General features: G+C 44.0%; 5 protein-coding genes and 2 long non-coding RNA genes across 42 annotated transcripts; 4 read left to right on the top strand and 3 right to left on the bottom strand.

Annotated features, from left to right (window-relative positions):
• Positions 1 to 1,176: 1,176 nt before the first annotated feature.
• tmem60 (transmembrane protein 60) lies at positions 1,177 to 2,406 on the bottom strand. Its single transcript, XM_061762510.1, has 3 exons — positions 2,252 to 2,406; positions 1,911 to 2,024; positions 1,177 to 1,828 (listed from the first exon to the last, which is right to left on the bottom strand). The coding sequence occupies exons 2-3, from the start codon at positions 1,992 to 1,994 to the stop codon at positions 1,511 to 1,513; spliced, it is 402 nt and encodes a 133-aa protein (XP_061618494.1). The 5' UTR covers positions 1,995 to 2,024; positions 2,252 to 2,406; the 3' UTR covers positions 1,177 to 1,510.
• Positions 2,407 to 2,459: 53 nt separating this feature from the next.
• LOC133472107 (protein PHTF2-like) lies at positions 2,460 to 16,773 on the top strand. Of its 16 annotated transcripts, XM_061762489.1 has the most exons (22): positions 2,460 to 2,947; positions 4,144 to 4,210; positions 6,351 to 6,431; positions 8,682 to 8,738; positions 8,947 to 8,958; positions 10,326 to 10,395; positions 10,465 to 10,623; positions 10,702 to 10,867; positions 11,298 to 11,459; positions 11,580 to 11,787; positions 11,855 to 11,998; positions 12,587 to 12,743; positions 12,836 to 12,906; positions 12,996 to 13,124; positions 13,215 to 13,300; positions 13,372 to 13,564; positions 14,015 to 14,146; positions 14,215 to 14,301; positions 14,578 to 14,733; positions 14,846 to 14,941; positions 15,012 to 15,137; positions 15,207 to 16,773. In XM_061762489.1, exons 3-22 carry the CDS (start codon positions 6,387 to 6,389, stop codon positions 15,225 to 15,227), a joined length of 2,277 nt encoding a protein of 758 aa, XP_061618473.1. In that variant the 5' UTR covers positions 2,460 to 2,947; positions 4,144 to 4,210; positions 6,351 to 6,386; the 3' UTR covers positions 15,228 to 16,773. The 16 variants fall into 16 exon arrangements, with proteins under 16 accessions (XP_061618473.1, XP_061618474.1, XP_061618471.1 ...); XM_061762490.1 differs by lacking the exon at positions 8,947 to 8,958; XM_061762487.1 differs by having other exon boundaries at positions 14,846 to 15,137.
• Positions 16,774 to 17,666: 893 nt separating this feature from the next.
• LOC133472117 (uncharacterized) lies at positions 17,667 to 21,183 on the top strand. Of its 5 annotated transcripts, none has more exons than XR_009786600.1 (7): positions 17,667 to 18,997; positions 19,155 to 19,251; positions 19,357 to 19,645; positions 19,750 to 19,984; positions 20,057 to 20,136; positions 20,210 to 20,700; positions 20,788 to 21,183. It is a non-coding gene; the product is annotated as an uncharacterized LOC133472117 (long non-coding RNA). The 5 variants fall into 5 exon arrangements; XR_009786602.1 differs by having other exon boundaries at positions 19,330 to 19,645; XR_009786599.1 differs by having other exon boundaries at positions 19,155 to 19,645.
• Positions 21,184 to 21,349: 166 nt separating this feature from the next.
• Positions 21,350 to 30,211, bottom strand: si:dkey-75a21.2 (uncharacterized protein LOC794385 homolog). 5 transcript variants are annotated; one of them, XM_061762505.1, is made up of 10 exons: positions 30,066 to 30,211; positions 29,573 to 29,642; positions 29,215 to 29,415; positions 28,893 to 29,029; positions 27,694 to 27,894; positions 27,544 to 27,608; positions 26,437 to 27,453; positions 26,260 to 26,352; positions 22,322 to 23,534; positions 21,350 to 21,927 (listed from the first exon to the last, which is right to left on the bottom strand). In XM_061762505.1, exons 1-7 carry the CDS (start codon positions 30,146 to 30,148, stop codon positions 27,137 to 27,139), a joined length of 1,074 nt encoding a protein of 357 aa, XP_061618489.1. In that variant the 5' UTR covers positions 30,149 to 30,211; the 3' UTR covers positions 21,350 to 21,927; positions 22,322 to 23,534; positions 26,260 to 26,352; positions 26,437 to 27,136. The 5 variants fall into 5 exon arrangements, with proteins under 5 accessions (XP_061618489.1, XP_061618491.1, XP_061618488.1 ...); XM_061762507.1 differs by having other exon boundaries at positions 26,272 to 26,352; XM_061762504.1 differs by having other exon boundaries at positions 26,260 to 27,453.
• On the top strand, positions 25,958 to 26,349 carry LOC133472118 (uncharacterized). Its single transcript, XR_009786603.1, has 2 exons — positions 25,958 to 26,142; positions 26,191 to 26,349. It is a non-coding gene; the product is annotated as an uncharacterized LOC133472118 (long non-coding RNA).
• A 1,363-nt stretch (positions 30,212 to 31,574) lies between the features above and the next one.
• cald1a (caldesmon 1a) lies at positions 31,575 to 188,047 on the bottom strand. 13 transcript variants are annotated; one of them, XR_009786586.1, is made up of 18 exons: positions 188,012 to 188,047; positions 77,430 to 77,562; positions 76,577 to 76,668; positions 53,579 to 53,664; positions 46,415 to 46,552; positions 44,334 to 44,706; positions 44,227 to 44,259; positions 44,009 to 44,155; positions 41,970 to 42,070; positions 40,192 to 40,468; positions 39,339 to 39,476; positions 38,099 to 38,142; positions 37,914 to 37,989; positions 36,754 to 37,072; positions 35,156 to 35,224; positions 34,669 to 34,721; positions 33,685 to 33,721; positions 31,575 to 32,820 (listed from the first exon to the last, which is right to left on the bottom strand). XR_009786586.1 is itself a non-coding variant. In XM_061762500.1 (18 exons), exons 1-18 carry the CDS (start codon positions 188,030 to 188,032, stop codon positions 32,807 to 32,809), a joined length of 2,013 nt encoding a protein of 670 aa, XP_061618484.1. In that variant the 5' UTR covers positions 188,033 to 188,047; the 3' UTR covers positions 31,575 to 32,806. The 13 variants fall into 13 exon arrangements, 1 of the variants encoding a protein (XP_061618484.1); XM_061762500.1 differs by lacking the exon at positions 34,669 to 34,721 and having other exon boundaries at positions 36,754 to 36,846; positions 36,932 to 37,072; XR_009786587.1 differs by lacking the exons at positions 34,669 to 34,721; positions 35,156 to 35,224.
• On the top strand, positions 159,174 to 172,330 carry LOC133472110 (leucine-rich repeat neuronal protein 3). The gene is made up of 2 exons (XM_061762499.1): positions 159,174 to 159,472; positions 168,547 to 172,330. The coding sequence occupies exon 2, from the start codon at positions 168,928 to 168,930 to the stop codon at positions 171,055 to 171,057; it is 2,130 nt and encodes a 709-aa protein (XP_061618483.1). The 5' UTR covers positions 159,174 to 159,472; positions 168,547 to 168,927; the 3' UTR covers positions 171,058 to 172,330.
• Positions 188,048 to 221,503: the final 33,456 nt, after the last annotated feature.

Genomic DNA, 221,503 nt, shown 5'->3' with positions numbered 1-221,503 from the left:
CAAACGGTTTTTTCTTTTGAAGGTGAATTATCTTTAGGGTTATGAAGTAATTTTGTCACAATTTGAGTAGATTTATTTGCATATCTAGAAAAGGTCTATATAAAACCTATTTATGAATCTTAGTAGCGGTTGCACAACCCCAATTCCAATGAAGTTGGGACGTTGTGTTAAACAGAATTCAATGATTTGCAAATCATATTGGACCTATATTTAATGGAATACACTACAAAGACAAGATATTGAATGTTCAAACTAGCAAATAATCATTCAATTGCTGCAACACGTTCCAAAAAAGCTGGGACGGGCTCATGTTATATCAACTTTTCTTTTCACAACATTCAATAAACGTTTGGGAACCGAGGACACTAATTGTTGAAGCTTCAAAACGCGCCACGCATTTTCAATGGGAGACAGGTCTGGACTGGAGGCAGGCCAGTCTAGTACCCGCACTCTTTTACTACGACGCCACGCCGTTGTAACGCGTGCAGAATGCGGTTTGACATCGTCTCGGTGAAATAAGCAGGGGCGTCCGTGAAAAAGACGTCGCTTGGATGGCAGCATATGTTTCTCCAAAACCTGTATGTACCTTTCAGCATTCATCACAGATGATGATATGAACCGGAGATGATGAAATCCCTAAATTCCTTGCAATCGTACGTTGCGGAACATTGTCCTTAAACTATTCGACTATTTTCTCACTCACTCGTTCACAAAGTGGTGAAGCTCGCCCCATCTTTGCTTGTGAATGACTGAGCAAATCAGGGAAGCTCCTTTTATACCCGATCTTTTTTGCAACGTATTGCAGTCCTAAAATTCTAAGTCAATGATTATTTGCTAAAAGCAAAGTTTATCAGTTTGAAGATTAAATATATTGTCTTTGTAGCGTATTCAATTAAATATAGGTTTGAACATGATTTGCAAACCATTGTATTCTGTTTTGATCGATGTTTAACACAACGTCCCAACTTCATTGGAATTGGGGTCGTAGTTGCCAGGGGCATTGCACCCCCAGGTGACACAAGTGTGACAAACCTCCCCCATTGTTTTTGACTTTGGCACTCTTCACACTGCGACCGCCTTTCCAAAAAAAGAAAAACCAAAAATAAATTCTAATGATCATTTGTAAACATGTTACAGTGTCGTGCAGATTAGTTTGACGGCAGTAGTACGACTTGGGACTTTCTCCAGAATCATCATTTATTTCCACGAAACTCCCGATAACGATCGGAAACCATCGGCTCGGTGTGCGAAATAACGGCAATTAATTTATGACTCGTATGTAGCGTCACCTCACCTATTAAATACAGTACTTGACCTCGGGCAAAACGATAACTGAGCAAGTAGCACAATCGCAAACGACCGAGTAGCGACACCCAACATACCGGCGACCAAAAACGTGTGGTATAAATAAATAAGTCGGCGTATCGTTCACAGTAGTGTTGCGGGAATACAATCGGTGGGATTTGAGGATCGATGTCTCTCGAGGTGAGTTTTTGTTCCGTCATCCCTGTCAGGCTTCTCTCCTCTCAGGAAAGATATTGAGGCCCAGCTCGACCAGCGCTCCCACCAGCACGGTCCACAGCGGGACGCACACCAACGTCACCTTCACGTCCGCCAGCTTCTCCAGCTTGGCGCACAGCGTCAGGCAGAAAGCCAGTTTGAGCAGCACGGCCGCCAGGTACCAGACGCGCAGGCGCAGGTCCGGCGAGCCGTTCCGCGGGTCGAAACCCGGCTTGCAGCGACCGGCCATCTTGACGACGAGCATGAGCAGGAGGATGCCGTCGAAGACCCACACCGGCAGGAAGATGAGGAACCAGTTCAACTGCACCTAAAGAACACAATGAAGATGCGTGGTTATTATTACAAAACCAAAAAGCGGCCGTTTCAGCGTTCGAGTAAATATGTCCGACCTTCCCATCCAATTTGAGTACAAGCATGATGAGGAAGACCAGGGTGAAGACCCAGGTCAACAAGACCCTCTGAGCCAGAGACATCTTGACTGAGCAAGGCGGGAGATGAACGGCCTAGGGTGGGATAACAATATTTTGACATTGTCACGCGCACTCACATCAAAGTACTAACACCTTGCATCGATGGACCGAGCCGAATCATTTGGAAGCAAACTTCATTAGCTGACGTACGGGATGCAATCGACATTTGAAATGGACTTGACGTGGTTAGCACGTCAGATAGCAAACCTAGCTTTGACGGCACAATAGCATGAAGCTAACCGCGGACGACGTGCACTCACGTCAGCGTGTTCGGAGGCTCTCCGTCTCCCTGCACGGCCTACATCGTTACTGTCGGTATATTTGTCGATTGCGGGACTCGGTTATTTTTTTTTCTTCAGGGGGTTTCTATCGACGACCGCCGGAAGATGGGAAAGAGAAAGCGGATCCGTTATCAGCGCTTGCCGCGCCCACTCTCGATACGGATTGGCTGCCGCGCTCGTACGTCACGTAACACTTCAACCGTACTCCCTGTCCTCGTGACGAAGGGTATTTATTTATGTATTTATTTATTTTTGTTAACCTGCAGTGACTGTTAGTGTCCGCTAGAGGGAGCCAACGCTCTCCGTCCGCTGGCCGTTTTAAGCGTTTTAAAGTGATTTATTAAACGTAACACGCTTTTCCGGATGATGAATGGCACACTATTAAAATATCGTGAGGTGTATTTGTTTTGGTCAGTGGCAAAGTAGGACCGCTGAAAATGTGGCGGCGCTTTTGAGTGGGGCTTTACGGCCGGGGGGGGGGGAGTGGAACCAACTTGAGTTTTTGCGTTGCCAGTCACTCAGCTGCGGAGGAGCTCAATGTTTGGAAGCCGAGCATCCGAACACCATGGACCAGGCTGGCTCGCTACCCCGCGCCCCGTAAAGCTTTTATTTGATTCGATTTGTATTCGAGTCCCGTCGGCGGCTTCACCGGGAGCAGCCCTGACCGTCAGAGAGGTAAGGCGCTGCAGCCGCCGTCGGCTGCATGTCTCGGGGGGCGAGGGGGGGGGGGCTCTTTTGTGGCCGCCGGTAGCCTAGCTGCCTGGCTAGTTAGCTACCGACCTAGCCTTGGATTTGGTCAGTGTGCCACTCAACGTTAACAATACAATTTGACCACGCCGTTGAAAGCATCACCGAGTCGTAATAAGTTGGTCGCTTTGCTCCGTGAAATGAACGAGCCTTCGAAACGACTATTTGCTTTCAAACGGAGGTTGTTTACACGTGTAGCTTTCCACTTGCACTGTTCGGGTGTCCTCGCTAGTTTGCGGTCAAGTTGACTTCTTACGACACGAAGGAACACTCTTAGTGTTCTGTTCTTCCAGGTACATCTCACAAAATTTGAATATGGTAAAAAAAAAAAGGTCAATTTGGTTCAGTACTCGTATAGATTGAATAAACGCTTAATAATTTTCAGAGGGAACATTCCTGCCTAATTTCTTCCTAAAAAATAGTTGAATTGTTTCTTGAATGTTACTTGAATGATACACATCTATTAAATAAATGTATATCTAAATCTTTCACTCCGAGCGCGTGTAGTGCATCTTAATCATAATTCATAATCTATAACTACCGAAAGAAATGAAGCCGTCGACGCTTGAAATTTACAGGGACCTTGGAGAATATTCTCCTTCCAAATGTTGGCGTAAAAGCCTCCACGTTGTGCTTTTGTGACACGCGAAACATGATTTTCACCAACAGCCAAATGATCTCCTTCAGAGAGCGTTCTTTGTAAAGGGAGGTCAAAAGGTGACGGGACGGCGCGGCCTTCGTCAGCGCTCGCGAAGGCTTCTTTTGTCAAACGACGTGTAATAACCTAGGCGCGTCGGCGGCGCAAGTTGTCAGAGGGCACGGCCAAGCGGTTCCGGATCGCGATTGAGGGTTATTTCCGTGAAAGCGTCGAAGGCAACCCGGCGTTACCGGCGAGTCACAGCAGTCGTGGGACGCCGGGCCCGCAGAGCCGGTTACGTCACTCGCTGCATTACAGTTACGTCACAGCTGCAGATGTTGAAAGTGTGAACGCAGGAGGTGGGGAGCGACGAGCGTCCTCTTTTCACCGGCGCGACTGGAAGAAAAGGTCACGTTTCGGTGCAAACGTGCGCGCCGTTCTCCCGAAACATGGACGCATTGACGTGTGACCCTCATGTCTTGTACAGAGTAACCGCTTTGAGCCGTTTGGTGTGCTGCCTGGCGATCACGGTGTCAAGACCTTCACCACCGCTGGTATGTTACATTGTTATCAATAATAATAACCATTGCACATCCCCTGTGGAATATATTAGTCACCTCAAATGCGTTATTGTACAGGTGATTTGCACGACATTTGAAGAAGAAAGGTAAAGACACGTTTTTATGCCCCCTCGGTTTTCTATGGAAAAATGTTTCCCGTGCTGAAACAGCCACGCTCAAAGCGGCGAACGGCGGCGGCCCACCGAAGCACGCTGGCAGGCTCGTGCTTTTTCCACCGCAGCGGAGAGATGTAACCGGCGCCCGTCATGAAATATAGAGCGCCCGCGGAGAGGGGGGTGAGGGTGCAGCTCGGGTTGCGCGTCACGAGGGAGCAGAGGCAGGAAGGGGTTCGCGGGGGTTGGTGTTTCGGTGCCGCACGAACCTCGAAAGCGCGGCGTTTACATAAACGAGAGTCATCGTACCGAGCAGATGCTACTGCGAATTGACCGATAATACACTCGCCGCGCTTCAGAGATCGGCGCATCGCCGGTATTGTATTTTGGAGCGGGAATCGTGGGAGTGGCCCAAAGGTTTGGATGAAAAGATACCGCAGGTTACGTAACACGATTACAACGGCCATAATCCAAAATAATCGGGCCTCGCGCTTTCCACTCCGCATTTTGTATCGTTTACGCGAAACCCAGCGCGTGTTCGCGCGGCACATTAAGTCGACCTCGAGCGTGAGATTTGGTTGACATGCCGGCGGAGCTTGCTCTCTGTGTTTGCTGTCCTGTGACTTGAGTGCATTAAGATCGCTGCTCGCGCTCTCTCCTTTCCCTAAATACACACGGTAAGCCACAGTGTATTTTGGGAAGGTTGAGTGTGTGTGTGTGCGTGTGTTTTTTTGTTCGCGCCATGTTTCCCGTCTTAAATGATGAGCTTCGGTGCGCGGGCTGCAGTCGTAATCTGCAGTTGGAGGCCATATTAGGCAACTGCGTGTGGACTCCGGAGATACAGTGGTGCGATTGGAGCCGACGGCTTCTATTTTTTTTGCGGCCGCCGCGACGGTGGCCGAGTAACGATCGAAGATAGATTGAGAGGTTTAGCCGAATGCTGGCCGGACCGTCTTCCCGTTGCTATAAATGACTTTTTCCTTTCCTTTGGTGTGTGGAAACCCAACTCGTAACTCTGAAATTGTTGGCCTACTGAGCACACGTGGCCTTGCCGCACACGCACAAATATGCGCAGAGTTGACGTTATCTCGCTTATCCGCAGCTCGATGCCAACGCACTCATTTGCGCGCCGCATAAAATGCGTCAGCGGCATCGGGTGCCGACTCATGGCGTGAGACTGTGACAGCCCGAAGGGAAAACATTGAAGAGAAAAGTGGAGATGAAGTCTCGCACGCACAGACAGCAAGAGAACGGGGAAGGAACCACTCGCAGACTCTGAATGACCATATCTTGACGCTGCATCTTGTCACGCTTCCTTCCTTCCTCCTCGCGCGTTACGCCGGTGGGCCGTCACATAGCCTCGTGGCAACTTTTCCTACTCGAGCCTTTAAACGTGTGACGGCAACTCGGTGGGCCTCCGCACTCGCCCGCCTCCGTCGTTTACCCAAAACCCGGCGACCAGGCGGAGCGTTGTCCTCGGCGGCGACACGGCACAGCGCCCGTCGGGTAGCGACGTTGCTTTCGACGACAACGGGATGGCAGAAGCGCGCGTACGCCTTTACGCTCAATAAGCGTCGCGCCCGTGTCGCCGTTCTGACAGCACCTCTGGAAAATGAGTTTGTTTTGTTTTTGCGGTGTTTATATAGAACGTGGACAAGTCAAACCAAAAGCTAAAGAACGCGCCTGTCAAAAGTGACATGCTTAGAATCCCGCGAATGGGCGTGATCCGCGCGGGTTGTCGTGAACGCCCGATCGTCAAGGGCGGAGTCCACCGCAGCATTCGATTGCAACATTCATACTTTGTCGCGCGCGATTGACCGCCCTTTCAACCGCAAGCGTTGCTGTATTTGTACAACAATGTTACGACTGTTGGCGTCCCAGCACGCGCGCGCCGCTCCCCCCACCTTTCATTATTAGTCACATCTGCGCCAGTCGGACTCTCGTTGGGCTGTGTCGCAGCTTTCTCTGTGGCTCTCCCTCCCATGTGATTTAATATTTGTTTTTTCCCCCCCCCCCTTCAGTCTAAGATGCCCTAGACGGCGAGAGGTGACATGTAAATGGCTTCCAAAGTGAAAGATGCCGTGGTGTGGTACCAGAAAAAGGTAAGACGCCGCTTCAGTGGCAACAGCTTACGCTTGAACGGCGGCAGTCGTATTGCAGCGTCACCGCGGCTCCGTGGCAGATTTGTACCGGTTTGATCGTGCGATGGAAAAGTCTTTCGGCAAAGTAGGAAGCGTGCAAAATGTCTTGCTACGATGAGGAATTAAGAGCACGCATCGAATGTCATGGGTTATTAAGGAGTTGTGTCCCGATACCTTCAGTGACATTTGAGCAGGCCGGGCAATAGGTCGCCGATGTCCATTCAGAGCAACTCAACAGGAGCCGAACACGTTCAGAATCCAAAATTGGCGGGGGGGGGGGGGGGGGTTCGTGTCGTTCTGTGGTTTCCGATACCGGATCCTCCGCTGGGTTTCCACCCCCCTCGTCACACTGCGTCTCTCGACCGGCTCGCGCCAGCTCTGTCGCCGCTCTTTCTCTCTCCCTCCGACACGAGTCACGCGGTTTAAAAATGAAAGCGTTTCTTCTAACAGACATTTCAGCGCATAATTGACGTTCCACACTGAAATGGTTGGCGCGTGAGGATAACTCCCGAGTCACGAAGGAGAGACGTACGACGTGACTTGACGTGATCATTTGAAACCAGTTTCCATACATGCAAACGCATCCGTTTTATCTAAATGGGATGTGACAAGCGTCTTCCCTATTATCAGCGGTAGGCGAAAGAAAAAGAAAAAAGCGTGCCAATTGTGACGTGTGAAAGAAACAGACGAACCCACTTGGAAAAGCTAATGTTAAACCTCTCGGAAACCCGGCGAGCTCGAAGCGAGGCCCGGCGAACGCTCGCGCCAGCTCTTTGTTGCCGGAGTGAAAACCCCATTAGAGAAAAGAAAACGTTCAGGCCAAGACTTGAATGAGGGAAAGTCATTAAGCGGTGACAATTGCCGCCTCGTTCTTGACGGGACAGCGCTTAAACCAGTTAGCATGCGCTCCTTTGCTGTGACTCACGCACGCACCCACGCACGCACCTGTTAGAACCGAAAACAGGCCACAAGCGCGCGCGTTGACAGGATCGCATGTGGCAACATCGCAGGGGTTAATGTCGAGGCCGCGACGGGCCGCCTGACCCAAATTCCTTCCGGTTTTGTTGGCTCCCCAAGCTTCCGCTATAATTAGCCCAGTCGGTTTCTAGACAATAAATCCCTGTGTAGTTGATCATCATCTGCGTTAGTGAGTTTGGGAGCGCGTGCACTGACAACGGGTCGGAGGGTTCGTCAGCGGGCGTAACCGGCGTGAGCGCTGGCGTTTTTTGTAGTGTTGCTTATTTAAGGAGAAATCACAGCCACAGAGTCATCAAAGGTGTGATTTGACGTTACGCCAAACACCTTTGAAAGTGTCTCTGCTCCAACGAGTCCGTCGAGTCAATTTTGCGAGCACTGCAGCCGTAATGCAAAAATTGCTAATAACTAGATGATGTTAGCGGCATAATGAACGCGAGCCAAGAGGAAAAGAAGTTTGGGACGTTTTTTCGCACTACGTCTTCATTCATTCATTCGTTGTCTGGCTCGTTAGCAATTGTCTCTCCCATTTTGTGGTCTTTTTGAAACTATAGATGGACACAGTGCTTTGCGAGGACGCGCGCGTTTAATCCTCGGCCGTTGCAGGCAGCCGCTCGGTTGACGTAGCACCCCCGCATAGCGACCCTCGCGTCCGGGCGGAATCTCGGAGGACCAAGAGCACGAAGTCGCTGTCGATTCCTCGCTCGTCAGCCGTCACTCACATACCAACGCGCAAATTGGACGGCCGTGTCGGAAGTGCCGAGAGCGTGGCTCGTCTGTCACGCCACTCGGTCCGCGACTCGCAGCCCGCTTTGACCTCTTCCTTCCTCTCGTCCAAGTTTAACGAGGCCTCGGGGTTTCCGTTGACAAACACTCTCGTTTGATTTGGCGGGTCATAAAAACAATGTCATCCGGTCGCACGTCAAGCTACGGCGCTAATCTGGTTCCCACGGTGACGCCGCGCCGGGCTATTTAGTCCGCGTGACGCCGACAGACGACACTCGGGCGCGTTAGCGCTCACGCACACGCTCCTCATTGTGCGTGCGCATTCAATGCATCGGCGTCACACGTCGCCGTTGCGATGGCCGAGAAAATTTCACATCAGCCGTTTGGAGTGAAGTGAAACACGGAACGGTTGGACAAACTTTAACGGTCAAATGAAGTCGACCTGTAAATTTGACCCCAAAGGCCAACAATATCCCTAGCGGTGTTAATCTTTGGGTGTTTTTCTCGTAGATCGGCGCCTACGACCAGCAGATATGGGAGAAGTCTGTGGAGCAGCGGGAAATAAAGGTGCCGTCACGTCTGCTTTGGCACCGCGTTTCATTCATTTGTCTTTTCTCTTTCAGTTTCTTTAAGTTCTGTCTGCTCCTTCCCGTCTCCGTTGACCGGCTCTTGTCCAGTGTTATTGTTTTTTTAATTTTTTTAACCATTTCCTCTCTGTCCCACTTGTTCTTCTTCATCCTCACCCATCCTCCCCGTCAATCGTCTTCCTCTTCAGTTTATATCGCTGGTGAGTATCCGGCGGCACCCGGCGCAGCGCGCGTCCCCTCGCCCGCGGCGTAGACTATTAGAGAGCGCGTGCGTCGGGTGCGTTAACCCCGCGCTCGCAGGCGCGATCGCAAGGTTTTGGGTCAGAGCTGCGGGAAGCAAACTTTCAGAGGAGCAAATCTAAAAACGGGAAGTGCGCTCATTGAATTTTCTTTTATCTCTCGGCGTGTTAAAAGAAGCCAGTTGGATTGAATTGAGTTTTCTAGTTGTTACATTTGCGCGTGGAACAGCGTTTCAAGTTAATAGACCGGATCGCGGTGGGCAAATATTTGAGCCACATGGGGCGACATTTGATTTTCAGGTCGTTCGTAGATGAAGTAAATCCAAAAAAGATGTAAAAGATGCGGGAGTATTTTATTTGAATCATGAAACGATGCTCACGTTTACACTGAATTTGGAATACATGTGATTATTATTGAACGGGTTTGCCCTTTTGACCTCACGCTGCCGTGTTGTTTGTAGAAGGAGAGCGCAAACAGTCTCCCAAAGGACTCCGCGACGGTTTTGACATTGAGTCGAGCGTCGCTCAGTGACCTTTATAAAGATAAGAAGCCGCGACTAGCCGGGAGATAAGAGCGCCGTTTGTATTGAACCGTTAGTACCAAGATAAAATCCCCTGACAACGAGAGGGGCAATGTGGATCTTTTCGTTCGGGTCGACCGGAACGCGAAGAGCACCGTCCTCCGGCGGACGAGGTCATTGGAGGGGCGACGCGGAGCTAGTCTGGAACTATCAACGCGAGAAAGAAAGCGTTACGCCCGCTTATAACGTTCAACGAAACTCACGCTTTTAACGGCGCGGTTCAGTACGTGCACCGTGACGCGAGTAGTCCAGTAGGAGCGTGGCTATAGTCGGTAGAAAGCACGCCGCGCTTCCTAAATACGAGGGGCACTTGAAGTCTGGAGCCCAATTGAATGTGACCTGAAATCTTCACAGGTTGTGGTTTAAGCTTAGTTGTTTGAAGACGTATTGAAAAGAAAGTTGGGTTGAACCCCGTCCTCTTCCGTCGTCGGGCGGAACGGAATGGAAAAAGCGGGCGTCCGGCATCCGAAGGGCGAAGAATGAGAGACCGAAACCCGGACACGTTTGGCAACCCTTTGAAAAGCGTTTAGTGGCCGTTCCCCTTCCGAAGCGAGAAAGGAAACGGCTGACGAGAAGAGGACGGGCTTAAACGAAAGTTTTTCCATCAACTTTGGATGAAGTATTTAAAGCACAAGCTGTGAAAATTCCTGAAGAAAAACGAATTTGCGCCAACTCCTTTGAAACCGCCCCTCGTATTTGACCTTACGTTCACGTAACCGCCGTTGACTTTTTGCGTCCTCCCCGCAGGGCCTGAGGAACAAGCCAAAGAAGACCGGGCACGTCAAGCCAGACCTTATCGACGTGGACCTGGTTAGAGGTGAGAAGAGGCCGACGCGCACCGTTCCGACTCCGCGATGATTCATCGGGTCTTTGCGCTCCGCCGCAGGCTCCGCGTTCGCCAAGGCGAAACCGGAGAGTCCGTGGACGTCGCTGACTCGGAAGGGCATCGTACGCGTGGTCTTCTTCCCCTTCTTCTACCGATGGTGGATCGGGGTCACCTCCGGGGCCATCTTCCTCTTGCTGCTGACTCTCTACCTGCTGCAAGGTACGTGTCCTACGAAACTGTGAACGAAGGGCTCCGCGGTCCGCGTCTGTGACGCAGTCGCGCGTTCCCCATCCGCAGCGGCGGCGGCCCTCCTCTACGCGACCATCCCGCAGCCTCACGGGATCCCCGCCACCGAGGTGTTCGGCGCCATCTGGCTCATGCTGCTGCTGGGCACCGTGCACTGTCAGATCGTTTCCACCGGGACGCCCAAGCCGGCCCCCGGCGTCGGCGGGAAGAGACGCAGGTGATTGGCTAGTAGGAGGAAAACGGAACAGTCGCGATAAGAAAGCGAGATTATGGTTGGGCTCGTTGTTCCTTTGTACTCGCGTTTGTCACGGAGAGATTCCCGCCCGCCGCCGCACACGCGGGCTGTTTTTGTGATTTGACGGCTCGCTCCTCACATTTGTGCTCCAATTAGTCGTAACGCATTGCCGCGTTTCACCCCTGTTAAAATGGAATATTATTGATGATAATGAACTCAAAGGGGAATTTGTGGAACCGTCAATTTTGTTTCTCTTTCGTCATTCATCTCCGTCCATCGATCGGCGCAATAACGAGTGGTTTGATTCCGAATAAACGACAATAAAGTTGTACAGGATTGTCGGGGATCCATTTCGGGTAGCGGGCCCCCGTCGTAAGCGTGCGTATGCTCTATTGTTGTTTCCCGACAAAAGGAAGTTGAGGAAGGCTTCTCAGATGGAGGCGCACAGGGAAGGCGACGGCTCCAGCAGTACCGATAACACGCAGGAGGGGGCGCCGCACTCCTACTCGGCCAGCGCCACAAACAGCCTGGGCACTCTGTTCCACGATTTCTGGCACGATCTGTGTAAAGCCGGGTGTGTATTTTCCCCTCGTTTCTTTGGGAGTGGCCGAAGTGAGGCAGCTTGTCGCGCTCGTCCTCCTCCCCCTCGCCGGAAGGGGCGGAAAAAGAAACGGCCGTCGCTCGGTCTTCGCAGGTCCGGGAAGTCCAAGCTCTCCATCGACAAGTCGACGGAAACGGACAACGGCTACGTGTCGCTGGACGGCCGCGTGACCAACCGCAGCAGCGAGGAGGGTCTGCGCCCGCGCCACGAACTCTCGAACCGCCTCGACGAAGCGCGCCGTGCCGCGCGCGGACCGCCGCGGCACGCTCACGCCGCCCCGCGCGCCGCCGCCGGCACCAAGGTGAGCCGCCGGCGCGGCGAAACGCTGAAACCCGGGCCGTGGATTCTCACTCGCTCGCGTCCGACAGGGGCCCGCGTCGGACGAGGCGTCCAGCGAGGAGGACCCCGACGCGTCTTACGTCGCCCTCCGCAGGGGAGTGGAGAGATTGAACGCCGACTGCGCGCTCCGAAAGCGCAAGAACGCGCACTACAAGAAACAGTACGCCGCGGAGGTAAAACGACAACAGGGGCAGCTAGTTGGGAAGAGGGATTTCCAAGCGTTACGCCGAGCGGAGGCGGGTCGGAAGGCGTTAGTAGTTAACAGGTCAAAGAGCAGTTAACACCAAAGTTGTCTTTTGCAACGGTGACCTGACCAAGAAAATGTCAAGTCCTCGTCCATCACATTGAAGTTGATTTCAGTTGTTCATTTTCAGCTCCCTTCTCGATAAGAGAAATTGCAGGTCACATTGACGGTGGAAAAAGTTGGCCAATGATTTGTGGAGGTCCAAATTGTTGAAAAGACAAAAACGGGGTGTGTAGACTTATTACATCCACCGCAGCCCTGCCCGGTGGGCCTACACGATTGCGCTGTTTGAACAAGTGGAAAGAGTCTGGTCTCATACCATTTGTTTGGCGCTGAATTTGGCCTCGATTTTGGATTTGATGGGATGAAGAATGAATCGGAATTTTAGACGAAGCGATATTGTTCGGCGGCGTCTGAATTGGCGCATTCGGGCACTCGGTTTCCAGCATATTTGATGTATTTGGAAAGAAAAGGCGCCAACGACTTTGTTTTCCTCAGTGTTTTTCTTTGGGCCCAGGACGTTCCCAAGTCCGGCGCCGGCCGCGGCTCCCGCCGCTCCAGCCCGAGGACCCGGGACTCCGAGAGCACCCGGCACGAGTCTGAGACGGAGGACCTGCTGTGGGAGGACTTCTTGCACTGCGCCGAGTGCAGGTCGTCCTGCACGTCGGAGACGGGTCAGGCAATAACGATATCCCCCGAAGGGAATTCCCAGCGCCGACCGACCGACCGACCGGACGCCTAACGCGGGAATTGTCGTCCTCGGCAGATGGAGAAGGAGGAGGCGTTCCCGCGTGTCCTCCCGCCAAGAAGGAGTACCGGGACGACCCTTTCCATCAGGTGGGTCCGCGAGCAGCGCCGTCGTCGGTGTTTGGGCGCGAGTGAAAAATCCAAACGGTCTCCGGCCCGCCGACGTTTTGCACCTTCAGGGTCACGCCCCTTGGCCGCACAGCTCCAACGCGGGCCTGGAGAGGGTGAGCGCCATCGTGTGGGAGGGAAACGAGTGCAAGAAAGCCGACATGTCCGTCCTGGAGATAAGCGGCATGATCACGAACAGGGCGAGTTGACAAAAACCACGCCGACGCTCACTCGGTACTTTAAGGCAGTTTACTGGAGAAAAGGAACGTTAACGCGTCGGGGTCCTCCAGGTGAATCTTTACACGCCGGGGATCGGTTACCAGGTGTTGGGGAATCTGGTGTCCGTCACGCTGGGACTCACTCCCTTAGCGTACAGGTAAGTTTCAGTCGATCGTTAACAACGCCGTTCATCTGGGACGACGGTTATTTGTGCTCGCGCGCCTTCAGACTGGCTCGGCGGCGCGACTCGGAGCAGCTGACGGCGCTGTCGGCCAACGAGCTGCTGTCCGCGGCGCTGGGGGGCGGGTCCGGCTCGGAAGCCCTGGTGGTCGCCATGGTAACGGTGAGCTTCACGGTGCGGGTGTGCCTCACGTGGCTCTTCTTCTTCTTGCTGAGCGTGGCCGAGAGGACCTACAAGCAGGTGAGGACAAGAAGTCGGCGACGCGGTCCGACCGCATTAGCCGTACGGTCTCGTGGGGGGGGGGGGGATGCGGTAGAAAAGCGCATTTATTGGTGTAGTCATCGACACAGTTTGCGGAGACGGCGCGTGGACGGTTTTGGTCGGCCGTAAGCGCCGATCACCCAAATGGTGATTTTTCAAAGAAATGATGCGTTTATCGCATCGCTCCGTTGGTTTGGATGTAAGGATATATAGTATTTCCTCGCGGTATCGTGCGTGATTGGCCGCGCAGCTTTAAAATACGCTAAACGAGGCGACCTAACCCCCGCGACGAACGAGGGGTCGCCGTACGGCGCCGAAAGCCGGCCGACCTCCTCTTCCCGCTTGTCCGTACGGCAGTAACATGGGTAGTTTTATCTCAAGTGCGTGGCGGCACCGCCGTACGTGGAATAAACTGCGCGTGCCTTCCAGAGGCTGTTGTTCGCCAAACTATTCGGTCACCTGACTTCGGCCCGACGAGCCAGGAAGTCTGAAGTTCCTCATTTTCGACTGAAGAAAGTCCAGAACATCAAGATGTGGTTGTCGCTACGCTCCTACCTCAAAGTAACGGCCGACGCTTCTGTACGTTAGAACGCGCGCGCCTTTTTTCACGGTGGTTTCTTACGTTGCAGCGTCGAGGTCCTCAGCGCTCTGTCGACGTCATCGTGTCTTCCGCCTTCTTGTTAACGCTGTCTGTTGTCTTCATCTGCTGTGCACAGGTAACGTACACGCACGCACGCACGCACACAGGCGGAGCTGGCAAATATCACGGAAATGGCTGAAAGCATGACAATACTGGCGCGGCATAAGTCTTGACGGCGAAATGTTTGAACAAGAAGGATTTAGCGTAATGACGCCGTTGTGCAATCGGAGAGCGTGGGGAATAATTGTTGTCATAATCGCATAATATCACTGTCCCGCAGTAACGGCGTGGAGCAAAATTCGAAAAGCGGCGGTCACGCTGACGAGGGTCGTGGTGGTTTTTTGCGGCGCAGTTGCTGCACGTGCACGAGACGTTCCTGGAGTGCCACTACAACTGGGAGCTGGTGATCTGGTGTTCCAGTCTGTCGCTCTTCCTGCTCAGGTTCGTCACGCTGGGCTCGGAGACCAGCAAGAAGTACAGCAACACGTCCATCTTGCTGACGGAACAGGTACGCGACGAACGCGCGGGCGGTTTCCCCGGATGCGACGGAGTCGGGAAGAGGAAGGGATTTTAGCGGCGCGGGGTGTTTGAATTACCGACGGCGCGTCCGTGTTTGTCAGATCAACTTGTATCTGAAGATGGAGAAGAAGCCCAACAAGAAGGAAGAGCTGACGCTGGTCAACAACGTGTTGAAACTGGCGACCAAACTACTCAAGGTGAGTGACACGATCTCGCCGACAACGAGGGGGCGCGCGGGTGACGTTTCCCCGTCGGTGCGCCTCGCAGGAGCTGGACAGTCCGTTCAGGCTGTACGGTTTGACCATGAACCCCCTGCTGTACAACATCACGCAAGTGGTCATCCTGTCGGCCGTGTCCGGCGTCATTTCGGACCTGTTGGGGTTTAACTTGAAGGTGAGCGCGACAAATGGGACAAACGCATCCGCCGTTGTGTGCGTGTAACGTGCGTGTCACTGTGCGCAGCTGTGGAAAATCAAGTCGTGACGTTAAGATGGCTGAAGACGACGAAGACCAAGAAGAAGATGATGAAGATGACATATCATCGGCGCGCTTTGACCTTCAACAAGCTATTTACCCGCTCAGTGTTGTGACTTTTTATTGAACCTCGCTATTTCTGACATCACACCGCGCTCCCTCGAGTGCAAGTTATTTGATTTTAGTCAGGAACGTTCGTACGATGCGGGTCCTCGGCTCAACTTTTGAAGTCAGTTTTACGTCGGGCCACAAATGTTACACGTACGTTCCGGCCGCTTTTGAGAACGATGCAACGTTTTGGACAGGACCGTTCGGTACAATTGGTAACGCGCAACGTCGGCGCATTCGTATGATAATTGGTAACTGACTGACTCGGTGGAAAGAGGAGGAAAAACACAAAAGTCCAAATAAATATGGATGTGACATGAAAAAAAAAAAAAAAGGGAAAGTGAACGATGCGCCCGGGAGCTCCGTTTCCGTAGTGTTTGCCCGTCTGCGGCATGTATTTTTTTTCACCTCAGGGCGAACAAAAGAATTTAGTTTGAGGATGGGTGTGATTTTCATGTAATTTGACGGTAAAGACAGTTGGAAATATGGATGGTAACGAGCAATCCTTTTGAACGCGGCCTCGGTTGGATTTGGGTAAATGTCCTTATCCTTATGGACGACGGCGCGCCGAAATCCGCTCGTCCCGTAACGGTGATGCGAGTCAGGAAACCCGTTCCGCTTTAGTTTGATTTGGCTGTCGGCTAAGGTGCGAGTGCTAAAGGGCCGCCTCATCCCGGCGCAACAACATCACGAGCCTCTGTCCTAATCTTAAATACATTTTGGCATTGAAAGTTTGGAATGAGACGATTGGGTTAAGAAAATGTCCCCAGCAGTGTGAACGGAGCCTCGATGAAGTTGTTTGGCAACATTTTGAAATTAGCTCAAGTCGCCGACAGTGTTTCTATGTGAACGTTCCCCCCCTCTCCTGTGGGCCCAGTCCCAAAAAGCGGACAATTCCGAGGTTCGGCGGAGTTTGCGTGCGTCAGTATTGGGTCGTTCTGTGGAACCGGTTGTTTTATGGAGGCAAAAGCAACATGCACTTTAAACACGCGAATGAATCTAAAGTGGACGATTTGCATCAGTGTCATGGAGAGAAATGCTGACATGTAAAGTTGTTGCGTTAGCATGTCGCTAACGTTGTTATTATGATTCTTTTTTTCCTCATTTTGTGTGTGTGTGAAGGAGACCAAAGTGCTTGCTTTTATCGATTGGCTTCCTTTAGTTGTCGCGGTAAAAGAATGTACTTGCAGCTTTAAATTGGTTACGTCAGGCTGTACTTTTTTGCGTTTGGATGTGTATCTTTTATCTTGTGGTCTGTTTGTATTTTCAAGTTTGTTGTTGACCATTTTGGTTGGGAAGAAGAGGCGTGTTTGAATGTTTTATTTTTCTAGTAACAAAGAAGTGTTCGTGTGAACACGACGGACAGTGGAGACGGTCCAAATAATTTGGAGAGGAAAACGGTCTGTTGACATTTTGATATAAAAACCAAGCGCTGGATGATAACGCACCATAGTGTTTGTTTGTGTTTGTGTGTGTTATTTTTTGCTCCACATTTGATAAATGTTTGATTCCAAAAAGTGTTTTTGACACTCACAATAAATAAATGTGAGATTATATTGGTAGGCAGTTGGTGAAAATGTAGAAGAAAGAACCTACGATTTGCTTGTTTTTGAAAGCAAGGCCGTCACATACGAACGGATACGGTACGGGTTCCCGGTACTCCCGACCGGTATTCAACGATAGCAATTTTGGGTAGTTTTGCGTGCGTTTCCGCGGTAACAATTGGTAAATAATAAAAGGTCAATTGTTTGGAGTTGAAGAAGTTACTATGTTGTTGATTTTTGAAAGAGGAAAGAAAAGTGAGCGGAACCACAAGAGGTGTCCAATTGTCTGTGGGTTGTTTCCGCAAAAATCAATTGATATCAACGTCCCTTTTAAATGTAGCCATATATGGTAAAAGAGACTTGTTTGACCTTATTTGTCAGATAATAATTTTGGAGAGGGCAGACCTTCCCCCGCCATTGAATTTCATTTAAAAAGCGATGGAGGTGTTTTGAAGGAGCACGATGGCGTCAAATGCAATGTTTTTGGCACGGGGGGGGGGAAATGTTTGCGTTTAGGATTTGTGAATAAGACGTAATTTGCCCTCTGCTGTTAAATAGCTGCCTCAAGGAAAATAAAGCGAATGTTGTTGTACCAAATGTCTTTGTTGTTCTATCCTTGTCGGGTGAGAAAGTGGGACTTGTGGGAATGTGGTTTGGTGCTGCTCCAAAAAAGGACAATCAGAACTGCTGAAAGGATTGTCGGTGCCAGAACTAAGACAAGGGTGTGCCAAATCCTCTCGGACCCTCCGCAGCCCGGTCACCAGCTCTTCCGGCTCCTTCCCTCAGGTAGGCGCTACCGATCAACGCAAACTAGAACGAGTAGACATTCCAACAGCTTGTTCCCTTTTGCGATCAACTTGTTAAACACCTGACGTACAATTGGATTGCAACATGCTGGCAATTTTTTGACTGGGTTTCTGTGGGGCCAATGATGTATTACTCGTGCACTCACTGTAGTTGTCTCGCCATGCTGCACTATTTGCATATACTGGCCACTCGTGCCAGAGTAGCATCTGCTCCATTTGCACAACCAACATTGTCCCAGACTATCGCACTACTCGTCACTTTAAACCGCATACAGTCCTTGAAGTCTCAGCGGCCTGTGCACAATGGTCACTGCACCGGACTATTGCAATATTAGTCATTGGAAGTGCTCTAAGTGCTAGAGGACTCTGCATGTTTTTGCACAATTGTCCCAAAAAAAAAAAAAATAATTACCAGATAACTAGCAACCCTTTACTGCTCAGTGACTGTTTTGTTGATTTTTTCGGTCAATGTCTTTCTGTCTCCAAAGTGTTCTGTAAATTGACTGTCTGTTGTCGTACTCTAGCGGCTCCAACTACCGGAGCCAAATTCCTTGTGCGTTTTTTTGGACATACTTGGCAAATAAAGATGGTTCTGATTGTGATCTGCTCTGAAGAGGGGCTGTGACACGTGGTGAAGAATTGGCACGTGTTTGAAATCCGTTTTTCAACGTGAGCATGAATCACGATGTATTTGGAAATATTTCTAATATATAAGAGTTGAAGAGTTTGTGAATAGTTGGCGCAGATTACGTTGACACGTGTAGGAAGGCTCTCCGTCCGCTAGGCGGCGGTGTTGCCGTCTCCCAATTGAGCATTGCCGAACAAGGCGGGCAAACCAGCAGCCCCCAGCAGTCATGAGTAAGTAAAATGTAAAGGAATGGCCTTCCTCGTCTGTCAGCAACATGCAAAAACCAGCGTATTATTACGGTGTTGAAATAATAACAGAGAGGAGCCAGCAACACTGCCGCCTAGCGGACGGAGGGAGGATCGGTCTTCCCACACGTGTGACGGCTGAATTGTCTTTATTTTTTTTCAACTCGCGACCGCGTGACGTTTGTCTCCGGAATGAACCTTGAACAATTCGCAAGCAATATGGAACATTTCCAAATGAAACGTCACGACCGATGCGCGCGCAACATTTGAAAGATTCCAAAAAGGTTGTAAGTCGCTGATTTGAAACACACGGGCAACTAATTGAGAGCAAATCAAGTGCAGGCTTGCACCTGAGGGGGGCGGGGCGTATATAAGGTGCGCCGGTCCCAAGGAAGCGGAAGCAGTCGGCGAGGTGCTCGCCGTGGGGAGCGGAGCGGAGCTTGAGCAGGTAAGCGGCGACGTTTGTTTTCTGCCAAACTCATCGTTCAAGTGTTTTCCCACTCGTAGGTGCCCGCTGAGCTGAACTTCCTGGAGAGTCCCCGGTTCTTTGACCGAGTCGTTCCGAGGTAAAGCGTCCTAACCCTTTCCAATGTTTTTGTCTGCAGCAGCACGAGCCGACGTTCAAAGGTGAGCTTTGCAATCAGCAGCACGAGGAGGAGTTGAACCAAGCGGCCGGCGTCGAGGAGCTCCACCACCCGGGAGGTCAGTGCCCGTGGCCGTCGTCAGATGATCCGCTTGCAAATATCCGCGTTTTTACTGCGCGGGATTCAATCGGAATAGTTTGGTTGTCCTTTCCCACCCTTGCAGATGATTGACAGACTGGAGCAGAAGGGCGCCCGCTGCTGGTCTGAGGCAGCAACTGCAGCTGTGCCGTTTGTCCCCACTGAACGCTTTGCAAATGATTCGCGACACGTACGGCGGTCAGCAACTTTGTCCGCACAGCCTGCACGTCAGCCTGGGGTTGAGTTGGTTAGCCTGACCGACCTACCTGCCTAAAATTTCCACTCTGCAGACTTTCCTCGTTGACCTAATTGTTTGTTTTCTAGTGGCGACGGTGTCTGAGGGGTGGCGCACAAGATCCAAAGACTTCCAAGAGGTCTGTGCAGCACACGTTCATCAGAAACACCTGCACCGTTAGTGACCAACGTGAACTCCCAATTGCCAAAGCTGACTTGTAGTAACAGTTAAAATTTTTTCCAGCAGATGAACAGCAAAGCGGCACGAGAGACATTTGATGACCAGAGTGGCCGCAGCCTTCCGTTGGGAGACTGTGGCTCGGCGAGAGTCAACCGGAGGAAGAAAATTCAGAAGACCCCGTCACAAACATTTGTTGCGAGGCCTCCACCCGATGAGCAGCTCTTTGGTCGGCGGTGTGGCAAAGGGCCTAGCAGAAGTCTAGTGGGACAATTGGAACAGCCACCTTTTTCTATTTGAGGTGGCTTCATGTCAAGTGTCATCTTGTTTAATTGTTGTTGAAATTAATTATTTTTTTAATTGTCTTTTTCAGGCTGATGGTCAATGCCGTTCCTACCAGTTAGTGTTGCAAGGAGGGCCTCAGAACAGAATTGCAGTCAAGTCCCCTTCAAAGTAAGTAACAGGTTGTTGGAATTGTCAAGTCATACACAGATGTTTCCTCAGATTGTTTGTTTGTTTTTTGCAGGCGCTGGCTCTTCCTCTTCCTGACAACTGCTGCTGTTAAAATGGGCCTGCAAGCTGATTTTTGGAAAGCTTTTTTCCCCCCCCCCAAGAATAAGCAGGTTCAGGGTTTTGTGGCTGAATGCTGCTTGACTGAAAAGCAGCCAATAGGAGGAGTAAGTGTAATGGCAAAGTTGTGACTTTAATTTGAATTTGCAGGCTGGACTTTCCCAGTGACGAGTACTTGGAGAAGAGGCCCTTCAAGCTGATTTGGTCAGTTTTATTGAGCAGGTTGTTAAAGTATGACTTTGAAAGTTTTTTGCAGGCTCTGGGTTTGGTGGCGTGCTGTTGTCGCCTTTTGGGGGTTGAAGATCAGGCCTCCGAGTTGTCTTTGGAAGTACCCTTCCACCTAAAGGTAATCACAGTTAAGAAAAGTTGTCACTTAATGCAATGTGTTTCGAATCCCATTTTGTGCGCAGGCTCTGAATGTTCTGGGGGACGGCTGTCACGTTCCAAGTAAGTGCAAAAGCACAATCGTACAGATTGCATGGAAACCTTTGAATGCATTTAATGTATTTTCTTTTTTAATTTGTTCCCCTCCAGATGATGGCTGCTGTTGCTGGAAAGGCTCTTCCAAGGTTGGCTGTGGGGCTTCCTGTCAACCACTGCTGTGATGAGACCTGAATTTGTTTGTATCTTTGATTATGGCAAAAGACTTCCAGGTTGGAATGCAGTCAATTTTTATTTTTTTTGGCCAAGGAGGTGTGGAAAAGGAATCTGTCTGGACAGTTGATGGTGAGTGAAAGAACATTCCACAATTGATTGGAGTGTGTTCACTGATGGCTGTTTTTTGTTTTGCAGGTCTACATGCTGTCGTTTGCCCAACGGTCCTCCAACTCATCACGCCGAAGACGGGTGAGTAAATGACATGGTTGCAAACTGCATCCTTGTCATTTGCAATGTTTCTTTTTTTTAATAAAGTTTTTTGGAAAAAAGAAATTCTGCCTCCCTCCCTCCCTTTTTGTTGCTTTGGACCCTCGAAGACGTCGCAGTCGCAGTTAAAGTTCAAGTCTAAGTCGACTTAGACGGCAGACGAAAGATGAAAGACAGCACCCTACACACGCTAGACCCTAACATGACTTAGACACATTGAAGACGACATGGGTGGTTGCAGAGAAGGTTTATTACACAAGAAAGACATTGGTCAGTCTTACACTTGGGAATAAAGGTTAGACATCTGAATCACAGACTTGAGCCAGTTGATGCACCAAGTCTTGTCATGATGTGGAGTCTAACACTTGGGCCAGTTGATGCACCAAGTCTTGATGAGTCAAACTTAGACATGGTGATACAAAGTCTTGATGAGTCAAACTTGGGAATCAAGTTTGGACAGGTGATACACCAAGTCATGTAGATTAAAATTTGGGAATGAAGTTTAGAAATGGTGCAATGTTAACATTACAAAAAAACATTTAGGCCAGGTGATAAATTTGGGAATGAAGTTTAGACATGGTGCAATGTTAACATTACAAAAAAACATTTAGGCCAGGTGATAAATTTGGGAATGAAGTTTAGACATGGTGCAATGTTAACATTACCAAAAAAACTTTTCAGCCAGTTGATACACCAAGTCTTGAACTGTTGATTGGAAGCTGGAATCCAAACAATATACATACAAGTGGAAGTCATTGGTACACACTATACTCGGACTCCAGACGATGCAAGTGTGAGACATATGAGGCCCTGCACAAGAAAAGGGGAGCACACTTAACTTCAACATGCAATGGCTGGAGGAAATAAATTCAAACATTTCTAAAGGCCCTGACTTCTGTGGGAAAACCCAAGACCTATACTTGAACAGTGACTTCAAATACAATGGGAACAGGACATTTCCATTTGTAAAGGGGGCCAGTTTTATTCTCTTCAAAGGTACAACCAATATTTGCAAACATTCAGGCTGGGATCCGCCATGTATAATTACGCAACACATTTTAATAGAAGTCACCAAACCCTATGCAATTTGAGGGGGGGGGGGGGGGGGGGGGGCAGCGGCTGAAGACATTTGACACTACATTGGAGGTTCTACAAGAACTTTATTATCATGTATGACATCTTACAATGAAGCACAGCGACTCACATTTCCAGGACTCCCTTCGGCCTCCACAGGACAGAGACAATATTACTGCGTGCACGGGCAAAAGGAATTGCTTGTCCGGACGAGGGTGTGCTCATCATTACTGCATAATATACTTAACACATCTTGGAACTCAATTGACGTGAAACCAAATCCCCAACTTTGGGGGGGTGGGGGCATTCCATTTTCTGCGAGCGTATAACTAAACGTGCCCTGGGATATTTGGCACACCCAAGACTTTTGCGCAGGATTGGATCACGTGTTGAATACAGTTCAGTTCAAACTGTCACAACCGTTTCACACGTACTTCGGGACATAAGATCAGCATCCTACCTTAAGTTTATCATGACCCCTTCAGCTACAGTACTGTGATTTCAACCTTTACCTACAAGGCAAACTATGATGCAACTGGTTACGTCATAAACAGCATTACTTAAGCACATTTCTACTTCATTACAAGCACTACTAAACGCAATCCTGACTGTTATTGGTTCTTAATGGAATAAATCTCTTCTACGACGACGTGCGTATGGCCCAAAACACTACCGTTAAGCTTTGTTTGAATTATGTTGGACGGCACGCAGGGTCATTGTACAAAAATGGTGGTTTTCTTGTCATTGTGTTCCTCGTCAGATAATGACTAAATACACCTTTTTCTGCAAAAGCGTCACATTCTTAAACTGTAAATTCTATTGTAAGGACTCATTTTGGCAAAAGCACACGGCAAGTCGTCTTCTCGTGTGTTGACGTTTCGTGAGATGCGTTACAGGTAAGCCGAAACCGCATTTCAGATGATCTATTAGTTAACAGATTTCCAAGTATGCTTTTGGCCTGTACATTTGTCACCGATGACTAAAAGGCACAACCGCCGTTTTGCACTCTGATTTTTAACGTAGCTGAATTGCTAGGACACTTAAAACATTTCGAAAGCCACCATTTTCATACAATGATCACCTAAAGAAGCAAATTGCATTCATTGTGATTGTACAATTCTACTTTTATGTTAACTGTCACATAAACCGCACAGCTCTGACCACACCGTTACACTCACTCAAAATAAACATTCACAGCCCCGCATTATTTTGGACTGCGACATCTTTTTATTTCACAATGCTAGTCTTACGACAGTTTACCATTTTCGGCGCGGGTCCTTTTCGGTCCGGGGAACCTCCGTGCGGAAGGACGAGTCGGAAAATTCCAAATCCTTCCCGGCTTCCTGAATGGCACACACAACAATCAAATTTCAAGAGTGATCTCATTTGGCATAATGGGAAAAGAAGGACATTTTGTTGAATAACCACAAAAACAAATACATTGTTTTGCCATCTTTGGATATTCATAACACTTCAAAACGGACCTACAAATGACACTCACCCTCAACGATAGTTGACCTTGAAGTTAACACCACTCCTATTTGGTTGTGGCACCTCACTGTGGTTTTTCAATAAACTTCAAACTATTCAATGACACCTGTCGTGACTAACCGTGGATGTGCACATATGACAAAATCACTCATTTATCAATCATTCCGTACTAACCCTCTGCAAACAAACGACATCTGCACACTGTGTGCAGGTACAATTAATGAACGATCAATGGAAAATACAAATATCCCACATGCACAACATATTGCAACTCTACTCACTCATTTCAACTATTTGGTGATAACGCGTCCCACTGTGCCAAATCATTCAACGGACAGAAAGTCGTACTCCGCCTCAGAACAACGTTGTCAACTATGTGGAGGACGATTTCAGATATTGAGTTGCCGAAAAAAAAAGTTACGACGTCATGTTAGGGTCCGTGCACCGGCTTGTATGAGAACGTCGACCTGTCCGACATAGCCGCCTCCGTAAGCACGTCGGTAGCCGGGCGGCTAACTGCTGTTCAAGTTGCGCATAGCGATCGACGCTACATACGCCGGGACCCCGTGGCGGCCATGTTGGGGAGGTCGGCTTCCCATCGAAGGCAAAGCGTGCACGCTGAAATTAAGTCCAAACTGCCTTTCTTTGCATTGACTTCCGTCAGCTTTTCCGTTTTGTCTAAACCGTACGCTAGCAATACAAAAAATACGTGTAGGGGGGGGGGGGATTACTTTTACGTGTGGATTTTTTGCTTTCTTGCAGTCGGCACGGAGCTCAAAATAGCCGTGACGTACTTATCGGTGCGACTGACCGCAAACTCCAAATACACGCTTGATTCATTTACTCTTCGACACCAGCAGATGGCGCAATCACGTCAGGTCAAACGGGTGCTGCGCAAAAACGGACACCTATTAATAATATTTCATTTTGGAATCAAATCCACTACCTTCGCTTTCTTGCAATAATTGCAGCTGTAATGCCATTTGCAACTAACAAATACAACTATCTTACTAGTAAAACCCAGGTTTCCCCCCCACGACGGGTGCCTTATTTTGCCCTAATAGCATACCATTGCGACGTCTACGTTTCTATCCCAGCGAAACGGCGCAAACACGTGGCGGCTTCCAAACTGTGCTGTTCCTCCTTCGCTCGGATACTTAACAAACATCACTTGCCTGCTTTGCTTTCCGTGGCTGGGAACCTGCTCGGAAAATGCTTGGACGCTCGACGGAAAGTTTGGAGCTGCGACGGCGGCACGTTGGAGGGAAGCAGCAGGTGAGCGCACTTCTTCATTAAGCAAAATGACGCCCACAACCACCGGCTTGGCAAATCACGTGCGCTTTAGGCGCATAAACGTGCTCAGAAACCGGCGACGGTGTTCGATTCCAGCTCGCCAGTCAATTAGTGTGCCGCACTAATAATCAACAGTCCCTCAAACGCCTGTGTCAAACTGATGGCCCGGGAGTCACATCCGGCACACCTACTTCTTTTATGTGGCCGGCGGAAGCCATTCACGCTACATCATTGCGTTGTACTGACATAACATTTCCATATTGCAAGCCATATATATATATTGATGTTCAAAATTACTTTTCCTCACACCCCTTACCGGTCCCGGTATCCACTCTTGACTGTGTCGGTGCCTGCTTTTGGCAATCTTCACAAGTACCCGACACCCCAAAAAAAATCAATTAACAAGTGTGGCTTCTCGCCCGTCCCTACCAAAAATTCTCTTCCTAAAGCGCCTTACTGCATCTTGTCATTTCTTTGGAAATTCTCACGACGTGGCCAGTTTTTGTCAACAACAAATGATGGTCCAACATATTTTTACTTTACTAAATAAGTGACGCGTCACCTCTGTAATTTAAGTTGGAGTAAGACATGTTTACAAACCTCCCCCAAAATAATTTCTATAATTCCCCCCCCCCCCCTTTTTTTTTTTTTTTTTTTAAATCAACCAGGGCTGCACGTCACAATTTGTACTCATATTTCTGGTAATCAATACATCATATCAAAACTACCTCTACCAAGTACAGAGTATATTTCCTATTCGTGTCATTTCCTGATATTTTGGGTCAGCGCGCAGTTAGAAGCGATCCAACAGTGTGTCAACATGTCATCCTACCGTCAGGTAAGTTGTCACACTGGACTTTGCTACCGATAAAGACGAATCAATTATTCTTACTTTTATTTCATTTTTTTAACAACATGGAAGGCGACCACTCAAAATTCATCATTAAGCTCCAAGATGTCATTGAACCGTTGAACAAACAACATCGACTATCACGCAACCTGCACCGCACGCCTTTACCAACTGCTGACCCTTAGGCCTGTTTAACCTTTCTTCAACTCAAACATTTAATATTCCACTCAATTAGAAAAACAAAAGCTTTCCTCCGTTATGAAAATACATGTGACAACTCACCCCGTAACGACAGACATTTTGCCCCAAACTACCATGTTTGACAATCAAAAAATAATTACCAAAAAAATAACGTCATAACTAAGATGCCTTCATCTGTCCTCAAACAAGTCCACATCGCTGCTTACGTTTCTATCTGGAAGAAATTCAATTACCTTTTTCTTTACCTTGGGTTGTGCAAAAAGGTTGCTCGGCGCTCATCTCTGCTCACGACGTGCGACTCTCTTCTCGAGACAGGAAAGCACCCCCTGACCGTGGAAAAGAACAAAACGAGTGGGTTTGTTTTTCTTGCGACCTCTGGTGGAGAAAACATTTGCAACGTGATAACTTACCCGTGTGACAACACGCCCTGCTCTCCCCTGTAATATACATTTTTGCTCCACAAAACACTTGTTCTTTCCACAAATAGCAATGCACCCCGAGGCATTTTTAGTACACAAAACGTACATTGAAAGCCTTTTTTTAATACAAAAATAAAATGTACAGTGTGCATTTCTTTTAACAGAAATGAGTGGAATTACTTTTTTTTAGAAGCAACAAAACATTTTGGATGTACAGTAGGCTTAAGGCATGTACTCAGGCTTTTGGTTTGTTTGTTTTTTAAAACAGCAAGGCTTGATAATACAGACAATGCGTAGCAATCTACCAAATAAAACCAATGCATACTAAGGCATACTTTTTCGGTTGAGGTTCTTTACACACACAAAAAACATCTCTTGCAGTACTCGCCGTTGGCAAATCCCACCGATGCGATGCGGAGCGCGGTGTGTACTTGAAGGGGCATCCGCGCTTTTTCTACATCTCTGCGGGGCGAGCGGCAGGTGTGAGATGGGATGTCTTTTTAATAACAATACATTTCACACTATTTCTTTTTTTTATACAATCAAATGTGATATTATGCCATTTCCACACATTTATTCAATTGTATAATGCCATAAAGTATACGCTCCAAAAACTCACAAATAAATACAAATAGACTTGGAAAACTCCTGAGTCGCCTTGATTTTCGAACCGCTTTCGGACGGCGTCGGCTCATTGGCTGTATACGTGGTCGAGTCCCGCGCAGACCTCGGCGGGGCGTTCGGCGGCGAGACGACGTCTTCCGCGCGAAGGCGCCTTGCCTCTGGCGGCCCCGCGGCGGCCTTTGGATTTCGCCGACGGCGAGCCGGCGTTCGGGTCGCGGGCGAAAGTTCGCAGTGCCGCCGCGATGCGAAACGGATTCCTCTCGATTTTTTTAAAGGCGTTCACCGCGGCCGCGGCCGGGGCGGCGAAGGACTCGTCGCTCTTGACGATCTCCGACAGCTTTTGGCACATGGCGTCAAATTCCAACGCCGCCATTTGATGCGAGGCTGGAAATCAATTACCCCAATATTGGAGGACAAGTATTGTCTAGACGTTTAATCCGCTCTCCCGGCTTCGACTGCGTTCTGACTAATTACCTTCCTCTGAAGCGTTCTGTTCCACATCTTCTACCACCACCTCCGCACCTGGATCTTCCAGCCAGCTGTCATTGGCGTGACCATACATTGACTTTCAAAACCGGACATTTTTTTTTCATGACGCGTTCGTTTGGAAACTTTTCACGTTACCCGTAGCTGAACTCCGGGGTCGGGGAAAGGGTTCCGTCTGCCACGGCGAACGCGTAATCGTCCCCTATTTCCACCTCCAGTTCGTACTCCGCGATGTCCGAGACTAAACACGGTAACGACTCGGGCGCGCCGATGTTGTGGTTGTGCTCGTTCATGATGCTCACCATTGTAGGGAAGGTAGGCAGGTGAGAATCTGTGCTTCTGAGGATACAGTATACAAAAACGCTATTGACCATTCTTTAGAGACATTACAAAACATCTCCAAGGCATCAAAAAGTGCTGTGCTGTGAAAAACATTTGCAAGTCGCGTGGCTTCCCTACTTTAATGTTAACGGCATCTCACAAATGTCAATATCAGACAATCGTATTTAGTCAATAACTATTTCCAAATACCTGGCCCCGTGTGAAAAACTAACGGCCTGCTAATCCCGATAACCGGTTATTTGGCCAGAATTACTTTTCTTCGCTGTCAGTTTGCATTTTTCCCCCTGAAACGGCGTTACGTTCGTACCGCGCGTAATGAGACGTACCCCTTCCCAAAACTTCTGCTTTCGTTTCTTCGGTCCAAAGGATATTCTAAGTAATAACACAGTAAGACCGGCCTTTATGATCTTTTGGGTCGGCGGTGGTTTTGGCCCCGAGACTCTTTTTTGTCCTGGTCGCTTCCTTATTGCCGATTCGTGAAAATGACCTCAACTAATGCCAGGGTGACCTACACTTCTTTAAATGTTGGCCAGGGTTCCTTCGCGGGCTCCCGGATGAGTCGTCGTCGTGCTCTCGAGGTTCCGTCCCGCGGATCGTCGGAGTCCTAAAGTTTTAGCCGAGGCCTGGCGACCCTTTCCGGACTGATGCGTGTCCGTTACTTTATTGCTCGTCTGTTCTTTCCTTTCTTCCAATTGTGCCGGTTTGTTGCAGCTTTTTCACATCTTTTGCTGTTCTTCATTTTATCAGGCAGGTTCCGTAGAAGCCGTCGTCAAAGATGAACTCTACTTTTTCGCACGGGGCCGGTAGCTTGGAAGATTTTTATTCTCAGTTTGATTCAAAAAAAAAAGGAACAAAAACTGAAACAAAACCCTGCCAATTCAAAACTTGGGTTATCTTTGTCAATTTCTTCAACTTCAAACTGTGCAAAAACAATTCACATTTTCACAAAGGGTGCAAATACTTTTTCACGGCAATGCATGTCGGCCGGTACTTACATACTCTGCCTGCCTCTGCTCACTTGAGTCCGAAACAGTTTCACGCACATCATAGCGGGACAGTCCGTGTTTTTGCTGTGGCCGGACACTTGAACGGCGCGCCGGGGTCTCGTGTTACGCTGGCACCTGTAGTCCACCTTAAAAGGACGACGATACCCAAATAAAAGGATTTTATCGGTACGACCGGGTACGAGCTCCACAAAACCCCAGACGCCCGGGTGCGTTTCAAATTCATTCTTTTATTCTCGTGCGAGACCCGTGACAAATCGGACCCGGTGTACCGATTGGGAACTGACCTACGTTCTCTCCGCCCGCGTATTACCTTAAAAATTACTTTCTGGCCCTTGGTTACGTATGTTCGGTCCACCCTCCAGGTGACGGCGTGGGATTTCATCCATAGCTTTATGTCTTCTTTTGACGACAAGACCATTCGGAACGTCGTCTTAAAGTCGACGTGATCGCCCGTCTCTCGGATGAGGTCGAAGTCGCAGACGTGATAATCGTAGTTTTTGGGGAGATAGTCCTGCGACACACGGGACGATCCGTTCAAATGACACAAAGTGTGTTGTTTGTGCGTCAAAGCGACTGTGTAATCTTGTCTATACATTCCAAATCCAAATGAATCATTCGCTATTTCAATACAATTCACGAATTGGAATATGCGGTAGACGAGAGACAACCTCCAAGGCAGGAAACTCCGAAATATTCCTGCTGAGACTGGTGCAAGTAAATCTCTTCTTCCCACAGGATCTTGGAAGTCGTGTAGGGAAAACAAACACAAGTCAATCATCATGTGGAGTTTTAGCCCATTACCTCATACGACGATGGTCACCCTGTCGTATGATACGGGCCGAAGCTTTTAAGCTATTAATGGATAATAAAATGACGCTATAGCCTCGCTCAACTGTCCGCTCCGCGAATCACCAACCCGAGTTGGCGAGTGTGTGCAAAGTTAGTTACAAAAGTCAAATCATACCGAAAGCACTTTTAATTACAAAATACTCTTATTATTGATTCAAATGTCCTACTTCGCGCACTGTAACCAAGTTAGCCCCAGTTCAATAGCTTTGCTGGACGCTAGCTAGCTAGCAAAGGAATAAGCAGCATTTTCAACGATTCACCCGAGTGTCGTGTCAATGTGGTTAAACGCGGCGATTAAACAACTTCTCCTACCTCCTAAATGTATTGCCGTTAAATAAATTGGCGATTCTTTGCTGATATGGAGAAAGGGTTGGCTCGTTTTGCGGAACAGCCATCTCGTTGCGGAAGGACAACCCGGAAGTGGCAACCGCAGCTGCCGACAGAAGACTTGATACGCCAGCGCGCTACATCAGCCCTAGCTACCTGACGCGTCTAGGCGACGGCCATCTTAGTGGAGGCCGCCTTCCCGCAAATAGCGGCCACAAAAATCTTCCAATTCATTTCATTATATGTATAGGTAGAAATCAACCATTTCTTTTACGAGCTCACCAAATAAGTCAATACAAAACACTAATAGAGGCAAACACAAATACGGCATTGCAACGTCATTGTGTACTGCCCTCAAGTGGCCAAAGTTGTGAACGGTTCCAGTTCAACGTTACCAAATTTGGACTGCATGTACTTTTTCTCTCGTCTGTGGTTCGATTTAGTTAGGGCTTTCAAACATATACAACAGCTGAGTGTTACTTTTCATTTGAAAACAGTACATTCCGCACTCATTTGTTTGCTTCACTAGTGGGTCCAAGCTGCGTCCAAGCGCTCCTGTCGGTTGATTCGTCGCTATCCAGTAGACGTGAGTGGGAATTAACATTCTTTTCATTTTGTCAACATTTATGAATGCAAAACAAAAAATACATAAATAAATAAAAGGATTCTTTCATTTCTGCATCACAAAATGGCTTCTTGGCAATCTTTCTTGCGGCTCAATGCTTGTTCTTACCTCCGAATCCTCTTGCTTCGTCTCATGATGTCATCTCAAATTGGAAATCATCATCGCGGCTACTCGCCTGCTATATCGACTTCATTCATCCCGCGCAGCTCGGAGGGCGAAACGATGCCAATTTTCAGTCTGTTCTTATGAATTGCCCATTTTCACAATCGGCTTGAGTCTTTTTTTTCTTTTTCAAATAATCGGGGTCTGTGAAAGCGCGCGCCGTCGCCGTGGACACTGCTGCTGACCCAACCCCGACGCAGAGCCAAGCTAAACGTTTGTCAATTTGGCACGCGTGGGGTTAAGAGCGCTGGACCTGGGAAAAGGCCCTAAGGAACCGCAAACGGGCGGCCCGCGGGGTCAGCCGAGGTCTGTGCGAATGATACCTGAAACAAAATACAAACGGTACGCTGTGACGTGTGGACGCACCAACGTTGACTCGGGCGATGTCTATTTACCCCGATAGCGCGACGGCGTTCCCTAATTTAATGACCGCGTGGGTTCATTTAGCTCGTAAAATGATGTTACTGGGCCCCCGACTGTTTTGTTGCGTCGTCCTTCCTTTAACTTTGATTTGTCGCGTTAATATTGCGCGCTAATCGTAGGCGTTTCTGGCCTGTTTTGAGGGTGTGCTGAACCTCAGCGTACGCTACCATTCAAAAAGGTCAATGAAGCAAAGAGGTGGGATCCACGGTTTGGTCGGTCGGATCTAGCCCCGGTCCGCGGATTTTCCGCGACGTCCCAATGACCCAAGAACCAAACCAAACGTGTCCGATCTCAAATGTCTTTATTTCCGTTGCTAGTTGACAGTGGTACAATGCTTTCAAAACATTCGTCCGCTCGGAAGCGTGCGTGACATTGGGAATGTTGTTCGCGGACACCGACGTAAGACGAGGCGCGTGTTGCGGCGTTACGTCGCTTTCGCAAACTTGCTGGTTAAGCGTGAAAATACAAAAGAAACATGGACAAAACATTCAAAAACAAACATTCAAACACATTCGGAAAGGAGAACATATTTTGGTCCTGCTCTTTTCGGAGGCCGTGGAATGTGATTGTCTGACTTCGGAGCGGGAACTGAAATCCATCCGAGCGATTTAAGACTGAGGAATCCTCGTTAAAAATCTTCTCGTCGCCGTCGTGAGGCCCGATAAAGTACGTAGCGGCTCGTCCTCTCGGGAGCGCCCTGATTTCTACTCGAGCGTGCGTAAAAGCCATACTTTCTTTTGATTTTCTTTTAAGTCAAAGGTCAAATGGCCGCTTTGCCTTTTTTCTTACCTTTACATATAAAAAGTTGGAAGGCATCACGTGCACCTGCTTTAAAGAGGAATGTCTGAAGCTACAAAAATCACAACATAAATAAGATCAGAAAAAGTCACAATGGCCTTTTGTATGACGACACTGTGTCGGTGGAATGTTCATGGATTCCCCAAAAATATTTAAAAAAGCAACAATAGAATTTTGTTGCGAGTATAAGTAAGGATGTTACATAAGATACCGTACGATGACCGTATACGCGCTAACGTACTGTACGTGACCCGGACCGTTGCCGCGATATTGTGAGACGTGATAAACGTGACTCCGGCTAAACTCTACAAGTGCTTATATTTCTATCTTCGTGTTGCAATAAAATCGTAAAATGCGTGAAGCTTTTGCTTTAAATATAAATTAAAAAGAGATGGAATGAAACTTTACGAGGGGGTGTCACCCTGGGAAAACTTAGGAATCTCCTCTCAACTTCACTGCAATTACATTTTACGATTTCGTCGTCGGAATATCCAATTTTCACAGCATTCGCTTTCTTTTACAAAGCAAATAACGTGCAAAGGCACCTAAAGTGGCCACCGTGGAAAAACCTAGTCATGTTTGTGTACAATGCTGAGATGTGTGTCCACCCCCCGCACACTTTTTGTTTCTTCCTTTTTCTCAGGGTCCCTCTTTGGGATTGTGGTCGATATTTGGTCGTCGAGCCCGAGGCTGGGATGGTCGCGGCTCCTCCTGGGCTTCAGTGGCCCGTACCTGGGGTGCGGAACGGACACGTCGAGGGTTACGACGAGTGGCCCAAACTTTGCGCGGAGGACAATGCGCCGCGATGTTGTACAAAACTGCAACTTCAAATAACCACCGCTTTCAAAACAAATACTACTTTTGCAAACACATTAGATAAGAATGAAAGTATCTCTCATTGTGCTTTTTACCTGCGTGTGGTTCCAGCTATCGTTGCGGTTACGATACATACGACTACTACCGTCGTTTCTCGTATATAATGCGCACCGGTGTATAATACGCAACCCCCAAAGTTCTGGAAAACCCTTCTACCTATGTAGAACGCATTTTTACATCGCATGATTTTGCTTCTACCCGCATGACCAAAACATCAAGTATTATCTGGATTTTGGACTTTATTTGAACACATAATACTTATACCAAAAAAACACACAATTGTGCTCATATGTTTGATTACCCATGCAGAATTCGGAAGATGTGTACAATTCTTTAAAGAAAACATGAAGGACCAGGCCAAACACATTCAATTTTATTTCAATGGGATTCAAATTCAACTGTCAAGCGTTTCAGAAAAGCATTATCATAAAACAAAAGAAAGAAATTAATAATGGTTGTTGTTCAGTCATCTGTCATATTCAAAATAAATAAATCAACACCAATATTTCACAAATTCCGCCTGGGTATGTTAACCTATGAGCACAACTATACATATATGCGGTCGTATGTACCCCCCTCGTATTGGAATCAAAGTGTACAGCTTTTTTTCATGTTCCCCTATACCCGTGTGTCATTTTTTGGGGGGGGAAATGCGCATTATACGCGACAAATTACGGTACGTTTATCCACGCCGACCGAATGTTCGCCGTGCCGACTCACCGTTGCTGACTGATTTGCTCTCGCCTCTTCCTGCCACCTGCCACACAAACGGGAGAATGAATGAGCCTTTATGGTTAAAGCCGTACCGATAAGCATTTTTTCGGGCAGAATCCAATTAGGATAACAGATGAATCGGTCCATTCCTTTCCAAAATAGGTAATGAATCAAATAAATAAGGATGTACAGGTAGAACGTTTGATTGTTTTACAATATTGCGTCCTTTACTATTTTTTTTACTCTACGACAAAGCTTTTATTTTACAAACAGCTTTTATATATTTTAATGTTTATAAAAAAAAGGCACGTTTTTGATCCTCTAAACATAGCTAACTTATCGCCCCATAAAATCGGCCGATTCGTCGTCGCGGTCGTCCGTCGAGTGAGCCCGTAAACCGGTCGTGCCGAGAAAGCCGACGGAGGAGGGAAATGCGACTCCGACGTGTACGCGAGTGGGACGGACGTCCGTTTTGCGACAGTACGATCGTGTCGGCTGACGTGTTTGCGAGCTGACGATAATAACCCCGACTGCGGCGGTGCCGATTGCCTGTATCGGAAGCGGATGTTGTCGACAATGGCTCCGTTGAGGTCATAAAAAGGTGAAGCGGAGCAGAGATTTCTGTGTGAAAGTGCCGTCGGTGAAGAATATGCGCTGTGCTTTTTTATTTCCACTTTGATGAGACCCGGTTTACGCTAAGGTGGAATCTCGTTGCTTTTGCGGGACGTTCGTGATTTATGGTGTTAAAGGAACTTCGTCTTTTAAAACAACTTTGTCTCTGTTGTATAAAATCAGCGTCTTCGTTTCCAATTCTTTGGAAAGTAACACAATGCTGAGTCATTAAACGTATTTCATTATTAATCCCACACGGGCGACTCATTTCCACAGAAATAACACTTCCTGTGTCCGACTGGTGAAGATAAAAACAGCAAACGATAGGGTGGAAGCAAAGTGCAAGACAGTTTGTGTTGTTGTTATCATTTGCTTTACCTCAGCGGGCTTTTTCCAGATTGTAATGGCGATATCGACTAGCTATGAAAGTTCTTTAAAGAGAAACACAAACAAACATATACACACACAGTAGATGTATTGACAGTATGTATGTATCAATCTGGACAATAACATGTTGCGCAATAACAATTACGGCTGATGTCATAATAATACAATTTGACAACTGTGCGACACATTATACTCTTACGTTAGGCCCGCCGCAAACACCGTTGTGTTTTAACGTTAATACTTAACTATATTTACAATTTCATATGCGCCATGTGGCTAAAAAGCAAAGCGCGGAGTCTCTGTCCATGCGCCTCGCGATTGGCTGACGAACGCTTCGGAATGCGGTGCGGCGGGATAGTCTCCGGCTCGTCGGTGGAATACAAACAAGATGGATGGGCTATTACGCTGGAACACATTAAACTACGCGGGTATACCTAATGTTTGGAGTCTGGACGAGACAGTTTCAAGTGAACCTTACCTTGGCCGGAGAGGAGCCTTTGTTTTCCCATAAACTCCTCTTGTTGGTCACGTCGACGGGCTTCAGGTCCTTGAAAGATAAACACGCGTCATAGGTGCCGAACGCGACGCGCGGCTTCGGGAAGACGAGAGGAAGGAAGTTTTGGCAGATAAGACGGCGCCGCTGTACTGTTTTGTTTAGATTTTTGGAATTCCCAATTGCACATTTTTGCTTCTTTTGAGCTCTGGTGTCCTGCTGATAATATTGCACATTCTCCAGTAGAACAGTCTTCATTTGGTTTTTCGTGCCCGTTTCCTTTCCGCCGTCGGGCGGAATCCTCGTACCTACCGAGACCGCCGCTTTTCAGGAAATTCAAAAAAACCCACCTCGGAGGCCGCTTCGCTCCATTTGGTATCGTACCTTACGTTGCTATCGTATACCTTCGCGCGGTGGCGTCCACGCAAATGCGCCCCAAATTTATGTTCGGTCGCAAATTTTAGATGCTCCAAAAAATTCATCATTTCAAATGGTGCCGACTGGCGTTTGCCGCATCGACCGAAGCGAACACCCGCGTCGCGTCTTCTTCCGAAACTCTTTTTCAAAGATGAGCTGACGACAAAAAACTGACCAAACACGTGTTTATAGGCGGAAATCGATCGCTCGCTCGCTCGCCGGGGCGACGAGTACCGGTTTGAGGAAATGTGGTCTTCCGTCGGCGGGCTCGTGCCCATTTTCCACCTAAGTGTTGGTGGGCCCAAAACTGGTTGGAAATCAAATACGTCGTCGTCTATTGTGGGGGAGTTTTTTTTCCGCGGACGTCGTTTTTAAGTCCATAACTAGAAGGAATACGTGCCAGAGGTCGTTGAACCGGGACAAAACCCGACTTTTAGTCAACGGTCCTGAGGCCCGAAGAGAGAGCCTTTTCATCGCCGCCTGGATTATTGGTATGCCCCCGTTTCTTTTCTCCCCACCACCCCCCAAAAAAAGACTATTTCAGGCTTACGATTATTACACAAATCGGCAGCGCCTGATAAAGACCAGAATGCCCGTTTTCAAATCACTGCTTTGTTTCTGGACACACGATCGCGGTGAGGTATCGTTCCCATTTCACGGCCTCCGCGTCTGTAGAAGAGGCCGTTTAAAGACGAGTGTGTGATTTTAAATGTGCTTAAAGCGCACGGGAGGGGTAAAACGACACATACAAACTATTATATGGTCTGTATCGCAGACATTCACGTATCACAGGCGGATCTGGAACGTATCCGCGATAAACGGTGGTTCGGCGTATGTCCGATAACCGCGTTTGCACAAATCTGCTGCGCGGCCAGCAGATGTCACCGAAAAGTAGCTGTTTTTTATTGACCGAGGCCTTCCTTTTAACTTGGCCTGCTCGTGCGGCATCTCGGCATGAGCTCCAGTATTGGATCTCATTAAGTCATAATGTGTGTGCGTATAATAATCACACGTGTATGCATACATTTCATTTTTTGAACTGTCGTAATAAATATATGACGTCGAGTATGACAGGAGCATCGATGGCGCCTACGGGTCGATATGAAGACGAATGCTAACCGGATGCCGATTTAGTTACGACGGGCGTTGCCGTGGAGACGACCTACCGATGGCCTCCCTGCCGCCGCCTTGCCGCTCTCGGGGGTTTTATTCAGCCAGTCGTTGATGCGGCCGGCCACGCCCGTCTTGATCACAGGCTGCTTCCTGCTTAGACGGAGGCGAAAGGTGGGGATGCGGCGCTGAAAACGGTGCCTCCCTTCCGCCGACGATGCGCCAACCCCTTACCTTGAAGGCGCTGCCGCCGCTTCCCGGCGAGCTGAACGCGTTGCCTTTCTCCCACATGCTCTTGATGTTTCGTATGCTGTCGGTCACCGCCGGGAGATCCGCGGCTCCCGGGCGAGGGGATCGGGACTCCTTGTTCTCTCTCTGCGGCGACAAAGTCGGCCGGGATGAATTCGGGCCGGCGGAGGCGGTGACAAATCCCTGCCTTCAAAGCGCGACGCTTCGCGAATCCAATCCAAAATATACTGACTCCAAAGGAATCCGAATGAGGAGTAGCTGAATCGCAGGATCGGCTGGAGGACGGGTGGGACGTTTCGGGGCGTTGAACGTGGGAACGTCAACTTTAAGGCTGGAATTCAATTCTCCACACTTTTTGGGAGGACCAAACGCAAACCGAACCGGCGCAAATACGCTCGGCGGCTGCGTCGTCGGGAGCGCCTTCCTGATCTGATGCGGTGTTTCCCGAGCCGCAAAATCTCACAAATACTGTAGACGCTACTTTTTATCTTTTTACAGGTTACGTGCTGTAATACCCTTCAAGTGCAGAAGCAGCTGTCAGCCACGGCTCTCGCTCACGCGCCAGCCCGTCGGGCCCCGTGTTTTTCTGGTATTTTTCGTGTTCAAATATGTCTGAACGTGACAAATATGTACTATTCTGTTGTATGAATGGAAATCGAGCCGACACGGACGAGACAGAGTTTACGATTAGCGTCAATGGAAAATCGGAATCAGGAAACGGATCGGAATCTGATCGCCGACGCCGCAGATGGGACGTACCCTTTGGCAACGTGTACGCGCTTGCGTCTGCCCCGACAACGCAAAGAGAAATAAACATCTCGTTTCTAACCTGACACAGACTTTCAAATGGAAACACGCACACATACCTGCAGTTGAAATCCGTTGGAAGTGAACCGGTGACAGTACGATCCAATGACAACGTGGTCCGTTAATCATGTAAAAATGGATACGCGTTTAAAAAGCTCACCTGAGCGGCCGAGGTGTACTGCTCCAGTCTGTTGTCGATCTTGGACACCACGGGAGAAGGGGACGTCTTTACTGTGCTGTTGTGGTGTGGGGCGGGATGAAATTCATTCTTTTAATTGGACGCCACCGCGAGATTTACAAGTGCAAATAAAAACTTGTTCGTCCATCTTAGGTGTTTTGTTTGACCTTTTCTGTGCTGACTTGTTGAGAAATTCAGCCCGCTCTCCAATCTGGGAAAAATAAAGACAAAAACAAAAGCTACCAATAAATATTCCAGTGGCGTTCTACACAATAATTGTGTTCTCACCTTATGTGAGCAATTCCGAATAGGGAACAGTCACGTGTTTTTAACCCTCAATAATCACAACGTAAATAGCGTTATATCTGGCTAATGAACGTTAAACACACATCCTCCTCTATGAGCGCAGTCTGCTGACCTGCGGTGCACAATGCAGCTGATTGTTCCCACTGACTGCACCGATGCTATGACACACACACACACGCCGCACGCACAGAAAAAACACAGCGAGCATTTCCCCACTGCTGCCTGTGGGAATCTCTGAGGATTGTTTATGATATACGGCGCGAGGCTAAGAAAGGACTCGTCCGCACGTAAAAAAAATGACTTCAAGGACACAAATTTGCACCCGAAGGGTCCCTGTCGTTCTCTTTGGCTTGGAATGGGCGACGAACGAATGTGGGAGTTCCCAAAATACTCCCCGACAGGAAATTCCCCATTCTCAGACGCATTTTTAACAGCTGCGGCCGTGCGAATGGCGTTACGCTAATCCTGTTAACCCTAATCGCTTTCCCGCATCCCCGCCAGCCAGGCGCTCCTGGCGTCCCCGCGATGCGCGGCTGCGCGTTATCTGCCGCGCGCCGACCGCGGCTTGTGCCGTTTAAAAGCCGATAATGTGTGCCGACCCTGCCGGGACTCTCTTTATTCCGCTGGGAGGTGACAGCAAGATAGGGATACGTATTCTTTTCGCTTTTAAATAGTGGCCATACGTAAGCAATGTTCCGTATGAAACTTATTCGTTGGACCTTAAAACAACATTTTCTGAACTTGATTGGCTTGTGAAAGGAGTAACTCGTGTTTTTGTTTCACCTACTTCAGTGTTTTCCTAACATTTATTTACCCAAGGCACATATTTAGCATTACAAAAAGGGGTGTACTGGAACGTATGGCCTCAGCTACCGAACGAACAGCTAAAACTAACAGCTGTTCCTTACTGTTAGTTCGATGCTCAGTCGGTCGGCCAATTAACGCATCTACCGCCGGACCGGATGAACTACAAAATGAATAGCATTATGCATGGGCTCACGAAACTATTATTATTCATCTGCGCGTGATTCAGAAGGTGTACTGTCGTGTTTTGGCGGGAATGCGAGCGTACGGACTGAAACGGGCGGGAAACCCACTGACCTTGAGGGAAGAGCCGCGAGGGCTGACGCACTTGAAGGGTTTTCCTTCGCCGTCCGTCGGGTCCTCCACCTTCTGCCTCTTCTCGGCCGCCTCTGCTCTCCTCCTCTCGATCTCCTCTTTCATCTTCCTCTTTTCCTCCTGAGCGACACACGCGTCTTATTCGCGGACCGAATACGAAATGGTTTATGTGCTTTTGTTTTAAGTCTCGACTTTACAGTGACGAATAAACACCTTGAAGCGACATGCTTTGCAGGTGCTAAAGAATACTTTGGAACGCGTTGTAATAACTTCAAATGTGTTTAACTCTCTCTCTATATCCTACATTTTCACCTATTGCGGCTGAGTCTGGAACGTACTGTACAGTGAGAGCGGGCCATGGATAAAGTGCACACCGCAAAGTGCCCTTGCAAAGTATTAGCGTATGAACCGTTTGTACGTGTACTCGTAGAAAGCGTCGGCGCTCGGCGGCACGTCGGCCGTCTCCGAGCGGCCTTGTCTCGTTTAATTAGGCTCCGTCTATCCGCGGGCCCTCTTTTAATTACAAATCAAAAGGCCTGATTAAAATGACACAAGACGACGAGGATAAGGCGTGCTGGTGGTCGGGGGGGGGGGGGGGGGGGGGGCGTACGCGGACGATGCGCAGCTGTGTGAGTAGGACACCGAGCAACGATGATGGCAAACATCTAACTAAATTAGGAATATAATAAACTGCGGTAAACTATAATGACAACAAGTTATCAAAATGATGCGGTTACAAAGATAATCACGCTCTCTAATGAGACTCGATCACCGTATTTCATGTCAAAACAAAACTATAATATCGGAGTGACAGTGCCGATGGGATTTGCTGTACCTCCTCTCTGGCTTTCCTCTCAGCCTCGTCCTGCTTCCTCTGCCTCTCCTCCTCCTCCGTCACCTTCCTCCTCTCCTCTCTCTTCCTCTTCAGCTCCTCCAGCTGGGCCTCGGCCTCCTGCTGCTTCTGCCGCATGCGCTCCGACTCCTCGCTCTCGGCGTCGTCGCGGCGGCGCTTCAGCTCCTCCGGCTTGCGCTCGGCCTCCGAGCGGGCGCCGTCGTCGTCGTCGTCCTGCGCGTCGTCGGCCGACGCCTCGGGGGAGCGCGCGCCGCCTCCGCTGCGGAGATGGAGGCGCCGACAAGTTTGACACCCGATACGATCGGAATATTTCAACGCGCGCTTAAGGGATTTGGCGCTTTCACGGCGGACGTGTGCACACGACACCTCTCCAGATAACGTTACGGCTCGTCTTAAGTTTCCAGCTTTTCTCCACGACTCATCTACTTAAAATCTGATTGAAATATGCCTTTCTATTATTTCGTTCATACCCGTGGCAACGCGAGCATGCTTAAATAACAGCTTGAACGGCAAACACCTGCAATTTCAGATTAAAGTGTGAGTCTTCTTTTTTTTTTTTTCATCCGGTGAACTGACCTTTATGGAGAATATTGCAGCGGCGCTTTCCCACAACTGATACGAGTCGCATTAATCATGCACTGCAGTATCTGCTTTTCACCGTCACCATTTCCCACTGTATTAAATATCACTGTTGTTTTTCTGTGCACTGGGGCCAGTTGCATGTTACGCATATTTAATCGAGAGAAGTTATTTTGATCCGTGCCAAAGATGAGGGTCGCAGAGGTGTGCCACTGATTTCCAACACAACAAAAAGTATTTAAAAAGTACTGTATCTGAATAATACACATTGTCCCCCCCCCCCCCCCCCCCCCGAAAATTATATACTTTTATACCCTTCTCAATTTTTTCCCCCCAGATTTGTTTAACTCTCCTGTTACTTTAATGGTTAACTTTTTTCTTTTTTTCCAGTTTAAAGAATGCCATTCACTAGCAACTAAAAGGCATTTTGTGTGTTAGAATGTGCTCAAAGTCAAACAACAGTGCGCAGGGTGCGTTTTGGAGGAAGGTCAATAGAGATAGACCAACTGGAATGCAGATTTGCACATAGCGCAAAAAAATTAACTAAGAAGGCCAAAAGGAAAATGTGTGTTGCGTAACAGGCGGTGCGCATGTCCAACGTTTGTGAAGCTTCATGAAATTGGTTAAAAACCTTTAATACAATTATTGGAATTTTGATCAATCTTTTTCGTTTGTCTAGGGCAGGGGTGTCAAACTCATTTTCGTCACGGGCCACATCGCAGTTACGACTTCCCTCGGAGGGCCGTACGACTGTGGACCCGTATGAATGAAAGATTACCTCGTACGCTGTAATTACAGTATACACAACACATTGATGAATAACCGCTTTTCAAATCAGAAGCCTATAAAAACATGTTTTTCAACAATTACATTTCTTTTCAAAGGGGGATTGGTAACAAAGAAACGCTTGCAAATATCTCCGTGGTATTACACCGAACACAATTAGCCATTTGGATTTGCTTTCGCGGGCCACATCAAATGATGGGGCCGGCCGGATCTGGCCCCCGGGCCACCGGTTTGACACCTGCGGACTAGGGCGTGCAGTTACTTCAGATCATGTCAAATTTATTTGAGCACACCCTCATGTAAATATGATGTTTACTTTCAACTGGGTCAATGTTGATGAATATTTGGAATGCGGAAACGAAGACTCCAAAGGAGGTGACGTCACATGTGCGTACCTGAGCGTCCTCTCGGGTTTCCTGTGCTGTTTGGGAATAGCGTCCTCCTCTTCCTCATCATCATCATCATCATCATGCAGCCCTCCGTTCTGCTTCCTCTGCTGCACCGACACGCACGCAAACAATCGCATCACAAACATCACATTGCACGCTGTGAGCTCCAGGAACATTCGTGACATTTACTACAAAATATATTGGGGTTTGGGAGTTTTGCGCGTCTACAATAATCTTTGCGACATCGTTTGTCTGTATGCATCTGCAATATAATGCAGTCGTCGCTGTGCTAAATCACGATAGTTACGCCTTTGTGGCGGCCTGAGCGCTAATGAGTGGGACTGCTGTAGTCTTTGTAAAGGCAGACATCATTAGAGGGTGCAAGTCTATTTCATGAAACGCCCAGCGTATGTAGCAAATGAGAGTATTTGAAGCAAAAGTCACTGTAATGTAATAGAGCTCACGTTGGTGGAAGACATGCAAAAAAATAAGTGTATATATATATATATATATATATATAGAAATGACAGCAGTGACTGCTCTGCGAGGCTTAGCATTAACCTCACAGCTACACTTCAAAACACGCGAGGCTCACTTTTCAGCGGTGCGGACCACAGTGACGACACGAGCCATCTGGCTAATTTCAGCATTTTGGTACAGCGCTGAACAACGTATAACACAGTGAACCCCCGTTTATTGCTGGAAAGCGCTCCAGACCCACCCACGATGAGTGAAAAATCCACACGACGACTAATGGAAATAACTGCTATGATTCCATTACACAAAAGCTGTGAAGCAAAAGCTCTGCCTCAAAGCTTCACAGGGATCGTTTTTCCACACCGATTAAAGGTGCCGTATTTTGGCTATTTACACCTCCGTAGAGTGACTCGCTAACATGGACTTAGTATAAAAGTGTCCACTTCCTAAAAAAATAATAAAAAAAACACTGTGGTTTTGTCATTCGTGTTCAAAAAAAGCCCCTCTGACAGCGACTTCTGTTTGACCCGGTTTTGTATCCGTTTTATCCATATTTGGCTAAGACCGCCCCCTTCCTCTGATCGGTTGCCTCCGTGCAGAAGACCCACTCGCGAGAGCGCACGCGTTTGTTTTGACGACAGCGCTGGCTCGTGAGCGGAGAGGTAGGCGCAGAGCTTCGCTACTGAATTCCAATGACCTGATTTCAGGCCTCTCGCCAGAAAAACGTCTGGAATTCAGGAATGCGTGATCGATGTTAATCCGTAGGTTGACTGACACGCACCGTAGTGAAAGGTCGGATTGGTCAAATCTGGCCACCTTTACTACCTCTCTCTCCGTGTACAAATAAATTGGCGGGATGGCAGCGAACCAGGATCATAACGCAAATGTGCACGACGACGACCGAGACGAGGGAACGCAAATAGTCACGGTTATTGTCAGTCCTCGATGTATGCGAAACATCCAGAGGGACGATATTACTTTTCCAAGACGCCGCTGTCACAAAAAAACAATACCCAATATAAAACGTAAATATCGAAGTCGCGTTAGATGTCAGCTAATTCAATATAGCCTACCGTCGCTCATTAAAACTCATCGTAATGCCACCGGTGCGCCTTCAATAGCTTTATGGATCAAACGGTAACAAAAACTCAGAATTACCACATTCATACTACATGAGCTGCCGATGACTCGTTCTAACCCGTTAGCCGGTTAATAGCCTCTTCCGCACATTTTAAACACAGTTCAACTTATTAAAACACACTTTCAAGTATTTCTTCGTGCCTGTTATCACTCTCTTGTTTACACAGTTAGAGGCGACGTGCGCTTGTGTCGAGCTGTTGATGTCACTACCGGCTAGAGTTTACAGCAAAAATGACTCCGAAAATAAAAGACAATTCAACCTGTACGCGTAACGAACGTTGGCTTAAAATTGTGCGACGAAGCGCCAATTAGCGGGGGTTCGCTCTACTATTTCATGTGTTTGAATCTCTGAGTGAGATTGGCTTGTCCCTGAGTGACTTTGCGTGCTTGTGCCGGACACGCGCAGGTACCTGATTCTCCTCACACACCTCATTGTCGCCATCGCTGTCATTTCTCTGTATCTTACGCGCTCTGACGTCTATAAAAGCGCCCTGGGGTGCCCCGTCGGCCGCTACTTCTGCTGCCTCGGCCTGATTTCTACTGACTACTGAATAACTTCCTTCCTCTGCACGCTCCTATGAAAAAGGGCCATTAACACACTTGTGTGACTAGGAAACATACAGGAACTCCCGTTGCGTGTGCGTACCTGCTTTTCTATGTTGGGTTCGTCACTTGATTCCTAGCAAAACATCATCGCACGGCTAGTTATTGAAGTCAAATCCTTACAAAAGACTCAATCAACAGATGACTCGCCTCTTCTCTTAGGTAAGATCTGCTTGGCTTCTCCTCCATCACTTTCTCCTCCTCAGGAGCGACCTCCTCTTCCTCTCTGGCCACCTCGGGCTCCTTCTCCTCTCTCCTCGAGCTGTACGTTTTCTCCCGACACCAAGAGGAAGGCTTCTGCTCCTCCTCCTCCTCCTCCTCCTCCCCCCGCGCCGTTTCGCTCTTCTCCCCGCTGCCGCCGTCGTAGCCTTCTGTCTCGTCCGACTGCTGCTGTCGCTCCAGCGCCTCCTTCAGACGACGCTGCCTGCGCTCCTCGCGCTTGGCCATGCGGTCCAGCAGCGCTTGGTCCTCTTCCTCGCCGCACCCGCCGAAAGAGTGGCTGGCTGAGACGCTTTCTGTCACGCTGTCGGGAGACAAAATACAAGAACTTGAGGCGCGAGGAAGAGGGCGAGACGGTGTCCGTGCCGTACCGCGACATTCCGGCCAGCGCCCAAGTCTACTCGGCGATGAGATGTAGCGCAGAAGGTGCCCGACTAAGCTCCAGTAATAATTGCTCCCACAGAGCAGATAAGAATCAATGCCCTTGAGTATTGCTTTATGCTTTTTGGATGTGTCGCTGTGTCTTTGCCGTTTTAGATTTATTGTCACATCTATGCTAAGTTACGTTAGCCCGTCTTAGCGTTAAGATGGCAGACTTTGGTTACACGAAATTCAACTTGATAAACGGGGGTTTGCCGTATTCACCATAATCATCTTCCTGGTAAAATAAAAATAAGGGGAGGAGAAGATGCCTCCTGTTTGACAGCTAACTGGACAAGCGTCACTTCCCCATTGTTTTTGCAGTCTTTAAAGATGGAGCAAGCGACTTGATCCTTTCTGAATGGAAACACTGATAATCGGGCTTAATTGGAGCATTTTCAGCAAATCGTTACATCCGTGGTCGACGCAGCTTTTTCTATTTGTTCTTCGACTACTGTTTTCTTTTCCGGCGGCCTTGATGCCCTGTGCTGCTCCTCGTGGGTTAATCTTCTTTCTGCACCACAAATCTGGTTTGGAGGAAAAGACTCACGATTGCCGGTGGAGGTCTGTGTGTGTGTGGAGTGCCGTGCTGAGTACGCCGCACGCGATAAGAGCAGTAAGCGCACGCTTGTCTTGTCACGCGTGGGGTCTTGGTTGAGATCTTCAAAATTGCTATGTGCGCACCTCGCTCTAGCACCTCAAATAACAGCTTTTTTTCAAACAAAATAAAGGCCTTTGACAAAGTACTTGTCCACAGGTTGATGCTGAGTGCTGCTAAAGAAATCAAAGTCCGGAGAGCCGGGAGCAGACATTTCTGTGGTGTGGACCTGTCCGTTCCAGCCAAACGCTGACGACGTGGCTCCGTTGACGGGTCCTCACCGCAGAAAACGCTTGAAAATAAAACTACGGGTCGGGTCGAAAATACATTTGAAGTAGAAAAGTTGGATTGAAGAACGGAAAGGATGAATAGCTATTTTCTCTGAGATAGCAGCGGACTCGCCCAACAATCGGCCGTCGCGTCTTTTGAGACGACTTAACGAACTAACTAACCTCCGGTCAATTGTTCGCATTAAGCAGAGACATTGTACTTAACCGTAAATTAGCATCAACTGACAAATTGGTGTTCAGATATACTACGTTTAATTCTATTTCGTTGTATGTGTAGGTTTTACGGTAAGCTCAACTGGGAGTGACAAGGGGCTAGAAGCAAGCACGCTTTGCCGCTTATTTGGAGAACAAGCGCTAAGGAACACCTCCAAAATGACTTTTAATAAGGTCAAGTGTGTTTTAATATATTGAAATTGTGCGTGAGTGGAAGACTGTATATATTTTCCGTATATGGTTTCTCTATTGCAGATTTTCCCCGATAGTCGGGAAGGTACTGACTGAATTCTTTAGTCTGACAAGTCTTCCTCACGCGAGAGGGACTCCCTTAGATTATTTAGAGATGAGGTACAACCTCAGTCGCTGCACAGGATTGTATGACAGTGATAGCTCCTCTGCTTCTGCAGAAAAAAAAACAACACCAGCCCATCTGCTTCTCCTGCTACCTGTTTATGCCGTGTTTTTGTACTACTGTTGTACTTGCTCACCTGTGGCAGTTGGTCGTGACCTGACTGTCGGGCTGCCCGGTGGAGTCGTCGTTCTCCCTGGCCCTCAGCCTCTCCTGGCGGGCCCGGCGCCTCCTCTCGCGGGCGGCCTCCTCCTCGTCGTCGTCGTTCCTTAACAACCTGGCAGAGGAGATGAAGACGAAGCGGTGAAGAGACCGGGAGCTATAACGCTTGGGCCTATAAACTTAACCTGTGGACCGTATTTAAAGCGCAAACAAATCATTACTTAGGTGAACAAATTATAAGACTCGTCTCAAATTAATAAATCTATCCTTATTGGAACTTGACTCCTAGAAGAAAAAAAGGATTTCTTTGATAATCACCTTTTAAAAAGAAGCATCGGGTTTCGATGTTGAAATGAGTCGAGAAGCTGCACTACAACTGAAAAGTTGTGCTTTGCTGCCATCTTGTAGTAAACCTTTTTTGGGGGTGGGCGTCAATCACTCGGCTATTTTAGCCTTTTGCTTCAGGGTTTGGTAACTATCCAAATAGCTCGGGTTTACTGTACGCATATGCTAAGGTGCTAAGGAACCGAGCCGGATCGTGAGCAGCGGAAATCCGTGGCTACCTGATGCCCGTTAAAAGTTGCGTTGGAAAACAAATTCAATAAAAACAAACAAACAGAGGAGTAAATGCAGTCGCAGTGGAGACTTTACTGGCGGACTAATGTCAATCTTCTTTTATTGGGAAACAGAAACACAAAACTGAAACAAGTGAGTCAAGGGTTCAATGTTCACACATTCTCCTCGACGGAAGATATCACACGCGCTCAACATCCCGACACATTCGACAGTAAAGTGCTGTTTTTCCCGCCGCGTGACATCCGCAAAGTTGGCTCCGTGCTTGACCTGCGTCGCTCCGCCTGACCTTTCCGATACCTGACATCACACGAGCGCCTTTGAGGTCGGGCGTCCGAGCGTGCCGTTACATGTTAATCGCGACACGTGTGGTGAACCGCCCCGAAGCCGCTTTGGGTTTACGTGAGGTTTTGCGGCTCCTCGACAACAGCTTCCCGTCCTCGTCCTTCGCTACCCGCCTCCCCCCCGTCTCTTTCCCCTCGCGATGAGGAATGTTGTCAAAACAGAGCGGATGAGTCCGACGCCCGAGCGTGACCCTCGCGTCAGCCGGGCAATGATTAACCTTCTACAAGGAAATAGTATTGGCTCACATTACAGTACAGTGTTCCCTTGTTATATATACAATATATGTTTTTCCAAACAATTCAGTGTACCGGTATGCATTTGTGAATTGTTGGATGAGCTGTTTGTGTGTTATGCTGCTCCGTGTGTGTTAAAGGTAGCGGTTGTCTTAAGCTTTAGAATTACTATGTTATTTCCATGAACAAATCAATGAATCCCTTTGCATTATGTGAGCATTAATTCACATTTTGGTGTTTGAAGAACATTTTTTCTTCCTTTAGGTGTTCAGTTTTACAGTCAATTTCATCCAGGAGTGACAAACAGCTTGAAGCAAGCACGCTCGGCCTCTGACAATTGCGCAATTGAGGAGAAGCGCTAAAGAATACTTTCAAAAGTGTCTTTTAATAACTCCGTGTGTGTTTTAATAAGTTTAAATGTGTTTCAAGTGTGTGAGGGGTAAAAATCACAATAAAACTGCGCTTTTGTGGTCTCCACATCGCGGATTTGGTCTCCCTTGCGAAAAACAACGATTCGCTGTACACCTAAACTAACCGTGCTTTATGCAGTGGGGCAAAAGATGTAATCCCTCAAAGTACAAAGAACAATTAAAATTCCACTTGAATATGTCGTCTCGACACGCGCAAAAATGTGACAACATGACTGCCTGAACTCCCGCAGGACTGCGCTGTCCCAGAAAACGGCAGCAAATGTCATGAGAAAGACATGGCGGCAACAGCTAAAAATGGAATGAAAGAGTACTTGGCGGCAGGCGGCGACATTCCCAGGGTTCAAGATTCCTCGGTAGGAGAAGAGAACAAACTTCTAAAAGCTGAATTAGCATTCCTGTCAATCACGGCGCGCACACCGCACACGCGCGCGCGCGCGACGAAAGCCCTGCTTTAATATCCCTTTTTCCTTACTTAGGCCCCAAACTCCATCAGCATTCTGCCAGAGTCTCTTAGAAGGAGAAGCATAGGAGAAGAGAGCACGCGAGAGAAATGAAAAATGAGAAAGGTTAGAGGTGAACATGATAATAACGGAAAAGAGAATAATCTGCCGATTTCATCGTAGGCGACGCCCTTGCCTGCGCGGCGTCATGCGTTTTAAGCCCACGCCGTTAATGAAACGACATGCAGGGTGCTAAAAAGGAATGTGATCCTCCTATTGCGTTGTTTCTTTCCTCGCGCTTTTGCGTGGTCGAGCCAGCCCAAGTTACACATGGCGTCGAGCGTGAGAGCGCCTGTTAGGCGCAAGTATGTCTAAATATTTTCCTTACAGCATAGCATCGCAGTTATGCGAGCAAAACCCATTTGGGGGGAAAAGCCCAGGAGATAAGACTTTTTCACCCCTACTTGGTAAGAGAGGAAAAAGTGAAAATGCAAGCGGCTGTGGAGCAGAAGGGAGGGATGACGAGGGGGAGGCGGAGGGGGCGGGGATTGGGCTGTCAGAAATGCTGGCCCATTCCCACGCTGGATTCCCTGGACTATTTCCTTTCCCCGTGCCGGCCCAAAGAACCGCAACCACGCTGCCGACTCAATCGCCCACCCTACTCTGATAGAAATCCCCTAAATCCCCTTATTGAATTCATTACCTCCAGCAGGGAGGTTTGATTTCATCACCGCGTGTTTGTTAGTAAGCGGGATTGCACAAAAACAATTGAAACGCAATTACATTTTGGAGTGGATGCTGATACATTTTTGCATACCGATGTCTTTTTCTTTCATTTATCAGTGACAAACATGTGAATTTCTATTACGCTATTTAGGCGTACGCAATAGGTGGACATCTCTGAACCTGCGCTGGGGAGTAACGTATTACATGTAACGACGTTACACAAACGCGAGCGAAGAGTAACGTTAAGCTTGCGTAACGGCAAAAGGCCGCCGCGAAGCGTGGAAGTAGCACCGTCGCTACAATATCAACCGTCCTCCTAACGCCGACGCTTGCGATCGGCTCTCTCTGGTCACGTGCCGTTGTACTCGATCCACTTGTCGATGCTACAGCTACAGTTGTGAATAGTCTCAAGCGCTACGAGGACTTCAAATGTGAAAACGGCTCAATTGAGAAGGTTCGTTCAAAACTAACAAAAGTCGTTCAAATGTAATTAGTTCTCTTCATTTGACAACGTCGTTGAAATCGTTACACACAGGGTAACTTGCGATGGTAACAACAACATTTTCAAAGTCATCTTCCCAACAGTGATTAAGGCGTCTTTTCATCTTGGCGGAGGTCTGCAGTTATTACTACTGACATCTTGCGCTTCCCAATTCATTTTTTTCACTTCCTGTAAGAACTAAATCTGACCATATTTGGAAGAGCTCCAAATGGCCAGGGTCATTCACAGAGGATGGGTGTTATTTCCTCAGCCCTTCCTGGATCGCACAGGTGGAAGGGCAGCAGTGTGGTGAAACAAGAGGAAAAGGATGAGGAGAAGTAGAGGAAGAGGAAAGGAGTGGTGTGACATGGGCGTGTGTGAAAGAAAGGGAAGGGCCGGAGATTAAAATGGAAGCGTGAGATCACAAGCTAAAGGGGGGAGTTGAGATGAGGAACATTGGGAGGGAAAAGGAGATAAAAGAGGAGAGGACAATGAGAGTGGCAGAAGGAGTAATGGAAGTTGCAAAAAGAGCGGCGCGGCGCCGTGGGACGGAGACGAACGAGGGAAAGGAAAAGCTTCTGAAAACTTCCAAAAAAGGAGAGCGAAGAGAAAAGGCCTTTCTTCTAAATCTGGCATGCCGCTTTCAATTTCATACGCCCTTAATACATTCTGCTCAACGTGAAATGTCTCTCTACGTAGAAGCGGTGCGTCAATATTTAGATAAAATTCAAGAGCTGCAGCTGCATTACTTTTTCGTATGACCGCACAGGTTCAGTGGTGCGCCGTCAGCAAGGCCGCCTCTACTGGCATAAACACTATCGGAAGGAGTGACCTACATTTCTAACCTAAATTGTTCCGCAAAATTGGATTAAGTTATCGCCAACACTGTGTCCTCTTCATTTCGTAGCATTATCTTAGCGGCGCTGCTTCCGCTACATGTGGACTTTAGATTGTTTTTTTGGGCCAGGTCAGATTTCAGCCTCCTCGTGTTGCCGTGTCCAGCTCATCCGCCTTCGGAATCGGTCGTGCTGGCCGATGTAACTCGAACTTTTAGCGAGGGTTGGTTTTCAAATTCGTCTTCACGGGGCCACGGCGCTGGCCCTCGACGATGTCAGATTGGTTTGTCAGCGACGCTCGACTTCAACTAGCGCAAATCATTTGTAGCGATCTGCGCACATTGATATGTTTAATAACCAGCGCATCTGGTGAGTGTGATGTACAACCCCGATTCCAACAGAAATATAAACTGAATACAATGACCTATATTTAATTCAATATACCGCAAAGACAATATATTTAATCAAACTGATCAACTTTATTGTTTTTAGCAAATAATCATTAACTTAAGAATTTGATGGCAACAACACGTTCCAAAAAAGCTGGAACAGGGTCATTCATGTTCACCACTGTGTTACATCCCCTTTTCTTTTTAGAACATTCGATAAACGTTTGGGAACTGAGGACACTAATTGTTGAAGCTTTGTAGGTGGAATTCTTTCCCATTCTTGAAGTACAGCTTCAACTGTTCAACAGTCCGGGGTCTCCGTTGTCATATTTTACGCTTCATAATGCGCCACTCATTTTCAATGGGAGACAGGAGGCCAGTCTAGTATCCGCACTCTTTTACTACGAAGCCACGTTGTAACACGTGCAGAATGTGGTTTGGCATTGTCTTGCTGAAATAAGCAGGGGGCGTCCCTGAAAAAGACGTTGCTTGGATGGCAGCGTACGTTTCTCCAAAACCTGTATGTACCTTTCAGCATTAATGGTGCCTTCACGGATGTGTAAATAACAGTCTGGATGGTCCTTTCCCTCTTTGTAAATAATGAAATCCCTAAGTTCCTTGCAATTGTACATTGAGGAACATTGTCCTTAAACTGTTCGACTATTTTCTCACGCACTTGTTCACAAAGAGGTGGACCTCGCCCCATCTTTGCTTGTGAAGGACTGAGAAATTCAGGGAAGCTCCTTTTAGCTCCCGATCATGGCTCCCACCTGTTCCCAATTAGCCTGTTCACCTGTGGGATGTTCCAAACAGGTGTTTGATGAGCATTCCTCAACTTCCTCAGTCTTTTTTTTTTTTTACCAGCTTTTTTGGAACGTGTTGCAGCCATAAAATTCAAAGTTAATGATTATTTGCTAGAAACATAATGATTATTTGCTAAAAACAAAGTTTTCAGTTTGTGCATTAAATATCTTGTCTTTGTAGCGTATTCAATGTAATATATGTTCAACATGATTTGCAAATCATTGTATTCTGTTTTTATTTATGTTTAACACAATGTCCCAACTTCATTGGAATTGGGGTTGTATTTTATTTAAACGCTTTAGCTTTTTGTCATGTTTTTAATTCATTCAGAACAAATTGGACTGTTTCAGCGACTTAAACCACACAGACTAAGTGCTAACTTCTACTCCCCGTGGCTTCGTTCCAGCAGGGCGGGCAGGTGTGTTTCTATTGCAGAACACGGGGACAGACGGCGCCCCCTTTCAGGGTTTGACCTCAATGATTTCACTTCGCGGCATAAAAAAACTTCCTCAAGACGAAGCGCGGGGGGCGAGCTCTCCGTTTCCCGCATCGATGGTCACGAGCTTTTAGCGATGCCCCTCAGAACGAAATAGGTCTGAGGCGCCTATGTGGAACTTGATTCCTCTGGGGGGGTGACTGGTGGGCTGCTGCTTCTTTGCACATAAAGGTCCAATAGCAGACCGATGGATCGTCTGAGGCGCTGTGAACCGTGATGGCTTTTCATTGAGGTTGGAAACGACGCAGATGAATTGACAGACTAAGGCTGGACTTTGTAGCATTACTGACTAGCCGTGGCTTTCTTACAACTTGGCCTTGATAGAACACAGCCGCGCAAAAGCTTGGCTCTGTAAAAGCCAACGGGTTTCATCAAACCTTCATCATTTGATCCGAACGCACTCGATGGTTAATCCAATGGGTGCAGTCAAACTAACGTTGCGTACAAAGCGCTCCAACGCAACAACAGTGGTTTTGAGTAGTCCAACCAAGTGCGGTCGTATAAATATGTTTCGATATCTTGGCAGAAACGGAAGAAGCGATGTGGAGATGCATTTTTTTTTGGAAATATCAACAACAGGAGCACCGTGTCACCTGCCAGCGCAGTTATTACAGGAGCGTGACCCGCCAAGTTGAAATTTGATGTTTACTACTATCCCAATCATTCAAATTTGGTCTCTAAAAAAAAGGTCATCAAAAGACTGTGTGAGCATGTTTTGCATTAGTGACGGACTAAAACACTTCTCAAAGATAGAGCAGACGAGTGACCTTGGCTGTTATCTATGCTCTTATCAAAGTCTTCCTAAGTGGTCTCAGGCTGCGGCACTGATGAGGAAACTTGTTTCAAAAAACAAAAAACAAACAAAAAATGACTATAAAAGGCTTTGGCACATTGTTCTCACAATCTTTTATACCTGCGCTTGGCACGTTTCCACTCACTCACTTGTTGGAATGGGCTTTAGTTTAATCAATTTGGTCCATTGAATCAAAGGCAGTTCAGAGGACCTCCATATCTGGGAGAGAAAATTGGAAGGAGAGCGGGAGGGCGTGATTGAGCGTTCCCACTTAAAGGTCATCACAATGCTTATCTGATTGCTTATCAACCTTTTTTTTTCCCCCTCCTCCTACAACCCAGGCTGGGGAGAATACAATGTTCGCCAAACTATGCTTTTAAAAAGACCTCGGGGAGGCCTTGAGCTTTTAAAACAACACTGGCGCGGTTCTCGTCCAAATTGGCATCAACATCGTAGGGGGTGCGCTGACAAGAAGAGCTTCGCTCGGCAACACGGCCCGAGGAATTCTTCGCTAGGTAGGAAGATCCCGAATGACAGCGCCCTGTGAGCTGGCTCCGATCCAGCGAAGGTCACCGTCGCAACCGTGCGTCTTACCGTTCGGCCTCCAGGCGCATCTCCTCCCGCTTCTGCCTCCTCAGCTCCCGGCGCCGCTCAAAGTCCATTTCCTCCATGCTTGTACCCTAGGACGAGACGGAAAGAAACGTGTTAAAAGTGTCGTGCTATCTGAGCGCAATCGGTGTTGGAAACACGGCGCCGACGGTTAGGAGGAGAAGAATGGAGGACATAATGGACAGAAAAGGCGGAAAGACGTGTCACCGCAGGATGTTAAAAGCATTCTCCCTAAAAATACCCACTGTGGGTACGTGCGCGGCTGGGCGGGGAGACCACCCGGGAGCCGGCGGGCCCGGCGTCGTCCGTCTGTGATCTCTGCTCGACCGCCGTGCGTGTCCGGTGCACGGCCGAGCGGAATATAACAAAACTCCAATTAAGCGCTCGAGGAAAAGACAACGGCGCATTTGGAAGAACAACAAGGAGCAGAGTCACATAAATACAAACCTGTTGATACAACAGTGTCTATTTAGGTACAACATGATGATGCAGAACGAAAAGAATCAGACAGTACCTTCAATAAATGAGCCAACAAGTGTCTTTTCCTTTACACCGCTGACATATCATCAGCTAAGTCTTCTCCCGCAGAGCAGCCTACAAAAATTCCTGCCCCTTCCCCTTCTTGTTTCTCGTCCCTCCTTCTATCCCTCAATGACCTCCTTCCTTCTTCTCCCCCCCTCGTTCGCCCAGGCTCTCCTCCCCTCGCTCGAGCTTCCTGTGTTGTTTGCCCAGAAAAACGCTCTCCGAGGACATGACTCTGCTCTTGAGCCTCGCTTCCGGTGTCGTCTTCTCTGCTTTTTCTCCGGAGCTACATGTCGACTGTGTGTGCATCGGTGTTCGCGCGCCGTTGATCAAACGCATACATTCGCGTTGAGGACAGCCGGGATTTATCAGTCGGTTCGTTGTTACGGTATCGACAATGTTATGTTGCCTTGTAAGCTCGGCGGTAAGGCCGACTGCCTCGATGGGCTGCCGTAACAAAGTCGGCGAGTCAATTCCTTTGCATCCGAGCAATTTCTTCGACGGCCGCAACTTTGTGTTCTTTCTCATGCCAGTTCAGTTTATTTTTGAAAGGGGACAATGCAATTTCATAAAACACATGAAGTACACATGGTTAAAAAAGCCAGAATTAGCCAGAAGGCTAGTTTTCATCTGTAGTCCCCTGGCCATGATGTAAAAAAGCAGTAAAATACATCTACAAGACAATATAATACAGGATACATAATCAAACTATACTATTAAGAGAGAATAAAACCATAATTTTTTTGATCATAACAAAAAGACAACATAACATACTTGTCTTTTAGTGTTGGCAGCTATAGGTGTTAACTAGCCACATTTTCAGTTTTTTTGTGCGATCGCATTCCTCGGTGATAGTTACCAAATCTTTAAGTCATTATTTTACATTTTGTAAATTCGAATACTTTAGAATTTTCAAAACCTACAAAAGCTTTTTTTTAGGTTTTGTTTGAACTGATAGCGCACATTTTTTTCTAATTGATTATGAGCATAGGGATGCACGATTATGACAGCAGACGGAAATGAAATACATAGATAGGCGAGCGCGCTCTTATCTTGCCACTGAAGCTCCTCACTGGCGCCCGACTGATTAACTGGCCAGTTTTTTTTTTTTTTTTTTTTTTTTTTTACACATTACAACATTAGACAAAGATAATGGCATTAAAAAAAGATATTTTTTCTTTTTTTGATTCCAATTTTTGCTGATTTTTTTCTCTCGGTTGAAAAGTTCAACAAACACTAAAGGACAGAGTATGGTAAAACAACTATATATTTCTTAAATTAACCGGCCAACTATCGGAATCTGCCTAGAAAAAAAAATAAAAAAAACGGTGAGGCCCTACTCCTCGCTGCTAAGTAAGAGTAGCGAGCAGAGACTCGTCTCCTCACTATTTCACAGTGGCTGTGACTGAAAATAAGGAGATACATTTCACAACACTGCAGTAATTCACTCTCTCTATATTTGGATGTTAAGATAGCGTCGTCTGTGACTGTGGGCAAGGGCCAATTAGCGCTGGCTACGCATGCGACCGTAATTAAAACGAGACGAGAACACTAAGCGCAAGTGACAAGGGCCTCCAAACAGCACCGGTCTAATCACAGACTTCTACATACAGTGGACGCCCACAGGGAGACGCAGTACATTTAGTTTTACTCCAGAAATTTCCCACTCTCTCCAAATGAAATATGATTATGAATTTAATGACAAAAAGATAAAGTTCATCAACAGAACCAACACAAATGGATCGCATGGCAAGACATTACACGAATATGAAATATGTATTGCAGCTGTGACTGTAACTAATGATACATTTAATAGCTTTATTAAATAAATGCAATATCATAAGAATCTGGGGCTTTTAGATGGAAAATGCTAAGCAAAGGACCCAGGGGGGAAGCCTCTGGCTTGCATAAAAAGGGCCCCAGCAAGATGCGTATGCGTGTAAAATGGTGTGTAGCACTAGAGGGACCACCCGCACTTTTGCAAAAGCTAACAGAGACAGAATGAGAGGGAGAAAATGAAAAGAAGGCATTCCATACAGTTGAGCAACCTGCAGTGCAAAGTTGGTGACATTTTTTTTTTTTCTCCCAGGTTCAGCCTGTCCACTCCCTTGTTTTCCGCTCGAACTTTATCCCAGCGCTGACCTGAAATCTGCATCCACCCGTCGTCCCTTTCTTTTCTCCTCCGGTGACAGATTTACCCAAGTATGACTTCACTGACACGGAACTCATGAATATTCTGAAAGCCGTTATGATCGTGGGCCCTGATAACACATGTATCCTCTCACATTCGGGGTAGAATCAGCAATGCAATTTGACCTCTGACGGCCAAACTCGTGACGAAATTATGAATGAAAACTACCCAAAATATGTATTTTTATGATTAAAACCATGCTCTTTTTGTACAAAAAATCTAGTAAATTCTTCATTAGGTCTATTCAGCTAGGGATGTTATTTAAGCTTTTTTTTTTTTTTTAACTGAAAAGAGCCTTGACATTACCAGCAGACAATGGCCAGTTAGAAAGATTCTCTCGGTTCTCTGTTGTATCTTTTGCCAGTGGTATGTTGAGTAAAGGAAAGGCAAGTCATAACTCAGAAAAACTTCCTTAGCACAGCATTTCCATTTTTTTTTTTCCTGGCCAGGTGTTCGACTGACTCATAAAGTGTGATGACTTATGATGATATGGCGGCTAGACTTCAGTCCTTTTGCGTACATCATCTGGGCAAAGCGTTCCAAAATCGCGGAGAATGCCTTTATATAAGTTATATGCTAACAAAACGATTATGTTGAGAAAAAGACAAACTACAAGCAGAAAAGACAAGTCATTGGTGGAGTCGCAGTCGTGCAGGTGTCCAGGTGAAGAAAGGCATTCCACTTCTGTGAAATGTGAGCAAAAGCGCTGGCACAAAGCCCGCCTTCTTCTTCCGTACGTAAAGCTACTCAAGGGGAGACGGCTTTACACGCGTCCAGATATGGTGGTAATGCGCAGTATTTTATCATTAGGTGATTCTAATCGGACGATTTCACAGCAGAGAAGGCTGGTGCAGTAAGAGGGGGAGGAGGAGGAGGGACGAAAGACAGCGATAGGCCTAATGCGTGGCTGTAGGCGCTGAAGATGAACAGCTGTTTTGGCAGAGTGCTGCTGTGATAGTTTTGAGTTGGGTCAACCTTTTCTGCAGGGGTAGTACTGTGGTCTCGACAGAAGAGCATTGAAAGATAACAACGTCACAAAACTGTCCTTTTATGTGTAACAAATGTACATTTTCTCAATTGCATCGCGGGCCGCTTCGTTTTTATGGCTTCCCTCATAAGGCCGCTTATGACTGCGAAACCACATAAATGTATCATCGTTACGGTATGTGGAAAATCACTGCTTGGTACGTACGCTGGCTTTGAAACCATTGAAACCAACCCCCCTACCCACCCTTGAGGACTTGCACGCTGCCAGAACTAAGACAAGGGCGTGCAAAATCCACTCGGACCCTCCCCACCCCGGTCACCAGCTCTTCCAGCTCCTTCCCTCAAGTAGGCGCTACCGATCAATGCAAACTAGAACTAGTAGACATTCCAACAGCTTCTTCCCTCTTGCGATCAACTTCTTAAACAGCTAACTTATAATTCCATTACAACAAGCTGGCAATTTTTGGACTTGAGTTCGTTGTCACATTTCTGTGGGGCCAATTATGTATTACTCGTGCACTCACTGTAGTCGTCTCGGCGTGCTGCGCTATTTGCATATAGTGGCCACTCATGCCAGAGTAGCATCTGCTCCATTTGCACACTGATTGAGGAGTATCTGTAACATTTGCACAACCATTGTCCCAGATTATCGCACTACTCGTCACTTTAAACCGCATACACTCCTTGAAGTCTCGGTGCCCTTTGCACAACGGTCATTGCACCGGACTATTGCGATATTAGCCATTCGAACTGCTCTAAGTGCTAGAGGACTCTGCATCTTTTTGCACAATTGTTGTTTGTTGTTGTTTTTTGTCAATGTCTTTACGTCTCCAAAGTGTTCTGTAAATTGACTGTCTGTTGTACTAGAGCGGCTCCAACTACCGGAGACAAATTCCTTGTGTGTTTTGGACATACTTGGCAAATAAAGATGATTCTGATTCTGATTCTGATTCTGATTGGATCGCATAAGAGAACAAAATGCAGAGCATAAAACTGCTTCTCTTTTGGACCGGCTTTGGAGGCATTTATATGAAACTGCTAGCACTGAATTATCCAAATAAATGACAAAAGTGCATCATAAGCAGTCTTATTTTTAGGAGGAAAAAAAAAAAAAGATAGAGTAACAAGTTAAGTCTTATTTATGCTATTAAAACATCCATGGCTTTTTAAGTGCGGCACTGGTATTTACATTTCAAATGAGTTCACCGGTTTGACGTATTACAGAGGCTGAGCAACACTGTATTTGTTTATGGAGTCGACCTGTGTCCAGAGCTTATTTGTTCTCGCGCCTCTGTACTCACACCCTTAATAATCGCCCTGTCATATCACGTTACAGTGGTGCCTTGACATATGAGTATAATTTGTTCTGTGACCACCCTAGCAACTCAAAACATTTCAAATTATCTTTTTCCAATTGAAATGAAAGGAAATACCAATACCGATAATCTGTTCCAGCCTTTCCCCCCTCAAAATTGTTGTAATGTGTATTTTGAGGAAAAATAGCACTCCGTAATATTGTACTTTATGAATACAAAACATTCAGTCATGACATAATTCAATAGAATTAAAAGGAAACATCGAATAGTCATCGTGCCACCTGGGGGCAGTATGACAGATAAGATATACTGCTCATTGAGACGTCTAACTCCTCTCTCAGCTTATCGCTATGCTACTCATATTTCACTCTAGTCTGTCATTCTACGCAAAGGATAAAGAATATGACTGTGAGTCATGTTCTATTGTCTGTCTACATGTGTTGCTGCGACATTATCTTCAATCCTTTGATTAAAGGATAAGAGCACCATTTTGTTTAGACACACGAGGTGTAAGTCTGACAGTAAACGTCAACTGGGAGCGGCAGTAAACAGCTTGAAGCTTTTTTTTTTTCAACTGCGTGTTGGGAAATGGGTTGAGTCACTGCCACCGCATAAGTCTGCGCTCCCAAGTCAAAGCAGAAATCGGTAGGGTGGCTCGTATCTCGAAAATCGAGCCGCTCGTACGTGTATCTCAAGGCACCCTGCATTTGATCATCATCAAATTACTACTTTGAACAGAGGTCAAAGCGCAACAGTGGCAAACTCTCATGGGCCACGTACAAGGATGTGAAGGGCCTGATCTGGCCCGGGGCCTTCAGTTTGACACCTGTGCTGTCGACCGTCGAGTTTATTATGGAATAAGAATGTGTGCACGTGTGATTTCCATCAGTGCCCGCAGTGGTCTGCTTGGAACGCGAGCCGAGCGGTTGCGGTCGTCTCTGATGTGCGCCTCTCCTCTCGCGTGCCGCGCTCGGCGGCGTAAGCGCGTTTACGGTGCCGGGGTGTGGTCGCTGAGCTGCCGCAGATGAACGCGCGTTCGTGAGCTCGCTGGAGGTTTTCGGACGACGCGGCCGACATATTTCGCTCTTTGCGTATCTGTCTGTGCCTCTTACTTACGAGAAGGACTTATTTGATGTCGGATTATTATTTATTTTTTTTGTCCAAGAATCGGGGGGTGGTATCGGCAGCCTTCGCGAGTACCCGATACCTCGAAATAAGGCCGTTGTCGACCCCACGCCTGCGCTCATAGGTTTTCTGCTTGACCCTAAAATTTCAAGTTTACCACCACCGTGAAAGCTGACTTTAGGCTATTTAGCGACGTGGCTAATTGCGCAAACCCATTTAAAATGGCCAAAAAATCAGTGACTGCTTTGTTCCAGGCCCGGCCAACTAGACATTCTATCAAGTTTTATTTTCATCAAAAGGTTTTTCATATCACGAGACTATAGCAAAAATAACACATACAAATCCAGACTATACAATCCAAGCACATTTTTTTCCTCAGTGTCTTGGCTCGGACGACGGAAGCTTATCCGCTAACTGCAGAGTATTACGCAGATAAAATATGAAGAGACACTTGATTTTTTTTTCTTCTTCTTTATGACGGCCAGGATAATATTGCGCATTCTTTCTTTCTTCACCCGTCTACATATAAACGCCACGGCGTGAAAATCAACCGCAATGGCTTCTGTTGTCAACGCCGCGTCGGGGCGGCCAAACACAACAGAGCTCGGCTCGATCTCGATACCATCTGCTTCCTGCTCACGCTTGCTTCCGAGCGTCCCCGAAAGTGAGCCGACCCCGGTGACGACGCATCTCGTCGCGCGCGAGCAGACGATCGTGGCCGCTAGTGTCGCTGCATCACGGGAAAAGAAGCACGATTGAACTGAAAGGGAAAGAAATGCATTTAACGCGAGCTCACCGCACACAACGGCATCACCCTAAAACTACCGAATCCGGCAGCACTGAGGAAAACTTGAAGGGGGAGAGATGTAAAGTTTCCATTGGCTAGGGAAAAATGAGGCTCCTGCATTCCCAGACTATGTTTCACATTGTATAAGGCCTGGCTGTGTGAAAGTGAATCACACACACACTGAGACCATGAAATTCTCAATGGAATACCTCGGATGCATTGTACTTTGAGGACGACGGGCTGTGTGATGCGCCTGGGGAATTAAGAGGGCGCCCGCGTCATCGCTGAATCGGTCGGGCGAAAGATTGCGTTTCAAAAATCAAAGCGGCAATTAAATGGCAACCAAACAGCAGCGACGTACATTTAATGCGTCAGTTGCCAATTTGTTGTCTAATGAATAAGTGACATACAAACTACTTTAAAGTGATCTTTTTTTAGACCAATAATCTGCATATTGTACCATAAATGTCTCTTTTTGTGGTCTGCTGCATTAAGACTGTCCTAACACTTGGAATGGAAACTCCACATGATGACTCTTCATTGGCACTTTGGTTGTTTGAATAACCAAACTGTTAACCCAATTCAGTCACACAAATGTGCTTAATAGCCTTTAAAACATCATTTCGCTGCAGCAGATGAACGGCGCACATTGTCCGATACTGAATAAAGTGTGAAAATCTAATGCGCCCATGGAATTAGAGTATCTCTGACTGAAAAAACAAACAAAACTTGCACTCAGTAAACTTACTTAGAAAACAAGAAACTGCGAGCTTCTATTTTTCTAAACTGGATGCACTGAATTTGTCAGTCATTTGTTTAACTGTAAAATGTCGTTTGCAAGGAGGTGATTGAAAAACCCAAACGATCCTTTTATGTACATTATAACACCGCCAGGAAAGTGTCTTAATTAGTACTAATTATCTCACTAATGAAAAATCCTTGTTTTTGGAAAGTAACATGCAGCTTGATCGATACAGTCTTGAATGTGTGTTGCTGAGACATCGTTCTTTGTTTAATTTCCCACTAATCTCGCCGCACGCTGTCATTCGTCACTTTTCTTGTAAAATCGTTCAGCGGGTGAGCGAGGACCTGCTCTTGTGAAACATCTGAAGGCAGCTAAAAACAACACACCTGCGCCGGCTTGGACCGAAGTGTTTATATGTTCGCCGACAGCACGCTTGGAGCAAAGTCACACTTCAATTGCAGGAAAAAATATGCATCATCCCCCATCATGCAGCTCTCAAACACAACATTTAAAATGCAAATATTTGGTCCCTTTGTGAAAAAAATAATTACTAAAAATGTATTCCAGATGCAGCACGTCTTAACAATGAAGCATGGCAGTGAAGCACTCAGGATGAAAAATCCCAAAGGTCAACTGCTAATCCCGTTCCCCGAATTAAAGAGCAGCCCAAAAAGAGCTGGCGCTAACGTAATGGTTTTTAAACTTGTGTCTTAGTTTTAAAGAGAGACATTTGCATCACAAGTTGGTTCCTTATTGCTCGTATCATAAATTGCCGTCTTTCGACTTTTAAAAGGATGCTTCATCCTGCTAAACTACAAAACTAAAAGGCATCTGAATCCCTCACAAACTCGGCCTGATTGTAGTGGATCAAAAAAAAAAAGGACCGCTCACTGCTGCTGCTTGTCCATATGACCAAATATGGAAGGAAAAAATGCTGCCTTTCCCGTAACCAAACTGGGAAAAAGGGGAGGAAAAAAAGGAAAAGTTTTCTTCATGCTGTCTGCATAGTGAGATTGGAGAGCTCTCACACTAACGACACAGTGGCCGGAGTTGGCGCCCACTCAATTCTGCATGACTGATGGCCACGCTGGGCCTGCTGCGACACACATGCACGCACACACTATGACTAACGCGCGCCGATTTCTTTTCACCGCGCCGACATTTGATGTGCAAACGCGCACGTTCGACACTGCGGCCTCAGCCTCGCTCTTTGGAATCGCAAAACTCTGGTAGGCTACGTTCCACTCAGTCAAAATAAAGCCAAAAGTCCGCCGGTTAAATAAGAAACTGGTTTTGTGCAAGGCTCGGAATGAGCCGATTCACATCGCAATTTGCGAGTGAAAATGAGCATTTTGCAGCTCATAACCGATAACTCAACTGTGGACTAATGCGGTAAAAGGTGCTCACGTCGCTACGCGAGCGACAAGATGGCGACGATGCATCGAGAATAGAGAGTAGGACATGAGCCAAGGTAAAATTAACATAGCGCATATCAGTGAGATTCATGTTAATGTACTTTACTAGCATAATTTTAGCCCTGTCAAGGGCTGTCTGTGTTAATTAGTCATAATTATGACTTTTCAGTAGGATACTCGAATACGAAAATATTCGATAGCTGCAGCCCTAAATTCCACTCGGTTATATTGTTGCATTTTTATTGTTTAATAAAACCGTTGCCTCAGGGGTGTGTGGGATTTACCTGCAAAAACTTGCTCCTCAAAATTACAAAGTTGTATATAAAAATAAAAAGATTTTTTTCCAGCCTTGTCTGTGTGCCTTTTGCCCTCACGAGACTGTACGGAGGTTCTCGTGGCGCTGCGAACGTGCCCGTGCATGGTTCGCAAGCAGCTTGTATCGAATTAGCTGGGATGCCAGTGGCGCGAGCGCACGAAAAGGCGATAATGAAGAAAATGTTTCCCATGTTTCAATATTGTATTCGATTGGTTCTTAGCGCGGCTTAGCATTAGCCTCAAGGAAAGCCCGGCTAAAAAGAAAAAGACCCGTCGACACCTCTTGAAATCGATCCATTGTTCTAATAATCTGCACATGAACATGTACGTTGAAAAAAGTTGTTGTTTATTGGCTTAGCCTTTTTTTTCCCAGGTTACTGGGCTTCATGCTAAGCTAGCTAAACTGCGCTTGCTGTATCTTTATACATCAGGAGGTTCAGTCGCGAATCAACTTTCAGCACGAAAAGTCTTTCCATAAATATCCAACTATTCACTTCAAAATGCACGCATTTTTGCTTATAATAATATATAGGCCTACTACTCACAAAAAGTTAAGGATATTCGGCTTTCGGGGGAAACTTCAGAATGAACCTAAAATGTGAATATTCTCTACTAACGCTCGTGTCCAACGTTTCAGTATTTTTTCACACAACATCACGTATAAAGCCTTACGACGGTGAGGTATGTACTGTTAATCAATTGCTCGGTGTCATCGTGGTCTTATGATGTCACAATGTACACAGCTTGATAAAGAGGACTGTTTAAAGACCTATTCTAATTCAACCAGGATATTTATTTGCCAGGAGTTCACCTGTAAAGATTATAGTCCATTTTAGATTTAACCTGAAATTTCACCTGAACGCCCAATATGCCTTTGTTTTTTTTGGAGTACTGTCTTATTTTACTATAACTTCTACTTTTCTTTATCCTGTTTGTTAGGATTGAAGCTACTTTCAAACAGCAGCAGCAGTCTGGATTGACTTGAGTAGAAATGGTGATAATGTAAAATTTATATTTGAAAGCGACATACGGGGAAGAATGATGACACACACACACAAGGACATCAACGAGCTCCTTGGGGCGTCTGTGTGACGTCTTTAAAAGTCTTGTAAACAGCATCGTAAATGAATAACGACGCACAAAAAGAGGCTCGTCTCAATGCGACGACATTAAAACTTCATTCCAAACTGCTGTTACTACAGTGAGAAAAGCAGTAGTAAAAACACCAAAAAGGTAAAAAAAAAAAAAAAAATTATAAATTCAAATTTAAAAATGAAACCTACTGTGGCTTTTGCTTGGCTTCCTTTCGACACCTGCCTTGTGTCAGAGTAAATGAGACCCTGCCAGGAGTCTGCGTCTCCTCAATGGGACGTTAATCTGCTACTAGTGAGCGGGGCCGCTGGTTCTGGCGTAACCAGGCGCCGATATATGCTAGGTTTTAAACCAAGCACCGCTGCTGCCAACGGACATGGGAGTTTATCCAGCTGACGACAATATCAAGCAGAATCCGATGAAAATGATTTGAAAAAAAAAAAAGAATGGAACACAAACGCCTTTCGCTAAGGACGAAAAATAAAACAGAGCTCCGTCTATGCTTTTTCTCTCGTAACCGGGCATACACATACACCCCAAAGACGGCTAAAAGAGCATAAATGATTATGATTGTAATGGTAATTCCAAGACATGCTGAAAAAGTGAAAATTCTCGGACAATATCTGTGACGTACTTCCTGTAAAAGCCACGTTTCAGTTAGTGGATGAGAAAAACAGGAAAAAAAACAAGCAGCCGGATGATTTATGTCGCAGTCAAACCACACATACGGAGAACATCTTCCCATCATGCCTTACATGGAAACATACATAAGACTCAGAAGCATGATGCAATGAGCCACACACACTGGGAGCCAATTGCAAAAATGACAGCCGAGTACAAATACGCAAAAAAAATAAGCCATTTCCACAGAGGACATTTGTTTAAATCTCGTCAAAATGTCATAAATCTTTATCTCTCCTGTCTTGTTTAAACACGTCACTAAATCACATGGTGGAATGCCGTTTCTTTTTCCTTCTTTGTGCTGCGAGGCTACTTTTCAAGGGTATTACATGACAAGGTATTTTTCAAAATAAGGGGCTGCATTCCTTGAGCGAGATAGGAGGGGATTAAGGGGCTGTTTGGTCCAGGGTGGGGTGGTAGTGGCTCTATTACTCACCGTGGATGTCGAGAGTGATCCCATGACGCTGTTTGGACTTGCCTTGGATTGGAGAGCGGGATTGAGATTTCCCAAGAGTGAAACGCATTCACATAATCGCAACACCGCTTATAATCAACAAATCAATCCACTAGTTACCAAAATAGGACTATTTGTAGGTTAGCTTCAGCTACGGCAGTCAGTGGTACATGGCAAAAAAAAAAAAAAAACACACACACAAAAAAAAACCCCTGCCCAAATGCAGTTTGGTATTTGGAATGTAATATTGTCTCTATTATGCCCAAGTAAACATGTGAAATCGGATTTAAAAGCGTCCACTCATTCCTGAGTTCCAGACGTTTTTCTGTCTAGAGGCCTGAAATCAGGTCATTCGAATTTATCTACGTCGCTAGCGAATATCTCCGCCTTCCCTTTCCGCTCCCGAGCCAGTGTGCGCTCACAAGTGGGTCTTCAACGCCGAGGCAAACCAATCAAGAGGAAAGGGGGCGGTCTGAGCCAAATATGGAAAAAGCAGATACAAAACTGGGTCAAACAGAAGTAGTTCTCAGAGGGGGATTTTCTGGACACTGACAAAACCAAGGTCTTTTTCTTAAATGAAGTCCATGTTCGAGAGTCACTCTAAATGGAGGTCTAAATAGCCAAAAGTATGGGACCTTTAACTTTTAAATTTCAAACATTCACATTTAATCTTTAAGAACGGTCTGTTTGTAAACATTTCTTTATGTACAAGGTTGATTTTACCTTTTTGTACAATGATTTTTAACTATACGAGTATAACTTTTTTTACATTTTACTTATGTTTAAGCACAGTGCTCATTTTCAAACTGCACAATGTTACAGCGGCTCACAGTAATACATACAAAAATAACTATGATGAACACTTCAGCCTTCTATGCTTCTATATTGTAATGACGGACGGGCATTATGGCGGTACTTGGAGAGCTTATGTATTTTTGAATGCGTTACTTGGTGTCAAAACTGGGAACCACAGAGCTATGGAGTTGCTCCAGCTATCCATTAACTAGAAAACTATGTAAATACATTGAATGATTTTAAAATCTTAACGTAAAAGAAAAAAAATGAAGTGCAATAAGCCACAATCTTGTACCGTAATGGAATTAAACAAATACCACCCCTTCACCGCCTCATCCTTCGTTTGTGTCCTGACCCGTGATGCGTGCCGTTCCCATCTATTCCCGTCATGGCACAATAGACACTATCTAGTGAAAACAGCGTGCAGCCAAAAATGAATTGAATGGGGCGATAAGTTCTTTGAATGACATTGAACTGTACTGAACTACGTGACTTGTGTGCTGCGCAAGACTGAGCCAGTAAAAATGGCAGCGACACACGAGATGAAGAAGGAATGTAATAGGAAAGCGACGCTTTTAATGGGAATACTGCGCAAGTCAGCAGAAAATTCTGCGGTGTAAATCCATCACTTTCCCAGTACAGCTCACCCACCCTGGTTGACAGCGAGAAGCAAAAATGACACACCTCTGCTGGAAAAGCATATCCGTTTTGTCTTACTGAGAGAAGAGAGCTCACTTCTTCATCCAGAAAACACATTCCGGTCATGTCATAGCGAAGGTTCTGTTCCGAGTGAAGCTTGATGAGCTCCACAACATCTTTTGTGCGTGGCTGTGCTGGTGGTTTGTTATCAGTGTGGCAGCTCGCCAACAAGTTTCCTAACAGTGGTCAATGTTAACTGTCCCTCTGCATCAAGGTTCCTTTAATTGTCAAGTATTCAGATGTCACACAATATTAATATTGCAGGTGTGTGTACTGTTCATTTTTTTCCCGGACAGTTTAGCGGACAAAGTGACCGCTAGGACTGGACACCCTCATATCTGCTCTACCATGGTGTCCCATTCACAATTAGGGTTGAAATTCCATTAGAAATAACAAAGCTCTCTCTCTCTGCCTTTTGTCTCTTTCACTGGACTGTCTGTCTGATAACTCGGAGGCCAGGGAGTTCATTTCATTCATTGGTGTCAAACTCAAGGCCCGGGGACCAGTTGCGGCCCGCCACATCGTTTTATGTGGCCCGCGAAAGCAAATCATGCTCATCGACTCACCGTGATTTTTGCTAAAATCTGTACCTAATGAACAATAATGTTGAGATGAGTTGCATTTTTCTGCTACCAAACCCTTCTTCTCCAGTAACTTAAATGAACAAACTATGATCCTTGTCTTCTCATTTCAAAACTAGTTATCCCTCAATTTTTTGTGTAATGGTCATAGTATGATTTGGTGATTAAACATTTCACTGTTCTAACGGCCCTCTGAGGGAAATCGTAACTACAATGCGGCCCGAGACAAAAATGAGTTTGACGCACATCGTAGCGTTTCACTGGTGCCATTTCTTCACTAATATGTGCGCTAATTTTAGACTACAGCTTATTAAGACCATGGAATGCCCAATTGAATTCCATTAGCATGATGTGGTATTTACCATTAAATTGAGGATAAAATTCAGCTTTAGAGGTTAATATATGTGTGGTATTTAAGGCTACTAATTCCTAAATTTATTGGAATAACACATATCTCAGACAGCCATGAAATTGTAAATAATTGAGCGGCGCTCTTCAGAGGCTGCTCGCTCCGCCGAGGTTGTTGCCGGCGCTTTTTTAGCTGATGGCGTAACTGGAAATGAGATTTGGTTCACAAAGCAGCAGCGCTAAATGGGAATAAATCCAAAAATGCAGTTATCCCGCCTCCTAGCTCTGTCCACGGGGGGTTAGTCCATCTCTTCTCACTCCGAACTGCTGTCTCCGCCTGGGTCAATTGAGCTCTCAAACACATGGATGCGTGCCCGAACTGTCTTAAGGGCATCAAAATGCATACCTATTCCTCTCCGACCACCACTTGTTGACTGACTGCTATTTCATTGCAGGCCAATCTGGAGCCTCGGTGCCCAGTTTGGCTTGGCCGGCGCACGATTACCGGTCATTATTAGGTCTAAACTGGACTAATAAGGCTCCGTTTTCCAAGTCGGTCTACCAGTTGGCTACCACAGGGCTGAGTGGCAATGTGGGGATCACAATCTAAGTCAGGCACACTCAGAAAAAAAGTGGGATGCAAGCCAGACGGCATCTTTGATAACAAGAGCGATTGTTCAGTGGTGAGTGTGAGTGCAAGGGGGGCATATTCTTTTTTCCTAATCAAGTTACTTTTAATGAGGCCACTGATTTCCCACCGTTGCACTCTATTGTATGTGTGCTTAATAACAAGCAACATCTGAGTCCAAAAACAACAATATGCTAATGAGTATTTTTCAATAAAAGCAACAAGAAAAAAACAATAAACGACAGATGAGACATACTGCAGTGTCTGTATTAGCGGTGGTTTGATACGTGGATCTTTTGAGCTGATGCCAATTGTTTTAGGTCATTAAAGAAAGAGCAATTACATGGCGACTTGGAAGGCAGACGCAGACTTCAAACCACTCACGTTTTAAATCTCCCCTGCGTGACATGTGCCATCTTTAATCCGAAGAGAAGGAGCCATTAGTCTAAATGCGGTGGCTAATTAATCCTTGCTGCCGTTTCGTTACGAGGTCATGCTCACTTTGTGTACAAGAGGTGTGTACCGGGTAAATACGCTGTGACCTTGTTCACCTGCGTTTCCTGAAGCCCACTCACATGATGGGAGATACAGATGAGGGGCAAGGTGTGTATTGTATATGTTAATCACATATTGTTCACGACTTTTCTTTTCCACAACAGTGTATGTGAGCAAGCACGTGTGTTTTTTCTCGCTTGTTGAAAATATAAGCGGACAGAAGCGTTCAAGCTGAACCGTAAACCACCGAGAAGGCGAATGTACAGCAGGGCACGTCGTATGAATCAAGCCTTCGTTTAATAAGTACCATTTGGCTGTCACCTCAGTGGCTATAGAGCTGCTCTATTACAGTAAAACCCCTGCGGTCCAGGGCTAAGGTTATTCAATAAAACCTGAATGAGTATTTCTTCCAATCACCACTGGCAGGGCTCTGATGAGGTTAAGAGATCTCCCATGCCAACCCCGGCCTTTGCACAGCACTGTCTGATTAAAATGGTTTTCTAAAGCCATATTTTTGTTCTCCCTGTGCCCTTGCCAGACATAAGAATAGAATGCGGAGAGGCAAAATTACAAATGACCCAACAGAGGATGAAATGATTCCACAAAAAATACAAGATTTAATCTGTACAGGATAGATGACGGGCACTGGACTGCAATTTTTGGGAGAAACTGTTAAAGCGGTAACTTTGAAGCACTATACCACTCACGTTTCCACCCAATGGATCGCATCATATACGGTCAGGTCCATGAATATTGGGGGGACGACGACACAATCCTCCTCTCTTTGTTTCTAAACATCACAATGGATTAGAAATGAAATCAACAAGATGCGCTGTAACTGTGGCTTTTCATCTTTAATTTGAGGGTATTTACATTCAAATCAGGTGAACGGTGTAGGAATAACAGAAGTTTGTTTACGTGCCTCCCACTTTTTAAGGGACCAAAACTAATGGGACAAATTAACAATCATAAATCAAACTTTCACTTTGTAATACTTGGTTTCAAATTCTTTGCAGCCAGTCAATTAGGTAGACGTAGACATCACAATACGCTGGATTTCCTCCCTGGAGATGATCTGCCAGGCCTCGACTGCAACGGTCTTCAGTTCCTGCTTATTTTTGGGGCATTTTCCCTTCTGTCTGTCTTCAGGGGAAAAAATGCCTGCTCAAACGGATTCAGGTCAGGTGATTGACTTGGCCTTTGCAAAACATTCCACTTCTTTGCCTTTAAAAAACTATTTGGTTGCTTTCGCAGTATGGTTTGGGTCACGCTGTGAAGCACAGTCCAATGAGTTCTGAAGCATTTGGCTAAATATGAGCAGATGATATTGCCCTAAACACTTCAGAACTTACCCTGATGCTTTTTTCAGTAGTCACATCCTCAATAAATACAAGGGGACCAGTTCCATTGGCAGCCGATCGGTCCCTTAAAAAGCGGGAGGCACATATTCAATCTGCTCCAAGTCCGACACCGTTCACCTGGTTTGATTGTCAATACCTTCAAATTAAAGCTGAAAGTCTGCAATTGCATTTTTGATGGTGAGATATCGCAGTACTTTACAGGAACCGGTAGACCATGCAGGCCTCGCTCTTTCCATCACGAGCTATGGTCTAGCTTTGTCCTACCACCAATATTTTGATAGGCTTTGCAAATTTTTAAAATACAGGGGAAAAAAAAGCATTCTTGACTAGAGCTGACTGAGCTGTATTGCTAGGTGGAAATGGGGCGCTGGGTTCCATGTCTAAAAGACTAGGGAAGGGATCAATGGGGATTTGCCTGAACACACTCTCCATTTGTTTGGGGTGTTGATGGAAGAATGGCTCTGCTTTTGATCTTCAGTCTTAATCACTTTCACCGACCCCCCCCCCGACCCCTCCTCCTCGTCTCAACAGGGCAGTGACACATGAAGTGGAAAGTAATGGCAACAGTGGAGTGTCCCCGCCGCCAGCCTTGTCGGTAAAGCATTCCTGAGGGATCCTCAAGAGGCTCCTATGCAAATCTCTGCGAGTATGCTTCTGATTAGGAGGCACAAAAGACTACACTCTATAAATGTGCTCTTAAAACAATTACCGCTACTCCTGACTGCAACTGGCCATGGACTCCAGGCTGTGCTGTTGCCTTGCGGAGCTCAGACATAAAATACAGTACATGCATGGACCCCAGGACCAAACATAATCCATGAAACGCACCCGTAACCCATAGAATCACCAAGACGCGAGATTGTCCCTGTTGGCCAGGATGCAAAGGCCAACGTCCTAATCCATTCCTTGAATCCTTCTGGTCTAAGGCCGTATAATGACAGGCCTGACATTTTCGACCTTCAGATATTCGCGTTCCAGATTTGTGCGGGTCTAATAATAGGAATGTCATCAATATCCCCACTGGCTTCCTGCAAACTCTGTGGAATAAGAAGCACCTGCGGTATATTCACACTTGGGCCCGGTACGCGCATAAAGACAAACGGCCTGTTTTTGTGGCGATTCTGACCCAAACGCCAGACAATCTTCAGTTTTATAAGATTATCCTATACGATTGTCCTCAGGTCTGATGTGTGTTAAGAGTGGATTCGTTCCGATTTTTTGGTGCCAAACAAGTCGGGGCCGACAATCTCAAATAATTAACGTGTTGGATATTTACGACCAAAACACTTCCTGTGCGTGGGGAACCCCGACTTCTCCCGAGTCACGACGGCGAGAACGGTGACGTGGAATAGGATCTAGCCAATCAAGGAGCGCCCGAGATTGACGAATACGGAAGAGACCGTAAATGAAAACGTCTTACCCGATGTCGTTTTATTTAGAAACGTAGGTTCCCCGGACGCCAAGAAGTATTTTCCCAAGTTAGTTGCTTTCTGAGAACATCGACATTTTACAAGACTCTTCGGAAACATTAGCGCGTATACGGAAGTGTTTCTTCTTTTTCGGTTTTCTGAGACCACGTGTGATCACGTGAGACTTTGAGATCGGCGGCTGAACAGAATCTTTGTGTGTTATCGGAGCACATCACACACATGATGGCCCAAACTGTTGAATGCCCGATTTGTTATCTATGTTTCGGGTCTGTGGCAAATAACTAAATATTTTTGTGTGTACCACACCTTGGGCAAAGTTGAACTTTACATATGCTACCTGCCAACGTGATAGTACATTTTTGCCGGGCGTGAGGGAGATGCCTCGGGTTTGTACCGGTGTCTTCCGGTGAACAGAGAATAGCGGCTCTTGTGGCTGGGCAATGAACCAACAAAAGCAACACCTAAAGTCACATAAGACCCTCTTACCATCTATTCCCGAGTGTTTAAGAAAATAGGACAACGTTTGGAAATCTATCACGATAGCGTCACATTTGTTTAAGTTGGTTAAACAAAGGCAAATGGCAAAAAAGAAACCAAAATGCTCTCATATTTGAAGTTCTTCCAAAGAACACAAGCAGATTTGGAAGTCTGCTTCATGTGCATACCCATTTAAGGACAAGGCGATTGTTTTTATGTGTATGACGTCACTCCTCGCCGTCTGTGTACAAATCTCACGTTATGGCGGACGTCCAACGTGTCGTTCACTCTCTCCGAGAACGCCTCCATAAGCCACCAGCATAAATCCACCGAGCCTATTAATGACCCACACACTGGCCCTGTCTGTCCCTAACCCCTCCGGCACTCTTTTCCTTGTGCGACTCAGAGCAGTTAACCTTGCTCACTGTGTAAACACATGACCTCACTGATCATGTGTTTACACTCAAAAGGTATTTTTCACACACACACACCTCTGAGATTTTCCCCACCCTATTATTCGACGCGCCTTTAATTACCCACCACCTCAAAATATGGGACTTAAAACATTGATTTGACAGGCTTTTGATTGGCAAAACCCGTTTGGTTTTGGGATGCCGGATGGGGACTGACACTGAAACGTCGATGTACAGAATTAGTTGAATCGAACCTTTGTTCTTAAGGGGAGTATGCAAATTTCAAAAGAAAACAAGGGTGTAATGGTGGTGAGGAGGAGGAGTGGAGTGGAAGCCTTAGTTGCTTCCACAGAGAAGGGCTGTGCACGACTTGCGGTCCCGCGGGGAGGACGCGAAAGGAAAGGACAAGGCCAATCAGCGAACAGAGACATTTCCTGTGCTTGTTTTATCACGAGAAGAAGCCAAAAGGCAAAATGTTCCTGTCGAAAACACTGTACACTTTTCCAAATAAGCTGCTTAGCTGAATGAACATGCAGCACTCCAGGATGACATCAGAAGAGCCGCTTTGGAGAATTGACCTCACTCTCACTCAATCAATCATCCACAAAAACTCTGTGAAAAGTGAGGAAGAAAGTACTGAGATTAAAATCATCACCTGCTAAAAAACAAAACAAAAAAAGGATTACAAATGTCTTGTTTCACCACTTTGAAACTTCTGGCGGAACTTGGCATCTGGCGGCGAGCAGATGGCGGGCCAACGTGCCAATTACCAATGCCGACATGCCGTGCTGCTTATTAGGCAATCTGGCTTGTAGTGATAGCGCTTTAAAGGCAGAAAAACGACACGAATGAAAGGTTGATCTCGCTAGCATTTTAAGACTGTGACTAAAAGCCTAGGGAAATTCAATCGCAGGGCTTCCAGGCCCGCGTGATGGTTTGTTACTCATAAGAACAAAAGTTGCAGTTCATTCCGAAAGAAATGATCAGGGTGAAGGGCGTTCACCGTATTGAATGTGCCTCTGCGGAACGGCTAAGTGAATGTAGTTCGATAAAATGTCACTTAGCTTTGCGCTAACTCTGTTACCGCGGCCCAGACTCGGCTTGACTAAACAGAGGGACTAAAATGAGTCAGCGCTCTCCTTCACCAGAGAGACCGCGTGAGCCCAATTGTAGAAAAATGTCCGATTATCCGATGGCAGAGTGGATGTTCTCCAATAGAATTGCGCCACGTCAGCTTTGCTGCATTATGACGACAAACAAACAGAACGCTAAATTACGCTGAGGGAACTGTCATGGCGAGGGAGGGGCGACGGTGGTAGGGGGTTCTCCCCTTAAAACGTCAAATAACAGGATTTATATAAAGTATTGCAAAGCTCTGACGGTGTATTTTCCAGGACCTAACTAAACACGGTCTAATGTTTCATGCCCTCGTGTGATTTCGCTTGCAATTAGGCAGCGCGACCGCTTTCACTTTCTTTTTCCTATTCCGGAGGGTCCAAACAGTGTGGTTCTGGATTCAGCGCATTCAAATTACATGGTATCCAATTCACAAGAAGAAGGGGGAGCGTGGGTGGGGGGTGGGTAGCCAGACCCCATAAGCTTCTTGTCAAGTCACAACTACACTCGCAAAACTCACTTTAAGTGCATTTATCACAAACGGCATCGCGACTCAAATTCCCAAGAGAAACAAATCTGCATAGAAACCAGGTGAAAGGTTATAGAAACAGCTGCATGCTGTAGTTTCGCTGGTCCATAATGAGAAGAAACCGGGATAATAGTGCTGGCACCTGCTGCGAGGAAACAACGTATGTTTGGCTGACACGTTCGCATGCAGTGACTGGAAACTGGATTTGGGAGGAACATATTGTACATTAAAAATGTATTTTCCATCCTATTCCGCTTCTGTTGGCAGCTGTTGCTCAGCGGTGGTAAACGGTGGATTCCTTCTTTGGAACTTGATACGCTTGTGGATTAAGGGGCTCTAGTATCAAACTTTTTAAGAGTGAACGGCACGCATGCATGCGTCGCGCGTGTGGACGCATGTTGATGATAACGTTAATGAGGCGGATGGGGTCACCTGATCTGCCATTTTTTTAGCTTTAATCAGAGCGGAGGGAGCGAGACAAGAGTAAGAAAGAGGGAGGGAGCGTACAGTAACAAGAGGCCTTCGACCACACAGTGCAACTCCAGACTCCGGAAATGCGTGGCAATGTTCCCTACATCCTGCCTGCCCGGCCCAAACGACGACGCGGCCAAAGCCCTGTTATCGCCGTGTACAATTACCTCCGCATTTCATTTTGTCTGCACAGTGACAATTACACAATACTTCTTGTGAGCGCACTGCCACGCACGCCACGATTTACTGTAAAACATTACAGCCAACGTATTCCGCGCATGAATTCACTTCAATGTCCCATTACGTCAAAATCCAATTTTGTTCTCCTGTTTTATGCATAACACAGGTCAAAATGAGTCTGTGACTTGGTTAAAGTCTGACATTTTTTGCAGTTTCTCGATTGAATGCGAAAGGCAATAAACGGCGTAAGGCTTGCAAAATGACCGGATCAAATTTCTGTGTGTTTGTGACGTAGATCCTGACTAATTATTCAAGTACCTGCCCACTTTGTGGTTGGTACTCAGCTGAATGGCAACACAGCATTTCCGGGTTTTAAGTGAGCGAGTCTCTGTCGCCGCTAAGCCGTACAAATACAGTCTATAAAGCAGAAGTGTCAAACTCATTTTTTTCGTGGCCCACATTCTTGATACACTTTTCCTCTGGGGGGCATTATAACCGTACCACTATATTAATGTTTCATTGCCTTATCATAGTATTCAGTGGCACTCGGTCAATAGAGGGCGCAAGGCCGCCGCCCCACCGCTGCCGAGTCACCTTGAAAAGCACAAAAGTGAAATAATGAAAAAGTTTGTTTCCAACGCGCTTTAACGTTAAACCGGGTTACCGATGTTAATACAAAAAGGAATTTGGGAAGAAAATTAATGCTTGCAGTATCTCAACTTTATGATTGACTTCATAAGACTATTTGAAATGTTGCTACAGCTTTTAGCAAGAGTCATGGAAAGTTGAGGCAAAAGGATTTGCTTTGATGGGCCACATAAAATTATGTGGCGGGCCGGATTAGGACCCCGGGCCTTGAGTTTGATGCCTGTGCTACAAAGTATGCATGTGTTCTACATGAATACTTAACTATATTTAGAATTTATAACGGAACTGTGGATGAAGTAGCAAAGCTCGCGATCATTGTCGAGTGAACCACAAGATGCCGTGATATCGCCAAGGACCGGTCAGAGCAAAGCTGCTTTCCATATTTAAATTAGGAACAACAGAAAATGTATTTACTTCCATACCGATTATTAATGACAGAAAATATATAAATTACGGCATGGGACCTTAAAACTGGATCCCAAATTTAATAGCATTTTACCTTGTGCCCCTGGTTGATGATGCTAACTGTTATGTTGAGATAAAAACCTAGCAAGGTGCAAAGAGTTCAACTCAAGCCCAGGCTAAATGGCCGGAATGGTCTGCGTGAGGTAAAATTACACACTTGACAAAGTGATCCTTGAGTTTGGAATCTGAACACATTCCTTATCTCCAGACACTCCGTTAGGTACACACACCGCAAACCAGTGATATCCAATGCAAGAGCTCGATCAACAATTTCGCCCTTACACAAAGATAATGCGATGTCAGAGAGACATTAATTGGATTTATTTTTGTGGTTTGAGTTTGCAGCGGTGGCAAAAATATTAGAAACAGCTGTCAGTATGATGCAATGCAGTCCTCTGTCACTGCAACCCAATAATAAACACAGTATTATAGTAACTAGATGTTCCTGTCGAAATCATTTAAAAAGAGAGTGGACTGAGTTAGTAAAACTGTAAGAAAGAAACAGAACCCTTTAAGTTATGACTCCATTCCGAACTGCGATGAAGACATTTTCCACAGACGTTTCTCAATGATTCCTGGATATACTGCTTTTATTGGAATCCGCAAAAGTTTGCATTTGTATAATCTGGCAAACATACAGACATAAACAAGCACACACGGACACACACTCTCCCTATTCGCACTTTTCTGACCGTGCCAATTAAAACTGAGCATTACCATTATCGATTGGGCTCTTGATTTGGATTGTGCAACTGTACCTAATGGTGTGGCCGGGGAGTGACGGCTTCCATCATCCTCGAGAAATGTGGCTGAAATCACACAACTGCATCGTCAGCACCTCCCTCTCATCGGATACACTTTCAATTTCAATCACTGTCCTCAAAAAAAATGCAGAAAAAAGACAAAGGCACCAATACAGCCCCTCGCCCCTGACCAAAACCCTCCCTCCGTGCATACATTTCACACACATTAGTGTGTGACAAAGCTGCTATCAAAGACTTGGAGGCCAACTCAAGTTCAGTATGAGTAGGGGGACGCCAATTGCTTCAGGGCGTTGAGCAGATCACAAAGAAAAGTGTTACCTTGAAACCAGATAGTCGGTGGATTCAGAGCACCCTCGCTGGAGGACAATTGTGGTCTGGAGATGCATGTTAGTATTGTATTCTTAGAAAAAAAAAAAAAAGTTTGGAGGATGGATTCATGCAGTTAAAAAAAAAAAAAAAAAAACTGACTATTTTGGTCCTGATAGGGCGAAAGCGCGATTAAAACTCCAAACCACGTCGCTATCGTGAACTTTATTTTGTATAAATGACATTCTCCTCAAGCCTCGGTGACTGCCAACTTTTTTTTTTTTTGCATGAGCTAATGAAAAAAAAATAACGAAAAAAATGAGGAGAGCGCACAAAGGAGGGAGCGGCTAACGGGCCAAACATGTTCCACAAAAATGCGCACAGCGACGACGCGCACTCCTTTGTTAAAACAAAACAAAAACGCACATCTAAGTTTGAATGCGTTCCAGTACGTCAGCGACAACATGACTTGGGTCTTTTTTTTTTTTGCGTGCGCTTACCTGTGGATCGTAACGGGACATGATCTCGTGGGTCGAGTATGAGGAGGAGAAGAAGAAGAATTAGAGGCAGCCAGTCTGATGTCGCTCCTCCGCTCCACGCAGCACTGATAGAAGCCCAACTCAAGCTCCGCCCCTTTTCAGGAACAACAACAACAACAACAAAAAAACTTAAATTGGTCAAGTCCAGCACTGTACTGTACTGCAAACGACACAGATTAATTCGAACTATTGCAAAAGTTTTTGGGTTCTGCAGAACTTTCTTTTACTTTCAGTGATCTTAACCAAATGAAGAACAGAGGAAGTGACTCTGAGCTTTTCCCTGTCAGGGAGTCGCCACAGCGTGTCACTCGCGATAATAACTTTATTTACACAGCGCCTTTCAAAAGACGTGATAACAAAGTGCTTTGACAGACAGGATGGCGTAAATGAAACACAATCGTCATGCTCATATAAAAAAAAATACTTAAACCAGCAACAACAACTAGTCAGGAATGTGCATACATACACACAGATATATATATAAATATAGATATACATACATATATATATATATACAGACATATATCTATACATATATATATATATATATATATATATATATATATATCCCCTATATATATATATATAGACGACCTTGTCTGAATTTTCTCAGATTTAGCCAACATTGTGCAAATGTACCTTATGAAGTGTGCAACAAGTTCGAAAGCTAACTGGTTGAGACCCCCCCCCCCCCCCCCCAAAAAAAAAAGCTGTGAGGTTTGCAGTCACCATCAACCTCAAAATTGTATATTGAGTTTGATCCTGTTGTAAATCACTCTTGTTGTTCTTTTGTTATCTCTAAAATCCATCAATTTAAAGGACGATTCTGTTGAAACAAAAATCTCACAGTCAACATACACTCCAGAGCTTCCTCTATTTGTTACCTGTCAGTTATTTTTCTCTAAGGTGACAAAAACAATGGGTGGACTCTTTTTTTTTTTTTTTATTATTTTTATTTTTTTTATTCCCTCACTGTGAATTAACAGCAGCACGGCTTTGTCTTTCTATTAAAAACAATGATGCACTGAACAAAGCCTTGAACTTAAGAACATTAAGCCACTGATGCAGAAATGAGCACCATATGCGCTGCTGCCGCTCTTTTGCATGTCTCTGTCTATTCCAGATAAAGGAGGAAAAAAAAATATGAACGCGGCATTTTGATTGTGTGCATGTGCAGATGTAATTGCGTGTGCGGGAAAATCCAGTCGATGTGCATGAGAAGGAAGAGAAACAAAGGCAAGAAAGCTGGGCAATCACAGCTCTTCTCATTCCTCAGTAAAATGATGAATTTAAAGATAAACCCGTTATCCATTGTGCATGTGCTTTCATGACTTTCATCCCGGATCATGTTTGCATAACTTGGCTCCAAAAACCTTTGTTAACCTATTGCCAAATCACCTCATGGTATAATGTGACTGCCAAAAATGATTCCCCAACTTAGACAAGTTAATGTAAATGCTAACTTACTATTTACAACATGAGCTCTGCTTTTCAAATGCAACATTTTGAGTATGTGCGACTTGGTGACTGAAAATGGTTTTTGAAAGCACATAGTCCATGGAATCGCTCCCACACATTTCTGGACATACACCAAGTAGAAACATGACGGTTCTTGGCTGTTTTGCTTTGCGTCTGCCAATTGCAGCTGCTGTCAGGCACGGACAAGAAATATAGCGGGTGCTCAGAGCCTCGGGCCAGAAAGACTTTATCTGCCAAAGATACCCATCATACGGTATAGTCATTTTAATCAGCGGTCCACGACCTTTTCTCTCACGGAGCAGTTTCATGTAAAGCAATATTTTGACAGATCGGCATAGAAACAAATTATTTATATATGTATCTCCAATACCCTGGGCGCCACAAGAGATGGAAGCCACTGAGATCAAGACAAGAAAGTGCCTTACAATTCACGGAGGGTTCTACCCCAAGTCCAGCATCCGAAGCCTGTACACAAAGCGGAAAGGGGGGGGGACTAGTGAGTGTCACGGGCACTATCCAGGAGGAAACAACAGGTCTCCAAGAATACATCAAAAAGATGGACCCCGCGGACAAACTACTAAATGAATGTCTCAGGCCACAGAAGGCCAATAAGGAGAAGGAGCCAGATGGGCTGTCATGGAAAGACAAGCCCCTGCATGGCATGTACCACTGACAAATTGAAGAAGTGGCTGACATAGAGAAAAACCTATCAGTGGCTAGAACAGGCTGGACTGAAAGACAGCACAGAGGCACTAATCATAGCAACACAAGAACAGACTCTAAACAAGCTCAATAGAGGCCAGGGGTCTACCACATCACACAGGATCCCAGATGCAGGCTGTGCAAAGAAGCGCCAAAGACAGTGCAGCGCATCACAGTAGGGTGTAAGATACTGGCAGGCAAGGCATACATGGAGCGGCATAACTAGGTAGCAGGAATATTGTACTGAAACATCTGTACCAAATATGGACTGGAGATCCCACAATCAAGATGGCAGACATCATGTTTAGAAACTTTACTATAATTTAAAGGAATTCAAGGCAAGTCTTCATCAGATTCACGCTGCTCAATTGTTGGTACCTGCATTTGCAAATCCATTTCCTCCTAAATTGTAAGAGAGTGCCAGCGGCTCCCAATTAGCACTAGTTAACACCGTTTAGCTCCCCATAGAATGACATGAGACGGCAGGGTGCCCAAACAATTTTTGGAAATGAATTCAAATAACTAAAGGGAAGGGGAAAAAAAAAAATCACTCAATAAAAATCAATGGAGTCAAACAAATTGGATCATTTTGCCGCTTCAGTACTGGACACTGCGATACAGTAACAAGATGGAAGAAGTAAATATCATAGAAATATAATTGATGGATTGGTCCAGACAAGAACAACAAGATAGAAGGTTAATACAACCTATAAAACAAAAATACTTTAAACCATCCATCCATCTATTCTCTACACCGCTTATCCTATTCAAGGTCGCGGGTCGCAGGAGCCTATCCCAGCTTACTTCGGGCGAAAGGCAGACTACACCCTGAACTGGCCGCCAGTCAGTCGCAGGGCACATATAGAGACAGACAACCATTCAGACTCACATTCACACCGTCACTGAGTGGAAACTGAACCCGTGCCGCCTGAACCAAAGTCAGGCGAATGTATCATTCCACCATCAGTGACCACTTTAAACCAAATTGTTGAGAATAACTGCTGGAGATTGAGGCCCAAATGTCTCCTGTTAAAACCATGTTGATCATAATGTAAATGACAATAATAAACATGCTTGATGACAATTACATTTCTACTCTAATGATCTAAATACAGCGCACACATCACATACTGTACATCACATGTATATATAATAATACTGAATCAATCGATATTTTAAATCCGTTAATGCGCATAGGCTATCGAGCACAGAGTTGAATCCCCTTGAGTTGAATCCCACACTATGACCTCTGCCGTGACTAATTTCCATCAAGTAAAATTATTCAAAGAGATGACTTTTACATAAGGATTAAAAGCCTCGCTGTGACCCACTTAGCCGCTGTGTTCGGGGCGGCCCGGCGATGGATCCTTGAGGGACGCCATCGCAGCAGCACAAACTGTTTGTTGAATCCAGTTAGGGAGAATATGAGAGTTCAAAAATGTTTGCTTTTTGATGTAAATGAGTGCTGCTTCAAGTTAAACCTGAAACCCGAGTGGCATGAAACCAAGAAAGCCCATTTTAAGACAAAGACAGCACATTTTAAGATTTGTTTCTTCTTTCTCCCGCCATTACTGCATTAATAATACAATTTTGTATTTTGTATTTCCATCCACCCATTTGCTAACCACAGTGACGGAGCATATGCATTTCCCCATCTGCATGACAGTGTTTTTGAACCATAAGTATTGCCAAGATTTCTCAACTGGCAGTCACATCATGTCCATATATGGATCCCTACCACATCCTTAATAACACACAGTATGCATCTCTTGCCTACCTAACGGGAATGTTCAGATTTGATTTATGAAATCTGTATATTGCAACCACTGATGGTAAAAGGATGATTGGAAGCAGATGCATGTCAAAGTATTTCTTATTTTGCAGCGTACCGGATGCAATATGCTGCGAGGTCAATGCATATGGAGAGAGCTGCCTCTGATAAGCAGTAATCTGGAAAGTGGGGTGAGAGAGAAGACGTGCCCGACGTTATTAGGTGGGCACCTTCCATCACAGATGTTCAACGAAATCGACCCTGTGACACCTGCCCCGGTGAAGCTCCTCTTAATCACAGTGTCGCCACCTCAACAAACGGTGCGAGTCTCTCTGAATGGATTTCCGTTGTCAAACTTTTGATATACGAGAAGCCCATTTAGTGCCTCCTGAAAGCGTTTCGAGCCGAGCCATTTGGACAGTAATATTAGCAGTTTGTGGTCCATTTGTTGCTTGTTTCAGCACAGCGACAGGCACACGAGACAGCCGACTGCAAACCTTTGAAATAATTTATGCTTGGGAAGGGGAACTTGGGAGCCTATGTGAAATATTGTGTGTGCAATGTTTGATATTACCACTGAAGCCCCATCTGTGTCCAATCAGAGTAAGGTCATTTGTTCGACATGAAGAAAAAACGTAATAGGACGCAATAAGATTAGGGAAGATTGGAACATACCGTATTGTTTTGTATTCACGTCCTGACAGAATCTGCCAAAAGGCCTCAACTCGTTCAGTGTTGCTCAAGATAGCTGGAATACAATCATACGCAGTTGGTTCTCTGTATCGTTCTTCAGATGGACAGTAATCGTCCTGATACTTCTTGAATGTCCCACTAACTAAAGGGAGAGTGGATGGGTGAAAGGTGATGCTTGGACATCCCCTGGTGGAGATCAAAGTGAACACTGGAAGTCAGACGCCTTGTTGAGTCCATCGCCTTAAAGTTTAGATAGCGGTATATGGGTTAACGTCACTGTACGCCGTAGAGCTCATTTTTATTTCCAAGTTAACTGTTTGTACTATTTCCAGAACCAAAAGGGTCATCAAAAGTAGCTAACTTACATCAAAGCTAAAATGCATTGAAGCAACATTTGCAGTTGTCCTATCAGGGTATAACTGAACCCTTCATTCTTAAATCTTTAGATAATCATGCTTCTTACTACCACTTGGACGAATGCAGTTACAGCGTTGTCTTAATTGAGCAGTGTGACAAAAGAGCGGATCATATTTTCAGCTGTGGTCATAGTTCTTTTTAGTTATGTTTAGTTATAGTTTTATTTTTTTTAAAAGACCACAATAGTTTGGCTTTGTAGAGAGGGTGAAATATAGATCTTGCGGATGCGCTGGGATACAACATCGGCGATGTAACACGGGGTCATCGGGTGTTTCGGGTCTGCCGACATCAGACACCCGCATCCGGGCGACCCGACCGGTGTTGTTCAGACCCTAGCCTGTGTCCCAGCAGCGTTTGCTCACAGATCTGCCCTCTTGATCCGTAGCCAACTTGTGGATTTCTCTGCGGCTTCAGTTGCGGCCCTGATGGCCCTTCCTCTTTGTCTTCCCGGTGAGGCCCAGCGCCACCCTGAATACGTTGTAGAGGGACCGCTCAGCAAATCCTCGGCAGCCGGTTCACAGTGACTTTTCAAGCCTTGCCTCCTGCTTCTGGTCCTTGGCATGCTTCCCCTCAAAGAAAATAACCTGAAACCTGAAAATATCCAAATAATATTTCTCATGAACATAACCCAGTTATACAGTACTTTCCAGCTTCATCTGTCTTCTCATTTTTCCTACCTAAATTCCCCTCATACATGCACACACACACAGAAAAACACACATGCGCGCGCACACACACACGCATTGTTTCATTTTACTGCTGCAAAAAACATGTTGCTGGCTTGTGGGATGTTAGCTCTTGACATTTACTGACTGAGCTGTGATGACTATCTTAGATTGCGATTGTTGTGTTAACTGCTGGAAATACCTTACGTTCGTGCTGCATGTCTTGGATGTTGACAGTAAATTCCTTTTGGCATTCCACAGTCAACACTGGGATGAATTGTTCTGTGACTGTGAGGATTCATTCACTCATCGATTTTGTCAAGGGACGGCAATGGGGATTCACACAAGATATTTTGGAAGGGCATCCGGCTTAAAACTTTGCCAAACAAATATAAGAGTTCATCCAAAGAATTCCGTGCCGAATCGGTCGTGGCCCTGGTTAACGTCTGCCACTGGCGCCATTAACCTGTAGGGCCCCGGTGGAAATTCAGCTAGAAGACAAAGGAGAGGTGGAAAGGAGGTTCTTAGGCAGAAATAAAAGAGGAAATCACAGAACCTAGAACTGAATGTGGGGAGTTTGAAGGTTGGGACTATGACAGGCAAAGCTTGGGAGTTGGTTGATATGATGATAAGGAGAATGGTTGATAAATTGTGCGTCCAGGAGAGCAGGTGGAAAGGCAGTAAGGCTATACGTTTAGGGGGAGTGTTCAAATTATTTTACCATGGTGTAGATGGGAAGAAAAAGGGAGTCGGGGTTATTTTAAAGGAAGAGTTAGCTAAGAATGTCTTGGAGGTGAAAAGAGTGTCAGATGGAGTGATGAGCTTGAAACTTGAAATTGAGGGCGTTATGTATAATGTGATGAGGGGCTATGCCCCACAGGTAGGATGGGACCTAGAGGTGAAAGAGAAATTCTGGAAGGAGCTAGACAAAGTAGTTCTGAGCATCCCAGACAAAGAGAGAGTTGTGATTCGTGCAGATTGTAATGGACATGTTGGTGAAAGGAACAGGGGTGATGAAGAAGTGATGAGTAAGTTCGGCATCCAGGAAAGAAACTTGGAGGGACATATGGTGGGACACTTTGCAAAAATGATGGAAATGGCTGTAGTGAGCACTTTCTTCCAGAAGAGGCAGGGACATGGGGTGACATACAAGAGCGGAGGTAGAAGCATGCAGGTGGGGTTGCAAAAAATACATACATAGACACATACATCCAATTTTGTTTTTAAATCTACGAAAATGAGATGGCCCATTTTAAAAACCAAATGTAACCCTTGAACACAATATCCATCCATCCATCCATTTTCTGAGCCGCTTCTCCTCACTAGATTTAATTTAGAGTCACCAATTAATGCATATTTTTGGGATGTGGGAGGAAACCGGAGTGGCTGGAGAAAACCCACGCAGGCACGGGGAGAACATGCAAACTCCACACAGGCGGGACCGGGTTTTGAACCTCAGAACTGTGAGGCTGACGCTCTAACCAGTCGTCCACCGTGCCGCCTGAACACTATATATCTATATCTATATCTATATATATATAGATATAGATATATATATATCCAGAATCTATCACCCCAGTTTGTGGATCTCTTTCTTGGCTTTGTGCATTATTCTAAAACACTTCCCCTACCCCAAGGCACTGTATAAACTCACTGCCAGCCACATTTTAAATTCACTTTTATATCACTGTCACACAGCTCGCCACCCATATCAACTAATTATGTACATGAACTGTGGGTGTGTCAAAACAAACTTATAACAATCCAATCGTTTATTAGCGTGTCCGTCGACAGCCACAGACTATAATGATGCTCAGTTACGAATGGCGCTGTCAGGTGTTCGTTCAACAATAGGCACATTTTTGGATTTGCAGTTTGCAGCGGTGTACAACTAAACTGCATTATTCCCATTCTTGAATAAATTCAGCTCCCATTAGAGGTGGAGAGGAGGAATGTTCAAAAGTGTTGTTTTTATATAAATCGCAAGCGGTCCAATCAGGTTATACCTTCAAATTGGGACTTTTATTGTTCTAAAGTACAGGCATATCTGTTTCGATATGAAATGTGTTTTCTAGCTTCACTTTGTTCTTGTGTTTGGCAGGTTATAAACCTACTAAATTCAAATTCAACAATAGGTGAGCAATGTTTTGTCCTCTGATTGCTGCTATTTGCAAATATCCAACCTGCTGCGACCGAATTGTAAAGATGAATACTTTTCAATCTTCATTCTGCTGGATTAGAGCGGCTCACCGCAGCCCTTGGAGTACGTGTGTGAGTACAATGTGACACCGCGCGTGGGTTTTAATAGAAATCGCAGTGATTCCCTTTGAGATCAGACATTGGAGATAATCATTTGACTTTGTGTGTGCTTCGAAACGTAAACAGATCTTATCTCTTGCTGAGGAGGATTAAGATGAGCACATGTGCAGCTTTCTTGCATTAAAAAAAACAAAACAGTTAAAACTTCTGTTAATTTCCATGACAAAGAAAGTGAAGCTTTCTCCTACTCGACACATTCTTGAAGTCAAACTGAGTGAAAAGCAGGATAAAGTAGACTACATTATGTCATGTACTGAAGGGAGACTATTATTTTCAAGTGGAAGCTGTACTATTCCTTTTGTGTAGATTTCTGAGTGTCTTCCCCACAGCTTTCTATGTCGATTAAGCGTGTTAAGTATTTTTGCGCTGTGGAGACACCGAACGCTTATTCATTCAACACACACACACACACACACACACACTTCACTTGGCTTTCAAAGCAAAAACGTCTATTAGACTTTGTGTACCAGTGGGATGCATACTAGAGTACCCCTCAGTGACAGCCAGCAGGGATGCAAACCAGCACGGTTAACTTACTCGGAGAAGACCAAGTAATGCCCTCGAAACAGGCATCTGAGTCCGAGCGGTGATCTTTTTATTTATTTATTCCCCCCCGCCGCCTCATAGCGTGGAACTGTCACAACAAGGCAGCTAATTTCTAGCAAGGATCCCTTTGGAGAAAAACTGCTACAAGGGCCTATTTATCAATGGAACCTCTAAGCAGAAGGCAGTGTGTCAGAGCCTATTGCCAGACCTGCTGGCACTGGAAGTGCATGTGGTGACATACACACATGCACTTGCACGCACACATGCACAACTTGATGATGATTTTTTTTTATTTTTTTATTTTTGTTTATAATCAGCTCTTTAAACTGGAAACGCTCTCATGTGCCAAATAAAGGCTTGAAAAGGGTCAAGTGCTGCTGGTCTTATTAGTCATTTAAAAAATGCTATGCTTCTGAAATATTTTAGACGCGCATTCATCATCAAGGCACTTCGTATTTTTGTGGATACTGAGAAAAGGATCTGTTTCTGACTTGGATTGTTTCTGTGTGGATGGGGTCTTAATCGGTTGAAGAGTTTTTTTAGTGTTTAAATGTGTTTACAGCGTACATGGAAACACACGCTCTGTTAGCATGTTAGCACCAGCATCCAAATGTTGACCTCAGCAGTCACACTTCCTTTTACATTGGTTGCAGCTTCATAACAATCAGTACTTTGACGGTCTCCACACTCTACTAAACGCACTTGCTCCTTTAAAAAAAAACGACTACTCTGCACCCTGGTTTTGCCCTCAGCAACGTCAACTCAAGGCTAAAGGATGCAGACCGGAGTGGCTTTCCCCAAAAAACTGACTTATTGTTCATAAGCAAATGTTCCATGTCCACATTCAGTTTTATAAAGACACTCTCTCCTCGGTCAAATCCTAATATAATGCAGAACTCCTCATTGCTTGTCATTGGAACATTAAGCACTCTTCTCATTGGTTAATAACTCATTGCACCCACCTTCTATTCCATTGTTAACCGTAATTCCCTCATGACATTTTTTAAAACACAAAAACAGTATCCATCTGCAACTGAACAACCACAATTCCAGTCGTTCATCTTCCCCAGTTCTCCATGTCCCTCCTCCTGAACACCTCTCTTGTTTCCAACTTCCCTCTGGTGCAGACACAGCTGAAGTCACTTGGAAATGAAAGCCATCTTCCTGCCAACTTGACCCCCTGCTGTCTTCTTTGTCCATAGCCTGCCTGGCCTTTATATTACCCCTGATTACTGCCGATATTAATTCTTCCCTCACGTCTGGTTCTGTTCTGTCGTCTCTCAAACCTGCCGCAGCAACACCAATACTCAAAAAACCTGGATCAGACCCCAACAACTTCAACAACTTCCGTCCTATCTGCAACCTGCCATTTCTTTCCAAAATTCTGGAAAACGCAGTAGCAGCACAAGTCCATACTTATCTCTCTTGCAGCAATCTATACTGTATGAACAGTTCCAGTCCTGCTTCCGTCCATGCTACGGTATAGAGACAGCCCTCTTAAAACTCACCAATGACATCCTGATGGAAGCTGATTCTGGACTATTATCCATCCTCATCCTCTTAGACCTGATAGCGGCCTTCGACACCTTTTCCCACACCATCCTCCTCACCGGATTAGCCGCAATTGGTTCATCCGACACCTCTAAACTGTTTCAAATCTTATACCTCTGATTTTACTCAAGTCATTCAGCTGAAAACTTTCTCTTCCCATTCATCTCTCCTCTCCTCTGGTGTTCCCCAGGGTTCACTCCTTGCTCCCATTTTGTTTATTATCTACCTCCTCCCACTTGCTCATATATTCCCCAAATACAACATCCACTTCCACTGTTATGCAGATGACACCCAGCTCTACCTTTCATCCAAACCCACTTCCAACCCTCATACCTCCGTGCCTGTATCCAGGAAATCAAATCCTGGTTTTCCCTCAATTTCCTCAAACTCAACAGTAACAAAACTGAGATTGTCCTCATTGGCTCCAAATCCATCCTCGCTAAACATCCCAACTTCACCCTCACCACTGACAACACCTGTTCCCAACCTTGTCTCATGTTAAGAGTCTGGGTATCATCCTGGACAACACGTTGTCATTCCAAACTTAAGTCAACAACATTATCCAGTCTGCATATTTCCATTGCTGCAATATCAATATCCATCCCGAACAGTGTAGCCATCTTGGTACGTCTGGACGATCGCAATTCCCTCCTCTTTAATAGTCCCCATAAAATCATCTATGAACTCCAACTGCCTCCCCCCATCATCACCAGAACACTGTCCACCAATCATATTTCACCTGTTCTCCAGCAATTCCACTGGCTCCCTATCAAACAGCACATTGACTATAAAATTCTTCTCTATACATTGAAGGCCATCCTTCATATCTCTCTGATCTCCTCCACATCAACAATCCCATTCAAACTCTTAGGTCAGCGTCCTCCATCCCCCTCATCGTTCCTCCAGCCCGTCTGTCCACCAACTCCCTCCTTCCTGACATGTTGAACATGGATTCTTTATACATTTTTCAAACTTCTTAAAAAACTATCGTTCTCACTGCTGCGACTTTATGTATCTTTACTATATATTTTCAATTGTATATCACTGTGTGTTGATATTGACTGTCCCTGTACGGTGACCTTGAGTGTCCTGAAATGTGCCTTTAACTAAATGTATTATTATAAATTATTATTATTCTGATTACTTTAAAACAATGAAGCTTCATATTTCATACTTACGCTACAAGCTAAAAGTAGAAAAAAAGTTGCTAATGACAGAACTGAGATACATTTTTCTTGGACGCTGTCAACAAATAAGTGGAGCACAATGTCTTGGAGAAGTGGGCACTAGGGTATATAAAAAAGGAGATATGTCCCAGGACTTTTATCGAGTGTATTGTTACTGAAATATGATACGTCAAATCCAATGTGCTATTCCTGAGCGTGACACTGTGACCTGTTTTTCATTAGCGCCTGTAACACGCAAAGCATCGATTGTACACATGCTCAGAGCGAGCGACCGCTATCAATACACGTTCGACCCGTAAAACCGTTCCAAGGCGTCTCTAATTCAACATGCATTGATTGGAGGAGCCGTCGGCTGAGGCGGTACTGATTATCAGGATGTAATTGTATTGCAGTCCCAAAGGCTCGTCTCCTGTATGCTGACCTAAACCCCGACTGGATTGCCATTGCAGCCGTCTCTCAAGGGAACGGGTTGACAAGATGGTCACGGATGTGGGTAAAAAGAGCTGACCCCGTCTCCCTAATCAACGCACAGAAATGAGGCTACCTGAAAGGAGGACCAAGGTTCATTCCGCAGGTTAATAGGATCCCATATAAGGAAACCGTGGGTAGGATACAAATAAAAATGAAGTTTTTGAAAGATGTCCGTTGACTCGCCGCCTCTATTGATTCCTTTCTCATGTGGCTGGCTGGCCTTCAGATGTTTTGAGGAGGAACACTAACTTGACTTCCTGTTCTAATTGAGGCTTGGGGACCATGATGGCGTTGCATTAGGAATGTCACAGTGGTGACGTTAAAGCAGGGGCTGAACTTGTCGACCTTCATTGTGTCACGTGGTTGTTGGCGTTCTAGTGGCCTTATTAGCTCCTCTGAGCTGAAACAACTACGCGAGCCCCCAGTGTGTGCAGTGCATGGCTTGTGGGAGGATATTTTCTTCGGTCACAACAGTATACATCCATTCGTTGACAGGAACACATTTTCACACACAAAAGAAACACATACACACACACAAGCACACAGTGGAATGAGAGGAACAGGAGGAACAAGACAGCACAGCATTATCCACAGGAAATGATCCAGCAGTCATAACAACAGCACCTTTTTAGTATAATTTCTTGCTTCAAATATGATGAAAATGCAAGCAAGCACACACACACACACACACACACACACGTACTCATGCATGCACAAACAGGAAATGAGTCGAGTAAGAAGACTTAACCTATTTGTGTTAATTATCACTCGCACAACGTTATTGCAGGAGATACGTGCCAGACAATTAACGCTGAGCAACATCAACCAAATTATGTTCAGCGGTTGATTATTTAAAAAAAAAACACTCGAAAATATGAAAACAAGACTCTCCTCGAATAATACGTCGAGATAAAGTACGCTTCATTACTCCTTAAAGTTCCTCTAAAGAGGCAAGCTTTGTGAAAGTATGAGGCTGCAAAGCTGTGATAATATTTCATATGAATATTACATTTGGACAAGCAATTTGAGGGCAGACGATGATTTGCAATTACAGCAAATATTAACTATTGGGCAGAAACGCATATCAAGAAATTTGCGCTTCTTTATGCGTGCATAAACCTTTTTTATTCCGCGTATGCAAAAAGACTGTCTGAATGATAAATTAGGTGATAACAATACCCCAAAACAGAACTACATTCCAGCATAATGGGGCATTTTTGTGCATATGTACAATCTAATTACAAAAGTAATATGTACATGCGTGTCATTGTAATCCACTATATGACTTGGAGAAAATGTGAATTAATTAGTTACATTCGAAAAAAAGCCGCGAAAGCTCAGATTTTTCCCCCTCCTCCTCCTAAAACCGCCACTTGTGATTGGCTCTTTTTGCTCATGTGCCATTCTGCTGTAATCTCAAACATGACATGTTTTTTTTTCCCAAATATGACTTTGAAGCGCCACCTTACACTTACACTTTTAAACACATAAAAGAACAAGGACTTTTGAACGGTTTCATCATTATAATTTTATGGAACATTCACTCATCTGGGTTGTTATAAGAAACACTGCCTAAATTGTAAACTTCCCAACACTGTTAGTTATGCATCACTGCTCTGTATAAAGTATAAGATACACCGCTGATCCAAGCATCCTACAGTGGCTACAAAACAAAGACAGAAGAGGGTATCAACAGGAAAGGATGGTCTACCCACCAACAACACCCACCACCGCCAAAGACAACTGTGGCTGTCACTTACAGTCAGGTGGTGCCATTATGAAGCCTCATAATTGTTTAATGGAGCATTTTATTAGGCCGCATTGTGAGTCAGCGCCACATTGAATTCCAAACGATACCACGCCGGCTTGGGTATTGCAAGGTTAATCATTGTGGATATTGGATCTCTGTTGACCGTGGGCTGCAGCCGGAGGTGATGTACAGCCTCAAAGGGAGAAGATGTACACTCGGGGCCTTTTTTTCACCTGCTTTTTTGGGTCTGTCTGTATCTGAGTCAGGTTGACCCTGCCGCATGAGTATAAACACACATCAGAGGCAACTGGAACATGCTGTTCCCACTGCAAACACAACACACATTGCAAGCATGGCGTGAAGGAGACTCCAGTGGTGAAGATGAGACAAACAATGTGTGGGGTGGCTAGACACACAAAATCTTTGCTGAATGATGTTTTAAAAACAACAACAACAATTATACATTCAAAACCTATAGTTCATCGGAGGTCAGTCTATCACTTGCTTGCTATTCCACCCTGGAATGTGTACGCTCAGCTATGACTACAGGAGACAGCGAGGAGGAGTCGTGAATAGTTCCAGAAAAGTAAACACAAGGCAAGACGGAACAAGAGGAACAACACGCTTGCTCTGTGCGCGGAGATGCTGCCTGTGGAGCCCAAACACCAGGACAGCAAAAAGGACCAAAGACGCGAGCGAGCAAAAAGCGCTACGTGAAACCCGCCGTCTGCTGCTAGAAAACATATCAAATAGAATCGGAATAGAATCTTATCCTTTTTTATACCCTTTGTTGCCACTTGAAGCAGCAAGAATATAAATAATGTGGTGACCCACAAGAGGGAGACATTCACCAGGGAAGTGCATCTTCTAGGGAGGCAAGAAATGAAAGAACGAAAGACAGTTGTTGGCTTCAAAGGGAGGGGTTGGCTGTTTGATGTAAAAAAAAAAAAAAAAAAAAAAAAAAGTTTGTGTGTAGAGAGTAAAGTGACATGACTGGTTCTTTTCTCCACATCTTGTTATTTACCGCATCTCCACAATCATGTTTTTAGAAAAGTCTCTGGATCAAACTTGGGAGCAGGAAAGCCAGTTGATGGAAAAATGGGGAATCAAGTCTGCTCTCCTGGCCAATGAGTAGCTGGCTGGGTATAAGAAAAGATTATTAATAACACTGTTGAAGATATTTTCAGTCTCTTGGAAGCTTTTAAGAACATCAAGAAGCCCTTCAAGAAGCAGAAGGCAGCAAGTGAAGACTTGATGGGCTGGCTGGAAAGTCAAAGACATCCTTTGTTGAAAGAAAAGTTGCCTGTGGCGATCTTAACGGGCTGGACTCACGCCACAAAACCAAATCTTATGTAACTTAACTTTTCAGTAGAGGATGACACTGTTTTTTCACGGTACCTTCAAATTATGCAGCACCTTGAGGGTTTCGATTCTCAGCCTCAGAAATTAGACTTTGGTGACTCTATCATAAAACATTCTTTTCTATGTCAGTAACTACGCCTTCGGAAGAAAAAGATGCTAGAGGAACAGATTGAAAAGTGCATTATGAAAAAGTGCGCTTTCATGGCTTCACTTCAAAGGCTATTTAAATGTGAGCACACGTTACTACTTTAGACGCCTCCGTTGATTGCAAAAGGCTGCCAAAAAAAGAAAAAGAAAAAGAAAAATCTACCTTGAAGGCTGTAATTTTCAGCAGAAATGCTGTACATTCATTCTATTCTCTTTATAAAACTGCCTCTTGCCCAGAGCAACAGAAATGTGTTTCTTCAGAAGAACTTGACTGTTGTTAAAAACTACTAAGTGGTGTATGTCAAGAGACGGCTTCTGTCTTATGGCAGAATTTTGCCTTCAGGGGACTGGAGAAAAGAAAATGGTTTAATGAAAGGGTTTTCCGACCTGGCACTTCTCAGTTTCTTGCTATCTACTGTGTAATACTACTAGTGACATTAGTATCATAACACAACCATGACCAATGGAAAGCTTAGATTTTTACAAATTAAGTTACTGTACTTCAGACCCCCCCAAGTTGATATACTGCATGTGCTCTGTCAATTCAATCACAAGCTAAGAATGATCCAATTGGAGATGCATTTAAAATTACAGTGCACCCTGCAAGATGATATGCAAAGGATATACAATCGGCCAATCTAATGCAGGCTGTGGAGACATGAATGATCTCATTAAAATAGATTAAGTACTTCCCCCTTCCTGTGTTTGACAAATATAAGCATAACTAACATACAGTAAATGTACTGTACATGCCTGCCCCCACCACACACTCACAACTGAATGAAAGAGTCAAGCCTCCTAATCAGTCCCCCTGCATGGCATCAATGAGAAGCATGCTAATTGGTGCTCATAAATAAGGAGCAATTAGGCTAATCTTAGCTAGGGGAGGATCCAGTGCTGGTCAGGTTTTGTGTGTGTTCAAATACGTTTGCAATGTGTTGGAAAAAGTGCATTTTAATGAGTGTCAGCGTGTGGAAAGGGAGAAAATATATAAAATATATATATATATATATATATATATTTTTTTACAGTATCTCTTTATTGCGGGTGGGTCTGGAACGTATTGACCATGAGCAACATGAGTTCCCTGCCTCATATGATTACACATTTACGTATATGGTTTGACAGTCATAACGGCCCTCTGAGGGAAACCATAACAATGTGGTCCATGGGAAATATGAGTTTGACACCACTGGTGCAGACATTCAAACATTATTAGGACAGAGAAAGAAAGGTGGAATAGTACAAAAGACAGATACCTTGCAGTGTAATAATGTGTGTTATATATTAGCCCAATAGCACAGCCTGGTTATTTGTTTGGATTTGTTTGATGTGATGCGGCCTGATATGAGCCAAACTGCGAGATGAGGTATTAGGTTATGCAAATGAGCCCTGTAATAATGTGTATTAATATCCCCCTCTCCCCAACCATACCTTACACTCGACAAATGGAGCTCTCTTTTAATTAGATTGGATTTACATAACGATTTCCTATTAACTGGCTCCCTCGTGACCCCTCGCTGATGGCGCCAACTGGTTCCCCCCTACTTTTACCCACTGCAAACACACTAACTCCGCTCCCTCTGCGTTGGTGCGTCAGTGGGTTGGGGTGGAGGGCGTGGGTGCAGAACAGGTTTACCGTGAGCATGCCAAACATGTTTGCCAGCATCTGGTGTGATGAAGTAATCACGTTGAGTCAACAGGGTTGACCAATAATTAAATAATGGAGTCATTTTGGAAGACATTCTAAGTGGAGCTGTGTATTTTTGAGCTGTAAATAGATATTTGTTATTTTCGCCATGAATGTTCAATCAACTCCTTGTGTTGGATTGGTATCAATTAATCAATGACTTTGGGTTGGCTGATCTTAATTTCCCATAACATGTCAAGTTATTTTTGGATGCTTTCAACTTTGTGGAAACTCGGGGCCCGCACTTGCCCTCTAAATCTCAATTCGTTATTCGTGTTGACAGCATGAAATGACTTCTGAATCAAAATCTAAACATTACTCCTTGTATTATTCCGTAATAAAAGCATGTTATTGTCCAACTAATGAAAAACCCAATATGATTATTTGAAAACTATCAATTGAACCGGTAAGAGAAGAGACTGGCATGTTTTGGCTGCAGTGTTTTAGCTGCCATGACTCCGTACAGAAAAGTTTCGCTTTTTAGTTTAAAATGGCTTACTTTAACCGGGATCCCTTGCCATACCTTTGCCGAAGGTAGATTCCGGGTTGGTTTTGCCACTGTCAGTGTTGTAAATCATCACTGGCTGGGACCAGCTGCCTCCTTTCTAGCCAGCAGCCAGCTTGCTCTCGTCTTCGGCCACGCTGTGTTGCAGCGACTTTCTCCCATTCATTCTGCTGCGCAACCCCCTCGAGTGATGGCTCCTCTGGCTCAGCTATCGTCAAAAAGGCATGGGCCATAAACACAGGCTAAAATTCACTAAATATTTAGCATTTTTTGAAGTACTGTGAATGTGCCGTGGCAGCAGTTGCAGCTCTCGCCAGTATAAAGTGGTATAATATTTCTTAGATTCGTTCTGATTCGAGCCCAAAGGTTCTGATTCGATTATTGCTTTTACAAACCCACTCGAAACCCAATTCGAGTCACCAGCGATTCGTACGCAACCCTTGTGGAAGCAGTGCATAGGGAAGGCCCCTTTCCTGTTCTGTACATGGATGGATGAGTTTGGAAGGAAGAACTCCTGAGCCCTGACACCCCCAAACATATTTGGAATCAACTTGAAGAGGGCTTGAGAGCTTGCCCCAAGTGTATATGTTTAGTTGCCCCAGGGGCCTCAATACTATTTTCTGCCCCCAAAAATATGTCTTTATTTTTCCATCATACTAGTAAACATATGATTTCCAGCCTGTGGGAACACATAGCGCCTCCTTTGTTGTATTTCTTGACACTATGCACAGATTATTGATGTGTTTTTCTCTGAATTGGGGCATATTAAAAAGAATAATTACAATGATCACATTATGTGCTTTGCTGTTTACACATAGAACACACATTACGAGGAGGAGAATATGAGTGGTCCTGAAGCTGACCTAAAAACAACTCCTTGAGGCTCGACACTACACCATCAAATATTTACCAAAAACCTGAACCCCATCATCGTACAAGGGGTGTATCTGGTATATAAAAAAAGGTTCTTTGAAAATGATCCAAAACCATCTGCAGTACATCCTAGTATGCGTTCGCTCTCTCTTGGTGCTCTCTGAATAGCGATGCCAAGGAAAAGAAAAATACTTCCTTTCTTTTGCTCTTGCCCTCAATTCAGCTCAGTGATTATGTGGGCCAGTATAGAGTCTTTCAGTGTGACGGATGCTCGCTGTAATTCTGTTCAATTCTGTTCAATTCTCTGGGATCATGAGCGTATATTTGCATATGTATGATCGGGGCTGCACAGTTACTAATCTTGCCAACACATGCGTGGATTTACTTCACACCGGTGACTTAAGCTCTCAAACCCAATTTCATGTCCTTCCTGCAATTAGGATGCTTTTTTTTTTTATGTTTTGCTATTTTGGAATATGATTACTCAGCATGCATTTGCCAAACTCTGTGACAACCTGATGAAGGGAAGATTCACTGCCACCATTCACATAAATATGAAATGCATTATGACGTCAAAGCACTCAGTGGGGCACATGCCTTTTTTTCCCTCACTTGGTACTGTGCAGTATGGAATACCGTTTGAGCATTTACCTAGCGCTTCACGAGTATTTTCGAATGTGACAGACAAAGTTGTCCTCCTAGTGAGGACATTACTATACGCTACTACTAGTAAAACTATTTGAAGCCAACATATACGGTATCATTTTTTTTATCTGACTTTATATCAAATAAATGCTTAAACATCGAGTACAGTGAGTAGAATCCAACTTGCATTGCACAGTCTGCCCGCTAGGGGGTAGAGGTCCTCTGCCGAGAGCAGAATGTGCTGCAGGGAGAAGAAGCTAACATGACTCCTTATGGAAGCAACGCAGAATACACACACACACACACACAAACAAACACACACACACAGCTCTTATACAGAACACAAAATGTCAGGGTGATCATGACAACAGTTTCATTTAGAGAATGCATTAAGGGGACGAAAAGAGATCTCTTTTAGCAAACATTTTGAGGTTACACCTTCAAGTAGCGGCCTTTGAATGCAGCCGTCCACTATACTTCAAGCCCTTGACAGCGTAATAGCCTCACTTGTTTCTGCTAGGCAATTATTGTGCTCCTAATTGGATTGTTGTGCAAAGCGCCATCTCTGCTACTCTAGTGCGTACACTGGCTCGGGATGGTGTGTGTATATTTTGGACCGGCGCAGCAATGACACATTTAATCAAGCACTGTGCGTGGGTGACAGTGTCAGGGAGGTGCCCACTGACTTGTCACTGGGGGCTCATTTGCCTTTTTCTGCAGGTGACACAGACTCTCGTCACCCACTGAGCGTGTGTCACTGTTGTTGTTGAGGGACGCTTTAAAATCCTCCATCCCCTGCATTTACAGCCACTGTATTGTCAGGAACTCTTGAGAAGATCACGTGGGCTGTCACATGCAGGAAAGCAAACCAGGCTCCAGGCCCCAAGTGAAGGTCACCCTCTGGGCTGGTGTGTCCGTAGCGTGCCTGACCCCCGGAGAACCCCAATTCTCTGCTCTTGGTGAACTGCGCGCACATAGAAAATATACATGCAGGCTGCCCTGAGGCCAGCTGAGACAAGATACCGGATTGGAGGCTGAGGGTTAAGCTATGAAAGATGGGTAAAGTGTAAGAGTAGGGGGAGGGTTTTTTTTTTTTTTGACAGGGCATAAGTACACTGCACTGCAGGGAGAACGCTAGAAGTTGATGGATAGCGATGGAGTAATGATAGAGGCCGGCAGAGAGAAGCGTGGATTGGCTCTGGGAAGATAATTTCATACGACATGATAAGGAGAAGGAGGCTCATATGGACAGAGGACGATGGGGACTTGGTCCTATAGTCCTAGCTAGAGGCGCAATAGCAATATGAAGCAGAAAAGTTCCAGTACGTAACGTTATTTAGCTAGCTAGATAGTGCTAGCGCTAACATTTGTACAGAAACATTTTCTTACATTTTGTTGTTCCACTCATCCCTCTTTCTCAAAGAAATTTTGACAATGGCGACCGTAGGAGGCAAGGTGCCATCGCAAGACGCAATCCTATTGATTGAGTCAAGGTGCGATGTCGGATGGTTTATTGCTAATATGTCACACTTCATGGAAGATACCACCCACGCCCCAAAAAAAAAAAAAAAAAATAAAAAATAAAACACTATTTATTTTGGCATCGTAGGGCCACATCGTTGCTTGTCGCTAATATCACACTACAAGGAGTTTTGTCATTCATGACAAAATACGTCGGGCCCTATCTTTGAAATCGCAAATCGTGCTAATAACGGGAATAAAATCTTGTGGTCTGATCTAGGCATTCGTGTGTCACAGGAAATGACACAATTTCACTAAATTGGTTAAAAAAAGAAGATTATGACAAAAAAAGTTATCTTTGTCTATCTATGTCAGTGACCTATACTGACAGGCTGAACAATGAAATGCTCTTCCACTAGATGGCAGAAGGTACAATTAACCTGTCTATGCATCTGTTCCCATTTGTACAACAGCATAAATTTGTAAATTGAGACATTATTTCAGCATATATACTTTTTGTGACTTTTTTTTTTTTTTTTTTTTTTTTTTACCCGGTGGTGTACCCTAAACATTTTCTAACATAAAACGTGTTCCTTGGCTGAATAAAGGTTGAGAAACACTGTCCTATATGGAAGAAAGCAATTACAGCTTTAAAAAAAAAAAAAATGTGGATGTGGATGTTGTGTCTGTGGGAGCACAAACAGTTGAGTTGTTCCGCTAGCGGTGGTCTATCATGTGGCTGTTCCCACTGCTCTCATTGAAAGCTGTGTTGAAAAAGCCATTCAAGTTATCACGCGTTGCACCATCGCTGACAGGTGCTGCCCGGGATAAGCTTGGTCATGTGCCGTATTTCCAATCTTCATCTGGCACTTGCCTTGATCCCGTCTCTCAAGATGGACACTATTTTTTTGAAAAAGTCTCTGCCCACTCTACTTGGAGTGTTGACTACCAAGTTGAGTTGACATGTCCTGTTTTTTTTATGTATGCCGCTCTAGTGGATTTTTCCCAAAATACTAAACAGAACACATAATTAGGACGAATGTGTCATAATTTCCCCCCTAGTGGAAAGGGAAACATTATGAAATAACTTCAAAGGTCCATATGAGAACAAAGCATACGGCACAAGCTAATTAACTTATAACCCTGAACAAATTGCTTTCTGTCTGCTCCAGATCCATCAGATTAAAATACTGCTTTTGTTTAAATTTAATGGCGATGGAGGTAGAACTTTATCCGACCCCCCCCCCACACACACACACACATATGGCGAGCCTTATCAATCGCAGCACACACGGCCCATTATATTCAAAGACTTAGTAGGTGATTAATTGATTTTTAATTGGCTGAAGCAACATGGTGGCCACAGGAGTGGCACCAGGTTGGCCGATCAACGGCCTCACGTTCTACCCTGCCCCTACTCTCAAACACACAGGCTCACTGTATCGCTGCGCGGGGATGTTAATTGAGCGGTACCAATGCCATGCTCCTCACGCCATGCGGCGTGCCGGGAGGAGGATAATCATCAGGACCACGCTCAGGCTCCTGCGCCCTGCCTCGTTGCCCTCTCAAGGGCTTAGCCAGAGTCAGGAACCCGTTTCATCCCCCAACCGCGCTCTGATAGAACAGCCTATTAAACCTGCCTTTATCATACCGAGGCCTGATGTACACTCAAATAGCCTGGGAAGACTATCACAGATGCTGTTGGTTTTATTTTCCTTTTTTTTCTTTTTTAAAGCACAGCCTTGAGGCTGTAGCTCAGACTGCTACCATTCTAACATTGTTATCCAAATATCACATGCAAATGCACGAGGGAATTGTGCACAAAATGGGCATATGCAGTAGAACAGTACGACCGTATGATTTGGCACAAAATGCAATCACTGCGAGACACCCTCTATGGTAAATAGGGCTGTCATATGTGCCAGTGAGAGAGAGGATCGGTCAAAGGGTGCAAAATGCAATGTGCAGCATGTAGAAAATGGCTGAGGTGCACTTTGCAATGGAGACTTCATTAGCTATTAGTAGCGGAAGTGACAGTGTAAATAGGTATTGCTAGTAATAGAAAAACTGCAAGCCATAGTCATGTTGAAGGACATCATGTTGGTAAATTGGCCTTTTGTTCCCACTTTAGTGTGTTTATTTGCAGTACTGTACAAAAACAACTGACACCTCACTTGTTTCAATAGGCATTTATTCATTTTGACGAGGGTCTGACCGATGTAGATAGTAGTAACTGATTAAGCAGCCGATTCATGGAAAAAATATATTATCGAGAAAATAAAATGTTTAGGTCTTAATGTTTACAACACTGAAGATATGAATTACAGGTAGATCGTTTGACTGTTTCGCAATATTTGGTCCTTTGGTATTTGCGCTAACTTTACAACAGAGAGAAAAATCAGCATAAATCGGACGATTTCTTTTTTTTTTTTCTTTTTAATGTTCGTTGCAATGTCATTCTTTGTCTTATGTTGTAATGAGTCAATCTGTACACACACACACACACAAAAATGGGCCTATTTTTGATGAAAAGGGATAATATCGGCAGATTAAATCGGCCGGTTTATTAATTGGTCGGTCCCTAATTTTGAAACAGTAAAACAGAAACAAGGAGTACTGGCATCAGCTATTCTATTGTTTGGGGTTCCATTTCTTTTAGGTTTTTGACTGGCGATTCCTTTAAGTGATAACGTATACTCATTACAATCCCTCAAGGGAAAACTTTCTATCATTGGGGAACTTAATGTCCATTTTGGTTTATGATTTAATCACATTCATTTACCCCCACAATTGTAAATACTTCTTCTTTTCCTTTCGGCTTTTTCCCGTTAGGGGTCGCCACAGCGCGTCATCCTTTTCCATGAGAGCCTATCTCCTGCATCCTCCTCTCGAACACCAACTGCCATCATGTCTTCCCTCACGACATCCATCAACCTTCTCTTTGGTCTTCCTCTAGCTCTCTTGCCTGGCAGCTCCATCTTCATCATCCTTCTACCAATATACTCACTATTTCTCCTCTGGACGTGTCCAAACCATCGAAGTCTGCTCTCTCTAACTTTGTCTCCAAAACATCGAACCTTGGCTGTCCCTCTGATGAGCTCATTTCTAATTTTATCCAACCTGGTCACTCCGAGAGCGAACCTCAACATCTTCATTTCCGCCACCTCCAGCTCTGCTTCCTGTTTTCTCTTCAGTGCCACTGTCTCTAATCCATACATCATGGCTGGCCTCACCACTGTTTTATAAACTTTGCCCTTCATCCTAGCAGAGACTCTTCTGTCACATAACACACCTGACACCTTCCTCCACCCGTTCCAACCTGCTTGGACCCGTTTCTTCACTTCCTGACCACACTCACCATTGCTCTGGACGGTTGACCCCAAGTATTTAAAGTCCTCTACCCTTGCCATCTCTTCTCCCTGTAGCCTCATTCTTCCCCCACCACCCCTCTCATTCATGCACATATATTCTGTTTTACTTCGGCTAATCTTCATTCCTCTTCTTTCCAGTGCATGCCTCCATCTTTCTAACTGTTCCTCCAGCTGCTCCCTGCTTTCACTGCAGATCACAATGTCATCTGCAAACATCATGGTCCACGGGGATTCCAGTCTAACCTCATCTGTCAGCCTATCCATCACCACTGCAAAAAGGAAGGGGCTCAGGGCTGACCCCTGATGCAGTCCCACGTCCACCTTAAATTCTTCTGTCACACCGACAGCACACCTCACCGCTGTTCTGCTGCCCTCGTACATGTCCTGTATTATTCTAACATACTTCTCTGCGACTCCAGACTTCCGCATGCAGTACCACAGTTCCTCTCTGGGTACTCTGTCATAGGCTTTCTCTAGATCTACAAAGACACAATGTAGCTCCTTCTGACCTTCTCTGTACTTTTCCATCAACATCCTCAAGGCAAATAATGCATCTGTGGTACTCTTTCTAGGCATGAAACCATACTGTTGCTCGCAAATACTCACTTCTGTCCTGAGTCTAGCCTCCACTACTCTTTCCCATAACTTCATTGTGTGGCTCATCAACTTTATTCCTCTATAGTTGCCACAGCTCTGCACATCACCTTTGTTCTTAAAAATGGGCACCAGTACACTTTTCCTCCATTCCTCAGGCATCTTCTCACGCACTAGAATTCTATTGAACAAGCTGGTCAAAAACTCCACAGCCACCTCTCCTAGATGCTTCCATACCTCCACAGGAATGTCATCAGGACCAACTGCCTTTCCATTTTTCATTCTCTTTAATGCCTTTCTAACTTCCCCCTTACTAATCATTGCCACTTCCTGGTCCACCACACTTGCCTCTTCTACTCTCCCTTCTCTATCATTTTCCTCATTCATCAACTCCTCGAAGTATTCTTTCCATCTACCTAGCACACTACTGGCACCAGTCAACATATTTCCATCTCTATCCTTAATCACCCTAACCTGCTGCACATCCTTCCCATCTCTATCCCTCTGTATGGCCAGCCTGTATAGATCATTTTCTCCTTTAGTGTCCAACCTGCCATACATGTCATCATATGCCTCTTGTTTTGCCTTTGCCACCTCTACCTTTGCCCTGTGTCGCATCTCAATGTATTCCTTTCGCCTCTCCTCGGTCCTCTCAGTGTCCCACTTCTTCTTAGCTAACCGTTTTCCTTGTATGATTTCCTGTACTGTGAGGTTCCACCACCAAGTCTCCTTCTCTCCTTTCCTGCCAGAAGATACACCAAGTACTCTCCTGCCTGCTTCTCTGATAACCTTGGCTGCAGTGGTCCAGTCTTCTGGAAGCTCTTCCCGTCCACCGAGAGCCTGTATCACCTCTTCCCGAAAAGCTGCACAACACTCGTCCTGTCTCAGCTTCCACCACATGGTTCTCTTCTCTGCCTTTGTCTTCCTAATTTTCCTCCCCACCACCAGAGTCATTTTACACACCACCATCCTATGCTGTCTAGCCACACTCTCCCCTACCACTACCTTACAGTTGGTAACCTCCTTCAGATTACATCGTCTGCACAAGATGTAATCCACCTGTGTGCTTCTACCTCCGCTCTTGTAGGTCACCCTATGTTCGTGCCTCTTCTGGAAAAAAGTGTTCACTACAGCCATTTGCATCCTTGTTGCAAAGTCTACCACCATCTGTCCCTCCAAGTTCCTTTCCTGGATACCGTACTTACCCATCACTTCTTCATCACCCTTATTACCTTCACCAACATGTCCATTACAATCTGCACCAATTACGACTCTCTCTCTGTCTGGGATGCTCAGAACTACATCATCTAGCTCCTTCCAGAATTTCTCTTTCACCTCTAGGTCACATCCTACCTGTGGGGCATAGCCACTAATCACATTACACATAACACCCTCAATTTCAAATTTCAGCCTCATCACTCGATCTGATACTCTTTTCACCTCCAAGACATTCTTAGCCAACTCTTCTTTTAAAATAACCCCGACTCCATTTCTCTTCCCATCTACACCATGGTAAAATAATTTAAACCCTGCCCCTAAACTTCTAGCCTTACTGCCTTTCCACCTGGTCTCCTGGACACACAATATATCAACCTTTCTCCTAATCATCATGTCAACCAACTCCCGAGATTTTCCTGTCATAGTCCCAACATTCAAAGTCCCCACATTCAGTTCTAGGCTCTGTGTTTTCCTCTTCTCTTTCTGCCGAAGAACCCGCTTTCCACCTCTTCTTCTTCTTCTTCTTTGACTTCGACTTCGACCCACAGTAGCTGAATTTCCAACAGCGCCCTGCAGGTTGACGGCGCCGGTGGCGGACGTTGTTAACCCGGGCCACGACCGATCCGGTATGGAATTCTTTGGATGAACGCTCATATTTGTTTGGCAAGGTTTTAAGCCGGATGCCCTTCCTGACGCAACCCTCTGCATTTATCCGGGCTTGGGACCGGCCTACAGTTTGCACTGACTTGTGCCCCCCATAGGGCTGCATTCACAATTGTAAATACTAAAAAAATTTTTACTGAAAAGTCTCAGGCCATCCCTATATTACCACTTTTATTTATTTATTTATTATTATTTTTTTTTTTTTTCACAATTGTAAATACTAAAAAAAAAAAAAAATAAAAGTGGTAATATAGGGATGGCCTGAGACTTTTCAGTAAATCTTTTCTAAATTGCTCAGTGTGATCTGTTAATGTAGTCTGAACAATAATTACAGTTTTCTGAAGGGCTACAGTTGGGGAGGTGATGTCTCTCGGCATGAGCTAGCTATGAAATTGTGCAAATGAGGAAGGATTTCAGGCACGGCACAAGCTAAAAGTGGTTGAAAGTAAATCACGGCGGTCAATAATCCTGACCTAATACGCTGAGTAAAGCCATCCATGCGCAAAGAGTTCTCTCTCACAAACTACTTTGTGTAGGCTTTAAACATGCCGCTCCACCAGGCATGCTTGCAAGTTTCTTCTCAAGCTTGTAGCAGACACAAAATGGACATAAATTCTCCTTTCTGGGATCATTATACGCCATGTTCTTATTTGTATCAAAACGAGGCCACGAGATCAATTCCGCTTATGATGGCAAATCTGTCTTCGAATTAATGACTTGCACACATTTGCGAGTTTAATTCAGTCTTCTGAAATCAAGGCTGCACACCAGAGTGGCGCAAACAGCACTCTATGAAGAAGCAGTCATTTTGAGCATTCCTAATGGTCTATTGTCTAAATTTATCAAGCGATAAGAGTTGTTTTGTTACAGTCTAGTGCGCTAATTAGCTAAGTGCATTGTCTCCTCAAAGGCTATAATGGAGACTCAGCTATTTTAGCACAATTAGTCTTCCGTCAGAACAGTGTTGACTAATAAAGAAAATGGGAATCACAAATGACAAGTGACAAAACCATACCTGCTGCGACAGCATCAACTCTGTTTAGGGGCAATTTGGAATACTTTTGGTTTTTACGACTTTTTCTTTTCCAATTGCGTCGGCGATAGCAAGTCATACTGTACTGCTTTGTATTGAATTAACTACATACTGTATATATGCATCTAAATGCACAGAGTGAGAATGGCTTTCTATGGTAAGATTGTGTCCTGCAATGACAAAACAGCAGCAAGCGAACCAAGTCCTACAGTTGAAATCACATCTCCACAGATTAAAAGCTTATATTAATGATATTCCTGCCTCTCACATAAACAAGGCGAGCCACATTCCCACACGGAGGAGCGCCACTAAGTAGCTTTGCAAACATGTGGGTGTAAAAACGTGCAAAGTGAAGCTTGTTGTTCGCGAAATGAATGCCCAAAGACGTACATGGATTAGAAACCATTCAAACGATATTGTGGGAAAACAAACGTGGCGATTGTTTGTGTAATCTGATATTGATTTCAACAAATTGCACTGCCGTTGTCAGAAGAAAGGGAATATAACAACTACTTGAAATTCAAATTTGCTTCTATTCTTTTGGCATGAACAATCAATTTGGAAAAGAACTTCAGTTTCTAAACTGTGATTCCAAGATGCAGCGTCACACCGTATGCAGCTACATTTCAACTGAGTGGTTGACTTGGTGCAACCAATGTCTCCCGTTTACTCAGGAGAAGCGTTAGAAGATCTTTCTAGTAGTGTCTGACCACTTGACGGATACTTCTGCATAACTTTGTGCTGCACTTCAGCAACTAGGCACCATCAACTACTTTGCGTAGCTGCATTGTCAGACAAAGTTTCACATGAATATGCAAGAGCTGACACCTTGTTGCCAGCACTGTCGATAGCAGCGAGATGCTGGCCTCCTATATGCGAGTGCAGATATTCGCACTGACAGCTGGATGCCGGTGTCTACTGCCGAGCTTCCTGGAGTCACAAACGTTTAGCGGACGAGCCATCCCGGATGGTTCAATGGGAATAAATAAGCAAATATCACATCAGGGTGCCGGAATTATTTTAATGAGCTGCCGGTCGGGTCTTTGTGTGCCTTTAAAACCAACCCACACACCTTTAAACAATCTGCAGAAGATTTTTTTTTTAGTCCGAGCACACTCAGCTCTCCCTGACAAAGTGCCTGACTTTATAAATGAATAATAACGGTGCTTTGTGCAAATATATTGCTGCACAGAGTTGCAAACTTTCCAACAATCTTTCAAAGGAACTCTTAATGAACCCTCACAACATAACGAATGACTGTAAGAGATTAAAACGGAATAAATCAACTCGCACTGGTATGTAAAAGAAAAGAAAACCACCGTTCGATGTTGCAACATGACTCAACGATGTCTTTGCAAGCCCACAGAGTGTGTACTTGATTAAAGATGATTAGTTCAATTTGCCAAGTCTGCTCGGTAATGGCTACACACGGGGCCGGTGGCACCGGGAGGCGGTGGGACCTGGGGAGGAGGTCAAACTGAGTGCACTTGTCTGCTGGTGGGCTCTGCAATTGCAAAATACTGTATACATACTGGAGCAATAAAATCTAATAAAATGTGCAACCCTGGATGACCGTAGGATATTTACTTGATGCATTATTGGGAAACATTAATTAGATATTACTAAACATTTTGTAATATTAAAAAGCTGCATTAAGATAAGACAAAATGCAATATCTTGATAAAGTATTCACCTCCTTGGCTGTTTTTCCCAACCCATTTTGTTCCATTACAACCTGTAATTTCAGTGATCCCCCCCCCCCCCCCCCCCCCCCTGAATTTTATTTGATGCATCTGCACAATTTGAACACATCTGTTTTGAATTGAAATAACACCCACATATAAAATAATTATTCAAATAAGGAAAAAAAAAGAAAAATGGCATGTGTATATGCATGGTGAATAGATATGAACGTCAATTTTCAGGTTTTGTTGTTATGATGCCACTAATTCCCATCAAAAGTCACATAATTAGTGAAATGAAGTCCACGTGTGCGCATTCTAAGTGTCACATGATCTTTCAGTGTGTACACACGTTTTCTGAAAGGCCCCAAGAGGCACCGCTAACTGAACACGGCCCTGAAGAACAAGAAACTTTCCGAGCTAGTCAGGGACAAAGTTAAGAAGTACAAAGTCAGGGTTGGGTTGGAGAAAAATAATAATAATTCTCAATCTTTGATGATCCCCAGGATCACAATCAAATCCATCTTGATCAAGGGCGGCACATTTTGAGTCTCGTGGGGGAAACTCCCAAAATGTATGCAGCATGGTGCTCTGGTCAGATGAGACTAAAATTGATCTTTTCGGCTAGCAACGAAAGCTCTGTGGCTCGTGCGCACCGTCCCCACGGTGAAACGTGGTAGTGTTTTTCAACAGTGGTCTGAGTCCAGAAAAAGACAGATATTCTTGAGCAAAAACCTGAACTGGAAGTGACCATCAAACTTGGAGCTGGAGTTTTCCCCTTCAGGGATGGGCAACAATCCCAGTGACAACGTGGCAAGCTCATAGAGACTTCTCAAAAGTGACGTGCAGCCCATTTAGGCATCAAGCTAATAGTGTCCTCTGATGAACCAACTATACACCATAACCTTGTTGATATGAGTTCATCACATTCTTTATATTTGCCCCCCAAAAAAAAGCAATACACTGCTAATGGTTCATTGCTATAGGCGTAAACCTCTCATGAAAGTGTTCGTCTTGTCATTACTAGGCACTCGGTTTCATGACGTTTGAAGTAAAACGTGCAGCAATATTTATATTTAGACTAGACACTTGGCAGTTCATTTTATTTGGGACAAAAAAGCATAATGTAGCCAAAGCTATTAAAACAACAGGGGTACATTTTTCCATAAATGTGAACGAGGCAATTACGTTGCTAGTATTGTAAATTTCTCATGGGGGCATTCAACCAAATATGGGAATGTTTAAAAATAAGGTATTTTAAACATGAAGAGCCATGCAAGCATGACGCCAAGTTTTGCTTTTGGCAAGGATGAGCGCCGGCATTAAAAGGGATTGGTGTGCAGGTGTGTGTGCCGCCTATTTTACAGGCAATGCTCAGCCTCTCCTTTGACGTGTAGCTCCTGCATTTGCCTTTTAAGAGGCCCTTATCGCTGTCACACTGTCTTTGTGAGTGCATGCAGATAGACTGTAGTGCGAGTCAGATGTGACAGCTGCTGATAAAAAAAAAAAGAAAAGAGAAAAAAAAAAAAAAAAAACACATACACACACGAACAGCGACATCCTCCATAAATGTGTCAAGAGTGAAATGCTCCTAAAGCTCTGCAACTCAGGGCGCATTTCTGTCATAAAAATAAAACAAAAGAAGTATCACTTTCTCATATCCATACCAGTAAAAGTTGAACATACTATGCTTATGTGAAGAAAAAGGGCCCAATTGATCTTCGGTGGTTGATTGCTGCCACATTTTTAATCAACTGGCCTATGAAGCCGACTGTATTAGAGGTGCACTAAATTGAAAATCCGCGATGCACTGAATCTGCAATAAATGAAGCACGATATGGCAAGGGATTACTGGAATGCATACGTACCTTTACAGCATTGGAGTTCGTAGTGTTTCATGTTCTGCTTGGGATAAATGTTGAAAATAAAACACCAAAATGGGGTTACTTTTGCACATCAACTTTTGAAGAAAGTCTCCGCGATATATGTTAAGAGGATTGAGAACATTGTGAAGGTGTGCTTGATCCTTGATGGACAGGATACGGACGCCGAGAACGGCGGTGTTTCAAAAGAGAGGAAGGCGCCGGTGACAGCTGGTGGCGGCAGAAGAAAGGCAAGGTAAGAGGAAGCGACAGGCTGCTGGTTCCAGCACAGTGCACGCTGTAGCTTTCCATCAACTCTGAGCTGGATAAGACTGCGGAATGTATTAATACCTGTTGAAAATATCCCTACTGCCTGACGGACTCCCACAGGAGATGTGAGGAGCCGTACCTCTCCGTATCAGCTTCTCATCTAATTTGACAAATGGATGGCTATTATACAATTTTCGATGATAGGCGAGCTCGGCGCTGAGGTGCCACTTTAGATTGAGAAGTAAAACCTCCCCTTCTAAAGTCCTCTTCTGATTCAATTCCAGCTAAAAGCATTTTCAATGCATCTATCTTCATCAAGCTGAAAAGCACACTTTTCTCCTTCCAATATGGTGTTTGGTCTTGGCATCATGTAAAAGACGCACAGCATCTCATATGCAGTACAGTATAACAAAAGTGAGTACACATCTAAGTGGAAATAGGCCAAATTTACTCAGTACTCAGTTTTGTTGCCAGCTGTACAATGACTACTTTATATCGCAGCAAAATGTCATTTTTCCCAGTATTGTCCCATGAAAAGACACACTGGCATACAACATCTAAAAATAAAACAAAACCAAAAAAGAGCTATGTACTGGACTGTACTCACCTTTTGTGAGATGCCTAAAAAGAGAGATCAACTTCAGAATTGCAGGAAAAGCACGTCCTACCGAACGACTAAATTCTATTTACTGTACATCCTCAGTTGCATTACAGTCGTCCCATCATCGTCCCTCCAGGTTATTTTGAATATTAGGAGCCCGTAAATGTATCCGCTATCTCCACTTCAAACATTCCCACAGAGCAATGCAGTGTGAGTTATGGAGTGTGAATTTGGAAATATGACAAATGTGACATTATCACACTGTAAAGAGGAAATTAATTCCTACAAGTAAATAGTGAGAGAAATAGTGGTCAGATTTTAGATCGGACGCAGGAACCGCAGAGTATGATGACATGTCATTAGCATAGATATTATGTAGCCCGGTAGTCTCAATAGACAGAGGGATGAACAGAGGGTATGCTAAGACAAATATTTTCTTATAATAATGAGAAAATGTAAAGAAGAGTATGAATAAGATGAGCTGTGACTATGCTGCCAGAAAGGTTTGCAATTAAGACGGACCAATTATAACAAAAGCAATCGTCTCTCAGTTACTGATCATTCACACACATTTGAGCTTTTTGTATTATTCAACGAGAAAGAAATCTTGTTCAGTCCATTGTATGTTCTTTTTCTTGTTCTTTTTTTCTAACAAAGCCTAGTTTCAACACTCTTGACGAACTAACTGTTGGACAGAGATGAAAGTGCCGTAAAAGTGCCGCAAACATAAAAGCCAGGTTCGTCTTCTTGAGGCGATTAATCAGTGATGAGCCTCACTTAAAGATCTGGCTCGCTGCTGTAATTCCGAAGAATCTTGAAGAGTTTGGCCGCAGATTGGAAATATGACACTTTACGTGAGAAGTTAAAAAGTTTCAGATCTTTGACAAAGCTGGATCAGACACATTGATGATGTCTCACTTGTGGACAAACATTCTGAAGCTATCTTACGGGCTCGGCGCTACCTACATCCTGCTGGATGTTTTCACGGCCTCATGCGGAGTGATGCAGCAGTTGTTGGTGTTCCAGTGAGAGAACGCGCCGATGCGCCAGTAAACCGTGATTGTCGAGAAACGCCGCGAGCTGAACTTTAGCTTCGTTCCTCCGTTTTCATTACCAGTTTGACACTTTTATCATCAGGGAACAAGTCAAGTGGAGCTAACCAATGCTGTCAAGAATTCTAAACTTTATCACATGAGATTACAATTGGTCTCTGGGGCTCCACAAATGTGTGTCATGTGCATTTTACACTGGCAGAAGTTGTAAAGCAGGGGTGTCAAACTCAAATACACGGTGGGCCAAAATTAAAAATTGGGATGACGTCGCGGGCGAAACTCAATATTTAATGACAAATCAATGCGATGTGCATGTTTCCCTTTTCTGCAGAAATGTAGAGTACATTTTTATCATTGAGAATAAACTTAAATTTGGCTTAAACACTGAATCTGGAATAAACAAACTCATTATTATAAACAATTTGCACTAAAAGACAGTGGTGTTTGTTGTTTTGCATTTAAATAGATAACATGAATTCTTCTGTCTCTCCATCTTCTATTTATCTATCTCCAACTACCTTTCTTTTTGATGTAAATGTTTTTTTTTTTTTTTTTTTTTTTTCTCAAAAGGCCAACAACAAAACAACCCCAAAAAAATAAGAATGTCCTTCAATAAAAATCCAAACCTCAAACTATTAACAGTCCCTGCCTGGGAGTTAATAAAGGGCATTAAAAAAAAACCACTTCAATTATGTTATATTCTTTGTTACAGCCACGTTACTCCGCACACGACAAACAGGTCTGTCTTTTACCTTAGTGAACAGATAATCTGCCTCCCACCTGTCTTGAAAATTAATAGTTTTCCATCTTTCCTTTGGTCATTTTTGCGAAGAGGAAGTGAAAATCTGCTCGAGGAGTCTGGTAGCATCGTTGCTAACGACTGCAACAGAAAGGGAAGGGGCGCTCGCCGGTCGAGACTAATGGGCCAACACACTCGCAAAGCATTCTGGGATTTGTAATATTAGTGTTGCATGTGCTATATACTGGCGGGCCAGCTCTAATACACATTTGATATGGTCTTGCGGGCCAAATATAATTACATTGTGGGCCAAATTTGGCCCGCGGGCCTGAGTTTGACATATATACGTTATAAAGCGTACCAAAGTAACGGGTTGGTACGGTACCTAATGGGTGGCTCGAGACACACACAGTCCAGTGAATGGTTGATATAATGGAAATTGAAGGATGAAAAAAAAAAAGAAGCTTTTTCCTATTTCTCTCACATTGCTTGTTGTCTTTGTGAAAGACAGCTATATGTGACATAGCTATTACCATCCAATTTTGAAGCACAAACAGCCCTTAAAACTCACCTTAACCTGCTACTCACTGACAGTATGTCAATGTCATGGTTTTAAATATTTATTGGACGATACCGCTTCATAAAAAAATGAGAGAAGGGGGGCGTTTAATATCCTGCAATTTCTTTTAACGAACATCTGCCAGCACTAAATATGAGACCATGCCATTAAATGTTGCAGCAAATTTATGTAACTTCATCATCTTCGCCCAACTTAAGATGTTTGACTTATTGAGTTCAGTCTAAATACGCAGTTAGTGTCTAGCGAAAATCTGTGGAATAATCTTCGCCTGTGGCAGCAAATAACTCACCAAGTGTTTTGTACTGCCAAGTTCATAGCATTAAAAAGTGAAATCTTGGTTTATTTTAATACAAAAAAATTGATGATAACACAGCATTTTCCCAACAATACCTGCAAATGCCAAAGTGTTCACGTCCACATTTCTCCAATAAATCCAGCGCTTATTCCATTGTGGTCCAGTTGTTAAGCCCGCCTGGCGCCAAGCACGGTAAGATTCGCCGCGGCCTAACCTTTCCCCACACATTGCATGAAAAGAAGCAATTATAGATTGGAACAATACATGAGAGCGCGCCATTAGCACATTGCAGTTGGCCCTTGTTTCTCAATAATGGAGGAGATAATCCCATCAAAAGTAAAATGCACTAACATTTGCGGGGTCAACCTTGAGGTTCCCCACATGGCTGGCTGGTGGCTTCACAAACCTCTAATTTTATTTGCCTTATACCAAACGCAAGAAGAAGGCTCAGTGTGACCAACTTGAAATAATTGTGCCTAAAATAATTCTCCAGATTGGAGTTCGAGCAGGAACGCAGATCAAAAACCAACGTGACGACTGTCAGGCAAAGACCACAACCCCCACAAAAAGATTTACCCCATCTGTCGAGCAGTTGGACAGAGCAACCATCTGTGGCGGAATCTGTTTTACCATTTAAAAGAAGACATGTATGCTCCAAAGATTATGTAATCAGCTATCGCAGTCATATTATACAACATGCAGAGATGATGCGCCGTTGGGGGAGAGGTAATTTCATTTAATTTTCAACGCTCTACTTACTCTAATACTTCTCTGACAATATTCTCAGGCAATATTTCATCATTAATAGACTTTTTTTTTTTTTTTAATCCATCAGTCTGTGATCCCAGCCTATTTCCCATACTAGCATTATTTGCAAATCAAGACCTTTTGCAAGCATTACAGAAATTGCAAGAATTAATACTTTAAGATATAATCATCTCCGGAGAATGAAATGTCACGACTCCCTGGGTACATGACTAATGTCTCCTGCTTTGTTATGAACTGCTTCCCATAAATTGCGATGACAATGAAAGACCGATGAGGTCGAGGAGATTTTTTGAATGTTATAGTACACAAGCGTCTGCAGGCACTCTGCGGGGTGCGAAGTCAAATTAGTCACGCTCATAGGCGACAGGAGACAATGGGCTGTCAATAAGATGCAGTGACAAGAAGCAGGCCGTGTCACCTCTGGCTACAAGCACAAAAAAAATGGGTGGGCTCGGCATTAGTCATTGACAACCAATACGAGGGGACCATTGATAGATGAGTGAATTGGGACAGCGTTACCTTGGTAACCAGAGCCTAGCATGTCTGTACTATCCACTGCCAAGCTGGAGGCGACAAGTGAATTCCTTTTTACCCCTTTTCTCATCGGCAAGCTTTGCACATGAAGGGATTCACGCAGTGTTGCAACAACCATGCCACAAAAGCTTTAGCCCTCTCCAGCTACTGTATGACAGACACTCTAATTCATGACGGTCACATAAGTACATTGACTCAAGTGTGATCCCAATAGGCCACGGTGTGTGTGTTATCCCACCTTAGTGCTAAAATGAAGCTGCACTTCAGCTTCATTGATTTGACCCAACAGCCGTTGCACTGTTAACTACTGTGTGCATTTTTTGCCGATGGCATGTACCACGGTGGTCCACAAGAAGGGGAGGTGCATTAGCATACAATGTACCCACGTTCATTCCGGGGATACGTTCCAAACCCACCGACAATAGGTGAAAATCCGAGATGTCGATAAAGCACCTTCCGCGCGAGTGTGCTCATTGTGTTTATGTGTTTCACTGTACTCCTGAAGTTCAATTAACGGCTAAAAAGTGCATCGGTGACTGAAATTTCGGTACAGATTTGAATCAAGAATCATGGAAGTTAATGCACGTGATTTGTTTTCACTGGCCACAAAAATAGATGCGGTGGGCCAGATTTGGCACCCGGGCCGTGAGTTTGACACCGGTGTGAACCATGGCCCTATTCTTACCTGCAGTGTATCGCATCTAAGTTGGCACGTACAACTGGCGGCAGCGAGCGACTTCTTCCTGGATTTTGTGTGAGCCAGACCCCCGCCCGACACTGATGATTCAAATCGTGAGATCCAATTACGAGCGTGACATTTCCTTTTAATTGGGTTACCGATGACTCTTTTGAGCGGCAAAGGTCGTTTCCCGGCACAAGTCAAAGTCGTCTCGCGTCTGTATATTTCAATAGAGGACTGATGACTGACGGATCGTGTTTGGAAGATTCAATTGAAATGTAACGGTTTAGGTCCTGAATACATGAAAGACATGCTAATGGAATATAAACCCAGTAGGGCTCTGAGATCGACAGACTCGGGTCAAATGGTGGAGCACAGAGTCCAAAGCAAACGTGGTGAAGCAGCATTTAGCTGTTATGCTGCACACAAATGGAATCATCATTTTATGATTTACAAGGAGTTGGGTAGCATATGTCACACATCACCCACTTCATGTTGAGCCAACGTGAGCTTCACTGACCTTCTGACCATACTGGAGCTGCCAGTTCAGGCGCCAACGTGCCATGATGACTTCATCGTGTCATTCGTTTAGCTCAGCACAGCAAACTCTGCTTCTAATTGGTCACGTACTGTACGGTATCGGGATAATTGGTCATCATACCAATTTTAAAATGAACTTCAACTCTAGGCAGACCTTTATGGACCTTTACAGAAAAGACGGAACCCTACAAATGTGGGAGGAGCGTCATTTAGTCATGCCATAACCATGTCTAATAGAAATCAACTATTGAATAGTACTTATGATTTCGTTGAAGGCATTGGGAACCAGAGAACGTGGTTAATTGTACTTACTTTTTGCAAGTACCTAATCAAGTACTAAAGAGGCACCATAAATGTATTCATATAACTTTTTTAATTGCACTTGTTGGACAAACGCAACACAGACTTCGCTGGAAACATACATTGAGATTGCCTACGGAAGTGAACTTCTGAAAACTACTGACTAATGTATTTTTGGTACATGTTCCCTGAAGATGAAACATATACATACTTCCCAGTTAACAGTAAAATGTTATCATTTTATTTGACTTTTCTGCATCTAATTGCAGGCATAAAGCGTGCACTTTTATTGCTGCAGTATATCACAACGTAATCACACGTGGCCTATTCGCTCACGAGTCTTTATGAGCTGGATACGCGGGCTCCATGTCGCTATAGGATAAGCCACAGAATGCGCCGTGTCAAGCAAGCCATCGAGCCGCCGTGCAAATTATGTAGCAACAACACGTGCTGTGTTTTGATTGGCCGCCCGCGAGCCCCCTAATGAATGCCGATCACCGTCAGATTAATGGACAAACAGGGTTTTATTGCAAATCACCTCAATGGGGCGGCTGCCTGCGGGCTCTGAGACAGCACGCTTGTGAGGGGAGGGATTCTCTTAGATCACGTCCATATGTGACATTTTTCATAGCAGGAGACATGTTGACAATGATTCACGCGCAGTGAGAGTTTCCAGCGATATCTCCTCGCTACTGTTGCGGCAAGATCGGGACGTTATTATTGGAACTTTGAAGTGAATCCCACACAAGTTCCATTGGTTGCCTATGACTTCATGAGCCAGAATAAACTCATCATTAGTTTAAGAAGTTGAAAAGTGATGCTGACTTGGAACAAAGCTTGCCTCTGATCAATTTTAGTCATCCCAAGAGGAGGCTGGCTCCTTGTCCTTGTGTGATGTCTTGACAACAAACTTCACGGGCGTCTCTGAAGTTTGTGCCGCGCATCTGCGTGCAAACACACACGTTTGTGGGCCTTTAGGGGGCTATGAATGTGCCTAAGTTTGTTTGTGAGTGTTTCTAACGAGGCCTGGGAGCAGCAATGACTTGTGTTTGCGTGTGAAATGACAAATCCGAAGCTGCCTTGGATCTCCCTTTGGCACAGGCTCCCACTACAAACTCTCTGGTGTGTTTGTAGATTACACTGACTGTCGCTGTTTTTAAGGTAAGGGACTGAGCCATTATTACTTTTCTCCACACATGCACACGGCGCCTTTGACTCGGCAGCCTGCCTCAAATAAAAACACTGATGCCTGACCTGTGACTGTATCGCAAACCATATATATTTGACTCTGTAGCATGATTCAAATGTGATCGGTACTGTAAACAAACTTCGCGATGACGCAGTGGAGGCAGAAGCTGTCCTCATGCAGATAGACTATAGAACAGAACACTGCGTTACTTTAAAATAAAACAAAAAGGTCTACATACTAACATCCGCAGTCACACTGAAAAATGGTTTGAAAAATCTAAATATGTTCTAATAATAGGAACATGTTGATCATAAAGGAGGCTTTCCTCTTAATTTCTTGGAATGAATTGAAAAATTGCATTCAGTTCAGAGCCGACATGTCCACAAAAATAAAACAAAGCTGAAGCCTTTTAGAGCTAAATAGAGATTAAAATTATGGTGCATTAGCGTGTGCACATGAGCCTGCCTGTTTTGTGATAAATGACATTAATTATGCATCCACTCACTGTATTGTGGAAGCTTTTGAAGTGCTCCCCAGAAAATGCTTCTGTGAAACAGTTCCATGCCATCTAAGTCCATTACAAAAGCCTTCTTTTTGCATGTGCGCTTAAAAAAGAAAGCGTTTTTAAAAACATATATAATATGTCCAAAAACTGATCACTGATGGCAGAAATCATTACAATTCAATTTTGAGTCAACAAAGCAAGTGTATTATTAGTCTTCCTGGTATGACAAAAAAAAACAAAGCCAAAAAAAAAGCAAAAAAAACTTAAGATTTAGAACAGGCACTGACACTGTGTATTATATGGCGGTCATTCTACACTGTCACGTAATGCTGCGGATTTATTTTTCATACAAAAAAACAAAAACATAAAAAAAGAGAGAGACAGCAGGCAAACAAACAAACAAACAAAATCAATATGTCCTTAGTTAACAATAAGCCTCAGCTTCTGTTATGTTCTTTGCAACTATTGGGGGGAGGGGGGGGGGGGAATGTCTCGATCTCTGTTGCCTGGCAACAAAAACTGTATATTGCAGTAAATTGTCCACATTAAATAAGAACACAATGACTACTACTTTTTTTTTTTTTTTTTTAATTCAATAGAATTAGAGAAATTGCTGTTCGAGCCACCAACAAAAACATGTAGGGTAAAAGTGAATATGATTTTTTTTTTTTTTTGAGGGGTAACTGGTTTAATGTCTGTGATTATCTTGAAAGTCTTTCCTCAATCACAAGATAGAAAACTGCAGTCGAAAAACCAACAACATGCAAAACAAGGTTTAAGCCACGTCACGACAATTACAGCTGAAAAAAGATTCACGTAGGCACATTTCACCGGCGACATATGCTTCCTAATGATGCAGGAGCACTCAAATGTGCACTTAAATCAGGGCTTGTAACATCTGGATTAAAAAGTGTTTTATTTGAATCTATTTGTAACTGCTTTTGAAATGAAGCGTCATGTATTATGTTTGTATAAATATATATTAATGAATATTGAAATGACTGGCTTTTTCTTTTCCATTTGCAATTGTAATGTCTCTACGTTATTATACTTTTGCAAGGCACTCACTACAGGCCTCGTTTATGAATATTGCAATAGGAATAAATGTGCCTCGCAAGCAAGGCTAAATGTGTTGTTTGATACATCGTGATTCAATTCAGCCTGGTGTTGATGTGTAATCACACTCATTATTGAAATAATCCTATTGGACCTCTCGATTACAATCATATTCTTGCGATTAGGCAGATATCAAAGAGAGATTACAGAGGCTGTATCGAGGAGATTAATGTCTGAAACGCTCATTACAATCTAAGAATATCATTTATGTCTCCATTGATTGTTGCTAGAGATGAAAACGGTTTTTCAAGTGAGATAAATAGATTGGAGTCAAGTGTCAGAGCGGCAATGGGATCAGACAGTCAGCCTGCTTTGAGATTTGATTTATGTCACCCATCGCTCTTTATAGCGGGCCGTGCCTATGGCAACATGCCCCGGCACACGTGACGTACTTGAAACGTGACAGTCGATTGGTGGGAACGTTTTTTTTTTTTCCAGTCTGAGGACATCTGCCTGTTGTTCTTCACTGGAGGACAATCAGCAAACGAGATGTTCAGGTGGAGTGTGTGCTCTGAAGGAAGATATGGTCTGTAAATCCGAAATGCAAAATAACAAAATGACTCAATCTGCGTCGTCCTTACTATGTAGCACGCGCTGACATCTCATTTTCTCCACCCTTACAATCATTTTCCCCTGCGCTGTGATCAAATTAGGCTTGTAGCTCATCCCCCATCACGTGTGAAACATGCTTCCTGACCAACAATTAATCATATGGAAATTAAAGTAAAAAGATCAGCTTTGACCTTGTCCTCAGAGAGTGAGCCCCTGTCCACATTACTTTCAATTATGGTGTGAAAGCAGCACAGAGCCCTGAGGTGGGGAGACTTTTTTTTTTTTTTTTTGTCACTGAGGTATATTAACACATTTTTTAAATATATATATATATGGCAGACACACCAGATGGTGCTCCTCCATCCCACTGTGAACTTGCTTTTAAAGCAACAAATGCTCTTACATTTTAGTGTGCAAGGCCTACATGGATATGATAAAACATAACTGCTTTCATCTGTATTTGTGTGCGTTTTCCTCAAGCTTGGGGTGTAGCGGAATAGATAGTTTTCGATCACGTGAAGGCTGAGATCTGGAGAACAAATTCAGATTGAAAGACTAGTAAACCAAATGATGTTTGTTTTTGTTCATTCGGTTTCTCTTTTAAACCATAATCAGTTTACGTCAGCTGTTATCAACTTTACAATACATGCTTAGGTGAGGGCTAAAAAGCTGATGTAAGATAAATACTGTATTTTTAAAAATCTGTTACTGAACTAAAATGTTAGCATTGAAATGGAGATATGTATGACTGCCATACTAAAACTTACCCCGCAACAAGGGTTACTTCCTACACATATCTGTTTAAAATACGTGTCGCAAAAACAGTACTACAGTATTTATTTCACAGGATTGCAATTTTAATGCATTTCATGATCTACATTTCTCACATAAAAGTTACATTACTTTAATACTATGGTACTTGGAATATGTTATTGTAAGTAAGTAAAAATAAACAACTGAACTAATGCACTGCAGTTATTTATTTCTTTTTTTTTTACTTCTTTTAAAAAGATTAACTTTTTTTTTTTAGTTAAGTAAACAGGTGAGTGCCGCCATTTGCCGAGCTAACCTGTTTGCTAGTTTTTCCTCAGTGGCGCATTCAATGTACTAAACATAATTCGCGAAATAATATCACAAATTATACAGTTAAACATGCCGAAAATCGCCCTTCACACTGAAATAAGGGAAACTAAAACTCGCACCTCGCATGTGTGCACAGGAGAAACGCATCCGATGTCTTGTGACTCTTGAGAAACGTAAACTGTGGACATGAAAAAAAATAAATAAATGCGACAAACGTGCACACGCGAAGTGGGCAGTCATGTTTCAGTCTAGGGTGGTCATGGCCACCCCCTAGATCCGCCCCTGATTGGAATACATTTTGAAAGTAACCCTCCCAACCCTGATCTCTCTGTGTCCACGTTTCAATTTTAGATTCGTGATGGTATTCTTCCTAGGTTAGATTCTAATTCCACATTATTTATAATATGGATCACCTAAATCCCTAACCTAATGGGCAAAAAAATGCACATTTATATCAAAACGTGTATGTTTTACAATAAATGCCCTTGTGGAGTTGGAGGCTGTGAAGTTAAACCAGGTTTGATCTTTATCTTATGCCGATTGCACCATTTGAATTTAAGCACCCATTTAAAAATCAGACCTGGATTTCAACTTGTAACCACTGATTTTCACAGGTCACAAATGTGTACCAACCCTCGGCAGACCCGCTACTATTACAAAAACTTGAAGAGCAAAAAGCGCATATCATTAAAAAAATAAACTAAAAAAAAACGTTTAGTCAAGCATGTCATTGAAGTGATAAGTTAAAAGTATCCTGCATGCCGTGTCAAGCATAATGAGTGCACAGACACTGTCTTGTTATGCTCCAAATACTTGCTTTAGTATGACAGTATCCTAATTAATAAACACTCTGGGGGGGTCGCAGGAGTGGACCGGCTGCCTGTGGTGATTGACAGCTAGATTAATATTTGTCAGACCCCGGAGAGATGTGTCACATTGCACTCGGAGCCATTGTTACCCGTTTCAAGGACAATTTCCCCACCTTGGCACCGGCGCCTCCCTCCTTCGTCTGGGGGGCACGTGGGGGTCGCAATCATTCAAGCCAACGTGTCATCACGCAACTGAAGGAAACCGAGCCTACGGGAGATGCAACCCTTTGGGACAAGAACCACTGACACCTTGCTTGGCTGTAAATATTGCTTTGGAAGAAAGTAGTGGAAAGGTTTTGTAAAAATCAATTATAAAATAATCCATTCCAGCAACTACATGCACCCCCAAAAAACCTCGACCAAATAGTTATCGCAAGATCACAAATGATTCAAACCTAATAGAGACAAATGAAATTATGTAAATATGTAATGTGAAGGGTAAAGCGCCCCAAAAATAAGCATAAAAACTTAAGGTTTAAGGAAGTTAGGGTCTATGGTTATTATACCATCCATCAATAGTGTTAATTTTACATCAGATACAATACAGTTATATGTACAAAATCCCAGTCCAGGCTTCCTCGAGGCAGTCCAGTCCTTTTGACCACCAAAAACCAAAGTTGAAACTGTAAAACCCCAAGGAAACAGGATCATCGCAAGGTTCCTCCACTTGAACAGTGGGCGACTCATCATCATGTGTTTTACAGTGATTTGAAATACCCTCTTGAGTGATTATGGTTGTTTGCTTGATTAAGGAAGAAGTGGTTTCTAAATAGGATATTGTGCGTTTCAAGCCCACACAAATCGAGGGTCGTGTTGTCAAAAGTAAGTGCTGCTGCCTATATTTTCCTATTTTGACTCGAAACAAGCCCTTACGGATGGTCTTATAGTGCTTTGTCAGCCGCGATATTCATCTGCTTTTTGGGTGGGAATTGTTCCCCCTTCTAAATACGACATAAGAAAACAAAACAAAAACAAACCCCCCCCCCCAATAAAACAGCTTTCTTAACAAGAGGCCCTTGGCTGATCATTGCGGAGGACAAACAAGTCAGTCACTGATGAATGTGCGTCTTGTCATCCTTTGGGGCATCCACTGTGTTTTCACTTGTTCCCACTCACTTTTCAAGGACATCAAATCAATCAAGTCCAAGAAAAGGCTTTTACGCAGAGTTGTAACTCTCGTGAGGTGGATATTTCACTTCTATGCCTCTACCTTTTAGTTGATTTTTTTGTTCTCAACCTGCTCCTCTGGCCTGTTCTACTCTCTCTCTCTCTCTCTCTCTCTCTCCCTGTGTTTGGAATATATTAATGACCCTGCCATTAAAACAGGACACACTGACACTTTATCTTTCAAAATCTTGCTTGGCATTTGGGATGTCGATTTATTTCCTTCACCGTTTCCTCAACTGAATTGATCACATCCTGTTACTTTACAGTGTTCGAATGTCATTAACACAGTGCCCCGTCAGTCACAGGCAATGACATTTGTGTTGGTTAAAAAAAAATAAAAAGAATAATTACCTCTGCTGAGGGCACCCACCTCATCAGCTGTCAATCAGCATCTTTGTTTACCAATGAAAGCCGCCCCTGTTTTAACACCACATCTTTAATCAGCTCCTAATTGACCTCACGACTAAGACACAGAGGGCGAACAAAATGGCTCCGTTTGCAAATGAGCCGAGTGTCTTTCGAATGAGCAAGACGTCTTCTCCCATTGAGAATGTGGAGAATCCATATTATCAGATGCAATCCATGCAGATACAATCTATTGTGCACTGGACACTTCATTAGGTACACCACACCCGCACGACAACTTCAAGACGGTGAACCCCCGTTTATCACAAGGGGATACATTCCAAACCCACCCGCGATAGGTGAAAATCCACAATATAGACCAGGGATGGGATGGCCCGCGCCCACACTCTTGAGTGGCCCACAATTACTTTTTGAAGATTTTGAGAATCTGAATACAACGGGGGCACGGACAGTGAATCAAACCTGTACATGAGATCACATGCAGTATATCTTCAGCTTGCTTGTTAATGAATTTCCCTCATCCCAAGCGTAGCATGGTGAAGGGTTGAACGCGTCCCTCCTGTGGTGACGCCATGTTGTCGAACGGGGCCCCGGCCAAGGACAGACTCAGTTTTCTGCCTTGAGACGCTTCCTGTTGCCCAGACGACTGCAGTGAAGTTTTTTGTTTTTGTTTTTGCCACCCTAGCTGCTGCCAAAATACTGTAAGTGTGTGGCCAAGTCCTACTGTGGCTGTCCTCTATATCTTTGCTACCTAACCCGAACTGACTTCTACCACAGCTGAGATCTAGACCCATGCTATTGTATATCTAGCGTTGTAGTGGAAGATATGTTGTTGACGGCGAGTGTTTCTTTTTAAAAACACTTGCAGCGGTACGCAACTGCCCAAGGCGGCCTCATCAAACCAAATAACACATTTAACATTACACTGTACTCTCCACAGTACATTAACCAATTTAGCTTTCCTACCCGCTATCCCAAAACTAGATCAGTCACAGCGAGCAACTGGAGCAAAAAGCCACACTTCCGCAAAAGTGAATACAAATCAAATTAAGTAAGCAGTGAGTTCACAGCATTGTTTAGACACTGAGCCGTAACACTGGCTAAATTCTGATAGTTATTTGGCAAACAAAACTTCCTCCCTTCAGGGAAACAATGTTCTCTTCATGGTTCACATGCTCTTGTCTTGCTTAGAGTTGAAAATGTGATTTGCACATACTGGTGTGCTGCCCCTTACTCTTATCTCTCACTTGGGTTCTCCCACTTATTTTTCTAGCCGTTTACTTTTGTCATGTTGCACGCCTTATATGTGCCTGTCCTTCCAGCTGGAAGACACACTCGCCCAACAGCTTTTCTTGTTGAATACAAAACAAGGAACACTCAGGTACACTCTCGAATACAAACTAATACGGCAAAACGCCATGTGAGGAATATTACGAGCATTACTATGGAAACGGACACTGCACAATTTGCGACCGAACACGCCAAGCATCGCTGTGCTAATAGGATCAACGTTGATATAGCTTTCTTGCTGGATGTCTTTAGATTCACCATCCTTATACGCGATTATTACGGGGTTATACCAAGTCTATCCGATACACATGCACATTAAGCAAACATAAGATATCGCCTTAAATCTGCCAAGATTAGCAAATTACACTTCAACATATCCCATATCACAGCATCGCAAAATTAATTATTAATTCCAATAAAAGCACTCTACATGCAAAGCATGCAAGTTGTGGCGGGGGGGGGGGGGGGGGGTAGAGTACGTTTTCTCCAGCTCGTCACCTCTTTGAATCCTCCAGCCACCAGTCAACATTTTAAAGTGCACCAGGATCCAACCTAAGTGCACAAATTGCTCCTCCTTTGTGAATGGCTCTAAACGATACGCTTTTAAGAACAATTATTCTCAGAGGCGCGCCGAGCGAGCCGAGCAAAAATAAATAAAATAAAGAGGGGGAGAGTGGCTGAGTGGCCCGACCTCATCCGTGATTAGCATAATTGAATTTCAAATGATCTCGTGGCGTATTGAGGAAAAGGGACGCCATTGAGAGCGTGTAAATGGTCCGCATCGTCGGCACACCTCTGTAATATCGGCACTGGTAATATAGTGGAAAGGAGTGTTGACGTGATGGGCTAAATACAATGAGTTAGGTGACCACCTGATGTCAAATAGAATGCGCTGCAAATCAAGTGCAGACTACAAGTCGCCAGTCATCTTTAAACCTTCTCCTGGTGAGCAGGGGAGCTTAGTGTGGTGGTGTCACAATGATGGATGCACAGGGAGGTTCGGCAGTGGGAAGGGCCGATTTCTCCCCGTGCCATCGCTCATGCAGGCTCCCCTCAGAGGTGTGCGAACCCATAAACATGCGCATAAAATCACATGTCTCGGCAGGTGGTATCCCGTCCTTGGCAGAAGAACAAAAAGTCAAATTGGCATACATTAGTTGGCTACCGTCCCCGAGGACAAAGGTGTTTTTAGTCAGCTGACAGCAGTCAAAAGTCGGAGGAGGCCAGAGGAGAGGAGAGAAAATATCATTTGGCTCAGCAGCAGAACTTGTAACAACGAAGCTGGAAAGCAAGTCATTTTTCCTTGGAGGAGAAGCTCGTCTCCAAAACAGCATATGCTCACAAGGATGCCGAGATATCCCCCTGGAGGCAAATTGAACTGGCAGATGCTGGCAAAAATTATTATTATTATTATTTTTTTTTACAGCTTTTGGCTCCATCGATGACTTCTTAAATCGGTCTACATGACAGCAGAAATCATTCTGCTGCTACTGGCCACAAACGCGCACACACCCGAGTTGCCTGCATGGAAAACAATTTTGCTGACAGGGGTTGACATGAACTTTTTTTCAGCCACTGTGACTAGTGGTTTCTCAGAGTTACTAGCCACTCAGCATCTTCACTAACCAGAATTTTTTGGGTTGGATAATTGGGGTTAGGTGCTCACCAAAGGTTTTCCCGATAATGCCTCCGTCAACGGTGGGGGGGGCTTCATGAATTAAGCGAACATTGTGTAAAGGCACTGCTCATGGGGGTTGAAGTGTCATAGTTTCATATTGCAGTTGGTTTGTTCTACAGATGCTGTTTGAGAAAACTACAGTTAAATATATCCAGTGGCTAGTGGGAGTGGCGGTGTTACCCCTGCTGAAATTCACCCACGTTTGGTGCGTTGGCGGGCGTTAATATCGAGCCAGCCAAGTACAGTGTCCTCCCGCTATATTGTAGCTCATCATACAGTCCTCTTACTTTAATGCCATCACATATGGGAAAGGAGAGCCTGAGTCGCTGATGCACGATTTTTTTGCCATTTATTAAATATACAGCTATATTAGAGTTCAGTTTTATTTGACTGAACGCTTCAAAGATTTCAATTTCAGTTTGATTTAGGATACCCGCTTGAGATGCAGCATCCCATTTTCAAGGGTGGCCCAACACAGATGCACAGCAATTTTGAAAAGTAATAAAACAAAACGCAAAAAAATATCAACAGCATGTTCGTAATTGAGGAAAAAAAAAATATATAATCAAAAGATAAAGAAGAGGTGAGGTGTATTATCCCAATCAGATGGGGCTTTGAACATGAATGACCTGCAACCTATTTCTTGATGAATTTTAGAGACTATAACTGATGGATTAGTCATACTGTACATTTAAGAGAATATGGGTCAGTAGACTGGACCAGGATGTCCAGTATTTATTAACATGATTATTACTTTTGTAGTTTAGAACTGTGGAACCTCTTCTGTAAGCAAATCAGGTGACTGACAGTACTGAACAGCTCTACTGCCGGATGCCGTTAATTCTGCAGATGCACCTAATGTTGTGAGGTCTGAGTGGAAAATTGAACCTCATTTATTTCTTCTACTTCCTAAAGATGACAAAACAAAGGCCGGTAACACACTTTCCATTGATTTGGACATAACATTGCGGGCATATTTTCACCGAAATAAAAATATGGCAGTCTGTTGACAGTAACCAATGTGACATAATCTCCCCCTGAAGGACAGCCATCAAAGATCAATTTATTTTCCTAAACACTATTCATTCTGCAATGGCGGCCTGGCGCCCAGGGACGCCACATATCAGAGCGGCAATCTAATGTTCGCACAAACAGATTGGACAGGAGACAACGCGGTGACACAGGAGAGGTGACAAGCAAGCGCACGGAAAAAAAAAAAAACATGAACAATGAATTAAAGCGCAGAACGGAATATGACGTGAAAGGGGAAAATGGCAAAAAAAGGTTTTACTTTGCTCTGGAAAGTCATTTCCGAGGCTGCGCTTAGAATAATATTATCATTCAAATACAATGGTATTATACTTATTTTAAAAGTCAAATAAGAATGCTCAGAGAATATATATCCACTGAGGCAAATGTAGAATGTTTAAGCGCTGTGAGCTGAAGGCGTACTGGCGTAATTATAGCAACGTGTCTCGAGATAAAGAAGGAAACTTTCAAGGCCCGTTGGGAAAAGGCAGTTGAGAAGGCAAGCTGGCTAAATTGATATAGGACACAGGTGTCAAACTCAAGGCGCGGGGGCCAGATCCGGCCCGTAACATCATTTCACGTGGCCCGCGGAAGCAAATCATGTGCGTCTACTGCATGTTCATCGCTAACAACATTTCAACTCGTCTTCCCTTTTATTAACGTTAAGAAACCTTTTAAAATAAAGTTCGACGTGACGCCGGTGGGCGGATGCGTCTGGACCGTTTTCAACTGTACGAAAACCATGCGGAAGTACAAAAACGCACAAAATTTCAGCGAGGAAAGTGTGGAAATACCAAATCATACAAAAACTAGGGCATACAAACACTGAGGTTCCACTGTATATGCATTGATATGATGAGGCAATGATATATTAAATGGTTCCACAATCACAAGGGCACTCCGAGGGAGGCCATAACAACGATGTGGCACGCAAAAAATAATCTGAGAGCCCTGCTAGCAGAAGGTTTCAATGAAATGACGCACAATGATGTTAATGACCTTATCGATACAAAAGTTTGTTCAAACAAATATGTAAATGCTGAGTAGGACACATTTTATGCTTCCATTTTTTGTTGACAATTTCATGAAAATGTATGTTTTAATGAGTTTCAATGTGTTTAAAGTGTGTGGGGGAAATACATTTTATAGCTTCAACTATTAAAAGAAAGGTTGTATCATTAGATATTGTGGAATTTCACCAATTGCGGATGGGTCTGGAATTCGAACTCCTGCGATGAACTGGGGATCACTGGAGCACACTTGGATGAGAACTGCTTTTACTCGTCCACAAAATACACAGGTTGTCCTCTGAAATGCTAGAATGTGAATAGCGAATTTAAGTGCAACCTGTAGTTAAAAGCTAATGATAAATGCGTCTTTAAAACCTGGTTTTAAAGACCCTACGTGTGTCTGTATCGCACGGAAAAGCCGCAACTTCTTGTGTTTTATAATTGCTGCTCACACAAGGGACAGGGAGGCTTTATTTATTGTCCCGCAAGCCACAGATCAATTACCCTCCCCTCCATCTTCTCTCCCTTCCACCTTTTGATAATTGCGGCGCAGCGGACAGTGCGGTTGCACTGAAACTTGTGCCAGCTTTCAGACACTCTGGACAGGGCTCAAAGCAAACACATTGAGAGCGGATGGGGGAGGGGGAAAAAATGCTGATGGCATCCTTTTAGAAAGGCCTAATATGATCAGTTGGGGCAAGAAGAAGAAGAAGAAGAAAAAAAGGATCAATACTATCAAAAATGAGGAATGGTCCGACAGAAAACCTTTCAAAGTGTCAGATTCAATAAATGATGGCGTTGGGCTAATTAGCCAGTGTCATGGTGCCAGAGCGCTGCTACGTGACCTTGAGTAGAATTAACATCCACACTGTAAGCAACTGTCACATTTTCAGTCAATCTCATTAAGATGCTCATGGTTGCGTTGTATACAATACACTGATTCCTTTTTATTGATTTACGGTATCGCCAATGTTATAAGAATGCCAATGTAACTTACAAGCAAGAGTCTACATGCTGCTGCTGCATTCAAGGAGAAACCAGTAAACACTTTTATGAAGCAGTCACTTGGAGCTGCCCACACCGCTGTAAAATGATTCCAAATAATCAAACTCATAACTGTCCCACAAACGTTCATGTGAATTACGAGGTACGCGCAGACACTGCTTTCGAAACACGGTGGACAGTGGTGATGAATCCATTCCAAAAACACTGTCGGACTTTGTTGTTCCTTCAACTCTACGATGTTTCGCGTCTTTTTCAAAGCTCTTGGAACTTTGTTTGCCTATATGGTGGCTTATTGAACAGCCATTATTATCCATCCATCCATCCATCCATTTTCTGATCCGCTTCTCCTCACAAGGGTGGCGGGAGTGCCGGAGCCTATCCCAGCTATCATCGGGCAGGAGGCGGGGTACACCCTGAACTGGTTGCCAGCCAATCGCAGGGCACATACAAACAGACAACCATTCGCACTCACATTCACATCTACGGGCAATTTAGACTCATTGGTAAAACACTTGTGCTGAATCTATGGGTAAACTTTAGATGAAGAAGATATTAGGCCAATTATTTTCAGTTAACCTCATTAGAAGACAGTCACAATACCCCCAGAGCCATGGAGCTAAAAAAAAAAGAAAAAAAAAAAAAGTGTGATACCAAAATAACAATTTAGAATGATATGTGTGTTGTTTGTTTTTTTTTTTTTTAGAACTCATCATACCAGTGCATTTTGGAAAAATATGTGCTTCATTAGCTGTGACAGCTGCCTCAGGTTCTTGTATGCAAGTAGCTGTCTAGGGGGAACATTGTCACTTCCCAACACTCCTGACAGTGCAGCCTCGATGGCAGTGTAGTTAATTTTATTTACTTTTTTTTTGGGATCATCCTATCCCCTTGGGTGCATCGTATCTTTTCGGAATCTAAATTCATTCTAGTAATCCATCTATTCGTGACATCGCCCTCGAATCAAATTACAAAGTTAGTTGTAATATCTGGAATATTTTCTCAGGAAAGATGGATGGCTGAAGATGGTCTGCCGCTAATTTGCTTGTCACGGAGGCGACTCAAAGCAGGAGCTTGTTCTTCAGCTTTGATCCTGGACACCCACTTTTTGACTGTGCTGTCGCCTAGTGCAGCTTCCCCATACACATTTGCAACCATTTGAAAATGTTTAGTGGCGGTACCCCTTCCAAAGCCAGAAATTGAGACTAAGGAAAGTAACCTGCGTGTGTAAACTAGATTTCATTTCTGCAGCAAGGAGTTGAAACTAGATGCAGAATTGTTTTCAGTGACATTAAAATGCAGTTTGGATGGTCTTCAGGGGTGGTGCTCATTTTCTACACATCAGAAGCCCTAATGGCTCAAATCGTTGTGGTCATCCCTTGTTTGCAGCAACAACAAACATCTTCTGAGTTTTACCCACCAGAGAAATCTCTTAACTGGCCTGCTTGTGATTTCGGAGAGGGGGTGAGGATTTGGATGCGCCGCTATAGCGGTCGCCGCGGGGGGTTCTCGGCCGCCTGCTGGTGTCAGCTCGGACTCTAGACCAAACACGTCGGCGAAGACCCGTGAAAGTAAACGTGAAAACGTGGGAAGGAGCCCTGCTGCTGCCGCGAGCCGCTGCGGCCGCCTGTGTACGACACAGTGCGCTGAGGCGTTATGTAAGGTAGCTCGGGAGGATAAGAACGAGGTTCTGTCCACCCACCAGGATGGATGGTGCGTGTGTGTGTGTGTGTGTGTGTGTGTAGCAGCAGCAGTATTACTTCACTGTTGCTGCTGTTCAGTGCACCGCTCACGTACAACAAATGACCCCAACCTTTCGTGTAATGCGCAACAAGATTTTACAGTGGCACAATTGAACTTTGAATGAATTGCCTCATATTTCATATCTTTTCATATCTTGATGCAACACTCAGGACAAAGGAGGAAAAAAAAAAGAGAATGCTACAGGAAAACAAAAAAATGTGCTTTGTTTGAAAAGAATCCAACATAACTTAGTACAACAAAAGTACACTTTTCCCTTTATGTTGCTCATTTCTGCTCACCTTTCTCTTTTACATTGGAGAGATTTAGAGGGGAGGAGGAATAATATATATATATATATATATATATATATATTTCAGCCTGAGAAGTGAATGTGATGGAGATGCATGATGACGATGACTCATGCGTATAATGAATGACTCCGGTGTACATTCCTTCAAACTCATGTTGAGATACAGCGTCAGACTGGAACTCGTGCCGTTTAATTTCGCATCCTTCCCCGAGGCGTGTCAGGAAATTGTTTTCATCTGCCCATATACAAAAATTTATATGCCACAGCTTCCTAGCTTCCGTCTCATCATTAAATGGACATGATGCAAAGCGAAGTGGAGTTTCATTTGTATGGGTTTGAGTGCAAACAACGCACTACAAGTTTCTGATTCATCAACTCGGATTTAATTTTTATTTTTTTAACTTTTTGTATAATCGGTATAGGTATGGTAGCGTTGAGTCTACTTCAACTGGATTAACCAAGTAAATCAGAGCCAGGCCACGTGTTGCCAGGTTTTGTGGAGACCAGACATCCTGGTTAACCTGCATTATGCATTTATGGACAGCAGGGGAATCGAAGGGAAGAGGAGCATTTCAAATATGAAAAACATTTTTCACAGAGCTGAGCTCAACAAGGCGTGGAACACGGTGCAAGCAGGGCAGAGAAAATTTATCTGTTTACATTTTGACGTTGGGAATGCTATCTAAGGGAGCCTGCGCACCCCCATGTTCAGACATGTCTGGTTTGATGATGAATGATGTTCGATGCTTCCATGACAACTGAACATTACTTCAACCTTATTTCATATTCATGAGCAACACAATGGAAGCGAGCATGGCGGTCGGCAGATGACGATACTACTTCTGTAAACACTAGTCCCACTGACAAATGCATGAATTTACAAGATATGATACATCACAGTTGCGTAACTGATGCAAGGTTCAAAATGTGGAACTTCAATGAAAAAGTGGCTCCAAGGGACCAAATGGAATAAACTCTTGCAAAAGTAGAAACAAATTACAACCTGATCGGATGACATTTGAGAATAGTCTTAACATTTATATGGGTAAACAGCTCTCATTCTGAAACAGCCACACTTAAGAGTCTGATTTTCAAAAATGTATTGATTCACAGTATTCATAGTAAAGGCAATTCTGATTGACCGAGCAAATGGTGGTGGCCCATTGACAAACGCAGCTTGCGGAAAGGTGAGGACATAAACAGTTCCATAAAAATCTCGAGAGTTACACAATTGACGTGTATTCCTTTCCAACACTGTGGATACAAGTGCATCCTAACTACTCAAAAGCCCGTTACGCTCGTCTAAATGCAACTGTGATACCGGTAAAGACAAGCGTTCAAATTCATACATAGCTCAGAAAAAAAATACATATTTTGCTGTCTGCTATTGGGTGCATGCAAAATGGCTAGCTCATCCTGGCACTTCAGCTCACAGATCCCTCTGGACTATTGCAACAACATAATGAGCCTCTCTCCGGTGGCATTAACAGTAAAAGACAGATCAAGTGACAAAGAAGGACCATTTGTAAAAGAATTATAAAAAGGAACTCTGAAGACGCTAAGATGGATATGTGTTAGTTTTCATGGGAAAGGCACATTAAGCAATAGATGAAAAATCCTATATATCCCAGAATGCAATTAGCATCTTCAGAAAACACGTTGCAAATCATGAAACTCCATTTGGAACACATGACATTTTTGGCATGAAATATGACTTGAAACTATGTTTTTTTCTTAGAAACAATCACTGCCTTTTGAATGATTGAAAACTGACAAGAGGTGAAATACCCATAACATTAAAATTTATTGATTTTCTAAATGAAATTCAGTGGGGTATGTCTTCACAGTTTTTACAATTAATTATAAAATTATATAAAAGTGATGCAGACATATTTCTAATCACTGGGATGCCCTAATATGCACCCATCATGAAAAAACATACAATGATGAATTCAAAATTTGAGATTGGAAGTGGTACAAAACCAACGAACAAATCCACATGGATGTAAATCAAATATATAACGCCCTTTGTGAAAGTAAATATTCGCACTCAACATCGTGTATTTACGACAGCAATGGCGGTTGCGTTTTGCACATGAGCTGGCGTAAATGAAACACGAACGAAAGTGCAGGATAAACAAGCAATTCATCCCGGAAGGGCCGGCTGTTGACTTGCTTCCTTTGTGAGCGTGTATGCCTACACGCACGTACACACAAAGGCACTGCAAGTCATTTACGCTCCAAACTCTTGTCTATATGATAACATCAACTTTGATGAGCAGCTCACATATTTGTTGTATAAATATAGCACAAAAGGATGGACTATTTTAAATTGTGAAGATGTAGTAATTTATATTTGGTCCTAAGAAAAACTAAAGCTTTAAATCCAAGACAAAAAGAAAAAAAAAGTCAACAACGTTCTCATGGAAAATACATTCCTCTGGCAAAGGAAGGGAAATAAGTGGAGAGGGAAATGCAAATGAGCTGCTGATTACGGGGTCCTTTCCAATAAATGCAATAAAAAACTAAAATAAACCAGCAATTACCTTGGTTACTCAGAAGAAACCACAAAACTACTCTATTTGATTTAGCGACAAAACAGAACGTGGTGTCACGGAAAAATGGGACTTCTAGTCGCTGGAATAAATAAAGCTATGTCTTTCAAATGTCATTTCTCAACACTTATTGCTCCAGTGTGGCAGCGGCAGATACGTGCCTGGAAGAACGAGCAGAGAAAAGCGCAGCGGCCTGTATGATGCCATAAATGGTAAATGTGAAAAAATTGTTTTCAATATGATTTGTAGACGACAGCACATTTGCTTTGCGTGCATTACTCCCTTACAAGATAAGGTGTGTTTTACAAGAAGAGAAATGTTTATATTCATTTGCCATGAATTGAACTGACACAAAGCGTGACATTGTGTATAACGTTCACTCATAATACAGTATGTGATTTGTCTCCATGTAATCAAGTACAGCATTTTGGGGATGAATTTTAGCCTCTAAAATGATTCACTGTGATTTTCTGACTCTGATCGGTGTCCAAGGACCCCGTGTTTTCGATGTTCCCAACAGGCTTGGATGGGAATTGGCCAGAAGGTTCTAGAGGAATATTGCCGTCATGTTTTGCAAGCTCTGCTGGGTTGGGGCCAGCAGCCACCAAATGTCCTGAAAAAGGGAGCCCAGGGCTCCTCCACAAGCTCATCTGCAGAAAGAAACGGAAATATCATTTCTCCGACGCTACACATGGCGACTACACCCAGAGGCGTGTGCTCGGATGTGTGTGTGTGTGTGTCACCGGCAACTCTTCCTGTTTGAAGATAACTCAACATGCTTCCAACTACACCTCACTTGTTCCGACTGGGCATCGAAATCAATTTCCCCCCGCAGTCGAGCCCACTCCGAGCTTCAGATCCCTTGGCTGCCAGACGGCCCAGCTGTCCATCTTGTGGCAGCTTTTAGTATTCCGGACAGTAATTGGATCGGCGCTGTGCAGAGACAGTCTCCTTCATTTACATTACTCCGTGAATACTGAAACCGACGATAAGGAGAGATTGCACGGTGTGGTTCCACATTACCATATACCTGTGCTATAGGTAGCTATTGCAAGGTGGATTTCCATATATATTGATCTCCATAAGGACACCTTTATATGCAAAGAGGAGAATATTATGAGGAGAAGTGAAGGACGTCGGGCCAAACATCTTTAAGTTGACAAATGCCAAGACTCGATGCCTTCTACATATACGATTGAACTCTACAAAACACTGTTACAAATGGATGTGTTTAGGTCTGACAGAGTTTTATAAGAAAAACGATGCGCAATCCAAATGAATCAATTTGGGGTTTTGTCCAAGTTGTGCGCAGGTTCAAATGAGTTTCAAACAGTCTGAGTGTTATGCCTAACATGCCTCAAATGAACAATTTATTTCATTTAACTCATACTTCACATCTGTTGTTTATGCTGCAACTGAGAGCCTGCTCTAGTGCCAGGAATCCATTAGTGTGCCCACTAAATTCCAATTTACGGCATACAAAATATTGTCCCGGACATCAAACTACTTGCTGTTGTCTGATGAGTCGTTCAGTCTTTTAACAATAACATGCAGCCATCGAGTCTATTAGCATTATTCATTGCTCAACAAAGCGGCAACTTCATTATTTTGGCATTAGTAATGAAGCTGAACGATATTAAGACAGGCAACCACTCCATCATGAAACATTTACCGCCGCCCAATTATTTTAAGACATTTTCAAAAGGGCCTCAGTGGACAAGCCAGCATCTAAATGAAGACACTCTGGCACTCATTTGGCTCTATGCAAGTTCCAGACAATCTTCCCACACATTTCACATGTTTGAAAATTAGTCACTTTCATACCAGAAATCTGAGTAGAAGAATCACCTTGAAGCAAAATGTTGCCCCTAACGTAAAAGCTTTAAAATGGAGTCAACAAGAACAGAACGCGCTATGTAAGTGGCAAAACATGCTGAGTTCACGCAAGGGTTAGTTTTCCTGTACGCACCAGCACTGTTATATTGACTCAATAAATGTATGGGCTTGAACTGATGAACAAATCTTGCATATATCAAAGCTGCTCATATTTGTAGCTTACGTTTACTGTAGGTGGACTGCTCAGATATCTCTCGGAGTGTTCTCTTTGCAACGGCTTTCTGGAAGTTGGCCCTGTCGTGTATTCTTTTTGTAAGTCAGTGATCAAAAGCAAAAAGACCGAGGGACAGTAAAAGACTCAAGAACACATTTAAGAGGGCATCAGCTGTTCCTCTGGTGATTTAAAAATGCTAAGGAAAAAAAAATAATTTTTCAAACCCCCCTTAAAATGTCGGGAATGTAATGTTTTATCTTATTACAGGATAGAACATTTTCTTCATTTTCCAGTCTCTGTTTCAAAGCGACAAGGGCCAATTTCAACATATTTTCTGTTCTGCGTAACACAGTGTTGCACCTTGGATGTATTTTCAGGCCATCTAACAAAGTGACACAACAATCCGGTGTCATCAACCCACACTCTCCCAAACCCGTCTTCCCAAAAATACCCTTAAAACCACAACATTTTTTTGCATTGCCAATAATCCACAGTCACAGCCTTCAACATTTACAAATGTGGCTGCAGACTGGGGCTTTTATATTCTTGCTGACAAGCTACTTTAATATGGCTCCTAATTCAAGTAGCTTGACAAGAACTAATAGCAGGTGCAGCCCCCTAACAGCGGATATTGCTGATGCTGATGATAAAGCAGCTATAGTTGTACAAAGCCTAGTTTCACCTCCTCCAAAACATCCCTTCTCTTTTGCATCCAACCTGTGACATAATTCAGATGCGTGTTTTGCTGCGTGACACATTATTGTTCAGATCCTCAAGACCTTACCCAACGTGCACATCTTTCATCGTTCACTTAGTCCCAAGGGAGGACTGCTGAACCGAGGCGGCTTGGGAGTTTCATGCGCCGTTAGCTTGGCTCCAGGCTCTCTAGTTGATTCCTGCCAATCCTTGTGCAGAGTCCATGAGTGAACGACCCTGACATCACTCCCTGTAGGAATGTGATGTGCAAACCAAGTGATGTATACCGACCGATGCGAGCTTTCTTCTATGTTTCCATCTGGTCTCAGTGCCACTGATGACATGCAAAGGGTTGGGACAAAGACTGAGCGATGCCAATCTAACGCTTTCACACCTCATGAGGGAACTGAGTTGATGGCACTATGCTGGGGCGTCTATTGCATTCATGCCATGTGTGTGCCACTATGCTGACAGCTTGCATTTTAGCTCCCCAAGCAAGACGAGCTTTGGAAAGGAATTATCTCTGCTTTATCGCCTCTCAGATTGCGAAGGTTCACCCATACAAATCAGCTCCTTTATGCTTTGTGTAGTTCCAACCTGAGCTTGACTGCAAGTCATTTCACTGCTTGTTTTATTATGACTCAGAAATGAACCATGACTTGAACTCATGCAACACAAAGCTCATTCTGAGCGCAATCCCATATGTGGTATTCCTCAATGCAAGACAAAGAGAGATTCATCTATTCCAGCTACCTAAAACTGCAGTCTCCTTGAAGCTTTTACTTTCTTCTTTGAAATCAGATAGAAATGAACATTGAGCTACTTAGCACCCCAACCTTCGCAGTGTTGCGGCGATCCAAGCCACTACTGGCAGGGCACGATCATCTCATTATGCCAGGTTTTGAATTATTAATGGCTCATTACAGTCGGCCATTTTCCTGCATTGGTTCTGTCAGCGCAAACAGGTGGAACAGTCAGGTCACCGTCTGTACCGGCAAAGGATGGCGGCAGATTGCCTGATCTATATCCTGTCTGCCAAATGAAAAAAAATGACAGGGAATAAAAGCTGTAATCAGAGCTAGATCTTGACCCCTAACGTCCTTGTGGATTGGCCCGCAGACATATGCTAGCTTTCAAAAACCACCATTTACTCATTGCAACAGCCCCCAAAGGATTTGCAGACACAACTGATTATGTGGCATTGCAGCCTCACAATTCTCCTACATGCCATTAGATTTGTTTGTATTTCAACGCTAATTCAATCTTATTTAAATGCATTTGGGTAATTAAGTCCCACGGTGATAACAGACAATAATTGCATTGTGCGAACTTGAAAATTGATGGATTCATAGAACTGAAATTCCTGTAACGTGTGCACGGCTAAGACAGGCACCAGCAATTGACAAGTGAGAGAGTGAAGTCTGAAGAAGCTTGCAGATGATCATGGTAAAGAAATGAGGGGGTGGGGTGGTTGGGTTAGAGATAGGCTGCAAAGTGCGATCAATAATCAAACTGCAAAATGAATTTGACGGGAGCGAGAAGTTCTCATCAAAAGGGAAAAGAAATTGGATATGAAAGATGACTTGCCTTGAAATCCGATATCCCACAATGCCATCTCTCTGACAGCGGTCAGGGAACAATGGCAACGACTAATGAAAGTTGAGCCCCGGTTTGGCGGTGCCGGTGCTTTAAATCAACGTCTCGCTGACTCGGTAGGCCTTCCTTCATGCGATAACCCAGCTGGATGTCAAAAGGAAAAAAAGGAAAAACTAGCAGCAACCCTTGACATTCCAGGCTGATTCAAAAGAGAACAAATGAGCAAGCAGGTAATTTGTGGTATAACTGCAATAGCCACCTCTGTGGTTTGATGTACTGGAGAGTCACTTGTTGGCATCGGAACCCTAGGAACTAATCGACTTGAAAGATCCCTCAGGGTGCAGTGACTTCCTTTCATGGAGCTTTCACTTTATGCCCTTTGGTTGATGGACAATGTCAGGACTCCATCAGGGTAAACTGGTGCCAATATTGTTTTTATACCTGTTCCAACAAAGCAAAACTGTTGGGTTTAGGATATCACATAAGCATATTTTTGCATGTGGGGCCGTCAAAAAGTAATGAGCCCAAAACTCCTAATATCAATCCGTCCATCCGTCGCAGGCCTACAGGCGCCCTGAACTGGTTGCCAGCCAATCGCAGAAGCTACTAATAATTGAAATTTCTTTTCTAAAATTTCCCCGGTTTGTACAAAACAGCAGTAAACATTTTCAAAAGGTTGCAAAGTGTGTATGGCGAAGCCGCAATAACAAACAGAACAGTCAAAAAGTGGGAGTCAGGATCAAAGGTAAAGAACAAGCCCCCCCCCGACAACGGGCCCACCACTGCACATTGTATATGATCAATGCGCGATTGCTTGGTGATTTATTATCCACTTCATCCATAAAAGGAGCACTATTTTCAAAAGGTCAATCAGTCAAGTTCTCAGAGTTTCTGCAGGCTCCATTAACAGAGCAAGTTGAGGCACAAATATCAACGCCAACCTTTCATTCTTGACATGATCTGCCAAGAAATATTCAATGTTTTCATTAGAGGAGTGTTTGCCCTAATCTGATGTGTTGTCAGTGTAGAGGATGTGAGGCAACAGCACCGTGGGGCTTTAAACTGTTCCGCCCGTATGTCTTTTCAAAGCAGCGTATGTAAAGTTAATGGCCTCTTAAATAAACTGTCAATCGCAGCAGCGCCAGGCTTGTTTTGTTACCCACCTGACTGGACAAATCTTTATTTTTTTTTTTCCACGCCATAAAGTCTGTTCCCTCCATCATGCACACATACAGGAAAGCCTTCTCTCGCTTCTCATGAGGCCACACGTCACAACTCTCGAACGGCGGATTTAATAATTGATCCCATTTGATCCTGTCAATTTCCATTTCAATCTGCGCTTTCAAGTCAGGCCAACTCAAAAAGAAGCGTCGACGCTGCACAGCGATTGGACCACGGAGATGCAAGGTGACTAATGTCACGAGGCTGGGTCTCATATCCTACCGTCTTCTCACAAGTATGCACTGTTGTTGTGCCGTCAGCGTAAATCGTTGCGTGCCGTTTACTGTGGGCCAAAAGGAGAATTAGCTATATTGCATCTGCAACTTAACATTGAACAGCTTATCACCAGAAACTCTTGAGAGAACAATTCAACTCAGAACAAGAAAAACAAACAAAAAAACTAAAGAGTGGTTAATAACAGAATTTCGAGACTTGCCAGAAGACCTCTATAAAAGCCAAGTGTGAAATAATATTCCTTTTACAAGTTCATCTCCAAATCCACACGACAGCTCTTTTTCTTGAAAGGCAGAACTGCTGTGTCCTTGAGAATAACCTGCTTGTAACGAGTGCACCGTAATCTTGCGGAGGAGCTACTTTTAATTGACAAAAGAACCATCAAAGGCAACTTCACAGATGGGACTAAGCCTAAATTATATTTTAATTAAGAGGGATGTAAGGATTCTTTGCTTCCCCCCCGGCGAGGAAGTGCTTCCCGGTGGGCCGCCTTCAAATTTCACTGAGTTTATTGCACAAGACAGAGTGCTGCCCAAAAAGTAAGCCACACAAAAACTGTCAAAAACTTTGTCATGATTGTACGAAAAGGCAAATTGAATGCTTTTATCCCTCGACAATGGATTCCGCAAACATGGCAAAACAAAAAACAAGTTACACATTGTCAGTGAGGAAAATTATCTCAATTTGCTTAACCATGAAAAATTAGGGCCACATGAGAATGAATAGCAATGAAATGAGAGAGGGAAAAAAATTCAATTCTGCTGTTCTTATCTTTTTACATTTTTTTTAAGGACGAGGGAAAAGCCAGTTTTCCCAGATAAGATAAGCAGAGGCCGTTCGTCAACGTTTATGAGTCGTTAACATGTCATCCATGTATACTGGGGCATGTGTGGTTGAACAATGGACCATCAAAGGGGCAGGTAGAGGAATTAAACTCGCAAATCACGCTGGATCTGCCATTCGTTCTGACAACAGGTTAGCAATAAACACAAACTCATTATTGCAGTCGCACTACTTGGCCTATAAATGTCTGCCGAGACAGTAACAGTGATGAGTGTTGCATCACCGTGCGATCTGTTGGGGACCCGCCCTGCATCTGTGTGTGCATTCCATTTAAATGGCAGCTGCAATGGCCTGCAAGTCATTTGATTAGGGCTCCCTGACGAGCGACCGCGCGACTACACCGCCAGCTTAAAAAAACAAAAACAAAAAAAAAAGACGAGAAGAAGAAGGACCGACCGGGAGAAACTGCCATTCTTAATTTGGGACAACAAGATTAATCCACAGATGACATTCTATGCAGCTGTAAATGCAAAGTTCCGCGACCGTTTGCAAAAAAAAAAAAACCTCATCTCGCCAGGCCTCTAACCTTGAAAGTTGGCAACAAACGCAAAGGCGAGTTTTATGATTCAAGACATGACACTGGAAGCAAACAGTGACTCACTATTCATTACCTTTGGCAAGGAGATTTGTTTATAGCTGTTTGCTTTTCAATTTCATTTATTTGTTTGCATTCATTTTAGCTCGTCTGTGGAGGGTTCAGTATTAATGCAGACCCAACTTGTTCACTTGTTTAGTTGTCAGCAACCAGTTGTAATGAGCATTGCTGCCACCGGCAGGGCTGGAGTGGGACGGTATAGCAGGAAGTATTACAATTGCCAGAATTAACTACAAGGATTATTTAGGATTTCTTTTTTTTCTTTTTGAATGAATAGTTTTTAAAGACCCTGTAAAGTGAATTCAGAGATTTGTTTCCAAATACATTATAAGTGTTTGAAGATAATCGTTGAAGTCTTTGTTGTGCAAAGACTGAGAACTATGAAGTGCGCTCAGTTGTGGAGATAAGGGCTATATTTTTGGAGAGAAGCCGCTTTGATTAGATAGGACAAGTTGTTGAGCACAGACGTCCTACTTTTAAATGCGCTGGGGGTATGCCGGTCAACGAAATTACCAAAATCGGCTCCAGCCCGCCTCTTTGTAGAGTTATGGCAAGCGCAGTGCGCTAGTCATGAAAATAGAACCCATAGCGTTATATTGTTTTTTTTTAACCATTTCAGTTTTTCTGATTTTTTTTTTTTGGGCCGTGGCTTAATTGGTGCATAGTAACAGATTTTGCACAGACAACACCAAGCGAGAAGGTGACGCCACGGATGAGCCCGCCGGACGTCAGTTGGCCGAGAGGAGCCTCGCTTCACTCGTAAACTAGATGGGGGCTAGTATGGAGAGCCCCGCAATGACCCAGTGGAATATATTCCAGCCATTGGAGGCTTTAAGGCAATATATTTTCTGGCTCAAACATGTAGGGATGGAAGGAAATATGTTGAAGTGATACATGTGGACTAACAGAGAAAACCTTTGGTAGGCTTGAGTTGGGGAAGAGCTAAGTTTAGCCCGATTTAACACATTCACTGCCATTGACGGCTTTAGAAGTCAAATATCCACGTTCACTGGGAAGGCTGACAGTGAATGAGTTTTAAGAGCAAAAGTTATGCAAAGTCTTCGCTGTCTTCTGTGATTTATTATTATTTTTTTCCCCAAAATAAAATCTGGAAGGCATTTATTTCTCAGTGTTATTTTGTAAGATGAGTTTGTTATGGAATTATAATTAGTGGTATATTTTCAGTTTAAACTATTAATATGGCAACTATAAACATTTTTAGGGGGGGGCCGTGAGTTCCTCGCACTTTTTCGCTATTCTCAGCCGGGCTCGCACTCTTTCCCGTGCACTGTATTACAATTGCAAATATGTAGTTTCATGGTGCTTTACCAGCCATGTTATCACCACTAGACCACAGTGGATGAAAATTGTTGGCTGACAGTTTAAGAGGTCAACAATTGGAACAGTGCACAGATGAACATGAGTGTTCCATATGAAGACATGACTTCAAAGTGCACACGGCATCCAGCCCACCCAAGCACACAGAGATGAATGGCACGACTAATTAGCCTCCTCTCTCTCTCTCTCCCTCCTGCCTTCCACTCCCTTCACGCTGGATCACAGTGTGGGGTCGCACGATCACCGTGCCGAGGTCAGACGATCCTGCCGGCGAGCCCCTCGTTCTCGCTGAGAATGCCATCGAGAAAACTTGTTTGACGATCGCTTATTGCTATCTAATAGGCGTTCTCCCAAAACACAGAGCCCTCTGCTTTGTTTACTGACGGGATTAATCGCAGCCTGGCAGAATTAGCAATCCCGGCTGACTCTGTTCCTTCTCCATTATTTATTGGCTGCACAGCTCAGCCTCGTCGTGGCCCCTCGCCACTCCGTCTCGACTCTGCTTGGATGCTGAGTGGCCACAAATGTGACAATGTGATGCCAGCAGGCAGGGGTGAGACCCTTAAGGTCCAGATCACGATTACAGACTGATGTTTACATTGTGTGCATGTCTATTTGGTTTATCTACAGCATTTCAATCCATTTGATTTTCTTTGTTTGGAGAATGAATCATGTGGAATAAAGTGTTCGGGGGAGTGTCAGTGTCTCTTTAATCTGTTCTGTTTTTTTCTTGGTGAATAAAATTTCTTAATTTTCTCTATATAGCTAGATTTGGAAAAGATTAATGGCTGAGATCTATCCTGCGCTGCCTCAAAGGTTTTGATATTTTTACAACTGGCAGACGACTGAGCTCGCCGCAACACAAGCATGCTTAAAAAAAAAAAAAATTAAACGACATAATTGGCTATGTGAAACTCTTGCACTATTAGCTGAAGGGGAGCCTGATAGCCTTCATCGCCGCTAAAGCTATTCATTAATCTCCATCCACGAGGTCAAGGAGGTGCTCAGTGCAAGACAAATGAATTTAAGCTCCGCCGTCAAGAAATGAACAATGTGTGACCGAACGACGAGGGTGGCTCTCTGATTTTTGTGAGAGACTGTTATTTTAGAAACTTGCACATTAAATTCTCTCTACATAAAAGTATTTTACAGAGAACATCCGTTTATTGTGGGGGGGTTACGTTGCAGACCCACCAACACTAGGTGAAAAGCCACAATATAGAATACATTTTGTACAAATATTTTCCCGTTTTAAACACACTTGTCAGTGAGTGAGGGCATTGCTAAGTATGTATGAAAACGTGATATCAGAGGGGCACCAACAATGAACCCTGATATAGCGGGGAACCACTGTAGTGAGCAAAGTAAAAATTGCCTTTCTTAATTTTACTTGATTTAGTAAACAAACCTACTGCCTTGAAAATGCAAACAAATGTGCAGTTCACTGGAGTTTTATATGTTGAGTCTCTGGCCCTGAATTCCCCTTTCCATTAACGATTACAGGTTAGTCTTGAACTGACAAAACTGAACACAGACGCACAAAAAAAAATAATAAAAAAATGCAATAAAATACAACTAAAATTGAGGTTTTTGTGCTTCGATAACCTTCAGGATTCTCTGAGGTTCTTCAGTGTCATGAAAGATTATTTTGCCTTCTTCCTTTTCCTTTGCTTTTACTCATTGTTTGTTCAAGGTGCATCTAATTAAAATAGGCTATTGTGAAGAGGAAAAGTTTCTAGTATTTCCAGGTTTGCTGCAAGGCACTCACCCTAACAAAAGTCACAAACTTTTTTATGTCGCTAATCAAAAGTGCCGCAGCCCGGGATGAAATGAGGTCATATTCATGGCATACACCCCTCTAATAAACGTGCCTAAATAGATGTTTTGGAGCCATTATAGCTTGTCCTTAAAGGACAAAGGGAATGGAAATCTTAATGGGGTGGATTATGGCCTCAAATTGTTGGATTTTTTTTTAATGATCAATGAAAAGGTTGAGCTGAGACTCTAATAATTTGTGCAATTGTTGTCTATTTACATGGATCTCTGTTACTACTGATACTGAGCGTGACGAAATGGGTGGTCATTCGATGGTGCATTCGAGTCCGCCGGAAAAAGGAAAAGCAGAATCAAAATTTTCAGATTTGAATCACAACGAATCAAAGAATAACAAAGAATAAGTGACTTCATTCTGACAAGAGCCGTCACGCCGCATTAAAAAAAAAAAAAAAAATAGTACACTTTGTTTACTGCCAACTCCATTTTGACTTACTACGCATAGTTTCTGCACAAGAACCAGTATGGTGAGGAATCCTGGGTGAAGTAATCCATTGTAAACTTCAAAAAGAAAAACTTTTCCTGAGGGAGAAGCGGCAGCCAAAATACGGTAGCCAAAATGCGCTACCGTACTCTCTTTCCGGTTCAGTAGATAGTTTTCAAATAATCAAATTGGAATTTTCATTTGTTCTGCTATTATTTCAGGAATAATAATTTGATTCTGATTCACATTCTGTGCCTGACGTGTGTGTGTGTGTGTGTGCGGCTGTATCTTGCTTTGGGTGTGTACCACCACACTGCATCATACTGAGCGGCTGAATATTTTGCTAATATTTCACTGAGTGTCGGTTAGCTTAGCAGAGACTACTAAATCAGCCTTTTTTTTTTTTTTTTTTAAAACCATGTGGATGAGTCTGCCATGTGCAGAGAAACAGGTCAAAGAAGGAAGAACATCCGTAGCAGGCTGCTGGATGAGATGAGGTGCTGCAGGCATTCAATTCCTCAGCACCTCCTTTCTCCGCAACATGTGCAGCATAAAATCAGATCACAGCTGCTCGCAGTCTGGCCCTGTTCTCACTAAAGTGATTTTGTTGCCGCCAGAATTCTGTCAAGAGTTAGCGATAAAGTACACTGGCTGCTGCCAGCTCGTTTCATAGACCGGCTCGAGAGCTACTATAGTTTCATGTTTAATGCTGCCGGCATGTACAGGTACAGGTATTAGGCGTAGACGAGTTGAGCCGGCTTGAACTGACAGGTTTCCTTGTACTGTGCGGTCGCAGCGGCAGGTTCACAGCGCTGATAAGCTCACAGTTAAAGCGGGGCAGAACCAAAAGGTTGGAGGAACGCTGACCTAATTTGGGTACAACACGTCAGGATGTCACTCTCTGGAGCGTCAAGTGTGATTAAGGTTACCAGGTGTTGGTTGTAAAGACTACATTATTTTGTATTTTATTACATTTGTATTCATTTCTCAGCAAATAATGAAGTCACGGGATCATTTGATGGTGCCATTCGGTTACTGGGCAACATTTCAAAATAGAGCAATTTTCATTTTGTTCCTTCTGTGAGTCAAAAAAAGAAATGTCAGAAAAAAATGTGATGGAATTGTCATCATCAGAATGGTTATCGGTTTTTAGGTTTCATTACTGAGGAACCTTAATAGAAGGGGGAGTTAACCCACTTTAAGTAGGGAGGTGGGGGTTAACTTGACAGTGATGTTATAGGGGAACCTAGCGTGTTCCGAGTTCCCAAGACTCTGGAATTACAATACAACATCCCTTGTATACTCGTTCGACAGTCCTGCTCCAATAATTCCTGAACCGGAAGTCATGTATTGATTCCACTGTGTGTTTGTTTCTTGGTAAGGCAGTTGGCAGGATTAGGCTCTTGAAGATGTCACAGCATCCTCCATAAAGAAGAAGCTAGCCTACAAACAAAACTGTTGTATTCTGCATTTTCCCCTTTCGTAAACAGTTTGGCCTTGGAGGAGGTCTTCACTCCGCTGCTTAGTATTCAAGCTTTGGAAGATATTCCTCAGCTATACAGACAGGCATTCCTTCTTGTGTGCACGACTTTCAAATCTGTCATGCAACAATGAGCACACACTGTACATACTTTATTCATTGGCGCTCACATATACTGTACAGGACTTAGAAACGGAGGTGAGAAAGTGGTCAAGGTCAGCTTGATAATGCCCTTTTTTTTTTTAAACACAAATCAATCAGGGAATTGCATTTTCTGTGCGCTTCACAAGTAAACACTGAAGCCACATAGGACTACTGAAATGGGTTGGATACCACCAAAAGTAAATGTAAGGTTAATTGTTCTTTCCCCCCCCCCCCCCCAAGAACATTCTTTATTGATGTGACGTCCCGCTGGCTCACTCAGAGAACGCCATTATTTGTTGTGGTGCAACTGTCAGTCATGCATGTAATACTGGGCTCCCCATAGCTAAAAATCATTACATGTGCATAGAGAATGTGTGTGTTCCTGCCCAGTGGGAGGGATATGTGCCTATTGTATTACATGCAGGAATCTCACCATGTACATAGAAGTTGGCCAAGGAAGCACCGCTTGTTTGTGTTTCTGTTTTAAGAGCACCAAGTCATTTATTTGGAAAATGTCATTAAAGTAAAGACACATCACATAGCACCTGTTGCACTAAGCAGACTTACGTTAGTGACACAGTATGATGCGCTAAGGTGACACATCAATGTGCAACTTCGCTCACACGCCCGCCTTTTATTGCCCTGCGGTGGATTTAGAACACCACTGGGCCCGGTTATAGTGCCCAGCAGAATGACACTCACTAAAAAGCTGACTCGGCGCTCACCCTGATCTAAACGACAGCGGTTGACACCCGAGCGTGTGCGTTATTCCCTCTCAAACTCACCTCCAGTTAATCGCCTAATGAGGCAAACGGCATCTGCTTGAGGATGAAATCAAATACGCCGTTCTGCATTCACAGTGTGTCTGCAGCAATTGGTGCGGTGGTGGGAATGTGCAGCCCAGCACTGAGCCAGATTACCAAGGAAACCCCAGGCACTTCACAAGACCGCAGCCACTGGATTCAGCCTGGGAGGAAAACCAAGAGGGATCTTAACACCTTCGCCCTACCCTCTTCTGTATACTGAAATATGTATAATTTTGAGCTACACACACACACACAAAAAAACCTGAAACGTGTCCACAAACTGTACTTTTTGTTTATATTGTACTAAAATGTACTTACACAGTTACTGTAGCTATGCATCACAACCATCTTCATCCTTTACATTTTTTCACGAGTCTTTGGGTAGACCCAAAAACTCCCAACCTATCCGGAAGCGCCTTTTTGTCCCTGTAATTTCTGTCCCTGTCTCGCTCTTTCTCGTGATCGGATTTGAGCAAAACTAAGTTGCTCGATTCTGCACCCTCAGATAATGGCCGTGCTCGCTGCAAAAGTCGGGCCCCGCAGTGCCAGAAAATCTAATTCTTCAAGACAATGAGGTCCATTTCTGGCATCGAGCCGGATGAAAGGCCCATATTTAGCCAGAAAATGCTATCTCCCTGTTTCGTATTGTACACGGGCAAAAACAAAAGCTTATCTAAGAGGACGAAAGCGGTAAAAAGCGGGTTTTGGGCCCCGTTAATTAGCCAGCTGGACTTGTGATGTTTCATAGAAAGTGCTCTGTCGATCCCTCAAAATCTTATTCAGTTTATTCTATATACTGTGGGAGCGCTGATATTTACATGTTTCACGGTGTAGTGTGATAACAAATGCTAATTGCAACCAAAGACTGCATAGAACAAGGACGCACTTCACTGGAGCAGATAGCGGTTAGTCGAAGCTTTGATTCCTCATGAAAATCCATGTTAAAATGACATCTCATTAAATTTGCAAACAATGCGGCAAATGGAGCAGACCTCCATCAATTGCTGGCCCGCAAAACGATCTGTTTGACCGTGAGAGCACAAACAGCTATGTGGTGATCACTTTCGCAAGCTCTTTTAGTCCAGTATGCTATTCATCTCTCCAACTTTTTCAAGGTTGTCCTATATATTCCGTGACGCTGCGATTCTTGATTTGAAACAATGATTTTGCATTTTCATCGGGTGACATTGTGCTTTCATCGTTCGTACGGTCTCTGCTCGTTACCCTGCTGCCTCCTGTAAGATGTGTCGGCCGTAATTAAACATTTTAATGGCCCTCAGACATGCTGAGATGCGCAGAAGCCCTCTCCGGCGAGGCTGCATGCCCTCCACTTTGTTTTTTTAAATCCCTTCTCCCATTTAGGTGTCTCGCTAGTTTATTAGTTGTCCAAAATGCACCGAGACGAAGTGGAGGCAGGGGAAGAGGAGCCAACGCCGACCCGATGATTTGTGTGTTTTTGTCGTAGCAAACAGTAGGAAAGAATCGCACTTTAATTGGCAGTGATGAGAGCATTAGGCTGTGCATTGTTGCGGGATTATTTCATTAGCCAGCATAATAACGTTAGGAATGAAACAGAGAGGAGAATAGAGTATGGCATTTGCTCGCAGATACACACACATACACATCCTAACCTCGACGTATTTGCTCGCTCCGTTTGCTCTGGCAACATTCCAGGCAGCTACAAGAACTCCAGCAAGTTTGCGGTCTTTCCTGACAAATGGACTTTTATTGAATTTTTTTTTTTTCCCTCATCCGACGTCAACTTTTCATGCTGATGATTGATGTTGTATTTGTACCCTCGATGACTGCGGCCGAGCACCCGACGGAGTTCCGAGGATTTTTATTTTTCCACCTATTGTTCAGATTGCTCAGAGATGAAATGCCTTTCTTCTTTACAACAATGGAAATAGATCATTTCAAAAGCCAATCTCCGAGGTAAACTCCACAGTGTTTTTTCTTTTTGTTTTGGGTGGAGTTCTCTGAAAATGGGAGCACACTTAAGGAAGTGTTCTTGAACGAAAGTAACGCAAGGACAATCTCTGGAGAGACGCATGCTGAGCCCCCTTTTTTCCCCCATGAACCACCTGCTCCGCGCAAACAATGCAGGAGGAGAAAAAGAACCTGACATTTCTCATCGGCGCCCGACTCAGGCTATTCTAGATGTCCTTTGATCCCAGCCGGTCTACCTTGCCCGACCTCCTAGTTTACCCAAAAGGAGATTTCACACGTGTGGTTCAAGAAGGCCACACGTTCAAAGGCATCTGCAACTTCTGGCTGCACCCATTACAGCCTCGTTGAACTGACACTGGCACTACCTCGAGACAGACAGAATGCATCAGGTGATGGAGGTGTGGAAAAGAGACCAAAGAAATAGAGAACACAATGGACTAAATTCAACTTCCTGCGAAGACGGACTTTGGCATTCAGCGCCTCCTCCTTGGCAGAGATAATTATCCACGCTGCTCTCTGATGGCGCATTTGCATAATCATCACGGGCTTTTCACCGAGGACACACAAAGGAGCATAATGAGACAACAGAGTAACAAGCAGCATTGTGGGGAGCCACTCAAGACGTGCAGCGAGAGGGCAGTCCTTGCCACCTGATTTCAGCACGCACGCAACAGCAGTGTCACACATACTTTGTTAAGATGCCATACTGTATTAAGGTTGCTATGAACCAGAGGTGGGACCAAGTCAAGTCCCAAGTTGAGACAGGCGAGTCAAGTCGCAAGTTCTACACCTTGATTGTATACTTCACATTGTGCCTATAGCAGGAAAGTGAGGCAATTTCAAACATGCATAGGCATTTCTTGTGAGTATCAAAAACATAAGGCAATTAAAAAAAAAAAAAAAGAGGAACACAAGTTCGTCCATTTTTCTGAGCCGCTTCTCCTCACTAGGGTCGCGGGCGTGCTGGAGCCTATCCCAGCTGTCATCGGGCAGGAGGCGGGGTACATCCTGAACTGGTTGCCAGCCAATCGCAGGACACATACAAACAAACAACCATTCGCACTCACATTCACACCTATGGGCAATTTAGAGTCTTCAATTCATGCATGTTTTTGGGATGTGTGGAGGAAACCGGAGAAAACCCACACAGGCACGGGGAGAACATGCAAACGCCACACAGGCGGGGCCGGGGATTGAACCCCGCTCCTCAGAACTGTGAGGCTGACGCTCTAACCAGTCGTCCACCGTGCCGCCCACAAGTTCGTCATTTTTTTTTTTTTTTTTTTTTTTTTTTGGGCCTGTCCGGCTGTTAGGTCAAGCAGAATGGAAAATCTGTATCGATTTTATGCCTGAACAGTTTTGATGTGTCACAGTGGAATTTTTAAGCTTCCGCTGTGGTATTACAATGGAGGTTTATTGAGAATCAGACTTGATCAGTCGAACAGAACAAAGTTTCTATCAAGGCACAAAGTGTGTGAAAGAATGTTAACGTTAACTGTCTAAAGATAAGAACTAACTACAGCAATAATAGTGTGGTATACTTTGACCAAATACAAAAAAATCCATAAGCTCTGCAACATTATGGTGTTTTCATATTTTCCTGTAGTATAAAAATAAGTGACACATATAGTCGTAGAAAGAGAAGCTACGAATTTTGGTTTCTCAGTGCTTTGGTCAAAGTCCCATCAAGTCAGTGGGCTCAAGTCCAAGTTGAGTTGCAATACTTGCAACATATTGTCGAGTCTAAAAATCATCAACTTCATGACTCGTCTCTGACTCGAGTCCACGCTTATCGGACTCGAGTCCATACTTATCGGACTCGAGTCCACACTTCTGCCCTGTGTGTGTGTGTGTGCGCAGGCTATTTGCATTTTTTCCCTTGGCCAACAGTCGGGAGCAAGAGCTCAGGTGTGTTTTTAATTCCTCCCATGGGTCTAAGATCTTGTCCAGCCGTTTTCATGATCACTTGAGGCCTTTATGCTAAGTCAATTAAGGATAACGTAGGTGATGGGCAACATAAGTGCCAGACGTGACGCCGACAAATGCATTGGCTGCTACACTGGCCCCGACTTAAAGAGCACACATTAATTTTGGTCACGCTGAAATATTTGGGGACACACTTCGCAGATTGCCTGTTGGCTAATAAGTCTTGGTTTGCATAGACTACATAGAAATAGCAAAACGTTGCACTTATCCTCACCAGTCGAGTACAAGAAGAGCATCAGCACGCCAGCCTCCAGCCTGCCTGACTGCCATTGTGTCACATTGCGAGTCACCATGATACAAATGAGCACACTCACAGAAATAAGTGCTGCACCCCGGGACAATGTGACACGGTGCACACAAACAGGGCCCTTGGTCTTGTTTTTGTCATTTCAAATGGGACCGGGTTCTCTTTGCCTATTTATTTTTGTATCTGAGCACGGAATGCACTTTATGATGGAACTGTTATGGTTCATAAAAACTGTGCGGGATTGAAAATGTCTTCAAGGTTGACGTCAATAATATGTAACCTGAATCTGTGGAAGCTCTGTTGCAACCTTATTTTAAATTTCATTTACCTCAGTGTCAATCAAAACTACATACTTTGTACGGAACATATTTCAGCTCCTGTATTGGATTTCAATGGCTCATAGCATATAGAATTGAGTGTACAGGTATGTTTTTTTCCTCTACCGTATACTGGGCCATATATGTAATTCAAAGTAAAGTCCATAAATTACTCATCAAGGCTATACAGAATGAGATACATGACCTAAATAGAGAATATTTAAATACATCAACATAACGGCTCCACTGGCTGAATGCGGTCGAAATGGACAAAACATACCAGATCATACTTTCTTTTGTTGTCGTAAATAGAACTGAAACACAGAAGGAAGAGATTCTGTGGCCTATGATGTGGAATCAATAATATAAATGACATTTTTAGGGACAGTTCCCTAGATATGCTCTGGTTTAACACATGATTATTGTTGTGAAATAAAAGCATTATTTGATCATGACAGATTCCTCGTGTTGCTGTTGTGTCGCTTCTCAGAGGATATTACATTCATTTATTGTACTTATCAGGACATGTTAAGTTAGTTAACCTGGCAATCCGTCCCTTGGGTTTCCTATTAGGGTGATGGAATAAATGGAAATGTACATCTAATAAAAATGCAACACACCCAGGACTGAGGAAACAATGATGAGATCATGTTTACTACTAGAAATGAAACAAAGGCAGTATTGTTGAGGGAAAACTTTTAAGGTAAAGCCGACGGGAAGACATATGAAAGGAAGAATTAAAAAGGGATGAGGAGGTGCAAAGGTAAGGAGGGCGGAGGACTAGTTGAAAGGGAGAGATATAAGTGAGATAAGAAAGGAAAGATGAGTGATTAGGAAAAAAAAAAAAAAAAAAAAAAAGAAGTTGAATAAGGTGCTGCAGTGTGCGAGAATCCAAGCAGGGCTGAGGGGATATGAAACATCCTCGGGCGATATGCTTTAGCCTCGCCTCTCACGGTGTAAAAAGACCACAATTTTGCCTTTTTATGCCGCTGCGCTGGAGACATGGCTTGCGAGGAAGAGAAGCACGAAAAGGACGACGAAGAATACAAAAATTTAACTCTCTCCTGACTGGGAAAACCAACAGGGATTATGGCAGCGTGTTCAGCTGTTAGCAGAGAGGTGTGATGCATTTGACATCGGCGCCGGAGCAAATCATTGCGAGCTGCCACACTGCTTGAGTGAAATCAACTTGCTGACATGTATGGGCTCCGTCATACATGACAGTGCAGCCAACCTGTTTTCGGTCTTTGACAGGGTGGAGAGTTCTGTATTGCTACAAACTGACCGCCGTCACTGAAGATTAGCACTGCAAGACATCTGTCAATGTGCAATGGACAAAATAAAAACATTGAAAAAAATAGCCCCATTAAACAGTTGATTTACTGGCGACTGACCTTTCCTCACCATGGAAACCAAAGACAAACTCAACTACTCGAACGCAACTTTTATTACATGACTGCTGTCGCATGATTGCAATGTACCGGATCGACGTCAGCTGGTGGACTTTCTGTTACAGAATTCATACAAACAGCACTTTATCCAACCTTGTTGTGATGTGTTGCGTTACTTTTATCCAAGACATTTTCGCAACGTAAATCATACATTTTTCTTGTGCTGAAAATCAACCAATACCTTGGAAACGGGAAATACATTTTCTTTATCAGGTCAATGCATCAAGGGATACACTGTGTTCAATTCTAGTGACTATCGTTTTTTCACTACTATTCAAGATACATTGTGGAATACATTGACGGCACGATATAGGGAATAACATTTACTCACCTTACATTCAAACAGCCCTACAAAATGGCAAACTCACTATATAGGACACTATATCGTGGATTTGGGATGACTGTTCAGTAGCTAGATGTTATCATAATACCATATGTGTAAGTTGTCAATGTAAATAATTGGCCATTTCCATTGTTTTTAGTAATAATAAGAAGAGAACGATAAAAAAACGGTGAAGTCCGAATGACAGCATACTTATGTCCATTAATTAAAAAAATAAAATAAATACTTTCAACTGGAGCAGATGGCTGAGCCGTGACCTTTTTTGAATCCTCCCGTGACGAATGACTCTCGCGGTTTTCAATGTTGCTCTCACACAAAACCTTGTGTCATCCCTCTGGCCCGAACTCCCCCCAAAAAAACAAACCAGACATTCTGCAGCAACAATGCCAGTGATGCAACCGCAGATTCTCCGGCACGTCACATCCATTTTCCCCAGCCCCGGCCTGGCTTAAATTGTCCAAGGCATACATGTGACCATCCATCTCTTCATGTGCCTGTTATGAGACTTGACCGGCATAGCAACCGTAACCAAGGGGGACGGAGCATCCACTGAGCTGAGAAATGGACCCTGTGATTACGTTTTTTTTCAACAAGCTCATTCCCTTCAATTTTAAACGCTTCAGCATGTTGTTTACAGGGCTGATTTACTATTATGTAGACATTTTGGTTACAGATAGGTCTGTGGCACTTGGTATTATTGTGAAGTAAATTGGCCTGCAACACCAACTGTCAGGTTGTCTTTGAACGTCAACTGGGTCAACGCATACCGCACGACGAGCTAACTGGCATGCTTCTGCGTAAGTTGCATTCGTGAGTACAGGAACAATGCAACATTTTGTTTCTATAATTGCTACAAGTACTAAATAGGCCGATTTATTTTCTTCAAACGCAGCTCATTATGCAACATATTTACATGCGTTGATTTTATCATTCCCAGCGTGATACAAATAATGGACAAGGATCATACAACGCCCGCTGTTTGCCAACTCGGGGTGCTTTATGGGGGAGGATATCGTCATTAAAAACATGTCGCATAGGTACAATTATCACGAAGAATAAAAATAGGATTCCCTCTTATATACCATGACGACGCTGCGTTTAATTGGATCACACACAGCATGATAAGAGATTGAATGGAAATTTGCATTTTATAGCATATCAAGAATAAACATTACGGTGGTAATTTTTAAGGCATTAGGCATTTAATGGCAAAAAATGGACTCGGGTTTCCCTTGCCCGGATGCGGATCACCGGGGCTCCCCTCTGGAGCCAGGCCTGGAGGTGGGGCTCAAAGGCGAGCGCCTGGTGGCTGGGCCTGCACGCATGGGGCCCAGCTGGGCACAGCCCAAAAAGGTAACGTGGGAGGGGGGGTCGAGTCCATCGAGTCCGAGTGGACCATGTTCTGCGCCTCCATTGCTGAGGCGCCGACCGGAGCTGTGGCCGTAAGGTGTTCGGTGCCTGTCGTGGCGGCAATCCCCGAACCCGTTGGTGGACACCAACGGTGAGGGATGCCGTCAAGCTGTTGAAGGAGTCCTATCGGGCCTTTTTGGCCTGTGGGACTCCTGAGGCAGCTGATGGGTACCGGCTGGCCAAGCGGAATGCGGCTTTGGTGGTCGCTGAAGCAAAAACTCGGGCATGGAAGGAATTTGGTGAGGCCATGGAGAAAGGCTTCCGGACGTCTTCGAGGAAATTCTGGTCCACCATCTGGCGTCTTAGGAGGGGGAAGCAGTGCACCATCAGCACTGTGTATAGTGGGGATGGGGCGCGGCTGACCTCGACTCGGGACGTTGTGAGTCGGTGGGGAGAATACTTTAAAGACCTCCCCAATGCCACTGACACGCCTTCCCATGAGGAAGCAGAGTCCTTTTTAAGAAGGGGGACCGGAGGGTGTGTTCCAACTACAGGGGGATCACACTCCACAGCCTCCCTGGTAAGGTCTATTCAGTGGTGCTGGAGAGGCGGGTCCGTCGGGAAGTTGAATCTCAGATTCAGGAGGAGCAGTGTGGTTTTCACCCTGGCCGTGGACCAGTGGACCAGCTCTACACCCTTGGCAGGTTCCTTGAGGGTGCATGGGAGTTTGCCCAACCAGTCGACATGTGTTTTGTGGACTTGGAGAAGGCGTTCGACCGTGTCCCTCGGGGGGTCCTGTGGGGGGTGCTTCGGGAGTATGGCGTACCGAACCCCCTGATACGGGCTGCTCGGACGGAGTCAGATTTTGGTCCGCATATCCGGCAGTAAGTCGGACTCGTTTCCGGTGAGGGTTGGACTCCGCCAAGGCTGCCCTTTATCGCCGATTCTGTTCATAACTTTTATGGACAGAATTTCTAGGCGCAGCCGAGGTGTAGACGGGGTCCGGTTTGGTGGCCTCAGTATTGCCTCTCTGCTTTTTGCAGATGATGTGTTTCTGTTGGCTTCATCAAGCAGTGACCTCCAACTCTCACTGGAGCAGTTCGCAGCAGAGTCTGAAGCGGCTGGGATGAGAATCAGCACCTCCAAATCTGAGACCATGGTCCTCGGTCAGAAAAGGGTGGCGTGCCCTCTCCGGGTCGGGGATGAGATCCTGCCCCAAGTGGAGGAGTTCAAGTATCTTGGGGTCTTCACGAGTGAGGAAAGAATGGAACGGGAGATCGACAGGCGGATCGGTGCAGCGTCTGCAGTGACGGGGACTTTGTATCGATCCGTTGTGGTAAAGAAGGAGCTAAGCCAAAAGGCGAAGCTCTCGATTTACCGGTCAATCTACGTTCCTACCCAGGACACGCTGGAGAGACTACATCCTTCGGCTAGCCTGGGAACGCCTCGGGATGCCCCCGGAAGAGCTGGATGAAGTGGCTGGGGAGAGGTGAGTCTGGGCATCCCTGCTAAAGCTACTGCCCCCGCGACCCGACCTCGGATAAGCGGTAGAAAATGGATGGATGGATTAGGCATTTAAACATAATAGCATTTGTGATTATTTTAGTGTTAAAGCAGAGATGGATGGATGGTGCCAGTCTGTGAGTCTGAACTATTTTTAAAGGCGCACCCACGGGGCTGATATTTGACGTCATGGCTAATGTAGTGGGTGTGATGAGCTACAAATAGATTCGGTATCAAAGCTGAGACACTTTAAAGTAAATGTGAACGGTGTGACCATTAAAAAGCCTCCAACTGTGGAATATACCGGCCATTCAGCCAAGTAGTAGACGTACAGAAATAATGCATCATCATTACTTTCTTCCATTCAAATTTTATGACTATTTTCATTGGTAAAATTCTACTCTGCTCTTTAAACTATACAACATGCATGCTCATTTTGTTTAAAAAAAAATTACAAACAGATTGTTTACTTGCTAAAGTACTATCCAAGTTAGCATACTTAAATGTGGATTCCTTTTCTGCATTTAGGAGAAAGAGATGTAAGCCTCAGGGTGATTTTTGGGAGCACATGTACTGTTAAGAACAGATAGCAGCCTCTTTTGAAAGTGGCTTTTCTCAGAGATGAGTATCAATTTTAATTCTGTGGGCTGGGACTAGGAGTCTGCAAACTGTCTAAGACAATGAAAGTGAACTACATAAGCGGGATATTTCTTTGAGATAGAAAAGTGGGTAGAGTTTATGCAAGAAGTGCTCCAAGTACTAAAAATACTCCACCGTAATCTTCCATTCTCCGCACAATCTTTATCAGAATCCAAGTTATAGTCTATCGAGCGGGGCGTTAGTCACAATAAGTGCCGTGACTGCTGCCTGTGCACGGAACAAGCGCACGGATGTGCACAGCCTCAGCAGAGGACATATCATTTTCTTTATGTCACTTGTAAAAGAGCCATTTATAACTGTGAAATTCAGTCAATAAATTCCGCTGCCCTCCGTGGCCACGGCGGAACACGTCACAAAATGTCACCATGAAACACCTTCGGAATATTCCCCAAACTCTGCAATAAACAAGTGCGGGCGAAGGACATAATTTACACTGTAAACACCTCGTGCCTTCTTCAAACGGGCTCGCGCACACCCTCTTTTCGCCCTTGCCTCAAAATAGTGTTTTATAGCATTAAATTTAACGCATTTTTCACGGCGGGCCAATTTTCTGCTTTTGTCAAGGAACAATCGAGGCTTCCCCCGTGACTCAGAGTGGTTTTATGGTGAGTTGACTGCACCCTTGACTTGCTTCATGAGCTGTGAAGTCTCCATGGTCAACTTATGAGGTCTAAGGTATAGGCAGAGGGGGAAAAAAATGCTGAATTAGCTGTCACTGCCCCATTCCTCCAGTAAGGACCACTACATAGGCAGTTGTTTTCTTAAAAAAAAATTATAATAATACTTTGATTTCTATCACCCTCTGTGCCTTAAAAAAAAAAAAAAAAAAAAAAAAAAAAATCACATCAGTATGCCACTACACAATTTAAAATGTTTTAAAATCTCCTTTTTGTAGCCTATTTCTGTAGTGTATAAAATGTCAAAGTGAGGCGTTTTATGTGTCGTCAGATCAATGTGAAACAATGTCCTCTTGTGTATAACATGACATGACATAGCTGTACATTTATTTTTTTGGACGGAAAAAAAATGAAACTAGTCTTTGAAGGCGAAAACTGCAAGAAGCTATCAGTCGTCACTTAAAAATAGCCATTCAAATAATGACAATACATCATGTTTCATAGGGAACGCGCTTCCCTGGCCCATCAGATTAAAAGAACCACAATGCTTCAAATCTGAGGACAAAGGCAGCTTTAGAAAGCACATGTAGACAAATATAACGTGCAATCTTGCTGTCATTCTCGAGAGATGACATTGAGAGAACCGACGGAAGTCACCGGGGACTCAACAGTCTGGGGAAATTAAAAATAGTCTTTCCAGTGTAGCACATAACACATTTCAATGGGATCTGAACAGCCAACCTGCAAGTCGCTTCTTTCAAATACGACAGCAAACGCTATCTTGCACGTGGTTGCCAGTAACAGCATACAGTACTGTACACGCACAGTCCAAAACGACTGCTGTATCAACAATTCTGCTCATATTGTTACATAAACACCCTTTTGACCATTTCAGTCAGGGTTGTATTAGCTCTTACAAAATGTTTTCCGTTAAATTTAACTGGATTTAAGCTTTTGTTTTAGTGCGAGAATATCAAAGTAGACCTTGTTTCTTGCTAAAAACAGGGCATTTAACACCGTCTTACTCTTATTTACTGAAGGCATACCTTTTGGTAATAATACAGTTTTAGTTTATACATTTTTTATATATATATATACTTAATGTTTAAATTGCAAAACGCCTTTAACCCAAATATCTAAAATGCTATAATCTAGCCTCTGCTTGTCACTGATAGCCTGATGATAATAGTACTGCGTGAACTTCAAGGTCAGCAAATGTATCACTAAAGAGCTGATGTTTTTGATGACTTTTGTTTTTTCTGCATTTTTGCTTGTAAATATTTTTTTATATAATGTCATACTTACATATTGTAAAACTAGAGTTGGCAATCCCAACATTGAGGAAGGTTTTGTTCTTATATGATAAGGCCCCCAGATAGACCTTCAAGTTCCTGGGAATTCCAGTCTCTCAGGACCTGAAGTGTGACCCATGAATCATAATCATCACAAATAATTACAAATCTAACAATAACAGAAACATGTACTATTAGTAGATCTGATGATTGTTATCAACCACGCAGTGTTCCTGCAGACTGAATGTAGTCTATTTATAACCTGTGCACAAATATGTAGCTGAAAAAAATAAATGTGTCATTCTGTCAGGTAGCCTGTCAGCTCGTTAGCAAAGCCTCCTCACCTTGAGCGCAATAACAACAGCGACAACAGTTGTTGTTGAAGTTGCACAGTAAATTTCTTCTTCATTACATTATATGAAATAACACCAAGAGAGTTAACTCAATAAACTGGAGAATTTACCATTGGAGGACTCTTTACTCTGGTTTTACATGTGGTCGTCATATTGCAACAAAAAAAAAAAAAAAAAATGGAATAAAAAGAATGTAAGGCGAAAACAAAAAGTTGATGCACTGTGACATCATATAGTAACAATATATGTACACATTATGACTTGGATAGACTGCATTAGACACAAGCCAGCCTCCAGCAGAACTAGTTTTGGATCAGAACTTTCTGGACTGACAGATGAGGGATGTCTCTGTCTCGCCGAGAGGCTGCGGCTAACCCTGCCCGACCTCCAGGATCATCAGTTTGTAGAACATTGTGTTAGAAAGCCTCCTGGGATCTGAGTGGGGAGCTCTGGAGCTAATAGGTACAGATATCCATTTTCTTCCCTTGCTCTGCCTTCTACTGCACACTGCAAAAAAAAAATGCTCACGAGTATGACATTCTTAAAATTAGTCTTGCATGGTCTGTCATGAATGGGCTGGGTAAAAACAACTAATTGTTACTATATTGTTTTAACTTAACACATTAACTGCCATTGACGGCTTTAGAAGTCAAATATCCATGTTAACTGGGAAGGATGGCAGTGAATTAGTTAAAAACAAATTTGGAAAATACATGGATTACAAAAAATTAGGAGACACAAACCAAACGATACACATACATAATGTGAGATTCATAAGGAAAATTATTTCGCTTTTTTTTTTTTTTACATTTGCATGTTTTGCAAGACTGGTAAAAACCAATACAGGTATACTATGCATTCAAATTTTATTAGTGCGCATGTGTGTGGTGGGTGATCTATCCCTGCCCTCTCTGGAGCTAAAAAACAAATCAGAAAAACAAAGATGAGAGAAAAAAATATACAAAAATAGAATAAGATAAACTACAAACAAAAATAATAAAATGCAGCACTTAATTCTTGATTATTGGAAGCTAAAACCTATATCATCCAGAAAGAGTGTAATATACCGTAAATGAAGCAAAACAAGACGAATACAGATAGGCAGAAACACAGGGGCACATCACCTGCAAATACTGGTTTACACCGCTGCTAAAGGAGCATGGATGTAAACAACAATGTACAGTACACTACATTACAATGTTCATAAGAGCAGTTACATTCCTTGAAAATTGGTTGTCCCGCCAGATATTTTATATTTTTTCCACTGGATATTTGTGTTTCGTTATATTTTTACGTGATTTAATGGCTTTACTTAAAATATTTTAGAAATGGAGAAAACATCAGAGGAAATTACTACGTTAATTTCATGTAATTTTAAGGGGAAAAAATACTATATCAGGATATAAATTCTTAGAGATATTACTTATCGGGATAGACATTTTTGTCCATTTCGTACAGCATTAAGCAGAAACATCTTTTGTATCATATCATATCATATATATCATGATAATGACATCAATTATATATATCATTTGTATTCTTTCCCTCACACAATGAGATTTGATATCAGATTGATCAGTGGCATCAATTATGGAATTATGGAAATTGTAATCGGTTCCCATCCCTACACTGGCAGTTAATAAAGTGGGTCTCAATTATGCTCATTTGCATACAATCTGTCAGAATTAACTCCAATATTTCAATGCCCATGACTATATTAACGAGTTTGATGGGCACTTTTTGCAGCGTTCTTCCCCTCCAACACATGAGAGCGAGCGACCGTATTGGGCATGACCGACAGCCCGCCTCCACCAAACAGAGAAGGGATGCAGCGAGCTCCTCTGACGCTATTGGCTCACTCCCGGGAAGGCGGGGACTAAACCTCATCCTCTAATGACTAGTGAGTGAGGAGGCGGCGGGTCGACACGGAGAGGGATGCTGCCTCCGTCAGCCTCTCTGACGACGCCAAGGGAAGGACACGCGTGAGGCTTCTTTGTGTTTTCTCAACACTTGGACTTTTCCACATTCCCCCCCTCCCCTTGTTCCCCTCCCCTCCTCCATCTGGTTCAACTGTGAGGAGCAGAGGTCTGACCGAAAGGACCACACATTGTTGACTGGCGTCTCATCACCAGAGCGGCGCACTTGACGGGAATACTGTCCACACGCGCTGCTTCGAGGGCTGCAATGTTAAACACGGTAAGTTTACTTGTGTGTAAGATACGATAGTGCATCTTTTTTTTTTGGCGTCGGATCCACTGTTGGATGGTCGCATCTGCGCAAACGCACATCGCAAGTTAACAAAAGGCTGCATTCAATGATTCGTGTTCAGCCATTTCTGAACACACACGCACACAAATAGCGGTGTCTAAAAATGCTGATGATGGTAATGACTAAAGCCAGTTTGACCACATTTTAAATTTTTTTGCATGCACGCATGATCCTCCCATGTCAACATGCAAGAGGATTGCTGGATGGTGCCAAGTGTGGAAGTAAGGGACGCGCACTTGTATGTCCCCAGGTCGTGCATAGTGACCGCACTCCAGACACGTCTCGAAGAAATCCTCACCTCCTCCCTTCCGTTTTTTTGTTGCCAACACACAAGTGTACCGATGCCATGAAAGTGCATTACATACTCGCAGCTTTTGATTTTTACCCCCCTCTTCCTTCCCCTGGCACATGCACACACTCCTCCTATGCACGTTGAATTGACTCGGGTGCATCGGCACAGTGCATCCAATGCGTAATTAAAGCAGCCACTGTGAGGCATCTTTGAGCTCCCTCAGCATCATCACTGCATGTGCGTGTTCACGCACACCCACACACCAGGCATCTAGCTGTGTGTGTGTGTGTGTGTGTGTGTGTGAGAGAGAGAGAGCTGCTCTCTCATCGCCAAACCAATAGGGCGTTTATCTAGCTCTTCACGCACCCTCTTGGTCCAAAATGTAAGTCGTCCAGCAGATGATGTGCTGGTGCACGTTTCAAAGGCAGGTGGAGCACAATGCTTGTGTTCCTCTATGCCGGGATGGTGGTTAGAATACATTTGGGCCTTCACTGGGGGACTGGCTCAGCCCTCCCAAAAAAGCTGCATAGAAAGGAACAGACAGAAAGAAAAAAAAGAAAAACTGGCTTGCTAAGAGTCCTTGATTGAAATGTACCAAAAAAAAAAAAAAAAAAAACAACTGAAGCACAGCACTAATGGCTGGCTTCATTATTTTGGGCACATTTGCTCCAAAACAAATCAATATTACATGTCCACAACAAGTCATATGTTTAACGTGAGTGGCTCAGGGAATTGCCTATTGATCTCTAGGCAATAAGGTGCGTATGTGTGTGTATGTGGTGTTGCTGGAAAAGATATTGTACCCGCAGTGGCCTTGTGGAGACTCGGAGAGTGTCGTTTACACTGTGTTGATGTTCGACATTATGCATTTTTCTGTAGGTAGAGGGCAGCAGGTCCCTGGGAGGTGACAAATGTGTGGGCGAAGGGGGAAGCTCAAAACCAAATCAATCTCAGGATGATCTCCTACGTTTTGCGCGGTGACGGTAACGAGATGCCGCAGGATCTTGTGCGCCGGGCCCGCCGAGCGAAATACATGTAAACATATTCACAATACGGCTGCGGGGGAGGGTGGTGGGGATCAGCTGGCGCAGCCAAGCGTCTGCTCTCTGATAGCATTCTGTTCCCAAACAGGCAGAGATGCACATTAAAATGGAATAAGCACAAACAGAGGGCACCAGGAACATGCAGGGTGAGTTTGTGGGTTTTCTTGTAGATATATTTGACAAGCTGCATCGAAAACCTCCCAAACAAAAGAAAGTATAAAAGGATTTGTCACTGTGGTGGCTTTTGTGAGACCATATCTAAAGGTCAATATGACATTTGATAGCGCGTCTATATCACATGACATTTGCAATTTACTTTTGCATCTTGGGGCAATACTATTTCTTGTATTCATAGATAAAACAAGTAAAAGTGAGCAGTGTTCTGCAAAAAAAAGTAATAAAAGCTGATAAGTGCAACATTGGGTAGCTTTACAGTAAACCGTTTATCGCAGGGGTTGTGCAATAAATGAAATCTGTGAGGTAGTGACTCATTTATTATATTATATAAATTGACAAGTTTCATATATACAATTCAATGCCAACATGTGATACTTTAGAGAGGTGCAGGTATTTTATTTTTCCACTTGAGGCCACCATCCACACACTCTCCAAAAGCACATGCTTATTAGGCGGATGTGCTCTGCTTGAATGACATGAACAACAGCCCATGCCGACATTTGTGAACAGGTGATTTGCTGCCTGAAGCATTGATACCGTTCCTCACACTGACAGACCTGGCAATGTAATCAGCGAAAAGCATTATGGGAATCCAGTTTTTAACTACAGTACTGTACTTGTAGAAAATCAAGCTAAACGTTGCTCTTTAATTTCATTTGTTCCTATCAATATTGTTAAGAGTGTGTGCATTAGCTCTTCATCCAGATTGCTAAGATTGGTATTTGGAAATTTATTTCATAAAAGTGACTGTGTCTTGTGTTTTAAACAGTGACTTTCTGGTCATGTCCTTTGTATCCTCGAGTAATTTGGTGATTTACCAAATTTATGAGTTGAGATCAGTAAGGTTTTTTTTTTCTGCTCGGAATAAGAGTCCAGTTGACCTTATGTGAGTCATTGCTGTCACATTAAAATCATATAGGCAATGAAAAAAAAAAATATATTCTCAAATTTGTGCAGGTGAGTTTCTGCACTACACTGCCCTATTAAAAAAAATAAATCTGCAATGCACTGAATCCCCAGTAACTGTGATGCAGCAAGGGATTACTGTATACCACAGTTGAACATGATAGGAACATATGGCCATATTGCAGTTTCAAACATGGGAAAACAAGAATGACATCCAAGGGCTTCTGCTGCATGGTTCATCTGTTCTGCATTCAGACTGCTACATATAGTATAGCCCCTCGGCCCTGATAAATCAGTGATGACAATTCTTTCATATACCATCTTGTGCATGTGAACAAGATGCTGAAACTGTCTCCCAGAAGCCATTTGAAAATGCCACATTCATGTTTTAGGTGAGGCAAAATTAAAACACACAGAAAGTCAATCTGAGACCACTTGAAGTCATAAAGAGATCCAGTGTTGCCATAAATGCCTTTCGATGGCGTATAATTCTGTCTGCCGGGGGAACTTCCCCCTATAGGCTCATGGCCTCTTGACCGCCCCTATATTACTAATATGAATATAGATAGCTGTGCATCTCTGAGGCGGCACACATGCCACATTTGCACCTGCTGATTCAATTTGGCACTGACTTTGAGGAATATGCCAGTGGCACCATTTTCCTCCTCCTCCCTCCCTTCATTCTGCCCAGTAGCAATACGTGGGACATTATGCAGATTTTTCTCAAGAGTGAGCGTGCTTATGCGCCCATACAAATGATTGTTGGACTGTTCGCGATGCCTTTGACCTTATCCGTGGTACCGCAAAGGTGGATACTTTGTCTTAAGTTAAAAAAAAAATAAAAAATGCAGCCCAATGCGAATTAGAAAGAACCCAAATGGTGCGCTTTCACTAGTGTGGTATGTATACACATTATGTGTGTTTGTTTTACACTGCAAGGACACAGTCAGCTATTTCATGTGCGCGCACTTTAGGTCTGCAAATTCATGCATTTCAAGTGATGCTGTATTCTGTTGTTCCTGTCTGTGCACAGTCATTAATGCAGCAAGGTGTACTAGCGCTCGATAGTTTTGCGTGTGCGCTCGTTGAGCCCTAGGGAAGGTTGTGTCCAGGGAAGTGCTTTTATAAAAAAAAAAAACAGACGGGGTCCTGTGGTTAATTCGGAGCATTGATTTTACATTAACGACCAACTCGCCAATGGCCACGGCCATACAAGGTGCAGATGTAAAGGCGAAAAGTGTCGAACTGGTGCAACATGCACACACACGTACACACATCGCATATGGGTTGCTTCATTATGCATATATGCTGCAAAGGTTTTCTTTAATAGACTTTCTTCTTACCTTGATGAACGTATAATAGCAAATCAATAAGGTGAAGGTCAAAGGGAGTGACAGTGAAGCCTTAGAGCGGTATCCACCCACAGAGGGGCTTAACCAGAGGATCGGAAGTGGCTCGGTCGTGTCAAGCCAGTGTTACGCATCGTCACATGTACACTTCCAGCATCCATTATTGCGTGGGCGCTATCATTTTCCTTCTTCAGACCAACATCAACATCATCATCAGTACAAAGTAAGACACCAAACCATGGAGATATTGGAGGAAATGTCCAGAGATGGAATACAGTATATCCCAAACTGAATTGGATATTCCTTCATCTCTCAAAACAAATCGTCCTAATCCTGCAGTACAAATTTACAACTGGAATGCTACCCATGTCAATATATATTCTCTTACACTTACACAGTGTTGGTTAGAAATAAGAAATGAAAATCGACTGCAACAATAAACTGCACTTCCAATCTACCAATGACAGAAAGCACTTTACAGCAAATTCATATTCATGCATTTACCCACACATTTATACTGCACTGGCGGAGGCTTGCCCACACATTTCTACTGCACTGGCAGAGGCTGTCACGTAAGGTCCTATATATGCTGCTCATGGAGGAGCATTTTAAGGATAATTGTTTTCCTCAAGGACACATCTCCATGGCGTTTCGGAGACATCATAGTACCAATTATTAGATGGCCAGTTCTACCTTTTGATCCATGCCTCCCTGTAGACAGCGTCTTTGCTATTTACAGTCAATGCACTTGAGGCCAGGTCAATCTGAGAAACAGATCCAGAGAGTCGGAAGAGAGCCTGACCTGTGTAGCAACACAACGACAACAACAATTACTATTATAAACGTGTGCTGACATGACAGAAAGGGTTTATTGGTAAGAAAAAAGAAGGATCGAAGTTGGTTTGGGAAGGGAGAGGAACAAAATGGCTAATTCTCTTCTAGTTCAGTAGAGCAGTAATAAAAAAGGATTCTAAAAGAGATAGAGTGGAGTGCAAACTCAAGAAAAAGCACAGAGTAGGACGAGAGCAGGGGAGTGAACTAAGGTCTATTACCAATGGACGTCAAGGTAATTTGACTCTGCCCTACTTTCCGCATACATCTGACCTTTATGTCTTTTACCGCCACTCAGCAGATGCAACACCGCCTTGTTACCACTTAGACCGTGCAGACCTTGTAATCACCCACCTCCCCGTGGGGAATTTTGCTCCCCACGAAAACTGACACGTGGAGGTTTTCCAAAGCTTAAGTGCGACAAATTCTCTCTAGTGTGTGCCACGGCCTAGTGTATTTTGTAGAGTAAGTATTTTAATTTCATTTTTTTTTTTTTATTTTTTTTTTTCCCCCAGGAACTGTAGGTCACCCTGTAACCACACAGGGCACAGCTGAATACCCAACCTGCAGCATAGCAATCATCTTTATGTCCTTGCTCCACTAAATCCCATCCAAGCCCCATGAAGCCAGAGGGAAGATTTATACCCCTTTTCAATAAACAGCATAAAACAAACAGTTCTGCCCGGTCGTTGGGCGACATGGCCGACTTGAGTCAGGCAGCAGGCCTGAATTAGTGCCGTAGAGCCACCCGGGACCAACGTTTTGTGCCCCTGGTGTGAACGCTCATTAATTTAAAGTGGTCATATCTCACTGGTCTCCAATCAAACTGTATTTGTGCCATTACTGGCCAGAGACAGCCTCAGCGCATAATGGAGGTGGCCCGGTGGGAAAGTTAAGTGTGAGGCGCTGCCAAGAGCTGAATGAAAAAGCTTTTCACCTTGAACTGTGATGAGAACTCATCCAAATTCAGGTATATCGTGATTAGCCTGACAGAACTGCAAATGTGAGTGCAAATAATCTACATGTTGTATTCTGGGCACATATGCCAAGAAATCCAATCTGCCAATAAAACATATGTCTGGGTAACATTAAAAAAAAAAAAAAAAAAAAGACAAGACAAAGTGCCCACCGTAGGGACTCCAAAACGTGTCACATGAGTGATTCCCCTCCTGTTCATCTTTTGACACTTGGGAGCCCGCGTTAGCTCCATGAATGAACAACTTAGACTGACCTATAAAGGACCTCCATTGGATCCCGTGCAAATGTCACGGCCTAATGTATTTCAAGTAGTTTCAAGCCTTTTAGGCGATAACTACCAGCTGTTGATTATCTAATTCTCTGCTGGAGATTTTCCTGGAACAATTTACACACATCGATCTTGTACTTGCCCCTCCAATATTAACATGTCTTTCTTGGTCCAACAGCGGCCAAACGTAGCTTTTTTCCCCCTTGAGCTCCAATCAAACAGCAACCGCTTCCCTTGCATTGAACTCTGTTTTTTTCTACTAATTGCACAGCTACATTGACTGCAGTTCATAGCGGTCAACACAACATCACCGACTCCATGTCAAACTGTTCCTTTTTTTTTTTTTTTTTTTTTTGATTCTCTCCAGGTCTCGACTCTCTCTCTCTCTCCACATTCTCTGCCAATTAAAACTGCCAGTGAGCAGAGCTTTGTGGGAAATTAATGCTTTACAGCGGCAGGGGGTCTGTGGGGAACTGTTGAGGGAGGGTGGGCTGTCGTTGGGCCGCTTGACCGGACGTCTTATTAATAGGTGAGCGCAAGTGGTTTGTGGACCCGATTGTCACATCTTTCGCGGGGCGCGGCCTCCATCACATGATGCAGCAGCACAATACCAATTTACTGCTAAAACTACTTTTGGATTGAAATGTTTATTTGGAAGATGACGAGCAAGTTACAGTAAAAAATGCACACAAGATGGGCAGCAGTGTTGGGAAGTAACTAATTACATGATTACATAATTGAATACAAATTGTATGAACTTGTAATCCATTACATTACTGGTGAAAAAAGATGTGGTTCAATTCTAGTTGCTTTTGTAAATTTCCATTACAATTTTAGTTACATTTGAAAACTAGCTGCAAAAGTTCATCTTTTTTTCAAACTCACTTCCTCCTTCTAAAGGCTTTTGATTGGCCAGTTTCATTCTGCCGTAGTCTCAAACATAACATTTTTTCCAAATATGACCTCGAAGCGCCACCTCATGCTACAATCTATTAGTTTTGATGAAAAGGTTTTGAAAAGGTTTAGACTCATACTTACACTTATGAACAGAAAAGAACTGACATTTGATCTTTCTAATTTTGGACTTTATTATGGAACGTTCACTTATCTGGTTTTTCATATGAAGCGATCTTGTCTAACTTGTGCACATTTGTCATTAGGTCAACATGATCTATTTCAAAATAATGATCTATGGTCCACTTCTTTCAAGGAAACATCCAAGGGTCCTGTTGATGCATTCATTCAAAATTAAGAAATCAAAATGTAATCATCAGATGTACTGTAATTACTTACACTTCTTTGAGAAGGTAATTAAAATAGTTACACAACACTACCATTACATTTTCAACACTAACTTTTTACATGATGGAATGAAATGTTATGTTGTTATTCTAAGTAGCTAATTCACTATAAGTGTTCTCAAAAATATATTTTTATTCTGAATAATGGGTTCGTTCAGCCAAATATTCAAGTCGTCAATATGGCGGCAAGTAACTTTGCTGAATTCAGTCTGGAACTAATGCCTGCACTATTCGTCATGTCCAGATCTAAGCACGCTGTCGATTTTCATTAACAGAAACGTATTCTCATTTATTGCCAAGGAATTGTGTTTGCAAGCCACACCATCTTGTAAATTGTTTAACCATTCTAATCCCACCCTACATTTAATCAATGCAGGCCAGATAACACTGAACGTTAAGACAAAAAAGGGTAATGATTCCGTCACAAAATACAAGTGAGGCATTGCTCCCACTGACCGAGGTGTCCTGGGTGAGGAGCAGTAAGTAGTTCATGTCCACAATGAAGCTCAGCCTGTTTTATCAGAATGGTTTTGGTGTTGCAGCTTATCAAAGTTTTGGAGAAGCACTTGCACTCTCTCCGCTCCTTCCACTGGCTCCACATACCCATGTCTCCCACCTCTCAGCCTGTCTCCGGTCAATGCTGGAGCAAAAGTTGAGAAATGAACCTCTGGCACGGCAGAGCCAAGTGCAGCGTTCATGGGTATTTATTTATATATTTTCATTGCACTGTATTTTATTCCCTGCGTCTCCCTTGTGGCCACTGAGGTGGAAACAGCGACTCTGATGAAATGAAACCATTTCTCTTTTCTTGTTCTTGCTCTCCATCCGTCGTTACACTTCATCCTCATTTTCTCTGCTCTCACAGGCCTGAAATATCACAAGCACCATCAAAACCCGTCTCTTCATTAAGAGGCATTTACAAATGTCACGGTACAAATTCAAGCCTGAGCCATTGCCAGGGGAGGAGGTCATAATGTTATGGTCACAGAAATATGATACTGAAATGCATATTTCACAGGGGATTTGTGTTTTGTACAGCTGCTTTAATAATTTAAAAAAAAAAAAAAATCCCTTTACTCTTTTTGTATTGATAAAAGGGTGAGCTTAAGTGACAAGTTTAAAAATCCCCAGTGTTAGACCATTTGGTTATTATTATTAGTAGTAGTAGGATAAGGTCAGCATTTCACTTTGAACTAACATCACAATTTACAAGTGCCTCTCCTTTGTGGTACTGATAATTTGTAAATGTATCCATAATCATAAAGTAAATATTTTTGTTCCCCTGCCTCAGGCCTGCACATGGGCGCAGTTAGTGTTTATAGTGTATCCCATCTCTTTAATGTCAAGAGTGAAATGCACCACTCTATTCCTGTTAGCTGTACAATCCCTTTAGTGGTCCAATGTGATGATTGCAAAGACAATTATGGCGATTCCAGAATGTGCACTGTTGCCGTTGTTTGCTTCAAACAGCCACGTGAAAACAGCACCTGGGTCAAGCTTGCGGTCTCATTGGCTGCCTGTTGACTTGTTGCTATGGTGACTGACATATTCCAGAGTTCTGAAGCAGCTTGCCGTGTGGCTAATACTCAAGCTACAGGGTATCTGCCAGCTAGGAATCATAACAAAGCCACACTTCTAACCAATAATAGGCTGGCATCAGAACAAATGCCATCTTGAAAGCGCTCGTGCCTAGAAGGTCAAACATTTTTAAAACCATGGTTCTGTGTAAAGTGAGTGTGAATAAAAGTCAACATATATCACTGTGCCTTTAATAAATGTCAACGTGTCCAAAGGCTTTGCTGTTACATGTTATTACGTAATGGTCACCGTGATTCATGGCTTGTTTGTCTCTTATAGGTTGGAATGGACTGGGCTGTGGCCGACAATCAGCGAGGACGTCTGTCTTTCTAAAGACGAGGAGACATTTTACGGATGCCTGTGACTGTGCCAAGTCCCTACATCGCTCCCGATTCCACTGGTCTACCTGACTGCAGCCTTGGCCCTGCACCCTGACTTTGAGCGGTTAGTAATTGCCTCCAAGGGCAATTGCACAGCAAGACAGCAACGACAACAAAAACAAAGCACGACTCTTGGGAACTGGGAGCCCTGCTGCAGTGGAATGTTGAGGTGGCGGGGCTGGTGAGTCATTCACCTCAGCAGATGCAACAAATTATTCATCACTCGTGAACAGCAAAGAATACATAATTTACGAGGAGCAATTTCCGACTGGAGACCAATATGAAGGACGTGTCATTCGTGGATCGTCTCTTTGTTGGCTTGGCCGTGGCCTCTTTTGTTGTGGCCACTGACAAAAGGCCAGACTGCCCCAAACTCTGCGTATGTGAGAACAGACCCTGGTTCTCTCCTAGTTCTGTATACATGGAGGCACAGACTGTTGACTGTAATGATTTGGAACTATTTCACCTGCCAGAGAACCTACCCGTGGACACAGAAGTACTGTTGCTGCAAACAAATAATGTTGCAAAAATAGACAAACCCTTGGATTACCTGGCCAACATCACAGAGGTTAATTTATCGCAAAATAACATCTCATCCATGAGCGAGGTCCATTTTGGAATTCTGCCTCAGCTTCTGTCCCTACATATGGAGGAGAACCGAATACAAGAGCTGCCCGACCAGTGTCTGGTGGAGGTGGCAAATCTTCAAGAGCTCTATCTCAATCACAACCTCATCTCCTCCATTTGCAAAATGGCATTCCAGGGTCTCAGCAAGCTTCTACGGCTCCACCTCAATTCAAACAAGCTGAAAATCATTCACAGAGAGTGGTTCGAACCCATGCCAAATCTGGAGATTCTGATGATTGGTGAGAATCCTGTGCTTTCTATCGATGAAATGAATTTCAAACCTCTCAGCAGCCTCCGCAGTCTTGTTCTCACCAGAATGAACCTGTCTCAGCTCCCTGACAATGGTTTGGCCGGCCTTGATGACTTAGAAAGCATCTCCTTCTACGATAATACGTTCACTGAGGTCCCCCATTCTGCCCTGAGAAATGCAAAAAACCTGAAGTTTCTGGATCTGAATAAAAACCCAATTGCAAGAATACAGCGAGGGGATTTTGCGGACATGCTCCATTTAAAAGAGCTAGGGATTAATAGCATGCCAGAGCTTGTTTCCATCGACAGCTTTGCCCTCAATAATCTGCCCGAGCTGACTAAAATAGAAGCCACCAACAACCCGAAACTCTCCTACATTCACCCTAATGCTTTCTACAAACTGCCACGACTGGAAACACTAATGCTAAATGGCAATGCACTGAGTGCCCTCCACAGAATTACGGTCGAGTCACTCCCGAATCTCAGAGAGGTTAGCATGCACAGCAACCCCATTCGCTGTGACTGTGTGGTACGCTGGATGAACATGAACAAGACCAACATTCGCTTCATGGAGCCCGACTCGCTGTACTGTGTCGAGCCTCCGGAGTACGAGGGCCAGCATGTCCGACAGGTGCACTTCAGGGAGATGATGGAGATTTGTCTGCCACTCATATCTCCCGAAAGCATGCCCGGGCATATTAAAGTACGCAGCAGGAGCTCGGTGTCGCTCCATTGCCGGGCCTTTGCTGAACCGGAGCCGGAGATCTACTGGATCACCCCGTCCGGGAATAAAGTCATGCCCAACACGGTGTCCAATAAGTTCTACATGCACCCAGAGGGAACGTTTGACATCTACGACATCACCGAAAAAGAAGCCGGTCCTTACACATGTGTTGCCCACAACCTGGTTGGAGCTGATCTTAAATCAGTTTCAGTTGAGGTGAATGGATATTTCCCCCGACCTGCAAATGGTTCGCTCATTGTCAAGGTCAAGTCAGTGGAGACAACTGCCATCCTGGTTTGGTGGAAGGCAAACCCAGGCACTCTGGCTCCCAGCATCAAGTGGTACACCCCGTCAAATGCTAACCATCCTCCTGCTTCATTTTCCACCAGGGTGCCCTCTGACGTCCAAATCTACAACCTTACCCATCTCAGCCCTGCCACTCAGTATATAGTATGCGTGGACGTCCGCAGCATCCACTACAAGCATTACACCAAATGTGTCAATGTCACCACCAAGGGATTAGAGCTCGCAGCCAAGGACACAGAAAAATGGGACACGGCGCTAATCACATCCTTTGGTGTGCTCCTGGCTGGGATTTCATTGGGCTGTCTGCTTATTTATGTGTCTCTGAGGATCCACCAACTTAATGGGGACTTAAGGAAATGCGACTCCAAAGCTTTGCTGTTACCAGCGGAAGCTGCCGGTGGGCGCCCTCCTTTCTTTACCAAGCTGTGGTTTTCAGGTAGGGTGCTGCCGAGTGGTGTGGAAGTGAAAGCCACAGTCATAAATGTGTCTGACAATTCATTTTAAGGACTTACACTAATTGGACACGACTACAGGCAGGGGTGGACAAATATGTCGTACTGTTTAAAAGGCAAACCCATTGCTGAGCCCCAGCTCAGATACTCTGGCAAGACATTTGGACTGGGATGGAACAGTGTAATTTCCAAATAGCTGCTCTCCCACTTTCAACCTCAGCTGATGGGGTGGCTTTGTAACTGCGACATCAAGCGACGCAAACATCAAGCGGATGAGGCATTTCCTGCCAGAAGATACATTTAAGTACGATTCGTACAGAAACACAGGCGGGGGAAAGAAAGTTAAGATTAGATGATGAAGAGGATGACGAGAAAGAGGGTCCGCTCTCTTGTAACTGACTGTTCAATTTGTCCTGAATTGTGGAAATGTCTGTGTGGTCCCAAGCAATACCGTCTGTGCTTTGTCAAACATCCATAGACGAGTTAGCGATACAGTAATAACACCTGTCTATACCGAGGAAGGAGATTTAGTAGACTAGACAAATAACAGTGAACTATGGTGTAAAGCCTTTTGATGAAACATACCCCTGTCCTCTTTTCTATTTAAAATGAATTCTTGATTTTTCATGGAAATATTGTTATATATTCTATTATGTTAATGTCACCACAAAACGTCTGTATTGCAGCAGTTTAAATAATTGGCTTTATATTAAGGCAAGCGGCAGACTATGTTTGATTACAATGTCACATTAAGCATAATGGAATTCTGCTACAAAATGGGTGTCTTGAGAAGTAATGCTGTGTAGTTCTCTTTTCAACTATGACTGGGGGAAAATGTGGATATCTCGGACTACAACAAGTACAAAGCTGAGGTGGCTGCTGTGCTATGGCCAAAAAAACCAAAAAAACAAAAACAAAAACAAAAACAAAACAACAAAAAAAGTTGTTGGTATGCCCTGGTAAGTGCCTAAAAAAAGAACTACATGAGGTTGGAAGAAGAATCAAAAGGAATATGTCAGTTGCAGCAAAAAAAAAAAAAAAAAAAAAAAAAAAACCAAAAAAACAAACAAAAAAAGACAAAAAAAACCAAATATGACTATGTACTCATTGCAGAATCACAAGCTATTCTCCAGTATGACGTGAAGACTACCCTGTCAGTATTTTTAGCAAACATATTTTAAAGATATTTTGTTGTTGCTTTGGGTGTAAAGTTAAAAGCCATTTTTATATTATAACTGTTCTATATGTGATCTGCGGGCACAACAGACTAATTAAGCAACGTGCTACGAAAAAAATAAATAAATGTCAGTTTCTTTTACAAACAACTTCCAATGATTGCTCTCTTTTTAATTCTCATTGACTTGTCCTAACACAATTTGTAAACAATTGGTACTACATGTACTGTATATGTAATAGTATGAACATGTAGGACAAATATGGATCCATAGAGCTTACACTAAACATGAAAAAGAGCCTGTTGTTCACGTACACACTACACAGTGTGAAAAAGTGTCTTGCAAAAATGATTTTCAAAAAATGCCACGGGGAGCATTGTAGGTAAATGAAACAAATGGCTTAGATTTAGAAGAGTTTTAGAACGCAAGTGTGAGATGCATATGAGAATACATATGCCACTACATACCGCCTTCAGGTTTTACGGTCAGGTTGAGTTGCGTTTACCCTATTTAACTACAACCAACTAGGTTTCTCATCTCGATCATGACTGTTGTAGCACATTTTTTTGACAGTTAAAACATGTCGCCCGGCATCCGCAAAAATCATGTCCTGTCACTTTTGCATTGTCTCACGGCAATCTTGTTTTGTTCACGGTGGCCACTAGGAACAAAGTGAAAGCCTTAGCTTTCTGAGAGGAGCATCTGTATTCAGGTTTCTTTCGGTTCTGCTTTACCTAATGAAGTGTTCTGTCAATGTCTATATTTTCAACCAGACGACTCGAGGAAAGAAGAAAACGGCATGCTTAGTCAGGGACAAAACGTTCTTGAAGTCTGAAAAGAGTTGCACGGGGGCGTGATGGAGGCCATTCAAAAGCTCCAGGAATCGCATTTTATTGGGCCCACTGAATTATCCGGCACACGGAACATTTCGTACGAGAAAGTCAAGCATGATGAATGGCTGTCAGTCGCAGAGTGACATGGTGGATTTATCAAACTGGGCCCGGCGCTCGTACCTCAGGTCCAGCCTTCAGCTCCATGGACAGAAGCTTTTAGAGGCGAGCCATCTGTCAAAGACAAAAGGGAGTTCAAATATGACACGGCCCACTCCTCAGGTAATGCCTGGGTAGGTGCCTTCACTCCCGCTGCAAATATAGAGTAGAGACGCACATAAGCAGTACAAAAAGCATAACGCATGTGCTGTCAAGTACAATCACAGTAAGCCAGACGTGCAACATTAGATGATTGTTTCAAATAAACAAGACAGACCTTAAACGATCTCGTCTGTCTGTACGTAAGTAAACCGGATGTCCTCCGAATCTCATTTATCCTCCTGTCGCTCCCAATCTCACACACATCCTCGCGCTTGTGCATTCCTCGACACTCGCCCCACATTGGCAAGGCATCTGAGTATTGGTGGTTGTTTTTTCTTCTTCAGATTTTTACAGTCATAGCAACCTATATTAAGACGAAGAAAAAAAACCCCTCTGGATTTAACTTAAATCCTACATGAAAAGAACCAGCGACAAGTCACTGTCTAATCCGCTGCCAGGATGGGAAAATTATACTCCTCGCTCCATCTTTAGTTATTTTGAACACCCAAATCACCTTGTTCTTTTTAAAGACAAATCTGTACAGAGGCTGATATTGAAGTGAGAGCTTATGGATGGGTCGTACCGCACAGATTATTGCAAATTCATTTTCATTTAGCAAGGATCGTTGGCAGGAGGCCTGCAATTTGAAGGCACAATCCACTGTGGGGAGTCCAGGGGTGTATTTGTATATTTCAGCCAGCACCTGACACTAGCTGGCAATTTGGCCTGGTTGCGGGAATGTATATTCCTGCAAATTTTAATTGTTTAAATGTGTGGTTGTGTTCCATATGGAAGTGTTTGAGATTATGAAAACTAATTTAATAGTGTCTGCGGGAGGGCTCTATTCAGGACATAACATTGTTAATACTCCAAATAGCTCGTCTATGAAATTGTTTATTTCAAACGGCCCAATTTCTAAAATAAATGTCTTTTCAGGCACCCCTAACTTCAAAATCTGATAGCACCGCGAGAGCTGCAAAAAGGCAAACAGCATTCGAGCTACTCAGGGCACTTTTATACGTTTGAATTATAAGCTTATTAATGTTTCAAACGTCCGTGTAGGTCAGCTGGTGTAGGTACAGGCGCTCACGTTCAGATGAGAAGTAAAATGTCAACACACATTTATAGTCCTGCTGCTTGCATTACTGCTGACTTGTAAATGGCCTTTATGGGCGCAGGAACAAGCAGATGACCTATGAATTGCAATAACAAAGCCCCAATTGCTTTTAATAGCACTGTAAAAAATGCATTGTCCTCATGGAGCCATATACTTTTAAACTTGTACAGTATATTTACACATAAACACAATCTGATATTGATTAAAGTAAGCCTTTGGCAGAAGCAAATAGCATTAATGCCTTGTGTTAACAGCAGTGAGGTGACAAACACAAACACGCACGTACACACACTATTGGCCTGATTTACTAAGACTCCAAAACAGCGGTCACGAAATTGCGTGTTCACTTACGCTAACGAAGTGCGTGCGCTTTTAGCAGGAGGTGTGGAAGTGGTGGAGACCGCCATATTTTGTTTTTCGCTTTCACCATGGAACATTTGGGAAAGCAGCACATCCGCAAAATGAACTCAATAGCATTAAAAAAAAAAAAGATTCATTTTTGAGGCGTAGTAGCTCCTAACAGTTTTACGTGAGTGTTATAAACAAACGATGGGGGGGAAAAAATTGTCCTAGCCCGCTCGCGCTGATATTCTCCTCAAATAAGTATTATGGCTAAAATGCTGTAATAGTGCAACCAGTTTAGCACTACAGAGTAAGAATATTAAATGATATAAAAGTGGGGAAAGTACAAATAAAGGAGAAATTTAAGAGAGCTGCTGTAACTGGATACTGACTCACAGTGCCTCTTTGATCAACTTAATTTAAAAAAAGGAGTTTGAAGTGATGGAACTGGAAGTTTGATTGGAAGCGAAACAAACATTACTGTGTCACAAAAGAGACATCTTAAGCCAGCAACCGCATGAAAGCAATGTTTTGGTTGATTGAATATCCTGAGCTCATGATAATTGGATGTCCGCATCATGAATAACATTGTGTTTAAAACTTGGGATAGCACATGCAAAAAAATGCTCTGTGAGGTCAGCACTAATTGTCACAGTGTGCTGAAATGAACGAGACACAAGTAGAGTTGAAAGGAGTTTTGTCATCAGTGATATGGCATGACCCTGTTTTGTGATTGGCTCAGTCATCCCTTAGAACATTGAAAAGCTCCATAATCGCATTGCTGAATAGACTATATGGCGCAAAAACATTTTTAGGTTTTTCAAAACTATTGACTCAAGTGGAAATTGATTTTCTAATTTTGACTCCACTACCTTGGCACCGCATTGCATCCTGGTTTGCACGTGCCTTTCAGATGCCCCATTTAAAGATGGAAATCAACCACTGAAATTGATCTTGTGTTTGATAGACCCTGTTGCTTGTGCTAAATTGATCTGATTTCATATACTCCTCTCACAAAATATATCGCAAAGTGAACTGCTATTTGGTGCATTTGGCAGGCGTGATCCCAGTTTGCGCCAATTAGCAGATCAGCACGGTTTTGCACGCACAAACCTTTAGTAATTCAGGCCATGCAGCATGTGCAAAAATGTGCCCACTGTACTGTGAGGGCAAACATACAATGCTGTGGATATCCAGAAAAGTAGAGACAGGCTGTCAAAGCAGATTTGTCACAGCCCATCAAAAACCCAGTGGGGACTGTCCACGCATCTCTGTTTGCGAGGGCCTCTTAAGTGTCTACCTTTGCATAAATATTAAATCGCAATGTATTAACATGCAGATGAAGAGGACGACGTCTTTTAGCGACCTCTGCCTGGCTGTCACAGATTCAACATGCACACACATATAGTCCATTAACACACAAACCTGCAGCTGCATTTGTAACCTAAAATATGACGACCAATGACGGACGGTGATTCAAAGCCAATGCAAATAAGATGTTTCTCGAAATAAGCAAGCCAACATATTGATGGCTGCAGCCCTCTCGCTCTTGCCACTGTGATGGGGGGGGGGGGGGGGGGGGGGGAATCAAGATTGAATGTGGCAATGATGTTACTCCACGGAGGGCTTTTCAACTAATTGGAAGCCCCGTTCTCAAACACACGATTGCTGTGCCTGGCTACTAATATATTGCCGCCTGCCTTTGTTTCATATGCGTTTTCCTCCACGACGTAGGCACGCCGAGCCCGACTTGGGGTCAGATCAATGTGGCGACTAATGAGCAATGCACATGGCGTGTGCTCAAATCATGATTAATGAGGATTAGGACTAAAGATGACGAGGGGAGGAAATTATTGCTCCGAACTTGCTGTAAAATATATGGCTATGCTACTCGCTGTAGGTTGCACCGTGGAGGCACCCATTAGGCTAATTAATGCTGCGGAGGCTGATATTCATCATCAGTGCATATTAAAGGCTTGTTGTGAATCAGTGGCAGAGCCATTGACAGCGAGTCCCTCTAAGTACTTTCTGCGGTCGTGTTTGTGTAACACTGCAACTGGATTCATATGTATTAGCAGATTCTAGTCCTTTATTAATAACTGCATAAATATTAAAGCTGTGCACGAAGCAGTGGTGACTCGAATTGGGATTCGAGTGGGCTTGAAAAAGCAATCATCCAATCAGAATGTTCTGACTCGAATCAGAACGAATCTTAGAATATCATACTACATTATTCTGACAAGAGCTGCAACTGCTCCCACACTGCATTTACAATCCAAAATATTTCAAGACTTTTACACTGTGATTATGGCTGATACCATTTTGACTTCCTGCGCATAGCTTCTGTGCATGTGCGCCATTTTAGTTCGTTCTTGGATACAACACAGCCTGGCAGATGGTGAGAGCTTGCCGGCTAGCCAGTCAGACAGTTAGCTAGCTAGCTAGCTAGAAAGGAGGCAGCCGGTCCCAGCCAGCAAGGATTTATGGCACCGACGTGCGCAAAGCCAACCCGGCCGGGTTCTACCTTTGGTCACGGTATTCCGATGGATCCTGGTTAAAGTAAGCCTTTTTAAACTCTCAACACTTTGCCTCGTGGGGATGGGGCGCTGCCGACCATAACTAGGGACATCGTGAGCCGGTGGACCTCCTCAATCCCACCGACAGGTCTACCAATGAGAAAGCAGAGTCTGGGGTGGACTCTCCTATCTCTGGGTTTGAGGTCACAGAGGTGGTTCTCCTCGGTAGCAGGGTCCCGGGGGTGGATGAGATCTGCCCGGAGTTCATAAACGCTCTCGATGTTGTGGGGTTGTCCTGGTTGACACGCCTCTGTCCCCCCTTTTTAAGAGGGGGGTTCGTAGGGTGTATTACAACCACAAGGGGATCAGATTCCTCAGCCTCCCTGCTAAATACTCTATTTCCGGTTCAAGATAGATTTCAAATAATCAAATTGGATTTTTCATTTGTTGGACTATGACATCGCTATTTTGGAATAGTAGAAGGAATGGCGATTCAATTCAGCTTCGAAACTCATTTATTACTGTCAACACGGATAACGACTTGGGATTTAGAAGGAGAGTCTGAGCCCTAGTAAATATGAATAGGACATACTGTATGTACGAGCCAAATCAATGGGGTATTTGACATTGTTTGGTCAAAATATAAAAGAAAGGCAGAATCGTAGCAACAAGTCAGGGAGCTGGGGTGATGTGAACAAAAACATTGGTTTGCATACTGCTGGTAATTTGCAGTAATTCTGCAACTCGCTAATAGGTTGCTCACACAGGCAGGAAACTAACATAAAAAAGTAATTAACAAGTGCCTGCATATGTGATAATGTTTTCATTTAGAAAACACATTGATTTTGGAACAAACATTTGAGGTTTTAATCCACATTGCATTTTAGCATGGAGCTAATCAACAGAGAAAGCTGTGTCTTAACATTTGCTTCAGTGTCTTTTTCATCATAACAGGAAGCCTTTTTACATTTGTGAAGAAAGAATGGATAATATTTGAAAAGGAAATTCAGGGTTGGAACACCTGCAGTGCTACCCATCACAATCTGTACTTGCTGTACATACTGAAAAGTACTGAAGAAGCCAGTAGACCTTGTACAGAAGTACATTCAAACCAAAGATAAGCATCACTATTGTCACGCGGTCACAGTGCCTTAAGCTAATCACGCACAGGACAATGGTGCTGTTCACAATGATAATCTTTGTGCTATCTGGGGGGCGGGGGGGGAAATGTTAGTTTCTGGAACCATGGAACACATCAATCACCTATTGTGTCGATAAAACAGGGGGCGCTTTTGTGATGGGGATTTATATTTCTGGTACAGTGCAGCTTCAATTTCATTTTATTTCAGTAAACTAAGGCTAAGAAACCCAAGGAGATTCCTACCTCAATAGGCTTCACAAACACATGCAGGTACAATATTGAGTTACATTTTGGCATTACATTTTTGTATTTTTTGGCATAAAAACTATTACTTTAGAATATTTTTTCTTATTACCATTTGAGTGATAACAACTGCCAATAACTGAAAGACTCATATTAGTAAAATGGATTTTTAAAAGGAAATTCAGTGGGGTATGTCTTTACCATTATTGATCAAATTATATGAAAATGATATATACTGCACAATATTGCTATAGAAATGTTTAGGTGTTTCTTGCATATAAATGATGAATTAAAAATACAAGCTTTATACTAATGACAGTGCAGTACTTTTTGGATTTAGGAGTAAACAACCCAAATGTGGAGGCCAAGACTGTACAAAACGAGAGATGCTATTTCGTTTTCTTTCCTCGTAGCAATCAGGAAGAAAAATCAGTGTATGCATCTCGTTGCTTTCTGTCAGGATTGTTTACACCGATATTTTAAAGTTAGTCGAACCCAGCAAATGAACACAAATGGCGGCGGTCTGCCATCAATCATCCTCCCGGCCCACCGGTGGCTTTGAAAGGTAACTATATGAGTTCACACAGTGCGCAGTTTGCAGGAGGCTGCGACTAAACAAGCCTTCAGTTCATTACACGCTTCCCTGCAAACTATAACCACCATCCTGTCTTTGATCTTCATTATAGTTTTGATAGATTCCTTCTGTTTCCTTCCCTTTCTTTCTATAGCTGAAGAGTTTTTTCTCCAGCCCGTCCTCTCTCCAGTGCCCCCTTATTTTTCTTCCTATGTGGTAGAATTGAATGGCCATTTCTGTCTGATGATAATTGAATTTACCATAAATAATGACACTAGAATATTTGCAATGCGAAATGAAAGCATTCTCCATAATATAAGCATCCACAATGTTTTTGGCTTAAAGCTGTTCAATTGAACAAAAAGAAATCAATTGCATCATGTTAATCGTAGCCGTTGAATACTGCCATATTCATTATTCCCACTAACAAATGATTCCCTCAAGGTCATGCATGGGAATGAAAATCTCCCATTTAGTTCACTGAGCAACGTCAGGGAAAAAATGGCTGAAAAAGATTGTTCATGATTACAACCAGAAACCTTTTATTTATGTATGTATTCTATGTGAGAGTCGGACCCAATGAGACATCCGTCGTGAGTCTTCTGAAGTGCGTAGAAAAGAACAGGAGAGATAACGAGGACCTGGTTTCTATGTCAAGGACTGCGGGTCATTAGGGGATCTTGATTCTGAAAAAAAAAAAAAAAAAAAAAAAAAAGATTTTTCTCTTGATGGCTTTTGCGTCGGAAGCGTGAAACGAAGGGTTGTCCCTGCCGGGTTCAAACAGTGGCTGTCAAGATGGGAGAAAGAACCACATACTGGAGTGGGATTAATAAAGTGAGCCAATGGGAGATGTTTTCCAAGCCGGGCCCAGTTGGTATCAAAGTGTCTCTGAGGTAATGAGGGAGAATCAATCAATCAGAAACGAGATCATTCTCGTCACTAAGATTCCTTCCGTTCCCTGTAGTACAGGGACTGAATGTCTGAACTGAAGTATGTTAGTGTCACATTCAGATATATTTTTTTAAATTCGCGGCTTAAGCTTCATTAACCCAAACCATCAGGAACTTTTTTTTCCCCCTCTCTAAACTCCATCATACGGTTCAATTGTTTTGCTTTTCCTCATCACTCCAACAGCTGTTATTTTTTTTTCCTTTTGTCATCCGGCTGCCGCAGTGTGTTTTCATAGTTGAACAATCCAAAGTGGGTGATGTTCATGCTGCGTGATATTGAAGGCAGACAGACTCCGGAGGGACCGTCAACAGTCTCATCGACTGACTGAACAAGCGAAGGGATCTGAGTGGTTTTTGTTGATGCTCTGAGATATGTGGCTCCCCGAGCACAACAAAGGGACATGCGTTCTAAATTTATGCCGCCATTGAAGTGTCAGAAATATTGGATATAATATAGGGAGGGGGGTTCCTTGAACATAGAAAGATGCCGTGACACACTAGATTGTAATTGCTCTACATTTAAATTTAACTCGGTGACACGGAAGCAAAAAAATGCTTCAAGGTTATGGAAGTTACTCGACTAAATTGAGGCGCAACAGCTTTTTTGGGCCATTAGGGAATTGGAGCATCAAGCATCAGTGTGCATCTGATGCTAAATGGAAAAGTGGAAATGAGCCAGACTCCATTTTTCCCCCATGGGAATGGCAGCCAAAAGGAAAGAGTTGAAATGCGGACACACCCTGCTTTGTTTTGATTTACTCCCCTAACCGAGCCTAATTTAAAAATCACTCTTTTCAGTCAAGGCGTGTAAGTACAGGATGAAAGCATCGATCGGTGTTGTAGATCGATTCCGTCCTGCCGTGATTCAAAGTTTCACCGGCAAACTCGCAAACAGCTGTGGCGGAGGAGAAAACAATCAGAAAAATAACGACAAAAATCAGCGCTGGGAGAAGACAAAGGCAATTGATCAGGCATTCGATGAGAGAGGTGGCATCACTCCTATCAGATTCATTAGTTTTCCAGCCACTCTGACATTTCCATTTGCACACTTCAATTGGCAAAATAAAATAGCCGTTTGGCTCTCATCCCTCAGCTCCGTGCAGGGTAATCACTTCTGCACTGCATCATATATTCTCCCCCTCACTTCTACCATTCCTCAGAGTGTAGCCTCATGGTGACCGAGGACCAACGTATGTAATGTTTATAGCACAATTTCCCCCACTCCCTACAGTTTGATTCATTTATTCTCGTTTGCCAAATGTATCAAAACAACCACATCGTACCATTTTTGGGTATCCGGCTGAGGGCGCGACTGATATGTATTTTTCGAGCCCAATGCCAATTCTGATATTTCCCAGAATAAAATTCCGATAAATGATTAAACGGCCGATTAATAATAATAATAACAATTTAAAAAACCCGCAATGAATAAAATAACTTCTTTTTTGGTCCCTTAATGCCTACAACAACAAAGATATTGTAGAGATGCAATAAATAAGACGAGGAGCCGAGAACCAGTCATGTCACTTTACTCTCCATGTGCAAACTGTTTTCACATCAAATGGTCAACCACTCCCCTTTGAAGCCAAGAACTCACTTTGAACATCTCCTGCCCCTCCCTTGAAGACACCCAATGCCGCTACCACTTCGAAATATTTGGTCACATCTTGGGCTATTCCTCTCAGCTGGAACTGGGCCTCGATGTGCTGGAACCAAGCCGCGATGCTGCAGCGCTCTGCAAAGGCACCGCGGGTCAGTTGTTGTCACCGTCGCATTCTGACATTATTGATACGTCGGAGTCACCAATTGTGGCGATGCGGTAAAGAAGATGAGCAGACGAGAACCAGTCCAGTCACTTTACTCTCCATGTCAATGTGTAAAAAAATAAAAATAAAGAAACAGGCCAGCTGATGAATCTGTCGGGCCCTAATCCAGATATTGGTGTACTAATCATCAATAGGAAGAACCCAAAAATTCCCAATGTTCTTGTGCTTCTTGTGTGGCTTACATAGCTATCGCCCTCCTGCCTACACACTCCACCATGAAAACACAAGTAAAACGTGCATGTTGTTCCTTCAGGCTGTGGTCACTCGATTACGTCCCCCCCAGGGAGGAGCTCCTTTTCAATTTTTCATTTCCTTCCCATCACATCCTCTCCCTCACAGTCTTGCTTTCTCTGCATACCTAAACAAGTCCTTTCAAGCGCGGCCATCTCCTAGCATCATCATCATTGTCGCTTCACTGGCCTATTGACTGGCCGTACGTTCGACCGGGAGTCTCTCAGCCATCCGTTCCGTTTAGACGCAACCTTTTGACTCCTCCGCGTCGTGGGTCAAGCAGGCCCTTTTTCCTCCCCCAAACAGTGTCTTGGAACATAAGTAAATTAAACAAATTGAGTGGCAGGAGGGATGGGAGCGTAACTGAGGCTCCGTGGCTCCGTGAACCCAGAAGACCTCGGGTTTCCTTAATGATGTCTTCGCCAAGCCAGACAGAGACACATTGGCTGATTATGCAGCAGTCCTGAACATACCTCCCTCACTTTTTCCTCCCTACGCACGCGATCACCACCCAGTCCTTCCCACTATCTATCACACTGTTTACCTTCGGTTCCCCTCTGTCTCCGCTCTATCTCGCTCCATTCCACTATACATTAATACTCCCTCTTCTCTCAGCTCCGCGCTACACCTTCTCGATGCATCCATCTTCAGTCTCCCAGACTTAGTCAGGACTCCACCCAACCATACGAGGCAACACACGGGTCAAACTCGATGATGCTCTCTTGCAGTGGCATTTAATCAATCCAAATCTTATTTTGGAGATGAGCAGAGGGAAAGTTGTTTTTTTTCATGAGCTTCAGCATAATGGAATAAAAGAGTAAGAAGGCCAAATCCTACATCACTGGAGACGCTATAGATTGAGGTGATTGAGTTGTTGGTACATGACTCTTGAATGGCGCCTACGTTGCCTGGCAAACACTTTCCCGCTGTCAACTGTATTAGATTTAGAAATAAAGAATCAATTAGAAATCTGGCTCATCTCATGACAGGGCTAAGAAAGTATATTGTTTATACTGCATTGGTGAATCATTAAGTGTTGCAGATTGATTTTTATTTTAGGTTGTTTCAAAGCCAATAAGATAATAGCAATACTTGTGCTGGTACTTTATAGTCATTAGTTCATAAATTCCATTTCCATGACTCCTCCACAGCAGATGGACGTGAATTATTGTATGCAGACACACAAACAGGCATAAGCTTTCCACAGAGACACACTAAAGAAGCAAAGACGCATCTTTGTGCATTACGGGTTGATTAGCAAAGAATTAACTAAGACACAAACAAAAGGGCCCAAGGTGCATAAAATGTAAAAAAAAAAGAAATTCATGTTCCCAGGCACAGACAGATGGAGACTGATGCGGCTTTGACTGGTGCTGCTGCTGCTGCTGATGATGACGACCATGAAGCATTTGGCCAGGTCACGCACACAGATGGCGGACACCTAGCGATTTCACTGGCGAGCTGCAGCGTGTTAGATTTGCAGGATTCTCGCGGCATCCTCACAAAAATCGAGTTCAGTGAGGGGGGAAAATAGTTTTGGCAACACAGATTAACAGCGCAGATGTTCTCTCCCAAAAGTCTGAAAACTTTGTGACATGAAGACAAGTTGTTTTAAGTTGACTCTTTTTAGTAGTAGAACTTCCTAAATTAGTATCCATAATTTGGGGTTGCTACATAAAAGGGCGAATTACAGTATATGATGAAAGCTAAATTTCAATTTTCATACCATCAATCTTTTAGAATATGTATATTTTGAAATAATCTTTGATGTCCTTTTATCAGATTTGCAAGGTAAATGTGGGTTAAAAATGCCCAGATGCCCTTTATTTGAAGCTATTTTACTTTGTATTTTGTGCCCGCGAGTTGAGACAGCCGGATTTCTCATTGGTATTCGATATGTAAATCAGCTTTTCTCTGATTGGCTCACTGGTCTCTCCAATTTAAATATGGAAAACAGCTTCACGCTGATTGTCCATCGGCGACATGTCTGCATTTACTATCACTTTGAAGCAGAATTTACCCCACACATTTGATCTTAGACGCCCTGCAAGGCGATCCTGTAGTACATACTGCTCATACAGTATATTTTACTTTATCACTTTTATTAAACCATGAAGAAAGAGAGGGATAGAGTAGCAATCGATGAAAGAGCAGATAGCTCAGAGAATGTGGGCGAAAAAGAAAAGAGGATATTTTGAACTGCTCGTACGATACTCCCATTCACTTCAACAGTAACCGGCGCTCAAAGTGCAAAGTGACCTAGCGAGTGACCGAGTGTCCGCCGCCGAGCCTTATAAATACAATATATAAAATCAAACACGTTGGCTGCTGTGTGAAAGCTTGTTTACGAAGCCATCCTCCACAAAATGGGCCAGAACACTGCACAATTCTGGTTCCGAAATGCTCAGGAATTTCTCCCCAAATAATTTGAAGCCATTTATTTGTCAACTACTCTAAGGTTGGCAGGTGATGCAAAGTTTAAGCTTTGCGCAAGACACAGCCGCGTTGTCACGCAGCCGTTTTTCCTGAGATGGGTGGGCGTGCAGCATCCAGGTACCTGAATATTAATTCGTGAAACTAGATCACAAGGATGGCGATTTCAAAGCTACCCATTTTGCAAAGCGGTCTGGTGTTCAAAGGCCCTTGCATACAATCGACAAACCGCATTAATGTCAAAGTTAAACCAGGTCACAGACTCATTTTTACCTGTGTTATGCATAAAACGGTGGAAAAAAAGAATTTTGATGGAATGTTACCTTTAAGATTATAGCAAATGGTAGAAAAGAGTGCTGCGCGATAAGATTTCCTTCTCAATTCTTGTGTGTTGGAGCCTTTTTATAGAATATAAACAAAGCCGTTACGTTTGATCCATCCTAAATAAGACAAGTTTGTAAAACATCCACCCAAAAAGAGCCGTGGCGGGTATTTATTGACGTAACGCATCATAGGGACGTGTTTCTCATCTTGTTCTCTCCAGACACGGCACGTACTGTGAATAGAGAATTTGGCTGGGCTACGTTCACAGTAGCAATGACCTTTGTTGTATTGATTCTGGCTGGGCTTGCACCTGGACGTGCTGAGGTACTGGTACATTGTACACCTCGCGAGCCCGCCGCATATAGCAAGCCGAGATCTGCGGCTTGGCCTTTCCTAGAAACGTGCAACATTTCATCAGAAAAACAAAAAAAAAGCCATGTCCAAATTAGGATGTGCAGCATGAGGCAACAGACAGCAAATAATAATAGAAGATGTCACCTAATCGCTCTCCAGAAGGCTTTTGTCGTTTGAATATCCATCCATCTTCAACACGCTGACAATTCAGTGCAATGCGATAGTACAAGGTGTAATGACAATTTAAGGGAATATAGGGCAAAGAGCCCTGTGAGAAAACTCAGAAAGATTCCAGCGGAAATGAAGAGTCAATAAAGGCTATTACAATGCCGATGTTCTGTGCTGTGATTATACAACTGGTTAGCATAGTCACCAATGGGGCTCAAGAAGACTATCAATTACCATGTATAACTGTGATCTATTATATCCATGATTCAAAGAGAGAATATGATGGAATGTGAGCTAAATGTGCTCATTTGGAAGAACATAATGTCCTTAGAAGGAAGACACAGTACTGGGGGAGTCTTCAATGGGCTTGTCAGATGTTTAACCAAACAACCCTGGCGCTAAGCTACTAATTAGTTTGATTCGCCAGCCACGCTTAAAGCGCCGCGGTTTGTTGTTTTGCTATTATTACTTCTGGTCTGCTCTTGCAACGTGCCATCTGAAGATCCCACCCTCAAGTCACAACAAAACACTGCTTTTCTCTTCTTTAAAGCGCTATCCTGGTGGAGAAAGAAAGCAGGAACCGCAGTGGCTTGAAATTAACTTTTCTATCGAACAAAGGCAAAAAGTTACGCAAGATAAAAGGGAGTTAACATGAACAGCAGGAAGCTGTGAAGTGGACACAATGCAGTTCAAACTGGTTTAATTTGATTAAATGTCATTTCAATGGAAGTATGCTGAGGTTATAGTTATAGTAAATGGATCTGGAAAAAAGATCCGGGTCAGACCAGCTGGGCGCACGATGGCTTTAGTGCACCGTGTTGAGGAAAGAGCTATTCCCGTTGCATCTGCGCTCAATATTCCGCACAAGTGGAAAGGGGATAGAAATAGACGCACCACCTGACTGGGAAAAGGGAATTTTCAATCCTGGATTGAGTTTGTTGTGTGCACGACCATTTTAATGAAGAATGAAATAATTCAAAGGAAGCACTCTCCGCAGAGATGTTTGCATTAATAATATGCGCAACTTTAAATTAAAGATTGCTGCTTCTTGTTCGTCCCAACACTCTCTTCTTTCTCAGTTCTAGGAAAGACCCAGAATCATACTTGATGAGGAGACGCATGACTGATACGTTTAAGGAACGTGGGGGATTTTTGTCGTGGTGTGCTTGTTTGCTCCGAAGCGCTGCACGACGTCTATCGTGACGGATGCAGAGGTTAATCAGGAAGGCTATCACTTTGAGTCATGCAGCGTGGGGTTTCAAAACAAGGATCTGGACATCTTGGCTCTTAGTATATGAGACAACAAGCCAACAACAAGATAGCTTGGAGGTTTGAACAGTCCATCCACTCGAGTTCCAGCTAAATATTCAACAAGCTAACAATGCAACAGCAGTGATTTCACTACATTCTCCACATACTGTATCTTCAAATGTTAAGAAAAGCGGTAATTCCCAGTACGGCATCTAATGTCTTCCTTGGCCCAAGTCCCACAATGACTGTCCAATATTACATCCGATTGCCTTTACTGCAAGATGTATATTAATTTTTTTTTTCGTGAGTCTTCAGAGTCGAACAAATGTCAACAAAAACAACCATTTGGCAGAAGCAAAGATAAGCAGACTGAACTACTAAAACAATAGACAGTGGATATTTTATAAGGTACCAAGGCACACAAGATGCTCAGTTTTGATTGACACTGGGAGAGAGGTATTACTTTAAGAGTATGTTTATCAGTCTGGTTGGAGTACAACTGCACTGCATGACAGGTGTTTCTAACAGTAAACTGTCGCTTTGCCAGTAAAAATACCAATTATCTAGTCGTCTGTGAGGATTTTAATAGCTAATTAGTAGAGCCAAAAGGTACACGTTGAATTCTTCCACGAACAATCCAAACAGACTTCTCACCATATAAAATATCTTAGAACAGTCGAGATGTGTCTCACTTAACCGTATTGCGTTAACATTAATTAGTACTTTCCTGTTTTGAACTGGGCGGCACGGTGGCCGACTGGTTAGAGCATCAGCCTCACAGTTCTAAAGTGCGGGGTTCAATCCCCGTCCCCGCCTGTGTGGAGTTTGCATGTTCTCCCCGTGCCTGCGTGGGTTTTCTCCGGGCACTCCGGTTTCCTCCCACATCCCAAAAACATGCATTAATTGGAGACTCTAAAATGCCCGGAGGCATGACTGCGAGTGCGAATGGTTGTTAGTTTCTATGTGCCCTGCGATTGGCTGGCAACCAGTTCAGGATGTACCCCGCCTCCTGCCCGATGACAGCTGGGATAGGCTCCAGCACGCCCGCGACCCTAGTGAGGAGAAGCGGCTCAGAAAATGGATGGATGGATGGATGTTTTGAACTGATTCTACTCATCCAGTACAGTTTAAAAAAAAATAATTAATAAAAAGAAAATACTGCTTAATCACTGCTGAGCAGAATCATTAATGAACACCTACTTTCTTTTTGTTTTGTTTTTTTGCAAAAAGCAATAGCAAAAAAAAACACCATCAATTTGAACTTACTCACCACTCTGTACTTGATTGACATGAGCTCCTCCTCACCTTCACCATGAGAGACAACCTCCTGGCACTGCCCTCCTCCTGTGAGACAGCATATGAGACTCATTACTATTTCCATTTTCTAATCTCTCAAATACATCCTCATGATCTCATCTTTTTGACATTTCATTAACACCTGAAATCCAAAAGTTGGAGCCCCCCAAAAAATCAGGCATGACGAGTAGGAAAGGGGAAATGAGACACACCTGCTGGCTAACCAGGTGTGTACAACTTTCAACACACAGGAAGTGGTGCTCACAAGTAAAGCGCTTAACAAAATAAAACACGAATCAACCTAAACTGAGGAAAAACTACACATTTTTTGATAACAATAATAAATTGATACACAATGCTCAATTATCAGCAGTCATCTACTTATCAGCAATAAGCTAACAAACTTTTACAACTATGGGTGTCTTCCTTCGTACTGCCTTACTCATCCTTGCTCCCAAGGTGGCCATTAAAGATTTATATTTCACCAACATCCTCTTTCTCTCCTCGCTCCCCCTTTTAACCCCGCCCCCTCAAAACCCCTAACTCATCAATTTGCCTCGTCGGAGGTGAGGGCTCCGCCTTATCTCCCCGCACTCCTCTGCCGTCATATCACCCCGACCTGACCATTCATCTTCTCCATCGTCTGTTTGTGTACGCGCTGGACCTTGAGACGCATGACAGGCAGGCTGTAGTGTACGATACGTTCCGCCATGGAACGCCCTCAGCTCGCTGGGTGGTAGAAACCTGAGGCCGTCAATGGCTGCTCGTTGTTATGGAAGACCAGACGAGGCGAGAGCGTCAAGAGGTCCAACGCACTCTCGGTTCATTGCGGGTGACGCAGCCGGAGATGGGTGCAACTCTTTGAACCGCACATCAAACGTTGACAAAAAGCGCTCCAATTTGGACTGATCTACATCTCGGAACATTTCGTGCAAAACCTCCTTGCCAATTTCTATTCGAGCGATTCAATTACTTAGACAACTATTTCCATCTTCTTGATTGAGTTTTATGGATTTAAAGTTTTCTCAATTGATACATTTACATCAACTGTCCCACTGCGCCAGACAAGACGAGATACGATCTTTTGAATGTGTCTATGAAAACAGATACAAAATCCCCCCCGCTACAGTATATCACAGTTTTATCATTTATCGTTACATGCAAGTCCGAATTTAGAGTTGTGCACTTCAGCGAGGCAGTGCAGGAATATTAAGAGCACAAAGAGCGCGTTCCCAACTAAACTCCAGTAGTGGTCGTACACTTCGATTTTAGTCAGACATTCTGGAATGGATTCCTCCAAAACACTGAGGATTCACTGCACTTTAAAAAGCGTGTTTTAATATGTTCAAAGTGTGGAAGGGGTCAAATTAACAATTAAAAAAAAGGGACTCTCTGTAGCGCAGATTTTCATCGCGGGTTATCCAGAATGTACAGTACTGTATATCCCTGCATTATATCCCCGTTGTGTGGTACACACTTCGATGCTACATCAGAACTGAAATAGCCCCTCGTATAAAATATGGTCACACGCTTTCGACATCAAGACTCTCTTATCCGGTCAGAAAAAGGGTTCATCTCAGTTGTCTATAATTGTTTTACCGGCGATTGCTTTTGTCTTCTACGCGTCATTAATTGCATACGTAACGGCGGAGGCGGCCTAGACACTGGCTTGAGATTAAATTAATGCAAATTGGAATGTGAAATTCCGCACCACGCTGGGTCTGCCGAGCATGCGGGCATACTTAAGCGCCGGCACGCCGCTTCATATATCATCTTCCTTGAAGATGATTGGGAGAAAAGAAAGCAGAGCGCTAACGCCTGCAGTCGGATGGGCGCCGAACTCATCAAAAGGTGCTTTCTCACAGTACATATGATGCAACACAAGTGGCGTCAATTAAGAGGAAGCGTTGTCTGAATGTTTATATGCTCGTTGTTGTGTTCCTAGCGTGTGCACCGGCCCCGGGGAATATGCCGAGGCTTTTTCTTTCGGGTAATTACGGCTAATGTCATTTGACAGACAAGCACGGCCATTTATGCAGCAACAATATCGACTAGCCGAACGCAGACAAAAACGTGCAAATATCATCTAGAATATTCGCATTCGGCGCGCACGCACGCACACACACACACACACACACACACACACACGCACGCGCACACACACACACACACGCTCAAGTAACTCAGGTCACACAATCTCACATAGTCGGCTCATACTCGCAGCACACACAAATTGCGCTGTTAGATGTGTTCTAAAGTAAAATAAATGCATGTGTAGAAGTCTACACACCCCTGTTCTAAAGACAGGTTTTGTGATGTAAAAATTAGACCAAAATAAATCATTTTAAAACCTTTTACACGATTAAGGTGACCTACAAAAGATACAACTGAATAGATTAAAAAAATATATGTATATATATTTTAGAGAGGGGTAGTAAAAATAAACGACTGAGATAATTTGGCTGCATAAATGTGAGCACCCGCTTATAATTGTGGATGTTGTTGTGCTCAGAATGAAATCAGTCACGTTCAAATTTATGTGAAATGCGAACCGGCACACACCTGTGACAATTTCTTGATCACCCCCAAATAAACTTCAGATGTTCTAGTAGGATTTTCAGCACATTTTGTAGTCCCATTTTAGAGCACAAATAATTGTGCGCAGAGAGCTTCCACAGCGTCAAAGGTCATTGTTGTCTCTTTGTTCAAAGATATCAGCCAGGAAAAGGGTACAAAAGAACTTCCATGACATTAAATGGAATACAGTGAAGCAATTCCAAAATGTAAGTTTGGCACAAACAACACTGCTCAGCACCAAAAGAACACATGTGGTAGCAGCATCCTGCTTTGGGGCTGATTTTTATTTTTTTTTTCCTTCCAGCTGGAACTAGGACCTTAGTCAAAGAGTTTCAAATACCATTCAGTGTTAGTACAAAATTTTCAGGCTTCTGCTAGAAAACAAAAAAACAAACCAAAAACAAAAGTATTTAATTATCCACTGTGCGTGTGTATAATAATTGTGCATGGGTGTGCGTGCGCTCTTTCTCTCCATGCGATACAAGCCAGTGAGGCCATTAAGCCATGTTGATGTATAGAATTTGTACACACACACACAGAACACACACTCACACAAAGCCGAATTAATGAGATGCAGAAAGATGTTCTCTGAAATTAGTCCAAAAGCAAAAAATTGACATACACACTATATAACAACTGTAATTTTACAAAAAAATGACCCATGTTTGTGAATTTTAATACATGTTGTATTGCTCTTTGGTAGCTTTGGTAGGTTTAGTATAACAAGAAATGTGTCTAATTTGTCCCTGAGAGAACAGGGTGGTTTATTTTATACTCATTAATATTGTTTTTTTTTTCATTTTTTGTTTAAAAAAATAAATTGTAAATTAATAGTATGTTCGAATGTGTATGCATTATTCTATAAATTACATGAACGAAATAAAGTGAACTGCTTTAGGCCAGTGGTTCTCAGCTGTTGTCACCCTGAGACCCACATTTTCCTATTGTCACATAAGTCACAAGCCACTTTTGTAGAAGTTAAGAACAACAGATTCGGGGGGTGGTGGGGGGGGGGCTTAAAAATAGCCTCTGAAAACACATGTACAGTATATTATATTTTTAAACACCGTTTCAAATGAGTTTGACTTAGTGCCAAAAACATATTGCAAACCATGAAGCCAGAGGCTGAGCTGCAATGTATTTGTTTACCGAGTCAACTAGAGCAGAGTAGAGCATAAGTGAGTAACATTTCCTGTCGCTTGTTGTTGTCGCTTTAATGTGTCCCATGTGGAAACTTGGTACACCTCGGTACTGTACTGAAAAAAAAAACGATCCGAAAATGAATACGTACTCTTACATAGGGCTTCAATTCCAGCCTCACCATCTAATTGCTTCAAAAGTGCTTACAGGTCTTATTGTACTGCACACTTTCCCCTTAGAGAGCAATAGACAGTCTTCCTGTTCGCCTGCTGCATTAGCACTAGGAATAAGCACATTAGGCAATTTTGTGCTCTATAATAAGTGAGTGCCGCACCTGAGGGATGTTTATGAATTTTCAAAAAAGAAAAAGAAAATTTTTTTTTTTTAAAAAACAGCTTTCCACGACAGATGTCCACCATCCTTCTTTTCCGGCTGCTCTTCACTCCCTCATCACTCAGCACCCAAGAGAGATGAGTTTCATGATAGAATGGGCTTGTTTTTGTGCCGGACTCCGCTCTCTTGCTGATTGCTGAGCCATTTTACAATTACTGGAAAATATAGGACAGCCCAGACCTTCAGGAAATTATTTCTCTTAGCTTCTCAGCGTCAGATTGCTTCATGTCACCAATAAAACAGCATTTAAGGCAAACCTACCACATTTGGTATACCAAGACTCATGGCGTTGAAGCTCTCTTTTTTTTTTTTTTTATATACTTATGCACATCTTTGTGCACTCCACGGCTCCAGCTGTTCACCCAGATTAAAGTAGTTGAAGTAGAACAAATCTACTCTGCGATTCAGACTATTAGAGCAAAGTCTCTGATCTAACCGAGCCAACCACTCCAACTCTCATACATTCGGAAGTATGCATTTAAAATGCAACAAGCTAAGTTGTTAAGGTTATGCACTTCCCCAATGGGAATTCTGCATCTCCGAGAAGAGGGTCTCCGTTGGGACGTTTACGGTGATTATTATTTAGAATGTTTTAACCAGTCTACATTCTGTACAATAGTTCCAATCGACTGTGTTGGGGGAGAAAAATAAAAACACTCCAGCTAAGCTGTAGCAACACATCAGAAGCTGGCTATTCGCTTTGAGGAATCAGCTCCAGATTAGAAGACATGCATCATTGCTTTGTCTCCATGTCCAAACTCGATACCCACGTTGAAGGAAACAAAAAGGTAATGAAGCCTATAGCTGACAAGCAGCATCTAAAGTCATTTCCAACAGAAATTCCTATAGTGCAATTACACATAAATGATTGTTGGATGGTACGTCTGTCTTGTGTGTTGTTGTTGTTGTGAAATTACCTTGTCATTAAGTTGAATGGATTTTCCTCATCGCAATACAAAGGCAATAAGTGTGAAATATGACATTCACACCTTGTAATGACTCAAAGCAAATGACACACGTCAGCTCAAACGTCCGCCCTCACAAGTCGGGATGCAAAGAATAGCTGGGAATGTGTTCAAGGGCCTTTGCAATGCCAGGGGACTTCCGCTTCATTAACTCCAGTAAGGGTCTCTGTTTGGGAGGCTAGGCGGAGAACAAGGTGCTCTGGCACGTGCACGCGTCTAATGAGGTGGAACATTCAGGATAGATTGTATGTGTGTGTGTGTGTGTTCGCGGCATAATCACAGCTCCCTGGATACTAACAAAAAACAAGAAAGATGTGATGGAGGAGTTGAGGCCAAGCAAGGTTGTTTTTTGTGTTTATTTGTGGCGACCGTGCTAAGTGAAGAACTGCTCCCCATTTTGACCTATCACCATATTTTGGTTTCTAATAACTAGGGCCCGACCGATTAATCGGCCGATATTAGCCCTTTTGAAATCGGCAAACATCAGTTGACATTTTGCAGATTTTATTTTTTTTTTAACATTAACTTATTACAACATCAGACAAATATAATGACATCCAAACAAAAATATATATCTGTTCTAAACATAAATAAATACTAAAGGACAGTATTGTATTTTAAGTATTGTAAAACAGTCGAATGTTCTGCCTGTAATTCATATCTTTATTGTTGTAAGTTTTAAAGGGACCAAAAAAAGTGGTTATTTTAATAATTATATATATTTTTCAGATTTAATCGGCAGATGAATCGGTTAACGGAATTTGTTTCTGCCGAATATCACCTTCCTTGAATCGAATCGGCAACCACGAATCGTGATGAAAAAATGTTCACTTTACTTATATTTACTTGTATTTAAATGCCAACCGGTTCCATGCAAACGTGTTAATTAAATACAAAATATTACGCTGATTTAGCATTAATTAGGCAAAATTTGCAAAGTCTGCGTTACACTTTTTTTGACTCTACATGGCAATAGGGCTAAATAAGAAAAGTGCAAATTAGTGCTGTGTCATCACATTTATCTGGATCAAAACCAAAATATAATCTGCTTTTGCTGCAGAATAGTGGCCACTATTCCACTGTATGAGGTTTTGTGGAAAATAGCAGTAACACCAGACAGTCATCATTTTTTACCGTGCCACGTTTCACTTGTAGTAAAATTCACTGGCATGCTACATCGAGTTGTGCTGCTACGTCTGTGGCCAGTCATCGTTTAGTGTTCCAAGCCGAATTCATGGTGGAAATGCAGCTGTACAAGACCATTTTACGATTATCGGTACCAATGAAATGAAGGACTAAATGTGCGGTATTATGTGTATTTCTCTATGTGCTTCAGATGAAGCAGTTCAAGTGGCTCAATATAACCAGACTGTTTTGCGCTTTGAATAATGGAATTGGTCTGAATATGAATGAATATGTGTCCGACAGCCTAATATAGGACAAAGAAGCCTTTGCCATGAAAACCTCCACTTTGTACGTTCCATTCTGAGTGTGCAGACTAGAAAAATTGGCGCTGCCTGAATAAAATATTTCCCGAGGGTCCCTGGACTTGGTGCATTGCTGGGGGAAAGCCTGGAGCATCTTTTCAATACCGCCCTGAGAGAGACTGGCGCGTTCATGAAAGGAAACGGATGTATTGTCATCAAGTTTTGACTCTGCGCTTGGCGACGATACCGTCGGAGCTCACAGGGAAGCCACGGATGCCAAAACTCACGGGCGAGGGTTTGAAACTGATCGTGCGATCGGATTTCTGTGCGATGAAACGTCTTCGTCCTTCCACGCTGTGTATTAATGTAATTTTTGTAAATAGTGCTGGGAAAAAGTGTTTTGATAGTTAGCACTTTGAAATATTCCTCATCAAGTAACCATCAGAGGCGCGCAAAGATATGAAGGAAATGTCAAAAATCAAAGAGGAAAAAAAAACCATTTCCTAAGGCCATGTAAAACTTTAAATTCTGACACATCCTATTTGAGAAATTAATCGATACATGATCAGACTGCGGATAACTTGTGTTTCTCAATTGCTAAATAATTTAAATCTTTTATTCCCTTGGATCAAAAATAATGATGTAACGATACAGAATCTTTTTTTTTTTTTTTGGTGATGTCATATAACGCAGTAGCAAATGACAATGCGTCTAAACATACTAAATGGGATTTTCCATTTTGAAATTGAGTGAAAATTGAATTGCTGCAATCTGTATCTGGTTGGGATTCCTTTGGTTTGAGATTACATCAGATTTTATTCCAAATCGGAAGCATATACATGAAGTTTTGACCATTATAAAAGACATTTTGACAAATCATCAATGTGCGCTTTGTTGTTAAAGTTGGAACTTCCTGAGAATACCTACAAAAAAAAAAAAAAAAAAAAGCACTCAGCGAGTTTAGTTAATTACATTATTGTGCGTTAAATACATACAAAACAGTTTTTGTAGCACTTTGTAGGTAGTTTTAGGTCTACATATTTGGGGGTAGACCAGTGGTGATTCTGAGGTCCCTGCCAGGCAAGATAAATTCCAAAAATCCAGTCAGGGCGAGGTGGAACAGACCAATTTTGAGGCAAGGGGGGTGCTGTTCTTGTTGTTACAATATGAGATTAACAGCAATTACTATATGGTGATACCCTTTTCTAACTTGTTTAAAAAGGACAAAGTTAAAGTGTTTGAGCAACCCTAGAAGCGCCTAAGGGGGAGACGTTCCTATTGTGATTTAAAAACCAAAACCAGACCTTAACTATTGATATGTAATTGAAATGGAGTGCTGCTGTTTTCAAATCATCTATTTTCTGAGTTAAAAACACTCAAAAGGGGCATTTGGAAATGTTATAACAAAAACGAGCATCCACTTCATCTTCCATGTAATTTCTTTGCTAAATGAAAAAGGAGCAGATGGGTTTTGGCGTGACGCCGTTGCGGCGGGTCGTCCCTTTCCAGGGTGAGCTTGGAAGTCGGATGCTGCGCCGCGCTCCCCGTTGCGTGCTTAATTACACCGTGATACAAAAAGAGCGAGACCTGCACGAGGAGGAAAAGGAGGAAGAATGAGGAAGGGAGGTGCTAATGACGTCGGCTGTAAAGCCAACGCTCCAGTAAACGTTGGCCGAGTGTCCTTGAGTTCAAGATGCAAGGAGTGTGTGTGTGTGTGTGTGTGTGTGTGTGTGTGTCAGTTTGAATCATCTTGTGCGTATGCAACTTGAGTGGATGATCGTGGTATAAAAGGAGTGGACAGGCGAAATCAAACCAAAGTTTTACTCTTGAGTACTCACTGATATAGTGTACCGAGAGCACTACTAATTTTGATACATAACATTTCAATTTACCCTCCTTCTGACACACATAATAATCAGCTGATGTGTCAAACTGCTGCAGTGTAGCGCCAACTACTGGTGAGGAGGACTTTCTCAATGTCAGATATAGATTATTTTTTTTTTTTTTCCCCGCTAAAGTATCGGTGGATGGTATCGGCAGCCCTCACGAGCACTCGATACATTGAAATAAGAAAATGGTCATTTTCGCATAGTTTGATCAATAACGGTAAAGACACGGCCCACGATTGAAAATCACTTTTACGGATATGAGTATTTGAAATATCGACACTTGTTAGCCAAATTGTTTCTAAGAAAAAAAAAAAAGCGAGCCTCATTATGTTGTTGCAATACACCAGAGGGATCTGAGAGCTGAAGTGCCAGGAGGAGGCAGCCATTTTACATTCACATAATAATAGCAGGCAGCACAATAAATGGCGTTATTTCGGAGATATGAATGAATTTGTGAAAGTCTCAGCACTATTGCATGTCTTTACCATTATTACTATTATATAAAGACATGAGTGTAATGGGTTTATGGAGTAGTTTGGATCATTTATGAAGTTGTACCCGCAGAGTTTGAGACAACACTTAAATTGTGCAACCCACACAATTTTGATGATGCTGTTTATTTCTGCATTTGTTATGCACTTTTGTCTTTACCATGATAAAAATAAGTGTATTTCAATGGGCCACTGTCAATTAGGATAGCCTTTACTATGAATGCTTAAAATTAAAAAATCATTTATAGGTTTCACACAGAAAAATACATTCACATACAGTAAACACAACAAACATACAATACAAAGAAACAAAGACACACACATGTATACCACCCAGACACGCAACACATGTACACTACACAAAGAAAGAAAATACACAAACACACGTTTGAATGCTTAGAAACACAGAAAACAAAAACATTCACAAGCACACAACAGATGAACATAAACACACACGTACAACACAAAAAGACACAAAAGACAACAGAAAGAAACACACAAACACACAAATACACAAACAAACGCACGTGCAAAACCTTAACTCATTCACTGCCAGCCTTCCCAGTTAACATGGATATTTGACTTCTAAAGCCGTCAATGGCAGTGAATGGGTTAAACACACTCACACAAACACACTACACAAAGAAACACCTTTACACACATACACACACACACACACACACTTTACACCAAGGCTGCAAGCTGTGAGCAATGGAAGACTAACCACGCAGTCAGCACATATGCGCATGCAGATAAATAAAACATACTGCAAGTGGCGGTGTAAAATCTTCCCCATCACCTCTGTGCATCTGCCCTTTAGCACCTGGCACGAGTACCGCTGTTTGTGTGTGTGTGTGTGTGTGTGTGTGCGTGTGTGTGTGGTGACAGCAGCCTGCCGCTGTGTTTATCCCATGATGCCTCTAAGGGCAAACGTGCTAAACATAGATTGCACTCCAGATCTAATCTAAGAGGGCATGGTCGCCAACCTACATGCAGGCACATGTACACAAACACACATACAAAGACGAGGTGGCCTTCAGCGTCACCTGACAAGAAATCTTAACCTCAACCTTAAAACTCATTAGGCACACGCTACACTCCACGCGCACGCATAGTACTTGGGCGGCCTTCAGCGCCATCTGATAATTTCATTCAGCCACTCAATGCACTGCGCCTCGCCCATCCCAAGTTGATTTAAAGCAAGAACATGCGGCCCTGACAGGAAACACACACGCGCGCACCTCAAACAACATGGACAATGAGGGATTTAAATGCAACTTCCTCTCAATGCACAATTGGGCTCAGGGTAATAAAGGAAAACAAAACAAGAGACAATCATGGGGCTCCAAGCAGCTCGTCATCTCATTTCACCCGCAATTTTTGGTGTTAATTGATGTTTTTATATATATTTTTTTTTTTACCCGACACATTTAATGTTGAGCAAATGTTGTTGGGTGAAGAACACACAAGACACTCTGATACCAACTTAACCTCCGCATGCAGCGCCCAGTTTGAGTTGTGTCGCACGCACGCACACACACCCACACACACGCGCACACACACGGGGAAGTTCATGAAGGACATTACAGATCTGAGGGTCTGTGGCCACTGCAGGACGGATGAGCCCGAGGTTGAAGGAAGTCTATTTGTGTGGCTCTTCATCTTTTTGCCTTCATCTTGACTCTCTTAAGAAAAACGTCCCCAGCGTTGTACCGCGGCAGCCATTTTTCTTATTATCTTTAGTAGCTGCAGGCCCCGTACCGCAATGACCCAAACACACACTCCAGAAGTAATAAGGCTTAACAGGGATAAAACATCTTGCAAAGAAGCAAGCAGCAAGAAGCCTTGCAAATTGCAACCAAGAGGAAACTTCATGTATAGATGACAAATTGAAGGATGTTGTGTTCTTTTTACCTATGAGTACTAACTGGGTCATTTCAGTGAAATGTTTTAGTTTTGTCGTGCAAATATTGCCAATGATGCTTTGTGCTGACATAATAATTTAGGTAGCATGCAAAAAGACCAGATATCAACAAAAACATCACATGTCAACTCATTTTATTGCATTAACATCATTGAGGATTTAAACATAGTCTGCAGCGCATATTACCTCCAGCATGAACATTGTTTTCTGTTCTTTCCTCATTTGTTTAGCAATATTATTAATTGAGGGCAGTGGCATTGGCTAAGAAAGGACACCATTGTCTTTTATTGGCTTTTTTTTTTTTTTAGCGATAATGGATGGATCACAATGATAAAATGAACGCATATATGCTCATCTAAACTACAATTGCTCAGCCTTGGTATTTGTTTTCCCTCAACAAATTGTCATTTTGTTGCTGTTGTTGATCACTATGATTGCCACAAACCTATTTAACTTTTTTTTTTTTTTTTTTTTTAAAGCAAACTTTGTGGATGTAAATGATCCATCTATCCATACAAATACAAATTTTGGTGCTGGTAAAGGTACAGTCCCATCAAGTCTTGCACAATTCAGCACATTTTTCAGTAATTATGCCATGAATCCCCCATTTTCGGTATATGTACAATTTGAAAATTAGAATTTCAGTTTGGCATGCGCAAGTCGCTCGGGACAGAAAGCACTGCTCTCACTTTAGCGGTAAAATTAGGTGCAGATAAACCAGCACAGCTGCCACCTGCTCCCTCTCCGAACAGTTATGTAATTGTTTAAGCAATATAAACACAGGAGCGAGCACCTGAGCAAGGAGTCAAGGACTTCGGAGAGTTCAAGGACTTGTTCTTGTTCATACATGTCGGGAAGTGTAAACGAAAACGCAATTTGTACTGTATACGTGGAGTTGTTTACCAGCAATCATACTGCATGAAGCTGTGCCAGAAGCCCAATTCTAAATTCAGGACGATGGAAAATGAACTCAGCAGCACCTCTACGTGGGAGGTTATACAAGAGCCTTATCACACTTGCAATTCTATTATCCTGTGCAGAATAGAATGCAAGCCAGCTTCCACTTTTGTTTATTTGCTTTTATAGATTTTTTTTTCCTCCTCGTTGTTTGTGGGTTTTTTTCTCCCCCTAATGTAACCCAGCACCAGCACCACCTGCCAAATTGCGGTGGCACCAAGAGAAGAGGAAAATAAACACAGGTTGTGTGTGTTTGAGGCAGAGGAAAAGACAGTAAGACAGTAGGTGTATGTGCGTGTATCACAGACTAGTTGTGTGTGTGCTGCATGTCAAATTAGTTTACCGTCGGAAGAGAGATGGCCATCATGGCGTTGGAGCCGGCGCCCTAAAACTCACTGAACTCAAATATTTTGGCTGAAACACATTTAATTACAGTTTTAGGTGTCCTGATTTGTGTTTTTAGAAACCTGCTCCCATCACAGCAGGGCTGGAAAGAAATGTGTTAACTGCAGTTTCAGAGATGTGAAGAAAAATGGAAACGCTTGCTAAACAAATCTCTTTAGCGGGGCCACTCAACACAGCTCTCATAGTCCCGCCATTATTTTGAGTGCTCCTTCCAAAAGTGACTTATCCCAATGACCACTGCACGCTTGATTGCTGCTCAACTGAAGTGGGCTACATAGCAGTCCAAGATTATATTTATTTATTAGTAAAGAATGCACTTTATTGAAAACACAGGTGAGGATTGAAGACGCCGAGGACCTCAATGGGCAAACCTAATCCCCGCAAAAAAATCTCAGCGATCTGGTTGATTTAAGTCGTGCCGTGTCTTGCGTTTCCTTTTATTGTGTAATCTACTCCCATGATCTGGGAGAGGTTTATTTTATTTATCTCGGCAAAGGTAAGACTATTTCTCTTCCATCTCACAGACCACATGACTCTCCCATCGACTAGACTCAATTGACTTCGGGGGGAAAAAAACGAAATCCAGCCTGGTGTTCGCACTGGCGTGGCCACCTTACAGTGCACCACATTTGGAAGGAAGTTTAAAAAAACAAACAAACAAACAAAATGGACTGGCACTTTATTTTCACCTTCCTGTTTGCTAGTGTCTGAATGGAAGAATATGATGCACCACTGCAGACGACGACCACAATAATAAACATATTGTCGATGATAAATGATTGCATCTATCACAGTGTTAAAACACTGATAATGCAACTCAGAGGTAGTGGTGCCATTTTAACAACCTGCTGTCAACACACACATTTTCTCATCCTCAATGAGTGGATATGCATATAGTGTGAACAAATAAAAGCACAGACACGGCATCAGTCTCTTTAAGCAGCCAGACAGATGGCGCCTTCTTGCTTTGGGCCTGAAGGAGCTTCAGATTTGAATGCGATAGGACTGTGGCAAGGTCAGGACAACGCTGCAGCAAGGGTAACGACCGCCTGCATACAGGGCTGAGAGATGGTCAGGGTTCAGGGTCAAAGATGAAGTGATCTAGGCAAAAGATAAGGGGATTTATCGTCTGCGTGAACAGTCGGTGGCATTGAGCGTAAACCAAGAAATTTCACCAAGGGCAATTAGATTACGGACAGTATTAATGCAGGATTAAGGCTGCTGCAATAACTGGGGGCGGGGGGTTTCATTGGAGGAGACATCCCATTTGTCTTCAATTGGCCTTTAATGTAATCTTGATGTCACACTATTTTGCAAGGTCAATGAATCCCCTGCCTCTGCCAGGCCGATGGCAACAAATCCCTGTCACGCTCACATTGTCGAGATTGAGGAGACGGTAAATAAGCGTTTTTTCGGGCTTGATGCACAGCAATGTTAATGATTTATAACCTATTCCAGACATGAAACCAAAGGCCTTTCTCAGCAATTCTCTCTCCCTCTTTGACCCTACAACTAATCCTGTTTCCTTTCTAGCTGTCCAATAAACTTTGATAGTGCTTACAAGCAGCCCGGCTAATACAGTATCAGATGATGTCACTGTCTGAGAGTGTCCACTCGTGTACCCTGAGATACAGTACTTGAAGTTTGCAAGAGAAAATCCAGACTTTTGTTGAATTCAGAATAATTCTTCACTTGCAGGTTCACTGTGTCTATAGCTGTCTGTAATGGCACAGCTGCAGAAGTACAGAAGGTGTTTCATTATGCTTTTGACCATAAGAACAGTGTGAAAGTAGGCCTGCTTTAAATAACTGTTATTACCACCTGGTGACAAATGTGGGTAGATAATTTTCTTTTTTTTCCCTTTTGTTCTGAGGTTGCAATAAGAGCTATGCAATGAAAACAATAATTCATGTCGTGGGAGGCCAAAAATGAAGGAAAATAGCAGTTGGGGTAAAAAAATAAATAAATATATAAAACCGCTTTCTATTATTGTTTCTTTTCCTTCAATAGTAAAAAAAAAAAAAAAAAAAAGTTTTTTTATTTATTGATACCATTGATAAACATCATTGTGCTGTAGGTTTGCAAATCATTCAATGTAGGCATATTCTATTTCAGCATGTACAATAATTGTTAATTGTGGCACAAATTGAAATAAACTCTGGGTCCCTAAAGTTTCTTTTTTATGTAAAAATGTGTTGTTTAGTATAATCTGATTGTAAATATTACCAGTCCTCCTTACTAGTTTCTGAATCATCGGAGGGCAAAGTTGATTGTCTCCGATTTACGGGCTGAACCCCTTTCGTCTATCGTAAGGTGCCGGCAAAAGCTATTATCCAGTCTCAATGATAAAATGTGCATCAATGCAAATAGTGAAAGTTATAGTCCAGTCTGGACAAATCCCTATTTCAGCCCCATCCAAGCTACTTGTGGATAGTGCTAGACTACCCAAACAACTAGTGAAGTCAGACGGCCGCTTGAACAAGAGTGCCTACAGCGCTTCGTGTCGCACCCTGAGGGACGTAGAAGCCAGAGAGGCTTGAGCTGCTCTGTAGCAACACGTGAGGTGTGCAGGCCAAGAACCACTTCATTGTGTGCCCTTTCTGCCCTGCTGCTGCCTCCAGGCTGGAGAAGGTAACGTGTAAATGCGTTTAAAAAGAACAACATCCTTCCATTCGTCATCAATACATGAAGTTTCCTCTTGGTTGCAATTTGCAAGGCTTCTTGCTGCTTGCTTCCTGCTAGATGTATTGTCCCTGTTAAGCCTAACACACACACCGGGCTCGGTGGACGCTGTGGCCGTGGATATAGGTTGAAACCATGGCAACGAACGTGACATAAGTGAGATTTAGTTGTGGTTTAACCCAAGCCAGTGTTTTTTTTATGGCCTGCAGGTAAAGTGTTCATGACGAGGCTGCTCCCGTGAGACTTAAATAGGATTTGGTAGAAAAACAAAGTAATTAGTTGAAAACTGACATTTTTTGGTTATTTTTTTCCTTATATATATATATATTACACACACACATCTCATCCACAACCCTGAATGAGATAAAAAGTCGAAAAGAGATCGATATAGATTCTCTATGTAATTATTTGGCACCAATCTGCCTGCTTAGTTTAGGACAATAAAAGACTGCTGACAAACATGCGTCACTACAACAACGCCGCAACAACTCCCTGGTGACTTTCTAGCTGAAAATAGAAGGCGGAATTTCCGGGGAAGCGACGAGTTTAGAGGAGACATTTCAAGCTTAATCCCACCACAAGGTCACAGCCCGCAGGCAGCGGCCGCCGAGGCAGCAATAGCGTCTCTCCATCTCTCTGCCCCATTTAACTGACTGATGCTTTTTGACATGTCAGAGCGATCGAGCCAGTTAGCCTCCGGCACGCTGCAATTAGAAGCCGGACTTGAGGCGGCGGGGAACTTTGCACAGCACTGATACGAGGACGCAAATCAATGAAGGACGTGGTTTGAGGCGGCCGCGGTTGAAGGACTTGTTAGGGAGGTAATCAAATGTAGCTTTTATTACAAATGATGCACTTCAAAGTCAAGTTTGAAAACACAGTGGAAGCAGACACACATCTGCTCATTATGACATTCAAACAAGCGCGAGCGGAATGTGTTCTAATGTGATGATGAAATAAAAGCAGCAGGTGCACTATTTCACAGCCTCTCCGACAGGTCCATCTCCTTGCAGCGAGAATGCGATTGGACTGGGGATCCTATATAACTGCCACGGCTGCCTTGCATCGGCCCTATGAAGTTGATTTATGGATAAGATGCGTGCCGTTACACACGCCCTCGGGGATCAAGCCTATTGGATTTTGTCCGGCGCAATTAAACAGTCACGAAGGGGCTTGCAAATTGCAATATGATGAACTATGAGTTGCACAGTTCTTCTGCAGGTTTGTGAGGATTGAGAGTATATACAAGGTAACTCAAAAGTCTGCTGCAGTAATTTGCATTCGGCACAAGGAAAAGCTGGTCCGACTTGACGGAGGAGGAACAAATTTAGGCCCGGTAGACCTTGAGGTTGGCTGAGTACCAGTTTCTTCCCACAAAGTGAGAATATCATTGTCTGGGCTCTGCAGCAGTCACAAATGACAACAGAGGGTGACATGGAGAGGTCCCGAGGTGAAGCTGCCTGAAAACATCAGTGGGATGCATCTGACAGAATGCCACACAGGGAGGGTGCGGGGCAGGGAGAGTGACAAAAAGATGAACTGTAAAGTGCAGGGGAGCTAAAAGACAAGGAAACACACGGGAAGGGATTCAATCTTCTATCTGAAACTATGAAATTCAAATCAGCGCTCTTTAGGCGCGAACCCCATTGGTTTTGAATGCTAAAGGGCCAATTTGAATGTTTCTTTTTAGTTGGATATCGAGCAAGATTACTCTCATACTTTTGCCACAGATCTCAATAAAGGCACAGATCTAGGCTCTTCTTTCCCCATGTGTTTTAATGGAATTCATTTTGGTTTTTTCCTAAATATATGAAATATATTTGAAGTGCTGGAATACCTTGGCCCATTTCTAGCACGACAGCGTGCAGTTAGCTATCAAGCTATGCCTACAACCCGCTGAATTTCAACAAAGGCAAAGGATCAAAAATTGGCTGGCGCTGAGAGTGCCTCTCTGCGGCCAGCGAGAGCGTGTGCATTGCTGGGGCAAGATGAGCCGGGAGAGTAGGCACATATTTGATTGACAGCTGAAAGTTCCACGGGGTGGCGTTTTCAGAGCGTTCAGCGACACGCTTAAAGCGTCTGAAAGGTGAGAGAACGTCTCAATTCTTGACCATTTTGAATCCTGACAGCACACATTTGGCTATTTTTCATTCATTCAAATTTGGGGGGTTTGTTAACAATACACGTCTCGCTGGTGTGTCAAATTTTGATATTTTTGTCACTTTACAGAGTCCTTAAATGTTTTTGTAGTTCCATTGATGCAACTGCGATGCAACATGGTGAAAAGACAACTCCTGTGTTTGTACAGTACCTTTATCCATAGCCTCAACAAAATGTGTGTGGCCCATTTACCAACCCTCTACAAAGTTTTGCAGAAATTGGGGTTTTGCATAATGCCCTACTATATGCCTATTTACTATGTCAAAATGATTGCTGTGACAAAGACCATTAAAACAACCAAGGTAGGGCTGGCACAAGATATTTGCACACCACTGTGTATCATTATCTACAAATGTGGACGATTTGGGGTATGTACAGGATAAGGTTTGGTCTGAGTTAGGCAGTATTTTTCATTTGTTTTATTCAGTAGGTCATAAAATGAATAATTTGATGCTCTGGTTTTTTTTTTGGTTTTTTTTTATATCCTTGCTCATCACACTGAGCGGAAACAGGTGGAAGCTGCGAGCCTGGCTTGCAAATAAAAACCTAGCAGCAATTGTAAAATCGGAGTTATAAAAACAGTCATTTCTTTGCTAGTTCATTGTATTGAAAACAAAAACCAATTTCTGCTTTTATTTGGGCTGTGTGCCAGAACGCTTATTGGCTGCATAATATTCCTGGGGTGTCCGCTGGTTGCCTGGCAACTGCTCCCAGCCAGTACCTCCCACCCTTCCCCTTTAAAAAGGTGGAGTTGTTACCCTTTACGTGTTAATTGATGAGTCTGAGCGACGCCGTTGGAGGCGAGTCCATCAGGTTTTGATTGAATTAAAAACATGTTTACACCACGCAGGGGCTTGCTAATTATTTTGCAAACTAAATTAGGATGTTTTGACTTTCCAAGGATGTTGTTCTCGCCCGTGGCCGAGAGTCAGAAAAAGTAACAGCTTTTTGCATGTTGCCGACTAACGCACCTATCTCTCCAGCCACCAGTCATCTCCCTCTAGTGTGCCACTCGTTACGGCCATGTGAGTAATGTGGGGCTTCCCTCAGGTCAAAAACAGTGCACTACCTCACTTGATCCAAACATGTTAGCATCACCTTGCAGGAACACAGAGGATGAAGGGAAAAGGGAACAGCTTTCATGTAAAGCAGATATGTGGTGGGTGTTGTAGCTATGATTTGTTCATGTACAAAATGTAATGTTTTTTGTCATATATATATATATATATATATATATATATATATTAGGGCTATCAACCCCTCCTTGAGCCGTCACCTTGTCGTGGTGGAGGGGTTTGTGTGTCCCAGTGATCCTAGGAGCTAAGTTGTCTGGGGCTTTATGCCCCTGGCAGGGTCACCCATGACAAACAGGTCCTAGGTGAGGGACCAGACAAAGCACGGCTCAAAGACCCCTAATGATGACGACACACAATGGACTTCGTTTTCCCTTGCCCGGACGCGGGCCACCGGGGCCCCCCAGGCCTGGTGGTGGGGCTCGAAGGCGAGCGCCTGGTGGCCGGGCCTGCACCCATGGGGCCTGGCCGGGCACAGCCCGAAAGGGTAACGTGGGTCCCCCTTCCCATGGGCTCACCACCTGTGGGAGGGGCCATAGGGGTCGGGTGCAGTGTGAGCTGGGCGGTGGCCGAAGGCGGGGACCTTGGCGATCCGATCCCCGGCTACAGAAGCTGGCTCTAGGGACGTGCAATGTCACCTCTCTGGCAGGGAAGGAGCCCGAGCTGGTGTGTGAGGTCGAGAAGTTCCGACTCGATATAGTCGGACTCGCCTCCACACACACCTTGGGCTCTGGTACCAGTCCTCTCGAGAGGGGTTGGACTCTCTTCCACTCTGGAGTTGCCCATGGTGAGAAGCGCCGAGCAGGTGTGGGTATACTTATTGCCCCCCGGCTCGGCGCCTGTACGTTGGGGTTCACCCCGGTGGACGAGAGGGTAGCCTCCCTCCGCCTTCGGGTGGGGGGACGGGTCCTGACTGTTGTTTGTGCCTATGCACCAAACAGTAGTTCAGAGTACCCACCCTTTTTGGAGTCCTTGGAGGGGGTGCTGGAGAGCGCTCCCGGTGGGGACTCCATTGTTCTGTTGGGGGACTTCAATGCTCACGTGGGCAATGACAGTGAGACCTGGAAGGGCGTGATTGGGAGGAACGGCTCCCCCAATCAGAACCCGAGTGGTGTTCTGTTATTGGACTTCTGTGCTCGTCACGGATTCTCCATAATAAACACCATGTTCAAGCATAAGGGTGTCCACACGTGCACTTGGCACCAGGACACCCTAGGTCGCAGTTCGATTATCGACTTTGTGGTCGTGTCATCGGACTTGCGGCCGCATGTCTTGGACACTCGGGTGAAGAGAGGGGCGGAGCTGTCAACTGATCACCACCTGGTGGTGAGTTGGCTCCGATGGTGGGCGAAGATGCCGGTCCGACGTGGCAGGCCCAAACGTATTCCCGAACACCAACGGTGAGGGATGCCGTCAAGCTGAAGGAGGAGTCCTATCGGGCCTTTTTGGCCTGTGGGACTCCTGAGGCAGCTGATGGCTACCGGCTGGCCAAGCGGAATGCAGCTCTGGTGGTCGCTGAAGCAAAAACCCGGGCATCGGAGGAGTTCAGTGAGGCCATGGAGAAAGACTTCCGGACGGCTTCGAGGAAATTCTGGTCCACCATCCGACGTCTCAGGAGAGGAAAGCAGTGCACCACCAACACTGTGTATAGTGGGGATGGGGCGCTGCTGACCTCGAATCGGGACGTTGTGAGTCGGTGGGGAGAATACTTCGAAGACCTCCTCAATTCCACCGACACGCCTTCCCATGAGGAAGCAGAGTGTGGGTTCTCTGAGGCGGGCTCTCCTATCTCTGGGTTTGAGGTCACCGAGGTTGTTAAAAAGCTCCTCGGTGGCAGGGCCCCGGGGGTGGATGAGATTCGCCCGGAGTTCCTAAAGGCTCTGGATGTTGTGGGGCTGTCCTGGTTGACACGCCTCTGCAACATCGCATGGACATCGGGGACAGTGCCTCTGGATTGGCAGACTGGGGTGGTGGTCCCCCTTTTTAAGAAGGGGGACCGGAGGGTGTGTTCCAACTACAGGGGGATCACACTGCTCAGCCTCTCTGGTAAGGTCTATTCAGGGGTGCTGGAGAGGAGGGTCCGTCGGGAAGTCGAATCTCAGATTCAGGAGGAGCAGTGTGGTTTTCGTCCTGGCCGTGGAACAGTGGACCAGCTCTACACCCTCGGCAGGGTCCTCGAGGGTGCATGGGAGTTCGCCCAATCAGTCTACATGTGTTTTGTGGACTTGGAGAAGGCGTTCGACCGTGTCCCTCGGGGAGTCCTGTGGAGAGTGCTTCGGGAGTATGGGGTACCGAACCCCTGATACGGGCTGTTCGGTCCCTGTACGACCGGAATCAGAGTTTGGTCCGCATATCCGGCAGTAAGTCGGACTCGTTCCCGGTGAGGGTTAGACTCCGCCATGGCTGCCCTTTGTCGCCGATTCTGTTCATAACTTTTATGGACAGAATTTCTAGGCGCAGCCAAGGCGTAGAGGGGGTCCAGTTTGGTGGCCTCAGTATTGCATCTCTGCTTTTTGCAGATGATGTGGTTCTGTTGGCTTCATCAAGCCGTGACCTCCAACTCTCATTGGAGCAGTTCGCAGTCGAGTGTGAAGCGGCTGGGATGAGAATCAACACCTCCAAATCTGAGACCATGGTCCTCAGTCGGAAAAGGGTGGCATGCCTTCTCGAGAATCAACACCTCCAAATCTGAGACCATGGTCCTCAGTCGGAAAAGGGTGGCATGCCTTCTCCAGGTCGGGGATGAGATCCTGCCCCAAGTGGAGGAATTCAAGTATCTTGGGGTCTTGTTCACGAGTGAGGGAAGAATGGAACGGGAGATCGACAGGCGGATCGGTGCAGCGTCTGCATTGATGCGGACTTTGTATCGGTCCGTTGTGGTAAAGAAAGAGCTAAGCCGAAAGGCGAAGCTCTCAATTTACCTGTCGATCTTCGTTCCTACCCTCATCTATGGTCATGAGCTGTGGGTCATGACCGAAAGAACAAGATCCCGGATACAAGCGGCCGAAATGAGTTTCCTCCGCAGGGTGTCCGGGCTCTCCCTTAGAGATAGGGTGTGAAGCTCGGTCATCCGGGAGGATCTCAGAGTAGAGCCGCTGCTCCTCCGCATTGAGAGGGGCCAGATGAGGTGGCTGGGGCATCTGATTCGGATGCCTCCCGGACGCCTCCCTGGTGAGGTGTTCCGGCCATGTCCCACCGGGAGGAGACCCCGGGGACGACCCAGGACACGCTGGAGAGACTACATCCTTCGGCTGGCCTGGGAACGCCTCGGGATCCCCCCGGAAGAGCTGGATGAAGTGGCTGGGGAGAGGGAAGTCTGGGCGTCCCTGCTGAAGCTACTGCCCCCGCGACCCGACCCGGATAAGCGGTAGAAAATGGATGGATAGGGCTATCAAAATTAATGCGTTAATGCATATGATTAATCACAAAAAACGATCACATTGATCATGTATTAATGCAGATAAATCACTTTAATCACAATTTATTTTGACCACAGATGCTCCTTTACCTGAAAGATGGATATCTGAAAGGTGGTGCAGGTTGCTATAAGGTCAGTGATCAGGTCATGAGTGAGGAGACGCCGACTGATATGCTCGGTGGCAAATTTTGCTTTAAAACACATTCACTGCCATTGACGGCTTTAGAAGTCAAATATCCATGTTAACTGGGTGGGCTGGCAGTGAATGAATTGGCACCCCAGTGGGACTTTCGAGCAAACAAAGCATATAGTGCAGCACCGAACACTCTTTTCATCGCAGCGTAAAGTTTAAAATACCATCTCAAAGCAAAATATGATATCGTGTGGTATATTTGTCGCCTGCGATTTTTTGGCATTTAATCCAAATTCAAAAGTGTGGTTAATCGGTTGAGAGCCCTAATATATATATATATATATATATATATATATATATATATATATATATATATAAAATATATGTTTTACATTTATCAGCTGATTAATCGATTTTCAAAATTTTACTCTTCCATATATCAGAACCGGCATTGGCCTCAAAAAAAAAAAAGAAAAAAAAGAAAAGAAAATCGGTCGGGCCCTATTTCATTGTTGACTAAGCTACCTGTTTACTGTGGCACTGAGCGTTTCCGGGTATTGCAGCGCATTCATTTTTCCAAGGAGAGCACAATAAAATGTCATTGTGCACCAGAAGGGGGGGTCGCCCCTTCTGGTGCACAAAATATGGCGCAACCTTGGGTGCTTTCTTGGAAACAGGGCAAACAGCCTAACATCATCTCTGACAAGGAATAATGAAATCACTGAATAGGGATGTTTTTTTCCCCCTCACTAAAGCGATATAGTAATTTAACAACAGGGTTACAATTTAATCTAATTTGCTACATGAGAGACTATTGCAAACTACAGCAATGTGCCAATCGCTGTTATGTCTGTTGTGAATCCATTTTTAGCATAGATTTGCCTTTAATAACATCAGTAATCCTGCTTCACATTCCGCCAATTTGTATGTCATTTGTAAGACTCCTGTTAAAATTAGCCAGAGGCTGGCGTAGATGTGTGCTGTACATGCATGGATAACATGACCAGGGTTACACAACCACAAAAAAAACAAAAAAAAAAAAAAAAAAAAAAAAAACCTCACACAGGTGCACATACGGAGAAGCGGTTACCGTGGCAACTAGGGTAAGCACGAGTGGCAGATTGAGATACAAATCTTCACTTTCAAGCCCCAAAAATTGAATTTAAAGCATTGCTTCAAGATTAGTGAAAGGAACTTCATCCCCGAAGAGCTCAGTTAGTGTCTTCGAATGGATGGCTGCTTTCAATGATGGAGAGCCATTTCGCAGATGTTGCAGCCACAAGTTGACGCACGACTGACTTTGCAGGTATCTGTCTTCATAATGACACATTAGGAAATGACGGAAAATCGCTTCCGCCTGGATGAACCGCGGTATTTATCGGCGGCGCTGTTGTTCTCCAGTTAAAACGCGGCGGTGGTGATAAAAAATAAATAACAACAACAACAATAATAATAATAATAGATGGCACCACTGTAAACTCTTGCTAACTGCATGCAATCCTTTGAGAACCACTAATTTGTTTGCTGTTAGGCAGAACCTGTGTTATAGTGGGTGTGGATGCATATGTGAGAGAATGAAAATAAACATCGCTGGGATGTATCGCAGCGATAAGACTCTTTGTCGACTCATTGGTTTTAATAGGAAGCCGTCTTTCACGCGGCCATGTCCAATTAGTGACGCGCAATAAGAGTGTCGTCCTGTCATCGGTGACCAAACACAGCAGCCGTTCGGCAATCAGAAACGCTCAAGTCAACCCCTTTTTCTCTTTCGTTGAGGTGGGGAGAAAAGAAAAATGGCCTCCCGGGGGATGTTACACCTTGTGGTGGTTGCTAGATTTGAGAGTTCTCGTGAAGAAAGACAGAAACGTCGCTAAAAGCGGAATGACGGTTTGGAAAGTTTGCATTGTCAGTCGAAGTGAACGAAGAAGAAAGTAAGTACCTGTACTGATGCAGCTAAAGAAATGTTGCTTTACCAGGTTTTTTTTATATTGATAGTCCTGTGTGCGTGTTAAGATTATTTAATTTTCTTTATATCTTTATAGAGTATCTCTATTGTCGTTTGGCTGAATCTCAAATCATCTTTTTTCTTTGAAATGAAATGTCAATCCAGTCCAGCCGTCCCCAAAACAAACAAAAACAAAATATGTTGAAAAAAACACAGTAAGAACATAATAGATAGAACTAAAAAGGTTTTGTCACATGGAATCAAATGAATGGCCATTGTGCTGCTCTTTCTGGTATGTCTGCCTTGCCCAGTGTAAGACAGACAGCTGTACTGTTCATTGCGACATCTCAACTCTCCTTCGCTCATCAGTACTGCACTAACATTTGTCATTCTTTGCAGAGGTTAGAGGTCATATGACTGAGTAATATATTTTCTGTCTACCCGTGTTGCTGCAATGTTGGTGTTCAATCCATTGGTTCAAGGGTTGAAAGCACCGCAACACAGATGGCATTTAGCATTAGCATTAAACGAATGGACTGAATGACTAGGCTACCTGTATGCGGTTGTTTTAAATACACAAGGTGTAATTCTCTTTGTTTTATGTTTCGTTTGGAAGTAAACAACTGGGAGTGGCAATAAACAGCTTGAAGCCTCTTTTTTGAAGAACCCGAGTCAGTTTCTCTATTCCACTGTATTAGAACACAAGTGAATTGAAACAAAAAAGTTAATCTGGCAAAGGTTACAGTTTTAAAACAAAAATAATCTCTTAATATACCCTCTTATCTACTGGAGAGAAATATGGCCAGACTTTTATTTTCATAACCCCGGGGGCTGGTGAGCATACAAAAAAAAAAAAAAAAAGAAAAAAAAAAAGTGTGCTAAAACCTTATCAGGTCTGTAGACATGAGGCGCGCTCTGAGGTTGGACTGATAGTGTCATAAGTATGTTGGAAATTGTCCTCTCCGACTGTAAATAAAGATTAGCATCCCAAGTATGCCTTTTTCCATTGAAAAACTGAGATTTTTTTTTTCTTTTTCGCTGAGCTGCAGTTTTTTGCAATAATTCTGCCTCTCCTTGGGATGGATGTCTTGATGAGCGAGAAGGGAGGAACAGGAGGCTGAGAAAACAGCATGTACAGCTGGCATAATCAGCCCGAGCAGCGGCAGAGCGGCAGCGCTTTATTACTTGTCTAAGTAAATGTATAATTGAGTCGCCTCATCGGCGGGGAGCGAGTGCGACGCGGGCAAATTCATTTGAATGCAAACGGCAACGACGGCCAAGGAGCTGACTGGCGTACTGTACCTGCAAATATGTTGTATTTTTGAGAATTATATAATATTGTGCCTGACGTTCTCGGTTATGGTAAGTATTAAAAGAACATCTTCCAAAGCCTCAATTAGATGCAATACTGCATGATTAGAGTTCTCAGTTTTGATTGACATTTTACAATGTTTACTATTCTAGTATTCTAGTCTAGCGCAGAGATGGCCATACTTTTTACACCAAGGGATGCATACAGAATTGATATGGTTCACCCTTTGTTTATTAGACATGCCGTAGCTCAAGACATGCTAAGCAGTTAATATGTGGGTCAATTTAATCAATAACGGTAAAGACATACTCCACTAAACTTCCTTTTGAAAATCTATTTTACTGATATGAGTGCTGTATTTGATTCAAAAGTAATATTTTCTAAAGTTTCAATGATGAAATATCTTTACTGTTATGTATATGTACCCACAAATGTTTTGGGAGACCTAATTGATTCATTAATGGGTGTGTCCCATTACTTTTGTCCATGTAGCACTTCGTAATCTTGATCTGGCACCTCAGTGTTACAGGAAAAAATTAAAGGGACAAATTAATTTCCACCATGCATTCGGCGTCATTAACGAAACGGTTGCTGAATGGGTCGTCGACCCCAAGCCCCACCTGCGAGAACCGCAGGAGAAGATGACCGTCTTCCATCACGCAAAGATACAAAAAGGGACACGCATTGGGACTAATTTTCACCAGCGCTCAAGTTAGAACCATTGGTGTAAACATTGTGACTTTTCTAATCAGCACTTTCGCTGTCAGTGCAGAGAGGGGCATACGTCGGAGGCGTGTTCGACGGGGGAAAACAGCCCCCACATCAATTCTCCTACTTCCTGTCGACCCCTTTGCTGTTTGCAATCTGGCTCCCGTGTAATCCATCATGGAGACATTAATTATGTAGCAGGCTCTTCCAGGACAAAGACTCTAATGAAGAGCCTGTCAACACAGGCAGAAGATGTGAGGGGTTACCTGAGCGGCTTGGGTGTGATCCTGAGAAGGGAGTTTATAGAATCGGTGTTGCGATAATGCTTGCTCCCCAGTGGATACACAAGGGCCAACGTGTCAGCTTGAAGTGAGCAACAACACAAGCGCCATCATCCTGGGGATGATATTTAAAAACAAAAGCATTATTGATGTGACAGAGGGGCGAAATGTGGGTCCATTTTATTGAACACTTATCCTGTGACTAATTAATGAATCACATTGCCATAATGTCCAGTTAAATCCAAACGTCAACTGAAGTCTGCTACGTGAACTCTAACGTACATTACATCCGTTTTCTATGCTGCTTATCCTGCCCAGGAATGTGCAGACAGACATGACAAGTTAGCCTCTCGCCAGCCACACTGAACAGGAAGCGTGGCGATGCATTGGTGTGATGGCACTGAAGCCGCTGCCGCGGGTGCGCTCTCAGTTTCGGCTGGACATCTGGCAGCCCTCACTGAGCTCTGAGAGCACGGCAGGCGCGGAGGGGGGGGGGCGGCCCAAGGTGTCGAGTCATAACCGGGCTGAGTGGACCCGTTGTTTCACGGCTAATTACCGCTGGCTCCTGGCTCTTATCGTCCTACATTTCATCTCGGCCCTCCTCCCCTTGGTACCCCCTCTTTGACTCCATCAGCCCTGCTGCTGGCTGTCTCACCGTTCACCGGTTAAAAACGTATCGTTAATGACAGAAGAAGGTTAGCCAATTTATCTCCGGGCGAACCCTTTCAGAATTTGCTCTCCTCGTGTCCCAGCAGCAGTGAGATCATAGCACACACACACACACACAACAACCCAAAACAAAGGTCATCGCCATCTATCCAGCTCTGATTGCACTTTCCATTCATATCTAGTCTACTTACAGCCACACATAGCCAAAATTCCAGCGTAAGAAGCAAAAACCAAAGTTGGAACGCAATAATTTTCAAGATGCACAAACGGGAGCTTTGGTGGCAAATACTGTGGACCCTCGACCTCTTGGAAATTTGTTCCTAAATTTCAACATTAAACCTAGAATGCAAACATTTGATCGCATCTCGGTTTCCTTTTTCGGTTTGTTTTTATGAAAGGATATCAGTGATAAGCCAAGAAGGAAAGGTTTTATCATCATCACTTATCATTTGGCTTCTTTTAAGGTGAAAAGAGTTCAACCTTTGGAATGAAGGAATCCATTCTATTATTTCTTAAAGGGAAATCCAAAAAGGTAGCATGGTCTCCTGTAATGGATTGTGCCCAACTTCTGAGTGCCCACTGGACAGCACAAAACACAAAAACATCGAACCGTTTCCACCCTTCCAAACAATTTGATTTCAATTGAAATGCGGATAACCTGCTGCTGATGTGGGGGGGAAAAAAAACGACTCCAGCCTCAAAGTGATGCAAAGCACGAGTCACTGACAAGACTGTGCTAAATAGATGAGCATGACGACCACGGTTTGTAATTACTAAAAACCCAGATTAAACACTTTTTAATCAGCTGAAGCCCAAGGAGTCATGCTCTAGCAGTCATCAGGATTTAATCTGTTTCACAAAAGGGCAAACATGCGCAAACACACACAGTTAGCGAGTGGGGGCGAACGAAAAATGGTTTAAGTTTACATGTCATAGGCCTTACTTGATTATATTATGTCCAACAGCCCTTGGCTCAGGTTTTTTGCCCATATGAATATTTTCTTCCAGCTTTGTAATAATGTTCATCCTATTACTTTGTCCTTCGGGAGTTCACAAAAAGTGACCTTTTTCTTGATAGTGCATAGACCAGTAGATTTATAGCAACAAGGCCAATTTCGCCTGAGAACATGGTAAGTGCCTTAATAGGCTCCAAAAACTGTGCAGCGTAAAAAACAGAAATATAGGGATAAACCCGGTGGGGTTTTACAACATCTATGAAATGTGAGTCCGCCAATAAGGTGCTGTCCATAAAAAAAAAATATACGCAGTGAAATTAATATATGTAAATGACGGGCGAGGGTTTAGAGTCACCTTAAGACATTTCAGGATGTTTCATAGCTTTTTCATCCACACACTTTGACATAATTGCAAGCTCTTAAATCTTTGATGGCCTTCATGGAGAGAGAAAAAGTAGACTCATTTTGACCTCCAGACAACAGCACGCAACGATTGGCTGGAATGTAGGAAAAATCCACAATAATTGCTGGATAAAACAGAAGATTTAATGAGGACGTTTTTTGCAGCCGATCCAGCTGGGCAGAGGTGGACGTTTGCAGCGCCGTCCTGTCAAGGGATGACGTCGTTCCAAGAGGAATTTGGAAACTGAGGAGGCAGAAATGTGCGGTGAGGAAACCTCCGTCTTTAAATGATTTCACTTCACACTGCACAAGCCCGGTAGTAACACAGTCATTTAAACTGACAAGGCGAAGAAAGTTGATCCCGAGATCATTTGGGGCGCATTAGAATGAAACCAGGCGAACAAAGTGCACCGAAACGGCATATACCTCTGTTGTGTTAGTGGAGATTGTGTTGAGGGGGGAACATAAGATGATCTTGGCAGAGCTACTGGAGCAGCTGGAGCAACTGTGAGCAGAAGCGGCACCAGTGGGAACATCTGTCTTTGCCGCTTTGCCCTTTGCAAACCCTCCACCACAAGTGTACCTCTGATGCGCTCCGATCTGAGCCAAATCTGACAGCAATGCAGTGTAACGCCATTATTCTGCAGTGATCCTATGCTGCTAAAGAGCTATATATTCAACAGTGACTTAATAATTGCCTTGGGGCTGGTGGAAAAGCACAAAAACAACAAAAGCATACATTTATCCCCTGCAAACTCAATTTGTTTTCTTTATGGCTAGCGTCTTCTGACAAAAGTGAAATACATGTGTATCATCTATTCATACAAGTATAATATGAGATCCTGCACACAAATAAAGCCTAAACATTTGATGATGTCATCTTTGGTAGCTCTTGAAGACATCCTGTGTCAAACAAAAGACACTCTGCCAAGTCACCTGAACTGGAAGGAAGGACTTTTATAATTTACATCGTCAATCCCACCACACTTGAGTTGTACAGCCGGGTTCACGACCCTTGTCCAAATTGGACCCAGTCTGGCCACCCCACTAAAAACAGGCTAGAACCGCCACTGAAACACACCATGAGTGAAAATCTATGTGTCCGCCAATCCTATGACTCATTACCCATTTAAACTGCAAGGACAGTGCAACTATACGCCTTGATGTTGTTAAACGCATGCTTCTAATTGTAAAGCTTGCATTTTAGTTCTGACATTGTGACTGTCTTACAAAAGGCCCAGTCCTTACAGCAGGGCATCATGGGTGACATATTTTGACCTAAATCAATAAGCGCATCAGGCAAACTAGCTCATTCCACGTTTGTTGGCGTGAAAACCTCTTCTGAGGGCATGGGCCTTAGTAGTGGAACTTATTGACGTCTTAATTAATTTATTGAAGCATCCAGATTTCATTAAACTGCTTCACTTCATTGAATCACCATAAAGGCCAATGGCGCGTTACAGTTTTATATTTCTTTAGGAGGTGAACCAGCCAGCCTTTGGCAAAATATTGCTTCTTTTATTTCCGTCTGTAGAAGAAATGGTTCAACGAAAGGTGTAGCGGCGAGAACATGAGTCAGAAGAGATGCTCGGCGAGGGGATTTGGCTCTCTCACGCGGCGCTTACTCACAGGTTACGATTGTGGTCATTGCTCAAAGCTTTTTTTTTGTGGCTGTGATAGTCTTGGTGGGAGGCCGGCAGAAAGGAAGCTCAGCTGGTGTCAGAGGTTCCCTCGTTTGCACTTTTATTTGCTGTTGAACCTGCCTCACAACAGGCAAAATCCTAACTGTACTGCATATCTCTCGTCCATAGATCAAAGAAATTTCATGGGAAATTACATTGGGCACATTGGTGCTTTAGAAAGGTATACCCTGGCACTCTTTGGTCAGTTTTATTGGATTATGAAAACACAGCTTCTGGGTTTGTTGGCACACTGCAAATACTGTGTCCTGCCAAAACATCCACTAAGCTCTCCAAGTGTCCCATTATTGAAGCGAGGCACCTTTAAAGTGCTATTTCAGTGTCACTCCCGCCAACTCTAAAAGTCGCCTCGGTGACTCTGGCTACATGCAGTTGGCTCTGCAGTGAACGATCACACGGCATCAGAGCTAGCTGGGTAACGGAATCAGGAAAAGCTACCAGCACAATGCAAATAAAATGAGTACTGTTGGCAGCAATCACGCAACATTAAGTGCAGTCCTGTCTTGTTTCCCCCAAGCCGCCACGCTCTCTCACGTTTACGTACACGCGTGCATGCACGCACGCACACACACACACACACACACACACACACACACACACACACACACAGAGTTGCCTTCATGGACCCCCACACAATCGGAAACCACAGAGCTCGAACAATATGTAGGGTTGCTACCGTCTATCCGCTTCAACCGCTTCAACTAAACCAATATTTAAGTTATTAGTTCATGCTGGCGACGTCATTCGGTGACCTGTGTGGCGTATATTGCCAAGTAGTGGGTACAGTTATGCCAATGCCAAAGTAACTAAAAATGTTACTTGTAATCTACCTTAGTGACTGTTGAATTCAAGTTATCAGTAAAGTAAGTTACTTTAAAGTAAAGTAACTAAGTTACTTTTTCAAGGTAAGTGTAGCAACGCTGGTCAACACTCAAGTGTGCAGGGGTCAAAAATGACCATTGTCAGGTGGAGAAGATGTAAAAATGCAAGTAAAACAGCAATTTAATTTTTTTTTTAAATAAAAATCAAGGCTTCTTCGAGAGTAGCTCCCCTCTCGAGGCTATTGCTCACCTGCCCACCACTTTGGGGCATCATCCACCTGCCCAACTGCCCCTCATGTGCAGTCATCCTCTTTGCTTTCCACAAGAACAGATGTTCAGGTGAACATTTGCTCCACTTTGCCTTCTGGATTAATTTTCTGCTCTGGCAACTTTCTCATTTTCATTTGCAATTATGCCTTTTTTTTTTTTGAGTGCGCGCCCCAGCACTATATTTGGCTCTTCGGGTCTTGTTTTAAGCATGTGCCTTCCTTTGTGTGACCTTTGACGAGCGATCCCGGGCAGTGTTCATCCTTGATGTGAGTGTGATAGTGACTGTTATGCAGACTGCGAAGAGGCAGGGCATTTTATTACAGAGCAACGTGACCGACGGAAAGAGTACAAAGCGCTGCAAGAGTACAAATGCAGATGCCCGCCGGGAGGGGCCGCCGGTTAAATATAATTGTCAGCATGTGGTCATTTAAATGCTTACAAAGGTCAAAGTCTGTTTTAAGCAGTTATTGATGACTGCATTTGCACAAGTTACAAGAACAGAAGCACTAGTTTTGGATTTCTGCAACATTAAGCTTTAAAATAAGACTAATACGAGTCATAGTATTGTTGCAAATGTATAAATACAGTACCTTGACTTATGATTTTAATTTGTTTCATGACCAAGTTTGTAACTCAATATATATATCAAATATATATTCCCCCATTGAAATGAATTGAAATGCCTTTAAATTGTTGCAGCCCCCCCCCCCAAAAGGTTTTCTTTACCTTTCCATAAAAGAAAGCACAGCTTTATTAAATATCAAAACAGTAAAAGGATAAACTGGCTTTATAAAGTGTAATAAAGCTTAAAGCCCGTACATAGTTGGGGCACTCGCATGTGAAGGTGCCACTGTTGAAGAATCAGTTTCTAGCTTTTGCCACGCAATAAAGCGGCAGTCGATTATCTATTTGTACTAACTACGGAGAGGAAGAATGATTAATGAATTGGTTAGTAAATGGTTAAGCGCAACTGTGTGTAAATTAATCACGTCTTGTTGCAATCGAGGCAATATGAAGTGCACTGCTCCAGAGTAATTGACGGTGAATTTTCACCATAGTCGATCAACTACAATCCAATCCCATCCCCGAATTTATATAAATAACCGCACACTCAAAAGTAATCGCTGACTTTTTGACAAAAGACGGGCAAGCCTGCAAATGAAGAGTTTCAACAACCCCTTAAAAATGTCAAGAATGTGTCGAAATTAATCAAGATGATAGAAATCCACAAATCCAATTCATCAGTCACTGGAACAACAATGAATTTTTATGAGCAGGTTTTTACTTTGTGTTATTTACGCCCCTTATTTGTTATGGAAGTTCTCATTTCAAAGTTCGTTTTCCATCCTTTAATACGCAACACTAAATTTTCAAGCATCCTCTCGCCCTGGTTAGATGCAACTGCCATTCTTAATTTGTTCTTTTCTTGTCTTGGTCGTCGGATGCCGTCTTCTGCTGCGATCGTTCAGACTGCACCTGCAAGCTTGTGTGACTGACACTCTTGTAAGTGTAATTATAACACAGAATTACCGCCCGCTCTGCCGTGAATATATACCCCACCCCTCCTCCGACTGCATTCATCTCTGTGCAAAGCAATTTAAAAAAAGGGGGGGGGGGGGGGGGGGGGGGGGTCAAAGTGTCCATTCCATGATACAGCCTAGTCGCCAAAGCGGCAGTGAGGGGGTCAGAGGCTGAGCGGGGTGAAAGATTACATGTATCAATAATCCAATACGACAGAATGATTCAGTAGAGCGGGGGGGGGGTCTAAATGAGGCGTCAATGCCTTGTCACATTACGGAACAGGTGGGTCGTCGCAGAAGCTCCTGTCCCGTGGCATAAGGCCCTTATATTTGGCATGTCAAACGAGCAGGTGTTGTGTATAATTCATCTGTGTTCCATTTTTCATGCTTGGGAGCAGGACAGAGGCTCTGGGAGCATTGTGAAAAGGCTCAGTGTGGCGCACCGCTGAGGAGCTGGTTGGTTAGCCCTCGAAAATCTGTCAAGAACACGACAGCTTTTAAAGATGCATGGTATCGTTAGGGGCCTTGTCCGCAACCTCGCTCTAAGGGCAGAATTTTTCAGGTTTTGGGTTTTGTTACTGGTTTTTACCATGTACTGGCAAGTACCACAATGTGCCGCAATATGCCTGGCAGCACTGACGTCTAATGAACGAGATGCAGCCTCATGAACAGCAAGAGGAGGAAGACGGTAACACTTTACCATGATTTGCCTTTTTTTTTGTTTGTTTGTTTTTTAATTCATTGTTCCAGAAAATATGCCTGATATGTTAGCTTTATTGTATGATCTGAATACGTTGCTGCTCCATGGGTAATGCGGCATAACTGCCGAACGTTGAACCCCGCAGCAGACAGTCGAAAACCAAGTCAATGAGATGGATGGAGCCACAGCGCAAAGAAGATGAGTCTTCTTTGCTTAATAATTAGGTGTTCGCAGGAGGCTTTGCCCATCCACACTCGCCTACTCGATCATGATGCTGTGTGTCTTGGCAGCTGTTTGAAGGCTTATAATTACCGTACCATCTACGCTAATTTCCGCTAGCCAGTCGATGACGTTTCATACAGCGCGTTAGCATTCTATTATTAAATTGAACAATTCTCAGTCACTGATGGTGTAGTGGTACACCCGCCTGACTTTGCTGCGGTGTGAATGTGAGTGCGAATGGTTGCCCGCGTCGATATGTGCCCTGCGACTGACTGGCGACCAGTTCAGCGTGTAGTCCGCCTTTCGCCTCTCAAGTCAGCTGGGAT

The sequence above is a fragment of the Phyllopteryx taeniolatus genome, chromosome 22 (genome assembly GCF_024500385.1).
Source record: "Phyllopteryx taeniolatus isolate TA_2022b chromosome 22, UOR_Ptae_1.2, whole genome shotgun sequence".
Classification (NCBI taxonomy): domain Eukaryota; kingdom Metazoa; phylum Chordata; class Actinopteri; order Syngnathiformes; family Syngnathidae; genus Phyllopteryx; species Phyllopteryx taeniolatus.
Note: the sequence above shows the minus strand (reverse complement) of the source record. Positions and strands in the feature narration are given on the sequence as shown.

Coding starts and splice junctions, on each gene's coding strand:
- cald1a (XM_061762500.1), bottom strand. CDS start 188,032: ATGTCAATCAAGTACAGAGTG. Junction 76,669..77,429: donor TGTCCCGTTACGATCCACAG/GTAAGCGCACGC, acceptor GTGTGATTTCAG/CCACATTTCTCGAGGATGAT. Junction 44,707..46,414: donor GTCACGACCAACTGCCACAG/GTGAGCAAGTAC, acceptor GTCTCCCGACAG/CGTGACAGAAAGCGTCTCAG.
- LOC133472107 (XM_061762480.1), top strand. CDS start 6,387: ATGGCTTCCAAAGTGAAAGATGCCGTGGTGTGGTACCAGAAAAAG. Junction 12,744..12,835: donor GTCCTGCACGTCGGAGACGG/GTCAGGCAATAA, acceptor CGTCCTCGGCAG/ATGGAGAAGGAGGAGGCGTT. Junction 14,734..14,845: donor CCATCTTGCTGACGGAACAG/GTACGCGACGAA, acceptor CGTGTTTGTCAG/ATCAACTTGTATCTGAAGAT.
- si:dkey-75a21.2 (XM_061762504.1), bottom strand. CDS start 30,148: ATGGCTGTTCCGCAAAACGAGCCAACCCTTTCTCCATATCAGCAAAGA. Junction 27,609..27,693: donor ACCCCGGAGTTCAGCTACGG/GTAACGTGAAAA, acceptor CGCCAATGACAG/CTGGCTGGAAGATCCAGGTG. Junction 27,454..27,543: donor ACAGAACGCTTCAGAGGAAG/GTAATTAGTCAG, acceptor ATTGATTTCCAG/CCTCGCATCAAATGGCGGCG.
- LOC133472110 (XM_061762499.1), top strand. CDS start 168,928: ATGAAGGACGTGTCATTCGTGGATCGTCTCTTTGTTGGCTTGGCCGTG.
- tmem60 (XM_061762510.1), bottom strand. CDS start 1,994: ATGTCTCTGGCTCAGAGGGTCTTGTTGACCTGGGTCTTCACCCTGGTC. Junction 1,829..1,910: donor TACTCAAATTGGATGGGAAG/GTCGGACATATT, acceptor TGTGTTCTTTAG/GTGCAGTTGAACTGGTTCCT.